Genomic DNA, 232,720 nt, shown 5'->3' on the forward strand with positions numbered 1-232,720 from the left:
CTCCCAGCTCCTGCTTCATACCTCCACAAACAATTGTCCTCCTTCAGTGTACTCACCCTCTCTAGACTAGAAGCCCCCTGAGTAGCTAGAAAGTGTGTGGGATGCATCTAAGCACTGGTGGGATCTTTGCACACTGTTAACCTGAGGTGATGTGTCTGGCAGGTGGTTGGTTGGAATTCCAAGAGGTGCAATTCCGTCTGCATGAGATGATCCCAAAGAACAGGATTCCTGATGGTGCTGGGCTGGTGTCCAGAGGACTCTGGGACTGGCATGAGTGGGATGGGTGCATGGCCTGTACCAGACTTGACTGTAGGTGGGGAAGGCAGGAGATCTGGCTCTGTCCCAGGTAACCAGGGTTGTGTGGAGCACATCTGTCAATGGGAACAGCAGTGATACCAAGCTCAGCCCTCCAGCTTGTGTTACTGCAAGGTTTCATTCACCTTTCAGTCTGCCCACAGCACTGCCTACAAAAGCTGTGTGCTTTGCAGTACCAGCCTTGGGTGGTTCCCTCCTGTCACGTTAGTGCTCGTTCGCCAGAAAAGAATATCTCAGCAGCTTCTCATAAACCTCCAAAAGGAGATTCTCATTAGAAGGAATAGGAAGAAACCTGTCCACCACAACTGCACTTGATGCTATGTGTTTTGCTATTACATTCCATTTATCTCAGATCATCTCTGTGTTTTAATTATGAACAGGACTTCTCTACAGACATGCCAGCTAGAGTTGGGAAGGCCAAGACTGGGAATGTCTGAACTGGTTACAAGGCAGTTGAATCTTTCCATGTCTGAGGGTGTAGTTAAAAATAGTACGAACATTTGAGTTAGAAGTTCATGCTAAAATCAACTGTAAAATGATTAATTCTGTAACATTTCATACACCTCTCATAAGGGTTCAAAGTCAAAATCCATTGGAAATAAAGATGTCTCTTACTTCCTGGTGTTTTGGTTTTGTCCCAGGCTGCCTGAACATTGTGGAACAGCTCACAGTCAGTTTCTGTTTGTGGTGTTGTGGGGCCCTAATCATGTTCCCAAAGGATTCCTTGCAAATGAAAGCTTGTACTCGTGGAGCACAGTCTGCAGTGAGAGCAGCCTTCCCCACCTGTGTAATTGTGGAGTGTGCAGGGCCCTGCCTAGGAAGGAATGGTGTCAGGAAGCGATTAGTGTGGGGGTGGCACTGGTTTTGGTTGAGAGGGTGCTTTCAGTAAGGTACTGCCTTGCTCAAGAACTCCTTCCTTCCACAGGTCTTTCACAAGATCATCACGAGTGGGCACCAGCGGCTGCAGCCTCTCTTCGACTGCCTGCTCACCATCGTAGTGAACGGTGAGCACTGTGGGGTGAGACCACAGCCTGCAGCAGGGACAGGGATGGCTGCTCTTACTCCCCTCTCTCTGCACTCCTGCCTGTGTCCCCTAACACTGACCAGTGCCCACTGCTGGAAGCTCATCCTTTCCAGTCCGTGCTGGAGGTGCCAGATGCAGATCAGGCCTGCTGCAGGGTCAGATGGGGCAGAGGTGGGGACAGCAGAGTCTTGGAGCCCATTTGGGGTAGCAGAAGGACATTTGCTGGCAGGCCTGGTGTGTTTGGCAGTGCCGTTCCTTTCCAGCAGGGAGTGCCACCTCCCCATGATGGCAGTGGCTTCCCTTGGGCTGAGTGTCCAGGTGGCTTCAGTTGAGAAGCTTTTCAGGAGGCACAGCAGAGATGCCATTGCTAATGTAAAACTAAGCAAGACCCTCTAAAAGCAGCAGCGCCTCCTTTTACTAGGCAATATCTCCATTTCACTTCTTTTGTATTTGGAAATGCTTCTGTGGAACCCTGTTGGGCTCAGCTTTCTCAGAGGCTTTCTCAGAAGTGCAGGGTGGGAAGGTGATAAAAGCAACATTTTTGGTGATGTATCTTTGAGCATAAATACACCTTGGTTCTTTCTCCAGTTTTCATTTGTTTGCCTTCCATAGTGTCTCCATACCTGAAGTCTCTCTCCATGGTGGCTGCTAACAAGTTACTGCATCTGCTGGAGGCTTTTTCCACCACCTGGTTCCTGTTCTCTGCTGTCCAGAACCACCACCTCGTTTTCTTCTTGCTGGAAGTTTTCAACAACATCATTCAGTACCAGTTTGATGGTAAGAAAGTGGCTGCTGTGTTTAGTAGGTTTGCACCAGTTTAGTCCAAGAGAACCTGAGATGGAAGTTCACAGAAAGTCCAAACAGATGAGGTGAGAAATGTAGAAATCAGCTACATGGAGCCTTGCCTAGGATTGAGAAGTTGGATTAGTAGTTAACTGTTGTTGGGTCCTAACCTAGAGAAATTGTGTTAGAGCAAAATGAGATGACAGCTAACTGTCAGCGCAACATCAGGCTCCTGCAGGCCCGAAGATGAGATGGATAGAGGGGAAGAAGAGGGGAAAGTGAGTGTGTAACACTGAAGCTGTGACTGGCTGAATGCTGCTATGAAACTGCTCATGTTGCTCAGCAGTGCAGTTGATGGGACCAAAACAACTTCCACCTCCTTAAACATTTAAAGTGCTTCTCAGTTCTGCTCTGGCAGGTCACTGGGGCTGAGGACCAAATAGCCCCATCCAAACAAAGTTCTCGCACTTCCTGCTTTCCAGGAAATGCCTTCTGCTTCCCCTCTTAAAAGCATGAGAATATTGTACCTCAAAGAAATAATAAAGTGAGGTCCCTAAAGCTGCTCAAAACTTAATGTTTTGTTTAAACCTGCAAATCAAGAATGCCCATTCTGCTTCCCTGATGGAAATCCTGCACGTGGTGGTTGCCAAGTCCAAACCCAGCCTTTGTGGGTATAATTTGTGTTTTATATTAGAGGATGGTTTCATTCTGTTCTCTGCTATCTTGCAGGCAGTAAGAATTGTGGCAGTTTTGCTTCACTATTTCAAGTCTGTTTCTCCTCAAATTGAGTGCCCTGATTTGTTTTGTGAATTCTTTTGAAGATGGAGAAATATTCAATCTTGGCTAGTAACCTTTTTGTCCAAAATAGGTGCTATTATGTGGTTTAAATGATCCTTTTTCCTCTCAGTTGTTTGAATATCCCTCTCCAAGCCATTTCTTGTCAGCCTTCCAGCCTAGGAAGGATTTCACTGAATTTTCTGTACTGCTTTGTGGTGGATAAGAGGATATTGAGCTCTGCTCTTTCTTCCCTGTGCCGTTGCCTTTGTGGGTGGTAGCAGAGTTCTCTGAGCTTGCAGAATCTCTGCAGTCATGCTTTGTATCGAGTGAGCTGTGCTGTATTGGCAGAGCTCTTTGGGCCTCACTTCTCTGCTCGTTTTGTTGCTGTGATTCCCAGGGAACTCCAATCTGGTCTATGCTGTTATCCGCAAGCGGAATGTGTTTCACCAGCTGGCCAATTTGCCCACGGACTCACAGTCCATCCAGAAGGGTCTGCAGCGCAAGAAGAAAACCCCTGAGCCCATTTCTCGTACCAACTCCCAGGATGGGGTCTCCATGGAGGGGTCACGTCCTGCTGCCCCTGCTGAACCAGGGACGCTGAAGACCAGTCTGGTGGCTACTCCAGGTGAGCTTTAGTTTACCTTTGGAGCAGGAGAGAGGCTTGTTTTCTCTGTGAGATACATTGTGGACTCACCCTTTCACTGGGTGTGGAGAGATTAAGAGTTTACATCTGTGAATAACTTAACTGCCTTTCAGTCTGAGTTTCAGATCAGTTTGCCCAAGCTGATCACAAACAAACTGCCTTGAGTTTCTCTCCTGTCAGGCTTAGTGTCCACGTGGCCATTTGCCCTAATCTTGACCTATTGCCTCATAGGTCATAACTATATCTATGTGAATCTATGTTCCCCTTGCATCAGGGAGCGTTTTCCTTGAGACAGACTTCTCTGGGGTGGTGAAATCAAGGCTCAGTCTTGCTTATCCAGTTGAAAGGAGAGCATTTCCAATGTCAGCAGAGGCATAGGGTGTCTGTGCAACATAGGTCAGATAAGAACCCCCTCCTTTAAAACATATTTAATTCACTTGTGTTTCTCTTTTGAGCACAGGAATTGACAAGCTCACAGAGAAGTCTCAGGTGTCAGAGGACGGGACCATGCGTTCCCTGGAGCCCGAGGCTTCCCAGCTCTCTCCAGAGGGAAACCCACCTGCAGGCCTGAGTGATGGGGAGCCCTGGAGCGGGGTAAGGCCAGACAGTGGTGTGCAGGGGAGATCTGGGATGTGAAGTGAGCAGAAATGGGGGGCATAGAAGACAAGGTCTGGTTGGCCCATTGAGGAAAGGCATCGTATTAAAGGCAGTGTGGGCATGTGCAGGGTGCTGGAAAACAACGTGGTTCAGGAGCACTGTTACATCATCTTGGGTGTTTCATGTTTGTGCTGGTGACACGAGCTGGGGCACACGAGTGAGCTTTCTCCAATGTGAATGCTACTAAGCAGCACCAAGGGCATAACTGCAAAGGTGTGTATTCCTGTTCCTGAGGTTTTCAACTCTCATTCTTACTGCTGCTTCTTTTTCCTCTCCCTTCTGGGATGGAGAGCTTTACCAGAATCTTCTGTTAGCTGGTGAACAGCGTGTTCCCATGAGGGCTTGGTTGAGGTACTGTCCTCAGAGTGGCTTTGAATAAATTGGAATAAACAGAATATCCCAGGATGAGTTTTACTTACCCTTCCTGGCCTAACCTGGTACCAGGTGAAGGCCCATGGTCAGTGAAGTATCTTAAGCACACAGTTAATTATGTTGTCATTATGTGAGAACTTGCAGAAGAAAGGTTTTCTTCTTCCAGCAGCCCATAAAACCTAATTGTGGGTCATTCCATCTGTGTCCAGCAACTGGCTCGAGCTGTTCCCCAGTCAGAAAAGGACTGGCACAGCACTGTCACCTTCCAGTGGCTTCCAGCAAAGCTCTGCCCCAAACTGGCTGTTTCTGGTTGTGAAGGTGATGCATGAATGAGCCCATGCATGTGGAGGATTGTATTTCTTGCTCTTAAGTGTGATTTGCTTTTGTTTGTTGTTTGTTTAAAAATAATATTTACTGATAGGAGGCATCACACTCCCGGCGGGATCGAAGGCGTCTCTCTAGTGCATCCTCCAGTGCACAGTGGACTCCAACTCCTGACTGGGTAAGGGAATCTGGACAGAGGAAATAAATAATGAGGAAAAGAGTTGTGGCAGAAATACCTCACACACCGCCTTCTCTGCCATCAGAAACTCTCCCAGAGCAGCATTTCCTCAGTGGGAATGTCTTTGACTTGTGGTCAAAGCTCCAGAAGTTTACTAACATCTGCAAAGAAGTATTTTGTTTTACCTGTTTGAAACCAATGCCCCACTGATTTCATTGGGTGCCTCATAATTCCAGTGCTCCAGGATTTATTGTGTTGCTCCTGTGCACTCAGTTCATCCACCAGCTTCGTAATTTTTGTGCACCTCATTTGTTGCAGAGATTGCAGAGACAACTGTATTAAAACTGCTAATGCAGTGCACTGATTTCCCTGCTGCTTTCCTACCTATAGGTGATGTCTTGGAAGTCAAAGCTTCCCCTGCAGACAATCATGCGGCTCTTACAGGTGCTGGTCCCTCAGGTGGAGAAGATCTGCATTGACAAGTAAGTAGATTTTTGGAGAGGAAGGGCTGTGCAGTGTGCAAGGAGCTCTGTGAGGTTGGCAGAGCCTGAATTTGGAGAGCCCTTGGGGAAAGCTTGTAAAGCATGATTGAAAACATGACAGGCTCAGCAGAGATGTTATTTTCCTTGCCAAACGTTGTGTTTGTCTGATCCCTTCTCCGCTCTGTTTACAGAGAGGGTGTGTGTTCTCGCTGGCTCTGTGTCTGTTTAGGCTGATACTTTGTGCTGCAGCAGTCTTGGGGGTGTCTGTGGGCCGTGCTGAGGATGTTCCTGGCCTGTCTCTTCACAGGGGTCTCACGGATGAGTCGGAGATCCTCAAGTTCCTGCAGCACGGCACCCTGGTGGGGCTGCTGCCGGTGCCTCACCCCATCCTCATCCGCAAGTACCAGGCCAACTCGGGCACTGCCATGTGGTTCCGCACCTACATGTGGGGAGTTATTTATTTGAGGTAAACCAGCTGGGTGCAGTCTGAGTTGGTCTTTTCCAGTCTGAGTTTTGGGGGCCCTGTAGAAGGAATAGCGTGCACTTGGCCAGCTATTGGATCATCTCATATTTACAGGATAGAAAGGTGTTGTTCCCTTGGAAGAGACTTGGGTGAATCAGCTGCTCCAAAACTTTGAGTGGGTGTCATGAAGGGAGTTGTTCTGCGAGTACTGATAGTTTGGGAACTGGCAGCAGCAGGGAATGGAAAAGCTGCCTAGAGGGTCTGGTGCAGAGATTTCATGCAAAGCTCTGGCTTTGTGGGATGTTGTGGATACTATCATCCCTTTCAGGTGCATTGTCTCTCAACCAGTGATTTCATTTTATGCAAAGCTGAAGGTGTGCTGTGTAGGCAGCTGTAATCTTGGCTGGGAAATTTGAATTCCATGTACCTGGCCACAGAGAGTAAAGTGGCTCTTGTTTTTCTCTCTCAGGAATGTGGATCCCCCAATCTGGTATGACACAGATGTGAAGCTGTTTGAAATACAACGGGTCTAAGAGAGCACTTACCTCTACTGAGAGAAATACACTGGATCTAAGGACTGCGGTGTGCTGCTTCATCACAGCTATTCCTGCATTTCACATCCAGCTGAGAGACCAAAAGGACAATCACTTCATTTACCTCCCTGTCATTTAAAGCTTTAATTGGGACCTGCTTGGACATCCCTCCCCCCAGCTCACTTCTCTTCCCTCACCCTTCACCACGAACCTTGAGTGAAAGATATCTAAGGGATTGTCCATTGTTGTGGTTGCACTAGAAATCAGACTGTTCTTAGCTCCTCTGTTACTCTTTTGCTTCTGGATGTGGTTTGGAAACCAATCTGACCCTGTCCTTGCCCTGGTGAGAGTCAGCATTTAATTGAAAAAGACTAGCTGTATACTGGGTGCAAGGGAGAAGCTGCTATTCCTGCAGGAGACAGGTTTTGGAAACTGCAGTTACTTTCACGTGGCTCCATAAAGTTTCCAGGGCATCCCTTCTGGCTGCAGGTGTCTCCCTGGTGTCTCAGTTGTATATAGAGAAGTCCTTCCCATCCAAAGGAAAGGAGATGGTGTTGAAGGAAAACTTTGTGTCTCAGTTCTGAATCTCTCTACTCCTTTCCTGGAAAGCTGCTTGAAGGGGTTTTCACTGGTGTGACAGAGAAGTTTTTCCTTGGCTTCCAGGCCCAGCAGCCTGTCCTTGATGGTGGGCTGTTACAGTGGAACATGTCTGGCTTTGGAAAGCCCTCCTTAATCCATGTGAGCACACAGGGAGGAAGGGACTGGCTCAGTGAGAGCAAGGAGAAGAGACCTGACTGTTAAACTCTTCAAGTCTTCTCCTGTTGACTGAAAGGACACTGTCACCTGGGTTTGAAAGGAACCATATCCTTCCATCTTTGCCTGGCAGGCTGATGCAATGCAGGAGCAGAAGGGTGTTTTGCACACTACTGTCTAAGGCAGGGGTTTGAGGGGGGCACTCAGGGAAGTTGTAGGAGGAATTTGGAAGTTGTAGGATGAGAAGCATCTCCATGTCAGTAGGGAGTGGAGAGTGCTGAGGCAAAGTTTAATTCTTCAGGGCATTTTGCTAGTGACCAAGTTATTGGATCTTGAATGTATTGGGTCCCAAGCATCCCAAGTGAAGTCTGGGAAGCCAGAAGGAGAATTGGTGGGAGACCCACTGTTGTTGGATTGGTTCAGTAATGTGGGGTTACGCATTGGTGAGTGGAGACATCCTGGGTTTTGAGTCAAATTTTATATTCTGCTGGGAGGGGCTGCTGTCTTAGACCTGTGTGGTCTTTAGACAGTGAAATATGAGAGGTGCTGTCATGAACTGAGACCTTTCTCACCAAGCATAGTCCTTGGTGCTCTGGTATTCAGGCTCTTGGGAGGATCATTAGCCACGAACTGTTTGCCACAGCTTAGAACCAGTGCCATCACTGCATGGAAGCAGGTCCCTCATGTTAAAGTGTGTCACACACTCTGTGACCTTTAAGCCTGGTCTAAGCTTTGAAGCTGGAGTGATAACAGTGTGACCATCCTCTCTCAGAGAGCTGCTGTAGTGTGCTGCCAGCTCCCATGGGTCTGTAGCCAGGTGGTTTCCTCCCTTGGGCACTGAAAGGGGATGGAGTCCTAGGCCAGTAGAAAGCTGAAGTAAAACCCAAACGATTTTCTGAAGGATAAGAAATATGTGAAATAGAGAGAGGTTATTCCCCCACCTGCCTCCCATCTCCAACCCACTTTGCCACCCAACACTACTCCCATCCTGACCCCACCTCTGTTCAGGTGGAAACAGGGTGAGGTCTCTGTTTTACTTGGAAAATCTCTCATATATAAGAATGTGATTTGGTGGGGCCAGTCTCTGATTGTACGGCACTCGCACCTCACAGCTGGAATGGGGCATCCCGTGTCCCACGTGCTTGCCTCTTCCCTCCCATGGATCTGCTGGTTCTCACAATCTCTTCCGTCCTCTCTTTTCTGCTTTGTTTCTTTGTGAGTTCCTCTGGAAGCCTTTTTGTTTGTTTCTTGGTGTTTGGAGTCTGATCCTTGTTCTGTGGAAATCAACTTGCACTGTAAACTCTTTGCTTACTTATGGAGAGAAAGATAAAGATTAACTGAAACATGCATTTGATTGGTTGGTTTTTTGTTTGTTTCTTTTTTTTTTTTCCACAGGGAGGTTTATAATCTTGTTTGTCTTATGCTGGGGTGACCTGTGCCATTAGATGACCATAGGCTAGCTTACTCTGCAGGGGTGATATTTTTTTTTGTAATCAGAACTGAAGATTGGACTCCGGAAAAATGAGGCTGAACTGTGTGGTTTTGGCTCTTTCTGTGTTTGTGGCATGAGACATCATCAGAGATCAAACAGGATCAAGTCTGCTGACTTTGTGAACCGTGTGCTAAAACCTTTGTGGAGTTGAGACCTGTCAAACAGGCACCCTGGCCCTGGGGGTTGTTAGGAAAGGACATAGAAGGGCTGTGGGTAAGAGTTGGGGCTGGTGGGCTTCATTCCTGTCCATGCTAATCATGTCTTCAGTCATGTATTCAGTGTCATTCCAAAGTCACCTGGTCTGTGAAGGCTCAGTAACTTAAACCATTGTTTTATCTGTTTCACTGCAGATAAAATCCAGGTCATGGGTTTGCCCATGAAGTGCCATCATTGAGGTCAGACCTTAGCATGTGTCTCCTGTGGATCTTGCGGTACAAACACTGACATGAGAATAATAATTAACTTTATTGAAGCCTAATTTATCCAGCTGTAATTTCTCATGACATATTTCTGTTGACATGGGCCCAAATACAAACACTTATTGGGCAAAGTTCATGCTCATGCAGTCAGTCTCAGAGTTTCACAGAGAGGTGCTATCACAGCCCAAATGCTGAATCCTAATTCTAATTCTACTTCTCATCACTGTTACTGTCTTGGGAGACCTTGTTTTTCTAGGGAATCACAAAAAAATAGGCTCTGATCCTAAACCCACACTGCTTCTGGGATTGATTTACAGAGGAACAGAAGCTATAATGAGGATGACTTTTGTTCCATGCTGCTTTGGCCTTGGGTAAGGGCCATGAAAGGTTTTGATTGATGGTAGAACAGGCCTGCTCTTAAATCTCAGAATCACAGAATATTTTGGGTTGGAAGGGACCTTAAAGCTTGTCTCGTTCCACCCCCTGCCGTTGTCAGGGACACTTTCCACTGGACCACGTTGCTCATGGTCCCATCCAACCTCTGAACACAAGACTGGTTTAATTCAGTTGACTTTCGACCCTGTTCTTTGGTGAGTGCAGAGCAGACCCAGGGATTTCACAAGACACACGTGAAAACTCAATCTCCTTTATTTCCATTCATCAGGCTCTGTATTTGAGACCCATAGTCACAAGCCCCTTGCTCTCCCACATGCCTTCAAAGCAAGCATCCCCTACATTCTAAGGGGTCTTTGATCAGGCACCCCGCTGTGCAGCCCAGTTCCCTTGTGCACAGAGATCTTGGGAGATGTTTGTGGATGTGCAAAGCAGCAGTGAGGGATGAAGTGTTGGAGGTGGGGAGGGATTCACAGTGGATTTGGCAGTAGCTCACTTTTGAACCAGCCCTGTGTGCAGGGGTGGGACCTTGGCTGGTCCACAGCAGAGATAACCCCATCCATGGTAAGTAAAGATCAGTAAAGATCACCCAGAGTGTTGCTCCTTGAGGCTCTGGGGGTCCTGTAAAGAGAAGTAGTGTTTATTCTCAGTAAGGCAAGGTCATGTTATTGCTTCTGTTTTTGGTGGGAAATGATGCACTGAACTGGTGCAGGTGTGAAGGCCTCTCCTGCCCATCAGCACTGAGGGCTGCAGGAGCTTGGCACTCCAGTGGGGCTGGGTCCCACAGGACTGGCACAAGTTGATGTGTCAGATGTCAGCAACAGTAGCAAACAGAAATAGTGCCTGTTCTGACCATTAAAGCAACTCCAAGCTTCTTTTTGAAAATTACACATAAAAAGTGTACTTTTGGTTCGTTTCTGAATGACTGTGGCTGTAGGTGCTTCTGGTGTGGCTGATCAGTCTCTTTGTGCTGCAGGATGGTGGGTTGGTGAGCAGTGGTGGGGCTGGCAACCTCTGACTGTGGATTTTGGAGTTCTCTGGAGTGTAGGTCAGTCTTTGTTGCTTTTGTTGAAGGCTGCTCTTGCCTTCTTTTATCTGGAAGATCTCAATAGGAGCTGATAAAGTCCCACTTGCTGCCATACAGCATCCACTGGCAGACTGCTGACTGCATGCAAGGTCCTTAGAGTAGTGAGAGTTTGTTTATGGGCTGTGAGTCTCTTCTCTACGGAGAAAAAAGATAATATAAAACAACCTCCTCTTCTGAAACTCACAGAGATGGTGTGCAAGGAGAATTCAAAGCAGAAGCCAGAGGGAAGAATCTTAAAAGCTTCCATATGCATATCTGCTGCTTTCTGCACATTTGTTCAGCATCACTGATCCTTCCCAGCCTCTGGGGTGGGGGGCCAGCTTGGTTCAGGCTGTGACATAGACCTCCAGGAGCCCCCCGACCGAGTGCATGCGGTAGAACACACCCAGGGGGAGCCCAAAGTTCACGATCACAAACCAGGTGGAGTAGCCGTAAAATGACCTCTCCAGTCCATTCTCGAAGACGGGATGAGCTCCAAATGTGGGCATGACCCACAGCTGGAGAGGTGGGAGGAAAAGAAACACAAGTCAGAGCATGACAAACTGTCCCCTACTTGCGCCCTGATCTCAGCACTGGCTCAAGTGGTTGTAGGAGTATTTCAGGAGTATCAGAGGAATCTCCTTGCCAGGGAGAAGAAGGAAAATCCCTTAGTTATGCTACTGACTCCTTGCTATAAGTCAAATCCTGTCAAATTCCTGGAAACCTAAAGACAGCCTCATTCTACCCCAGCCTGCTGCATCTTCCTACAGGGTTTCACTGTTTCCTTGGGCAATTTGTTTCCACTGGATTAAGGCTGCAGTGTTGATTTAAGATCCCAGAGCACAGTGTACTTTATTGGGTGAGTTTCAAGCCTGAAGACTCATGTTTACAAAGACTTACTGCTGCTGCCTCACATTTCTCCACCTTTCTCATGAAACACCCTTAATGAGCCTAATGGTTTTTTTTCCAAGACTAAAATTTAGGAGACAAAGGATTTATTAGCTGTCACCTTCCTGTACCCGGGAAACCCAGCCTCCCCAAACTCTGAGGTTAAAAGAGACACCTTCTAATTATGAGACTGGGGCATTAACAGCAAAACCTGTCATGACTGGCCTCACCAGAAGGTTGAAACTTGGTGGGAAAAGGTTTTTGCTTGAATTAGTGGCCCAAGAGAAAGACAAGGAGAGCATGTCTGTGTCAGGTCATCATGGCTCGGCCAGGCTGTGACATAGGAAAGAGCACAACACTTACTATGATGTTGCACAAAACCAAGAAGAAGGAGATCTCCCTCAATGCTCTTCTCTTCCAGCTCAGGTGAGAGTAGCTATGGATGTAGGACAGGGAAGCTTTCCGGAGCTCCTGTCCCAGCTCCAGCACGCTCATCCGTCTCTGGTCTTCACGGTTCTGCTCTTCTTTAATATCTTCCTCCTTGCTGGGGAGTGTCTGGGTGTGCTCCTCTTCGCTGCTTGTTGTGGTTTCCTCTTCCCCAGGTGGTTCTACAGCCATCACGTGCTGCCCAGTGGGGCCGGTGTGTTTGGCCTCATCTGTGGCTACAAAGCGCTGCCGGTGGAGCCCATCAATGATGAAGACATTCTGGGTGATGTTCTGGAAGATGAGGAGGAGAGAATAGGACAGGATGAGGCTGTTCAACAGGTCACTGGGGTCAGAGGCCACAAGGGCCACAATGGAGAAGTAGCACATGCCGATTTGGCCAAGGGCTGCCCCCATCAACAGGATCACGTCCAGGCTGCGGGTTGGGTTCTTGAGTGTGTCCAGCTCCTTTTTTTCCAGGGCGTGGATGACTGTCCCAATCACTGCGCCCACACTCATCAGGGGCAGGAGCACAATGTAGTAGGAATAATATATCACAAAGACCTGGCGGCTGGGGACCAAGCTGGTGGCCTGGATCTGGTACATCATGAAGACGCAGATCCCGATGATCACAGCAGTGGCGCCCAGCAGTGGCCCAAAGACCACCCCCTGGAACTTGAACTTGGGCTTGGTGTGAGGGACGTGGTGGCTGATGTGTCTTCCCACGTTCTTCCACATGACGTAGAGCACAGAGCAGCAGACGAGGCAGTACTCGGTGTTGAAGGGGTAGAGCAGGATGTAGCCCTTCTGGAAGACTTTGCAGATGGTCGTGTCTGGGCATGTGCATGAGGCAGTCTCGTTGCCTGGAGCATGGGAAGAGGAAGGCAACAATTAAGAGGGACATGGCCTGGATTTCATGGCTATCTTTGGGAGTTTCTTGTGTGCAGACACAACATCTATTTCTGTACTTTGAACAGTGGTCAGTAGGAAGTTAAGTGACTACTGCTCAGTCCTCATGGCTGTGAGGATTCAGAATAACAGGTTTAGCAAAGGTCTTTTCCCACCTATGGTGCTGGGTGAGAGACATCTCTTCCTTCACAGTGAAAACACCTCTATCTCTACCCTTGGAATATAAGTCTCCCCTTTTCTTCCCCTATATCCTCAGAAAGAAGAGCACTGCAATTACATGAGCCTCTTCTATTCTGACAATCTTGTGCTTGCAGTTAACAGGTAAAATGAGCAAAAATGCTAATTTATGGTGGGCTTTTCCTTTCCTAGCCCCTCAGTTCCATGGTTTCTTAGCAGATCCCCTTCCTCCAGGTGAAGATGTTCTCCCCTTACAGCCCATGTCCTTGAAACAATCTCCAATAATATGAAAGTTCAGCATTTGGGAGAACTGGTGATATCTGAATCGCTGAGATCAAGAATTGTTCAGAATTCTGGAAGTCATCTGTGTCAGCCTGACACAAATGGGGGTGTGAAAAAGGAGCCTTGCCTTCAAACCGCCGCTCCACCTCACGGAGCTGAGACTCCATCTCCTCATGGAGGTTGTCGTTGGTCACGGCCAGGAGCCACAGGAGGAGGTTGGTGGCTATGGTCAGCATCAGACCACACCTGGGAGGGGAGACAGGCACTTAGTGGAGATAATTCACACCCTGAGTGTCTACCTGCCATGTGGTGCTGCCTTTTGCTTCTTGCTGACCCACGCACAGATTGGTGCAAATATCGTGTGTGTCGGTGCCTGCTCTGCCTGCGGCCATTGGGGCGTGACTTTACACACACAGACATGGCTGGATACATTCCCATTTGGTTGTTTCCAAGGGAGCAGGGCAGGCAGTGCCTGGCTCACTGGTGAAACTGGCCTAGGCTGAGGCATCTCCCAGCGATAGGAATGGGGAGACCACCACGCCTCATCCTCCACCCTCTATGAACTGGTCCCTGAGACAGGCAGGCAGGAAAACATTTGGGAGGAAGGAATGAGCTTTGTGGCAGTCCAAGGCACAAGGGAAAACTGAAGGGATTTGGTGAGCCCAGGTGAGTGGAGGGAGGATGGGTCTGGTCAAAACAGTCCTAGCAGGAACAAGGAGTAATAACAGAGATCACAGCCAAAAAGGAAAAGTTTCTTTAGAGCAGTAGAAGGCAGCTTTTCTCCCCTTCTTTTACCTGGTGAAGTTGTGCTGGACTTGAATGCAGTCCTTAGAGTGATGCCACAGAAAATAAGCCTGCAAATGGGTAACAATAGTGATGTGAGCAGGGTGCAGTTGGCAGCTGGCTGCACATGTGGTGGAAAGGGACAGGTAGACAAGAAGGTGCAGGTCCAGGTGGGAGCAAACCTGCCTCTGTGCAAGGGTGCAGGGACATGTGGGCACCTGCATCTCAGTGCTGAGGCAGTGCTGGAATCCTTGGGTGAGGGCAGCATGTGTGTGCCTGCACCGAATGTACCTCCTGGACCTCTGCCCTGTACACGTGGGCATTTGCTGTTGAGGTGGGAACTAGTTTATTTTTCAAATATGGCTTTGGGTCTGGAAAGAAGAGGGTTGGTATTGAGGTAAAAGGTGCAAATGGTGTGAGATATCTTTGTGTGCAAAGGATTTTTGGCAAAATACAGAGAGAGGCTGGGGCTCAGACTGCTGCAAACACATCTCTGGCAAAATCTGAAATTCTCTCTCCTCTTTCCCTACTTTGATTCAAAGCAAATTCCTCTGGATTCTAAGGTATGTCAGGTATCTCTTGGGTAATTTCTTTCTGAATCTTACTCCTGTGTCTCTCAATGTGCTGCACAAGGAGTGCAGATAGCATTTGAAGTGGCACGTGATACTTTAATACCTTCAATGCTCATGGCAATGCCTCGTTGCACCCACTTTCCAAAGTCTCCTCACTTCCCCCCACCCCTTGGGCTCCCAGGAATTGGACAGAGAGAATAGGTAAGCTTCTAGAAGAGTAACATGCAGTACCTGGGTGCAAACAAAAACGATTTCAATGCTGGGGAACACAATTTCCACCTTGGATTTGCAGTGGATGAGCATTGTGCTGTAGCCGATCTGAAACACGCTCAGGAGGACGCTGCAACTGCCGAACAGCAGCACTGACCCTGGGCAAACAGCAAAGCACCAGTAAATAAACAAAGACATGCCTGTGGAGCATCTGGGCTCAGCTGGGGACTGGAGATGTGCTTCTTGGGTTTGTGTGGAGCTGGAAGCATTCCCGCCTGGAATTCTCATGATTTTGAGAGAAGGAGACAAAGGAGAGCCTGATTCCTGAAGCTGGTTGTGTGCTTTGACTGGTATAAAGTGTTTGGACAGTGCAAACTATTTTCTTGTGTTTGGATACAAGGTGGAAACAGGAGTTTTGGGGCTTTGCTGTGCAATCTGGAGTGACAGAGGCAAGCTAATGGTGGGTGATGCTTTCTGCCTTGTGGAGGAAACCTGAGATGAGCAGAGGTCTGTTCAGGCTTGTGGCAGCACAGTCTGCAGGAGTTGGGACACTTCAAGTGTTTCTCCCTTTTGCCTTGGACATCTCTCTGCAGCTTTAGGTACTCAAGTACCTTGCAGCTTTCTTCCCTTCAATTCTCCATGCTTAGTTAACAAGACCATGCCTAATTAAGAACCCAGTAATAGACCAAAGGCAGGACTGCTTGGAGAAATGTGATTTCTCAAAGTGGGGTAAATACTGGTGGGAAGTCTCCCAGGAAGGCTTGACTCACTGGGCAGGAATCCTTCCCTGGAAACGAGGCTGGTGTGATGTTAAACAAGGACAAGGGTGGCACGGGGCTGCTGACGCTCTTGGAGGGTAAATATGGTGATTCTCCTCTGGCTTTGCAAAGTGCTCCTGCCTAAAACCTTTCCTATGTCTTTCCCACAGTGCTTAGTTGCAGGGCTGTAGGTGGGATATGCCTGGATTGTTCTTAGGGAAGGGACCACAGAGTGAAGCTGGACTGGAGGCTGAAGGGAAGCCCCATCCCAGGCTTTCCTGGCTGCTCTGGCTCCTTTCTGTGGCACACACTGTGCCCCTGCCTTCCCCCAGCCTGACAGGGCACTGGGAGAATCCCAGTGCCCTAACTACATATCCTATAGCTCTTCTAATAGTGGGGGAAGAATTTCTGTATCTTCCAAGCCCTGGGCAGAAGGCATGAGATGAGAAATAAAAGCAGACCTTACCCCTGATCCAGATGGCCCCAGCGTGGGAATCCCGGTACAGCACAGCGTGCGGCTGCCGGCTGGTGCCCAGCAGGTAGTAGATAATCCAGAACAGGCACAAGACCTTGAGGATGGACATGAGGATCCAGACATCTCCCAGCGTGATGGCCACGCGGTTGAAGATCATGCTGCTGATGAAGGCGCTGCCCAGAAACACGACGTTCATGGCCAGCAGCCCCGAGAAGAGCTGCCCAGCCTTCTGGGCTTGCCTGTCCCTCTGCTGCACCGAGGAGCAGTGGCGGTACAGCCAGAACTTCTCATAGTGGATCTTGGAGGTGTCTGTTGGGGCAGATGCTGACCCGCTCTTGCAGTGAGGGCAGGGCCTGGAGGCTTGTTTGCCAGGCATGGCTCCTCTGCCTGGGGGTCACCTGCTGCGGTGGAAAAAGGGGAGGTTTAGAGGGGGGACATGCTGAGATGAGAGGTTGTGTGCTCTGCTGTGAGATCTACTTGTGTGGTGACCTCCTTTCCTTGCTTTGCAGCTTTTCCTTCCCTCTCCAGAAGCTGGATGAAGGGGAAAAAGAGGTTGGTGTTTAGCCCAGGTTAGGCATTAAAAATTTCCTGATGGACAGTCATTGCAGGGCACTGGGGAAAGGCCCTTCTGCCAAAATCTCTAAACCTCTCCAGAGACACCTGCATTAAAATGGGTGTTTGATGTTGCTGCTCTGCCCCACCAGTACTTGGAGCTGTTGGGACCAGTGGTGCTCAAACAGTTCCCACCCTCACCTTTCACACCTTCTCCACACACAGCCCCAGATTCAGGTTCTCTCCTTTCCCTTTATTGCCGTAAGGATTAAGTGGAAATACAAAGCACGCTCAGACCTGCTCTAAAGTTCAGAGCTGTTTGATTTTCAGTTGATGTGTCCAATCTCTTCCTTGTGGTTTTGGGTTTTGAGAGTTGCACCACAGTCCCCCAATGGTCACGCAAATTGTGACAGAGCTGGAGAGAAAAAATAGAGAGTCTGTAAGGTTTGATTTAAGCTGCTGGGAAAAGATACAACCTCCCACCCACATGGGCTGACATTAGGACACATTTAATACCCAGTTTTCTTTCTTATTCTACTTGCAGCACAGGGCTATGAGCACACTGACACAGAGGAGTGAGGGATTGGCTCAGGCAGACATCCTGAGCCTGGGAGCTTTTCCATCCAGCTTCTAGGAAAATCTTTGTAGGACTGTACTGCTTATGAGAGAGAAACCTCTTTGCTCACATACAGCAACTGGGCAAAATCAGCCTCTCTATGAATTCAATACATGGAAAGGTGCTTTCACTCCAGGGATTGACTCTGTCTGCAGTGGGAGGTGACTGGAGTGAAAGCAGCTCCTTGAGATGTACTTGAGCTGGGGAGGAACCTGAAACATTCCATGTAGGTTTGGGGGAGAAATTGTTTGAAAAGGGATTGAAATTTAGTGTTTCCCTCTTCTTTTGCATGTGTGCTGAGGTGCTCTGCCTGCCCTTGCCCTTGGGACTCTGTGAGGAACTGAACCTGCAAGTTCTGTGACTGGCAGCATGGATTCAGCATTTCTGTCTGAGTTGGTGAGTTTAGAGGGTCAATCAGGAGAGGATGGACCTCTCCATGGAAGGAGAGGACTTATGTGTGTGTCCTAGGATGAACCCCAAGCCCTGAGGTCCTTCGTACTTCTGTTAGCAGAGATTGATCCTAAAATCTTCCCCATTTGCCTCCAAAACTCTCCCAACTTAGTAGCACAGGAGTAATTTCTCTCCCCTCTCCTAGGGCCATAACTCCTCTGGAGGGAGGGGAGGGGTCGTAAAATCAGCAGGATCAGGTGGAAACTCATCCAGGCTGCACCAGGAGGTACCCAAGTGCCCAGACAAGGCTGCACAGAGCGATGGACCCAACCCCTTGCCCCCACAGCTGTGTGGGACAGCCAAACCCAGCCCTTACCTGCCTGCAGCCTCCTGCTGCCTGCTGAGAGTGATCCAGTGCTGGCACAGCCTCGGACGCAGCCAATCTCACACCAGTGGCTGGAGCGGCACTGGAATACACAGGAGTCTCCAATGTCCCGGGTGCAGACAGGAGCTGTCAGGGCTGCTCCTCACTGAGTGCGGCCTCTGCTCCCAGCCCATTGATTTATTTTTTTTCCCACCCTGTTTACTTTGGGTCTATTATTGTCATTACATTAATTACTCAGTGAGAAGCTCTCACATCTGCCACGGGCAGCCAATGGGGATCAGCTCCTTTATACACCTGCTGGGTTGCCCCATGTCAACGGCCTCGGCGCAGGATGTGCCAACTGGTAAAACCACAAGCAGCGGTGACTAATTTGTGCCATGGCTCAGGCAGGTGCAGAACTAATCTCCTGGCACAGGCTTGTGCTGGGAGTGCTTACCCACACTGCTTTGGCCAAAATCCACTTGAGTTCCCACTCCCTTGTTTTTAGGTAGACCCTGAGACTGTTTTTCTCAACTGTACCACTCTTTTGTGCTTTTATCCAGGGCACAGATACCCAAACCGATCCAAAAAGCAAGTCCAGCCCAGGTGCAGGGATGACACCACTGATGCACTTCTGGCAGAAAGGTGCTGCTTTTGGGGGTGACAGCTATCACCTATCAATGCTCATTTCAGATCGGGACCCTCATGTGCCAACACCACAGGCTCAGCCATGCAGGTTGGGGATGCTTTAGGTCCAATCTCTTCTGGTCCTGATCCTTCTCCTGTTGTAGGGCAAACTGATTCTGTCTTGGGACTGTGCTGAGCTGATCCTCCTGGTTATGTGGCTGGCAACAGGAACTCAGTATTTCTGGCTGAGCTGGTGAGTCTAGAGGGTCCATCAGGAGGGCATGGACCTTTCCATGGAAAGGTGTGTCCCAGGATGAACCCCCCAGCCCTGAGGTCCTTACAGCTGGCAAACACGTGATTTGGGAGTTCAGAGCCCTGCAACACTTCCCAAGGAGCTGATTAGAGGGGTAGGAGTGGGTGAGGGAGCACAGGTTATCGTGTGTGGGGATGTGACGAAAGGGGTGGAAAACAAGAGTGAAAGGGGCCCATTTTTCCTGGGTAAGAACACCCACTGTGTGCTGGTGCAGCCATTGTTTGATGTCTGCCAGCAACAGGGTCATGTTTAATGTCTGACAAACCCTTGCACTGCTGTGGTGGAGTCTGAGAACTCTGACCCGGACAGGTGTTCATGAGTAACCAAGGCTAGATTTGCTCTGCCTTCCCCCAAAGCACTAGAATCTCACAGCCTGCTTGGACAATTTGCTTGGATGTCTTTGCTCTCTTGCTTTCATGTTCTGGGATGCCCTGAGTGCAATCGAGATCTTTCAGGTGCCTGGCTCTCCTCTGGACTCTGTTCTAGAGCTCAGCATGGAACTGGAACCTCCCAAAAGCTATTTGGTGGTCTCTTTGTTGACCAAAACCAGTGATTTCTGTACAAGACATTAACAAACCTGCTATTTTTCAGTGTTGTGGTCCTAAATTGGGGTGACCATGCAGAACTGGGAAATGGAGGCCAGGAGTCTGGAATGTATCCTTAAGGTTGGGTGAAATTGGAGCTTTTTTCCTTCTGAGATGGGCCTGAAATAAAACGTTAGTGCCTGCTTGGCCCCAGTGGCTTTTCCAATGTCACTGTGCATCTGTGCTGCAGAGATGAGGCATCCTTCCTAGCCTGACTTACCTTATCCTGGCCTTGGAGCTAAAACTGGACACAGAGGGATTGTAAAGCCCTGGGAGACTGGTTAATCCTCCTAATTATGTCTTTATTTTGAAGAGTAGCAGCTGTTTAATTGGAAAGTATTGACAAAAGTTTAACCAAGTCATTAAGTAAGCAAGTGTGCAGGAGAGGGACAGGGAGGGAGAGGATGAGTCGAACCAACTGGATCGATGGCAGAAATCACTCCCCTGGAGAAGCTGCCTTTACTCAGAGGCTGGGAGAAAGCTGGCAAACATTAGGAGTGATGTTTGCCCCTCTGCTATCACCAGTGTGTGCTTATTAATGGTGTTATCTGTGCACTTAGCAGTCCTAACACCCAGGCTGGGCCAAGCGGATCTGTAAACAGGACCCGGGAGGAAGGAGGTGGGTGCCCAGCCGCTGTGTTTGCCCAAAGGCCACCCGAGGAAGGCCGTGCCCTCACATCTCCCCGGCCAGCCCACGCCCTTCCTTCGCCGCCGATAACCGTCGGTGACGTCTCCTGTGGAGGTGGTGAGTGAGAGACTTCTGGGGTGACTGCAGAGAGCAGCCTCATCCAAAACGGGTGAGGGGGAGCTGTGCTGCACTGCCCCGGCTCCGTTCCCTCCGTCCCCTCTGATGGGCTCTGTGGGTGTGTGCTGGCTCCACTCGTAAGCGTGGCTCTGTGTTTTCCTGCTGGCCCTTGGTGAAGGTCCCTTCAACCTCCTGCCACCTCCTTTTTCCCTGGGAAGTGCCTCCTCCTGCCCTGGCTCTCGGCACAGCCTGACCCTGCTCACAGGCTGCACCTTGCCTTGTGCTGCAATCCCATCCCTCGTTTCCAGCCTTGTGACCTTCTCAATCCATCCACTTTCCATCTGCTGCACTGACAGATAATAATTATCTTGGATTCCTCCCCTGTCCCTGACACACCTCAGGGAAAATCACCCAGATATAAAGGTGTATTGTTATTTTTTCTTTCTCTAATAAAACAAATCTCGCCCTGAAATAACAGATGATTAAGAAGCGGAGCAGTGGGATGATACCTCAGTTCTGGCCCTGGCTGTGGCCTTCCCTTTTCTGAGTAGTGATTTCTGATCTCCTGCTCTGTCTCTTCTCCTTCTTGCTGCTCTCCCTTGCTGGCTCTGGCCCTATGTGCCTCAGGTCAGGATCTGAATCAGGACCTTTTAGACCCTCACACAGTGTCTCAAGTCCTGGGACTGGGGCTCCCTAAGTTTGACCAGAGCTGAGCTCTTAACCCTGGTATCCCCTGAGGAGTGACTTTTACTGGTTCATGTCTCCACCAAAGCCCTGTGGCACAGCTGGTCCTCAGATCCCTGGGAGGCCAAGGTAGATTTTATACCAAGGCCAGTGAGACTGGAAGCCCCTGGCAAGACATGAGAGCCCCAGGACAGCCCTTTGCTTTCTGTAGCTCTTCATTTGCAGTGACTGCCATTTAAACAGTCACCCTGAGGCACATCACTATCCCATTTCCCATCCCCTGCTCTGGATGGGATCTCTGCTCCATAATGATGCAATGGCAGGAGCAGTCAGCAGGATGCTGCTGGTGGCCTCGGGGCCAAGCCTCATTCTCTGCTCTGACAAAGCCTTTCTGTTCACCCAGCTTCCATGCCTCAGTTTCCCTCCTTCCAGGCACGGAAGATCTACCAGCAGTGCTTTTCCACAGGGATCTGTCACAAGGACGTGTACAAAGGACCAAGTGGGATCCCTTTGTGTTACTCAGGTACTCTGTGTTCGGGGTGTTCTTCCCCTCCACAAACTCTCCATCAGGGAGAGACATCCCGCTCTCTAACTGAGCTGTGAGGAGCTGCGTCCCAGGTCTGAAGGGAAGGGGGCAGTGATGCCTCACCTGGAGTGCAGAGTCCCAGGGAAGGGCATGGATCCATGCAGTTAGGATGTGACAGTGCCTGCTCCAGGAGTGTACCTGGGTTTGGAGGACATGCCTGGGATACTGGCTGTGCTGAGGAGTTGCCCAGGGATGTTTGGCTGATTCTCCATCAGTCTTGGAGCACATCCCTTTGCACATTAACTGGCCATGATCTGATCCCTTCTAGAAGACGATCCTTGAGCACACAAGAGGGTTTACACTGGAGTTTTCTTAGGGTTTGGATTCTTAGGCTTTGGGTTTTTTCTTTTTTGTTTTTTGGACTTGTGTGTTCTGACTTTCCCTCTGTCTGTCTGTCTGTCTGTCTATCTATCTATCTATCTATCTATCTATCTATCTATCTCTATCCCCCTATATCTATATACCCCTTTTCTGGGTATATAGATAGGATTCACTGTCTGTTTCCCAGTCTACTGCCTGTCCCAAGATGCGTTTTTGTGGCTGGAGGGCAGAAGAAGAACTCAGCCCTTGGCTGGAAACTCTGCCACCCCCACACTTGCAGCCTGGAGATGCCTCAGGTTAGCCAGGGATCCTTGCAGAGCTTGTGCTGTCCCCAGAGCATTTTGGTTTACCCCAATATGATTGTTTGTGGTTGGATTTTGTGTGTTCCAGCTGACCCATCACCCTGGAGCAGTTGATTTTGGACTATTGCTTCTACCAGTGCTGCTTGGGCTGTCTGGGAGTTCTCCATACACATATCCTGAGTTTATTTAGCCCCAGAAGTGCCCCTACAGCCCCTGTCCAGGAGAATAGAGCAGTTCAAAGTCTGCCCTGCTTGACCCAGTGCACCCATCCCTGGGAACCTGGGGCCAGGCACCAGGAAGAGTATGTAGGAGGAAACCTGGTGTGCCCCCCAGGAAGAGAGTAGGTGATTAAAAGTGTTTTTTTCCCCCGTGTGAGCTCAGCAGCTTGGGCTCAGACAATGTGTTGGGCTGTACGTGGGACTGACGTCTGTGCGCCGTTTGCGTCTCTTTTCTGACTTAATTTCAGCTGTGGGAGCCACAGAATAATAAGGCTTTTGTTTTATGAAAGGTGAAGTTTCTAGAGAGAGATTTTATCTTTACCAGATCAATGGTAAAAATAGAACCAGGCCTTTCCAGCGCCGGTGGGGCTGGGAGAGACCTCTGGGCTGGTCACGGGAAGAATTGTCCCACCCGGAGATGCTGGATCGGTGCAACCCTCTGGGGGCAGGGGAATTGGGGTTTACCCCCTCTTCTACCCACCCCACGGAAAGGCTGCTGGCAGGCAGGTACACTGGTGTCAGACCAGCCAGAGGCACTGGTCCCTGCTGGTTTGATGATCGGGGTTTGGAGGGGAAGGTGGTTTGAAACGCGTCAGCTTGGCCTGTCAGGTGGAAAATTGCACCACTCCGTTTCAAGTACCACGATTTCCATTTATTGTTTTCCCTCTGGCAGACGAACACACGTCCGTAGGAGAGGGCTTGATGATTACTGCCACCTCTGCAGTGTTTTTTGTTGGAATGATAAACTCTGATGGAACAATAAACCCTTTATTGGAACAGTTAAACCCTCATGTCTCAGGGTGCAGACAGAGCTCAGCTGTGCCATTTTGGCATCACCCTCCTGACCTGGCAGCGTGGGCTTTCTGAGGCTCTTCTTGGGTGCTGGGTACAGCAGAGGGGCCCATTTCAACTTCCTGCAGCCCAGGATTCCTGCTCTGAAAGCCCCCTCAATCATACAGTGGTTCATGGAGGGCTGCAGGCACCCAGGAACCTGTGTCAGGGCCCCAGGGTTGGGTGCTGGGCTGTGCTCACAGCCTCAAAGCACACACAGGCTTGAGGGTGCAGCACCAGCATCCCTTCAGGGCATGGGAGATCAAACTGGCCATGGCATTGCACTGCTTTCTGTGTTGTAGGGTCCCTTCAGGAGTTCAGTGTTACAGTGAAAATCAATAAATAACTGTGCGTACAAAAGTGTTCATATATTTTTAAAAAATCATTATCTATTAAAAAAAAAAGAGAGAGAGAGAAAAAAAAATCTCTTTATCATCCCCCAGACTGTATTGCCCACATCATCTTTATGATTATTGAGCCCTGATTCAGGAAAGCTGAGAAAGAAAGTGTGCTAGAGCAATCCCATATCAGGGCCAGCCCAGGACCACACACACAGCTCTCCTTAAGAAGAGGAGGCTGCAGTGATGCCTCCCTGGAGAGGAAGGAAAACAGCAGGGACTGGTACAGGGAAGGGTCAAGAGGGCCCATATCCACAGGCGATACAGAGAGGAAAAGATTAAAATGGTTCCCAAAGCCTTTGGTGGTCAACAGTTTGTTTTTCACATCTCTGCAGGGGAGTGATTTCCGACTGGCCGTACCAGAAGATGAAGTGTTTTCCCTTTCTGTGCCTTCCAGGCCTGTGTCAGCCTCTCATACCCTCTGGATCTCTGTGCACAGGCAGGATCTAACTGCCTAAGAGTGATGAGCATCCTCTGGAGAGTTCATCAGTGGCATGGAGTGAACAGGCTTTACAAAGGAAGGTGAGTCTCTGCATGAACCAAGGTTAATCACCATGATCCTGCTTTGGACACCTTCCTTTTTTTATCTGTTTTAAGTTTTAAGAACTTCAGACACACACAGGCACATCCACACACAAGTAGCAAAAATAAAATCTGGACTATGTTTGGATGATCTTCACTGACAGTTCATAAATGCCCCAACACTGCTGGAGACCCCTCGGGACATCTGGGCAGTCTCCCGGCCCTGGGGTAGGAAGAAGGTGGGTTGCTTGAGGAGGATCTCGTCTTCCTTGCGAGGGAGTTCTCTAGGACACGATGTAGACCTCCAGCAAACTGGCCACTGCGTGCATTCGGTAGAAGATTCCAAAGGGCAGGCAAATGTCCACGATGGCCGGCCACATGGAATCACCATAGAAGTTCAGTTCTGTGTCATTGTCAAACTGTGGCCGGGCACCAAACGCTGGCATGATCCAGAGCTGTTGGAGGAAACGGGAATAACACCACGGTGAGAAATGTGTGAGGCACAGCAAAGCACCTGCAACCACAGCTACCCAGGGGTGGGAAAGGAGCGACCTTCCGAGCACGGGACCTGGGCCAGGAGCCAATCTCTGCATTAAGATCAAGTACAGTCTAGTGCTGTACCCTAAGACCAGTTTTGATTCATGCTCAGAGACAGGCTTGGATCACGGGCTGAAGCACTCACTGGGTAAGAACTTGAGTGTGTGGTGTGTTAGCATGGACCTGGCCTGTGCCAGCTCTGTGGATGGAACAAATGTGGGAAAGGCTGAGCTGGGAGCAGCTTGGTCTCTTCAGGCCAGGATGTTTGGCTCAGAAGCCCAGCCAGCACGTGTGCCTGCTTGCACAGGGGTTGTCAGCTCATCCTCTGTGAGTTTCTGTGTGAAATCAGCGTGAGGACAGGATGTGACTGACTAGCCGGGGACTTGGTGCCTAGAGACATAATATGCTTGGCTTCTTTGGAGATGCAGCTGTAATCCTGCATTCCTTTCGCAGGAAACTGCAGTCCCCTGACTGCTCCTGAAACACCAGCTGAGGTTGTCAGTGATCAGTTTCTCTTCACAGCAACTGGGACCAGCGGTTGGGCTCCTAAGCCTGAGTTTTGAGAAGAGATGTGCTGCCATTCCTCAGGAAAACCAAGACTTCACCCCAGGTATTTGTCACTTTACATCCTTTCTCTGGGGGTGAAGGGAAGGGCTTAATGTATTTTATTGCTTTCAATAAGCTATTCTACATATCCACTGATACACAAGAAAAATACTGAAACTGATTCTTCTCTTGTACCCACCTCTTGTGTCTGACATTCTGGCAATAAGTGACAGGTCTATTGGTGTAGCCTAAAATGTCTTAACTTCAGGGCAGTTGCTCTTTTTTTTTAGGGGACAAAGGAATGACAACTTATAAATATAACTAAGTGTGCTCTCTGTACAGCAGAGGCACAGAAAGGACTGTTTTTCCATGAGGCACACCCTTTCCTTCACAGACCCTTCTCCCTTGTGCTTGCTCCCCTCTCCCTCCCCGCTACAAACCCTTCTCTCTGCATGTACTCACTATGACATTGCTCAGTAGGAGGAACATGGAGATCTCCCTCAAGAATTTCCTCCTCCAGTTCATCTTCCTGGGGGCGGTGAGGGACCGCACGAGCTCAGAAGGACACACGGCTTCAGTGCCAGAGGCAGCGCCAGGGGCCAAGGTGCTGCCAGTGTCGGGCACTCGGAGGGACACTGCGTTGATGTTGACAAAGGTGAGCCCGTAGAGATCCTTCTGGTGGGAGTCATGCTTGTAGTCTTCCTTGGGGGGCTGCCGGTGAAGGCCTTCGATGATGAAGATGTTCTGGAAGGTGTGCTGGGCGATCATCAGGAGGGCGTAGGTGAGGTTGAGCGCGCTGATAGCATCCCTTGGTGTGCTGGCCACGATGGCCACAATGGAGTAGTAGGAAATGGCGTATTGCCCCAGGGCTGCCCCCATCAGCAGGGCCACGTCCAGGGTCCTAGTGGGGTTCTTGTGCCGGTCCATGTCCCTCTTGTCAAAGCGGTAGATGACAGAGCCACCGATGCAGACAAGGGACATCAGGCTCAGACAAACAATGTTGAAGATGTAATACATGGTGAGTGCTTGGCTCTTCTTGCTGGACTCAGCGTTGGAGTTTACCTGCACCTCATAAAGAATGAGGACTCCCAGACCACTCACCAGAATGATGAGGCCCAACATGATGCCTACAAAGAAGGTCCTTCGGAAGAGCCTGAACTTCAGGCGTTGAATGTGGTGGGAGTGGTGGTCTATGAAGCGTCCAACGTTCTTCCACATGACATAGACCATGGCAGAGGCAAAGAGACTGTACTCAATGTTAAAGGGGTACAGCCAAAAGTAGCCATTCTTGAAGATCTGGCAGATTTGGCTTTTGCAATTGCATTCATCAACTGAGCTACTTCTCATTCCCACTGAAACAAGATAAAAGCAGATAGATGCAGTGGAATTAAAACAAGGAGGCAACACTCATTAGCAGCCCTGAAGAGCTGGATGCTCAGGGTCAGTGAAAAACAAGACCAATGACAAAAGAATATTGTGACCACTTTGAAAACAAGGACACTTCAACCTCAGCTTTCTGGTGCCCATGTTCTTTTTCAAGAAGTTAATTGGCAGGTTAAATCTCCCTTTTTCCCCCCTTCCCTTCTTCATTGCCACCCCATTTGTACAGGGTCTTTCACCTTTCTGACTCCTCTGTGATACAGGTTAAGAAGTGAACATCCAGACCTGGCTTTTAACATACCAGCTCTGCCAAAGGCACCTCCAGTTCTAGACAGACCCTCCAAAAAGGGATAAAACCTGACTTGCTGAACAATTCTACCTCACTGGCTCCCTCCCTGGACCAGGTGACTTCACAAATGGCTGGATTACCTCTCAGGAACCACCTGAAGAGTTCCTCTGTCATGTTCTTCTTCAGCTTTGAGTGTGCTTTGTGAACAGACTCGTCTGTCACTGCTGACATCCACACCGCCAGGTTTGTGGTCAGCGTCAGCATCAAGCCACACCTGTAGAAGGAGGAGAAGGTTCTTGAGATTAAAGTAGTGGCTCTAGGCCATGTTGCTCCCATCCTGACCCTTGCTTTGCTGCCCTCACTCTCCTCTCTTCCTACTTTTTATCCATGTTCGTGAGAATTTGCAAAGCCTGATTCCTGTAGTCGGTTTTAGAAAAGCTTCTCAATAGTGAATTAATAGATCTAGATTGGTCTCCAGTCTTGCAAAAGTGGACTAGATCTTATTTTAGCCTGAGGCTTGCCCACTGAATCATTATCTTTTCCAGGGAAGCAAAAGTCAGCTATGAATAACTTTATTTAATGATAATTATTTATTTAATCTGCTTTGAGTAATGCTTGTATTCTTGAATTGAATCCCAACCCTGATATATCCACAGGTCATTAACCTCAACTGTTTGAGCTGGGATCTAAGGCCAGCTGGAGCCACTGATAAGGTTTACTTTTGGGCAGCATTAAGGGAGATGAGATTATCTCCTTGTTGCATCTTAGCTGTGTGAGAGAGAAAGTTTGTGATGGCTCAGATCTCCTGGGCCAGTGGGGTTCAAAGAGCAGCAGTGCTCACCTGGTAACATTCAGGTGCACGTGGATGCAGTCTTTGGCAGAGACCCACAGGAAGTACGTCTGGCAGGGGCAAGAAAAAGAGTTGTTATTTCCAACAAAACAAGAAAGCAAAGCACAGCATCCTGAGAGAGGAGCCTCTTTTGCTTGTGTCCATCTGGGCCCAGCCTAGGAGCCCATAATCCTGGCAATTTCCTGGATGTTCTTTCTTTGCTCCCACTGCCATTGTTTGCCCATGGCCACTCCCTGTCCTGTCTAAATTGTTCCTGTCTGACCTCTTCCCTCCTTGGCACTGTCCCAGAGCAGGTGGTCCTCTGTGCAGGACCTCAAACTGCAAGGTAACCCCTGCCCTGACTGTCCTTCTCCTCCTCTGTTCTTCATGGAAAAGGAGGCCTGGCTGGATGGGGGCTGCTTAGAGTTTGTGACAAGCCAGAATGTCACAGGATGGGAACAAATTTAAATCAATGCCTTAAAGTGAGTTGCCCCAGGGAGGGAGAAGATGTGGGCTGGATGGGGCTGAGTTAAGCCTCTGCATTTGCTGTAGGGGCAGTTGAACTATGTTCATGAGATCAGAGCTCTTCCACTGGTGCCTGTGTCTCTCTACCCCTCCCTGAGACTGAGCAGAACCATCTCACCTGGACAACCACGAATATTGCCTGCACAATGGGGTAGATGATTTTGATTGCAGACAGGCAGCTGTAGAAGCTTGAATAATATCCTATTTTGAACACATCCATGACAAGGCTGAAAATGGCAAATAGAATCAGGCCTCCTGTTGAGGAACAAAAATATCTGTGGTTGGACAGATATGTGAACACGTGGGCTAATGCAGATAGATGAGAGGAAGAAGAGGAACTGTTGTCATGTTGCTTCTACCACTGTTTCTCCTTTCCCAGCACCCGAATTATCATGGCACCAACAGAATTGTACAATAATTTTGGTTGGAATGGATTTTCATTCAGCCCTGTGCTCTGGGGTTAACAGCTCTGGCAAAAGCTGAGAAGGATCTTAGGCCGGGAAGGATCCTGGTGTAAATTACCAAGAGCCCTTGTGGATACAGGGAGACCTGGCAGTGAATCCAGTGAGGGGAGCAGGAGCTGACCTGAAGCAGGGCATGGTGCCATGCCCCAGAGCAGGAGGAGGCTGTGCCCACATGGTTGCTGCTTCCCTTGTAATAACTGATGCTCCTATGAACTCTCCACCCTGTACCTCCCCTCCAACCCCAGCCCCTGAGAGCTCCTACCTCTCAGCCAGATGGGCCCAGCGTGGGAGTCCTTGCACAGGATGGCACCTGGGCACCGGGAGGTGCCGGCGAGGTAGAAGATGATCCATATGATGACTATCAGCATCATGACAGTCAGCAGGAAGAACACATCGTAGTCGTGCACGGCGATCTTCTCAAAGGCCCCGCTGCTCACCAGCGTGCAGGCCAGCAGGGCCAAGTGCACGGCCAGCAGGATGGAGAACATGCGGCCGCCCTTTTTCCACACTTCCTTGGAGGCAGGAGTGGAGGGGGCCTGGTGGCTGAAAGATGCTATCTGGCTCAAAGCCAGGCTGGCTTTGTCGTCCTTGTGTCCGCAGCCCATGCTGCAGTTGGGGTGCCCGGTCTCGCTGTCCTTCCGCCTGGGCTCTTCGGTCATGGTTCAGCCAATGCTCTGTCTGAGGGTCAATGCTGTTGGGAGGAGAGTCCCATGAATGAGAGGTGCCACTTCATTTGGAACAGTCCAGGGCTGGACTAAAGCAGGACACGTGATGAGGAGGAGAGGACGTATCAGAGGAACGGGGAAAGCTGAGACGGGGACTGCAAGACAAGGGATGAGCTCATTCTCAACCTTTCCTTTCCTGGTTGCCCGAAGGCTGCTGTTGCTTAAGATGCTTTTGCTCGGGGAGATCCCAGGTCAGTTTACCAAAGCGTTTCTAATTGGTCACCTATCACATTTACGTGTTTATTGATGCAAGATACTGGAAAAGCACCAAAAAAGTGCTCACGGGATCAAATATCCCGGGGCAAATGGCCAGTGTGGTTTTGATTTCTAAATGCCAAATACTAGACATTCCAAGAAGTTGTTATACTTCCTGGCTGAAGAACAGGCCAAGAAAAAGGTAAGAAACCCCAGAATCTTTGGACCATTACATCATAATTTTTACCAGTTCCTGCAAGAAGGGTGTGAGCCCTCTCTGCTGTCACACCCTCTAAAGCCCCTAGCCCTTGCCAAGTTTGGAAGTTCATTGATTCTCAATGAAAAGCCTGAAACAAAGCCATTTCACCAACCTGTTTTGCTGCCTGGGATCCAAATCTCTGCTCTTGCCAGGCTGAGAAGTTTCCCTGTAGCTGCAGCTTGGTCAATCGAAGAATTTATACCCGTTGGGATGTCTCTGTGATTTATACCATGTCTGGAGCTGACAGCAGGGCTTCGTGGGCTTCTCAGAGAAACTCATGTGATCCATTTTGTGCAATAGCTGATTTTGGGGAAGCTGGACAAAGACAGGGAGATAAGGGTTATTTACCCAATGAGAGCATGAGTTGACAACACTGCTAAGCATGGCATGGACCGCTCGGTCACAGGGTCATGGTCACCAGAGAGCAAAGCCACCCCATCAAACCCATCTCCCTGCATCCATGAGATCTCTTCCCTTGAGAGAAGATGGTTTAGATGTTGCTGATGATGTGGTGCTTGGTTTTCTGCTTAACTGAGCACAACAAATATTGTGCCTCACCCTGTCTTATTCAAATCAATCTGCTCTAGGCCTGGAGCGTTTTTGAGGAAAAAGGAAGAAATTTGCATTTGCATCTGTTCAGTGCCAAGGGTAATGTAATCCTTTCCCACCCATGATGGCAACAATGAGGAAGGCTGAGCACCAGAGCAGGGCAGGATTTGGGGACCGTAAGTCATGTTCTTCGACTTTGCTGACGCACTGCCTTTGATTTTTCAGGGTGGGACCACCTTTCTCTGGCCCTTTCTCAAGAACTTAACTCCTCTCCTTCCAAGGAGGAAGTCATGTTATAAACTACAGTGCAGATGGGATTCAAGCTTTTGCCAGGTGAGGTGAGAGCTTCTGCTCTCTTTCTCCCCAGCTTATGTTTTGTGGAGGAGATGGGGGGGACCCAGGGCAGTTCTCAGTGGATGGGGATGAGTTTTAATCCCTGAAAATGCCTCTTTTGGAGATGTCCCTACCGCTTTCCCCCTCTAGGGCCCAGCACAGAGGCTGTTTGCTGTGTGTTTTCTCAGTCCTGTTCCTGCCTGCTCACCACCGCGCTCCTTTGAGCACTGCAGGGACAGCACCAAACTGAGCTGCGTGGGATGGTGAAGGAGAGCTCAGGATCAGATCTCCATGAATCCCTCCCGTGCTGCCACCAGCCGGCTGCCACCAGCACTGGGTCTGGCCTGCTGATTCTTAGGGCTTCCTTTCGGGAGGAGCAGTTGAAATTTTCTCAGTCTGTAGCCTCTCCCAGGGGAAGCCCAGGCCTCCCCGAAGTAAAACTGAGTGGATAATGATGTTTTGCAGAAGGCAGAGGTTCAGAGGCCCCTCGGGCTAAATGCACTGGTTTATCCACCCTCTTTTGTCCTTAACAGCCAGTAACAGAGGAAAGAGTGTTTACTGCCTCGGGCAATGCTCCCAGTCCCCCTGCAGCGACCTTAGAACACTCGTTTCACGACAACAGCAGAACAAACTTAATTAATAATAACACAAGAATCATTAAATAACCTCGGTAATGAATTGCAGACGTTACTGTGCTGCTTTTTCACCTGGAAGGATCCTGGCAACAAATACCTCCGTGGCTACTAAATCCATCAGGACTCACCCGGGGAGGCTGAGCTGGCACAAGCAAACCTGCCGAGGTGAGCAAACCCTGCCGGGAGCAGCAGACCCTGCCTGGGGCACTTACAGGTGTCCCCAGGCAGCTACGACAGTCACTCCGTGTCTGTCACCCAAGGGTTAACCACTGCAGCTTGTCTGGGTGCACCTGGCACTGCTTTAGGGCCACCCTCCTGTCCTGGGGCATTTTTTTCCAGCCCTGGAGATCTCCCATTCCCAGAGCCAGGACATGACAGGCAAAACGAACAAGAGAGCGGCAGGAAATTGCTCCCCACAACAGCATGTCCCAGGAGATACAATTCACCTTTGGGTGCAATGTGCTGGGACAACTGTGTGCTTTGGTCAACATCCAGGCTTGACTCTATCTTTCCCGACAGCAGAGGGTGCCCGGGGCCCAGGAATACTGTGCTTGAGGCATTGCCTGGGGTTGTCCAGCTCCCCGAGGGTCTCACCCAGCCAGGAATTCTGTGTCAGCATAAAAGACACCAGAGGCCAGATACTGCACCCCCATGCACTGACAGTGAAGCACCGAATTACAGATGGGAGTGGGCTTGGTGTTGTTTTAGTCTTCAGAGAGGAAAACAGGGTGAGGAAAGGGATTTTCCCAGCCTGAGGAAGGGGATTTTCCCAGCCTATACAAGTTTCTTTGGTTTATCAAGGATTCCTGTTGTGCAGTTTGTTGTGCAATTCCCTGGGAAGCAGAATTCTGTGGGTATAGGCAGGGTAGAAGGGGGACAGGGATAGTGACTGGCTCTGCTGTTATCTTCCTAGTGGCACTAGGGATTTATATATGGATGGATAGATAGATAGATGGATAGATAGATAGATATAGACTCACTCCTCCTCCTGAGGCTGCTGCTGCTCCTCCCTTGAGATGGGGTAGTTATGGAGAGGGGCATGGAGGGGTATCAGGCAGGATACAACCTATGAGCCTTTCTGGCAGCCTGCTCTGCTTTGGGGACGTGCAGACCTGGCGAGTTGTCACTGTGTGACCCCGTGCCCAAGTTCTGGGCTGAGCCCGACGCAGTGATGCTGCTTAACTGGAGCTTTTAATGCGCCGTGGAGCTGGTGTGTGTTACAAAGAGCCGTCGGGGCCGGAGGATGCTTAGGACCCAGGGGAAGCGCTGTAGAGCCTGGCTGGCTGAGCTTGGAACAGCTCCTGCCTCGCCGGCCGGGACTTCTCAGGTGTCCTGGTACTGCGGAGCTGTGCGAGGCGAGCGGGGCCCTCCTGGCAGCTCCCCCTGCCTCACACCCATGCCCGTCCCCTGAACCCCCTGGGCACCCATGTGCTCGCCCGGGGACCGCTCCCCACCATGAATGACCAGTACCACCGGGCCGCCCGGGACGGCTACCTGGACCTGCTGAAGGAAGCCACCAAGAAGGACCTGAACTCGCCGGATGAGGATGGCATGACCCCGACCCTATGGGCTGCCTACCACGGCAACCTGGATGCCCTGCGCCTCATTGTCAGCAGAGGGTGAGTGTGGGCGAGTGCACGGTGCTGGTCTGGGGGGTGGAATAGCCGGGAACCCCATCTTTCCCCCTTCCCTGCTCGCAGGTCAGTGTGCCCCAAAAAATGATGCATTCTATCATAACACCCCTGTTCCTGTCTTCCCCACCATTATTTTTCTCTGCTCGTGGTGCTTCCAGTCTAATCCAGCACTCCTGATAACCGCTCTCTGTTTTCCCAGCTCCTCTGACCCTGCAACCACTCCTGCCCCCAGCCCTGTTTACAGCTCCCCTGGTGAGGATGGGTCCCCCTACAAGTGTTTCATGGTCCTTTACAGGTCCTGTTAACACAAACACATTAGGGCACTGACATGAAAAAAGCCCTTTTAAATGAGGGGGCAGAGAGAATAACTGCTCCTTCTGTCCCAAGAATGCTCACAGAGGGATGTGTGCAGTGCCTGCTGGCAGTGGGTGACCCTTGTCTGTTTTACCCGAAGCAAGGTCTCAGCATGTGACCCCCGGGCAGCCTCTTGTGCACCTGGAGCCCAGGAAATTCAGGAGCAGGTTTTCCAAGAGCAGATTTCTTTAAGCCCAGTCTCCCCCACAGGGGTTGCTCAATGCTGGTGTGTCTCTCTGTACCTCACCCTCGGCTGCTAAATCTTGGGGTTTCTGGCTCTGTAAGAGTGGATGTGGTGGAGAGGAGGGAGTGGGACTGAGGAGACTTGTCAGACTGGTAGGATTTACACCTTGGTGTTAGGGGAACTACTCTTGAGCAGTACATGGCCCTCCTGTTCTTACCAAACCCCAAGGTCACACATGCCAGCGCTTCCTTCCACTCTGGTAGCTTTTCTGAGCACCTTACCTAAAGGCACCCAAGGTTGAGAGACTGGTGGCTGATTTTGATTCATGCATTTCTAATATTGAGGAATATTGAGGGAGGTCAGCAGCAGCCTGGATGTTCGTCGTGCATCCTTGGAAGGGCTTTGCTTCTCCATGTTGGGCCAGGGCTTGGTGGGGCTGTCAGCTCCCACGCAGGGACTTTCTGGTTCCAGTGAGGGCTGTGTTAGCAGCTCTTGTATTTGGTCATCCACATCTCCACTGTGCCTGTTCCTGGGCTCTCAGCATCTCCTGAAACTCTGGTTTTCTTGTGCAAAACCTTCAGCCAGCTCCCCAGCTGCACTCAAAGGCAGAGCTCCTCCACCCATTGCTGTCCTTCAGTTATAAAGCATTTCCTCTCAGATCCTGGGGTCAGAAAGGCTGCGTACAGAGTTGTTTTGAGAAATCCTTCAGCACCTGATGCAATAGGAGTGTGGTCAGGAAAAGATTATTTCAGAGTCCAGAGGGGACAGTGCAAGACCGCTCCGAGTGGAGCATTCCAAGATGGTCCTGGGCTGAGAGTCCCGTGATGCTTCCCTGGGTGGGGGCTCTGTGGCTCACTCTGCACCTCCCAGGAGAGATTGTGCCCAGCAGAAACTTTCCTTGAGATCCTGCTGGGAGGGGAATTGCCATCCAGGGACAGAGAGACAAGGGCAGGAGAGCTCTGGGCATGAGATCTTGAAGTAGAAATGGTTCCAAAGACTCTTTGATGGCCAAAAAGTTGATCTGGAAGGCCCATGCTGTGAATGAACACTCCTCCAGAAAGGCAAAGCCGTTCAGACTGACTTTGTAATCTCTTTATATCACTGTATCTCCTTATATTGCTCACCTACATCACAGGGCACCCTGCAGCACCACTGCCTGCCCTGTCAACCCCCATCCAAGCCAGCAGTTTCTGCCTCCCCACAAAGCCCAAGGGTTGCTTTTTCATGGACGAGCCCCTTTTATAAATCCACATTGGATTAAAAGGTCCTTGTGGGCTCAGTCGTGTCTGAGTGCAGCTTGGCTGCTGTTTAATTAACAGCCTAATATACATTTGTTCCTGACAAGGAAAATAGCCTGGCAAAAGCCCAGTGCCCTTTACATGATGGATAGTGTAGCAAAGTGTGCAGCTGTGGGACTGCAGGATGTGTTTGTATCCGTGCATTCATCTCCATGTGTCAGATCCTTGCCCAGGGCCACACAGAGACCAGAGAAGTGCTCGGCATGGAGGCAGGCATGTGCCTGCTTCCTGGAGCAGGAGAGGTGGGAAAGCCCCAGCCTGGGGACAGGGGTGCCAGAGAGGTGAAATTGCGCAGGACCCAGGAGAGCCTGAGAGCAGAACCCTGTAATTTTCTGCCCTCAGTGCTTGTGCTTAGGAGGATGTGCCATGGTGTTCGAGTCTTGGTCAGAGATGAAATGTAATGCTGTGTTGTACATGTTACTGTCACACCTGCACTATCACAGCTGGGAGGCAAGAGGAAGGATTCCTCAATATCCCAAAATGTCAGGGAATTTCTCTCTGGCCTCTGCAGCGAAAATATTCCTCCTTTGGTACAGAGAGCCCTGCACTGCGAGGCAGGGGAGTGTGGGACCATAGCATGGAGTGGAGGCTTGGGAGCTGGGCTGGCTCCGTGCAGGGTTTGAGGGGGCTGGTGAGCCTCCAGCTGGGTTCCAGGGGGATGTCAAAGTACAGAGAGTGATGGGAGAGTCCCAAGGCATTAAGAAACACCAAAATCTCCTTGCCAGAACTGGGCAATGGTACCTGTGCCCAAACAAGCCGGGAGATTGAGTGCTGGGGCCAGGCTGTTACGAAATGTCCTAGTGAGGGCACCCAGAGAAAGAAGGGCTGTGGGAGGGGGCCAAGATCATGGCTCTGATGGTCACGCCGGGCTGATGGACACTTGGGGTTACCTAGATTCTGTCATCAGTGGAGGAGACTCATCCACATACTGTGTTCAGCAGATTGTGGTGTTGGGCTGAAATGGAGAGGGGCAAAGAAAATATAATAAATCAGTTGACAGGTCCTTGAGTAAAACTTGTTGCCTCAATGCACAGGGAAAGGGTAATGAAGCAGCTTATTGCTCTGTCCATAGCAGCTGGTGATGTGTCCGTGCCTCTGTGCCCCCTTTGCAAGGGGATGGAGGGAGGCTTTGGGACAGAGGGATCAGTAGTGGCTCATCCTTCTTGTCTGCCACACAAAAAGCCTTTTTCTTCCTCCTGGCTGGGCTCCAGCGAGGAAAACAAACTCAATTAACATGATGGCTGGGAAGAAGCAGGCTAGCTGGCATTTAGCACTGCAGCTTTTCAGAGGCAGTAATTCTTCAGCATGGTTCGTTATGACCTGCCGGGGCAGTGGCGGGCACCAGCCCAGCTCCAGTTAGCTGCAGTTCTGGGGGCCTTGAAGGGGAACAACCAGGACTTCTTTGGATTTGACCACAGGAGAGGTGAGGATGTGTCTGCAGGTCCACACTCAGCTTTACCACCCAGCATTCTTTTGCAGAGGTGCTCCTCAGTCTCCCTTCTTACAAAGACGGGGGTCATGGATGCTTTGGATGTCAGTGGCAGAGGGGACGAGTGGCTCAGCTGTGGGCTGGGGGTGACGGTGGCTCCTGACATCAGCCAGGCTGCTCCAGGGCATCACGTCACCCCGGCTGGGGTAGGATTGCAGCGGAGGTTGCAGCAAGGCACGTGAAGGTGATGTGCATCCTCTGCACACCACAGGGCTGGAGCAGCATATCTGTGTTGGTGGGGACCTTCCCGTGGGCAATGACCTGCCAGGAAGGTGAAGGAGCAGGGTGGAGCATTCTTGCAGCTCCATTGCTTCCGGCACCTGAGCTGTCTGCTGGCAGTGAGGGTGAGCCCTGGGCATGGTGCTGAGCCAGCAGACGTGCCCCCGGGCACTGCCACAGCACTAACAATCACCAGTCACAGTTACTGCCAGCCTGGCTGTTTGTTGGGACAAGAGGCAGAGAGCCCTGAGATGACCCTCATCTGTGCTGGATTTTTGGGGATCTGAACTTAGGGAATAGCTGAATTCTTGACCTACCACCACCTGGGCAAAACTTGGGATACAGAACCCAAAGCTCTGCTCTGAGTCCAAAACCTCATCTTTTCTGCTCATTTCTATGCCTTGATTGGGTCATTGCCTTGACTGGCTGGGCTGAAAGTAGTGAAGATTGTTCCTCAAGCCACAAATTATCTTTTTTTCCCCCTCTTCCTCTATCTAAAAACATTTTATGGGAGCCAGAGACACGCTGCTACCAGCTGGCTCCTGGTCCCACGGCCCGATTCCTCACACACACCCATGAGCCAAGGGTGAGCCAGCCCATTGCTATTGGAGGAACTCCACACACGCAGCCAGGGAAGCACATATGTAAGTGCCACTGGATTCCCCGGCTAATTGGGATCCCATGGGAGAAGTGGAGGGGGAAAACCGGCAGGAAGGGAGTGAGCGTGCATGTCATGGTGCAAACACAGTGACTCAGGAGATGCACACGTCCACCTAAGGGGCCCAATTAACAGTGTTTTTAATAATGATTATTACAGTTGACTCAGCACTCGAAAACGCCTTGAAGTCGAGAAGTGCTACACTTTACACCTGTTATTAAAATACGTTCCCACTTAGTGGACCCTGCAGTCAGCATCTCCTCATGTGCAGCGCCCCGGAGGTGAAGTTTTGCTCAGACAGACACCTGCCAGAGGGAGGGCCTCATGTTTATTATCTGAGCTGGATCAAACATCCCTACTTTGCAAGTCACCATTCTTCTTTCCTTCTGATGCATTTTTAGCGCCTGCGGCAGCCATTTATAGGGCAAAGGCCCTGAGATAACTAATTTTTGCTCCAATACTCTTGTTTCTAGACACTGGAAATGTCTAAAGAAAGCTGGTTTTGCTGCTCTTTCCCCTCACTCTCTGATGAAAGTAGACCTTCAAATACGAATCCCCCAAGACCTGCCGGGATTTTCCCTCTGACTCCTGAACTGGACAGACACAAGAATAGGCTCCAAGATGCACTTTACAGTTTCAGCATCCACACACTTGGCTTGAGGAGCAAAACTATTTGCAGTGAGTTCACTGCTCAGTCACTGTCCACATCACGAGTCCAAGTATATGTTGAGACCCTCGTGGTGCCCTGGCTCACCTGCCCACATGCCAGGCCCATTCAGAGCACATATAAACAAACCAACAGCCTTCACATGCTCCAGTCCCACTGCCAGCACCAGCAGTTCCAGTTTCACTGGCTCTTTAAATCCAGCTCCATCAATAATTTACTCCTCTCTTGCAATTCATCAAATATTTATCCTCCCCATGCATTTCCCAGCCTGGACATGTCACTACGAGGGTAGAGGCAAGGGCTGGGGAGTTACCACTCCTTGAAACTCAGCATTGCTGGAGCACTGGCAGCTCCTTCCTCTCCTTTTTTGGCTTCATGGCTCCTCAACCCTGTGATCTCCTGCCCTCCTCCTCATCACCCATCTTTGAAGCCCTTCTCTGCTTCTATGAGAGGTGTCAAAGGCTCTGGCTACAGAAGTCCTGCAGGGTTTGTGGGTCTTTTTGGCCCTTACACAGTTCTGAACCTTTTGAACAACTTGCTGAATTTGCCAGAGGGCTCAAGGTTGTACTTACTAAGTTTCTGTAAATGTTGTGAAAACATGTGGATGGTGGAGTTACTGCTCATGTTCCCCCAGGGAAAGCTGAGTGCACCTTGTAGCAGCTCTCAGGGAATACAGGCAGGAAGCTCATGCTCTGGGTCCAAATAATCTCCAGTTTAACCTCTGGACACTTCTGAACAGCCTGAGGATTGTCAACTCGGTATTACACTGGCTGGGTGGCTCTGCTCTGGCTCTGCTGTTCCCTGGACAGCAGGGTCCCAAGATGGGCAGTGGGGTCCCTGCCTTCATTGTGGGGGTGAATGTGCTGAATAAGGCTGTTCCTGGGGCTTGTGTGTTGGCACTAGTGAAGAAGGTGCAAAGCAGCAGGGGAAATAGGTCCCTCTGCTCCTGCGATCTCCTGTTCTTCTTCTGGAGTAGTTTTCAGATCCTTTGAAGTGAGACAAGCCATAGCACAGAGCACATGGTATTTGGAAGAGGTTTCTGGCCTCTGCTGCTCCCAGCTCTTGTTGACACAGATTCTAAAGCAGCAAGGAGTTAAGTAACACAGGCTGAAGGTCTCAAGTGTGCATTTCAGGAGCTGGACTTGATGATCCTTGTGGGTCACTTCCAACACTAAATATTCTATGATTTGCCTTCTGCACTCCTGGTGTCACCATGGATTGGAGCTGAGGTCTCTGTGGTGGAGAAACAGTGCTCGGTTCCTCTGGAGCTCATCAAAAGGGTGGCACAGAAATGTCAGGGCCCTGCTGCCCACAGGAGTAGCTTTTGAGGGTGGTGGAGCTGCACAGCCTTAATAAAAGGCTTTCCCTTATCCATGTGCAAGGAGGGAGAGTGCCTTGTTGACAGATACTGCTGCTGGCTGCATATCATTAGCACATGCTCAGGAGAAGGCTGGTGCCAGCAGGGGTGTGAACTATCTCTTGTTTCACCCCAACACAAATACAGAGGAATGTCAGGAGGAGAGACTTCCCTTGAATCCCAGGTTTGTGTCCGTCCTGTCACGGCAGGCAGGAGATGTGGGCAAGCGGTTGTGTCCTGTCAGCAGCTTGTTGAGGCAGGGGCTGGCACGGTGTGAGAAGAGATGCTAATGGCAGTAGTCGAGTGCCCAGCTCTTGAGGAGTGCAGAAACCTAATCTCTACTTTCTCTGAAACTGGATTCTCAGGATGTGCTAATACCAATGTGCTCCAAGCCGTGCAACCGAGACCAAGCACAGTGCAGCAAAATCCCCCACAAAACCCCCACGCCAAGGCCAGTGTCAGCAAATTCACTCTTATTCTCTACTGCCAACGGGCCCCTTGAGCCCCAAATTTCCCCAGGAACCAAGGAACAGGAGGGTGGGAAGGTGCAGCAGGTGGTGGGTGTCAGAACCATTGCTGAGGAGTCTCACAGTGGTGCTACTGTGATGGTGGGACCCCAAGGTGTCCCATCCAGGATGTGGGGTACAGAGAGCCATTTTGGGACACCCCTCTGCAGAATGTGAATGAAGGCAAGATCTGAAGATAGAATCTGACTAGAATTTAAAGGGACATTTGAGATTTGATATTTTATAACAAGCTTAAGGCCTGAGCTGGAATCAGCCCCACATTTCAGCTCTGGGCTATTCAGAAGCTGTCTTGCCTCCCTCCAAAAGTTGGCTTAATGCAGGAGCATATTTTTCCTTTGACCTAAATTGAGGTCATGGGAATTGCCACAGATTTGCATGTCAGGCAAAATGATTCCATGTCAGTGGTACACCCCTCCAGAAGACCCCTTTAAAATTAAGCTATGGAGGTCAGAAGAGTGTAGCTTCACATTTCAGGGAGTCAGCACTTCATGGTACTGATTTGCCCCTGCACAGCTGGGAATATCCCAGCAGAGTCTGTCAGCTCTGCCCGAATGCTAACTGGTTGTGTTTCTTGCTGTCTAGGGGTGATCCAGACAAATGTGACATCTGGGGGAACACCCCTCTCCACCTGGCAGCAGCCAACGGCCACCTGAACTGCCTTTCCTTCCTCATCTCCTTTGGGGCCAACATCTGGTGCCTGGACAACGACTACCACACCCCGCTGGACATGGCAGCCATGAAGGGGCACATGGAGTGTGTGCGGTACCTGGACTCTATTGCTGCCAAGCAGAGCAGCCTCAACCCCAAGCTGGTGAGCAAACTGAAGGACAAGGCCTTTCGTGACGCGGAGAGGAGGATTAAGGACTGTGTGAAGCTGCAGAAGAAGCACCACGAAAGGATGGAGAAACGGTACAGAAAGGAGATGTCAGATAACTCAGATACCATGAGCTTTTCCAGCTATTCAAGCAGCACCTTAAGCAAGAAGTTCCAGCACATGTCTATGGTGACCTCCCTGCCATACTCACAAGCCACCATCCATGGCACAGCCAAGGGAAAGACGAAAATACAAAAGAAACTAGAGAAGAAGAAGCAGGTGGATGGGACATTCAAGATCTACGAGGATGGGAGGAAGAGTGTGAGGTCTCTGTCTGGCCTGCAGCTGGGCAACGACGTCATGTTTGTGAAGCAGGGCACGTACGCCAGCCCCAAGGAGTGGACTCGCCGTAACATCAGAGACATGTTCCTCACGGATGAAGACACTGTCTCCCGTGCCATAAGTGACCCAGGCTTGCACATGGACTCGGCCCACTCTGAAGTCAGCACCGACTCTGGCCACGAGTCCCTGTTCAACCGCCCCGGGCTGGGCACCATGGTGTTCCGGCGCAACTACGTCAGCAGTGGGCTTTTCGGGATCGGCCGGGAGGATGGGGGCACGCTGGGAGACGACAACACAGACGGGATGGGTGTCAAACTGCGGAGCCGCCTGCAGCGCTCGCCAAGTCTCAACGACAGCATTGGCAGTGCCAACAGCCTGCAGGAGAGGAACGCGGAGGAGCTGCCCTGGGACGAGGTGGAGCTGGGCTTGGACGACGATGACGAACCAGACACCAGCCCCTTGGAGACTTTTCTGGCTTCCCTGCACATGTTTGAGTTCATCTCCATCCTGAAGAAGGAAAAGATTGACTTGGAGGCCCTCATGCTATGTTCAGACAATGACCTGAAGAGCATCAATATCCCACTGGGCCCCAGGAAAAAGATTGTGGATGCCATCCAGAGGAGACGACAAACTCTGGAGAACCCAGATGTCATTGTAGACACTGAACTGTAAGTAGGAGATGGGGCCTCTGAGCGGTTAAACCCTTCAGCAGGTGGAGATGTGGATAACGTAAGGTCTTGTTTTCAACCCGCTTGGAAGAGTAGGAGTTCAGGTAACCTCAGCACTTCTGTGTGTGGGCAAATTCCTGCTCGTGTGGAAAGGATGAGAGTTTGGAGAGGTGGCAATAGCGTTAGCTCATTACTCAACAGCCCTAATGTGACTGGGCAGGACGTGAAGCCCTTGTTTCATTTCATAACCAGTATGAATGCTGACTGCTCTGTGGTCTGATGCTTCTCTGTCCCTGTAGCTGAGATTTTCAACCACACTCAGGCTTGTCCTGACTCTTCACCTTTTGAAGACATTAGGAAATCAACCACGGTTCCCGGTGGGAGCAGGCTGACGGCCGTGCCCGGTGGCATTGGGAATCCTTCCCCAAATGCTTGAGATCTTACTCAGACCTCTGGAGACTGCGTATCTGGGTTGGAGTTGTTGCTCTTTTATGGTGTTTCCAGGGTTTGGTTGGGTTGGGCTGAAGGACCGTGTGCCTGAACAGAAGTGAAGGAAGGCATTGGTGTGGGTGTCCCCATGTCCACTGACACAGTAATTCACTGTGTTGTTTGGGCTGCCCAGCCTTCAGATATCTGCATGCTGCTTTTACAGGCTTTCAGTACAGCTCGGTCTTGGATCCTCTGGGTGCTTATAGATTTTTCTCTTTCCCTTTGCAGATAGCATCAGCATCTATTTTTTTTTTTTTAAATGCTCGAGAAACAAACCCAGTTCTAAGTTGCCAGAAAACACAAGCCAGAGACTCCCTTCCTGGGGCAGCTGAAAGCTACAGCCATCCCCACCAGTCCTGCTGGACTGCTCCCTTGCTCTGCTCCCTGTCTGTGCGATGCTCCCAGGCGGTACCTGGTACGGAGGAACGACTGCTGAGATTGGACCAGGCAGCACCAACCTGCCAACCTTGAAGGGACCATGGTCTCCCCCTCACTGGAGGAAGAAGTGACCTGCACAGCTGGCTGGGACACTGCTCTCACAGGCTGTGAGACCACACGAAGCCATGAATGGAAGGAGATAACGTGATATTTTCAAAGCAACCCAGAATAAATAATTACAATCTATTCTTTCTTGAGCACGTGGTTGTTTTGGGGTTTGGGCTTGAAGAACAGAGAGATGGAGAGTTCTGCTCTCTCTCCTGGTTCTCATTTGGTGAGAGGCATCACCTTGTTTGGTGCTGTGTTTTTGTAAGGGAGTTCTCATTACTGTGGTGTGGGGCTGTTCAGCTTGAGACATACCAAGCCTGACTTCAGCCAGCAGGTGCTCAGCACCTTTGTGAGTCTGGTCTGTGCTGTCTTGAGGGCAACAATCTGAAATGAAATGGTGGTTTGAACATGTTGATAGTTGCTGTCTAGTGGTCAAATGTCTGTTTCACAGATGCAACGTTTCTGTCCCATCTTTCCAGGGCACTGAGCTGTGTCAGCAGTTTGTGTGTGAAAGACCTTGACTTTTGCCTCAAGGTTCTTCCCAGGACCAAGCATAACACCGGGCTGCAGCCCAGAGCCTCCTCCAAGCATCCTTGATGCATTAGTGCTCAAAGCACCGCTCTGAACCACAGCATTAGGTGTTCCCACACACCCATCACGATCTTGCTGACCATTGCACACTCTGAGCCCTCAGCTCCCAGCTCCACTGCACCATCTTCCATATGTGATCTATGGATGGTTCCTGGGTGGCACAAGTGTTTCTGGGGTGCAGCAGTGGGATGGGGACCTGGACATATCCTCATGGCCCCTTGCCATGGGGTGCTGGGAATGTGCCTGTTCAGGCTGTGATGCAAACTGCCAGATCAGAGAAATGCTGCAAGTTGTAACTCGTGCTGCTCATCAACCTTATCTCAGGGATGCAAATGATAAGGAATGACCTCTTTATGCTCATCCTGGGTCAGGCTGGGATCTGGACCATGCTTGTCCCTTTGGAGATGTGGGGGCTGTGGTTTGCTGCTTGGAGGATGGGGATTTGTTTGGTGTGAAGCTGTGCTGCTCCCTGCCTGTGCTTGCCCTGGGTGTGTGGGTGTAGGGGAGGAAAATTACTCTTTGCAAGTTAGAAATACTCTTTGCGAGGTGTTTCTCTGCCCTACTGCCCCCTGAGTGGCTGAAGCCCCACTAGGAGAGGCGTAGGGTCCCAGCCTTGTGCCACTGCACACAGAGGTGCTCTGGCATCAGCAAAATACCACCACTGCACTGAGGGTCTGAGATCTTTCTGCACAGATGCAAACTCATTAGCTTTTTAAGTAATTTTAGAGCTAACAGTGCATTTACATTTTAAATTACAAGTTCTGCATAACTCTTGGCTCGATTTCCAGGCAAAAGGGGGAGCGATCAGATGTGCTGAGTCTGCGAGTTTTCCATGAGGGCTGCGCAGGGCTGCGGCCCCGGCACTGTTTTCTTTGGTCCCTCTCCAAAGCCCGGGGCTCCTGTCCTGCAGGGAGAGCTGTGGCTTGGCTGATGTCACAGCTCCCTCTGCCGGGACCAGGTCTGGGAGAGCAGGATAGGACCCACAGCCCACCGGGAGACAAGGACTGCCACCAAATCCGGCTGCGAGCAGGACCTGTACTATAAAGGCCAATTTTCAGGTGAGGTTACGATTGCTACATTCGCCCTCTTCCTCATGCACACGTGTGACTACACCCAACCCCTCTGTCCCTGCTCTGATGACTGGCAGAGCACCAGCTGCCCACCATGAACCAGTTCCCAGCCTCAGTTTCCCCAGGTCTGAATGGTGCCTTTGGGTCCGTGCTGGACACAGGAGGGGAAAAATGTGCTGTGGCTCACATTGCTGTCACTCCAGTGCAATGGGGACCAGTTTATCCCAGCAGATGACAGAGGCAAGTGGATCTATTGGCTTGGCACCCACCAGAGCCTTTTGTGGGCCAGGCACCGGGCAGTGGTGGGTATTTGGGGGCTGCCAGGCAGCTGGGGTTTGCACACTCCCTAACTTTACTTTTTTCCTTAGAAGCACCCAAGCAGTTGCTGATGCTGGCAGAGATCCTTTCTTCCAACTTGTCTTTCCCTCAAAGAGCCAGTGAAAAGTTTTGGTGCCATGACAATACCCAAATGCAGAACATTTTCCTGCACAGGTAAGACCAAAATGCCACTTAGGATCACCAAGTCCTGAGACCACTGTGGTCACCTCCAAGATGCAGGGAGAGACCAAAGCTGGGCTGTGGCACCAACACAGCCTGGCAGAGCCCAAGAGATGGGCTCAGGCCCATTGGCTGCCCCAGGTGAGGTGAGGAGGATGTCTGTGGGCATGGGGATGGTTGTCAGAGGCACCAGCAGCCCCAGAGCAAATACCTGCACTTGGAGCTCATGCATATTCCTTGGGTTTAGGTTTAGCCCTTGGTTTCCACCCAGATTGTTTCCCACAAAGTGTGGGGCCACAGCCCTTGCAGGACACAGCATTCAAAGCCCTGGCCAAAGAGATGTTTCCTGTTTTCCAAATTCCCCTGTCCAGATGGGTTGCTGGACTGGGCTCACGATGGAGCCGGGCTCCTCTTGCCCTGGGCATGAGGAGGGGACATGTCTGTCCCCAGGTTCTCAGCACAGGTGGCCCTATCCCTGCTCTGCCCATTGACAGCCCAACTTCCCCGGGAAATTTCACGGTGCTCATTACACTCCACAACCGAGAACAACAAGCTCCTTTCGGAGAGGGTGCTTGTGAAAGCAGGGTGGAGGCCAGGGCTGGCACACCCTGGAGAACACCCTTAAATACCCTGCCAAACAGAAACCCAGCCAGGCCACAGGTTTCCCCGACCCGCTGCTGCCAGCAAGCAAACACCTTCCCTCGTCCCTGCCCGTGGCAGCCGAGCAGTCAGACACGGGGCAGGTCCTGTGGGCACTGTGGCAGTGGATGGCAGCATCTCCCCATCAGGGAATGAGTGATCCTTGGGATGGTCATCCCCTAACACCCCAAGCCACAAATGCCAAACTGTCCTGTGCCAGTGTTAAATGGGGCTTCCCAGTAAAACCAGTCCCTGGTTTAGCTTACACAAGGGTGCAGGAGGTGGTGTGTAGGGAGCAGAGCGAGGCCAAGGGACTGTGCCAGCAGTCTAGCCACTGCATGGACACCCTATCCTCAGCCAGACATCCCCAGTTCCTCAACTTTGAGCATCACTCAAAAGTGATCCTGAGTCACAGGCCATGCCTTTATTTTCTGGCAGCTGCTGCAAGGATGGAGGCATTGGCACTCATTAGCACTCAGCTGCTTTTTTCTCCCCACCCTTAGGAGCTGGCTGGACCCCCAGACCACAGTCTGGGGGAGGGAGAAGGCAGGGGATGTTTTGGGGATGTCCAAGGTTGTACGGTGATTCTGCTGGAGATGCAGGTTTGCAGGTATCAAGTGAGCATTGCAGCATTCCTGCTTGGCTGCTGGGTACCACATCTGGCCCATGGGGACACAGCTGCTTCCCCAAGCTGACGGTGGCATGGTGATTATTGGCTGCTTCCCTGGGATGGCACGTGTGCTCTGCCATGTCACGTGGGACTGACATGGGAACCGAGAAAGGACATCACCCACAGAACACCAGGTAGGTCCTACAGGCAGAAGGGAGGAATGTGCCTTGGGCTGGAGCACCTAGTCCTCAGCCCTGCCTGATGCTCCTCTTTCCCAGCCTTGCCTGGAGCTGGTGACAGCCACAGTGCCCACACTGGAGGGTGACACTGGGGTCCGGGACCTGCCAGGCCAGTGCAGGCCATTGCACCCCACTTGCTTTACTGTTTCCTGCCCATCCCATCAGGGATTCATTTCCTGGGCCAGCAGCTGAGTAACACATGGCTGTAGGAAAGTGGAGGGCCAGGACAGGACTGAGGGGAAAGGGGGTCCATGTGTGGCACCCCTGGCATGGCCTGGCTTTGCTGTGCCTTGCACAGTGTCTCCCAGCAGCCCAATACAGGGCTGGATGTGCCACCAATACAGCCTGGTATGGATGCAGCACCTCGCCTTGAAACTGCTTTTGGGACCCTCCATGGCTATTCCCAAAAACAAAGTGCCCCAAAAGGCAGCAGCATGGACACAGATCAGTGTGTTTGTGACAGCGCTGCTGGGCTGCTGGGAAAGCAGGAGAGGTGGAGGGTCATTTTATTTTAATTCTGGCTTTAGGTATTAACAGGGCGAATAATTTTCTACATTTGCTTAATGCAATTCAAAAATATGAGCAAAATGTCAAGCAATGCCATGGATTCTGCCATCAGTTTTCTCAGGGCTGGAGCGAACTCTCTGGTACCCATTGTCCTGTTACCCATCACCCCAGCTTGCTCCCAACAAAGAGCACAGGGACACATCTGCAGATGGCACTGAGCATCCCAGGGGGGAGCCAGGGCAGAGCAGGGTGTGGGGCATCACTGGTACCCCAGACCCATCTGTCTGGATTCATCCCACTGAACACTGACAGTGCTGCTGGGAACAAGTGTACTTTGAGCACAGGCACTGCCTGATCGTTCCAGGTCATCATCCAGATCATCATCATCCCCAGCTGCTGAATGTCCCTGGTCCCCCATGGCACCCAAACTCCTGGCTTGCTCTGGCAGAGCCCTGAAAGCAGCAGTGAGGATGGGGTCGTGCCCAGCACTGCTCATGGAAATGCTGAAGCTGGAGGGAAACTGAAACCAGGAAACCGTTTTAGGAGGACTTGAATCAAGCCCAGTGATGGAGCTGACTCTGTGCCACTCCACATGCTGGGGTGATGGTACTGAGCAGCCAGATACCCCAGCACCACAGCATCCCCTATGTGAACGAGGGATCAGCTCAGCAGTTCCAGGGGTGACAGATCAGATCAGCAGGGGCACATGGGTCCCAGGGGGCACGGTGAGTGGGAAACTCTCAGTAGCTGGGACAATACTGACACCAGCTCCTTGGTAGCACCACTAAATGGGACCATTTGCTCTGCTGGGGCAAACACTGGCACTGCAGGATTGATGCCCTGTACATCCTGTCCTGGATGCTTTGGTGGGAGAAAGCTGGGAGGCAAAGGCACAGAGGAAGCTGTGGGACCCTCAGCTGGCATGGGGGTCAGGTCAGTGCCTGTCACTGCATGTGGTGCAGCACTACCTGCCCTCTGGCACCGGGGACCCCACTCATGGAGAGCCCTGCAATACCAGCCTGAGTTCTGGGGCAGCTTGAGGGGAGTGGTGATCTCAGCTTTCATCATTCTCTCTCACTTTTTTGGACTGACAGGGCCAACTTCCAGCTGCTCCTGCTGACTGATCTCTGTATCCTTTCAGGATGCACTTTGACAACAGCTATATTTTCCTGTTGCAGGACACTAAGCTCTAACACATCAGTGCTCTATGAAGCCAGCAGAGCCCAGGAGGTCCTGGTGGGACCTGATGGGAGCAGCCATCACCAGGGGAGACACATGGGTGAAGGCTGGACCACCTGACCCACCATGGAACTGCACCGCCTGGAGCAGCAAGTGCAGGGCTGCCAGGAGGGCATCCAGCCCAGAAACCACCTAAACCCAGACAGTAAGTCCTATACAAGCACAGGTGGATTTCTCAAGGGCCCTGTCCCCTCTCGGGTGAGCCTGTAGCCACCAGTGCCCGGGCACAGGTAGCAGCAGGCTCGACACCATGCTACTCTGGCCCAAGGACAGGCTCTGCCCTCGCAGGAGGCGCCGGGGAAGGACCTGTCTGCCACAACATCCCTTTGTTACCACCCATTATCTCACTGCCACAAAGCGGCAAAGCTGGGCTGGCACGGCCGTGTCCCAGCAAAACCTGGCACTGGCTCTGGGGACCCTCACTCACACTCATCCCCCCAGGACACCCTCTGGCTGTGTTTTGGAAATGCGCCCATGGCAGGGATGGCCAGGCTTCCCCTGTCCCTGGAGTTCGGTGCTATCAGCTGTGGGCAGTGATGGTGACAAATGCAGAGGAACCTGCGGGAATTTGGGAACCAAAAGGCCTGAACAGGGTAGAAGACAGATCCTGGCAGCCAGCCTGGTGCTACCTTTTACCTCTGCTGTGATAAACCCACAGCCTGGCCCTTCTCCACAGCCACAAACAACCCCTGAGTGTGGCACTGTGGCTCGGCAGGTATGCCAGCACCCGGGATGGCTGCGGGCCACAGCACTGGGGTCAGCTGGGGATGCCAACCCCAAACCCTTCCATGCCCCTGTCACTGTAGACCTCCCACACGAACACCCCTTATTTCAACCATCCCGACCCCACTCGTGTTTCGGAGCAGACCTCCCAGGGCACGGGGCTCCCGCGGGGTCCCAGGAGGCCAGGGAAGGCTGAGCAGCACGGCTGCCCACCCGGGGAGGGATGGGGAGATGCACGGGGCATCCATGACCCCATTGGAGCCGCTACCTCCGGGGCAGGGAGCCCAGCCCTCGGCCCCGCTCAATAACCGAGCTAACGAGAGCCGCTGTCAACAAGTCTGCAGCTCCCCAGCCGGCGCAGGAAGGACGCCTGCTCCAGGGATCCGGGAGGAGAAACCTGTTTCACTGACCTTGCTCCATCACCGCCTTCTTGGTTGCGCCGTGGGCGTTTGGGGCTGCGGCGGGGGGCGAGCGGCTCGGCCGCCCCTCAGGGGCACGGCGAGGAGGAAGAGGAGGAGGAGCGGGGCTGGGGCCGCATCGCCGGCGGGCCGGGGGTGTGGGGGGACGCGCCGGGCGGGAGGGCGAGACCCCGCTCCGTCGATGCGGTGCCTCGGCGGGGCTCCTCGCCTGCCTGCGGAGCCTCGCTCCACCCCTCTCCAGCTAATAAAGCCTCCGCCGCGCCGGTCCCTCCTTTGCCACTGACTCACAAGCTGACCCAGCCCAACCCCCGAACTGCCCCGCACCTCCATTTTTTGACCTACAAAGCCGCGCTCATCCCCGCCGCTCTCCTGCTGCCTTACATAAGAGCACCCAGCGCCAAACCAAACCCTGCGGCACTCGGACACCCGCAAGTGATGCCCGAGGGGCAGCAGTGGGTGCTCGGCGGCGCGGTATGGGCTCGGTCACCCGTGCCCAGGGGCTGCACAGCCCGCGAGGGCACTCACTGATGCCCCAGACAGCATCTCCCCAGGGGCTTCGCTCGCGTTTCAGGGGGTGGGAAGAGGAGGTGAGCAGCCGGTGCCGTTCTTGGCATGGCGTCCTGCCTACTCTGGTGCCAGGGAATGCCTTCACCTCACTGTCCTGGTGCTTTGGCACCCCTCCAGTACCCCGAAACCCGGCCGGTCGGGTTTGGAAAGCAGGCCAGGGAAGGTGGAGCCTTTATGGGCACTGGTCGGGCTGTGATGGTCTGTGCTGGACTCATCTCCACTGCTGGTCAGGGACCAGCTCTGGCCACATCCTGCCCCTTCTCCTCTGCCCTGGGAAAAGTATAAAAACATCTTCATTTCTTTCTTTTTTTTTCCAGTTGCTTTCACAGAGAACACACTGCTCCATGTGAAGCAGGACTGTGCCCCAAAGGGTCCTGAGGTGGAAGATGAGCACCTTTGGGTCACAGCAGGGACCAGGTGACAGCACCCGCCAGCACCCCTGCGGGAAGGCTGCTGGCGGAGGGGCCCATGGAGCACCCGGCAGATGGAGCGAGACCCAGGAATTTTGTGTCCCAGGACTGGCCGCGGTGCCGGGCCAGGATGGGCAGGGAGAGAGGCAGGAGCCGGCTCAGCCGCGGCCCAGCGCTGCCTGACGTAAGAGGTTATACAAGCCCGTGCGGGCAGGGTGCTGGGAGCAGCATCGGCGTGTCTGTGACTGGAGCCCTGCTCCGGCTCCAGGATAACGCCTACAGGAACGGGGACAGCCCTGCCCCGTGCTGGGCATCCCTCAAGAAAACCCAAGGTGGCAGTAAGGGCGGCCCGACCCTCCTCAGGAGGCATTTTGGAGGTGACGAGAGGGGCCCCTGTGTGCCAGCGGAGCAGCACATCTCCTCCCACTGACACCAGGTGATAGATCAGCCCTCGGTATTCGAGGCGGGCTGCAGAAGGCGTTACTCACCTGGCCCGGGGCTGCTCGGCTCTGCCGGGCAGGGATGCCACGTGCTCAAACCGCCTTTCCCAAGGGAAGATCAGCCTCCTGGGTGGCTTTCCATGCCAGGGGGGATGAGCAGGTCCCCTGCCCTCCCCAGGCATCCCACGGCACCAGGATCTGGAGGAGGTGACACGGGATGGGTGCCTTCCTCTCTGAAGGTGACCACAAGCTTCCTTTCTCACCACCCCAGGGACAGGTGATGCCAAGAACTGTCCCAGCCTTGACAGCAGGATAAGGTGGTGCTGGGACTAAAGGCTGAAAGAATCACCTTTTTACACTATTTATTCCCAAAATTATTGTGTATGTAAAGAAGGAGGGGGAGCTGGCACCACTGGCTGTCTCTCCTCATGTCCTCCCCACCCTGGCTCCCCAACAGTGCCACCTCCAGCAGAGCCTTCCCAAGGGACTGAGGGCAATGTTCCATATGGCAGGGGATGGGCATGGGATCCCACTCATGATATCACTGTGGACTTGTCTTCTGGAAAGGTGATTTTGTTGACCACACTATGGGAATGGATTTTGAGTGGATTTTTTTCCATTATGGGAAAGGGACACCTGCTGTTAGGGGGAAGCAGAGGTCAGAGGGATATTTTTTAGATGTCTGAGAGAAAGTTTTCTCCCACTGTGGAGCAGATGGAGTGAATTCCTGTGTGACAGGGTATCCGTGGTCAGGGAAAACCCATCGATCCATGTGCAGGCTGAATCTGGGATTTCCTATCCTTTCCAAGGAAACTGGTTTCACTCCTTTTCCCAACAAAACAGCAGTCTTAGTCATCCCTCTTCCAGCAAGTCTCCTGGTCTCGCAGAGGCGTGACCTTTGCCACGTGCCAGAAGGCGACATCCTTGTTGGGAAGCAGACCCAGGTTGGCCAGCGGGGCTATTCCCAGAACTGCCTCTGGCCTCTCTTGGTAAATCCTGCTATCAGCTCCCTGCCTGGCTCCAGCTGGCCATGACCCAGCCAGGGATGTGGTCATAGGACGGATTCTGTGTTTTCCAGCAGATCCGGCTGCCCTTGGGCTCCCTGGGCTGGCAGGTGCCTGGGAGGTGCCAGCAGCGCCTTGTGAACCCTCCATGCACTTCGGAGGAACACTCCAGGCTGTGCCAAGGTCCTCGTGACGCTCGTTGTGCCACAGCAAGCGCTGCAGGAGGCCAGACTTATCTCCAGCTTGTGCCAAGCTTGGCTCATTGTTGATTGTTCGCTTCCCAAACAGGAAGAAAGGTAAAAACAAACCCTACTTTTTTCTGCAGAACTGCCCTCTGGGTTCTCCGTTCCTGCTGTGTCACTCTCCAGCTGCTCCAGATGTGGCACGTGTGGGACAGCAAGGACCCTCTGGAGGGTCATGGCCATCTGATGGACCAGAAGAGCCCTTGCAGGATGAAGTGATGGCTTCAGGGTTGAGCTCTTGTTCATTTTTCACCCAGTCTCATCCCTGTGGTCCCTGTCTCCCTGTGCCCTCCAGCCCAGCAACTTCTAGAACTGGGGGATTGGAAACCCCAAAAATTTGGGTGAGGAATGGCTCGGAGGCCCTCAGGTCCCCTGGCCTGGCAGAGCAGGCAGCTCTACCTGCCGCAACAGCTCCTACACCCACAGTTTAGCCCTAACCTGGTTTCTATTCTAAGCCCTATTTTTTTTTCATAGGCCTCCTCCCTCTTTTGCTGTGCCCCACTTTGCCCTCCAGCCGGTGAGCTCCGGCTGCTGCTGACCCCGATCCCAGCGGGACCTTGTCAAAGTCGGTAATAAAACACACTGGTGAGGTGAGGTTGCTCAGGTCAGGGGTGGCTCCTGCTTCCCCAGGCTGGGATTAAGGAGCAGCACCTTGGATTTGCCTGCAACAACTTATGGTGGGAGGGGAAAAGCAGGAGGAATGGGGCCAGGGAGATGTTTCTTTCATAGGAAAACCAGCTGGAGGATTAACAGCTTTCTTGGTGTTTGTGTTTTCTTAGTAGGCTGCAAAAATGCCAGTTTTCAGGCATTGGGGATGGAAAACGGCTCCTTCACCCAGTGGTGCTGGCAGGACTGGGGATAAAGCCATGTGCCAGCCAGAGCTGGCCCACAACCTCCTCTGGGCTCCTTCAGATATTCCCTTGGTGGACTGGGATCCGGAGCACCACTGCTCCAAAGGTATCATTAGAAGAGTCGTGTTTTTCCAAGCTAACTGGTTGTATGGGTCCAGCCATGCTGATGAAATAGCTGCCAGGCAGCGTGTGAGTTATCCCTCTGGATGGCAGGGAGCATTGGGCACTCGCCTGGAAGAAGAAACAAAAACTCCCCTCGGTGTGGTGGCCAGTTTGGCAAGGCTCTGGTGAGCTGCCTGTGCCCACTGGGAGGGATGTAATGGACAAGGTGGACACACTGGGTACTGGCTGGGTGAATCCCCAAGCCTGGCAGGGAGATGAAGCTGCAACAGACCCTCTCCCCATGCCCTCAGCTGAACCATCAACTCCCCACAGCAGCCGAAGGAGGGAAAATAGGTTCTGCTTGTGCGAGACCTGTGAGGTGGGGGTGCCTTCTTGGAGTCTGGCTGGATTTGGGCAGCCCTTTGGCTCCCAACCAAATTTCCAGCCCAAATGAGTGACACAGCTCATTGGCTTCCCACCCTGGCTGGGCGGCTCGCTCCCTTCCAGGCACTGCCTCCCAGGCACAGCAGGTTACATCATGGCCCCAGCTGCCCTCGCCTTCCCTCCGGCTGGAGCAGCGTGGGATCGGGCACCTGCCCGGGGACCGTGGCACCTAATTGCTGTTTGCACCCAGGGTGGCACCAACCCGTCATGCCAGGGAAGAGCATGGACCCGTGCCCGGCCGAGGGCAGTGCCCATCCCAGGTGCAAGCGACAGCATCGTGCAATCCCTCCTCTTGCCAGTTAAAGATGTACATGGGCTTCTTAATGAGCAGGGAGCTTTCTGTCTTGTAGGAATTCCTGGTTTCCATGAATTCTATGTATCCTGATCCCACCAAGAGCAGCAACAGAATCAAGACCCAGGTACTGGTTGGCACCCACATTAGACTGGGCAAACACAGCAGCCCCGACAGAGCCTGTCCAAAAACTCCTAGGAGAGAAGATAAGAGACTCAACCCTGAGCCCTGCTCTCCCTCCCAGCCCCTTTTCCTTCTGGCATGTGAATCCAGCAGTGGAAGCTGGTGGGGAGACTTGGCCCCCAGTAGCAGCTGTGGGTAGTGGCACTGAGCCATCCTGACAAACCATCTTTGCTCAGCCATGGCCCCAGCCCAAGTTGGCAAGTGCTGGGTAATGCCATCCTGGGGCCCTCATCCTCCCTCCGCGTGCTGAGGAGGTTGGAAATGTCCCTCTTTCCTCGAGAGGGCAGAAGATGGAGCCTGGAGTTACCCTGCCTGCACCCAGCACTAAAAATTTTGTGTGGGTGTCTGATGGGGAGCTGCCGAGCTGGGTGCCTGCCCACGGGGACATGTGTGTGGCTGGCCCTGGTGGCTCTGGCTGAGGACCAGGAGGGCACCTGGGAGGGCTGGGGTTGGGCAGTGCCATGTTTAAAAGTTAAAGCTTATTTAATTTTCAAGGACTAGAAGTGTAGTGTTGTGCCCAGGAGTGTTGTTTCAATTGCTGGCTGATGACTGGCACTGAAGCAGTGACTGGTTCCCTCCTCAGCACCCACTGTTGCCAGGACAGGACCCTGCAGAACTCCAGGGTCACAAAAGAGCTGCCAGGCCAGCAGGTGAGAAGACTCAGCCATCCCTTGGTGGTACCGTCGTCGGCAGGCTCAGCATTTTGGAAGCGGAAAGGGATGGAGCCCACGGCATCTCCACCGCACTCCTGCGTTGGGTAACACCTGGCCAGGCAGTGACGCCAGGCACAGAGGGGTGGGGGCAAGCAGTTTCGGTCGGGGCAAGAGCAGAGGCACCCAAACCAGTGATTACCTTGGCCCTGAGCTGCTAAGTGGAGGAAGTCTGTGATTAGTTGACACCTCCAGCCAGGCTTTGGAAATTAAGCCGGGCTGGAGCAGGGGTGGATGACAACTGCTTTATTCACTGCTGATATATAAAACTGAAAACACAGTCTGGGTACAGTATCAGGATATTCTGGTGGTGGACATACAGCGAGTCCCAGAGGCTTTTGGGGTGCTCATGGGCAAAGCTGTGGCTTTGATCCCTGGGCTGGGATGTCCAAGGGCTCAGTTACCCTTTGTGCTGGGTTTGGTTTCCATGTGCTTTGAATGAGCCTCCATCCACCAGCCACTGCCATGGGTCTCACCCAGCCTTGAGAAGGCAAGGAATTACACCTTGGGGCTTGTCCCTGAGCTTTGAGTTTCTTGTGTTTGCAGGTGGCTACTGGAAAGGGGAGAAGGGAGGAGGTTGTGTTTCGCTTCACGGTGTAACTCAGACCAGGCATGCATCCAACCCCACACAAGGAAGAACCTACCGCTCTGCAGGGCAGTCCCACGGGTCTGTCACTGCTCTGCAAGTGGTGGGGTGCTCGTGGTCTATCCCTGCAGCACAGCAGCATGCTGGCCTGGCCAGGACCTGAAGGACCATCATCCCAACCCCAGAGTGGGGAGCGTTCAGGTTCTGCCATGCCTTGTAGCCCCTGAAGCTTACAGGAGCAAGGAGTTAGGGTGATGTCTCCACACCTGGCTGCTGCTGGCAGGTAAATCCCAGCTCCTCTCACCCTGGAGTGAACATCATTGAGGTTTAGCAGAGCAATTCCCCACATCTGACCTCTGCAGCACTCCCACGTGGAGGTGAAACAGATGAGAAAAACATGGCAGCAATGAAAGGATGGTGTGGACGTCACTGGGGGTGTGGGGCCTGCACCCCCTTTCGGGCGGGACAATGCCCTTTGTGGGGTTTTGCCATTCAGCCACTTCCCAGAAGAGGTGCTGGGGCAGCACAGGGTGGCACTGGAGCAACACAGAGCCTGGATAAGACCAGGCCTCTGTCCACAATGCCTCCCCCGCAGCCGGTGCACGACCCGGCACGGGGCAGCCTGGCTTTGCCCGCCCCGTCTCGCTGTCGTCCGGTCTGAGCCACGCAAACAGATCGCCCAGATTAGCCCGTGCTGGCATCCAGTTTCTTCCCGGAGCTGCTGAAGGTGAGCGGGAAGTTTTCTGTTGCCCAAAGTGGCCACTTGTGCCCTGCAAACAGTGAGGTGTCCCAGGAACAGTGTTTATTTAAGGTTTAAAGCATGAACTTGCCATGTCCCGGCAGGGCTGGGAGGACGTGGGCTATCAAACGGCCCTGGATAGGTCTGGCATCTCACTGCCCCTGCCAGCCCTGTCCCACCTGGGCACCACTGGAGCTTGGAGGGAGGCTGTGGCTGCACCCAAGGTCTTGATCTTGACTTTGCCCCCCATGGGAGGGGGCTCGATAGCTCTGCCCCCCAACACCCAAGGGTTTGGTCCCTGGGAGGGGACTTTGCACCCCCTGGGCCAGGGCTCTGTGGCTGTGCCACCCCCAGCACCCACTAAGAGCTTCTTGCCCTGGCACATGGATCAGGCTGGGTCTCACATTTTGGAAGCCCATCAACTCGGGTCTGAGCATCCCTTGGAAGCCCACCAGCCTAGGGCTAAAGATCCCTTGGGAACCCACCAGCCCAGAGCTAAAGATCCCTTGGGAACCCACCAGCCCAGGGCTGACCATCCTTTTGGAGCCCACCAGCCCAGGGCAGGGATTCCGGAGCTTTTGGCCAAACGACAGTGCAAACAGCTGTTGCACGGAGCTGTGACTCCCTCTGGTGCCTGCCCCGAGGCTCCCGAGCTTGTCCTTCGCTCTTTGCTCATCCCACAGCCCCAGGGATGGAGGGTTTGGGGTGTCCCAGCTGGCCGTGGGGCAGCCTTGGGATGGGTGGGTGAGTGGGAACCTGAGCTAATATCCCACCTTGGCAGCAGCTGTGGGAGCTGCCCGGCTGTGGAACTCGGGATGTGCCAAACACACTTGTGCTTGAATTTGGGGGGATGGAGCTGCTTTCGGGGTGATGGAGGCAGAGCTTTCCCTGCAGATGGAGCTCTTCTCTCGGCCGCTGGGCTCAGGGAGAGGGGCGGGGTGAGGTGATGAATCGGGAGAATTTCTCCTTTTTGAGGACCTCGTGGCTCTGCTAAACCCCAAAAGGCAAAAGGCATTGTGCTTAAATTCTCCCTGCTAAGCAGGGGATGGTGGTAATTAATCCTTCATTAAGTTAATTACCCAAATGTGCTTGGACTGAAAGAGGTCTGTCTGTGTGTGGGGGGGGAATCACACCAGGTATTATAAAAGTGAATCTCTGCAAGCCCAGTGATGCTAGGGTAAGGGGGGGATGGTGGTTTTGGGGTGTCTGGCTTCAGCAGCCAGGGGAGCTGATGGTGCCCCACCACCAGCCCCTGCAGCCTGCTCCTTCCACCCCTGGGAGAAGAGGAGGGTGAGCAAGGTGGGTGGCTGTAGGGATGGAAGGGCTGCTGAGGAGGCTCTGCCCCCCCTCCCCTCCCGGTGTGCAAATACTGCAGCTTTTGCGAACTCCTGGATTTGGGGCTGGAAACAGCACTTTTGGGGGTTGCAGCAGGTGCTGCCCCACGGGCTGGGAGAACCCTGGGAGGGGTCAGCAGGAAGCACCTTGCAGCCACTAGGTCCTGCCAGCCTGGCAGGCGTGCCCTTGTGCCAGGATAAAATGGCCCGTTTTCCCCTTGTTTGGAAGCAGGGACATGGGAAGAGCCTGCTGGGGGGCAAATTTGGCCTTTCCAGAGGCTGGACTCAGTTCTGCAGGCAGAGGGGTCAGATGAGGACAGTGGTGGGGGCCTGATCCCCAGTGGAATCTGCCTGTGGGACCCCCATGCTGCCTGTGGCGAGGGGCAGCCGTGGGGTTAGCAGCTGCTGGCAGGAGTTCATTGCTCCAGGGATTACACTGATCCTCTCCAGCTGCCCTGCTGTGTGCTGAATGATTTCTGAGTCTTAAATATGTTTTTCCTGCTAAATTGGAGGTGTTTGTGTCCACAGTGCAAAGGCCAAGTCAGTGTTTGCTTTGATCCCTAAAATCTCAGCCCTGTGATTTGCCCTGTGTGTGGTGGAAAATCAGATGCAAATTGATTTCTTTTGAAAAAGTTTCTTTTGAAAATGGAGCTCTGCGAGGCAGCAGATTCAGGGCTACAATCCTGAATCTTCTGCCTGTCCTTATGGCTTTGCAGAGTCTCCTTATGGCTTCTGCTCTCCTGTCAGCATCGTGACTCCCACCTTGGCTGTACCTTAAAGGAAGAAGCACTTGTGGGTTCAACACTTTTCCCCAGAAGCCAAAACTCAGCCTCTCCCATGTAGTTTTCAACCCACTAATTGTTCTCTTCTCCCAGGTGGTCTCTGGTCCTGGTGGCAGGTGCCTCTGCCCGTGCACACTGGCATGCTTGCTGCTGGCTGCAGAGGGATCCTGACAGATCATGTTGGTCTTGGATGTGTGGCTGATCCCCACCTCCTCCTCCTCAGCCTCCACCACATAACCAGTTCTGCCCCCTTGTGCAATGGCAGCTCCACCACCGCTCCCCTTTGGCTCCACGGAACGGCAGCGTGGTGCCCTCAGAGCAGGGATGTCACTGTGCTGCCACTGTCCCTTGTGGTGACATCCACCGTGGGTAATGAAGAGGTAATGAAGGTGTCACTCAGGAGCAGCCCCACCCGATGTACCTTTGGATCTGACACCCACCTCCCCTGGCCTGGCAGCACCCATGGGTGATGAAAGCCACTGTGTGTATCAGAATGAATCACTGGCTGGGCTTCACACTGTGATTCCTCAGTACCTCTGGCTCTAGAAATGGTCTTTCCTAATACAAGCTCTTGCAGTGGAAATGAAACCTCAGCAGGTCCCTGATGCACCCTTGGCTCTGCTGCTTTTGCAGCTGTTGGGTTTTTTTTTTAATTGTTATTAATTTTTTTCCCCAGGGTATGATGACAATTCTCTGGGGCTTGGTGCAACTTGGGTGTGAGGTTTGCTTTGCTTCCCTGCATGTCACTGCAGTGATGTGATGTTACTGGAGGTGCTGAGCCCATCTCATTTTGGGGATGAGATACCCCAGCGTTGGGTATAGCAAACCAGCCTTGTTTGTTGCAACTCCATAGGGATTTGCTAGATGTCAATGTTCATTAAGGTTTGGGTGGAGCAGTTGAGCTGATTTGGGTTTTGGTAAGGAAAAATAACAAAGCAAGAGGAAATCCAGTGCCACAGTGAGGAGCAGTGTTGTTTTAGTCCTCCTCCATAAGGAAATGGGGCTCAGGAGGTCCCGGTCTGCGCACAGGCATCCCCAAATCTTTTGGATGCCTGTGTTGAGTCTGGGTGATCAGTCAGGAGGTAGCGACTGACAAAGGAGGAAATCCTTACAGAAATTCTGGAAACAGCTCAGAAGAGAAGAGGGACCCTGTGGGGGTCACGATTGGGTGCCAGAGCTTCTAGGGACAGATTTGGGGTGACCTGGTCCCTGGCAGGTGCCCCTGGGCTCGGTGTGTCCCCCAGCACAGAGGAGGGAGCGAGCGGCCCCGCAGCAGCAGCAGTTCGGGCAGGCACAGGCAGCCGCGCAGCCGTGCGCTGCCCCTCCTTCCCAACGCCGGCTCCCTGCTGTGGAAAAGGCCGTTTTTCTCCCCAAAACAGCTCCCTCGTGGGACAGGCAGTGTTTGCTCCCTCTCCCCGGCAGAAGCGAAACCCTATCCCCGTGCTCAGCGCTCCGCTTGGGTTTCTCAGGGCTATTTCAGGCACTTGGCTCCTCTGCCTCCAGCGTTTCCACTGCCTCTCTCCATCTTTTTTTCCGCTCCTCCGCTGCCGTCGCCTCCCCGTGCCCTCGCCGAGTGTCCTCCCCGCGGCCCCGCCGCCGCGGCTGCTCCCCGATATGGGCCACCAAGGCGGATTATTGCCATCGCTAATCTGCATTCGCCCTCCTCCCGGTCCTCCCCTGCTCCTCCCTTCTCCAAATCGCTGCTGTACGGCGCCGGTGTGCGGTGCCGCACGGGCGGACCGGCCACCCTGGGATGGCCAGCGCCGGGAGAGCCACCGAGCCGGGACTGCCGTGAGTAGGGGGCTGTGGTGGCCGGGTGGTGGCCGGGTTGTCCCTGCGGCGGGAGGCTGGGTGGCTCTCCGGCCGTGTCCACTGGCTGCGTCCTCCTTGGATTGTTTATCTTTCTCCATCCCTGCCCTTCCCGTGTCCTTCGGCGGCAGCGGGAGCCGGGAAGCCCGTCTGCGATGGGTCGGGGTGCTGGGGTTGATCCCCTGTGGGTCATACCCTGCGTGGCCTCTGCTCAGTAGGGAGATGGCGGTGGAGAACGGGGACACGGCGGAACAGAGGGGACAGCAGGTCAACGGTGAGGTCAGCGGTACCCCCCGGCTCCGGGGGATGGGGGATCCCCTGCTCCGGGACACGACAGCACCTGACGGCAGCAGGACAGAGGTGATGGCAGCGGGCTGGGAGTCGGGACCAGCGCTGGGTGACAAGGATGGGACCCCCGGGGGGGCCCCACAGCGAACAGGGCAGCAGGAGGAAGCCCTGATGACCGAGCTCTCAGAGCTGGTGCAGAAGGTGGTGAAGAGCAGCAGCTGGTGGGAAAGGCACGGCGTGGACATCAGCATCCTTGCCTGCAGCTTCCTCCTGCTCCCGGCAGGTAACTCACCTCAGCCGCCCCAAATTACAGCCAGGGGGTCCTGGGGGGTCACACCGCCTCCTCATGACTGTTGCACTGCTGGGAGCCTGTTAGCACTTATTAAGGCTGTAACAAAGCCACAATAACCCCTTCACTCTGTGACATGGGGCACCCTGACCCCAATAGAAACCCACAGTGGGTGACAATGACACCCAAGGTACACCCTGGGGTGAGGGGATGGTGGCACCTGGGGTACAGCCTGGGGTGAGAGGATGGTGACACCCGGGATACAGAGGGGTTGATATCTGGGTGGATGGGCACAGTGCAGGAGAGGGAGTCCTCTCCAGTGTGACCCTGTGCCTGGCCATGGGACAGGGAAACCCTGGTGGTTTTGGTGGCAATGCCCACCAAAGTGGTGTGTGCAGGGAGACACAGCTGAGCAAGGGGTCTCCAGTGGCATGTTTGGAAAGCTGGGACCTTCCCTTGCTTTTGAACTCCTGGGGATGCTGAAATCCTGGCAGTCTCATGTCACCAGTGGGATCCCAGCCAGAGCTGTGGGGTGGGATCTGGCACCAGCAGCACCCAGTGCCATCGCAGCTGGAAGTGTCTAAACCTTCAGTGTGATGGCCTGAGGGCAGTGAGGAGGCAAACTCCCCAGCTTGGGTGATGTAAATACCTGTCACCATGGCTGAAGAACAGGTTTAGGGCAATGGCATGTTTGGGTGCAGCAACACCTCCAGCCTGGCTCAGAGGGCTGCAGGACGTGTCCGTGGCCGAGCTCCTGCCCGGCTGGTTTCTCCACAGGGTTCCTGTGCCTGCGGTCAGCCCAGACCATCCCTTTCCTGGCGGGTGTCCTCACCCTCGGCGTGGTGCATCACACCCTGACCGTCAAGGGCAGCCACCTGGCCAGCCACAACGCCTTGACCGAGTCCAAGTCCTGGGGCAAAGTGTGGGCCATCTTCTTCATTGAGGTGAGTGGGGCTGGGGGGTGCGGGTGGCAGCCCCCCAGAAAGGCCCCATCAGCACCTTACCATACTGGGGAATGGTGGGAGTGGTTTCTAGTGCTTAACTCTAAAGTCCATTTCCAGATGGGTTTGGAACCTGTGGAGTGCAGAGCATCTCCCCTGGGTGCTTCTTTATGGTTCCAGAACATCTCCCCTGGGTTCCTCTCCCACAGGCCCAAGCCAGGCAGCACCCAGCCCTGGCACCATGACTGTAAGCTCTCCACCTCTCCTTTCTCTTCCTGCCCAGCTCTGCTCAGCTTTCACAGTCGAGCAGGCCACCTACAACCACGTGAAGATCCACCACGGCTACACCAACGTCATCGGCCTTGGGGACTCCAGCACCTGGAAACTTCCTTTCCTGAACCGCTACGTCTACATGTTCATTGCCCCTCTCGCAGTGCCCATCTTGACCCCTCTGGTTGCACTTGGTACGTGTCCCAGCCACCCTGGGACAGGGTGCAGGGAGCTTGTGACTGTCCACGTCACACCCCACCCAAGGGTCCTGCTTTGTTTGGAGGCATCACATTGACTACACCAGCCCCTGGCGGGACAGGACACCATCTGCAGCAAAGGCAGGAGATGCTGCACTTGCCCTGGGGCAGCATCTGCTGCATCTCCTTTCTGCTGGTGCTCAGAAAACACTTCGCCTTTCCCTATGTTGGATGTTGAAAGCTCTGGAAAAAGCCATTATGAGCCTGAAGCACTCAAAATTTGCTGTCCTTTAACTCAGACCCTCTGCCATTGTGGGGTTCAGTGTCACACATGGGTCTCAGGATGGTCAGAGCATTGCACGGGGTGTGTTTGATGGCTGCGTGTGGGGTGGAGGGTGTGGGGGCTGGGATGCAAAGAGCTCAGGCAGGCAAAGTGGTGTCTCTGGGGAAATAATGGTGCCAGGAAACGATCAGAGAGAAGAGCTCAGAAAGCAGTAAGAGCCTGAGGAAACCCAGCCCTCTGGGCTGCACAACCCAGCTCTGGGCAGTGCCGAAAGCACAGACAATGACTTGACAAGTTGTAAGAAACGAAGATGCATCTGAATCCCCGATGTGATGATGCACAGCTGGATCAGCTGCCCTGAGGAGGCTCTGGGACCCAGCCCCAAAAACCAGCAGGTCTATGGGGTTTGGGCCAACCTGGAGGATGGGGAAAGGGAGATGATGGGATAGGTTGTAGGGTTATTGGCTCACTGGGCAGCCTGGCTGCTGGTGTAGCAGTCATGGCAGGGAAGCATCAGCACCTCTCCCATGTGCTGCTTCTTTTTCCTTGTGCAGATTTGTTGAGGAATGTGGAGTGGAAAGCAGCTCTCCGGACTCTCTGCTGCATGTTCCTGGGTTTTTACTGCCATTACTGGCTGCTGCTCCACATCTCAGGCTTCCAGTCGCCGTGGTCCGCCCTGCTCTGCATGCTGCTCACCCGCTCCCTCCTGGCACATCCCTACATCCACGTCAACATATTCCAGGTAGAGACCTGAAGCTCCAAGATATCTCAACAGTGCTGGAGACAGGCCAGTGACCACCCAGTGCTGGTGACATAGCCTCAGTTGTCACCTCCCTTGTGCTGATGTTGTCACCGGGAGGATCAGGCTGGTGGTGCTGGGTGGGAAGTGGTGGCCCTGGGAGAATATCAGGCCACGTGGGTGTGAAGTACAGGAGGGTGATGTTGTCTGCAGTGGCTTTCAGGATTGGGAGGGTTGGTGTGTTTGCAGGTGTTGGTGCAGGTGGTGTTACAGGTCCTGAGATAGGAAGAGGCCTGTGGCTTAAAGTGTGGGTGAGTTGGGGGAGCTCCTTGGTGTCCATGGACAGACAAGCACGAGATGGAGTGACTTTAGGGACAAACCCAGCTCTGGGGTTTGCAGTCAAACCTCAAAATGTGGCTCAGCCTGGCCCACGCACTGCCAGGGCTGCCATTGGCTCTGCTGGGAAGAGTCTGGGGAGGTGATGGGTGCCACAGGGTCCCCATCCCCCCTGTCCCGCAGCACATCGGCCTCCCCATGTTCGCGGCCGATCGCAAACCCAAGCGGATCCACCTCATGAGCCTGGGCGTCCTCAACCTGCCCCGCAACGCCCTCCTCGACTGGTCCTTCGGCCACTCGCTCATCAGCTGCCACGTGGAGCATCACCTCTTCCCCAGCCTCTCCGACAACATGTGCCTGAAGGTGAGACAGGCCTGCAGGGTGGCTGAGAGTGCTGGGAAGTGACACGGGGATGAGACCACCCACCTCTCCACCACCTCCTCTCCCTGCCGCCAGACCTCTCTGGTGCTGCATTCCCCCTGTTCCAGACACCTCTCATTGCTTTTTGGCAGCCCCTAACCGACCTCCCTCCATCCCATTCCTGTTTCTCCTGGGTTTCTGCTCCCTGCCCCTTCTCCTTGTCGCAGTTCCAGCCCGAAGCAGCCTTCCAGCAGTCCAGGATCCTCCCAGCTCTTTTGCTGGGAAAGTATCCCAAGTATTGCGCAGTCTGATTTTTGGTTCAGCCAGCATCCAGGCAAACCTCCTAGAATTTTGGTCATGCCCTTACTTGTTGCTCTGAGGTGTGGAGTGTGTTCTAAAGGGGCTCTGAGCACTTCCCCAGTTTGAGGGGATCCCAAGACAGGTCCGTGTCCTTCGGCACAGGATCGCCACTTGTTTAATGCTGTGCCCTTATTTTCAGTGCCCTTTGCTCAAGCTCACAGGGCTGGCAGGACCTGTCTCCCACACAGACATGTTGCAGAGAAGGGGGTAATTACGTAGTGGCACCTCCCAGCCCCGCTGCCGAGCCGGCTGTGTGGGCACATGGGGATAACTATGGGTGTGAGTGCCAAGCATGTGTGGCTGGCTCTCATTAGGGCACCTCTCCTAATTCAGAGCCCTACAAAGGCATTTTGCCAAGGTGAACTCCCTGTGTTGCTGCAACTGGAAACCACCTTCCTCTTAATTTTCATGGCAAAGGTGTTATGGCTTGGTGCTGCCTTCTCCAGCCGTGCTTTGGGCATGTGGGATGGGTTTTCTGGGCTCCTTTTGGGGTGCCTCATGCTGGGAACATTGTCCAAACACCAGGGTATCCCACACAGAGGTGACGTTGCCTTTTCTTTTGCAGATCAAGCCCATTGTCTCCCAGTACCTGAAGCAGAAGAAGCTGCCCTACAACGAGGACACCTACAGCTCCAGGCTCCGGCTCTTCCTCCAGAGATACGAGGAGCTGATGGTCCACGCTCCCCCCATCACAGAGCTGGTGGGCATCCAGTGAGGGCTGCAGGACTCGGGGGGGTGCTTCCCACAGGGACTTGCAGCAGGGATGGTTTTAGCAGGATTGGGGCTGCACAGACCAACACTTCCACAAAGCCATCGTGTGGGAAACGTCCCTCCCCGATGTCTTGCTTTTGGCTAGAAAACAGTGCACAGACACTGCAGGAGAGCCAGGCGGTGCAACACCGGGGACAGAAGGATCAGGGTCCCCCCACAGTTATTCCCAGCCAGGGTTTAGTTTTATTCACTCTGCTTTCACGCTTGGGGAGAGGAAACCCCCCCTCTGTGAGAGGTGCAGCACTGTGTCCAGGACATCCAGGACTGACAACCACCAGGATCTGTAGGATGGAGCTGCCACTGTGTGGCTGGGGGCTCAGGGAAGGGATGGATGGTGGGGAGGGGGTTGTGTCACTGCTGCTTGTGCTTTGCCTGACTTTGGGCTAAATCAGTCCCTTTTAGGAACAATGGTTTGGCAAATTCAGCCTTAACACTTTGAGGTGGATTTTCTTTATTGTGTTTTGTTGCTGTAACAAGTCATACGGGTATCTCATGGTGCCTGGGGTGGGGCTGGGGGAAAGGCCCTCACCCTATGGGGGTTGTCTGTATTGGGGTGCTGGAGCTGACTCCAGACCTGGTCATTCCTATTGCAGGGGAATAACCTGTTGGATGCAGGTAGATGTCCAGGGCTTGGGAGACTTTCCCTGTTTAGGGAGAGTGAACTCTGCCCACAGCACTGCTGCCAGGGGCTGGGATGCTCACATAGCTGGTTCCAACCCCCTCTGGGTTGCTGTGTCTGGCTTTACCAGGGTGCTCTGCTGTCCCAGACCTGCAAGACCGATGACAAAGTTCAGCCCAGTGTCATGGTGGGGACCTCACAGCAGAAAGGGCAGCTGGCCAAAGTGGGACCAGTGTGGCTTTGCTCTGAGCCTGGGGCTTTGCTCCCTGATTTGGGCTGTCCTCTCATCTGGGTTGGACCCCAACAGTCTCACAGCCGGGATTTATAAGGCTCCCTGTTGCAAATGTGTCCCAAGGCACAGGGATGCTCTGCCCTGTTTCTGGCCCATGGCAGGGTGATGTTTGCAGCAGGCAGTCCATGGTGTTTTCCCTCCTATGGGCATCACATGCCCCCTTCTCCACCACCAAGTGCAAGGACATCCTCTGACCCACTGGGAAAGTGTCCCTGTGTGGCCACTGTGACTTGGGGCCAGAGCTGGTGTGGCCGTGGCGTGTCCCTGTGTAACAGATCCAGACTTTTGGCAGGGAAAACTGGCCCTGGATCCATCCAGTGTGACCCCTTTGGCATCAGAAATGGGGAATTACTGATTTGTCCTGGGCTGGGGCCCAGGACATGCTGATGCCCTGGGCTGGTGACATTGTCACCTCTGTCTGGCCTCACGTGGGTTCATTGATCCAGGACATTGTGAAACATCCAAAGGACAAATTCCCCTTTAGGCAGGGGTTAGGCTGGGTCTGTAGGTGGGGAGAAAGCTTAGGAGGGCTGGATGAACCAAATGGCCCAAGAGTTCCTGTGGGTCCCTCAGGGGTGGCAGAGACCCTCCCCAGAGCTGCCCTCCTGCCCTGTGATTAATCTCTTAACTGAGCATCAGAGCTCGATTAAGGTCAATGTGCCAAGTTAACGGTGTTCCTGGCTCCAGCCACGGGCTGAGGGAGCATTAGAGGTGCTTTCGGTTCAGGCGGGGTAATCTCAGCCTCACGTGCTCCCGCTTGTGGGCACAAAATGCTCTTTATCCTCTCCTGCTGCAAAGAGATCCATCCCAAAATGTTTCCAAGCAGTGGTCGGAGCAGCAGCCCTTTTCCCAGCTGGACTCCGTGGGTGTTGTTTAACGCAGTGCCATCTAAAGGCAAGTGCTCGCAGGTCCTTCAGCAGGAGGCGATTTGTGGTTTGGGAAATACGTGGATTATTCCTTGTCAGAAGTGGTGGATACAAAAGTTAATGAGGGAAAGGGAGAATTCTGGGGAAAAAAAAGAGTATTCTGACCTGTAATCAGACCCCCCCACACACATTTAAACTGAACTGTTTCTGTGGATTATATCTACGGTGATATTTGGAGCCTCTCTGGGTATTGGGTTGGTGATTGCTGTGCTTGGAGCCGTCGGAAATCCTGGTCCTTGCCCCAGATCCCCCGAGGGGGCGGGAGCAGATGGAGGCACAGGGCCAGCTGCCGTTCTCAGCATGCCTTTGCAGAAAGCCATCAACCCATTTCCAAGACCATGAGAGGGAGCGTGTGGGTTTTATGACCCGTATTACAACCAGCTTCCAGCTGTAAACTCCTCTTGCTCTTAATTGCGTTTAAAAAGCCCTGTCAATGCTCGCCTGCGTGCCCTGGCATCTGTCCAGCTCTTAAACATCTCCTGGACCTGCTGAGATGGTTTTCCTGGCTGGTGCATTGTGCAGGGGCTGAACCAGGACGGGGTGATGCTCATGCACGGGAGGTGGGAGTTGTTGCACTTGAAACGAGCTGAGTGAGGGGGATTAAGGAGGAAATAAAGCAGGGACCATGGTGGAGGCTGGATTTTGCCGCTGCCTCCGGCACTAGTGTTTTATCCTTTATCGAGGGGGTGCAATGGGTTTCTCCCAGCAAGGGGCAGGAGGAGGCTCTGCAGGGGGATGGTTAAAATCGGTTTCCCCCAGCAGACCTCGGCAGTTGATCTCTTTGGGGCAATAAAGGGACGCCGGCAATTAACCCCGGGGGGATGATGATGATGATGATGATGCGGAAGCGGGACGGGTACCGCGGAGGCCTCACCATAGAGAGCAGCAGCGCGAACGGTCGCGGCAGGGCCGCGCCTTCCCCGCCTCTCTATGGTACCGCTCACTTCCGGGCAGCCGCGGAGGGGACAGCGCGCCTCCATTGGCTGGGGGCGGTGGGGCGGGGGCACGCTGTGGCGGATGGGCGGGGTTATGCTAATCACAGCGCTGTCCCGACTCACGATTGGCCTGTGTGAATGAGGGGCGGGGCCTGGCGTTGAGGGGCGGGGCTTGGCGGCGGCACCGGCGCTGGGCCGGGGGGACACGTGTTGGGACCGGGGGGCACCGGGACCGCGACATCCAGAGAACTGGGGCCGGGGGGGCTGCGGCAGCCGTGTCCCGCAGGCCCCTGCTCCAGCCCTGGGCGAGTGAGGGCCGCGGGGCCTCTCGGGCCGGGCGCGGGGCCCCTCCGGAGCTCGGGTTAGGAGGTCTCAGTGCTGGCGCTCCGGGGCAGTTGACACCCCCCGACTCCCTCCGACCCCACCGAACCTGGCCTGGCCGTAAGCGCCGAGGCCGCCGGCCCTGCCCTCGAGGCGTTTCCGCCTCGCCGGGGCCGGTACATAAAGCCCGGCCCCGCTGCGCTGCGGCCGCGGCGATGGCAGCGGGACGAGCCCCGCTCGGTGGGTGCCGGGCTCCGGGGAAGGGCTGTGGTGGCCCCTGGCAGGTGTCAGCTCTCTCTGCCTCACGCCTTCCCTGTCGTTCTCCCCTGCAGGGCTGCGGCGGTGGCTGTCCTCGCCCGCCCCGGCGCCGCGGGTCTGCGTGGTGGGCAGCGGCCCCGCCGGCTTCTACACGGCTCAGCACATCCTCAAGGTACCGGGGGGAGGGCCGGGACCTGCAGCTGAGGGAGGGAGCTGGTGGTGCCTGGCTCTCAGGGAGCTGGGCAGTGGTTTGGTGGGGTCGCGACCCTGCCCCAGCCAGGTCTGTGTTGTTGGGGGGCTGCTCGGGGCAGCCCAGACCCCACAGCATCCTTCTGGGCCCCTTTGGCTGGGGCTGCCTCCATCCCTGCCCTGACCCTGGGCCGTCCTCACCAGACCCACGTTGGTTGCTGCGAGTTCATCCCAAGTGATTTTTCTAGAATCAAATAAGCAGCAGGGATCTGCCTCGCCGGGAGCTGTTGTCACCCAGCAGGTGTGACATTAACCGTGTGTTAAAAGTGGATGTGTGGGACCTGCTCTCCTCCCTCCTCCTCACCCAGCTGAATTAAGACACGTGGGTGATGCTTTACCTGGTGTCAGTGCTCTGGGCGCTCAGGTCTGCTGGGAAATGAGACCTGAGCACAGCACTGGGCTGCTGGCACCCACCAGAGATGCAGCAGCTTAACCCCATCATTAAACCGTGCTGTGTTGTCTCTGGTACGTGTTGGAAAATAGCTGCTACTAAGCCTCAGGGACAAATTTCAGGGCTGCTTAATCTCCGGGAAGAGGCTGACTCAAAATACAAGATAACAAAAGCCCTGCAGCCAAACATCTGTCTAAAGCTCCGACCCTGATGTGACTCAGCCCCGGGGGATCTCAGGGCATGGGCATCTCTGCTGGGGACTGGCAGATGTCTGGAAGGTTCCCCAGCACCCAGAGTGTTGCACTGGGTCCTTCCCACGTGGTCTGGGGGCTCTTTTGATCAGCCCCCTCTGGGTACTGGACAGGCACCAGGTTAGTGTGGAAGAGGGGGTGGGTAGGGCAATGGAGCCCTCTCGAGATGTACTTGATGGTGGTTGGGGTCACTCTCTGCCCCACACCTTGGGATCTGAGCTGGCAGTAACAAGCACACCATCATCCTGTGCATGGAAAAGTCTGGAAGAGGCTGTTTCTGGCTGTAGGATTGTGGTGCAGCCCTCCCTCCTGCCCCATGTTTCCCCCAGCAGCAGATGAACGTTGCTGAGCTCCTGTGACCTTTCTGTCCTCATCCCATAACTGTGACTTTCTTCTCCCACAGCACCATGGCGGGGCCCAGGTGGACATCTACGAGAAGCTGCCCGTTCCCTTCGGGCTCGTCCGTTTTGGGGTGGCCCCAGACCACCCAGAAGTGAAGGTTGGTGCTCCCTCCCCTTGCCCGTGTGATGACAGTGGTGGGTGCAGGCGAGGCAGTCGCTGTCCCCAGGCTGTGGTGTGGAGCTGTCACACTTGGAGAGGCCCAGATCTCCTCCTTCTCCGTGCTGAGGCCTTGGCCTGGTGATATGGGATGCCTGGGATATCTGGCATCTGGACAGCGGGTCAAAAACAGTGGCTTGTGGTGGGAAGTGCTGCTCCCAGTGCTGGTCAGCCTGGCCTAGAGCAAGGCCAAGGAAAACCTCGATGGGCTTCTTTGTACCTGGACACTATGCCAGCAGGATCTTGCCTGCTCATTGCTGCTGCTGTTTGCCCTTCCTTAATCTGTACTTTTTCTGGGAACACACAGATCTGCTGTTGGGGGTGGTGGAACTGGGCTGTAGGTGCTCACCTGGGCAGTGAGTTGTACTCAAGGTGTCTGCTGTGTCTGACCTGGGGTGGAGGTGGTTGGAGGGGTGGGACACAGGAGATCCAGACACGGGAGATCCAGACACAGCAATATCTTGCAGTGGTTTCCTCTAATCTCTGGAGATCCTAAGACCAAAATGCCTGGACCCCTTTGGGCTGAGAGAGGCAGAGTGGACCTAACAGATGTGGGCTTGGGTCTGTGGTATCTGTCCTGTCTCCAGGCTGAATCCAGCTGGAGCTGCAGGGGGAGAAGTGGTGGTTTTGCTGGGTAGCCCAAATTACTCAGAAGAAAAGGCTCTGGATGCCATCTTGCCCTCATCCTTTCTTGAGGAGGTGGTTTTCGGGAAGGGTTGAGATGAGAGGCTGGCCGAGGGGGCTGGTGGGCAGCACCCTGGATGGAAGGTGGTGCTGGTGGGGCTCCCTTGCAAGCCTCACCTTTGGGAAGGAGTTTTCCCCTGCAGTGGGGTTTATCCCGAGGGGCTGAAGGCACTGAAAGGGTCCTGTCCTCCCCAGGCGGGTGTAAAAAATGGATTTTCCTTTCCGAAGAGGGCAGTGCAGAGAGTGCCAAGTCACAGCTGTGCTTATCTCCCTGTGACTTATCTTTGGCTGTTGGTAGATAAGAGTCTCAGAATAACCAACCGAGGCAGAGAGAAGCATCTCAAGGCTGGGAGGGGATGGGAACGGGGATCTCGTGTCAGCAATAGACCTTGGCCCCAGCTGTGGCTTGGACATAACTCCAGGTTCTCTGATCTTTGCAGAACGTGATCAACACCTTCACGCAGACGGCGCACTCGGGGCGCTGTGCCTACTACGGGAATGTCACCGTGGGCAGGGACGTCACGGTGCCGGAGCTGCGGCAGGCGTACCACGCCGTGGTGCTGGTGGGTACCTGGGCTGCCTTGGTGTCCCAGAAATCACAGAGAAGGTCTGCAGATCCCTGCTGCCATCTCGGGAAGAGGATTTGCGTTTCTGGGTGCTTTATTAGCATGGGAGACTCTTCCCAGCTTCGGGACAGCTCAGATGCTCCAAGGCTCGTCCAAAGCCTTGCATGTGCTAGAGCGTGGCATCTAGTGCAGGTCTCTGAAACCTCTTCCCTGCGCTGGCCAATGCCTGTTTCAGCCCAGCATGGATTTGTTCCTCTTGCTCAGTCCTCATCTTGTCATGCTCTGCTTTGCCCCAGGGAGGTCAACTTTGGCCCTGGAGCCCAGGGGGATGGGATGGATGAAGCCCCTGTGCCTGGGCTGTGTTTAGCCCTTCCCCTGACTATCCCAGCCTTTGGGAAGGGTTGGCAGCCGTCCAGTGTCCCCAGCAGCAGCTGAGTTTGTGTTTTGGTATCAGACCCTGCACACAGTGACATCTCTGACTGTGTCTGCTCCCTCCCCAGAGTTATGGTGCTGAAGACAACCGGGTCCTGGGGATCCCAGGGGAGAACCTCTCCGGTGTGTATTCGGCCCGAGCATTTGTGGGCTGGTACAACGGGCTGCCTGAGAACCGAGACGTGAGTACAGCCGTGTGCTTCCCTGCCCTTCCTCCCATCCTTCCTCCCATCCCAGCAGACATTCAGCTCCAGATTAAGTCCTGAAAGGCCTGCAATTGGAAAAGATTAGCAGGAACCATGTTAAATCCTTCTTAGATGGTAGAAATGTGAACAATTTGCACATCAGTGAGAGCGGATTAGCTGGCTCTGTACGTTGGCAGCATATTTTGGCTGGGCCAGATGGGAACCTGGAGGGGTGATGCTCTGCATCCTGAGGAGGCTTTTTGGCCAAGACACCTCCTGCTCCCAGAGATGCCATTGCAGGAAGAACGGGGAGAGGGATCAGCCAGAAGCATCTGTGTTGCTGTGTCTGGTGTGGAGTTTCCCCATCTGCATCGCCTCTGTCTGGAACAAAGAGGGGTGGAAGGGAATTTGGGTGGTGGGAGCAGGTCTGAGGGGCTGTACATCATGGAGGCCGTGTGGATTCACTCACAGCTGGGTCTTTCTCTCCCCACAGCTGAAGCCTGACCTGAGCTGTGAGACAGCGCTGATTCTGGGTCATGGCAACGTGGCGCTGGACATTGCCCGGATCCTCCTGTCCCCACTGCAACTCCTCAGGGTGAGTGATGGGTGCTCTGCACCATGAAGGCAGCCCAGGGCCCAAATCCTCTCCCTGCTGGAGTTCCCACCCATCTCAGCAAAACCTCAAACTACTCTGTCTTTGGGATCTTTCCCAGGGAAGGCTGTTGCCTCTTGGCTGCACCCATGGATTCACGGTCTGTAGGGGAGTGATCCAAGGCTGTGGCCATGCCTTGGATAATGCTGCAGAGCTCTCTGGATTGCTCTGCTGGTATGCAAAAAGTTGGAAATTGAGCTTCATCCCTTCCTTTTCTATGAGAAGCAAAGGGGATGTGTTTTTTTAATACTGATGCTGAGGGCAGCAGCCTGCTTTCTGCTGGTGGCACTGGGCACACTGGTGGCTGGTCCAAGCTGGTGGACTTCTCCCCTACAGACAGCTGGGAGCTGGTGTGCACCAGCTGCTCCACAGAGCTGCTGACCCAGATGTTGGCAGCAAAGGTTTTCCCTCCTGGAGAAATGCCACGAGGTTTGTTACAGCTGTGCAACAACTGCCTGTATTATTATCTAAATTAAATTAAAAAAAAACCCTAAACTTGGAGGCAGTGGAACCAGTGGCTGAAGCCAGCTGGGAGCAGTGCTGCAAAGGACCTGGCACTGGAAACGACTGCCAGGGTGGGCAGGCAGTTTCCTTTTAAGAATATTGGTCTGGAATGGTTTATCCTGGTGTCCCTCCCATCATATTTTCTCTGGAAAAGATCTTGCAATCTAGATACACACACACACACACATAATTAAAACAGACACAGGGTTGCTGCAAGGTGCCAGTGCCAGGTGAGCCCTGACCGTGCTCGTGCTTGTGCTGGAGCTGCCTGGGGCAAGCAGGTGGTGATTTGAGCTGTGGTTTGCAGCAGGTTTCATCCACAGCCTGTATGCCTGGGAAGTCACCCAACAGCATCTGCAGGCACCTCAGAATCAAGATCACTGGAAGGCTTTGCTCTGTTAGCCCCAAGGTGAACCTGCCTGGGTGGATCCCCCGAGGCAGTCTCACGGGGTGCTGGCTCGTTACCTCTGGTGCATTATGGCCTCGGAAAGAACATTCAGTGATGAGGGACCAGCTGTGCAAATAGCTCTGTGCAAAGGGAGATGACTTGTTTTCTGTCCTCTCCCAGGCTCTCTGCATGCACAGCCAGCTTTTCTGCTGATTTTTCACCTTCAGAGGCTGTGCCTTCCCCCCAGCTCCCTCCAGATCTGCCCTCATCCCCCTCTCCCGAATCTGTTTTTCAGAAGACAGACATCACTGACAGCTCCCTGGCAGCTCTTGCCTGCAGCAAGGTGAAGCGTGTCTGGCTAGTTGGGAGGAGGGGACCTCTCCAAGTTGCTTTCACTATCAAGGTGAGGCTGGGGGTGCTGCAGGGCAGCTGTTTCCCAGTGTTGAGCCCCAGACTGCCCATCCCAGTTGGGGAGAGGTGGTTTGGGGGTGGGAGTGGAACCCAGGCATCTTCCTTCCTGCACCCATTCCCTGGCTTCCAGCCCAGAGTGCTGGGGAAGGGGGCCTGGGGCTGTCGGGTGACCTCCCTGTTCTGGAGGTAACATCTTCCTGCCTGCAATTCCCAGGAGCTGCGGGAGATGATAAACCTTCCTGGTGCCAGAGCTGTCCTGGACCCTGCTGACTTCACAGGCCTCGAAAGTGCTGTTAAAGGTGAGGGAAGTGTGCCACGCTCCTCCAGGCAGGGACTCAGCTTGGCAGACAAGCATCCAGGAGTGATCTGGAGATGTTCAGGTGTACGTCAGAGAACCTCTTGTCCTGTGCTTAATGCCTGGCACATAAAAGCTTGGTGACCATGGTGTGTCTCGTTCTCAGAGTGCTGGGAGGCACCAAGAGAAGGGAACAGCCTGTTTCCCTCTTTGTGCAGCCACTTTGCTACATGGGAATGGTGGTTACCCTCTGAGTGATGAGGGCATGAGGTTCAGGAGGGCTGAGGGGACCTCGCAGGGGAGATCGCAAGGCTGTTGATTTAAGAGCTTCCTGTAGAACTAAAAGGAAATCACTGAGTTCAAGGGTGTCCAGAGACCTGCTCTTCTCCACAGGCTGCTGCCTCTGAGCACCAGCAAGACAGGAAAATTGCAGGATTTGTTTTGTGTGTCCCACTGGCCTCAAGCCTCAGGGGCTCTTCTGGTCACTTTGACTTGCAGTTTGTCATCTCAAAGGCGTTGGACTCCCATCGACGTGACAGACTCACATACCGAGACTGCCTTGATGTGGCCTTGGCTCTGTGCTGTGTCCCGAGGGGCTTTTGCTGATTCCTGTCATGAAGATCTCTCTTTTTCCTCTTAGATGCTCCCAGGCCCAGGAAGCGACTGACTGAGCTGATGATCAAAACAGCCCTGGAGAAGCCCAGGGAGAAGCCAGTGGAGGCCCAGGCAGCACAGGCAGCAGCGCCTCGGGAGTGGGGTCTGAAGTTCCAGCGCAGCCCCCAGGAAGTGCTGCCCACCCCTGATGGGAAGAGGGCGAGGGGTGTCCGCATGGCCCTGACCCGCCTGGAGGTACAGGCTCAGGGGGGCTGGCATGTCCCTGGGAGGCTGCAGGGATGGAGCAGGACACTGTTGCATCCCTCAGGAGTCTCTCCAAAGACAGCTTTGCGTTCCTGTCTGACTGGAGTGGCTGCTGGCAGGCTCTGAGGCAATCTGGTATCACCGAGAGCTTCCCCTTCCAAAGGGAACAGCAGAACAGCCTTTAGCAAATACCCAGGGATCAAAGATGCCAAAGAGGACTTGAGCAGTCTGCTGTTCTGCAGGGGTGACTGTGGGGATCAGCAGCCTCTTCCTCCTTCTCTCAGGGCTCAGGTGACTCTGCCAGAGCCATCCCCACTGGAGAGGTGGAGGAGCTGGAGTGTGGGCTGGTGCTCAGCAGCATCGGGTACCGGAGCCTGCCGCTGGACCCGGCCGTGCCCTTCGACACCCAGCGTGGCATCATCCCCAACAGCTCGGGCAGAGTGGAGGGTGTCCCAGGTCTGTATCCGCAGGGATTTGCGTGGGGCATGTCGAGTGCAGCTGGTGGGTTGGGGGCTTTGGGGTTGGAAGCTCCGTTCACCAAGGGCACGGATACAAGGCAGCTGCACACCTTGGAGAGTGGAAACTGGGGAAATGAGCTGCCTCTCTCAGGGGTTAAGAGCTGGCCCATCCCCAGCTCATGTTAGGGGTGTCTGGTTTAGCGCAGGGGGGTTTTACTGGGCCCTGGATCCTGTTACTAAAGCGACACAGCCCATATGGCTGATTAGAGCTGGTCTGCAGGTACACAAAGTGCTGTGACAGCACCGTCCAAGGGTCTGTTCCCACTGCCGAGGTGGGGAACAGGACAAGGACTTGCAGCCAGGAGGGTCCATGGCTATGTGCTGACCTGAGCCTGGCTGCCTCATGTGCCCTTGCAGGTCTGTACTGCAGCGGGTGGGTGAAGAGAGGACCCACGGGCGTGATCATCACCACCATGAACGACAGCTTTGACACTGCCCAGTCTGTGCTGGAGGATCTCCAGGGGGGTGTGCTGGACATGTCCCCCTCCAGAGAAGGCTTTGGGGCTGTGGAGAGCATCCTGCGCAGCCGAGGTCAGTGTGGGGCAGCCAGCAGGAAGGTACAGTGCAGCCAAACTGCTCCTGGATCTGGGTATCCTGGGGCAGCGAGTCCTGCAAGCCACTTATAGGAGCAGAGTCTGAACCGTGGGAATATGTTTTGCTGCTGTTTCAATGTTCCAAAGCCCAGGGAAAGCAGGACTTGAATTCCCTCACACTGTGTCATTGCTAAGGTTAATGACCACTTTCTGGGAAGGGCCATTAAAAGCAGCGCAGACCTTGGGTAAAATGTCACTGTCAGCTGCCGAGACAGTGAGCTATTGCTCTTGAGTGGTTTTCCTAGTAATCCTTCCAAGCAAGTTAGAGAAAAGATTAAAATGCCCATGAGAGTAATTTGCTGTAGCTGTGTTTAAAGACATTCAATTAAAGTGTGTGTGTGTGTGTTTTGCCTCTTAAACTGGCTGAGGTTTAACAGTGAACTGGAAGCATTTTGTCCCCTGAGGTGGTTCCATGCTCGCCGTTGTTACAGCTCGCAAAGGTTGACTGGAACCTACCATCCCTCTCCTCCCAGCGTTAGAAACTACTTCTTCTTTGTGAGGTTGAGGTCAGAAAAGGGCAGGTTTGCTGGCACATCAGGTCCCTGCCAATGGGGAGGTGAGGCTGAGCTTGTATTCACCTGGTTAAGTTCTCTCTCCCATCTGTCGCTTTCACCTCAGGGGTCCGTCCTGTTTCCTTCTCGGACTGGGAGAAGATCGATGCTGCTGAAGTGGCAAGAGGCAAAGCTGCTGGCAAACCCCGAGAGAAGATCGTGGATCCTGCAGAGATGCTGCGGCTGATCGGTCACTAGGGCAGCAGTGGTGGGAATGTGGCACTGCTCCAGTGGAGCCGTCCTGGGGCAACACCAGCGGGTCGTGAGCAGAGCCTGGGAGCACAGGGCTTGTGCCCAGGGCTGGTGGCCACTCTGGTGACACTGAGGCCTCTCTGGTACGATGAACTCTGGGTTCCCAAAGTGAATGTCCTCAAGACATGAGGCTGCTGGCTGGCCCTGCGTCCCTGCAGCAGGGCTGCCATTCCTGGGGGTGATACCTGTTGTTTGAGTCCTTGCAACATTAATGAATCATGCAGTGCAGGTGAGGGGAGGTGTGTGTGCACCTGGAGGAGTCCTGCCAGCCACTTTCCCCACAGCAAGTCGCACGGAGACGTTTCCCTGTGTCATGCTGCCTCCCCTTTAAGCCACAAGCCAAATGGCTTCATTGCCTTGTAATTTGTGCCAGAGCAGGCATCTTTTAATGATAATTGTTTTTTAAATAAACCCTTCCAGGGAAGCCAAATTGGACCTCCTGCTTGAGTCTGGCTTCTTTGTCTGTGACTGCCTTAACCTGGGAACAGCCAGCCCAGCACTGCGGCTGCTGTGACATGTCCCAAGGCAAGGCAGCTCCACACAGGGAGGGACCAGGTGCCCTCCGCTTGTTGTGAGCTCTGTGCAGGCAGAAAAGGGCATTAATTTGCTTTCTGCCTCCTACAGTTAAACCCCGACAGAGCCTGGGTTCTGTCCTATGGGGTGGATTGGGATAACAACCATGTAATTGCCTTGTTCCGGATCATGAGGGATCCTGTGTCCATCAGTACCTGCCAGCGCTGACTGGTGCAAGCAGTGCCTTGAGCCCTTTCACTCTGTTCACTGGTGGAGTTATTTTTTTGGCCTGTGTGTTTTGAAGCTTATTAAATGCTTCTCTTAGCCCAGATTGACTACGGTGACGGTGTCAGGTTTTAAGCCAGATTACAAACCGTGAGCTGTAATCTCCTCTTTATCCGTGGCGCAGGGGCAGCGTCAGCAGGGCCCCCTTGCCTGGCTGTCCCCAACCCCCCCGTGCTCCCTGCCAGAGTGCTGCAGGATTGCAACCCCTCCTCTCTGACCTGTGTAAATGATGACAGCAGCAGTGGCTCTGTGGTGGAGGCAGAGGGAAAACTGAGCCAGGGCAGCCAACGGTGGTTTGTCCACACTCAACCTCCATCTCAGCCCAGCCCTCTCCCAGGGCAGAGGACTTGCCCACAGGGCACTGTATTCCCACCCCATTGTTGTCCCAGCCTTAAGGAAGGGAGATCTCTGACTTCTATTTTTGCCTCTTTTTCTCCTATCCTTTTCTATTTAAATCTCATTTGCAAGCTCATTAAGAAACTCGGGAAATGTGATACTGGGAACTCGTACGCAAACGAGCAATAAAGCTTTTGTGGAACAGCTGCTTGTGTGATGTGGCTCTCGTTACGTCTCATGGCTGATGCAGCCTTAACGCTGAACTCTTGAGTGGGAGATTACATCAGCTCTGGGTTTTGAGGTGAATCAGAGCTTTGGGAGGGGGGTGTGGAGGTGAGGAGGCTGCACCCAGTGTAGGGAGCAGCCATTTGGGTTGACAGCCCAGCCAGAAATGTGATGGTGAAGGGGTTGTTGTGGCTTCATCAAATCTGAAGGTTTTGGGAAGAGATGAGCTGGCTCTTCCGGAGGGTTTTCTTCCACGTCGCCTTGAATGTTGATGTCAGGGTGCTTTTGTAGCTGTGGTAAAGGCCACTGTGCTCCTGCTGAGCAGAGCAAGCGGCTGCTCCCAAACTGAGGATGCTTCAGGGTAGTTTTTGGGCTGTGGTAACAGATTAAGGGGAGTGTCTGTCCTTGCTGAGCTCAGTGACCTTGCTCAACCCTGAACTTGGCCAAGGCCCTGGGGTTAATGCTGATCTGTGGGAAAGCCATGGGATGATGAAGGTCAGTGAAGGGCAGGGATGGGGGACTGAGCCTCATGGGCAAAGAAGGGATCACTGCGATCATGTAAGTCCTTATTCAAGACCTCCAGCTCCCTCTTCCTCTGCTGCCTGTGCCCCCAGGCCGCAGCCAGGTGTCCCGCTGCCTCCTTCCTCCCCATCCCTGCCCCTGCTTTCCATCCTTCTCGAGAGAGACCGGGATGTGTCCGGTTTTGCCGGGAAGGTCCTTGTCCCCGGCCCGTGTCGTTAGGTGGCGCTGGGAGGCCGTACCGGGGAGCGGAGAGGCTGAGCGGGGATGGAGGGGTGACCTGGCACCTCCGGGGCTGGGGCGTCCCAGCTCTCCTGCTGCCTCCCCGGCTCCGGGCAGTCGGGCGGGTGGGTGGTCCTCGCAGGCTCCCGTTTCGCATTCGGGTTCTGCTTTTAGGCATAAATAACCTCGTGTTTGCTCCAGGTCTGTCCCCACCGCAGTGGTCCGAGGGGAGAGGGGGGCACCCCTGTCAGGCAGCCACCCCCTCGCCCTCTGCTCTCCTGAGCTGCCAGAGGAGCAGCTCCAAGGCCGTTTTCCGACACAGGTAAGGAGCTGTGAGTGACACTCGACTCCTGTTGGAAAGAGGCCTGAAACGCTGGAAGTTGTCGCTGCCAGCTCTTCATGTGGACTGCCCTGCTTGGATGAGTTATGGCTCAGCTTAGCTTTAATGAGGCTGCACAAAGCTGCTGGAGGTCAGCATCTGGTGAGCGATGGCCTCGAGAGCGGCTGGACGTGGCTGCACGGTCCCTCCCTGTGGCTCCCTGCCCCACATTCTCCTTGCTGTCTGTGTGCTGCTCTGCAAGGCAGCCAGGCTGGATATGGGGCAGAGAACTCGTCATCGCCGGGGTGATGGCACAGGTTCAGTCGGGTCTTTGCAACCTCCTCTTGCTGCTTTGCACTGCTGTGCCTCGGTTTTCTTTGTCTGAAGACTCTTTGCTGCCCTGAGACTTTTCATCCTGGGGAGACAGGTCTGAGACACCCCAGAAAGCTCCTGTTGATGCTGCATTTTCCAATTACTCCCAGAAGACAAGTGCAGAGCTCCCGCTGGCTTTGCTAGTAGGCTGCTTGATGAACTTGGCCTTTTCCAACGAGCGTTCAGAGTCCATGAAGTGGGAGATTTCCTGTGCTCTGGAATAAGGAAAAAAACCAGCTTGAGTTGGATCTCTGGCCCGGCACTGAGGAGCTGTGTTGCTATTTAAAAGCCAGCTCACGCGACCAGAAAAATGGTTGAAAAGACTTTTCCCCAGCGTGGCTAATACACGATTTTCCAGCCCCGTCCCCGGAGCCGGCGCGGCGCAGAGGCGGTGTCCGGCTTTACGCCGTCCCCTCGCCGCATGAAATCACCGAATTGCGGCACCCGCTGCCGGGGGCCGGGGCGAGTCCGTCTGCGCCGGGGCTTCGCCGGGAACAGATGGCTCCGGAGAGTGCTGACTTCAGCGTGTTGGCTGAGCACGGCATCGGCCCCTGCCTCTGACCACCCTCGCCGCTTGCTCTCCCGGGCATGTCTTCTCACACTTCATGTGCTCTTCCCTCCAGATCCATCCCCAGCCCCAGGCAGGGATGGAGGACAGGTTGAGGTACCAACCTCTGGGTCACTGGAGCGGGTTATGAGCCCCACTGCGCCCAGGGAGCCACTTCCCTCCTGGCATAACATCACCCTTTCACCCCAAGTAGCATCCTTGGCTCCAGATCCACCAGAGGCTCATGGTTTCCACTCCAAGTCTTGGAGATCCCAGGGTTCTGCACTCACCAAAGTCTGGCTGGTGGTCAGAGGATTGTGCTGGGTCAGGCAGTGGTGCTGTAAGTCCAGAGGTTTTCCCTCTACTTGGGATGAATTACTTTGGGAATTGGGGCTGCATGAGCTCAAGGTCAAGAGGGGAGCAGAGGTGGAGATGTAAACTCCCAGCAGCTACTTCCAGGAGTTATTTAGGGATATGACAGCAGCAAATAAAGTTGTTGGAGGGCGAAGGAAAGAAGCAACTTCCTCCCTTCTTGGGAAATTTCCATTTCCAGCAGCTTTGTCTGCCTCATCCCCAACCTCTGGGGCAGCCCTGCAGGCACACATCACCCCAAGGGGAGGAATTATCCCTGCAGGGATGAAACCATTCCTGTTTATTTTTGTTCCTTAATTACTCTGAGGGTAGGATGTGGTGACAGCAGAGCAGAGCTGTGCCAGACTGGAGCTGTGCCTGATATGTGCCAGGCATGTACTACCCATAGCACCATCCCCATGGTCTCTGTCCCACCCTTCTCCTTGCTCTGCTCCCTGCCTCGATTGCTTTTATGGCTGCTGGGATCCAAGATACGGGCCAGCTCTGTGTGGTTGTTTAAGCACCAAATTCCCGAATTCCCCATGGGATGGAGCAGACAGGGGAGGTGGGGATGGTGGGGTGGCCCTGGGAGTCACAGAGTGGGAGAAGGTGATCTACACCTGTGTTTACTTCTTCAGTGAGACCCAGAGGGACAGGTGGGTGCCCAGGATTAGGAGCAGCTGGGCTCAGACCTCCATGATTTTTGGCCAGACTTCTTGGGAAGAGGAGGTTAGCAATCAACAGACAGGACAGGGATGGATGCAAGACCAGTACAGGAATAGGAATGGGTGTAAGACAAATCTCAGGAGTCGCAAGTGTCACCTGCAAGACTCAGCTCTGGCAGAGGGACCCGAGGGCCTGGTGCTGTGTTTGTCCTGTCTGACGTCAGATGCCATTATCGAGATGCAGGTGCCTGTGGGAACAGACCAAGCAGGCTGTGTCACCCAGATGCCACCCTGCCTTTCCAGGGACAGCTCTGGATTTGTGCTGGCAGTGCACAGGCCCAGGTCCTCTCCTTCCCGAAGTCCTAGTTTAGGATGCACGTGGGTTAAAAACCCTCAGCTGATTTTTCTCCTACAAACAGGAGGCTGACGTTGGGGCTCGCCCTGCAGGGCTGATGTTGGCCTGGATGGGTTTGTGCAAAGCTGGACTAACATCAGGCTCCCAACACGGCCCTTCCACACCCCCCTCGCTCCCCTGGCCTGGCTGCCAGCAGGCTCTTCCCTGCAGGAGGTGGCTGCACACCAGGAGCTGTCGGAGCGCGGCGCCTTGCGTTTATCAACCTGCTCACAGAGCCTCCTGCAAGAGAAGATGCCAGGGAAAGGTAACGAGGCGATGGAGAAGCTGGCTGAGCTCCCTTTGGTCGGTGCTGTGATGTGTTTGAGGGACCAGCTGGAATGCTGAGGGTCCCTCCCTGGGGCACTATTGCAGCCGTGGGAAGGAGGAGGATGAAGATGGGAAAGGCAACTTTGTGTCCGTGTTATCTCCATCCAGCCCAGAAAGCTGGGCAAAGAGGGCACAGCATCCCCGGAAAGGGTGGTACTGAGGGGCTGGGGAAGGCAGAGGAAAAGCCCAGTTGCATCTCCTGGGGTTGTGGACTTCATCTTGAGGTGCCATTGGTGCTTCTGTTTCAAACTGGACCTTTGTAGCCATCAGGATATCTTTTTTTTTAAATGTAAAAAGGACTTCGGGTGTTTAAATGCACAAATAAGGTATTTGGATGACTGCAGAACAGCCCTCACAAGCTGCATGGTGTCTGGTGGTCCAGACCCAGCAGCAGGTTGGATCTGGGGATTTGCTGCATTTTACCCCAGAAAAATGTTGTGGGTTTTGGTTTTTAAGACACTGAAGGACTTTGCCAGTGAAACTGCAAACCTGGGGTCGGGCTCTCAGTGCAGAAGCTCGCTTACTGTGAGCCACTGGCAAGGCTTAGCTGATTCCCAGTGCAGAGGAATTGCCAGGCTGGGGGGGCCTGGCATGTGTGTCACCACCAGTCCTTGCCCTCCACTGCTTGTCCCCACTGCAGATACCCTCCAGCTGTGCCCAGCTGTGCACCAGACCTGGCTTTGTCTCTGTCTCACGTGTGGGGTTTGGGCTGTGATGGGGATTAAATGTCCCATGGATGGAGATGCTGGGGGGTCATGAGTGTGATGGGGGAGCTGGGTATTGTCCCAGGTGGGGGGTTGCTGTTGCCCCCCTCATCCCACCTGGAAAATCTGCTGGGAAATATTTTCCCTCATGAAACATCATGGGGGCTGAAATAGTTGTGAGCCAAGACCTTCTGAGGGCTCCCACCTGGGGAGCAGCGAATCCTGGGAGGAATAAATGAGGCCCCTGAACTGCTGGGGGAGAAATATGGGCATGGGACCAGCTGAGTGTTTCTATGCCAGCCCCAATGGACTAGGTCCCTGGAAAGCTGGTCCCCCACGCCCTGTCACACTGGACCATGAAGGCAACAGAAGGGGTTAAAAGCAGCCGCTACCGCTTTTCAATGCGAAACCCAAGACTGGCCCTCCTTGTCCTGGGAGAAGAATATGTGGCATGGAGGACCTGTTGCCAACCCTTAGATCTCTCCTTGGTCGAGACAGAGGCAGTGGTGGGCAGCCTGAGGCTGAGGGAGCAGGTTTCCAAGACAGGGGTGCAGGATCCTGTATCCCCCATCGCCTCGAGCCCCTGCACTGCAGCAGCCTCGGAGATTTGGCTGAGCTCTCCTGCAGAGAGAGCGGGTGCTACTTTTACAGGGATTAAAATATAGCCCTAAATACATTTTCCCCTTTCCTCATTCTTTTTGGCATCTCTTCCACCCCCAAGGTGCCCCGAGGGCACCCACAGCACCTGGGCAGCAGGCAGCCAGGCTGCCTCAGGGACCAGGGATGGTGAGGGGAGGTCCTGCATCAGGCAGCTCGTGCCTAACCACAGACAGCATGTTTTTAGGCAGGCTGAAACCTCTCTGGAAATGGCCTTTCCAGGGCCAGCAGCCACAGGGATGCTGTTGCAGGTGGCTGAGGTGCCAGGTTGGGTGGCAGCCACCCAGCAGCCCTTACGGGTGGTCCTGTCCCCAAGCCAGGCATCAGCCCCCAGGGAAGGCAGAAGGGCAGCACCTGGGCACAGGTGCTGCTGGCACCCAGCTCTGTCAGAGGGGACAGGTGCTCTCAGGGTGATGCCCAGCATTTCAGTGGCTCTGAGCCAGGACATGGAGAGGTTTCGGAGCAGCTGCCCCCCTGGTGAGGCCTGAGTTGGGCTCTAACCCCTGCCACCTCCTGCTGGAACCGTGGTCCCTCTGCCTGCAGCCACCGACTCGTTTTGGGGCAAAGTGGGCACCCAGCCAGGGACAAGGGGACCCCAGCAGGGCCTCTGCCTGTCTCCCCCCTTCCTTTTCTGGATCTCCCCCTTCTTCCCCCCCCCAGTCTGGCTTGCTCTAAACCAGTGCTGCGGGATCAGCTGATGCTTTAATACTGGCCCTGGCGACAGCTGGAGGATGCTGCTGCCTGCGGGGGCTTTGCTCCGTGTCAACCCCCCTCCCTGTGACCGATGGGGACCCCTGGGCTGCCCTGCACCGTCTGGGGGGCACCAGGGTGGGCACCTGGCCAGTGCCCACCAGTTCAATCAGCAAAGCGATGGAAGATGCTGGCGGGAGGGAATGAGTCCAACCGCACTTCTCCAGCCCTCCTTGGGGCTGGGGACGGGCAGTGCACGGGGAGGGGGACTCTGTCGTTTTCCCATGGGTTTTCCCTCCTGGAGAAGGAGGAGAGGGGCCAAAGAAGAGGGTCTCTTCTCCCCTGCCCTCCCCAGCGCTGGGGCTGGCCCCGGAGCCAGGGGAGGCGGGCCGGTTTTGGGAGGGAGGGCTGCCCGTCCCCCGTTCCCCCCCTCCCTTTCCCCCGGGGCTGGCGGCCAGCCTCGAAGTTGCGGCGAGGCGGGAGGACACACGTCCTGTCCTTCCACCGCCCCCGGGCCCCCCCCCAGCCTCCATCCCCGCATCCCTCCCCCGCGCTCCTCCCGGCCGTCCCGCCCGGGCAGCCCCGCCGGTCCCGGGGCGGGGGGAGATGGCTGCCGGAGCCCGGAGGTCGCCGAGACACCTGCTGCCACCGGGCCCCCCCCCGTGCACACCCGCTCCGCGCCCGCTCCCTCCTTCCCCCGCTCCCGTCCCTGCCTCCAGCCGCCGCTGCAGAGCCGCCGCCGCCGCCGCCGCCAAGGACGAGCCGGGACCGACGGCGGCCGCCGGAGCCCCCCGCCAGCCGCGGCGGGGGCCGAGCCCGCCCCGGGGGGCTGCCCCGCAGCAGAAGAGGGTTGAGAAGAGCAGAGCCCCCGGTGGGACGAGCCCCGCCGGAGCCGCGGGGCATGTAGGCACCGAGCAGCGGCGGTCCCGTAAGTACCGGGCGGGCTGGGGGCAACCGGGGCCCGACGGACTCCGCTGTCGCCCCGCCACCGCCGCCAGCAACTTTTAGGGATGGGGTGGGGGTCGTTGATTTTTTTTGGTAGGGGGTTGCCCTGGTCATCTCCCCCTACCTCAGCATCCCCCCGCATCCCCAGAGCTCCCGCTCCCCATCCCGGGCACGGGACGGAAATGAGCCTTAATCCTGGGCGCCGTGCTGGGGGGTTTCTGGGGGAGTGGGAGACAGGAAAAATTGAGGAGACCTCCCTGGGTGCCACCAGCCCTGTGTCCCCCCCCGCCACCTTGCGTAACCCAGCGGCAGGCAGGACACTTGGCGTTTATTTTTGGTTAATCCATATTCGACCTTTTTAAGCTGCGTTTGGGTGCGTGCGTGTGCGGGGCCCTCGCCATCGCCCCGGCCCGCAGCCCCCGGCCCGCAACTGTTGCTGTCGGAGGTGCGGGCGAGGAAGGGGAGGGTGATGAGGAAGAGGAGGGTGATGCTGGGTGGTGGAGGATGAAGGTTGAAAGGAGACGGTGCTTGCCGGGGCTACCAGTGCTTCTCCCTCCCGAGTCATCCCCTTCCTGCATGGGGACAGGGATAGTGACGAGTTGGCTTTGGGGAGGTTTTGCTGCTTTCTCTCCTTCCGGGGGGCTCCATCGGGGTCTTCTTGCTCCACAGGGATGTCCCCATGGGGGCAATGACAAGCCTTGGCACGTCCCGGTGCCCCCCCTTGTGCCCCCTCCCCTCCCCGCGTGGCTCCCGCCAGGTTCGGGTTCGCTCTGTCCTTTCCGTCCATCAGCAGCAGTTCCCCATCTCCTGGCGCAGGCTGTGCTTTCCCTCTCATTTCAGGCTCAGAAGCTCTTTCTGGGGGGATAAGGTTTCTATTTCCTGAGTGATATTTTGATATTTCAGGATTTTATTTCTCCCTTTCCTGAGGTCAAAATATCTGCATGAGCATTCCCCCTCTCAGACCAGGGAAGGGAGGGAGGGCAAAAAAGAGATTTAAAATTAGGAGTAAACTTTCCCTGTTGCATTAAAATGACATTTCAGGGGCTGGTGAGAGGTAAGGGCTTGATTGTGCCTTTAGCAGGAGGTTTCCATGAGTTTGTTGCACCAGGAAGGTGTGCCCAGGAAGAGGGTTAACCTGCTCAAAACTGCCCCAAAGCAGCAGAAAGCAAGTGCCGAAGCCACTGAGCAGCTCTGTGGTGTCCTCTAGTCCCAGGGGAGGCTGCCAGGAGGTGGCATTGCCCTGCCCAGGCTCCTGGCCATGGCCACCTTCCTCCCGCCCCAGCCTGGCCACTGGCCCTTCACCCAGCTGGAAAACCGCTCTTTTGGGAAGGTCTTTTCCCAAGGGAGCAATTCCACAGTGCTTGCTACAAGGGGTTGGAAAATACAGATTTTCTTTAAAGTCCATGGGGGCTTCGCTATGTCGTGCTGAGCCCAAGAACAGCCCCAGCTTTGGCAGTAGCTCAGGGGTGGGGTCAGTTTCTTCCTCAGCCTCTGGCTCTTTCCTGCAATCTGCCATTCCCCCAAAAACCCCACATTTTTCTGCACCCCTCTAGCTCAGTTGTAGAAAAAACATGCTGGAAACAAACGGTGTTGGCTGGGCTGGAGGAGCTGGCTGACCTTTCCTTCCCAAATCCGGCCATTTTGGAGCAGCCCTGGCTCCGACCTGTGCATGGAGCCCTTGCCAGCCAGGGGCTCTCTGGCCCTGAACCCTGCCATCCTCCTCCGTGTCTGCCAAGGGCTGTGGTGAGCAGCCTGGCTCTGGCTGGTGGCACCGGACTCCTGGGAAGGATGGAAATTCATTCCCCTGGTTGCCTCAGCACTGGCTGAAGGATGTGAGGTGCCCATGCCCACCTCCCCTCTGCCGTTGCCATTGTGCTCTGGCTGTGAGGGATGGGGATGCTTTCCACCTGTGGCTTGGTCCATGGGGAACCGGATTCCTCAAACCTGTCCCCAGTCACAGCCGGGAGCGGGGCAACCCCTTTGGTGACAGAGCTTGGCATCACAGGAGGCGTTTGCTGGTCTCTGCCTGGATTATTTGGTGCTAGAAGAGGTTCCTGAGCATGGGGAAGAGCTGGGTTGAGGAAGAGGAGGATACGGGCCTGGGATGGGTGAGGTGCCAGGACTGGCACAAGCAAACCCAATCAGCCACCATGAGGGCCCAGAGTATATTTAAATGTCCTTGAGGAGGGCTCAGACGGGCAATGCTGCTGCAAGAGTGGTTCTGTTTGTTTTGGGTGGTGTGTTGCTCCCCTTCCTCTCTGCTCGGGTAGCTGATGCCGGATTCCCGATGAATTATTTATCATGGGACTAAAAATACTTGGGAATTCGCAGTGAGGAGCAGGCAGTGCAGGCTGCCCCGCCACTGAGCTGGGCATGCCAGAGCGTGGGACGCTGCCAGCATGGCATGACTCACCTGCTGCCCTCTCTGGCCAAGGGGCCCTGGCTGCAGCCATCGGTGTGGCGTCGTGGCTCCTGCGGCTCGGCCGGCTGCGATGTGTGGTGGGGTGGGGGATGCAGTGAACCCCCTGGATGGTGGTGGGTGCTGGGGGTGGATAATCCCCTGCTGAAACTGGGATCTGGCTGAGAGACATCCTGCCCGGTGAGCATCAGTGCCCAGACAGGTGCCTGAGCTTTCCCATGGGGTCCAGGAGAGAAGTGTGGGGTTTGTGTTCCCTGTCTCTTCGGAGGTGCTCAAATCCACACCGAGCAGCTCTTGCAAGGTGCCCAGCCAGGCAGCCCTTGGGTTTATTTCCTGCGTTTTCAGTCCAACATGCCGGCAGCGTTTTCGCAGCTTGCCGAGGGTTTGTCCGTCACTGCGGCACAGTGGGATGTTGGGGTGCAGCTCCCCGGGGCAGCCCAGACCCCAAAAACATCCGGGACCCACTCAGCAAGAGGCTCCTCTGGCTGTGCTGGGGACACGTTAAGCAACAGCAGCTTTTAATTGCGAGTGATGTTTCCGAGCACCAGCTGGCACCTTGCTGCATGGAGTGACACCGGCGCGTGGCTGGTACCACCGCGCAGGGCTGCCCGTCCCCCTCCCCGCTGCCCAGTGTGGCACTGGGATGATGGCCCTGGGGACAACGAGGCTCAGAGGGGCTTGGATGCCCCTGGCTGTGGGTTGATTTTGCCAACAGGCTCTGAGGAAGGGGTGAGCTCCAGCATGTGGGTGCATCGCTGCAGGCAGGGATTTGCCCCCCCTCGAGGGATTGTCACCCCACCTGCTGCAGCACAGGCACCCAGTGGCGGCGGGGAATTGGGGACCTGGCAGGGAAGACGTGCCCAAAGAGCCCCTGAGAGCCTGGATTTGGGGTGCAGCCGGCAGAGACGCAGTGCAGTGAGTGTCCCAGCCAGGTGGGCAGTGCCAGCAGGGGACACACACCGGGGGGTAAAGGCAGGAAGGAGGAAAGCTGAAGGATGCTGTTTAGGGGGTAAACTTGGGAATAAGAAGCCAGACGGGTGCTTTGTTTGGGATTTTGTGTCGGAGGAGGGGCTGAGGTAGTGTGATGGGCGAGGGACAGGCAGGGGACCGGCTGCCCCCGTGACTGTGTGGTTTGCAAAATCTCAACATGGGGGGTGAAGAGCTGAACCCTCCCTCAAGGGCAAAGCCTTTAAATATTGAAGGTGGCTGTCCACTGCAGACAGAGGCACCAGGGAACTGCTAGCCCCTCCTGTCACCTCTTGCTGCTGTCCCTGTCCCTGGCTGAAGGGATAACATGGACCATTGCGGCAGTGGTGGCTTTTGGATGGGGTGGGAGGGCAATGGGAGGGGGACGGTGGTAGTGGGATGGGGAGGGGGTGGTGATGGGAAGAGGGGACCATCTGTGAAGGCTTAGTGGTTGATAGGACTGGAGACAAGGCACATGACACTGGGGTGTACAGTGGGTGGTGAGTACAACCCCGTGGTCATTCCTTCACCACACACAGCGAACAAAGGATGATGGTCCCCTCTTTCTTTGGGGTCAACACACACTGGTGATGCCCCAGAGCAGTGAGGAGGGCTGGGGTGAGTGGGGTGGGGGTCCTGGTGGGCGGCTGGATGCAAGGGGCTGTGTGCTGTGCTGGCAGGGACGCGGCGGTGGACATGGGCAGAGCGCCGGCGCACACTCTGCTACTGTCGATGGTGCTGGGCTGCTCGGCTGCCTTCACGGACCTCCTGCTGCCGGGCCCCGAGGAGCCGGTGGTCAACGTGGCCATAGTGTTTGGGGGCACGTCCTACCCCCTGCACATCCGCTCCCGCCTGAGCCCCCAGAGCTTCCTGGACATGCCCCTGGAAATCCACCCCATCACCGTCGTCGTCAACAACACCAACCCCAGCACCCTCCTCACCCAGATCTGCGACATCCTTGCCAGCCACAAGATCCACGGCATTGTCTTTGAGGACAACGTGGGCACGGAGGCCGTGGCCCAGATCCTTGACTTCATCTCCTCCCAGACCCAGGTCCCCATCATCAGCATCAGCGGGGGGTCTGCAGTGGTCCTGACCCCAAAGGTGAGGCACTCACTGGGGGTTATTTCCAGGGGGATGAGAGAAATGAGGTGTTATTAGAGAGGGGTAGCTAAGGGATGTGGAATGCTGGAGGGCAGAGGAGCTGCTGTGCTGTGTAGGGTGGGATCACGAGCAGGAGTAGGCAGTGGCTGTGGCAGTGTGGCCAATGGGTGGTGGGATAGAGTGGGGACTTCAAGGAGGGGCTCTGTTGATGGGACATGGGAGAGGACCTCAGTGGCCCCTGGAGGGACCTTCCCTGGTGTGCTGTGTCCCATCCCCTCCAGGCTGTGCCCACCATGGAGTGCTGGGCTGGTGGCATTGGGACTATTGGGGCAGTGGCAGGATTGTCACAACCCCATCCTCCTCCTGCCCTGCCAGGGCTGGATCCAGCCCTGAAATGGCCGGGTGGGCAGCACGGAGGAGCCTCGCTTGGCTGTGGCAGCAATCTCAGGTGCACCACACCCAAAACAGGATTTTTGGCTTCTCTGCTCCTCGCTGGCATCAGACACTGTCGGTCACTGTCACCTGCCTGCTTGGAAGCGCTTGTGGCAGGGAGAGCTGGAGGCAGGCTGGAGGGTGCTGGGCATGTGGTGATGGGCTGTGGCAAAGAGATTTGGGTTATCTCCTCGTGGCTGCTTGTCCCACCCTGCCCAGCCTGGGCACTGGAGGGGTCTTAGTGATTGCTCTTCCCCATGGCTAGGGACTCTGCTCCTCCTCAGGGCATGGTTTTTATGCTCTGCTTGCACAGTGGCTTGGGGTCCAACCCCACTGGATGGCACCTTTGCAGCTCTGCCTGCACCCACTAGTGCTCCTGGACCACCTTGAGCTGCTGCTCGCTGTGGGTGGGTGGCAGTGGGTGCAGTGGGCTCGAGTGGGTGCAGTGGACTTGTGTGGGGGCAGAGGGCTCAAATGGAGCCCGAGCAACTGAAAAATAGCCATGGTTTGCTGTGGTCTGTGTGTTTTTCTGCAGCTTTGTCCAGGGTTTGGGTATTTTGGGCTCAGTGGAGGGACCTGTCTGAAGGCTCGACCTCCTCCTCCCACAGATCCAAAGTCCCCAGCAGCTCCTGCTTTCTGTCTGTAACCCCCTGGGGCTCACCCCAAACTACTTCTCTGGAGGTGGAGGGGGTCTGGGCGGCAAAACCCTGCTGCCTGCACGTGACCTTCGGCAAATGCCATTCGCTGAATCATTTAAGACAGAATCAGATCAATTAAGGTTTGCTAATGAGAGGCCAGATGGCCGGGGAGGTGGGGTGGGAGGGAAGGAGCCACACAGGCTCCGGCTGCAGGTAGTGAGTCGGAGCCGGGATGGGATTTATGCTCCTGGCAGAGCTCTTGCCCACCTTCTTCTCCTGGTTTAAGGAGAAATTGTTGATCTCCTTTGGAGGATGGATGAATTTTTGTTTAATAAGCTGAGAAACAGATGTGAAGCTGCAGGACTTGAAGCTTTACATGGGATGAGCTTCCTTGGAGGTGGATGAGTCCCATTTTGGGTGTCTCCAGCCCATGGACCACACCAGTTAATGGCACACTCGAACAGGATCACAGTGCCAGTGCAGCCCCTGACCCCTTCTCCTCCCACAGGAGCCCGGATCAGCTTTCCTGCAGTTGGGTGTCTCCATCGAGCAGCAAATCCAGGTGATCTTCAAGGTGCTGGAGGAATACGACTGGGGCTCCTTCGCCGTCATCACCAGCCTCTACCCGGGCTACAACATCTTCCTGGACGTCATCCGCTCCTTCACGGATGCCAGCTACTTTGGCTGGGAGCTGCAGGACGTGCTCACCCTTGAGATGAGCCAGGAGCAGAGCAGCTCCAGGACGCAGCGGCTCCTGCGGCAGATTGATGCCCAGGTCCTCATCGTGTACTGCTCACGGGAGGAGGCCGAGTACCTCTTCTCCATGGCAGAAGAAGCCGGCCTTGTGGGGCCAGGATACGTCTGGATCGTGCCCAGCCTGACAGTGGGCAACATGGAGGTGCCGCCCGCCTCCTTCCCCGTCGGCCTTATCAGCGTGGTGACGGAGAGCTGGAAGCTGAGCCTGCGGCAGAAGGTGCGGGATGGGGTGGCCATCATTGCCATGGGGGCAGCCAGCTTCTTCCGTGCCCATGGCTACCTCCCAGAGGTGGGGCAGGACTGCTGGACCCCCCCCAGGGCCACTGCCACCAACGCAAGCTTCTATCGGTGAGGCTGGGGGACCCCCTGGGATGGGTATGAAATGCGGGGAATGGGGAAATGGAGAGGGAAGGGGCAGGGGAGGAGGGGGATGGAGCTGGAGGGCAGAGGGGTTGATGCTGGCTGTGGGCTGCAGCTGGTGGTCCATGCCTCTTGGCTGGCTTTCTCCTGGAGCATCCCCCCAGAGCAGCCCTTGCCTTTTCCTATGCTTTTCTGTAGCTTGGGACCCTCGGGAGGCTCAGGGGGTTTCACAGCTCTGCTTTGCAGTGCAGAGGTGGCATCTCAGGGTGGCTGTGGCAGCCTGTGCACCCTCAGCCCTGCAGGGGGCCATGCTCAGTGCCTCCTTGCTGGCAGAGCTTTCTCCAGCTCCTCTCTGCCCCTTGAGTAGGGGCTAAATCTGGTCCCCAGCTCTCAGCCCCGCATCTCTCCATGAGACCTGTGGCAGCACAGCTGAAGCTGGAGGAAGAGGAGGAGGAGAAGGAGGAGGGCTGTACGTGGGTGGGCTGCACAGGCAGGGGCTTACGGGCTCTGTGTCCCACCAGGCACCTCCTCAATGTGACGTGGGAGCACAGGGACTTCTCCTTCAATGAAGGTGGCTACCTGGTCAGGCCCACCATGGTGGTGATCACACTCAACCCGCACCGGCTCTGGGAGATGGTAGGACCCCCAGGCCCCCCGGGACAGGCACTGTGGGGTGGCTGGGAAGGGTGAGCCTGGGGCCATGCACAGGCTGAGGTCCCACCCTGGGGTGGGTTGTCCCATGCAAAACCAATGGCTGGTACCCAAAAGTACCCATAGTGGGGCTTTGTGGCAACGATGGGCACCAAAGCTCTACCAAGAACTGTCAGGTTTTTCCTGCAATTTCTCTGATAAGTTCCAAAAAAAGCCAAAAATGCAGCTGCCCACCTCTGGAGACCTGAAAAAAGCTGTGTGGAGGGGTTTTTTTTTGTTAGTTTGAAAGTATTTTTTGTGAAGGTTGGCCAGGTTTGTGCTCACCCAAATGTGGTGCTTGGGGCCCAGGAGGAACACCGTGTTCCATGGGTGTGTGGGGAAAGGGATGCTGAGATGGGGATCACCAGGGTATGGGGAGGATGGACACAGGACCCTGTGTGACCCCCACAGCCCCTCGCCAGGGTGACTGTGTTCTCTCCCTCGTGGGCAGGTGGGCAAGTGGGAGAAAGGCATCATCCACATGAAGTACCCGGTGTGGCCCCGCTACGGCTCCTACATGCAGCCCGTGGTCGATAACCGGCATCTGACAGTGGCCACGCTGGAGGAGAGACCCTTTGTCATCGTGGAGAACACGGACCCCAGCACCGGGGTCTGCGTGCGCAACACGGTGCCCTGCCGCAAGCAGACCAACTCCTCCCGCAGGTGAGCAGGGGGATGCAGCTCAGAAATTTTGGCCACTGTTTCCCAGGCATGTGGAGGGCCCAGGGGGGGCACCAGGGTGCTCAAAGCATCTTTGGTTGGTCCAACCCGCTTTTCCCGGTGCGGTTCCAGTGGCAATGGCCTCGTGGATCCCTACACCAAGCTGTGCTGCAAGGGCTTCTGCATTGACATCCTGAAGAAGCTGGCCAAGGCCGTGAAGTTCTCCTATGACCTCTACTTAGTGACCAATGGCAAACATGGCAAGATCGTCCGTGGGGTCTGGAATGGCATGATTGGTGAGGTAGGGCTGGGCATGGCTTGGACCCCCCATTTCTGACCCTCCCTGCAGGGCACCACTCATCCCTGACCTGGGCCTTTCCTGATGGAGATGGGATCAGGCTGTCCGTGGCATGAGCTCCTCCTTGAAGGAGGAGTCAGGCAAACATTTACAACCCCACAGCAGGTTGTGTTTGTGCCACTGGTCACTTAAAAAGCTAATATTTTTTTTTAAAAAGGCAGAAATTAAGGGTGGAGTTGGAGATGAGGGAATGCCCAGGGAAGGTGGTCTGGGTACCTCTGCCTGTCCCTCTGCCCATCCCAAGCCTATCTGCCCCTTCTCCAGGTGTACTACAAGCGTGCAGACATGGCCATTGGCTCCCTCACCATCAACGAGGAGCGCTCTGAGATCGTGGACTTCTCCGTGCCCTTCGTGGAGACGGGAATCAGCGTCATGGTGGCCAGGAGCAATGGGACCGTCTCCCCCTCTGCCTTCCTGGGTGAGCTGTGTGTGCCCCTGTCTGTCCACAGGTTCATCCCATGCTTCCCATAAATGCGCACTGGAAATATTGTTCAGTTTTAATAACTTTTAAGAAAAGAAAAAAAAAAGCCTAAGTCATAAGGGAAGGAGATTGTGCTGCCGGCTTTGGGGCTTCCTCCTTCCCTGCCTGAATAATCCTTTTATTATGGAGATGGAGGCTGGGAGGTGGAGGCTGGGCTCGGTGGTTTTCTCCTCTTCATTTTTTTGTGTGGAGGAGGGAGGACAGGGTGCTGGGGGGATTTTCCACCTCAGAGCCCTGCTGTGTCTCTGCCATCATCACCAGGACCAGTGGTTAAGCCAGGAAATCGCCAGTGCCAGAAGTTTTATTTAATGAGTTTTAAACTAGCAAAGCTGCAGCCTTGGAAGGGGAGGAGACTGGCCAAGGTCGTCAGGAAATTCAGCCTGAGTGCTTGGGCAGGGCTTGAGGCTCTCAGCAAGGGTACAGCAGTGATGTCCCAGCTCAGCTGGAGATGGGCTCCTGTGTGGGAGGGTGTAGGTGGGTGCAGGTGCCAGGGATGCCATGGAAGGTGGGACAGCACCAGCCTGGGCACATCTTCCTCCTCCTGTCCCCCTGACGCTGCAGGTCTGACCTGCCCCCAAAGCAGGGTCACCTTCACTGGCCATGGGGTCAGATGGAGCATCCTGTCCTGGTTTGGCAGGGCCGGGGTCTGCAGTCCCTGTGTCTTCTGCTTCTGCACTAACGAGCCGCATCCCCATCAGGGGAGGCCTCTCCTCCCTGACAGCGAAGGACGCGCTGACAAATGGACTTCAGCAGCCGCATGTTGACGGCTCGGATGCATCCCCACTGCTCCTGCTGCTCCATCCCAGATCATCCTGGGCAGGCAGGGGGCTCATGGCCCACCCCAGCTCACGGGGGGCTTTCACAGGGGCTAATGGGGCTGGGAGGTTGGTCCCAGGCCTGATGAAGGCACAGTGCTGTGGCCAGAGCCATCACAGGGGAGAACCTGCACTCCCATGGGAAACCCTCCTGCCAGTGACCCTGGAGATGGGCAGCATTTTGTTAACATCTCCTTGTTGATGAGAGCCTGATTCTGCCTAGGCAGGGAAGTGTGGCTGCATCCCCCCCATCCCACAGCATCCCCTTTCCCTCCTGATTCCCTGTGGAGCTGCTTGGCCATGGTGCTGCCAGTCCCCGTCTCCTCTCCAAAGAGGAACAATATTCAGGAGGACGAGCCCCATCCATTGGGGAGGGCTCCTGGGAATCCCCAGGGGGTGTCCCAGGGGGCTGACAGAGCCCCACTTGCCTTGCAGAGCCTTACAGCCCGGCCGTGTGGGTCATGATGTTTGTCATGTGCCTCACTGTGGTGGCCATCACCGTCTTTGTGTTCGAGTATTTCAGCCCCGTTGGCTACAACCAGAACCTCACCAGTGGCAAGAGTGAGTTGGGGAGGTGGGAGCTGGGTGGGGGGACACATCCCCAGCCTAGCTCACAGCTGTCCCCTCTGTCCCATGTCCCCATAGGGCCAGGAGGTCCCACCTTCACCATTGGCAAGTCGGTGTGGCTGCTGTGGGCTCTGGTCTTCAACAACTCGGTGCCCATCGAGAACCCCAAGGGCACCACCAGCAAGATCATGGTGCTCATCTGGGCCTTCTTCGCCGTCATTTTCCTCGCCAGCTACACGGCCAACCTGGCTGCCTTCATGATCCAGGAGCAGTACATTGACACCGTGTCGGGGCTGAGCGACAGGAAGGTGGGGCTGATGGCTGGGGTGGGAATCCTAAAAAATCCCTAAGAATAGTAAGTTTTTTTTGAGGTGGGGGTTGCTGCACATCACTGCCAGCCGGCTGGATGGGTGGAGGGTTGGCTGTGGGGAGGGAGGACATGGCAGGGACATGGACACCATGTGATGCCACTCCCTGGGGCTCCCCGTTGCAGTTCCAGAAGCCGCAGGAGCAGTACCCCCCGTTCCGCTTCGGCACCGTCCCCAACGGCAGCACCGAGAGGAACATCCGCAGCAACTACCCCGACATGCACACCCACATGGTGAAGTACAACCAGCGCTCTGTGGAGGATGCCCTCACCAGCCTCAAAATGGGGTACGGTTCCTCCAAAAAGGGTATGGCTCCCCCAAATGGGGTATGGTTCCCCCAAATGGGGTATGGCTCCCAGAGCTGGGGTACAGCTCCTCAAAATGGGATACAGCACGCCCATATGAACTATGGCTCCCTGGAATGGGGTACAGGACCTTCCAGATGGGGTAGAGATTCCTCAACTGTGGGTACACTGGGGTACAAGCCCCCACAAGTGAGATGTGGGCCCCCCAGGCTGGGTACAGCTCTCCCAGATGGGATATGGCTCTCTGCAGCTTCCCTGCATGGCATACGGGACCCCCAAACAGGATACAACCTGTTTGTATATCCATATGGCATCCATATGGCTCCCCCATATGGGATACAGCCCCCAAGTTGGATGCTTCCCCCCAAGTGTGGTTACAGCTCTCCAAGACAAGGCGGGGACCCTCAAAGAAAACTCAGCCCCCTCCAGATGGGCTACAGCTGTCTGAAAGGGGTGGAGCTCCCCCAAGAGAAGCACAACCCCCCAGAAAAGGACTTTCAGACCCCCCCCCCCCTTCCTCCCAGGAAGCTGGATGCCTTCATCTACGATGCGGCGGTGCTGAACTACATGGCGGGCAAGGACGAGGGCTGCAAGCTGGTGACCATCGGCAGCGGGAAGGTGTTTGCCACCACGGGCTACGGCATCGCCCTGCAGAAGGACTCGCGCTGGAAGCGGGCCATTGACCTGGCCCTGCTCCAGTTCCTGGGAGACGGTGGGTGCCCCATCCTCACCCAACCCCCACCCTACAAATTAATCCAGGGAGCAGGGTTTTGGTCCCCAAAACCTGTGCAGCCTCCATGGCTCCTCACAGGATGCTCCTCCACCACCTCCTCTCAGGGGATATTAAATTCAGCGGCATTTTTCCAGCTGGATGCTGGCGGTGGCAGGGGGGCGTCATTCCCTCTGGGGTTGTAAAATCTTGGAGATAGCTGTGCACAAAATCCAAGGGTCAGAAGGAGAAGCCTGGGAAGGGGACAGCAAGCACGGCTGGCACGTGGGAGACAGAGAAAGGCAGGGCCTGGAGAAGGACAAGTGACTGGTGGAATGCTCAGGCCAAGGGCAACAGCAAGTACAAGACTATTACAGCTCCTGGGGCTTGGGGGTCTCTTTCTCCTCTTCCAGCCACAGTGGGGTGGGCATGAGCAAGGGATGTGCTTGGGAAGATGACTCCTGTGGGTGGATTTTCACCCCCGCACTCCTGTGTGTGTCCGGCCCCAGGTGACACCCAGAAGCTGGAGACAGTTTGGCTGTCGGGGATCTGCCAGAATGAGAAGAACGAGGTGATGAGCAGCAAGCTGGACATCGACAACATGGCCGGGGTTTTCTACATGCTGCTGGTGGCCATGGGGCTGAGCCTGCTGGTCTTTGCCTGGGAGCACCTCGTCTACTGGAAGCTGCGTCACTCTGTCCCCAAGTCCCACAAGCTTGACTTCCTCCTGGCCATCAGCAGGGTGAGGGATGCTGCCAGGGGGCTCTCGAGGGGACCAAATGTCCCCTCATGGTGTCACGTGGCTGGGCATGGTTTGGTGGGCATTGTCCCTTCAACCCACACAGGAGGGACTGGAGATGTTTGTGCTGATGTGAGCTCTTGTGGAGAAAAGCCAGCTGTTGGGGAAAGGGCTTAGCCATCTGTATTAGCATCCCTGGGGAAACGGGTGATGGAGGATGGTGTCACTCACCCTGGCAGTGCTGGGGATGCTGGGGAGGGGACACCAGAGCTGTCAAGCCACCTCAGCCTCAGCAGCATGAACTTGGCTCAGCAGGGTGGGCTCATAGGGGCAGGACCCCACTGACCTTGCTGATGGTGGGGGTCCCCCCACTTCTCCCCACAGGGCATCTACAGCTGCTTCAATGGGGTGCAGACCATGGGGAGCCCTGGGCGGGCACCCACACCTGACGTCACGGCCAGCTCGGCCCAGGCCAACGTGCTGAAGATGCTGCAGGCGGCCAAGGAGATGGTGACGACAGCCAGCGTGGGCGGCTCCCTGGAGCAGGCCACCCGCACCATCGAGGACTGGAGCAACCACAGTGAGCGCCTCCAGACCACCTTCTCCCTGAGGACACCCCAGCTCGTGGTGCAGAACAGCACCGGCGCACACCGGGCCCCCTCCTCTGGCCCGCACCCCACCGAGAGGATGGGGAGAGCCTACGCTCCCAAGGGTGCTCCCCTGGGGCTGCCGCTGCCCCAGCCCATCCCCGTGGACTCCCGGCTGCACGGGGAGGAGAACTGGAGAGGGGCAAACGAGCACCCCCGCCTGTTACACCCCGTGAAGTTTCGGGGTGGCTGTGCAGGGGATGAAACCCTCACGGGATTCCCCCACCTCCTGGTGAAGACTTCCGCAGGGGGGGATTATGGGGAGCAGGTGCTGGTGGGGAACCATATCGGGGCTCCCCTCCCGCCCCCCACATCCCCCAGGGACCTCCCACCGCCGGACATCTACAGGGAGCACAAGCGGCCGTCGGGGCGGGGGGACCGGCCGCAAAACAACCCCCTGCTCCAGGGGGACGGGGGACACGGGGGCTCGGGGACACTGCCCCGGCTGCTCTCGGCAGCGGAGAAGAAGCGGGATGTGAGCAGCCTGCCTCCATCCTGCTCTCGAGGAGCCTTCCCCAAAGTCACCAGGACTTGCAGAGCCAGGGGCGAGGCGGCGCGGCTGGAGGCGGAGCGGGAGAAGCTGAGCCGGTGGGCGAGCTCGGCCAGGGCTCCCGGGGAGCGGGGCGAGAAGCGGCGTCCCGGGGGGCTGCGGCGCTGCGGTGCCACTCGCCCGCCCGCCCGCGCCGACGTGCCCGACCTGTTCCCCGAAGCCGAGCCCGGCTACGGCTGCAGCCCCCGCTGCCCGCAGGCCGCCGGCCGGCTGGCACCGCGCTCGCCCGTGACCAGGCTGCCGTCCTACCGGGAGGCTTGCCGGCAGAACCCCCGTGCCGCCACAGCCGCCGCGCCCCACGCCTGCATGAACTCCTACGCCAACCTGCCCTTCTTCGTGGGGCACCTCTCGCGGGGGTCCCCGTCGCCCCGGGAGCACCCCGGGCTGCACCCCTGCGGCCGGGGGTCCGCGCGCTGGGACGGCGGCTGCAGAGACTGCGGGAGGCGCGGGGAGCTGGCCTTGCTGCGGGCGGTGGGCACGGAGAGGAGGGACCCGCTGGTGGCCCGCGGGCTGGCGAGTCCCTGCGCCGGCGGGTCCTGGCGGCGGGTCTCCAGCCTGGAGTCGGAGGTGTGATGGGGGGGACAAGGGGGGTGCCCGCACCCCTCTGCCTGCCCTTTGCCCGGGTGTCCCCACGGGCCAGCCAGCGGCTCCCGGCCGGGCTCCTTTCTCCCGGGGTCCTGCACCGTCGGCAGTGGGATGCTCCAAGCGGCTCGGCGGGTCCCGTGCGCTTTGGGAGGGTCGGAGGAGCCTGGCAGGGGCTGGTACACGCTGGCTGGGGCTCTCCCCACAGGCAGGGCTGGCATCGGGGACGCCAAACTCATTGCCGCCTGTTTTGCCGTCACGTTTCGTTTCATTCAAAGGGACTCGAAACGCCATGTTCAGGTCATTAAAGAGACATTTTCAGCTGGCTGGGGACCCTTCTTCCATCCTCTGGTGCTGAGCCCGGGGCTGCCCTTTGCATCGTGGGGATATTCGTGGTCCTGTGCACCCTCTCTCCGTCCGTGTCCCGTTACTCTGAGACCCAGCACAGGCTCATCCCACCAGCGGCAGAAAGGCAAAGGAAAATGGCAACTAATTAAACTGCGCTGAGGGATAATTAGGAGCCGTCAGACTGCGCTGAGGCTGGAGCCGAGCACTGGAGGCTGAGTTCCTGCCCCCTGCTCGGGATTTGGGGTGCTGGGCACTGATGGCCACGGGTTCGAGTGATGCTGCAAACGGCAGCCTGGTAGGGATGCCCTGCTGGGCACAGCAGCGCCGGGAAGGTGCTGAGGGGAACGAGAAAGGGAAAAATTCCTTCCATTTTCCGAGGGCTGATGGAGCCATAAATCAGGTGTGATAGATGAGTCGTGTTTAATTCTTCTCTTGATGTACGTCTGACACAGTCCTTTCCCTGCCGGGCTGGGGCGCGGACAGAGGCGGCCGTGACTCAAAGGCAGCCCCGGGCAGGGGAGGGGGTCTTCGGGAAGTGGGAACTGAAGCCTCCGGGGCCCCGGGCAGCAGCCAGGGCTTTGCCAGGCGGTACCAGCCCCATCCCAGAGCAGCGCCAGGACTAGACAAAGCCACCCGTGGCAGGCTGTCCCAGGGAGATGCCAACGCTCAGCCCCTCTTCCCAGCTAGTTTGGCATCGCCTGCCTCCATGAACAACTCCCCAAGAAGCTGCTCTAAAGCTACATAATTTTTTTTCCTATTTCAAAGCAGCTGTTGGAGTTGCTGTCAGCCAGCACGCAGCCGAGGCTGGTAACAGTGGGATGATGGCAAGGACTGCTCGGGGACAACCAGCCCTACCCCAGGGACGGCTGCAAAGCCCCAGGGAGGTCAGGAGGGACCTGGCCACATGTATTTCAGGCTCAAAAGCATTGGCAATGTCTGTCTGTCCATCCATCTGTCCATCAATCCATCCACCCATCTGTCTGGGGTTAAATCCAGCCAGTCCCCCATCCCCCCAGCCTGGCTGCCATCACACACTGGTGCCGGAGCTTTAATTCCCTTTACTTATTTATCATCGCAATTGTCTCTTAATTGCTTTGGCAGCCCCTCCAAGCCTCCTGGTGAGGGAGGGAGGTGCTGGTGTATAAATAAAGGCCATAAATAAATAAACCCAGTTGACAGCGAGGGGATCCATCCAGGCTGCCCCAGGAGATGGCACCCATTTGCCCCAAGCAGCTCTCCCCATATGTGCCCCAGATGGCCCTGGGAGTGACAGGCTGGTCCCCAGGAGGCTCCAATGTGGCCTTGGGAACTTCCCCCAAATCGTGGCTTTCTGGCCCAAGGAAACCAGCACACACAGCTGCAACCAAACTTGAGCTGGCATTGGGGATGTGAGAGCAAGAGGGAGCAGAAAAGGGAAAATCAAAAAGGAAATATCAAAAATCCCCAACCCACATTTTAAATTAATTAATGATGTCCCTGGTGACTCAGCAGAGGCCAAATGGATCTGCTTCATGTTTTATTGAAGGATTTTGCTGCAGGAGGCTGAGGACAGGGAGAGACAGGGCAAACGGGGTGCTGGGGGTGCTCCCAGGGGAGGTGGCCCTGGGGTTGGGTGTCAGCATCCAGTGTAGGGCCAAAGCTGTCCTGGGTGCCTCATGTGCATGCCCAGGTCCCCTGCCACCATGGTGGCACTTGCATAATCATCTTTACATGGTAATTGGGATGGAAAAGCACAGGTTTTCTCCCATTCCTGGTGCCAGGCACTAACCTGGGCACTGCTGGAAGAGGAGGTGATTGGGGTGTAAGCAGCCCGGAGCAGGTGGGACCCTCCAGGACCAAGGAGGGCCTGCACTGCTCCTGCAGCATCCCCTTGCCTCTGGGTGCACCAGGGACAAACCTGCAGGGAAGCAGCAGCCTGGAAGCACCTTCTGGCTGGGCTTTCCAAAGAGGGGTTGGGTAGTTTAGTGCTTAACAGCCGCTGAGGGATATTATTTCTTTTTGGTGAAATAGTCTAATCAATCACTTTTTAATTCAGCCGGCTCTGGCACCTGGGACGCCCCGGGACACTGTGGCCTGTCTTGCAGAGAGAAATATGGCTGGATCACTGCTGGCCACTCACCTCTGGGGCTCAGCCCCACTGAGGGGGCAGGCAGTGTTCCTCAAACCCACCCCTCACCTCTGTCAGCTCTGAATCCCCATGGCAGGTATTACTTTCACTGCCCCCATTGCTTTGCATCGTGAGACCCATCCCGCTGAGGAGTTCCCTGAGGGGGAACAAGGCAGGCCAGCACAGGTCAGCCACCAGGAAGGGGTTCCAATGGCAAGGATGTGCTGGTGCTGCTATGGGGAGACAGTCAGGGCAGGGGGAGCCGGTTAAATCACAAACCAGAACAGATTCAAGGCCAGGAAAGTGCAGGTGCCAGCACAGGGACAGCAGGGCACTGCCTTGTCTGTGTTCACGGATGCCTGAGGGAGCAGCAGGAGCAGCCACCTCCTGGTTCCTGACTCCTGCCAGGGCAAAGCCAAGGCATGAAATCTTCCCTGGCCAAGCACCTGCAGCAGGTGCCCTTCCCCAGACCATCAACAGCCCCCGGGATCAGGGCCTGCTGCCCAAATCCATCCAAGGGATAACATGGTGAGCACTTTGTCCCCGAACCTTCAAACAGCTGAATCCCCTCAGGGACACGTGGCTCCTTGGTGATGGTCAAGCCTTGCCTAAACCTTGTCTAAACCTGCCTCTCAGGCTGGAAGTTTTTCTACTTCTTTCCCTGTCCATTGCTCTTCCAAGTGCTGCAATAGACTGAATCCATCCCCGATGCCAGTTTGGCCTCAGATTTATGGCCCAAGCCCCAAAATCCGCTGCCGCTTGTGAGGTCCTTCGAGAGAATCACAGCAGAAAGTGTTTATTTCCATCATAAAGATCTGTTTTAATATTTTAACATAAATCAAGCTGCGCTTTATGGTGATAATAAATTCGTTGGCAGAAACTGCCTTTGCAGCCCGAGGCGGCGGAGCAATTCAATTTGTTTGGTTTTAAGTGTAAGGAGCCGTAATTGAGAAGGGGAAAGTACAGATGTTTTAATTGAGTTTGCAGCTACCACCCAGAGTTGCAGGAGCCTAATAGAGAGGAAGAGGTGAGGGTCTCCATTAGCCTCTCGGCTTGCCATTTCTCCTTGGCCCGCAGCCCCATCCGTCACGGCCGTCCCCGCCAGGAATAGCTACTCCGTGCCTGCACACGAGGAGGAAGGGGATGGAAAAAGAAGTCAGACTAAACCAGATGTATAATGTGCATTTTATTGGTTTTAATCCCTTTTTTTTTTTTGAAAACTAATTATAGTCAGGACAAGCATCACGTGTGAATCTGTAATAATGAATTGTTAGTGCTGATAATGGCCAAATAAAAATAGACTCAATTCGCGATGGGTGAGAGGAGAGAGCTCATGCCCCGCACCCAGGGGTCACACAGCATCCCTCCAGCCAGCGCTGGCTGCACTGAGCCATCCCCTTCCCACTTTCTCCAGTAATTTTTAAGGCATTGCTATGTCATGTTTTATATGAAAAATGTTCTCTGCTGTAGAGCTTCTTTCCGTTAACCACCCCAATTTCTCGGATATATTTGTTTTGCTGCTGTGCAAGGACGATGGGTGTCTGGGAATTCGTGGTTATTTATTTGAGAAGCACTCATGCTCCTTTGGGGAGCAGAGTCCTTCCCAGTAAGGTACCACGGCAAAGGCTGGGGCCAGGGTGTGAGCCCTCAGTGTGCCAGTGCATCCAAAACCTGGATCCAAGCAGCTCCTGGAGGTACAGCCCCTCAGAAGTCACTGTCGAGGGGGACATATGGGCCAGGGAAGAGAAGGCACATCTGTAAATGTAAGAGGTGGCAGGAAAGGGGAGGGGGTGTCAGGCTGGGTGCTCTTCCTCCCCTATCCCAGGCAGGGCCAGCAGGGCAGCCCTGAGAGAGGAAGGGAGGGCGAGAGGAGATGGAATAACGGAGAACAGCCCCATTCTCTGGCTGCAATGAAATGTGAAGGCAAGAGGCTGAAATGGGCATGTGGAGGGCTGGGGCTGAGCTTTGCAAAGCACGGGCAGCCCAGGGCAGAGAGAGCTCTCAGTCCCTTCCATGAACCCACACCTGCACACTCGTGCAGAGGAACAGCCCCCTCAGCCTCTCCAGCTTCCAAAGGCTCATTTCATCAGCATTAAATTCCTCCCTCCAGCTCTGCCCAGCTCTCAGCTGCCTTGCAGGTGGCTCCCAGCTCAGCTGCCCCATGAATCTGCCCTCCAACCTACTGCTTCCTAAATGAGACACCAGCACCAGCTACCTGTAAAATACCTTCTTAATTTGGTACTGAAGATGCCACATCAGCTTTGCAGGAGCTCTTGGGGATGTTTAAACTCACTAGCAAGGGCTGCCAAAGTCTGTTTAGGATCAAGCTGCCGACAAGACAAACAGTCCCCCCGGATCCTCTCCAGGCAGCTCCACAAGGACACAGTGGCAGTGCTCAGGCTCGAGAGGTGCAGGGTTTTGCTTTAAAAGCCATAAAGTGGTTTTATACAGCTCCAGGTACTTGCATATTCCCCCAGGAGGAGCACTTCAGGTCATATGGAAACCAGAAAGTCCTACTTGAAAACAGAGCTTGATTAAAAAGAGCTGCAGTTCAAAGCTTGCTTTAGTGAGTGGTGACATTTAATACTGCAGCAAGTGCAGAGGGCAGGAGGATCTGACATGCACCTGGCTTTGAACCTGCTTAGATAACAAGGGGTTAAAATATTTCAGGTGAAGACTTTTAATGTTCTTCCTTTTGTCAGGAAACCCCATTTGATCTGTGCCCAAGGGCCTCAGAGCATAGGTCTTGGTGTTGTTTGTCACTGTGTGGTGTTACAGTGACCAAAATTGCCTTAAAAGCAGAGGCTCACCTAGAGCTGCCTAAGGTAAGAGCAGCCCCATTCTCAGAGAAGCAGAGCAGAAGCAGCCCAAAGCCCACCTTAACCCTGTGCAGAAGGAGAAGAGGGGGGATTCAAGCCCAGTTCCAGCAGGGTTTCAGGTTTTCCTGCCCCGTTTTGGGAGCTGTGCTGCTGCAGGCAGGATTGAGCCAGGACACGGCCGCTTCCTCCTGGCACCAGCACATTCCCCTGAGTTAACACCCACCTTGTTTCAAGGCTAATTACCCAGCACGGGGAGCTGGGAACGCATCACTGTGCACAGCCGGAGCTCTGCGGGCCTCTCGCGTGTCAGGACTGGGTAATTAGCACCTCCCCAGCCCATCCCCGATCCCGACCGCTGGACTCAGGGCCTGGCTGCTTGTAGCAGCCCCGTGCAAAGGGGAGAAAGGGACAAGGGCTCTGGCAGCAGAAACCTCCAAGCCGTCTGTTGTTGCCGAGGGACGCAAGGCTGATTGCCTTTCCAGGGGGAAGAGCTGTATCCCTGCATGCAGAGGGGTATTGCTCTGAGCAACTGGGCTGCCACAGCACAAGAAAACAGGATGGAAGTGTTAATGTAAACTCCCAGGCTGGAGAAATCCAGCTCTAAGCTACAGATCCCAGGCAATCCATGGTGCACGAACAAATTAATGACTCTAGAAAATGAAAATGTAACTGCAAAAAATTACGTCCTTCTGAATTAGGTCTATTCCCACTCTAATTTCTTCCTTCAGGTGGCACAGGAGGTTGGTTTGAAGGAGTCTCAGCAGAAAGGAGACTCAGTTCTCCCAAACTCCTGCTGGATTCTGCACAGCACATCCCTGCCTTTGGGAGAAGGGACATTTAGCCGATCAGTGCAGTGAGCAGCCGAGGCTGTCTGCTCTTCTGTGTGCTGAGACCTGCAGCACTCAGAGAGCCACTGAGGGACAGGGAACGTGCTGCTCCGACAGAGCCGAAGGCAGAAATGGCTGGACACTGGTGCAGGCTGCCAAGGGCTCAGCCCCAGGGCTTTGTCTGAGAACCACAACTGTGACAAGGCTGAATCCACTCCATCCACACCCAAAATGGAGCGAAGAAAGTCTGTGTCCAGGTCTGATCCGTGTCACCAAGCCAGTGGCCTGGAAACTTCCCTTCACACTGCCTCTCCCCCACTGCACAGTCCCAGAGGGGGAGCTGAAATGCTGGAGTCTCTGGAGCCCCAGAGGGAACGTGCTGCTATCCCCCATCAGAGCTTTGACTCGCTCAGGACAATGTTTGCAGTCACAAACACAAAGCAAGAAAAGCCCCAAATGAGCACAAACACAATCCAGAAGGTGTGCCTGAAGGGGGAGAGGTGCTTGTTCACTGTCCCGCTGCCAAAGACCAGCTGAGTGTCCTTCCGACTGCAGTATGCGAGGAAAGCCGGGATGAGATACTGGATCCCATTCCCAGCATAGGCTCCTGTGATCCCCACCAGGGACTCCAGATCGTGGGTGCAAAAAGCCACCAGCACTGGGGGAATCAATGTGATGGCAGGAAAGACAATCCTATCCACCACCCACGGGTAGGTCCCCCCTTCTCTGTGGAAAAGGGTCTTCCAGTTGTTGCGCAGGGTCACTGCGATGATGGGGAAGTTGGTGCTGATGGTGAAGACGGGGAAGAGGCCCAGGAAGTACCGAATGAAGGCAACGTTGATGATCTCACAGTTGGTGAAGTTGAGCGTGTACATGTCCATGAGGGTGTCGTTGCGGAAGCAGTAAATGGCAGTGAAGGACAGGAGGCTGTAGAAAGCCAGGATCAGGATGTAATCGAGCAGCACGAGCTTGTTGACATGCTTCTTCTTGGAGATGGGTGTGATGAGGGATGGCAGGGAGTGCTGGCACATGAAGGAGTAGACGCACACCCCAAAGAGATTGCGGATGCCCGACAGCTGGGCCATGGACGGGTGACCTTCAGCTTGGCCTCTGCTGATGCGGATGAGGGCCAGAATTATCATGAGGATGAAAGCTGGAGAGAGAGAAGGTTTCAGGTCAAGCCCAGGCCTGCATTCCCCACGACCCTCCTCCCATCACACCATCAGTCTTGGCACCAGCTCTCTCTCCTGCAATGCAAGAGCATCTCTTTTATCTCTTTGATGTACCACCTTATCTGAGAGTGGTACATCAAAGGTAAGGTGTACAGGAATTAATTGTGATTTGCTGTCAGTGCCAGTCAGCAGATAAGGTAATGGGCTCAGGCATCTCCCTCCAGTCTCCTTCCCACAGGGACTTGCCCTCCCACCCCCAGGAGCACAGGGCTGCCCTGAGCCCTTTGGAAGCATAAGGTTAACATGGCTGGGGAGCCCATCACCCTCAAGGCTCTCAGTGTATGGATGCTTCTGCCACACACACTGGCTCAATATCACCATTTAAAATGGCTTAAGAGATGTTTGAGCTTTGACCTCTAAAGAAAGACAAGATTAAATCTGGCTCCAGTCAACCTCAGAAATATTTCTACACAGTTGCAACTGAACTAATGTTACCAAGACCTCCCCTATGTGCACAAGAGCAGCAGTTACTACCAAGTTTTCCTGTCCCTGTGATCTGTCGAGCATGATAGAGCAAGAACTAGCCAGCCATTTCCTGGGCAGGAGGAACAGGCTGTCTGTAGCTAATCCCAGGGTGGAGAAGCCAGTCTGGAAGGGACTAAAGCAGCACTGAAAGACTGCTATTAAAATTCATCACTTCTAGGCACAAAGTCTGCTCATCTTTCCCCTTCACTTATGTTGGGGAAGAGCCTAACAACATTTTACAAAGCTTATCACAAACAGCAACGTGCCAGGGACAAAATGAATTGAGGAGATCGGGCTAATGCCCTTATTTACTCTGAGGGTGGAAATTTGAGCCAGCAGCAGTTAATGTGAGACTCTCATTCCTAGCATGGCACATAAAACCAGCAGAAAACTAATTCTGGTGTCACAAAAATCGCATCAACCTGGGAAAGATGATCATCAGCTGCTGGAGTTAACAAGCAACAGAGGGGGGAAAGGACCTGCCTGGCAGGGCAGCAAGCAGCGAGATTTACAGTCTGGTGCTGGCAATGGATGGGCCACTGTGGCTTGCACAGAGCTGTCTGTGCACTCTGTGAGGGAACAGAGCCGTGAATTATCAGGTAATGAAAAAACAACAAAATGCTGAGACTACTATTACAGACAACTTTGAATGTCATAAATATAAATACAGAGGAATTAAACTGAGCAGTGCACAGTCCAAGCTGGGAGCCAGGCAGGCTCGCTGTGGGGTGACAAGGACACTGGCTTGTTCCGTGCCCAGTCCTGCTCTCCCTGACACAGGCAGCTGGAGATGGGGAGCTCTGCCAGGGATGAGACTAGGGAAGACAGTTACAGACCAGTTAGTGAACGCTGCCTCTCCTGTGCCCAGCCAGACCAGATTAACCTTACTAAACATCGGCTCCTGCACACCCCCAGCGCTCTTTGAAACCCAGTTTCTCCTCTCTCAGTAATCCTCTTCCTCCTGCTGCAAACACCAGCTCCAAGCTGCACGCCACATTTCACCTCATGCTGCCTCAGGAAACCTCTCGCTCCCAACCATTTCCCAGTGACAGGGCACATCTAACAGCCCTCCACAAGCACTGGACTGATGGCAGCAGATCCATTCCTTCACAGCACCATGAGGGCCCGGCTGCTTTGGGAGAGCTGGGCTCTACTGACTCCCTCGAGAGCAATCAGAGAGGGCTGTGGAAGGCAACAGCTCATTGCTCTGGGGGTATGCAATTCCCCTTGCCTTCACTCAAGCCAGTGAGAGAGGGGCACTGCGAACACAGGTACAGTTTTTGTGCCTCCCCCACATGTCCCGGAGGGGAGATGCCTGCCAGCCATATCTGCTCAGCAAGAAAGCCAGAAAGAGCTGTGTTCCGGGTGATGTGACGTGGCTGCGCTCCCCAGGGCTGCACAGCCTACAAGGAAGAGGAGAAGATGCCCTGAGCAATAAGACAAAGCAGGCTGGGCAGCTCTGGATATGTGCCGAGACTGTTCCTTTCTGTCTTGCCTGGGAGAGGTGGTTGAGCTCTGGGGCCCAGTGCTGAGCTGGTCCTGTATCTGGATTAGGTGAGTCTCAGAAGCCTTGCACCTCTTCCCCTGCACACCAAGCAGTGAATCTCCTCGTGCTCTGCTCAGCAGAATGATGAGTGACCTACTCTCGCCATTGGCTCAAAGTCCCACTTTCTGCACCAGTGCCAACAGGACCAGTTCAGGGCAACTTCCAGGTGGGCACCTCATCCTTGGAGCACCTCCCATCTCCTCTGCCCTGACATGTGCTTTTCTGGCAGGGAGCACTGAAGGAACAGAATTCTTGTGCATTCCCTAAACGATAGATAGAAGTCTTTGGCTTAAGCAACCAGAATTTAATACCTTTGTTTTTTCTTAAATACTCATTCCAGAAATTAAACTTACTAAAATTACAAGGAGTGATGATCCAATACTAAGATCTAAACTAGTGTTTCCAGCAAGGCAAGCTCTGCTCCCCTTGCCTGAGCACTGGTGTTTCTGCAGATGCAAGATCCTTCAGAGAAATGGTGCTGGGTACACTGGAAACCTCCCCTGCAATTCCAGCCCTAGAGGACAACAGCAGCCCTGCCCCGATGGTTGGTTTCTCTCCCTCCCTGCAGCAGAAGAGTTTCTCAATTCTAGAACCGGAGAGCTAAAACATTTGCATGTCAGATTTATCTCTCTGTCCCTGGGAGGAGGCAAGCCCAAAACCGACACTCTGAAACCTAGATATGGTTTGGATGATAAGTCAAGATGAAAAGAAGATGACAGACTGACTGACAGGCAGCTTTGAGCAGAAAAGAGGCAGCACAGGATCCTCAGGCACACAAAAAGCTCCCACTCACCTGGGACAGCAGGCTGAAGGCACTCACACAACACTACTTTGTGTCACCTATAGCTGCCACATCAACTGTCCAACAGCGTTCCTTCACCACAAGGATCCTGGTGAAGTCAGACATGGGTTCATAAAAAACCTCTTGATCTGTTCCTCTCCACACAGGACAAAGGATGTCCCAGGGATAAAACACCTTCAGACACCATGGCCAACAGCACCCAGAGCCAGGTGGGCAGTGATGCCATTGTGGATTGTTAGTTGCTTACAAGAAAACTTTGCTTTACACCTTGTTTTATATAAATGCTTAAAAAGCAATCGAGGATTTTGCTTGTCCTGATTTTTCCACAGTGTCAGACCCACTCCAAACCCCCAAACCACAGGCTTGGCTCAGAGGCACTTCTTGTCTCATTTTCTCTCCTCTAGATGTTCGAGCATCATTTTTGGTGTAGGATGGCAGTGAGCCTGTGGAAAAAAATAAAGAGGGGCTACGCCATAAAGGAAGAGTTGTGATGAATCTCATCCCAACCATCCGACTGCCTCCCCTGCAGACTCTCTTTGTTCCCATCACTCTTTGAGCAGCAAACACTGGCTCTTCTCAGATAAAGAAGACCTTTTAGACAGCTACTGCTGCCTCTCCTGCTTGACTGAGATGTTGATTCAGAGACAGGGCAGTTCTGCTCTGGTTCTTGCAGGTGAAATAAGGCTGAATATGGATGAGCAGGCATCCAAAGAAGTACATTTTGGGAAATATGGGAGTCAGGGGATATTAAGAAATACATTTTTGTGCACTTTGATAGAAGCATCACAGAGCTGCAGAGAAGCAGTGAAGATAATTTAGCCATTCCAAGTTTAAGGATCGTTTTGCAGAGCCAGAGAAAACACCTTTGCAAATGAAAAATGCTGTTTGTACATGAGCTTCATCTCTCTGCAGAGAGGCTATTGCAGAAAAGAAAACAATAAGTCCAAGGCTAAAACACATTTGTTTTCCCCCCATCCTGGTAGGTTCCTGGAAGAACTGATGCTCAGAATGCGCTTCTGGCTTAACCCTCCCTTGCATCCCTGGAAGACACTATAGCTGTGAGATGGTCACGTCTTCTCCAACTCTGTCCCTGCTCTCATTCATCCTTCCACGAGCAAAGCCCGGAGAAAACATCATCATACTTGCCTGCTGTCCCTTCCAGGGACCCAGAGAGGCAGTGGAGTGCAGCCACCCCACGCCTGGCTGCTCCCCTGCCCCCCAGCCATTAGTCTGAGCCGGTGCCACGCGGCGCTGCCGACACGTTTGTGGCAGGGCCATCCGTCACCGCCGGCTGACGCCGTGACAGAGCTTCCCTGTCGAAGCAGAGAATCAATATGCCAGGAAATAATGATAATGAATCACCCTTTCCCAACACGTGCCACTTGCTTCCCTTTTCATACATTAGGTGGCAAGATGGATTCCATGAGGGAGATGTTTTCAGGAGCTCCCTGAGCCCAGTCTCTTTGGAAAGAGGACGATCTCTCCCCACCTTAGCCCTGATCCTCCATCAAGCCAATACACAGCAGACCACTCTTAAACAGAGGAACAGATCTCATTTAGTTTAGTGTTAGGCAGCTCCTTCAGGAGAAAGGGCATAAATGCAAGAGCATCTGCTCTGTACACACTGAATGGCCCAGCAGCACATCAGTCAGTCCTATCTTCTGCATCCCTTCCCTGTTGTCTCCTTCCCTGCTGATTTCTTTCTAGGATGCTGGTGCCCCCCCCTCAGAGCCAGCTGCCTTCCAGCAGTGTTTTGGGTAAGCTGAAGAGCCCACTGCAACTCTGGAACTGCCAGGCATTATCAATACTGTGCCATTTAAACTATTAAAGCATGGCTGGAGTTCACCATGCTGGCAGAACAAAGTATCTGAAATTAAGACATTGATTTTTAAATTTAAAACTCATTTAGCCAGTTTCTCTTGCAGAAGCTATATCCCGCCACTTGTTCATGACCTCCAGCTCTCTGTAAACTCCAGAGCAGCAGCTGATAAATTTCTCCAACCTTCAGAGGGGGTTTCTATATGAATTGACTGTAAAGAGGTAACATGAAAACCAGGTTTGCTCCATCAGTTGTGGGAGCTGGAGTAGTTAAGGATCAGATTTGACGACGACAGACCCTAAAACACTGTCTCTAGGAAGATGAAGGATTTATGAGTGCAGAGACTGTGGGGAAGCAAGATGGATATGCTCATAGAAGACAGCAATTCTCTGGAGAGAGATGTCAGAAGGAAAAGAGGAGGGAAGTTACTTCCCAGAAGAAGAGTATGAGCAAAAGTTGTGGAACATGTGTGGCTCCTTCCTCTAATGGAGTGTTACCCTCCCTGCCCCAAAGCCTGAGGCAGGTCCACCTGGCAGGAGACTGTTGCTTATACAGCAGGGGAGGCACAGCCACATGTTGGGCAGGTTAAGATCACAGAAGTGTGACACATCTTACCAGGAAGGCAAGAAAAAGCCTCTGAGGCATCTCCACTCCCCCAGCTTTGACTGGCTCCTGCTGCAGCCATCTCCGACTCTGCTGCCTCGGGCCAGGCAGAACCCGTTTCCTTCACAAAGGGAAACTTCATTAAAAAGTACCATCAGGACCTTTTGGCAGCCAAAAGCGGTTCAGCAGGGCTTCTCTGATGTAAGGGCATCATTTCCCTGCTTTTCTTCATCAGGTCCACAATGCAATAACCAAGGTTTACAAGTAGCCTCCCCTACCATGGTAACAACTCCTGCTGTGAACCTGTTGGAGCTGCCCCCTCTCAGCCCACCTCAGCTGGTCCCACAGACATCTGCACACCAGCAACAGTTCACAGGGAGAAAAACGGCTCTGCACTCGGGTGTTTATCATGGGTGTTTTATCTCAACATATGGGAAGGAAAGAGCAGCCAGCGAGGCTTGTTTGCTTCTGGTGGAAAATTACCCGCGTAGTTTATTGTCCTCTCTCCGCCGGTCACCCTTGGCAGAAGCACCATAAAGCCTCTGCAACCAGGACCCTGCTCTCAGCTCTGCTGTTGACTTGGCCTATTAGCTCTGACAGTCACTTCTCTGTCCATGTCAGAATTTACTCTTCTGTGAGAAGGGAATGACACACATTTTGGTGTCACCATGAGCCTGAGCTACAGCTGTGTGTACTCTGGAAGCACTGGGTGCAGAGCACCCATGTTCCATGAAATCCAGGTGCTTTGCAGCCTTAACCACATCATCCCCATCCTGATTTGGGCCCTACCCAGAAAAGTTTTTTATCATTTTGTTCCAACAACACACACTCTGAACAGAGAACAGCTTTTCATGCCACACCACCACTCTGAAAACCTGTGTGAGCACCGTCATCCAGACCCTTTAGCAGGGCTAAATGTGTCCTTACATTTCCAGCTCCCCTTCTTCAGGTCTCAGACCCATCAGTGTCTCCTGCTGCATGGATAAAGTGCTCTTTTCAGGAGCATCAGCTCCTCAGGCAGGATCTGAGTTGTCCTGTCCAGCACTGCATATCACTCTCCATCTGCATCTGAAGCTAACAAGGCTCTTTCTCTCACACAGGCACTGCTTCTCCCCACTGCCCCCCACAAACAGGACTGAAATGAGCTCCTCAGCCGACAATTCCAAAAGCAGGCATGACAGAAGCACAGCATTTTAACTAACTCTTCATAAATATATTCACTTCTCTTAGTGAATTATTTACCCTGGGCTCCAGCAGCAGCTTCATCTGCTCCAAAAGGGATAGAAGAACATGAAGTAACTTTGTTGAAGCAGCTTGTCAGAATAAACATGCAACAGTGTCCTGATTTACAGTCCAATTCCCTCTTCTTCCTGTACGCCCTGCATTGTGGGAGGGAAGGGGCAGAGATCAAAATGGTCCCTCCTGAAGCTGTTTACAGAAAGCTCCATTTCTGATGTGAAAAGAAGCCACCCACTTTGAGGACTGTGGCACTGGCAGACTAATCTCTCTGCAGGAGACTGGAAACACAGGACTTCAGATAACTGTCACCCCATCCTAAATCAGCCTCCTCTCTAATTCTCAGTCTCAGCAGCTGAAGGGACGTAGCAGAGTGACTCCAGGTTTCTGCACTGAATCAACTCCAGCACAGCTGGTTCCACTGCTAAGGATGGCAGGGACATCCTTGAGACTGCTCACAAGGTGAGATGGTCTGAGACCAGTTTTGTGCAGAGCAGTGCTGTAAAGAGCAGGGCTCTGGTGGAGAGAGCAGAACTACCAGAGAAATCAGCAGATATGGAAAGTCAGCCCCACTGGCATGCTCTGGAGAAGGTTTCCCCAGAAGCCTTCTGCCAAGTATCCTGGAAGGGGACGGGGTGGAGAAAAAAGGGCTTAACACAGACTTCCAGGCTATTCTTGTCTGCTTTCCCTCTGTCTTGCTGGCCAGGGAAAAAGAGCTAGGGGATAGGTTTTATTCCTGGGCATATAATTGTGGGATCATTGTTTGGGCAGGGTTGGGAATGCTCTGTCTCAGGGGCTGCAGTCACTTGAATAGATGTGGTACGATCTGACTGTGCTACAGGGACACAACTGAGCCTGCAGCAACCAAACCCACAAGTTTATTCCTCTATAAAACATCTCTTTATTAAAATACAATACTTTCTAATAACTACGATGCAGCATCAAGAGCAGCACACGCTGCAAATGTCCCACGTGGGAGCTGTCTGGGAACATTTGCCAGAGACTATTCAATAACAGCAGTGATAATCTTGCTACCAATGTCTTTAAAGCCAACAGTCCTCACCTATAGAGTTGGACATCTCAGGCTGCAACAGGCTGCAACTAATCGGGTTAGCTGCTTAATACACAATAGCCCAGTGTTTGCTGCTGAGCTCCACCAAGCCCTGTCCTTTTGTTATCTTTCCTAATCCATATCCTATCCCATGACGCTGCTAGACAGTTATTATCCAATATTATCCAACAGTAAAGAGGTAGGGCTGTGCCTCAGTGAGCTGTGTCCCCTCTGCTTTGAGAGGTGCATGGGACTTGCCTGGCTCAGTCCCTTTTGCTGCCCTTCAGCAGCTCACCCCTAACACCACCCACTTACTCAGAATTGAAGAAATGAGGGGGAAAAAACCCCAGCTAAATATTCAAGTCTCTTTAGAGAACAATCCATCACCACCACAGAGTTAAACCCTCCAGGAAAACAAAAGAGCCTTAAGTCCAAACAGCAGAATTGAAAATACCAACAGCTCTAATTTGTTGATGGCTTAGTTGGTGTAGGCTTCTGTGAGAGACTCCCTGCTCCAAGAACCTTGTAAAAGACCTGGAAACAGGCTCTAAAACTGGTAAAGGACTTGGGCTAATAACAGCTCTACACTTTTACAAGACTGAAGTGGAAGGGAGATGAAAGGAAGGAACGAATTACAGTCTGGGGAAGAACCCTCCTCACCCCAGGGGAATGATTCATACTTACCTGGCCCCATCTCTGCTCTTAATAGAGCTGGGGGAGCCAACAAGACTAACTCAAAACAAGGTTCATAACTCAAAACAAGGCTTCACTGTAAGCACTGCTGCCAGGACTTAAACCAAGTGATTTTTCCTGACTAGCCCTTTCTCCAGGGAAGCACAGCAGGCAGGGTCCTTGTTGCATCCCCTAGGGTGCCTGTGCTCAGTCTCCCAAGGCAGTTTAGGTACCAGAGGGGCTTTCAGAGTTGGGAAAGGGATCAGAGCTTGTGTAGGCAAAGCCTTACACACCCGCCAGCTCCTGGAGAACACAGATCTCTAAGCATGGATAAGGCCAGCAGTTCAAGCACCAACTACTGCACTGAATTTAACCATTGGCACTCACCCACACAAAGGCAATTGGTTTTGCAGCCAAGTGTGTAAGCTGTTACTCTTCAGAAGTCTGCCAACAGCTCAGTGCCTCTGGAAGCCCTCTCTGCCACCAGCCCCCCTCCACCTGGAGACACAGATCCATGCTCTATGCTCCTACCAGTCCTGGCAGGGAAGCGTCTCGCCATGCCAGCCTTGTTTCCAGATGAGCTGTCCATGATCAACAGGCCCAGACAAGAAGAGCCCATCTGTCTGGGCTCTCTAGCAGTACAACACTTGGGCTTGCAAAGCTCCTCCTTCAACTTTCTCCCTTTAGGGGCTTCAAAGATGCCTGTCCTACCTAGTCCCTTACCCTGGGAGGAAAAGTGCAGCCAGATGAAGGGCTCATCCCTGCCACATCTCCATTTATAATTTCCAGTTCGGATCCCAGTGTTTACGACTATTTTTCAGAGACAGAATGAAATTGTTCTTGTCTGCAAGGTGTGGAAAGAGACCACTGTAGGCTTTGATAGCTGATGTGCTGCCAGTGATGAGCATGAGGCTCTGGAAGAGGCTGGTGACATTTGATTATCACTTAGATCAGGAGAAAGAGGGAAAGCAACTTCCAAAGGCAAGGCTGACACTGTTACAAACACGAGCAGAAATGACCTTCACACACAGCTAGCTCTCCCTGCTGCCAAGAACCATCCTCTCAGCCGCTATCATCTGAATCACCAGTACACCTGGGGCAGTGCTGCTTTACATCAGCCTCTGCTGCTCCAAAATCCAGGTGCTTTCCACGGGGCTGGGGAAAAGGGTGTGCAGTGGGTCCTGTGCAGAAGACACACTGCAAAGTCTGTACTGACCTCCCAGCTCAAGGAGGCTTGATTTTCTCAAATCATGATGGAAAGCATGGGTCAGCTTCCCATCCACACCAAGATAACGGGCATGTCTAAGCTGAAGCAGCCACTGTCTGTGTGGGAAATTTTTCCCAACACAACAAACAGGCAGGCTGGCAGCTCCAGTGTTGCTCTGCTGCTCAGAGTGCTTTGCAAGAGAACCACCCTCAGCACCCATGGCTAAAACCAACTCAAGGAAAGTGAGGTACAGATTATATCAGGACAAAGAGTTCACAACTGGCCATTGGCAAGCAGGCAGGAAAAGTCCAGGACACCATAAACCACCATCTAAGACCATTCTTTAGGATCTAAACTCTCTAAGCACCAACAAAAGACCAACTCATGTTTAACTCACAGTCCTGCATTGGGAGGGGGGGACAGCAGTGATGTAAGGACATGGGAGAGGCCAGCTTGATAAATCTCAGCAGTACGGGATCCATCCTTATCCCAGAATCTGCAGCAAGAGCTTTTCTCTACTCCCTGCATCACATGGCTTTTTGATAGATCGTCCTTCCCAATAAATCTATCCCTCATTGTACACATACGGAATCCATTGCTCTAAGTAGCCACTGAGGTGCTGTCAGGGTCATTAACTATCATTATCTGGGGCAGCTGTTCCCCAGTGTGCTGATGCAGGAATCAATCAGGCTAAAGCATGAATTTCCCCTACACTTCCCCAAACACTGCCTTTGTCCCTCTCCATCAAGAGATGAAAAAGAGGAACAGTTCTGCCTTTATGCCAAGGTTTAGCAGTCCTCATACTGGAAGGAGCTGGCTAAAGGGAAACCAACAGCAGATGAGGCAGGCGTCAGGCTGTCACAGAGACAGGATGAGCTCTGACTGATGTCTTTACCAGGAAAGAGGAGGCAGGGTGATTGGAAACAGGCCAGTCAGCTGAGCAGAGATCACTCTTGGAAAAAAAAGTAGAAGGGAAAAAAAAGGACCCAAAACTTCCTCACTTCCTTTAGTACCCCTTAATGAGATAGCCCTTCTCTGAAGAACGGGAGGGCTTTCAAACCTTTCATGTGCTCAGACAACAAAGGGGAAAAAACAGACATTCAGGATTTTCACACCATCCAAGGTCAGGATTTGTTAAATCAAGCTGTTCAACATCTGAGGCTTGAGAGCTCAAAATCCAACTTCATTTTCCCGGGTGACAACTGCTTAACCCCATCTCAGGAGTTCTCTGGAACAGAGGATCTCTGTTCCTCTCCAGTGACTGCCACCATTTCCAAACAGGATGAATTCATGAAAAGGGATGATACAGGATGAATTCAGGAAAAGGGACAATACCCAACTGCAGTCAGGTCAAGAGTATGTGTGTGGTGGGAAATACTCAGAGAAGCAGCTTTTCTTATTATTCCAGGTCAGTGATAGGTATAAACAGAGCTAATTCTGTGCTTGAGTGGTCTGGACTCATGAACCAGGAGACTGTTGACCTGCAGAAATGCTGGTTATTAACCTGCAGAAATGCTCTTTATTAGCCCTGAATATCAGTTAGTCTGTCCAGGTTACACAAAAGTAGACAAACCTGAACATAAGCCTCCACAACACACACATACACCTCTCAGCCTTTAAGGGCATGTAGACACACAATCCAGACATGAGGCAGCTGCATCTTAGAATGACAAAGGCATTGGAGAAAAAAAAAAAGAAAAAAAGGTAGTGATGTCTTATTTCTCTTCAGGGAATGACCTGTCTTCCCAGAGGTTCTTGGCAATAAGATTTTAGAGAGAAGTCATGGCTTCCCAAGGACAACACACATGGGTTTGGGGGTTTCCAATGCAGCACATCCTACCATAAAGGAAGACCCAGGAAAATAAAATGCAAACAGATGATAAAACTAAGGGTGGAAAGTCTGACAGAAGCGCCTTTTGTTCTCAGATCAAAACAAAGATTCTTCAAAGTCTGTTGTACACATGCTGTGAGAATGAGAAACTTACAACTGGTGGATATCACAGACAGCCCCCATGCAGGAGACTCTTCCAAACCCTTTCTGCCTCTCACACAAACCAGACTAAAACTTCGTCTACCTGCCACGTCTGATTGAGAACACTTTGTCTTGCTTTAATCAGAAAATTCATCCTAGAATAAAATCCTTCTCCTCAAAGATTTATTAGGCCTGCACAATTGTCCTCAAAGAGGTTGTTTTGAAAAGCACTTGCTTCCAAACAGGAACATCTTGCCAAAGAGAAGCGTCAGTGGCGTGACTCAGGTTCCATCAGTGGTAAAGAAGTGGCCAGGACTCTGCCAAGACTCACCTATCCATCTCATGAGGGACGTCATGATTTGAAGATACTTGGTCTTCTGCACATTGAAGAAGGTGAAAGGACCCAACAGGAGAGTGAATGCTGCCTGGAAGGACAACAAAAACACACACATTAGATTAAAACCCAGAAATTCTGCCAGTAAGACAAATTTATTAGTAGAACAAAGCTTGCATTGAAGGTTCACCTCCAGACATGTCCGTTTGTCATGAAACTTTCTTTTGTTGCTTAATTTTACAGCTAAGTTGGCTGACACACAGGGGGTCAAGTGAGCTGTTTGGTATCAGAGAACATGCCTGGGGCAGAAGTAGAGCTCAGGATCCTCTTGGCTCTTGGCCACTTGCTATCACTGCTCCAGCACTCCTTTACTGACACATTTCAGTAAAAGCTCTCAGTGCAGCCTTACGGAACATTAAATATTAAACTGTGGCCTCTTTGCCCGGGTACATGCTCAGTTTAGGTCTGAATAGCAATAGCCCTGACCAGTCTGCTTGCATTAACATTGATGGGGTGGCTTCAGGGTATCCCAGGCTCAACAGCAATGGAGCCAGGTCTGCCTGGAACTTTCTTCCCCCAAGCTTTAGGTTGCTTGTATAAAAGATAAAGGTTTTTTAATATATGGAAAAACATATAGTGGGAAGCTATAGTGTAACAGTTCAGCTCTTGACTTGGAGGCTTGGACCTGTGCAAAGTGAGGAAAAAAAAAATCAGAGATACTCATAAGAAAGAACTTAATTCAGTGTGAAAATTAAAGGTTCTGTCAATGAAGAGAGACCTTTCTTCACTGCCCCCTTAGATGTGTATTAAGAGACCAGCGTTTCATAGAATCACAGAACGGCTTGGGTTGAAAGGGACCTTGAAGCCATCTAGTTCCATCCCCCTGCCATGAGCAGGGACACTTTCCACTAGACTGGATTGCTCAAAGCCCTGTCCAGCCTGGCTTTGAACACTTCCAGGGATGAGGCAAATTGAACTGGGGTTCGCTGCAGCACCAGTCTGTTGCATCTCTTTTAGCTGGGTTACAAAAATATCCAACAAAGATCCATCCTAGAAATCTGGACTACACAGCTTCCCACCTGAGTTTCTTCTAGCACTCTCCTAGAGCACACAAGGCAACCATGTTGCCAGCCCATGCCCAGAAGTGATGTCCTCTGCAGCACTGTCACCTCTGTCTGGGCACCAAGTGGCACTCAGGCCCCACCTACCCCAGAGAGAAGAGGCTTTGCTGCAGGAAGAAACAGGCTTTGGCTGTGGTCTGAATGTAGACTGAGAGAAGCTACTTGTGACAGGGAGACAAAATGGGTGTTACAGAAGAGAGCCCTGCCTGTCATCCATGGGATAGCACCAGCTAGTGATACACTAACAGGTCCAAACACTATAAGCAGGCAGTGTTTAGAAAGCCACAACACACACAGACCAGGTTAGTAGAGCATCCCAAAGGGATCTTTAAAGACAAATATTCAACATTAATATTTACACATTGCTCTTTTTCGTGACTTCTTAAAGCAGTTCAAGAAAAGGTGTCACCAGAAGTGAAGAACTGGGACTCAAAGGGGCAGGCTGCCGAGCCTCAAGGTCTCTGTCGACCCCACAGAGTCAGGGACAGAACAGAATTCAAGCTATTTTAAGACTAGTACAACCCCCAGAAACCTTTTTTGAGACAGTTTCAGAATATCTGCAAGGCAAATTGGAAATGCCTCGCATCACAAGTACTCTCAGACGACCAAAGTAAACCCAGAAGGGGACCAGAGGAGAGAACCCTCAGTTTGACTCGTCACTCGGTGAAGACATATCCTGATCCGAGGCCATCGCTTACACCAAGTCTTGTTTTTTCTGCTTGGAAAAAAAAAGGACAGGAAGCATGCACAGAATTCAGATTTGTGAAGCAACTGATGGCTGTTGAAGGAAACACTGAAATCACACAGAATACACCACCACAGGCATAACTGGCAAGACTGAAGCTAAACCAGCATTAACAGTTATGACACTTCCAGTTTTAACACAGAAGCAAACCAGGCAGTTAAAAGCCTCTTTTTGTTTTATCTTTTTAATCTTCTCCCTCTTGTTCCTTTCTTCTAATCAGGAGCTGCTCTCTATGGACTGCCATTCTGTCCTAGGACAGTGCACAAACCCCAAAGGACTAAATAAACTTTAGACTGAAGAGCGATGTAGGGCAACGACCCAGAGCAAACCATAGACACCAACTCTCTTACTGAAAATTATTCTTGAGTTTGTGACTAATCTCTTTCAACCTCCTCTCCCCCAAAACAGACACTGCTCAACACAGCCTCCCTTCAAATCACGTTAATAGCTCCTGCGTCAGCAAGCGCTGAAACACAAAGAGACGGACGAAGGATGGTGATAATTAAGGAACAGGTGTCTGCTGCAAATGAGAATGCACCAGAACCAATTGGCAAAACAGCCCCTCAAACCATAGCAAGGAATGACACAAAATCACCAAGCACACAGCTGTGTGTGAAACCCAGATTTGTCTCACACACCGAGGACAGAGCTGTGTTAAGGTAGAGGTGGGACTGAAAAGCACCAAAAGCATCATTAGGTGCTGGAAGAACCTGTGTCTCTTACATGCTCCCCAACATCTGCTAAAGAAGCAGAAAGAATTCTGATTTACTCTCCACCTTCTGCAGTGATTCTCCAGTGCTCAAAGCACCCTAAACAATTAAATCCATTGAGCAAAGCTTTCAACTCTGCTCCTCTCTGGGCGTTACTGCTCAGCTCTCGGGGAACAGACCCAGGTCGTTGTGCTTGAATGGCTGGATTCCCCTCCCATCCTTTAGCATGATCAGTATCTTCTGCTCTTAACAAGATCCTGGAGCTGGTCCAAAGGAACCAAGTGAGAGATTAATTCTAGTGCAATAAAAATTTATTACCTTTTCCAATTGATGTCCATTAGTGATCCAAGATGGGTATCCATGGATCGATACAAACAATGCTAAGGCCTGCAGTGAGATAAGGGTGCCCTGCTTTGTAGGGATTTGTGCCAACCACTTTTATGAATGGAAGCCACAGCACACACTGGACTGCTTAGAAGGAGAAAGGCTGGGCAGAATAGGGCAGTCAACAGTCAGATTAACATAATTTTGAAGTGCAATGGTGTACAGCTCCACCGGACTGAGCACAGGGCAGGACAAAGGGGTCAGCTCCTCACCAACAGCCAGGACACAAGGAGCAAGGACTTAGTCCTTGGATTAGAGCTAATCTCATCATCAACCCTCAGAAGAGTCCCAAGGCCAGGAACTCTATTAAAAATATCCCCAAAAGCACGAGAAGAGACCACAATGCTTAGCAGAAGGATGTCTACTTTCTCTAACTCGTTGTGCCAGACACCTCAATGCTCTTCCGACCCATTAAGTTAATTAGTTTCGTAACTTCTCCCTAAGGAAAAAGTAAATCCAAATAAGCACTTCAAACACATACCCAAACTTTCCACCTGATGTTTCCCAAGATCAGGTCTCTCCCAGAGGGAAATAATTTACAGGGTGCTTCACTACACATGTAATTCAAACTACCTAAAACCTACATAGAAACCTGCACCAGTCATCCCTGCCAGAAGTCAAATATGCAGAGCCCCAACACAGCAAAAAGCTCTCCCAGGTTTTCCAGTTCACCTCTTGAGCCAGCCAAGATATGTTCTAGGAGTTTATCATTCTCTTCCTAAGATTCAGCAAATTAACCCAAGACAGAATGACCATAGTCTACTTTGATTAAAGATTTTTCTACTGGTGAAGTGGTTTCGTATTCGAAACAAACAGGCACATGTTGCTGATTCATTGCTAAACTCAAAGGAGGTAAAGGAATGCTTCCCTTGGCTAAGGAGGAGAATTGGATCTATTAAATACTGTTTATATTCACAGGATGGCAGCGAGAAACCTTTACAGGGCTTTTGCACAGGGCTGCCTATTAAGAGTGATTCCCTAATTTCTGTCCAAGCTCCTCCATTAAACAGGAAAGGCCAGAAAAGTCCCCAGGCTCATAGTGGAGGGTATGTGGAACCCACACATAGCAAATAAATGTAAAATCCTTTCTTTTTCTTTCCTTTCTTATGCTGAAAAACAGCATGAAGATCCAGCATGCTAGTGACTGAAAAACCACTGTTTTTCTTGCTTTTACTGACATTTCCAGTCAGAAAATGAGAAGCCAGTGAGGGTAGAAGAAAGAACAGCAGCTTGTCACCCTGGATTACACTCTTCCCTGCAGGTTAGTAGGAGCCACAAGCAGCACACCAGCTTGTTCAACCCCTGGGAGGGTCTTCAAATCCATTCCTCCCACCAAGCCAAGCCATAGCAGTACAGGCACCAAGGTTTGGGAGCTTCTCTGAGCCGGCAACTCAGCTGACACCACTTTCCCAGCCTCTGCACCTGTCAGCTCTCAGTATTTCAAAATGAAAAAGCAGGCTGGTCAACTCGAGTCTTCTTGCCACAGGGGAACTAGCTAGGGCTTACCATTGCCTGGAATATATTTATATATATATTTATATATTTCTAAAAGTATATTTTATTAAAGCTCTTATGTTAAAACTTGGTTATGTAACCTTGTTTATTGGCTTATCTTAAAAAAGCAAGAGTAAGATCAAGCGTTAATAGGACATCTGGCTGGTTTTTATCAGCTTAGTTTCAGCCAAGAGGACCACCAAGAGAGCTCTCAACCACTAAGTGATGGCCAGCTAATGCCAAGAGTCTTTCAGACCATACAAACATGCCTCAAGCCAGTCAGAGGGCTGTTTGACCAAACAGGTTCTTTATTGACCTGAAGGGTCCATCCATCACTCTGAACCAGTACAATTCAATAGCTTTCATCTGCTTCCCAGCATGTGGCTTTTACAGAGGCAGCCAATACAGCTCAGGAAGCACAATTAGCATCCCAAACGTGGCTGATTCATGTATTAGATGCAGTAGTTACAGCATTATGGCTAGTGCCTGCATACATTTGCAAGAGGACCATCTCTAAAGCCAGCCTCATTCATAACTGTCATCAGAACTTGCTTGTTTTTATGCTCCACAAACTCATCTGTAAGAATTGCATCTGTCTTTGGTGCTTGCCAAGTAGTGAATTAAAAACAGTAGCTATTGCTTCTTCTTGATTCAGAACCTGGAAGCGTTCAGACAGGTTGGGTAGAAGCAGGATATTTACCTGAGCAAAGTGAGACCATGAAGATTAATCTTGTTAAATACAGCAAATGCACCAGGAGCAGAGCATAAAGTTTGACAGTTTTTGAATAAATGCATTTATGCAGCACAGGGCTGTCATACCAATGAGAAGTTAATAAGTTCCAGATAACGGGGCAATGATCCCTCAGTTTTAATGTGAAGATAAGAGGTAAAAGAGATGTTGTAGCACTCACTCCTTAAATATCTATCTCCCTTTGGGCCCCAGCCACCCTGACTTTTCCTTTTCTCCTCCTTTCAGCCTTCCACACCCTCATTCAAAAACAGAACCTAGCCCAAACCAAATCATTCCTTGGAGTTCTTGTTTCCCCCCTTGATAGAAGTGATGACATCTCAGACAAGCTTCATTTTAGGATGGTATCAACTCCATCTCTGCAGATACCGATGTTTAGATTTCACAGCTGTTGAGCCATAGTACCCCTGTCCTGCAAGACAGAGCACAGCAATAACCCCAGTCTGATGGGGGGCAAGCTGACATCTGATGAGAAAGTCACTGGTTTAACAAAATGGATCACTCTCCTTGGTAGACTTTGACACCTTGGCAGGAAGGCTGAGGGTTTGGGTGCTTGATCCAGGACTGTGGGTACACAGCATTCCCACAGCAAAGCATGACACCGACAGACTGAACGAGCACTTCCCAGAGGAAGCTTTGTTTGATTCAGAGCTCAAGGAAAGTCTCCTTGAGCGCGGCAGGAAAAAGCAGACATTTCTTACATGCTGTCAGAAGTGGCAACTCTGACACCCGCTCTGCTTCTGCAAGACGTCCCCGAGCTCAGAGCTATTTCACAACTCAGATGAGCCCTGGAAGGGACAGACGAAACAATCCAACAAAACCAGACTGCGCAAGTACAGAGAACAAACGAGATGTCAGGAGAACCGGGATGCTCTGTTCCCACCTCAGGTGCTTTCCACTAGAGTGTGTCACATCTAGGAAAAAAAAAAAAAAGGCCCAAAAAGCAAAACTTGATTTACCAGCATGGACACAAGTCAGAGGTTTTACCCCTAGTTGGAAGGCTGAACCAAACCTATTGTCTTCAGTAATTTCTTAGGAATGAGTGTCTATTCACATCCTCAGAGAATTTTTAGGGCTGACTTTGGAGAGAAATATTAAATGCAAGGGGCTTTCCCCACACCTGTTTGGGACTCCTAGATAGAGAAAACAGCTTAATCACATTTCAGCAGCTCCAACACACACCTGCAGCCTCTGGTAGCTCCTCTGCACCCACTTCAAGTTGTGCTACCCCACAGCAGGCTCCAGTCACTGCTGCCACAGCCTCAGTACTTTTCAGATAAAACATATCAAGGGAAAAGGGTCTCGAGCACTGTGTCCCTCTGCCATCTCTCCTCCCCTTCACTGGGGTGACAAGGCCATGTTTCTGTCCTGCATGAGCTCATATCTCAAGCTAGAGAGCCAGATGGCCCATCAGTGAGGGCGGCGATCCAAGCTTTCCTTGGTAAAGCTTTACCCCTTGCAGTGGACAGTACAAATATAAATACATGAAAAGAGTCTGATTGTTCAGGAAGGAGCTTTTTAGAGAGATGGGAAAAAAAATAAAGCTGAAAATCCACAGCCTCTCAAGGCTGGAGGCAGGGCTGCAGCAGGGGCCGTGCTGATAGGCAGCAAGTTATCAGCAGACAAGCTGTTATGAAGCTCAAAGTTGGTTGAAAAGAGATAAACCAGCTACAGAACAAGGATTGCTCAAAGAAGTTGGGAGGCAAGAGGGATTTTAACCTCCAGATCCCCTGTAGAGTCAGGAAGTCACAATGGAGGGAGGATGCAGCTGCCAGACATCCCACAAGGAATATTTATAGATAAAGAAACAAGGGCAGTAACGCTTTGGGTACAGCAGGCATCTGCTGCCACAGCAGCTCCGGTAATTAACGTGCCGCTCTCGGGACACCTGGCAGAGGTTTATAGTCATAACTCACAGGAGGCGTATTCCTGGCACTGAGGATCCTTCTCCCTCCTTTTTCCCCAATTCCTTCAGGCAGGGAGGAGATATCCTCCAGGAACTAAGACCTCAGCTGCTGCCAGGCTGGTTTTTGCCAGCGAAGTGAGTGGCTTTTCACCCACTCACGCCCACAGTACCCTTTAAGCTGGATGCTGCCTCTCCTGGTTCCGGTGCTACAGTGACCCCAGAGCCTCTTCCCAAATGGAAGACCTTCTGCAAGAGATGGAAAGAAGCACTTGTGTCCCCAAAGCTACCGACTTCAGCAGATGTAAATATTATCTGTAGATTTTCAAAGGCTCTAGCCCACCACTAGGTTTTGATTTTGACTGCTCAGCCAGCAAACAAGTGTAGTTGTCCCAGCTCCTTACAAGCTCTGACCTTGCTGGGCATCCAACACAACAAGCCAGCATCTGAGCAGCCTCTACATGCAGCTCTGGAAGGCCAAGGCAGAAGCAGCACACAGACAGCAAGGCAGTATCTGAGGGTGCTGCTCTCCTCTCCCTTCCCCACCCTCACTCATGGCCACAGCCTGTTTCTGGAGCTGGCCCATCTCTGAGTACTAGAAACTTTCCACTTTGAAAAGAACACTCTGGAATACTGAGTTCTTCTTCCACTTAAATTGAAGGAATTCAGGCACAAAGTGTTTTCAGAAAGTCATTCAGTGCAAAGATTGCATTCCCTGGCACACCTGGGGTGTGCAGGACCACAGCCAGCGGCAAGCTTGCACTCTCTGGGGTAAATACGCTTCCATTATCATTTTTCACAACGAGAGAAAGATAGAGGCCAGCAATAACCCCGAGGTGACTGGCATCTAATTTTTCATCATTGGAGTATTTATGGCACAGCCTTTTGCAGCATCTTGTAATCACTTTACCGCCTCCTTGACCCCTGGCTCCCCCTTATTCTGCATCTCCTAATTGCATCTGAACAAGCAGGAGGGAAGCAGCAAAGTGGATGGATGCAGGAGAGCTGAATGGTTGGGTTGTGATACTTGGAAGGGCAGCAGAGATGCTGCAGAGCCAAGTTTGGCTGTGCCCCCACCACCAGCTTGCTTTGATCTCCCACAGGGTAGGAAAGTGGAGCTTTCCTCCTCCCTGACACTGGGTGACCTTGAGAAGCTGTCCCTTGCCTGCCCAGTTTATTAGCACTGTACAAGAGATTAATGAGTTCCCTCCAACAAAGTGCGAGGGCATCATCTTTATACACAGATACTTCCTGAAATTCCTGCATATTCGTAGCCTCTCCTGGCAGGGCATTGGCAACTACAACAATATTTATATTGACTACAGAAGCCCCTGGGATAGACAGCACAAAGCAAGGGAGATGTGGACCAGTGTGACACAGATGCACAGAGGGCCCTGCAAACATATCAAGCTACAAGCTGCCAGGGGTAGGAGGTACTTGGGCTCAGCAAGGATGAATGTTCCTGAAGGCCACTAACCCCTTGTCTGCCACAACACCTACAGTGCCCCCACAACAAGGCCATTATTTTCCCTCTTTACTTTTTCCCCTACAAACTTCTCAGTTGAGTTTCACAGGGTTCTCCAGTTGCCTGGAGGATTCAGCTTCAGGGACAGCATTAACCCGCTCACTGTGTCAGAGAGGAGTTGCCTGAAGGGAAGGAGACATCCCACACTACTTAGCAGCAGCACAAAAGAAGATATAAAGCTTTGGTGCCCAGGGCTAGTGGGGTGTCTGTGGCTCCCAGCCTCCTTCTCTGCCTTCCCTGTATAGTGCACACCAAACCCGTGCAACAGGCTTCAGAGATCAGCTCTGCCCCAGAGCATTATACTGACTTCAACTTACAAGATAAATCCCAGCTGCATTATTTGTATTTATAGTCCTGCTTACAGAAGCATGAGCCACGTGTGGGATTTGCTGATGTAGTCCAAAAATCCACATTTTTGGACAAGAGCGTCAGTGATCTCACCCAGACATAAAGCGCAATTTAGGATGATATTAAGAAGTTGCAGACTTATTTAGGAGTATAAAGAGATACCAGTCTGTCCAGAGCTCTTTCCTCTCCAGCCGCTGGTAATGTTTGAAGAGGCATAACTGCACAGTTCTCCAGCCCCGGTGCTTTCTACCTGCACATTGAGGAATTAAATGATCATTTCAGGGGATGAGAGATCAAGACTGCTGTCTTACTCAAAAACGCTGATGTGAATCAGGCAGGCAGCAAGGTCAGACCTCTGTTTAAAAACAAAGCTGATGTTAAAGCAGCGAGCAAAATACTGGAAAATATGCTGTTGAGAAAAAGGCTTATATTGCATTTCCCAGGGGAGTGTTTAGCTGACTTAACAGGTCTTCTCCAACTCTGGCTTCTAGGATGCTGTCGCTACCACAGCACAAAATAACACTGCACAGGGGATATTTATTACTTATTTTCTACAAGTGTTCTGAAAATGAAAGATTTGTGAGCCTGCTGAAACGGTCTAGCCCAAGAAAGGAATTTTAAAAGGCCCTTTTTAAACTATTACAACTTGGTGTAGGGAGCGGGTGATCACAGATATCGGTTCTGACACCTGCCCTATTTGGGAGAGATTGGTCTCCAGTATCAGGAGAGAACAGTGTCAGCTTTGGTGCCTTGCTGTCCAAGTGAGCTGACTCCAAAGGACAGCTTTACTCAGGGAAAGCAGCAGCAGCATGGCCTCTCAGCCTTGCCAGGGTGGCTGTGCTGGGAAGACGGGCTGTGGTTTGAGCCCAGTACCGCCACTGGTGAGTTCCCACCTGCAGGAAGTGCCCAAAAGCAAACAGAGAAGTGTGTCTGAGCTCACCAATGGTCTCTCCCCATCACAGCAGCCACGTTGCTTCTCTTAAGGGGTGGTAGCCCCTGCAGCACACCTGGCCGGGCATATAAGCAGCAGCACAGCACCCTTTCCTTCCAGACAGCTCTTGCCAGCCTGCTGGAGGTGGGACAGGAGAGGGACAGGATTGGGCCTTTGGAAAAGCTCAGCATCCAAGTGACAGCACAACCCAAGCTCCACTTAGGAAAAACCCACTTCTCATTGTGAAGTGAACAGACAGCTCTGTACAGAAAACACATTCCAGTCCCCTGCACTATTGATTTTCCAGTGAAAAGAGACAAGCTAATCCATTAATGCTAGTTGCTTCAATCCGTGGTCTTGCAGTTGCTTCACTCTGGTACCAAAGGCTGACTCTCCCATCCAGCCCTAGCAGCAGGGAGCTTTGCCTTCTGGCTGATGTTTCTTTTACTCAAAATGCCATCAGTTACAAGGAGGCAAGAAAAATCACACATCAGAAGCTGAACTCCAGCTCTTAGGTCACTAGTACAACAAGTTTATATTTCATTCTCACAACACCACACTTGTCTGCCTCTCCTCCTGCCAGCTCAGGAAGAACCTCTTATTCACAAGGCCAGTTATTATCTGAAGTTTCCTTTGCATTAGGAAACACAAAGGCTGTGGGAACCTCCAGAAGAGCCAGTTCATCTGTCACAGGCATATGATGAGCGAGCAGTCAAAAGAATTTATTGATGAGCCCATGGAAGAATGGACCAGGATGAAGGAGGCAGGATTTATACCATATTAACAAGGCTGTGTGCCAACTTCAACCTATTAGTTGCACAATAAAAAGAGCTGAGACTTGCCTTCCCATCCCACATCCAAACACCATTTATTTTAGCTGAACTTGGCTCTTGTACTATTTCAACCACTTCAGACCAAAGCAACAACTTAACTGACCTCACTTTTTGGAAGCTGACTAGATGAGAGGCATGAGAAGACTCCAATCAGCCCCCGAGACTGGGCTTTTAGCCAAGCAAAGCTGTATTTCAGAGGCACCTGTAACAGTTAGGGTTACTGAAATTAATGCTTAATGCAGTTCTAATTCATCTCCTGCCAGAGCAATGGCTCAAAACTCGGGTGCCTGTGTACACAGTAATGGCACAATATTCTGGATCCTTGAGAAGCTTTTCCCTATTTTGAAGGCTTTCAGAACTGCATCTATGCAAAGAAGTAACAGCTGCCTTTTTTGCACATTTGTTTCTATTTCTATATCAGTATCATAATAAACCACATCAAAGCATTTGTGGTAAGGAATATAATGTGGTATTTTTGGCAAGAAGGTCTTACCATGAATAACTTCTTATAGGATATGCAGGGTGACATGCTAATTCTGCCCCAGTCCTGATGCATCCTTACTGCAAGCTGAGGTAACCTAGAACACAACAATGCTACAGTTTAAGCAATTTATTTAAACAAGGTGATGGCTTCACACCATCAGGATAAACTTCCATCAGCTTTTCTTCCTTTTTATTGGCTCACTCTGGGAGCCCAGGACAAACACCCCAAGCCTTTTTCATTGAAGTGCTGCGAACTCAGCCCTCCCTGCTCCAGCTCCAGCCAGTGAGGCAGCTTCCTTCCCCACCACTGGTTCTCAAGGTCTCTAGACACTGAGACCTGTAAGAATAAATATCCAGGAGATAGCAGCTGTGACCCATTTATTACCGGATGCTGCTGCAGGGCACAGCTGAGGAAGGCAGGGCAGAGGAAAAGCACTTGCTGCAAAGGGAACAGCGGAGCAAACCCAGGTGCCCTTGGAAGCAGCACTCTGCTCGCAGCACTGCTCCAGCTCTGTTGCTCCAGCTCCCATTTGGCAAGAGACAGCTTAGATCAAGCATGGATGTTCAAGTACTGCCATGAGGGCTCCTCTCATAGCACTGCTAGGAGGCAAAATATAAAGCAAAAAAACCCACAAAAAAAAAAGCTACAGAGGCCAGAAGGGAACCACAGACAGGCCACAAAAGCACTGCACGCTGAACAAGCCAATAAAACTGCCCTAGTGCAGGTAAACACATCTGGAAAGATCCGGTTTGACAACAAAAATCAGAGCTACCTTTACCCAGAGCAGGGTGAAGGCACAGCTGGGAAGGAGAAACGCTGAGGAGGGAAGCAGAGCACGTACACCGGCAGCACAAAGCACGGCGCTCCAGCCCAGAGCCGGAGCGGGCCGGGAAGGCAGCACCGCACCGCGGCGGACGGGATCTACATCAACACTTATCAGCACAGCTCTCACATTTGCCGATTAAGTTCTGCTGGCACTGAGCAATTGTACGTGTGTCCTCAGACTACCTCCTCCTCACCCCCCTGCACAGCCTCCCGCAGCTGCAGCCCAGCCCCGCTCTGGTCACTGATCAGAGTGTCGGGCCGGGGTGACATTGTCCCCTCCTGAAGAGGGATGGTGAGCGCCTGCGAGCCCGCTCATTTTATTCACTGCACAAGCACGTTTCCAACTGGGATAATCTCCATTAAACCATCTGCACTCCCATCCTCGCCCGGCCTGCACCCGCTGGGCTGCCTGCGATACTGCAGCATCTGTGAACCGGCACAAGCGGATGCCGCGTCCCTTTCCCAATCAGCTAAAAAAACCAACAGAGACTCAGACAGAACAGATGCACCTGGGAGCTTTGACGCGCTACCGAGCCAGGCTACCAGGAGTACCTGTGCCAGTGCCTCTTCTCAAAGGCATACGGCTCCCCTTGAGAATTTAAGCCATTTCCTTTCCATCATGGGAAGGCACCATGTCCCAGATGGCCAGAAGAGGAGGGATGAAGAGAAGAGAGGTTTTAACTTCAACAGCTGCCCTGGTGCAGAAGAGAAGCGTCATTTGCCAGGTCATGAGAGCAGTTTGGATCAGACACTCTGAATGGCTGCTGATCCCCGGGATTTAATCTCTTATTTATTTCAGTATCTGCTTTCTAGAAACAGAGGCTAGCATGTCACATTTCTACATCACTGGAACAGACAGACAAGAAAGTATTATGAGGAAAGATCTGAAACTGAAATCCACTGCCCCTGCCCCACAGCCTCCACAGCAGAGGCCCCGTGGACCTTACAGAAAGCATGATAAAGTGACTGCACTGAAGTGTGAATTCAGCAGGGAAAGAACACAACCCCGTCCTCAGCATTGCCAGAGACAGCCAAGGGACTTGGGAGTCACTCCAGCTGTCGAGGACATGACAGGGTGGTGATGGATCTGAAGCAAAGATAGAAAGCCATCGATCTGCTCTAACTGTGATCAGTGCTTGCCTTCAACAAGGTCACTGGGCTGCCCAACACATGCCTTCCTTCCAGCCCATTTGCCCTGTGGGGTCTTGCCCTCGCAGGCATGGAACAGCATGGGAAGGCTCACCCTGTAAACCTCCCAAAAAGGAGGCAAATACTAGCAGCAAGTGATGGGACAGGAGAAGAAGTCTATTTACATATTTCCTGCACTTGCCTTCACTTATTTGTTTTGCAAACCTTTATTTTTCAAAGCAATTTATAAACAAGAAGCGAGACAACCATTTGTTCAGACAAAGGTTAATAGGGGCCTAGTGGTCTCTGAAGACTCTGCAGTCACACTTAGGTGTGAAATCCTGGAGCAGCAATAAAGATGCTGCACAGACAAGGAAGTCTCAAGAGAAGAATTTAATCTGTCTAAATATTCTCATTATGTACATAGTTTTCAGCTTCCATTCACAGTAATCAGAGCAGAGACAGCTTCCAGAGGCCTTTTTGGACAATAAGGCGTGAAAAAGGATTTTTACGTCAGTCATTATTCCTCTCTCCATCCCCAGCTTGAAGAGTAAATGTTTGAAATTATTTTTGTTGAAAAGAAGACACAGTGTTGGGAGAGAAAGAGTCGACAGGAGGAAGGCAGCACAGGTCTTTGGCAGACTGGTGGGACTTGGCACAAGACAGCTCCCATTGGCACCATTTGCCCAGAAAACCTCAAATAGATTATTTCTCCTGGTAGTCCAAAATAGGCTTTGTGTGGGGTCATGCACGGAGTATGAAATATAACACTACATATTCAGAGAACTGCTTCACTGGAACGGGCAAGAGGTTCCAGTTACATCCACCCATCTTTCTCCTAAAAGTCATTTTAACCTAAATACAGTATTAGGACGAGGTAAGAAAACTAGAGGCAGACATCTAGGACAAAAGGGCTGATCCAAAAACTCAGCTGTTTTCTTTTGGGATCACAGTGTCCATCTGTCCCCTTGCCACAGGGGAACTTAGTCTGCAAAAAGAGACCTTGTTTGTCCACTGAAACGTGGAACCCAAATTATTCCATCAAGCAAGAATTCAAAAAAGAAAGTTAAGACAACAGAGCAAGTTCTCTGTGGGTATGATCCCCTGGGACCAAGAGAATAGCTGTGCTCCTGATGCATTTCACCCCTCCTGTCATGTTGCCTTTTCTTCTTCAGATAAGCACGTTTCAGCTTTTCTTGCATGGTCAAAACTCTACTTCTATACACGACAAGCTTGGACTAAATATGTAGAGATAATTACAATGGTTTACTACTGAATTTTTTGCTTGAAGTGACTTCCTCCCCCTGCTCTCCCATGCCCAGGTTTCTCTTAGAAAGTTCAAGAGCTCAACTGATCATTAGTTGTCCACATTGCAAACAGGACAGTGGGGAAAATATAAACCAGGATAGAGGGGGAAAAATATGACCCATCGCAGCCACTTGAGAGGCAGCCCAAACTCAAGGACGTGGTCAGTACTGTGGTCTGAATGCTTTATATATGGTTACATCTCTTACCTCTCCCTAGAGAAGTCACCGTCATCTCTGTTTTCTGGAGCATGAAAGCACACAGGTCAAGCAGGGAGTGGGACTAGCAGAACTGGAGGTAGAACAAGTCCCAGTTTACTCCCACACTCACCCAGTAAGAAGCATTAGAGACCTTAAGAGAAAGCCACTTGAAGGTAATGCTGACATCCAGCAGTCCCCTGAAAATAGTTATGGTGAGAATTGCCCCCCAGCAGTAACCCACTACAGACTGGTCTGTTCTCCCACAAACAACTCCTCCCTCCTTCTAAGGGGGAGCAGAGAAAAAGCACTGAAACCTCCTCATCCCAGTCGCTGAGCAGGAAAGGATTAACACTAGCCAAGACTTTGCAGAAATTTATTCTCCAAATCCACAAGACAAGCAGAGGGAAAAGCTCCTCTGAGAGTTATGTACACAGACTGCAAGTCTAATGCTTACACAGTCTTAATTTTTTTAATTTTGCAAGTCCTAACAACAATTATCTTCATGAATTATAGACATAATATCCGAGAGATGCAGGCAGTAATTAATGCATGTCTGCCTTTTCTGACTAGCTCCTTCTGCTGGGTCAGGGAGAGTTATTGAAATTCAGGAAGGAAATCTTCAATCTTCTGGAAGTTTTAAAGAAACAGACCAAGACACAATTTAATAAAGCAATAATATTTCTCTTAAATTATTAAGTAGACTTTGACATTCACTTATATTTCCGAGGCCCAGCTCTTACTTTTGCAATAATGCTGGAACAAGTGTACTCAGGGATGTGATCCACTGCACGTCCAAAATGTACTAACTGCAAAATTGCCTCAAATAGTCTTTACCTCTGGATTTCTCTGTGCACACACAGCCACCCTCACTCCTCGCACTCCTTTTTCTTGAAATTCTCACCAAGACCCTTAACAGAAGCCACACTATCCAGTACTGGCATTCCATCCTCTTTTCCTTTTGCCCTACCAACATGTCTCCAGGTAGGAGCACTCAACACTCCCCAAGCTCTAGAAAACCCATGTTCATCATCCTTTGGGAAAAAACCCTGGTTTCACAGCAGAACCCCAGCACAGTAATAGATGCAATAGACAATCCTGAACTAGACAAAGCTATTACTAAAGCAGCATATAGCACTGGATGTTGTCTAAGCTGGCTGTTTCCATCATCTTTCAAACAGCAGATTCTCCTGCAGCATTAACAATTTTATTCACATGAAGAATGGACTCAATGATCCTTGTGGGTCCCTTCCAACTCAGGATATTTTATATTCTAAAGCAGTCGAGTGAGCTTAATATACTTCAGTATCTTGACAACAATTACCCCCAAGTGAATATTACTTAGCCAGCCACTGAAAAACCCACTGAAGAAAAACCCAGCCTTTGGCAAGAACATCTCACCTGCTTAAGCAATACAAAACTACAAAACAAGACGGACAGAACTCAAACTCAAAACCATAAGGATCATTCTGATGGCCAACAAGTTCACACAACAGCCATGTCACCAAAACCAGGAAGGAGGTATATGGCCAAAAGGGCCAGATTGAACCAAAAGCTTCACACCGTGTTGTTCACTTGAACTACATCCTCTCTACAGGAAAAAAAAAAATCTTTATAACTAGAAGCAAAGTTTAAGTGGCAACAATGATCATCCCAGTTCCAGAAACTCACCAGGTACAGCCTGTAAGCATCAATTCGCCGAATTGGCCCCCAGCACTTGTCTGTGTCGTTGTACTTTGTGCCATCTCCAACACTACAAGAATGGTTGCCAGTGACACTGCTGGGAAAGGAGGGAGAACAAAAGACAGTAATTAACTCCTAGCAGATGTCTTCCCCTCTCCTGCATTCAAGAAGGAAGAATGAGCAGAGGCCATTTCTCCCCTCCCTCCCTGAACACCCTCCCTCATTCTGCTTTCTGGACTGTATAACAGAGCAAGTCACTGAGTACTGGGCATTTAAAAGCAAATTCTCGAATTACCTGCAGTTATTTGCAAGACTGGTCATTCAGTCATCAAGCTGGCAAGTTTAGGTCATATAGCAATCACTGAGGTTTTCCATTTCCAAGACACAAGTCCAAATCCAGCCCATCCCAGATTTGATCAAACCACTCTTTTTCATTATCTGTTTCTTTGAGAAAGGCATCACTCTCAGTCCAGTGCGAAGTCCACATAACATCATCACTCTCTGGTCTCTGACTTAATAAGTATCACACCTCTCAGCCCTCACCCAAAGAGACAGAGAAGCTAAAATATTGCAGAGTATTGCAATCAAACTTTTGAGCAACAAGTCCCATGTCTACAAGTGCTGAAGCTGGAAGTGCTTCCCACCTGAGGGCTCTGGAATCAGGTCAGCTACTTTGCAGGCAGGCAGCAGGCACTCGGGTGGGGAATAAAGAGCAACCTCACCTTCCCACCCTCAAGAGATGAGCTGTATTTGAGTCATTTCTCCACTTCACTCTTCAGAAAGTAGAGCTGATCCTAGTGAGGTTTATAACCTCATCAAATCCAAAGCCTGCCCTCTTCCCTGTTAGCATCCAACCCCTCAGCAATAAGCACACTTACCAGGTCACCTGCATGAGAGAGACTGGTACTGCTGCTGCGTAGATTGCCAGATCTCCATAGAGGTAGATAATTATGCAGAAATAGAAGAGGTTGACACCCACTGCAGAAAAAGGAAATATTATCCACATACTGCAGAGTACATAGAAACTCTTGTACTCTGCAATTCAAATATACAAAATTTTTAAGATCTTAAAAATCATCATTTGCCTCCATAGTTTCCTTCCTTCTGCAGCAAACTCCACCCAGGCTCAGGGAACTTACCACAGCACAGGATCTGATGGGGCATGGGGGGCCTCAGAGCTCCACTCTGCTTCCTTCAATACCTGGCACTGACACTAAACCCTCTAGTTCAAGCCCATCCTGCAGTCAAGACCAACAGGTCTCACATAAGTCACCTGCCAGACAAAGCTGTCAGCTTGGAACAGCCACAGGCAAACATCCAGCTGATGCTCTCAGACTCGGTGTGAGCACAGTCTGACAAACAGTGAAATGCAGAGAGAAGATGCTTTTAGTCTCTGCTGATTCCAAACCCTCTGCTTGCAAACCTGCAAGACCTTCACATTAGGGACTTGGCCCTGCAGAGCTCAGACTCCACAGGGCTGAAACGGAGCTGCTTTGGAAGATTCCCTACCACTGGCAACTTGAGCCAAGGTACAATTCTGCGAAGCTTTAAAAGTCTGTATCTCAGCCCTCTTACCCTTCTGCCACCACATACGCTGTTCATGCCCCTACTGATTTTTTGAATTTTTTTTTTCTTAAAAAAAAGAAAAAGCTTGCCCTGCCTTCACCTAGCAGATTAAAAAAGTCTTGCACAAATTAATTGGGTGCACAGAACAGCCTTACTGGGGCACAACAAGGAGGGCTAAAATCTGCAGGGATAAAGAAACGCTTGATGAGACCACAGGATTCTCTTCTTCCAAGCAAGTCTGTATAAATCTCCCCAAGGAAAAAAAATTGGAAGACATTTTAGTTCAGAGACAGGTGAGTTACAGAAAAAAACCCTCACATTTGTTTCATTTAGGAAGTTGACACCAAAGGAAAACAGCTCAAGGAACCTGCCCATACTTTCAAGTTGCATGATGCCAGCTGATGCTTAATCCTAATGCAGCTTGAGCAAATCAATTCACCTGTGCAAGCCTCACCTCACACTTACAGCTGTGACAACTACCAACAAGGACAACACTGCTGCAGGAATGTGGACTCATATTTCTACAGCTTAGATGCCCCAAAGTTTTCTCATGTTTTGCCATCATACTGCCCCTGGACCTCAGGATGTTAGGAAACATTTTCCTTCATTTAAATGAATTAATCAATATGCTGAGCCTACTTAGCATAAAACATTCCTAAAAAGGGGCTGTATCAGGAAAGCAGCAAGAAAACTTCCCTGCTTCTGTACAGCAGCACTAAGTCAGTGCTCTAGACTTGTTCCTGTTTGTCTAAAGAGACAAATGGAGATATTACAGAAATTGTCAGATCATTCCATACAAGTTTCCCCCTTGTTTTCTGGCTCTGTGAAAGATTGAAGATGGCTTCACAGTTAAGGAGTCTCTGTACTGTTCTGGAGACAGCAACAAACTACCTACCAGTCTTCTCCAAATTCCCATTAAAAAGGGTTGAAGGTTATAACAAAATATCTGAAATAGGACAGAAACTGCAGACACACTAAGCTTAGTACTACAGACTAAGATAGATTCTGTTTTGGGATCTCCACTGGTCTCAGGCCTCAGCCGCCCTCCCCACACAAAATAAGGCTGACACAACCACAGCAGCACCAGCCAGTACCAACAGCACACACTGTATCCCTGTTTCAGTGCAGACTTCCCTGTCTGTGGGAAGTCCAGGTGAGAGTCCTCTCCCAAACTCATCTTCTTGAAGACAGGAAGACTTTACCATCAGTTCTTTTATAAACTGCTGCTGACCCTCCCTAATCAATACTTTCATTACTGGGCACAAAACAGGGAGAAAAAAAAAATCAATGACTTCCTGTGAGGAAACAGTATGATAGATATGCCTGCAATCCATTACTGCAATAAATGACTACTTGGTCCCAGAAGAAAGCACCCAACACTGCATATTAAAAAATAAAAAAATTAAAACAAGAAACAGAGCAGTTCTTCAGAGCCAGCTCTTTCGAAAGAGCACACAGGCTCTTCACAGCCTAAACCTAAGTCAGCTCCCTTTAAGAAAACAGACAGTCTGAAATTGAGATTTATCCCCAGCTTACCTCCTAGGACTGCAGATTCAACTCCTGTCAGATTGCTGAAAATAAAAATCAGTCAAGGGAAAGGAGCAGAGAACTCACTAGAAATCAGAGGCTTTGAGGTCTATCGCACAGCTTTCACCAGCCTTCCCTCTGAAGGCTGTAAAGCCCTGAGACACCCTGGGTTTGGATCCACGCTTCGTATATCGTGAGTAAACACCCACCCAGACATTTGTGAGCTGTGAAACCACACGGGTTGGTGCTTGGAGCTGAGAATTCCCCAGTGTGGCCCAGTTTCTCAGCACAAGGCAGCAGACACTGGTCACTGAGCCCTTACTGAAGGCCCTTGTGCGCAGCCATCATGAGGGAGCACCTCAGCACGGATCTGCAGAGGGAGGTACTTCACTTGTCTGTCTCTGCAGCCGCTCCCAGACCAGAGGGTGTCTCTGAACCAGGACTCAGCGACAGGGATGAAGCCTCATTGCTGAGCTCAGAGGAAAGGAAAGCAGCAAATGAGTTACAGCTGCCCCAGACTCTTCCCATCTGGAAGTCACAAGTTAAGTCTGCAGCTGTTCCAGTGGCCTTCCTGCAGACAGATTCATCCCTTTGCGACGGGCTCAGTAGACCCCGGGGAGGATCCCTAACACAGAAATCAGATAACTGTGGCTAAAGCAACATTAAGAAGAGGGATTAAGATTTAAGAGTACTAAGCAGTTTATTTCACTTTGCTCGGAAGCTACATTGGTGCTGGCAGAGAGAGGACACGTATTCCCAGCACCCTCTAGTGTCTGAGCACCAGAGAGGTCCAGAAGGCACTTGCCCAACACCTGCCTGGTTTTGGGGCATCCTTTTCAGCTCCCCTTTGAAACATATGCAAAGAAGGGGCCTCCTGGAACTTGATTATGAGGACACTCCATCTCCTGTGACCCCCCACCCCTCCACAGCTGAGTCCTCAGCAACACATCTAAACCCCACTACATGGTGATTGCCCTCAAAGCACTTCCAAATATTACTCCTTAGAGGAATATCAAGAGAGAGGGAAGTGTTCACAGTGTTTTATAGGTAGCAAAGCAAACAAGGAAAAACTTCTCTGAGGTCAGAGCAACTCAGTGCTACAGACAAGACAGGAACAAGAGGTTTCTGACACACCTCTCTTCCCTGACTAGAAATGTGGCAGCCTGATCCAAGGTGGATTATTCTGATGGTCCTGTGTGATTTAAATCTACAAAAGCCCAGAAGAGGCATGCATGAAAATTAAAAAGTTTTTTTTCCAATTAGACTTTAAAATAAGAAATAATAGTTCATAGAATCTTCACTCCTTAAGCCCAGCTGTCCTTCAGAGGCAACAGCCTTACGCTGGCATAATGCTGATGTAACATAGTGGAAAAAACCAGCCCGTCACCTCTTTGCAAGGTGGCCAGTGAACAAGGGAAAACATCATTTTCCACAAGAAATGGGGCCTGACAGGTTCAAAACTGCACAGCCACGGTGTCTGATGATGTTCTGGCTCTGCACAGCATTTCACTGTACTGTTTTACAGGTTTCAGAATCCCTACCATTGTGATTTGCATTTCTGTTGCACACAGCAGTGGACAGGGATGTATTGCAGTACGGTTACAAGTTTGTTCCCTGGCATACAAGAAGCATTTAAAAACAGAAACACAAGCCAGCTGCCTGTCATATGCTCAGCGGGGACCCTTTCAGCAGTTCATGTCCCAGCAGCTCTCTTGATGACTCCCCAGGCACAGGCAATTCCCAGAAGCTCCCACCAGAAGTCTTTCTCTTTCAGACTGATACAGGGCTCAGGGAAGCTTGAACGTCTTATTTGCAAATGCTACAACCAAGATGGAACTGGCAAACACTGCAGCTGGGCTTTACTGCTTTAAACAGTGGAGATCACAGAGGACAGAGGCAGTTCAGAGGCAGGTGAAGGGCAGTCAGAAAAGGCAATGACTCACACTTGCCTGTCTCGAGAAACTGGGCCCATAACCTGCAGTGTTTTGCTAGTTCTGTGCCCACCTGGCCCATAAATACTTCATAGAAACATCACACAGGAGGATGAACACAGTCCACAGAGAGACGGAATGGCACTTTTGGGTGGAATTATCACAAACTCAGGATGCAAACCCACACTGAAAAAAACCTTGCAAACTTAAGCAACAGCCATATACATAACGTCCAGGAGGGCCTTTTGAAAATATGCATCACTTACCTTTATTGAAGAACATGGAAGCCATTTGGCCCATTTCCACCCTCTCAGTGATTTCAAAGATATTGGGTGAGCCACGTCTCTCTGCACGATGGAAAAAAGAAGCGTTTCAACCAATCCCTCCAGTAAACCCAGAGGCCAAACTACCTGGACACTTGGGAAGCTCTAGCAGCAGTTTGAAGGACAGTTTGTACAACTCCACAGCTGCAGAGTCACTGGTCCAATTACTCTACCGAAGCTAGTTTAAAAGTGTTTAGAAAATAAGATGTTCTCATCTTAGTGACCTAGAAGGAAAAGATCTTTATCAGACTGCAGAAGGTAAACTGAATTCTCAATGAGTCTTATCTTGCAAATGTTAAGGACTTTGGGATGTGAGCACATGGAATTAAGGGTGAAATGGACAGAGGAGTCCACACTTGTGGAATTCTCTGGGACACTGTCTGCAGAGAAAAGGTCTTGGAGCAGCAAAGGCATGAACTGGGTACTCACGAACTGACAGGATAGGCCGTGTCTCCGCTCGCTCGTAGCCATCTGGGAGGAGAACATCACTGTCAGATACTCCAGAGGAAGAATCTTCATCCTCATCATCCTCCTGGATGAAAAGACCAGACCACTGCTGAGATATGTGTTACCCACAGTAAAGGCTTCGGCACCACCAGTGTCACGGTCACTTCCAGACATTCAAAAGAAGGTCTCAAACAGGGAGGGCAGGACATGCAAGCAAAGATAACACCAGGGAGACTTTGGGATGCTGTGGAGGGCAGAAGAGGGCACTAGCAGAGCAGGCTGAAGTGAGTGACAGGCTCTGCTGTCCCAGCCTGAGGTCACGCACACAGCAACAGTGCCCAACTCCTGTAGTGATACGTGGCACAAGGAAGTCAGAAACTTCCGGCAGATCTGCAGCGCTGCTGAACTGGTAGAAAAAAATAAATCTAAACATATAAAGTCTCAGCTAGTCAGAGCAGGCAGGTCTAGCTCCTAACTCCATCCCACTAAAACACAGGCAGGGGTCTAAATCAGTGCAAACAATTACGCCTCCCTCTGATCCAGAAAAGCCACAAGTAAGCTTTACAGGAAGGGCATAATTCAGAACTGTCCACTCCCTGGGATACAGCCCAAGTAACAGCAAGGACATTCCAGCCTGTCCCAGTTAAATGACCTGAGATCAGCAAGGATTTATAGTCCTCAGCACACTCCAAATAGCACCAATATATTGGCTGCCACCTCTCCACATTCACTGAGCAGCGCTTCTGGGCAAGGAGAGCACGATCAGTAAGAAATGTGAACAGCACAAGAGATTTTTCAAAGCAGGAGCAGAAAATCCTGTCTTTAATGAGCAACCCCACAGGGAACTAACAGCCATATTTTATATGGCAAAGTTAAGTACAGTAGAAATTTATTTCTTTAGAGTTAGTAACGAGGCATGGCAAAGAATCAGAGGAATCCCAGGCAAATCCTACAGGATAGAAGAACACAAGAAAACGTAAAATTAAACCCCACACAAACCTTGCGTTTTTCCATTCTCTTCCATCTCAGCTGGGCATTTGCAGCAGCCATGGCTTCCACCACAAAGGTCGTAGTCATATAGCTACAGAGAGAGGAATTCAATTGAGATCATCAATAACAGTCAAGAACTGTCACTGAAGAGAGATGGAGAATTATTCCCATCTGTTTGTAGGAGCAAAAAAACAAACAAAACCAACCCTTTTGCCAGCTCCCCACACACTGTTTTGGTAGTGTTTCATCTCGTTTTATTGCTCCCTTCTGCTCTTGAGATTCAGGTGTTCAAGCAGACCACAAAATGCAATAAAGTATAACACGCCTTCAGATAAAATAAGACACTTTAGATATTTGGAAGGCACCTTCCTGGTGTTTCTGTGGGTTGAAGACAGCAAAAGGACTTTGCCCTTTGCTAGAAAGCAAGTTTCCTTCCTCTTTTTACAGCCTAGGATGAGCACAGTACTATTCCAAAACTCATCTATTAGGGCCTGTGGCAAAGGTACTACAGTCTCTTAAATAATCTTACAAATGGCATCAGAAGCAAAGCAGCAATAGAAGAAGGAGAGATCACACATGCATGCAAATACACTTTGCTGGAGGCCAGGGGAAAGGCTGTTCAGGGAGACAGCGAGAGCCACTGATGGAAAGAATATCATTATCTCAGCTAAAAACAGTCCTATGATATTAATAAATTTAAAAAACCCATCAAATCAATCTTATTTAAGGCTTTAAAGTGGTTTCTCACTGCTTTAGGAGCCGGACTCGCTTATCAAGCTCAAATGAGAGATTAGTTTTGCAAGAATAAAAGAAAGTGCTGAGGTCTGTGTGGCAATTTCCGCCCAGACTTTTCTTGCACTGAAGGTGCCCAGCGGGCACGAGGAAGTCACAAGCACCAGAACAAAAGCCACAGAGCAATGCAGCTCCCAAGGCACGTACTCCTTTGAGCTGCACCTTTTCAGTTTAATCCAGTGCAGTTCTGGTACACAGGTTTGGAGCTTTGTGCTCTTCTGCTGACCTTGAAGGATTTTCTGCTCGTGCTGAGCTTCATACATTGAATTTATGCTTTTATACTAATGTAGCTAAAAGGAATTGCTTCCAAAGCTCCCAGTTACTGGAATCCCCACAGTTTACAGCATCCAGCTCAGAGGTGAGGCACTAAAAGCATTACTACAGCCAGTAATGACCATACAGTTCCTCTGTTTAGCAGCACCTAACAGATCCCAAAGGCTCTGGCTCAAAACTAAAGGCATGTTCAGGCTGAGGGAGCTGGTTATTGACAAGGCTGGGACTTCAAAATTCCATTCTTACAAATGGCAGGAGGGCATTTTGGTTTTATTTTAAAAATTCTTATTTTTATTTTAAAACCAAGCAAGAAGAGATTCACAGCCCATCAGAAGATGGCAATTCTATCAATAGCTCCTCAGACACCAGCACTGTATCCACAGCCTTCAGCTCCATCTGCTGCTCCAGCATGGAGGCACCTGGGCAGGAGCTCATGGTGAGCTAGGGGGAAAATCAGGAGAGCAGCTGCAAGGTCTCAAGTAGTGAAGGTCTGGAGGGGATAAGATAGGCCTGGCTATACAGGAATTTGTTTTCCTGACACTCTTGCAGCTGTGAGAGCATTGCTAGAAGCCCAGAGAAAGCTTACACATCTGCATCATATCTGTAAGTCACAAAGCAGAAGCATTACCCCATGTCACCTGTGACATGAGTGGTGTTTGGGGAACTGATCCATGACAGAGGCAAGCATGGAATGTATCCACAGTGAGGACAAAAAAGGAAACTGGGAGAAAAGTCCTACAAGACTCTGCACTGGAGGAAAAGTCTTGCCCATCAGTCAGGAAATGGGATGTAGCACCATACTGCAGGCAGTCAGGAAGTGCATCCCTCCAAATTGGCAACATCACTGCAGAGACCAATCCTCAAGGAGCAAAGCACAGGAAAGCAGCAAAAGTCAACGCTGTCCTCACAGCCCCACCCAGCTGAAACCCCCTCCAATCCCCCAGGGACACACACTCGTGTCCTACCTCATAAATCCCAGGAACATGAGGAGGATGAGGCTGACGAGCCACCCTGCTGTCGCAAAGGCCTTTGGCATCGTGAGGGCTCCTGTCCCGACGATGAGGTTGAACATGTAAACCAGGCCAACCTGCAACCAGCCACATGATCCAGCATCAGAGCGTGCCAGGAATCACCCAAAACACCTCGCATATGCACTGACTCACACAGAGAGGGCAATCCTTGAGCGGGCAGGGTGGGAGCAAGAAATAGAGGAGGGGACTGATAACCAAAGGGAACAAAGTGAGTGTCAGCACATTTCTGGAAAAACTGATATTCCTCTCCCTTTTCCTAATTATTTTAAAATATTTTTTCTTTCTATTCTAACTTTTAAAGTTAGAAAGCACATAAGCTTTTTATTTGTTTGTTTTCAAATCACTGCCTTCTACCAGAAGGTCTACACTGTGAGTTGGGGTCTCTCCTTGTTTTCCAACCTGAACCCAAGCAGTTATAACTGTGCACCTGAGTTATCTTTCAGAAGTGCTTGTTCTTCTTTATTCTTAGTCAAGCAGGAAATATCCAAAAAGAATTCTAATTCAAAGCCTACTTGACATTTTACCAGTAGGCAGCTGAGCACCTTCTGAAGAAGGGATTTTACTTCCTGAAGGGAAAGGATTTTATCTTCTCTGGCAATGAGCTTTTTTACTGCCCAGGGACAAAAGAGAACTCTGCACCTGGACAGGACCCCCCCAGGCTATGCATTTAGCTGAATTCAAGATCAAAAATTGCCACAAAGTTGTTGTGCTTTGGGGGTTTTATTTTAATATAGGTCAGAATCTCTCCAGAGGAGAGCCAGTAAAGAACTGTGTCTGAGCACACTTTTGTGGGCGTGGAGCAATTAACATCAGGAGAACTATTCCCCAGAGACCCTGCAAGCACTTCACTGGTATAAGCACAGCAAATTCATCTTGTGCTGAACCTCCCAGAATGATGATTTTCCTTAACTTTGGTCAAGCAGACAGAGACAAGGATGATGCCCCTGAGTTCAGTCTGGTCAGACATCTTCAGGGAAAGGGAACAGTCACAGCCTTTGAGATTACTCCAGGAAACTCATGCAACACCAACTTAACAACATAAGAGCAGGTGACACTAATCCTTGAGGGTCCAGACGTCCCAGTTACTGTCTTGGTTCTCCATTTTCTCAGCTGTGTGCTATTTCTGCAGCCTAATATCCTGTTCTCCTAAATTCAATCCTTAACATGGGGATGAAAGTTTTAAAGCATTTAAAAGCCAACACACAGATTTCAGGGCTGATTCTGTATCTAGTGAGTTCACTTCAGAAAAAAAACCAAAACATGTTTGCAAAACTCTGTTTTTAAAAGCTGACATTTTATGAAGACTTGTGGCTATGAAAACCAGTATTTCCAGTAACATAGGAAAGCAGTAATTGGCTCTGGAGTTGCACCAGCCACCACATTACAGGAAAGAAATATCCTGACTGCTAATTTCAAGTGAAGTGGTTTAAAACAAATTACTGCAACAGCTACAATTAAGTAAACTTTGAGAAATTCAGGGGAAAGCTTATATAAAGTACAAAAGAGAAGAAAGTGGCATAGTTTCAATGTCACAGTTCCTCCAGTTTATGCTGCTTCACATGACACTGTGGATTGAGGAAAACAGTAATAAAATATAAGGAAAGTGGGTAAAAGGATAGAAGAGTTGGTGTGGGACATTAAGCACTTTTTAATCTATACTTTAGGCAGACATCATCCCTTTATTTCATTTACAGTAATCTCTGATATAAAAAACCCCTCCATTAAGTACAAACACTAAGCATTTTTAACTACCCTTTGACCACCATCATCTCCTGAAACACTGAGGTTACGCCCATGGGGAAGTGGGAACTGAAAACACAACGCTGAGGGAAGAGTATTTTGAAAAAAAGAACAACTTGTGAGCAAACCCACAAGCAGCAGAACTTACATATGGAGAGTAAAGCTCTCCAGTGTCAGTGATGCCCCCTGCCATGATGGAGACGGAGGGGAGGCCCAGAGCACAGCCAGGAGGGTGTTTTCAACTTCTCTTCCCTTTAACCTGAGGAAACACCAGAAAATTTTGTTATTTTTGCTGGAAAGAGGAGGAACTCACCAGTCAGCTTTTGTACATCAGTCTTCTGGCACTTTAAGAGACTTAAGCAGGACCTTGCCCTTCGGACAGACCCCACTCACCAGCACCACTCGGTCCAACACTCTGTGAGTTTTCATACCTGTTAAACCAGTTTAAAAGCAACAAAAAGGCCCTGCCCTTTCACAGCACGTGATGACCAAACTTCACCTTCCCCAAACAGCCAGAGGGGCTCTTTCATATACTAAAACCTCAAGAGGAAGAATGACTGCCTTGAGGATGAGCTCACACTGCTGCTTCTCATGCAGCTACTACTCTTTTCAAGCACGTGCCTGCTGCACATCAAACAGCAAAAACTAGCCTACAGTCTCTCCTCATAAATCAAGTACAGTAATAAGCAGACAAATTAAAACACGGTACCTATTAAAGACATGCCAAGATGTTTTTCATGTGCCAAGGTTTCCAAAGCAGAAGTATTTGGGGAAAGAGAAGAAAGTGGAATAGTTTCAATGTCACAGTTTCCCCAGTTTATGCCGGTTCATGTGATAATTAGGGTTGATGAAAACATTAATGAAATACAAGGAAAACGGCTAAAAGGATGGAAGAGCTGGTGTGGGACATTAAGCAGTTTTTAGCACTTTTAGATCTATAGTTTAGGCAGACATTGTCTCTTTATTTTATGGAAAGTAAACTCTGATATAAAAAAAAGGTGGAGGGGAGAACCAAAGCCTCCTGAAAGGTTTCAGTGTCAGTAATTAGCCATAGTACAATTGTTTAAGGGCTTTATACTTCTACAAGTGCTCCTACTCAGCCACACAAACTGGGACAAATCATCAGCACGAGCTTCACAAGGTAAGAGCACCACTAAAAAAACAAACAGTTGTAAGCTGGCACACACACTCTGGATGACAGAATCACTCTGGCAGCACAGCTCAGAATGGTCATAACTGGACCAGCCTCAGGAGAAGAGGCCAAACATCATCTTTTATGACAGACCTGGGCTCAAAACGCAGCAGCCGAGCTTGGCAGACAGGCAGCAAGCAGCAAGAGCAGGGGTGTACTGACAGACAGCCCGGGGCACGGCCGGGACAGGAGCCCGTGCAGGGCCCTCACCCAGCCCGGGTGGACCGACCCCAGGGCCCGGGACCCCGCGAGGCCTCCAGAGCCCCCCGGCCCTGCCCTACAGCCGGAACGTCGCTCGCCCACCCGCCCTGCCCGGGGGGAACCTCCCCCGCCCCACAGAGCCCCCACAGCCCGCGGCCTCCTCACCCCGCCCGCTACACCCCCGCCCCACAGGGGACCCTCCTCCCCAGGCCTCTCCCCGCCCGCGGGGCCCCTCCCCAGCCCTCGCCCCCACAGTCTCTCCCCGGGACGCCCCTCAGACCCCTCGAGGGCCCCGCTAGTCCCGTTTCCCCCGGGTCCCGCCCCGGGTCGCCCCCGCTCCCTCACCGGCGGCGGCTCGTGCCGGCGGCCCCGCCCCCGCCGCGCGGGGGGCACTCACGGCGCACGCCCGGAACCTTCCGCGCACGTGACCGGCTCGCGGGCCGGGGGCGGGGCGGAGAGGAAATCGCCGAACTGCGATTGGGTGGCGGGAAGGGGCGGGACCAGGCGGGGGCGCGGCCAGAAAAGGGCGGGATTGTGAAGGTGACGGGGCGGGGCCTGATTGGGCGTGGTCCTAAAAGGAGGCGTGACCAGGATGGAAAGGGGCGGGGCGGGAAAGAGCAGAGGCGTGTCCAGGACGGGGCAGGGGCGGGGCCGGAGTAAACACGCCGATAGCCATTGGGCCGTGGGAAGGGGCGAGGCCGGGTAGGGGTAGAGGCTGGCCCAAGAGGGGGCGGAGTCAGAGAGGGGCGGGGCGAGGTATGATGGAGGCGGGGTCATGCGGAGGCGGGGCGATGACGTAGACAATTTGTGTTGGCTCTGCGCATGCTCGGAGGGCGGCGTGGCAGGTGCGCGTGACAGGCCGGTGGCGGTTCCCGCGGTCCCGGAGCCCCCCCGGGGTCCCCTCGGGTATCCTGGTGTGGGGGATCGGCGTGACCTGCGCTCCCGAAAGGCTCCAGGCAGCGCTGCCCCCTCCCTCGGCCTCGCCGCAGAACGGAGCGGGGTGCTGGGGCTCTGTCTTGGTGCCGAGGCCATGAAGATTAACCAGGACACGGTGCTGCGAGGGAAGAAGGTGGCGCTGGTGCCCTACACCGCCGCACACGTGCCCCGGTACGTGGCTCGTGTCCTGCTCGGTCTGATTTCACTTCTCTCTCTGAAGCGAGTGTGGTAGTCAGAGAGGGCAGGGCCTCTTCCCCCTGGGAATCACTCCCGGGAAGGCAGTGTGTGCGCCCTCCGTGCCCGGCTGTGCTCTGTGCCGGCTCTCCTGGAAGGGAGAACTTTTATCTGTGCCATTGGGTATACCCGTGGAAAAGGGGAGATACCTGCCTGTGAGTGAGTGAACACCAGCGGTTCTCCTGTTCGTTGATGCCTTTCCCTACTGACAGTGTAAGAGCAAAAAAAACTCACAAAACTTAAATGTGTGGATGTTTGATACATTAGATGTGTAGGTTTGTGAAGTGCTGGCCTGGACAGCTGCAGCCTCAAAGATGCCAGTATTGATGTTTTTGTCAGCGTCCAGGAGGTGCCGGATCATCTCACTCGGGATGAAATGCACCAGACCCAATGCTCTCAAAAACACCCAGTTTGTATTGGGCACTCTTCAGGCAAAGCCACTGAATTTCCACAGAGAGCTCTGATTCCTGTGTTAGAAAAGGGAGAGAAGGTTGTGGACACTTTTAAGTTGCCACAAAGGCTGGGCTGATGTTTCCAGAGCTGGTTTATGCCCTGATCCTCAAATTGTTGGTGGAGATCCACCCGCAGTGCTGCAGCTGGGGCAGTGATGTGGCTCTGGGTCCCTTGTCAGGTACCACGAGTGGATGCAGTCGGAGGAGCTGCAGCGCCTGACAGCCTCGGAGCCCCTCAGCCTGGAGCAGGAGTACGAGATGCAGCGCAGCTGGAGGGAGGATGCCGACAGTGAGCACCTGAAATGTTCTCTAAGGGAGGGTGGGAATGGTGAGCAGGTCCTTTCCATCCTGGGAAGGACCCACAGTGAGCTGGGAGTCTCCCCCGAACCAGAGGGGATGTGAGACCCTCTACAACAGCAGCTTTGAACTGGCTTTCTGTTATATATAAACCATGTCAGGGAACTAGGGAATGTCCAGGGCTGTTGGTGCCCTTTTTGTGCAGTTTTTTTAAAGATTACAGTGAATTACTTCCCACAGCATTATGTGCTGAGCTGATCCTGCACAGCCAGCACTCCCCAGGTCTGATCATTATAAAAAAGTGGAAAGAGGTTGTATTTTTCCTTGAGAAATCCAATGATTTTTATAATCATCTGTTTGAAGCAATTGAATTGGTTCCCTGGCTCTCCTACAGGTAACTAATCCCTGCCCATAAAAGCCTGGTAGAAATATAGTGAGCTGGAAAATACTGAAGCTGGCAAAGACCCCAATCCAGAGTATTTGTCTTACTCAAAGCATTAAAAGCCTTACTCAAAGCAGTAATAACATGGACCAGATGAATCACTAGGTCTCAGCCTCTTGTGCACCAAACAATTCTTTGCCCAAACTTGCTGCTGAGTAAGGCAAGGCAAGGAGACCTCAGACATGGGATGGACGTTTTCACGCTCCTTAAAACATGCCGCTTCTAGTCTCGGTGTCTTTGTCACCCTCGCAACGGGTTTTTCCAAATATTTCTTACATTTCTATGGTTGGGAGCAGGCACACTTGGTGTGGGAAAACCAATTATTAGCTCTTCCTCGCTGTTAATGTGTGGAAACTGTTGTTCTTCTGACCATTACCTGCATTTAGTTTCATTCTTCATTAATTTGGGGGTAACGCTCAGCATGCCCTGAGAATGCTGCCTCTCTCTTGTCTTCCCCAGAGTGCACCTTCATCGTGCTGGACGCGGCGCGGTGGCCGGGGCAGGCGGAGGAGGAGTCCTGCATGGTGGGGGACGTGAACCTCTTCCTCACCAACACCGAGGATCCGACCCTGGGAGAGGTTGAAATTATGATTGCAGGTCAAGTTCTGCTTCATAGCTTTGTTTCCACGGCTAAAGCCAGCTGCAGACAGGTGTTACATACAGCAGCTTTTTATTCTCGCGCTTTACCGTGGCTGTTCAGCCCTGATGAGACCTTTGTTTGTCCAGGTCACAGTCTCCTCTGAAAAGTGTCTGGTGTGGCTGATTTGTCTCCCATAAGTGGATGCTGACTCTGTGACTGTCTCTTTCAGAGCCATGCTACCGAGGCAGAGGGTTTGGCAAGGAGGCAACTCTGCTGATGATGGCCTATGGTAAGGGTGGCTCAGTGCACAGGAACAGGAATGCATAGATCCTGTGATCCAGAAGCGCATACTCCCAGTGATTCAGACAGGGTAGTAAGGGATGCATCTGCCCCAAGACTGGAGTCCTCTGCTTTTATAGAAGCCAAACTAGTAATAGAAATGCTTCTCTGATTTCTTTTGCAGGAGTGAGAAGCCTGGGGATCACCAAATTTGAGGCTAAGATTGGTCAGGAAAACGAAGCCAGTATCTGCATGTTCAAAAAGCTTCACTTTAAGGAGGTGCAGTAACAGCTCATCTTCTACCCAGAGAACATGTTTCCCCCATGACTGGTGCTGAGCTGCTTTCCCTCTGTGTGATGCAGGTTGCTGTGAACAGCTTCTTCCAGGAGGTGACGCTGAAGCTGGATATCAGTGACCAGGAGAGACGATGGCTCCTGGAACAGACGAACCACGTGGAGGAGAAGAGCTACACTGAGCTGAAGCGGCCAGTTGGGGTGCTGGAGACCTGACAGACACATCCAGACACGGGCTGGGTTTCCAGGGAGGAGTTGGACGCTGTTGCAAGGTCTGGGTGTGGAGGACACCGCTGAGCCAACTTTGCACTTGACTGTTTTCAGTTACTTTGTCATCTTGTCAACTTTGCACTTTGCTGTGCCAGCCAGAATTATGGCCTGAAGTTTGGACCTGGAGAACAGCCACTAATTCACAGGTTTGGCTAGGAATGACTATAACCTTCACCTGCCGTTCCAGCAGAGCCTAAAATCACCAGCAGTTGTTTCCTGGTGCCACCAATTTCTGTACAAGCAGTAACTTCTCCCACTGCCCTTGGAGCAGGATTCATCAGTTTGGCAGACATGGTCTCATACGCTGGCAGCTCAGTTTGTTTACTCTTGAATAAAAAAAAAAAGACAAAGCTCTGAGGTGCCTGAGCACAGTGTGGGGGCTCAGCTGCTTGCTTTGGCTGCTCAAAGTGTGGTTATGGTTTGTAACAGACAACAGAGACTCTTTGAACCCAATCTTCCAGGGTCTGGTGCATTGCAGGGGGTACTGCTGTGTCCTGGCAGGGAGAGGCCCTGGTGTGGGTGAGCACAACCAAAGGGCAAGTTAACGTGATGAAAATTGTTGATATTGGCTGATCAAGACTAGAGCTGAGCCCCACCATGACAACTGTGCAAGGGAGGGGGTAGGAGCTGCAGGAGGCTGCTGAGACAAACCCCCTGGAGCTTCAGGGCCCTGCTCCAGATCTGGAAACCTCAGGCCAGCATTGAAGGGATATAGCACTTCATTTTCCCTGGCTGCTTTGATGGAAGCAAGGAGGAAGAGGAGAACACACTGAAAGGAGACAGCTCCCTTCTTCCAGCAGCTCAGGACTTGCTCTGCTGAGCCTGGAGGCTCCATTTGCTGCTCCACTAAGAAGGATGGGGGGAAAAATATCTATGACTGAGGGGCAGATATATTTAGGTGGGAGTTAACCAACCTGAGCAGCGGTAGATCCGAGACCTATGGATGAAGAAGGGGCACTTGCCTGACTCCCACTGGACAGACTTACCCGTGCAGTTACTCAGCCTGACCTCTCCTGCCCTACACATGCTCTCCACAGTGGGGAAGCTTGCTAAGAGGAGGGGACAGAAGGTGAGGAGGATAACTGACTCCTGTGTGTTTTCCCACTGTAGTAGCAGCCATAATGGCTAATCCTAGACCAGAAATTATCTGTTCCAATGACGCAGGATCAGGTAATAACTTTCAGATTCGCCCAGGGATGTTTATATTGGAGATTGGCAGTCTGTGGAATTTTTAGTGTTGCTGTGCCTTGTATTTTTAGAGCCTGGGGGGTTTTAGTTTTCCAATTTTAGTTAATTTAAATACACGATTCCTGTGACTAATATTAAAGCCAAGCGTGGGAACAGTGTATCACGGTATTTTAACCAACAAGTATTTAGCGTGGATTTAGTTGTAGGGAAAGCTTTGTGTGGTAATAAAGTGAAGAGCAGCTCTACTTCCCGCTGGGATTACCATGACAAGGGCTACTAATCCTCCTGCTCTTCGTCACCTGCTGCAGGCAGGAATGGATTCTGTCCTCCAGAACAAGATTTGCAGAACCTGCTGGGCAAACTGCTGGCTCTGTGCTCCTTCCGTGGAGTGTTTCATCCCTGTGCCAGAGGAGCCAGGCCAAACTGGGAGGAGAGATGGAGCTGAGCTGGGATTTGCTCCCCTGAAAGCCGAACAAGGTGGGAAAAATAACTTAACCTCTGGTGCCAGGGAAAAGGGGCAGTGATATCCTGTCATAGCTTCCCATGCCCAGCCGGTTGCTCTGGAGCCAGCGAGTGCCCAGCTTGGCATCCCCGGTCCCCCGGCAACGCCGGCGCTCTCCCGCCTCCACAGGGGCTGGGAAAAGCCTTTGCCTGGCAACCCAAAACAAAGTTGGGTCTGTCCCGGAGCTCAGCCCTCCCCCAGGCTGGGGTGGTCCCAGCGAGGCTCAACCAGTGTTCCCACAGGGAACCAGTGCCCGGCTGCTCCGACCAGGCCAAGAGGCAAAAGATGCTCCTGGGACCCACTGGATGCCCCCACTTCTGCCCTGCATGGGTAGCCCCAGCCAGGCTGGGATGTCCTGCTTGCTCTCCAAGGGGGTGAAAGTAGGAAAGAGAAGACAGGAGCTCACCTATTTCAGAGGACACCTTTGGAGGATGAGGCTCATTGGAATGGGCTCCCCCCCACCCCCAGCTTCCAGGGGGAAGTGGCAGCCTGCACATTCACCTTGTCAGTTGGTTGTCATTTGAGGTGCAGACCTCTGTGACCACTCGTCAGCTCAGGTGGAGGAGCTTGTCTGGGAGTTTGGAGCACAAAACAAGAGTGTGCAGAAGAGGAGGAAATGAAGACACTGGGCAGAGACCAGGCCCAGCCCTGCCCTGTGCTCAGTGCAGCCATGGTGCCACCAGCCTGGCCTTGCTGAGCCACCCAGGGCTAGATCCATCCATTTAGAGGGACAAACAACCCCTCCCAGCTGATTCCCCCCTGCTTTCCCCCAACCCAGGTGCAACCCAGGCTCACCCTAAAAACCTCCAGGGGGGCTGGGGGCAAATTGGAGCTGCCCCCAACAGAGCTGCTGCCCTCCAGCCTGGTTGACAGACCTGGATTAGAGCTTTGCATCACTGCCCTCACTCCCCTGCACTCCCTGGGGGATTAGAGTCCTTTAATCACCCTGAGGCATTAACTCCCACTGGGACCAGCCGGTGCCTCCCTGACCCCCCATCCTGGCCCCACCAGGTGCTGAGGGGCACCCAAACCAGGCCCAGTGTCCCCCACATTACCTGCCTCTTCCCCCAGCCCCAGGGCACAGCAAGCCCCTGCACCCTCTCAGGCTCTGGAAGGATTTAGCCTTAAACCAGACACGTGAAGTCAGGAAGGTTTATTCCAGTAAACAGAATTTCTCTTGAGCTCAACAGTACGACAACACCTGATTGCAGCACATAGAAACAAAACATCCACAGGAAGAATTTCCACAAAACACAGTTAAAAAAAAAAGGAATGGTGCGATTGGAAAAAAAAAAAAGAAGTCTATGAGAAGCCTTTAAATTACACAGTGTCGGATTCAAACCCTGATCGGCTCTGTCTCCGGGAGTGTGCAGAAGTAAAGGAGACTATTATTGCTTGCTGTGCTGGCTCCGGACACCCTCTCCTCTCCCAAAATTGCCCCAGGGGCAGGGTGGGTGCTGGGGTCTCCTCACTGTGCTGGGCACCCATGTCCCTCCTTGCAGCAGAAGAGGCAAAGGGACAGGGTCATCGTGGACGGAGCTTGCCAGGCAGGGGTCAAACACCCCGGCTGTGGTCAGTGGCTGGGCAGGTGGGGTTTGGCAAGAGTCACTAAAAGCCTCGGGTTTTGCAGTTAAAGGGAAATTTGGGGGGTTGCTCAAATGGAGATAGGGTTTGGGGGTGGGGGAAGAACCAGGGAACAGCAGGGATCAGAACTGGGCATCAGGCCACCCCAAATCCTTGATCCCTCCCAATATCCCTGCTTGTGCCTACCAGGATGTGCAGGGCTTCAAGGCAGGGCTGGAGGAGCACGCTGGGGATGGGCTCTTGAGAGGGGGCACGCCCAGCACCCCCGTCTCTCTCTAGCCCAAACATCCCTCTGCAGGGATGCTCACTGGTCACCAAGCCCCAGCACTCAGGTCAGGGTGGTGGGGAGCAGCCCCACATCCCCGCCAGGAGCCCGTGGCAGGGAGGAGGGGGGTGCAGGAGAGGTGGGTGCAAGGCTGGGGAGGGCCAGCAGACCCTCGCCCTGCCCCAGGGACCTTCACAGGTTGCTGAACAGTTCGTTTTTCTTGCTCCAGTCCATCTGGGGTGCCCTCTTGCTGGTGCGCTTCTGGTGCGCCCGCTCCTTGGCCACGGCCAGTGGGATGTCGAGGTCCAGGAGGGAGCCGGATGCTGAGTGGCGCTTGTCATCTTCCTGCGTGTGGGGCTGGGGGGGCGAGAGGCTGTGTCAGCCCCACCATGTCCCCCCTCAGGACAGCCCCACAGTGGGGGCTCATCCCAGATCCCGCTTCCCAGCCACTGCCTCCCCCCGGCATTCCCAGCCCTACCTCGCTGTGGGTCTCGCTGGAGTTGGGGGACACGGCCAGAGGCGCGGGGCTGGACGGGCTCTCGGACACCGAGTTGGACTGTGGCTCTCCACTGTTTTCCTGGGGGAAACAGGGAGGGAATGAGAGCTCCAGCCCCTGCGGCTTGAGAACAGCCACTGGAGTTGCAAGTCCCACCCGGGGGTCCACGAAATCCGTCCTTCCCCACACGTAATCCCCTGCAAGCTCCAGGCACATAAATACTCCAGCGCTGCCCATCTGGAGCAGGGAAGGATTAAACCCTGTCCGACTGCCCTGGCTTTAGCAGGAGCAAGAGGAGGAGGGTGGCTGCAGGGCTGGATGCTACTTCCCTGCAGCACCACAAGGGCTCCTAGCCATGGAGATAAAAAGAGAGGAGGCACAGGCAATTGCAGCCATCTCTGTTACACTCAGCACCACAAGCAACTCCCTTCCTGGGGGACACCAGTTCCCAGTCCCCTTCCCAGTGGCACCGGCTCTTGTGTGGCAGCCTGGGAGCACTGCAGTCCCTGGTGGCATCATTCTGTCCATGGGGACACCTGAACAGGAGGGTCCCTGCCTGGAGATGGGCATGGACAGGGTTAGAAGCAAGACGAAGCTCTTACCTTCTCTATATCGCCATTGGCAACCGGTTCTGGCAAGGGACCTGTGGGACAAGGACATGGGCACCAAGTGAGGATGTATTTGCTTTGTCCCTTCACCAATGTGGGGCAATCAAAGGCTGCACATGGCCAGTGCTCACACAACACTGCCCAGGATCTGGCCAGGTCCTGAGTTTTCTAACCAGCCCCTGCAGCCAACCCCACAGCACAGGGAGATGCTGCCAGGCACATCCCCATGATGGCAGCAGTGATGTGGAGCCCAGTGAGAACCCCTCCCCATCCTCCTGGGGACCCCCGTGACAGCAGGGAGGGGCCCATGGAGCAGAGCAAAGGGCAGCTGATGACTCTTCACTCCCTAGGCCATAAACCCTGACAAAGTGCAACCCAGGGCCATAAACCACATCAGCCCCACCACCCCAGCACGGGGCCCCCAGACAGGCAAGGAGACGCCAAAGCCACGTGACTCTGCTTGGCCCTAGGGTGATAAACCTCCACCTCCCAGGGCTCAGGGAGCACCCCAGCACCCCAGGTTTGGTGACAAGGTGAGACAAAGCTGACAGAGATGACACAAACCCCCATCCCCGCAGCACAGCCCCCAGCCCACCTCTCAGGTGCTGCTCTGAGGGCACCACCTTGCACTTCTTGAAGAACTCATCCGTGAGGACATCCACCACCAGCAGCCTGGTCTCATCACCACCTGCCTTGATGGCTGCCACCACGTCACTGTGCTGCTTGCCCTCCATGCACACACCATTCACCTGCAGGCAAGGCACCACATCACCCCTGGAGCCAGGGCTCATCCATCCCTTGAGAGCTCCACAGAGGGGCCGGGTACCGCCTTGGTACCAGTCACAACCCCAGCACAGCCACCCCACAGCCCCTGCAGGCATTTACAGCCTCACAGGGATTAGTGGCACAGCCAGGAAAACCTCATTAAAAGCAGATTTTCCTCTGAGTGATTAGCACGGGATCGAATGGGCAAAGCTGGCAGGGAGTGCCCGGCAGGGCACAGACCCAGGGCAGGCACAGGAGATGGGCAGCACGGGCAAGAGACAAAGCCCTCATGGTCCCCAGAGACCCCAAAACTTCAGCCCAAATGAGGCAGCAGCCCCACGCCCCAGTGAGCAGCAGGGTTGGGGCTTGGTTGGTCCCTGCCCTCATGGGTCGTCATCCCACCTGGCACAAACCCTGTCCCCATCCCCACCCTGGTCATGTCCGGCAGCAGAAAATGGGGCCATCATGCACCTTGTCCCCAGCCTGCCACACCCCAGGGGCATCCCAGGGACAGTGTTACCGCTAATTAACCCACAGCCAGCTAATTAGTGCTCAGCCCCAACCCTCCACAGTGCTGCACCCCTGGGTGGGGACCGGCAGGCTGGTGCAGGTTGGGTGTCTGCATTGTGAGTCACCACCAGCGCCAAGGACACCACACACCTTCCCGGCAAAGGGCAGCTGCCTCCCGGCCACCGGGATGCGAGGGAGCACCAAGGTTTTTTGGGAGACCCCCCCCAGAACCCTGCCCACCCCAGCACACCTCGATGATGCGGTCCTGGGGGGCCAGCCCTGCTGCCTCGGCCGGCGAGTTGGGGTCGACGGCGCGCACATACTGCCCCGGGCGGCTCTTGTCACTGTGCAGGTTGAAGCCGTAGCCTTCGGGGCCCTTCTTCATGTGGCACAGCCGAGGTCGCAGCTCCTCCTGCAACGGGGACAGCCTGTGGGTAAACTGCTCTCAGACCCCCCCAACACCCAGGGAAAGCACCAGGACCCTCCGACATCTTCCTGGGACACCATCCTCGTGTGGCCACCTGCAAACACTGATACCTCAACTGGGAAGCAGCGTGCCAAACACCCCATGATCCCAGGCATTAATTAATGAATTAGGTGCAGGGCACACTAATTGCAGCAAAACGTTGAAGAAACATGTTATTATGTGTGTCCCCAGACCACGCTCTTCCTTTTGGGATCAGGATTGCAACCGCCATGAAGGTGGAGGAGGAAACACAGCCCAGGTTGCTGGGAAGCACCCCCACCCCACCCCATCCCACTCGGGAAGCTTTGGCTGCCAGAGAGGTCTCAACCACCAGAGCAGGTCCCTTCCATCACGCCCTTGCCAGCTGCAGCCCCCCTCCACTGCAAACCCAGCCATGGGACCAGTGAGATCCCCCACCCCAGAGCACCCCACAGCCACTGCCGGCAGGGAAGGGGCACAAAGGGTTTGGGCAGGCAGCTGGGATCCAGCTGCAGCAGCCGAGGCGCCTCAATGCCCCGGCGTGACCCCTCCAGGATTGCAAAACAGAAACCAGCTCTGCCGGGGCGGCGCGACATGGGATGTTCAACTCTCCAGGAGGCAACACCCAGCTCATCTGCACCTGGTTTCACCTTGACCTGTGGATCCACCAGCACCTGGCGCCGAGGAACCCTGCAGGGGCAGCCACATGTACCCGGCCCACACAGAGCCCTTTAAGCTCCCCACCCTGTGAGCAGCAGAAAGAAGCAGGAGCACCCCCGGGAGCGTGGCACACAGGAACTGCCTCTGCTCACCCAGTGGGGAGTGGGATGCCCGGGAAGCATCAGAGGAAGCAGGCGACACAAACCAGCCACCTGCACGTGGCACCAACAGAAGTGCTCCGACCCCAGTACACATTTATAGGTAAAATGGTTTGATCCCGCCTTGACCACCAGCCCCTGGGCTTTGGTTGGGCTCTCCCAGCAGCCAAGCCTTGCTCAAACTGCTGGAATATTCCTTGCCAAGAGGTTTTGTATTTAATCTTTCTTCTGAGATAATTTTTTCTCCTTTGGTACCCATAGCATCACTGGGAAGAGGCATTGCAGGAATCTCCCCTCCCACACCTGCCCCGTGCTGCTCTTTATCCCCTGCACAGCACATGTGCTTCCTTGCCATGAAATTCCCTTTGCTCCCAGCCAGGAAAACCTGGGTCCTGGAGTGCTGACACCCCACATCTGAGAGCACTGAAGTGGCACAGGGTCCCACACGGGCCGGGGTGACGCATTTGCAATTGCTGAGCCAAATGCTGTGATAAGGCCCTGATAAAGCCTCATCTTCTTGCACAATGCCTTCCTCCCTGGTCAAGGCCAGCTACCACCCCAGCACCACTTGCCAACGCCCCGGGAAGGGAGGTGCAGGCAGCACCCAGTGCATCTGCCAGGAGTGAAGGTGATCCCGAGATGCCTCAGCGCTGGCACGCAGGACCTGCTCCCCACTTGGCTCAGCCCCACAGGCAATGCCCAGTGCAACAGCCCAGCTGTGGATTCCCCAGCTGGGTGGAGGATTGTGACCCTCGACTTCGCCCCGGCTGCCCTTCGGTCCACCCCCCCGTGCCTGGGTGGCAGCAGGTTCACAGGGTGCGACAGCATCCTCCACCCATGCAGCAATTGGACGGGGACAGACAATACCCAAAATAAGGACAAAAGGCAGGAGCCTGGTGCAGCCTAGAGGAAGGCAGCACCTCCCTGGGGCCCTGCCCTGGCCTGACCTCGAGCAGGGGGGTCAGGCTCCGGAGCACCCACGCTCCCGGTGCCCTTGGCAGCACTGTGGGGTTGCTCCACGCCGATAGCTCGGGACAAAGCCGGAGGGAGCACCCGGCAAGCGGTGCTGGCAGTGCTCCCGGGAGAGAATGGGAGGAGGGAGGACTTCGCTCCCACCCATACCAACAAAGCCCTGGCAGCCTGGGCTCCCTGAGGCACTGGTGCTATGAATTTTGGGGGGGTTGGGAGGGGGTGGGAAGAAGCCCTGCAGGGTGGACGAAGTGCCTCAGGACAGGGGGACAGGTCATGGTAGAGGGAGGCACTGATCCCTCAAAGGCAGCTGGCCAAGGCAGGAGCACTCGGTGTGAGGGCAGCCCGGCCAGGCCGTGACCCGCCTCCCCAGCATCCCCCCACCAGTGGCTGGCAGCTCCTCCTGCCCAGCGTGCCAGGCTGCCTGTGCCCTCCCCAAATCCCCAGTGCCAGCAGAAACCCCGTGGACAGCCACCATTCTGCCTCTCGGAGAGGAAAACAAATGCATCCGATCCTCCAGCAGCCATATCCTGCCCATCCACGGGTCGAGCACCCTGTGGTAGGTCATCCTTCCAGCCCCGAAGTCCCCCTCGGGCTCAACAACCCGAGGAGAGAGGGTTTGGGGCCAACACCCGGGATGCAGAGAAGCCCCGTGGCTGTGGAGCTGGGCAGCAGGACAGCGGAAATGCCCCTAATTTCTCTAAGCTGCTGCATCCTCTCCTCCAAGGCCAGCAGCCCTCCCGCCGTGCTGGGACACGGATTAGCCGGCAGAGCCTCCTTAGGAGCAATTACAACCTCCGGCGGGGAGGGAGGCGGGGGAAGCCGGACTCAGCCCCCCCCCCCCCCCCCCGCACGGGCATCCCGTGCCACCCCTCTCCTCCACACCCAGGGGTAGCAGAGGGACACCTGTCTGCAGAGATACCCACTTGACATGGGGAGCTTTGCAGCAATGCATCCCTATTCCTAACCTGGAACAGGATTTGGGGCATATGCTTCTCCCTCCAGGAGCTGCTGGACCAACCCTCCACAGCACCTTCAGCCCCCTGGCAGGACCAGCAATCCCAGGATCACAGGAACCCCAAGTGAACAGGTATCAGGACCCACTCCCCACCTCCCAGCCCTGCAACAGCAATTTCAGCCCTACAAGCAGCATCAAGCCCATCGGCGGCAGCAGCATTCCCAGTTACTCAAAGAGAAACACAACAGCTCGAGGATGCCTGGGCCAGCAAATTCACACGGGTCCCGAAATCTGGCTCACACATTCGGCCTTCATACAAAGGGGATGCAAAGCAGCCTCCTTGCAGCATCCCTGTCACGTCCTGTTCGACTGGAGCTGCTTTTCATGCAGCTGCCTTGAGAGGAAATTTAATTCATTTCCTAATTAAACATCAGCTACCTCCCAGTGCAATGCTCCCAATGAGGGGGGAATGCTCCCCGTTATGCCCCAAAACCCAGCCCTGGGAGGCTCACCCAGATTTTACAAGGAGGGATGAGCCTTGCTGGCAGGGAGGGCTCTAATTTAGCACTAAATTTGCAAGAGGGAGGCCCAGGGCTGGCAGGAAACACCCTGCCCTGGTACAAGCAGCCCCAGCCCATGCCAGGGTGCTGGGCTTGCAGCACCTGGTGCTGCCCCGCGAACACCGTGTGGTTTGCATCAAACTTTCTCAAGATACTCCTGAACAGTTGAAGCCTCCGGAAACACAAGGAGGGGGGGATGAACTGTAAGAGCTCTCGCTGGGGACACACACAGCACAGGGCCCCAGGAAGCGGGGTTGGCCTCAGGGGTGTAAAACTATCACTGTGCTGGCTCAGCACCACAGACAGGGGTGCACGTATCAGCTCCCCAGGGAGGCTCAAAACCTCCATCCCAGCATCAGGGGGATTTGAATGCCTAAGGTTTTATAGGAATGAAAAGGGAGCCCACGATGAGCCTCTCAGAATCTCCTCAGCCCATGCCCAGCACTGAGAGCTGGGGGTGTGACTGAGCCCCCTAGCACAGGGGGTTCCCAGTCATGCAAGACCCAGCAGGGTTTGGAGGGAGGATGGATTCTGCTGGAAAGTGGGAGACGTTAAACGATCACTCGTTAAACGATCACCGATCACTCGCCACAAGCAGCTCTCACAGCTCTCAAGTGTCTCCAGGCTCGTTAAGCAAATAAAGGCAAGTCCAGCCCAACAAAACAAACAGGACTCTGACACATGCAAATCTCCTGCTTCCCCAGTGATCCCAGGGAATCCCACCCACCCAGAGTGCTGGGATGGGGCTGCAGGGGGATGGGGTGGCCAGCACCGGCTGTCCGCCAGTGTCCGGAGAACAGGCACGACAGTGTGTTCCTGGCTTGCCAGAGAGAAATCCCTTTCTGCCTGTTCTGGCTTGGCTCCCATCCTGCCCGGCATCTTCCCACCCTGCTTGGTGGGTGCCCAGCCGGGGCGATGTCTCCAAACCCACTTGCCTTTTCCACCAGGCCCTGTCCCCAGCCGCAAGATTTCCTGCTGATACCTGTTGAGAAACCGTCCTGGGGCCTTGCGGTAATGTCACCCCATGTCACCCCACGTCACCCGCTTCCTGCTCTTGTGAACAGAGAAACCGCCGGTAGTAACTGTGCACGGGCTGTGCCCCGAGCCTGCTACCCAGGCCTGTGAGCAATCTCCAGCTAAGACTGTCCCCCAACAGTCTGTGGGGAATCTCCAGCCCGGGCTGTCCCCCCAAAGCCTGTGAGGCATCTCCAGCAGGGGCTGTCCCTCAAGAGCTTATGGGGCATCTCCAGCTTCCCACGCCCTTTCCATCACTCCAGCCAACACAGCAAGCAGGCAGCCACCCCACAACATGTCAGGGCTCTGATCCCCATGTCCTCAGCCCCCCAAGCCTGGCAGGGGGCTCACCTGAGCTGCATTAAGTACATTCTTTTTGTCTTTCCCAGCCTGTGGAGAGATCTGGGAGTGGAAAGCAGAGCACAGACGGTCTCGCTGGCCCCGAGGCAGCGCTGGCACTGTGACATATGGGAGAACGGGCACGATCCCCCCGCGTGGGGCAGCACCACAGCCCGGCACGGGGCCAGACCTGGGGGACATGGGATGACACAGGGGACAGCAAGCAAGAGGGGCAGCACAAGGGCAGAGCCTGAATGTTCCCACCTGAACAAGCCCATCGTGGAGGTGCTGGAGCAGTGCTTTAGCCAGGCAGGGATGAGAATTGTGCATGCAGTGGATCAGCCTGACCAGGGGCAACAGGCAGATGGCACAAGGCTGAAGTCCAGCAGGAGATACAACTCAAAACCACCTGGTCCTAAGCAAAACCCTGTGTGACAACAGCTCAGCGAGGCACCAAGGTCTGCCTGGGGCTCAGTGTCTACCCTGGGAAGGCTCCTTTGCACCAATCTCTCTGGGAACGGGTCACAAGATTTCCCCAGAAGGTTCCCCACCCTGGGGACACCAGGAGGCCGCTTCCCAGGAAGACCATCCACATCTCTGTTGTCACAACAAACAAGTCTTTGCTGGGTAAATAAAAAGCAGTATTATCTCCCGCTGCCCAGAGTGTTTCTTAGGAACCACTGGGAGCAGGAAAGGTCAGCTATTTCTCAATTCCTCACCTTTCTACATCACTTTGTTTGTGCAACTGCTAACTCCCACACACACTGAAGGCCAACATTCCTGAGTATCTGTACATGGGGTCTGACTGTCAGGATGAGTCCTCCAGCCCGGGAAGGGGTCCACTATTTCCACTCCACAGCAGAGACCGAACATGCTCAAGGCAGGAGTGACTGCCAGCAACACCTGCAGTCACAGCCCGCAAAAACATGCTCTGCCACAGGTTTTTTGTTGTATTTTGGCGTGGGTTAGTGCCAGCCACCCTCAGCCTAGCCCTGGGCTCAGCTACACGTCAAAGCTCACCCTGTCACTCTCCTCACCCCGTTTTACCGGCCCTGCAGCATCAGGACGGGCCGAAGGGCTCCAGGACACAACAGGCTGCTCAGTTATGGGTCCAACCAGCCCGGTGTGCCCGCCTGCCCCCGCCCGTCACCGGCATGGCTGGGAGAGAAGAGCATCAAGCAAAAAAAAAAAAATTAATTTAAAACAAAAAAGGCAAAGCAGCCGGGCGCGGTAGGGCCCGAGGCTCCTGGAGAGCGGTGTTTAAAGCAAAGCAAAAAAGAGAAAGAATCGAGACTGAAACCAGACACAGCGCCCGCGGGAGGCCGAGGTAGATGCGCTCGCTCCAGGGTTGGAAGGCGACGAACGGGGCCGGTCCCGGGAGGTCCGACCTCCCCTCCTCGGACATCACCCCCTTTCCCGGAAACTTTTCCGAGCCCCAGCCCCCCCCGGCCGCCCGTTTACCCGCTGGTCGCCGCCGTTGGGCTCCCGCGCCGCGGGCTCCGCCGGCACGGGGGCGGCCGGCACCGGCACCGGCACGGGGGCGGCCTGCCCGCCGACCACCGGGGGCTCGGCACCCGCCCCGGCCCGCTTCGACAGCTGCTCGTCGGCCGTCGAGTCCACGACGAGGAGGCTGACGGCGCCAGCGGCGGCGCGGATCCGCTCCACCACCTGCTGATGGCTCTCCCGCTCCACGTTCTCGCCATCCACCTCCAGCAGCCGGTCCCCGGCCCGCAGCCCCGAGCGCTCGGCCGGCGAGCCCGCTTCCACCAGCCGGATGAACTGGCCCGGCTTGCCCTTCTCGCCGTGCAGGTGGAAGCCGTAGCCGTCCGGGCCGCGCTCCAGGCGGCACAGCCGGGCGGCGGGGCCCGCGCCGCTGCTCATGGCGGGGGGAGCGGGCGGAGCTGTGGCCGCCCCGTCCCGCCGCCCGCGCTCAGCGAACTGCGCGGCCCGGCCCGTGCCGCCCACCTATATACGGGGGCGGAGCGCGGGGCGCGGGGCGGCCAATGGGAGAGCGGGACGGGGAGACGTCCGCCAAATAAGGAGAGCGATGGGGCGGGTTATGCAAATATTTGGGGTGTGGCTATGCAAATCTGCTCCCGTGGGTATGCAAATATGTTCTCGCCCCGCTGGGGCGGCCCGGGCTCGGCGGCGCCGCCGGACCGCTCCCTTGTGGGGTCCGACCGCTCGCTCTGGGGCCAGGCCGCTCCCCCGTGGGGTCAGACCGCTCCCCCGTGGGGTCCGGCCGCTCCCCCGTGGGGTCCAACCGCTCTCCCGTGGGAGCTGGACCGATTCCCCGTGGGGTTCCATCGCTCCCGCGTGGAAGCCGGACCGCTCTCCTGTGGGGTCCTGCCACCGGCAGCGGGGCTGGACCGCTCCCCCGTGGGGTTCCACCTCTCCCCCGCGGCCACCTCTGCCTCTCCGTGTCAGCCATCCGGCCCGCCGCGGCAGCCCCCGCTCCCCGCTGAGCTCCCCCCTCTGCGGGTCGGCTCTGCCACCCCTCCGGGGACAGCCCCGACTGGCCTGAGACCGGCGGGGCACTCCCCGTTGTCCCCGCTCTGCCCGCAGCACATCCCGGCTGGCACACCTTGTCCTCTCAGGGGCACGTCCACCCCATTCCCTCACCCGGTCCTCGAAGAGCGATGCCGACCCCAGGGCTGCTCCGAGGCGGAGGGCTGGAGGGATGCTCAGAGCGAGATAAAAACCCCAAACCGAAACCGCGTGTGAACGCGGCCAGGGAGGCCGCACTGGCTGGTGACTCCGGTAACCGACTGTGCGGCGGAAATGGAGCAGCCCCGCTCCCCTTGCAGTCCCTGACTCCTTCTTGGCACCCTGGAGCTGGGAGCAGGAAGGTGGGAAGATGGAGGAAACCCCAGGGAGTTTGCACTGCCCTGGCTCCACATTCTCTGCTTGTGGGCTGGGAAGCAGAAGTGGCTACAGTGGGTTATGAGCGTGTGAGATCCTGGGGTTTGAGGTCAGCCAGGGCAGAGCAAGGCAGCAGCAAGCCTGGGCTGATCCAGCACTGCAGCAGGAGTGCTGGTGCCAGGCAGAGCTGGCTCCTGGAATTGTCCCAGGGAGGGTGGCATGGAGGTAAGTTGGTGTCTCCCACTGCTGGGCCTGGCTGAAGTTCCACCTGGCCAAAGGTCCTCAGGGCAGCTGGGATCGTGTTTCACCCAGCTGCAGCCAGGCAAGCAAGGAGGGGAAGGCTGCCTGCCATGAGACACGTCCCTCATGGGGGACTCCGCTCCAAACCCCCTCTGCAGGGACCTCAGTGGCTGAGGAACCCCTCATGTGCTCGGGGTGGCCGTGCTCCAGCTCCGTGGGACCCAGCTGGGAGCCGAGGGTGGGCTCATTTGTTTCCTCCACTCGGCTGAGCATTCGCCCGCAGCCGCTCGGCCCTGAGAAACGCGGCGGAGAGGAATCCCACGGCGGCCAGAGGCAGATGCCTGCAGAGAGGAAAACCAGGGCAAGCGTGTTGTGGTACGGCCCCAGGATGGGGGGATCTATCACCCGTGTCACAGCCCTCCCCTTGGCAAGGGAGTTGTGAGCAGCACAGCCTGAGTGTGCACGTTTGGGGAAGATGGAGGTACACTACCCTAAGTCAGGAAACAAAACCCAGCTCCAGCAGGGCTGGTTTGAGCTTGGGACCATGATAAGGAGGAAAGGCAGCAGCAGAGGAAACAGCTGGAGTTGCTTTTGGGTCCGGCAGTGCCCACAGGATGGCAGGGCACAGGCAGCACCATTGCGCCCCAGCTGCCTCCTGCCCTTTGCATCTTGGCGTGACGTTAAAGGAGCTCAGGCTGGAGGGGGGAAAAGAGAAAAGAGCCAACGTCTGTTTGTGTTGAAGCCATCCAGCATTTTTTGCAGACATCAGCCAAGCGGCAGCAGCAATGCCATTGGTGGGAAGATGGAGTTATTTGGGGAATGCTGGACTCCGCACCATGAGAACAGCAGGGGAGGAGGTTGGTTTTAATTTAACAGGCCATGTTTACTCTTCCCCTCTCACCTTTGGACTGTCTGAAATGTGCAACGAAAGCCTCAGTGGGGAGGAAGGGGCTGTGGGTGCTTCCCCCTCCCCATGGCTGCTCCCACGGCCCCCCGGCCCCGCGGCTCCTCAGCGCCTGTGTGCAGCAGCCTCCCACGTTGCAGACCCAGGGCAGGGATTTCTCATGCAATAAACAACCAGACAGATGCAAAGCTTCAAAAATATCCAGCTTTAATCTGTAAACTTGCAAAGACAGACCCAGGAGCAGTGCAGAGGCAAAGGAGGCACTGGGGCAGGTGAGAGACGAGCAGCTCAGGCGCAGGGCCAGGGAAGCTGACGGGGACAGATGTGCAGGACAGTCCCCAACTCCTACGTGCAGCAGTGCCATGCCCTCCCCAGCTGCTCTTCACATGAGTGCTTCAGCTGCAGAAGTAAATATTCATCATCTGACTGCCCTGGGTAGTGCTCAAGGGAGCAGGCAGTGTGCTGGAGGGGTCAGCAGTGCTGGGCTGAGCACTAGGGATGTGCAGCAACACGGAGGTCAAGCCTTGCCCCTGTGCCCTGCTGATGCCCAACAGAGCAGCATTTGCTGGCTGGAGGATCTCAGGCATCTGCTCTCCACCAAGTGGGTTCCAGCTGCTGTTTGCCAGCAGCAGGAAGGAATAGTTGTGTTCCATGGGCAGCGATGGGAGAGAAACCCAGCCTGGCCTGGGAGCCAGCAGGGCTGGAGCATCACCCCAGGCCACAGTGAGCATCTCCTGCATGAGGCTGGAGATGGTTTGGTCTGGAGGGATTGAAAATAAAAAGGCTTTTCTTAAAAAAAAAGAATTCCTCTAATTCCCATGACTACAAGATGGGAAAAAATAAAGTTGTTTCCAAATTGCTGTGTGTACTAGAAATGCCCCAAACATTGCTTGGGTGCTCCCAGGGGAGTTTTATTTCTTATGACAGTTGTATGGGCAGGGAGCAGGTTTGGCTGGACCCTTTGCCATCCCAGCCCTTCCCTCAAGCAGAGCCAGGATACAATGAGGATATCACTGCCCTCATGGTGGCAGGAGGATAAAAGCCAATGGCAGCAACTGCAGCAGAGAGGAGCCACAGCCACACGTGAGCACTGGGGCGTGGGGCAGCCCGGGGGGCAGAGCTGAGGATCCTTGGAGGGAAACCAGAGCCTGGCAGCACCAGGGACGCAGGGGCTGGATCAGGCCCTTCCAGTCGGACAAGAACAGAACCAAGAGCAGGGATGGCTGCAAGGGAGGAGAGGGCTGGGGGCTGCGGGGGGGCTCATCCATGGCACACGCACTGCCCCTCCAGCCGCTCCAGGTGTCCCTCAGTGAGGTGTGTGGCCGTGTCCTGGGTGATGGAGGCATTGCCGTGGCTCACTGGCCAGGCGGGCAGTCACCACACCGCAGTGATTCCCACAGTGGCACACAGCAAGCTCCAGGTGTTGCTCCACGGGGCAGCAGGATCTGGCCCCAGGATCCTGGAACTGGGTCGAGGGCCCTCCTCGTGCACTCTCTGCTCCGCTGTATTGTCCTGTCCACCTTGGCTTGTCAGAGCCTGGTTCCTTTGGGCGCTCGAGGGCAGGATCAGGCCCCTCTCTGTCTCCTGTCTGTGCCCCCAGGGCTGCTGGCTCCTCCCGGCCACCCTCAGGAGAAGACACAGCAGCTGGATTTCTTCTTTTGTGACTCGATGTACTCGTGGATCTGGAAGGGGGGCTCGTCCAGCGGCTGCATCGCGCGCTGCTTCAGCTCCCTGGAGTGGTGGGGCCGTGTTACCCCCACACACACACTCCAGCATCAGTGTGGGAGGTGGTGGGGCTGCAGGAGACACCTCCCTTGCTCGGTCCCCTGGCCCCAGGTACTCACTTGGCAATGGCCAGGAAGGCCAGCTCCACGTTCATGCCTGTCTTGGCGCTCGTCTCCATGAAAGGCACCCCATATTCCTGTAAGGCCAGGACGACCCCATCAGTGGCTATCCCCAGAGTGCTCTCCTGCCCCTCTGAATCACCCCTGTTGCCTGGCCAAGGCTTGGGGGCCATCCCCTCCCTGCCTTGCCCCAGGTTTTTTGTCTGAGTGACTGCCCGAGAGCCAGGCGGGTCTGGGCACCCATCAGAGGGGATGGCACAGCTGTATGGGGACCCTGAGTGACAGGCAACTGACTGGGGGAGATGAAGTTGGGTTAGACCCTGGCACAGCTCACCCTGGCCAGCGATGCTCCATCCTCTGTCCTCACAGCCCTCTCGCTGCTCACGTCAGCCTGCCAAGGGAAGGAAAATGTCACCACACACCAGGCCAGCTAGCACCCTGGGGCATCTGGCAAGCAGGCAGTGCGGGGTGCTCAAGGGGCTGACAGGAATGAGGGGCATGGGGGATCCAGGAGCATCCAGTGCCCACAGAATCTGGGATCTGTGGATCATCTGGGACCTGGTGGCATCAAGGATATCAGGGGGCATCCAGGACCTTGGGGACATGGGGGACCTGGGGCAGCATCCAGTACCTGCAGGTATCCAGGACCCAGGGAGGCTCTGGTACCCTTCTGGGCATCAAATACCCAGCATCATTCAGGATCCAGAGGCATCCAGTTCCAGGAGAAAATCCAGTACCCAGTTGGGCACTGGGCACCTGGTAACACCCAGGACCCCAGGAGAGGATCTGGGATCTGGTTGGGCATCTGGGGCTTGGAGTAACCTGGGATTCAGGGGTGCATCCAGGCCAGAGTGGGCATCCCAAACCCAGCAGCATCCCATATGGGGAGCCTCAGCCTCGTGCTGCCCCCCACTGGCTGTCGGGAACCCTGCCCACCCCCCGACCCCCTCCAAACCTCTGGGGTCACCTCTGGGTGGGCCTGGCTGAGCCCAGAAAGGAGCAGAACCCAGCAGAGGGTGCAGGCAGGGTGCACACAGCTGGCAGGCAGAGCCCACCGAGCCCATCCCTGCACAGCCATGGGGATGGCCAGGGCATGGCACAGCACCACATGGCAAAGGACAGGGCCAGGGGATCCTGCATGCACCTTGTTGCCCAGCAGCATGATGACCACGTCCTTCTGTGCGTACTCGTGGATCTCCGTCAGCCAGGCCTGCAGGGAAGTGGGGCTGTGTCAGGATGAGCGGTACCCCCGTCCCTCCTGTCTCAGCCCTTACACCCCCATGGTACCCCTGTTCCTCCCCCCTCAGCCCTCACATCCTCTTGGTAATCCTGCCCCTCCCCTCAGCCCTCACACCACCCCACGAGGACAGGGATAATGACTATTTTGTTGGCACGGGAACTATTCCAGCATCAAAGCCGAACAGCCCTGAAAACGCCCCGTCTCCTGGCTACAGCCCAAGCCTACAAGTAGTTCACATCCTTCCCAAACAGCGTTTTCTCCCTCCAGGCATTCTCCATGTCCCTGGACAAAACTCACCCAGCCATGCAGGACCCAGCCAGGTGCCCTGGGACGAGCTCCAGACTGGCTGAGTCTGGCCAAACCAGCCAGCACTTATTCGTAAAACAGGTTCCCAACTGCCCTAAACACCCATCCAGCCAAGCAGGGCACCCATGACCCCAATCCCTGTGGAGGAACACACTCCCGACCCACGGGGGGGACTCACGCGGATGTTGTCAAAGGACATCTTGCTGGTGATATCGTAGAGCAGGAGCAGGGCTGGAGGGGAAGAGGCAGAGGCATTGTCACGCTGCAGGGATGCATTCCAGGCAGTTCCCCCACCCCTGCTGGACCCCAAACCCACCTTGGGCATCCCTGTAGTAGGCGTGGGTGACGCTGCGGAACCGCTCCTGTCCTGCCGTGTCCCAGATCTGCCGAGAAGCCACCCCGGTGAGATCAGGGAGGGGAAAACCCCCCCAGCTGGGGATACCTCTGTGGGTCCGTGCCCCAACAGCCCACCACACTCAGCCTGGGGGAAGTTTCCAGCAATGTGGCTGGGAATTGCTTCCCCCTGCCCAGAACTCACCTGCAACTTCACCTTCACACCATCCACGGCCACCACTTTGTTCTGCAGAAGAGAAGGAGAGCACATTTATCAGCCCAAAGCATGTCTTGGCGCATGTGCCAGCCAGCCCTGGTGCAGAGCTGGCACTCCCCAGCCCCTCAGCTGCTCTCCCACGGCTGGTGGGATGAAGCCAGGCTGCCCGTGGGGCTGGATGTTGCAGCCTCATTGCTACAAACCCTGATCCTGCTTGCTTGGCAGCTACAGGGACATCCCAGAGCAGCAGTCCCTCTCTCCAGGATGGAAAAGAGCAGAACCAGGGGAGGCAGGACAGCAAGATCCCAGCCTGCTTTGGGTCTGGTGTGTCGCTCATCTCCTACAGCCAGCACCCTGTCCTGTGGCTCCTGGGTCCCCTAACAAGCCAGCTAATGATGCCAGCTGTCCTGCAAATCCCAGGGACACCGACCCACTCTGGCTCCTGCCAGGAAGCTCCAGGATTGCAGCAGTCCCTGTCTGCCTGGCCAGGGAAGTTGGGCAGAGCTGGGGAAGTGGGGAGGTCTGGATGAACCACACACAAATGTGCATTTATTAATAACACCTTGGTGTGCTTTTATAATGTTTGCCCATCAAAAAGCCCTGACCTTTCTGTCAGGATTCCTCTGCTCCATGTGGTGGGAGAGCCAGCTCTGTGCCAAAAATTTGGGTTATTTACGGCAATTTAAGGGCTTTGGGTGCTACAAGCTTCCTGGGGACACTCAGTGGATGATTTGGGTGTCCTGCTCAGGTATCCTTGACGGTGGGAGCCTTGCTTGGTCCTTAAATGTGGTTGCAAACACTGAGCTAGGGGTTTGCATGTGGCACACAGCTTTATCCAGTGTGGCAGGAGGAAATCTCCTGGGTCATGATGGTTTGCAGCCAGGCAACTGGGCTGGGACTGGGAAAGGGAAGAGGCACTTCCATGTGAGCAGGAAAGGCAGCTATCAGGGCTTAAGCAACAGCTCTACTCAACTCGGAAGCGGAGGGACTTCTCTCCAGAGGCCAGAAGAAAGAAACGCAGGAGTTACTGAAAAGCTATTTTAAGACTCTTAAAGAATCGTACTTGGAGGGATGAGTCTGAAAAGAGAAGACCCCTATAAATAATTCGGTTGCCTGGAATTGTTTGAAATGGAAATTCAGCCCATGTGGAGATGACAAAACTTGAGCAAATGGGCTGGATAAAACAAAAACGTGCCCTAGGAGACTCTGGAGATTTCCTACCAGCAGTGAGCCGTGAGCTGCTGGAGGAGATGCTTGCACGAGGTAGAGCAGGTACCTGAGGGCTGGCAACACCCTCAGGGACACCAGTGCCGAGCCCAGCAGAGGAATACAGGAGATTTTACCTCTTTCATGACTTTATCAGAAGGACAGGCCTCACAACCCCTCCAAAGCAAACCCACAGCCCTCTCTGTCCCCCAGGCCCTGCTCACCAAGCCCCCAGTTCCACCACAAGGCGGGAAACCAGAGCAGCTGCAGCTGTGGGGGCAGAGGAAGCAGCAACCACGCTCCACGCATGTCGGATGTTGCAGGCAGAGCCCTGCCTGGGGACACCCCCGTGACTTCCAGCCTGCTGAAATGCTGCTCTGCCCTGAGCTGCAAACAGCTCTGCCTCCCTGAACACCTCCAGAGAGACCCTGCAGCTGAAATTTGGTGAGCAGAGAGCAGCACGGGGGGTTTGAACAGGTTTTGATGATCTTAACAACTACTCAGCAGCCCATTTCAGCCCTTTCAAAGCACAAAGTTACAGCAGCCAGTGTTGTCCGCACCAGCCCTTGGCCTCAGCCCAGCTGGTGGAGCATGCTGGCTGCCCACTACACCCCCAGCCCACACACCCAGCCAGGATGAGCTAAACCCAGGCTGTTTGCTGATTTAAAAACAAGAGGTGACAACACCAGTGGGCTCTTCTGTCTGTTGCTGCTCTCCCAGGGAGAGGTGGGAGGGTTTCAGCAAGTGTCTGCTGCTGGTTGGGAGTTTATTTGGGGTGCAGAGGCTGTTCCCCCTTCCCAGCACCCCATCCTGGTCGAGGTGGGGGTTGGGGAAGGCAAGGGGCTGGCAGCTGTGGTGGTCTCACCCGGAAATCTATGCCCACGGTGGCTATGAACGTCCCGGAGAGAAAGGCCCCGTCTTTGAACTGGAGCAGGAAGCAGGTTTTCCCCACGCCCGAGTCTCCAAGTAACATCACCTGCAAGATGTGCGCAGGGAGAGGTGTCAGCTGGAGGGGCAGCACCACTGAGCGGTGCTGAGCTCCCCCCCTTGACCCTTCTGCCCCTTTGTTTCTTTCTCCAGAGCTAGTCCTGCCAGGTTTAGTGAGCCCTGTGGGAGCTGGGGGTAGGATGGGACCCCCAGAGGTGCAGCCAAGCGGTGCCCCAAGGCAGCAGAGCACCCACAGCCACGGAAGAGGGGGAGAGCAGAAGATGAGACCTGGTGGGAAGGCAGGTACCGCAGCAAGAAGAGATGTTTCCTAGCCAGCTCCTGGCCATCTCCCAGCTCAGGAGGCTCCTGGAAAACCAACAGTAGCTCCCAGATTCATGGGAGCTCCGCCACCTCCGCCCACACGTTGCCCCTGGCCCGGGTGTGCCCAGCCCGAGAGCTGCTGATGCATGGCTTGGGCAAACCCCGCGTGTCCGGGACTCTGTCTGTGCCCAGGGCCCTGCCTGCTGCAGACACCAAAGCAAACACGGTGCTTTCTCCCCTCCTGCTAAGCAAACAGGCTCAACCCCGGGCTCCCTGGCCACTCCAGCACCGCCGGACCCAGGCAGGCAGCAGCCAGGACGGATGCTGGGCTCCATAATCACAGCCTGTCCCGATGCTGTGTTCTTCCTGCTCACCTGCAGCAGCCTGTTCCTGCCCAGCAATCATTAACCTAACTCTGCCTGCATCTGTCCCCTGACAAAAAATGGCAGCGAGCAGGATTCCAGCAAAAAGGTCCATCCCCACACTCCCACCCTGCCGGGATGCTGGAGCCTGCAAAGCAAACCCCTGCAGCCCCACTGCCTCTGTGATGGGCAAACACGGTGAGCCACCTTCCACGGGGATGGCACAGCAAATGCCAGAGCTGGGGGCTGGAAATTCTTTGCCTCCTGCCAACTCATATTGCTGGTCAAGTCCTTCCCTGGCACTGGAGTGCAGCTGGGAACACCCCTCCTTTCTGCCTCCACCTCACTCCTGACCAAGCTGGAAATTTATTTCCTCTCTCAAACATAAAAATTGCCCTCCACTGAGATGAGTCAGAGCAGAGAGGATAAAGGCAAAGGAATAAAAGTGGTTTAGGGAAAGTGGCAGCATGCAGAACCACTTTGACAGCCAGCTAAGCAAGGCAGCAGGAGGTGTTTGGGCTGACACCACCAGTGCTGAGCTCGGCCTGGGGCTGCATATTAAATTTTTTGGGTAAGAGGTTCATTGGTCCTGTGCCTCCCCTGAGCTGCCGGGAAGAGGAAGGTGCTCCCTGGGGCAGCCCTCGCCCGATCCGGGATGGGGAAGAGGGGAGCACTCAGGGAGGAGGGTTCCCACCCCAAGGCTTGGCAGGGGTGCAGAGGCATTTGCAAGGCGGGGGGCTGCGGGGCAGGAGAGGGGGGAGGTCCTGGACTGGCTCCGGGGCACACACACTGCTGCCTCCTTGGAGCCCTTGGAGTGCTGTGATGGGCTGGATGGAATCCTGCTTCCCCTGTCCTGTGTCATAGGGGGCATCACTGCCGGGCTGGCAGGAGCCCCTTGCCTGAAGCAGGTCAGGACAGGGCAGAGTTCGGCCCTGACCCCCCCGAGGAGTCCTCCCAAAGCCCTGTTCCTGCAGCTGGTCCCTCCCATTGCCACTGCCGGGCAGGGACACCCCCGGGGCACAGACCTTCCCCCGCCCCCGGCAGGGCCCCCCTATCTCCACCTCCCGGGGAGGGAGGACCCCCATCCCCACACCTGCAAGATTTGGGCACTCCCGGGGCAGGGGCGGGAAGGGCTGGAGGGGTTCAGCTGGGGCTGCTGCCTTCTTCCCCTTCCCCGTCTCGCGGCCGCTTCCTGGGCGCGATAGCAGCAGCGGGGGAAGCGGGCGGCCCCCGGCACTCCCTCGGACCCCTCTCGGTCTCCCTCGGGTCAGTGGACGAACCCAAACCTCCAGCCCTGGCAGGGATTGGTGGGTCCATCCCTTCTCATCCCGCGCTGCCTCCCACCTTGCCGGACAGCTCGTAGTCCCGGGGCGACGCCGGGGGGTCCCCACTGCCTTTCGAGGCTTCTCCGCTCCCCGCCGGGGGCGTCCCGGTCCCCGCCGTCCCTCCGGGGCCGCTCATGGTGCGTCCGAGCGGAGCCGCCGAGTCCCGACGCCGCGGGACCAGCGGGAGCCGCGGCCCCACCCGCCTTCCTCCTCCTCTTCCTCCTCCTCCCAGGCCAATGCCACCCCCGAGGCTGTGCCCCGGCGGCCTCCGTGCCCAGCCCGGCCACGGGATGAGGAAGAAGAAGCTGAAGGGTGGAAACCTGCCCCGCTGCACCCCCACACCGGGGACCCCCGGGATGCTTGGGTTTGCCAGAGGCTCGGCTGCACCAGACGGCGGGCAGAGCATTGACGCAGGGATGGGGAGAGGAGGAACAGCTCACTGCACAAATGAATAGCCCCCTGTCCCCCACGGGGTGTAGGGATGGAGACCACGGTGCTGCCAAATCCCACCCTACCACGCCGGGACAGTGGGGACGGCAGCTCCCACTCCCACCCCAGGGTGGGGGTTTGCCCCACCCGCTGCAGCCCCAGCGGTGCCGAGCTGGGTGAGCACCAGGGTGCAGCAAAGCCGGGGGGAAGCGGGAGCAGCCGCCGTTACCCGGAAGCCGCGCTCTGAGCCGAGCCGGTTCCTGCATCTCGGGCGGGACGGCTGCCAGACCTCCCGCTCCCCCGGCTGCTCACAGCCCCCCGCATCCTACACCAGCCACTGGGGCTCGGCTCATAGCACATTTCGTTTGGGGAAAGCCCAAGCATGGGAATACAGGGGAAGCCCCTGGAGAGAGACAGGGATGTTGTGTTATCCAAAAACTAACTCTGTGAAACCCCATCCATGTCCACACACTGCAGCTGCCCAAGGTCTTCAGCCTTATGGGCACCACTCCATAGACAGGAGCCTTGAGCTCCCTCTTATCTATTTTCCCTGGGATACCCAGCCTATCTCTTCCACACCAGGGCTAATCTCAGGGCAACCCCCATCCCTGCTCATGCCACTGGATCCAGGGGTGCAGGGCTCCAGTGCAGAGCAGTGCCCCTCACTGCTCTGCAGGTGAAAGCCATGTGTGACTGCGGGAGGGCCGATGGCAGAGATGCCCTCTGTGGTGGCACCCGCCTCCGCACCTTCCCGGGACACCGGCCCCTGCTCCAGCCAAGCCTTCCTCTGCCCCTCAGGAAATAGAACCTGTATTTCCAGTCCTGTAACTGTGCTCAGACCCAGCTGGGGGATTTATAGTTTATATATGCTCTTTGGCCAGGAAAGTGCCCAGAGCTGGAGGCTGGAGGCACTCGGAGCTCCTGGAAGTGGCTGAGCTTTCCTGCAGCTTGCTGGGGAAGGGGCTGGAAGGATACAGCAAACCGTGCCGGAGCTCGTGGAGTTGCCTGGGCAGGAAAGACGCCTGGCTGAGCATCACTTCCACAGGCTGGCATTTGCTGCAGGAGGAGCGAGGCAGCCAGGAGCCGGCAGAGATCAGTAGTGTGGCTGAGCCTCCTCTGCCTGCCCACAGGAGTGCCCTTGGCTGACAGCCCCTGGGCTGCTTGGCCCCAGACTCCCCACACCGGTACCACGTTTCCCTGCTTCCCTGGCCTGGACTAGAGAGAAAATCCCTGTGGGTAAGAGAATCCCCATGGGTAACAGCCCCCTGCTGAGCCCCAGCCTTGCCATGATGCTGAAGGGATGACAGTTTCTCTGGGGTGAGGTCCCAAGCACTGTCCCTGTCCTGACCTCCCTCAGGAGAGGGGACACACACATCAGAGCCACTTGAGACCCTGCGGCAGCTCTGCAAATAGCTCTGGATGGCAGCCGAGTGCTCTTCCCAGGCACTGTCACCATCTGCCTGAATTTTTGTGAGGGCCCTGGGCTGGACACAGGCTGGCATCTCCCTGGCAGAACAGGGCTACTCCAAAAGCAGCCTTCCATGTGTGATGCAAGAGGCTGCACTCAGACATGGCCCACCGAGTCTTTTGGGATGTGCAGCTTTGTCCACCCATCCTTCTAAGCAGTCCAAAGCACACCAACAAACACACAGCCAAACTGGGCCCCTGATCCAGCAGCACCACAGCAAATTATCCAATTCTTTGTGCTTAAAAGTGATCAGAATCACAGATTCATAGATTCTGATTCCCAAGTAAAGCTGCTGCTCAGGATTGGTGCAAAACCCAGGGACCAGGGATGTGGCTCTTACCGTAAACCCAATGCCCACGGTGGCAGAGAAGGAGCCAGGAATGAACTTGCCCTGGTCAAACTGGACCAGCAGAGATGTCTTCCCCACGCCACTGTCTCCAACCAGGATTGTCTGCAAAGAGCATGTAAAGATGTGTCAGCAGGGGTGCAGGTGATGCTGGAGCCTGCAGGCACAGTGAGCAGCCGGGGGCCAGATATTTGGGGAGGGCCTGTTGGAAAACCTCTTTGGGAGGACTCTGGGGTCACTGGATTAGGTCCAAAACTGTTCAGTAAAGAGAGCATCTCCTGCAGCTGCTGCACACAGCTGTAGCCACAGCCATGCAGCCTCGCTGGGTCACTGGGCAGCCTTTGTGCTACTTTACTGCTGTGAACCGACAGCACTCCCCCCAGAAGGCTGCTGGGGTTAAACTCATGGCACCCCTCTGCCTCTCCAGCCCTCCGTGGGAAGTCCCAGGGCTCTCCCATGGGGAGCAAGGCTTACTTGTCCCTGAGCAGGAGGGATGAGGGAGCTGTGCAGGTGTCAGAGCTGAGGTGGTGCTGTCACCTCCTGAGAGCTGCCAGCCCATAATCCTGGTACCCACATTGCACCCCTGAGGAGCCAATCTTCTCTTCTGCTCCTGTCCCTCCAAATCCTTGACCTAAGCGAGACCTGCCCCCTCCCTCTCCTCTGTTGGTGTCTGGGTTTTGTTCGCAGAGCCACTGGAGTAAACACTCCCATCCTTTCAGGAAACCGAGGCACTTTCAACCCTTTCGCAGGGACACGAGTTAAAATAAACATTCTGCTAACAGGCTTCTTGCTCAGAAGTGGATTTGGCTCTGTCTTTCAGGACATGGGTGTTCCTGTAGATGCAGTTCTGGAAAACACCGAGTGTCCCCTCTGTCATGGGGCTGCTGTCACCCATGAGGCAGCAGGGCTGAGCCAGCAAGGTGCTGGAGTGGAACCTCCCCACTCTGCATCCACCTCTGCTGCACTTGGTTGTATATGTTGTTTCCCCCCTTGATTTGTGTTCAGTCCAAAGCAGCTCCAGCAGCTCTTCTCCATCCTGGGACACCTCAGCCCTTTGTCCCCACCCTGGGAGGTGCTTCAGCATCTTCCCAATATCCAGAGGAGTCTATGCGCATGGCTGATCCCGTTCCTGCATCACCTCCCCTGCCCTGAGGCATCCCCGGGGTGTAACCTACCCTGGCACCACTTCAGGCACTGTGTGTCCCCCTTGTGAAGTGCAGGATGAGCGTGCAGGAATGTGTTTAACCAGGTGCACAAACAGCCCCGGCAGATCAAGGCCTGATTCCATGCCCTGGGAGGCCATGCAGGTTCCGGACACCAGGCACATGCCACAGCGCCCAGCACCGTGCTTCCTGCCATCCCACAGATCCCAAGGAAGTGACCTGAAGGCAAAAGCCAAGGAGCTTGAGGACCACAAGCAACGCAGGAACGTGGTCTGGCAGGAGACCATCATCCTGCCTTGCATAAAGCGCTGCCCCACAACCTGCCTGGAGCCTGTTCACCACGACACGCTTCAGTGAATGCTCACTGTGGTGAATCAGCGCTTTACCATGGAAAAAACATCCCTAACACCAAACATCTCCTGAGAAAAGCCTGACCTGAAGGGTGGGGCTGTTGGCAGGAGGGAGCCTTGCACCTCTGCCAGGCGCACGCTGCTGCACAGACCTGAGTGCTGAGAGGCAGCGACCTGCGTCCAGATCCGCAGCCGGAGATTTCTCCCTCCTCCCTAACTAGGCTGTTTGCAGGTCACTTGTACATTCAGAGCAGCCTCGTGAGCTGGGAGCCTGCACAGGAGCTGGGGGGATGTTGGGAGGCAGAAATGTCTGGGTCAAGCCCTGGCACGTGGGCCAGAGGAGCTGGGTCATCCCTTTCCCTGAGGGAAATTTCCCTGCCCAGGTCCCCTTTGGCTTTGCCCTGGGGCCCAGAACCTTTCCCTGTGCAGAGATCAGAATATGCCTGGGAGCAGCCCCACAGGAAAACACCCCAAGAATTCATTACCATGCGGCTCCTGCACTCCAGTCCTGCATTTTTTTGTGCTACACACTATTTCCAGGCAAAATACTGGTCCTGGGAGGTGCAACAAGACTGATGCACCCTGCAGCGCTGTCTTTGGGAACAGTTAATGTAGAGAGCAGCATTAATTATGGAGGGAGGAGAGCTGGCTGGAATGAGCACCAGAAAGCCTCCAGAGCCCAAGGTTTACAGAGAACATGTATAAAAGGCAGATTCCACTATTAATAATTTAAATGGGATTTATAATAGAGACAACTCATGAATTGCTTCATTACTTAATCATAATAGTAAAAGTTGGCCTGGATTAGCCGAGAGATATTCCTAACAACTTTAGGAAAACCTCATGGGCTCTGTGGAGGGACTGCACAGTGGAAATCACTGCGACCCTCCTGGCTACCAAATAAACATAACAGAAGAATAGAAACCCCACTGTGGAGAGAATGTGGCCAGCTCTTGAAACCTCAGGCTGTATATGCCTGAGTCATGACAGCAAAAATCTACCAGTGACAAAGTTCTGTACCTGTCCTACCTCTTGCCCTCATCCTCAGCCACAGCCTGGCCTCCTCAGCACCCCCTCAGCACCCCAGTTTTTCCCAGTTTTTTCCTTTGTCTGGAAAACTTTGGTAAAATGTTGCAAGATTCCTTTTGGTTCTGTCATTCCTCTCTGCATGGGAGTGTGGGGACGGAGCAGTGCTTTGCCAGGGCTGGGCAAGGCACAGAGGGAAACCTTCCTGGAAGGACCTGTCTCCTGCTCTGCCTTAGGGAAAGAGAAAATATCCCTCCCCACACCTTAAATTAGTAGTTTTGTGGCTAAATCAGATCTAGATGAATCATATCCAGTCAAAATCATTGCTGGCTCAGCATAGTCTGTAGGGACAAGGCAAGGCAATGGAGTGGTGAGGGCAAACCTATTCAAACTTCCCCTACCTGTGCTGGCAGCCAGCAAGCAAAGGGGGTATTTTGGCCTAACCAGCTGAGGGAAGATGAGTTTACATGGCTGTCAGGGCAGCGTAGGGAGGTGACTGCTGCATTTCCAGTGCCAGCCAGGCGGGAGGAAATCTGGGACAGAGCGTGTGGGTTGAGGTTGTCTTCCCAGTTCATTTCTGAGCTTCAGCATGTGGTACCTGGACTTGAGCTAAATGTAGCTAGTGGAGGCCTGACAGGATAAAGCCTCAGTCAGGGGGATGCTGGGAGGGTGGAATTGCCCTCCGCGGGCTCTGCTGTTGCTCTCAGAGAGCGGCTGAAGGCCCAAACACAAAGGTTTGTGCTCAGGTGAGCAGAATTTATCACAACAAATTGTGGCAAAGGTGTATGTGCACCCCAGCGCAGCTGCCTGCAGAGCTCAGCTGGGACATGGCCCTGGGAGAGGTCTGACAGCAAAGCTGTGGCTGCCCCTCACTCTCAGAGACTCTCAGAGGTGCATTTCCGAGACTTATTTTTATCTTCTCTATATAATAAAATTGTGCTGTCTCTCCCCTTCTCCAAGCAATGCTCCAGGGTAACTTGGTTGCTGCTGGGTGCTGCTTGAAGCCGTCCTGTGGCACAGGAATATTCCAGGGCTGTCCCCACCTGCCCAGGCACTATTTCACCATGGCCAAGACCCTTACACTGACTTGAAACAGAGCCCAGGGCCCTCTGCCAGCTCAGCTGGGCCCTTGCCCTGACAGAGGCTGTATTTCAGCCCTGCAGACATGAGCTCTAGAGCTGTGTATCAAACAAAAGCTGGCTCAGATCACACAGGAGATCCCTGTTTGCAAACCCCCTGCTAACACCTTGGATCAACAACAGCCAAGGAACACATCCTGGGGCTTGTTCCAGGTAAATGGGTCCAGGAATCCCGCAAGAGGAAGAATGATTTGGCAATGGGTCAAACCACCTGAAAGCAGGACTCAGCATTTTGTGTCAGGTGAAACTTTTCTGGAACAGCCCAGAACAAACCTCTCCTGTTCCCGCTTTGGTTTGCTCCTGGTCTGTTTCCTCCCCAGGCCTGGGTCTAGCCACCAACCAGAAAACACTTAACCTTTGTCTCCAGAGTGCAAAGCTCCCTGGGGTTTCTCAGCACATCTGAAATGTGATTCCTTGTGCAGACACAAGATCTAGTGAGGTATTTGCTGCCTCACATCCCTGGAGTGAGAGCAGGCTTGTTTTTGCAAGATTAGCAACCCAGCCAGGAAAAATACCAAGGGAAACAGCAGGGAACAAGGGATTGGGATGGTTATTTGCCTGGGCAGCTCTTCTGCCCAGAGACTCATTTCCACCAATGTCATTCCTTAACAGCAGCTCGTTGCTGGAGAAGAGAGAGTTAAGGCTCTGCAAAGAATCCAAGTTTCTCCAGTCATCCCTGGAGGCATGTCCTACGTACTCCATGCACAACAGAAATGAGAGCTGATAGTAATTGATATTTTTCTGCTAATCAAGGGCTGGGCACATTGCCCTGAGTACAGCAGGATACAGAACAGACTGGCATTTGTAAAGAGTGATCCACACAGCCCCAGCCCTTTCCCCTGCCTTGCCCCATCCCTGTTTTTCCCCTGCTCCCCCAGGAGTGCCTGTCCCTGCACAGTCACTGGGGACTGCAGCAAAGCACCGTGAGGACAGCAAGCAGAATGGATGGATGGATCTGACAGAGATCATTGTCTCTTCCATGACTCCAGGAGTTGCAGGGCAGCGTCTGACTGCAGGGAGCAAAAGCCTGCTGTCCCTGCAGCAGAGCCTGAGCTCCCCAGGTCTTGCAGAGACAGCAGCAGCCCCGACCACCCTCCGTGCAAGTGGAGTTACAAAACACAGTCCCAGGGACCCCGCAGAAGAGGATTTCAAAGGAAGGAGCGCAGGAATGGATGTCTCTTGGAACACAACTATTTCGTAGCTGGGAAGTCTCGACTCCCTTGGCTGCCTCTGGCAAACAGAGCCCCGGGGTTCCGCTCCCCCCGACCCGCCCTGAGCGCGCACAGGACAGCGGGAGCGGCTGAAGGGCGGCTGCGGGCTGTGCCGCGGGGCTGGCCCCGTTCCAGCGCTCCTGGCTTCCCCAACACGCCGAATCCTGCCACCCCCCCTCCCACCGTCACCCGGGAGGTGGCTGGGGCCGGGGCCAATCCCTGCGGGCCGTCCAGCCCTGGGAAGGGGAGAGAGCTGCAGCCGCATCCCCCCACGACCGCGCCGGGATGGGGGGCGTCGGACGGACCTCACCGGGGGACGAAGAGCGAGAAGGGGAGAGGGATGCAATTTGTCCGCAAGTGCAATTAGTCTCCCTGCCCTGTATGCCCCCACTCCCGTGCACTCTGCAGCCCCATCCCCGCTCCCCCCCATCCCCATCCCCAGCCGTACCTTGTGCAGCAGCGCCTCGTTGTATCCGTCCCCCCCCGTGCCGGCGGCGTAGGACCCCATGGCCGGGGGGGATCGGGGGGCACCGGGCAGGGCCGCCCCTGCAGCACCGCGGACAGCGCCCGGCCCCGCTCAGCACCGCGGGCAGCGCCCGCCCCGCTCGGGACCGACCGGCCCGGCTCGGCCCCGCAGTCCCGGCCCGGTTCGGCACAGCCCGGCCCCGCTCGGTGCCCGCAGGACAGCGCAGCGGTGCCCGGTGCTCCTCGCCGCCGCTCGCAGGGTTCCCCCGCCCGGAGGAGGCGGTGGGGGGGGTGCGGGGGGAGGCCGGTCCCGCCCGGGGGCGGGGAGGCGGAGGGAGCTCCCCCCACGCCGGCAGAGCCCGCCGGTCCCTCTCCCCCTCCCCATCTCCGACCGCCGTGATGGAGCCCCACCGGCTCTGCAGAGCCCGGGGCTCCGTCCCCGCCACCGGGAATCGCTGCCTTTCCTCCCTCCGCTGCAGGAGGCGCCCACGGGGCACGGTCAGCCCTGCACCGGCTCCGATCAGCCGCCGAGCTGAGAGCGCGGGGCCAGGTCCGCTGCACGGCTCCAGTGCTCGTTGGCATTCACGTTAGGGAGCCTGCACCGGGGCTGTGCCGGCTGACACCCCTCCAGCTGCCAGCCCACACAGATGTTGGGTGTCCGCGGGCAGGGGTGAAGCACAGAGCTGCCTGGTCACCGGGGTGTCACCCCAAGGAGGGGCAGCAGCTCGTGCTAGCCAGGTGCTTGCAGCTTCTTTGCCAAACTGGTGCTGAGCCTGATTACCCCGGCAGGTCCCCTTTGGAATCCTTTGCATTTACAGAGCCTGGTTAGGACCCTTCCTGGAGTGAAAAACAAATAGTATTTAGAAACAGGAAGAATCTGTGCCTAAACCTGGAGGTGACAGCTGATATCTCATTGAGATCTCTTCTTTACAACTCCCTTTAGAGCAATCTGATGTTGTTGATTGCACTGGAAATAAACTAGTCTTTACTGACAAGTTTATTTAAGAGAAATTCAGTCTCCTGTTCCCTCCTTCCAGATCAGCAGATGGCCCTAAGCCAGAGGAACAGATCATGCTTCCAAGAGCCATCTGCACCTGTCCGATTGCTGTTTGACTGCCTGGGCCTCACATTGCTAATTATATCTGCCTATTATTTCCTCTGACTGCAGAGACAGTTCTGCTGGGTCAGATGATCAGACTTGGCAAACAACAGCCAGAAAAAGTAAAAAACAACCCAGAGGAATGGGGTGTTTTAGACTCACCTGAAGCTGAGATGACCAACCCAACCTGACACAGACTATCGTGTAACCAGACCACCCATTGGCCTCATGCACTGGAAAACAATCAATAGCATAAAAATAAATTATATCAGGAGTCCTGGTGTCTGGATCAGATAATTGACAAGTGGTGCAGCCAACACCATAGTTCAACATAGTGCACACACTCCACAACAAATAGGGCCAGGAAGATGGGAGCATCAAACCTCAGGGTGGCTTCAACAAAGCCAGGGCAACTCTGTTCTCTTAAACACATCAAGACCGTGCTAAAACTCTCATGGATGTCAGCACAATCCTTTCCATGGGCCACACAGACCCCAGAGACCCAAGTCTGCTGCATGTACCGTGTGGCTCTGACCAGGGCACCCAGGCTGTGCTGGTACTCAGACAAATCTCTCCCAGAAGCTGGGATGAACTTAACCCCCAGTGAAGAGGAGAGTAACCCCCCAAAGGCCCATCGAGTCTGAGGCTCCAGACCTGCTTATCCCTGGATGGAAATTTCTGGCAGGTCCCTGCTGCAGGAGAGGTTCTGGGGCTCAGAGAGCATCCTCTGACCCTTCTCAGCTCCAGCAACATTTGTTTCCTTTTCTGAGTCACAAAGGAGAGCAGGGAGGAGCTGCTGTTGGGCGAGAAGAGCCTCACAGAGCCAGGCTGTCCAGTCCCTCTGCAGGCACTGGCATTGCACCAGAGACACACTTGGCCCTGCAGGTTTAATCACACTCAGGAGGAAGACAGTTCTCCCATCTATCATGATATCATCAAGTGTAATACAGCCTAATGAGACAACATAGATTGCTGGCAAAGACAGGCAGCAGCACAGCCTGGCGCTGCTCCAAGGGCTTTATCCCACTTTATGGCGCTGGAGGACCTGACCCATGGCAGATAAGTGCTATCAGCAGCTTTATCAGAGCCCAGCAGCCCGACACCTGCATCACCGCCTCCCCTCACACACCGAAGAATGCATTTCCCCCACCATCCAGAGCAAACCATTTACTCTCCCGGCTTATCCCAGACCCTGGGAGCCAGTGAGCAGTTTGCAGCCCTGAGCAAGCTCTGACTAGCTGAAATCAATGCAGAGCAACGAAATGAGAGGAAATGACCTGCAAACGGCAGGAGTGATTCCAAATGAACCTGCAATTTAGCTCCATTGTTTGTTCTGTTTGCTGGTAGACTGTATCTCCGATAGCTTAATTACTTGTGTATTTGCCTTGAGAAGTACAGGTCTACTAGTGGAAGATTTAAATCCAGCTCAGGAGTTTCTGCTTCACTGTACTTGCTTGCTCCTGCTGTTCTCTGCTGCCCAATCCCATTAACCTGCTGTAGTATCTCCCTAGAATTCCTGTACAACACTTTTTGAGGAGAATAAGCCCTGCTGAAGTCACTCCTTCCCCATGAGCTAGGGAGAAATCAGAATTTCACCCTCTGACTCCACACAGTATGAATTCTTAATTTCCTTGCAATAAGTAATCCCTGCTTTAGCCGTTTCTGGCTGAGTCCAGCCTCAGACACAGTCCAGAGTAAATCCTCCATGACCACAAAGTCTGCAAGTATTTTTTGCCACTTTTACTGGCTTTGCTAAATCAAGAGATCTGGGAATGATCTGAACTTATCTTGGTTATCTGAGATGGCAGCGGAAGGGAGAGATCAGACAGTGCCTGCTCAATCAGCCAGCACTAAAGGAGCTACATTAGCAATTATTATCTTCAGCCTTATCTCCTAAGGACAATTTCACCAAACTTGCGGAATGTGCCCACGAAAGAACAGACTGACACTACTTGATTATTTTTCAGGGGCCCTGGATTAAATAACAGAATTGAGATTTGGAAATGTCATTGCAGAACAGAGTAGAGAGGACTCTGGAAAGGCTCAGTCGTGGTGGTGGGTAATACGTGGGATGGGAGCTGAGGAAGATCTTAGAGAATCACAGAATATTCTGGGTTGGAAGGGACCAACAAGTTGGTACAAGGGCCCTCACTGATTGACTCAATTACTGTCTGTCCCAGGAGCTCTTTGAGTCTTTTTCTTAGGGCCAATTCCAGAGACTAAACCCGGATCCAGAATCTTGTAGAACGGGAGCAAAACCAGCGTCTGACAGTGTCGTGCCTTGTCCCACCTCTGCTGGGGAGGGGTTGAGGGCGCTGCCCCCCGGCAGGCACGGGGCAGGGGCTGCGGGAGGACAAGTGTCAGCTCATCTCATCTCCCGCTGCCGCGCTCACACATCGCCAGCGATCGCGCAGCCGGGGCCGCTGACACACTTTGCTCACTGACACGGCCACTGAGCCGCGCCTGAGTGCTCAATCCAACCCCGCGTGTGGCCGAGATGAAAAGACAAACTGATGTGCTCCTGTCAGGATGCATCAGCGGGATTCCTGAGAAGTGCTTCAGCAATCTTCCTCTCCCACAGAATAGCCTTGCCTTGTGATTCCCGGGCCACTTGCTGCCAAAAGGGAGAGGTCTTGGCTCGCAGGACCCTGACACAGCCCCCCAGAGGTGCTGGTGCAGAGCAGGGTGCCTTTCCCTGTCCTCTGCAGGTGGCTGTGTTAATTCATTCCCCCCGGGCTATGTGGAGCACCCCAGCACCCATGCCCTCGCTGGAGGGTGTTGGGAGGGTTCTCTGCAGGGCTCTCCCCATTTTAGGCAACATGACTCCTCATCACGCTCTGCTGCACTGGTTTCTGCCTGGATTGCTCTGCTCCCTCTCTGGTTTCATTTTAATTGGAATAAATATCACAGCCCTTCATGTGACAGAGACTCCTGTGTCAGCACTCTGGGGTTTCTCACTCCTGCCTACTCCCATCTTGCTCTTCCCCTCCAGGAGTGTGTTCCCACGCTGCTGAGTTGGTTGGGGCTGAGGTGCAAAGCTGGAGCCATTCCCTTTGCAAACTCCCATCGACAGCCCCTGGCCAGCGTCCTGCTCAGCCAGGGCCCCTTCACCCAGCAGCTGAGAGGAAAAATATCATAGTAAAACCCCACATAGGAGGTTCAGTGTTGACGCTGGGGGGCTGTAATCACTGCAGTATCCTTAGGGGCAGGAAGGAGACCTGCCTTCAGTCACTGAAATGGAGTCAGTGGGGTGATACAGTCCTGGGAACTGCCATGAGGGGGAGGAATTGGCCCCAGTCTGTGCTGAGGGTCCAGCCCCTGCACTGGGCTGGGCAGCTGCTCATCCTGCCCAGAACCAAACATGGAACAGAGAAAGGGAAGGGGAAATGACACCTCACATCTGATGGCGAAGTGGTGGTGATGAGATGGAGATGACGCAGCATGGATGTGACTTGAAAACTTTCCCAGGAACTCTACCAAAGTGGCTCTTTGAAAAAGTGTTTCCGGCTGCTTTCGGGTAACTGAGCTGCCCTCAAAATCCTCATGCAGTAAAGGCCTTTGCAGGCACCTTCCCTGTGCACATTCCATCTGGAGCCTCTACCTCTGAGCCGCTTCTCCCAATCCTCCTCCTGCTCTGAGGGAAGGGTAGGAAGGACTCACTGTGCTTTGCCAAGCAGTGGCAGGGATGCATGCCCAAGGAAGACCAAGTGGCTGGAGCCCCAGCTGCACAGCCTTTGTGAGAAGTTTCTCAGCAGAAAGCAGGTTTGCCATCTCCAGCCACTTTTTTGAATTTAGATCTTGCTGTTACTTGCAGCATCTTGGCTCACAGCCAATTAGATGGAAATGAAGGAGTTATTTCATGCTCAAAAGGAAAACTCAGAGCTTCCTCTTGCCATGATGAGGGACAGAGAAGGAAGGGGATGCTGTAGGTTTGTGCTTTCTACTCTTTCCAAGGGACATATCAGAAGAAAGCCATCAGCAAGGCTGCTGCCAGGGAAGAGGCCTTGTTTTTGTGTTTGGGTTTCTGAAACTTTTAGTGGAAGCATTTAAAACACTGTTGTCACTCCAATCCCCCAGGCTGTGCCGAAGAAGGTGGTTTGGGGAGGAAATGAGACATTTCTGCTTGAGAAAACAAACAAAAGCAGCCCAGCTCACACTGGCTCAGGAGCTGGGGAGTAGCAGTGCAGGGGGATGGTTGTCCATCATCCCAGTCTGTCATCCCAGTCCATCACAACCGGGAGAGCATTCTGTCAGTTCCAGCCAGTCCATCCACAGGGGCAGATGTGCCTTCACTCTATCCCAGTCCCTACCTCCCTGTTCTGGCCTGGCCCCCCCTGCAAAACTCCCCGAAGTCCTTTGGGCTCTGCGTAGGGGAAGAGGTTGTGCTCCCCACTGGGATGGGCATTGCAGCAGAGGAACCTGCTGCATTTTGGCATTTTACTGGGAACCCAGTGACTATTTCAGAGGAAAAGCAGAGTCTCTCTCATGAAACACCCCAGAGTGAGTCATGGGCCCGGGTGAAGGGGAGGAAGCAACTAACTTAAAAACAGACATCCAGGGTCATCTGTGGGTAAGCACTGCCCAAAGAAGGGACAGGAGAATAAGGCTTGGAAAACTCCTGGGACACCCAAGTGAATGTGGACCTGGCTCCATCCTGCAAGGTTCTTCGTGACTAACCACAGGGAAAAATCGACTCTGGGAGCAAGAAGCTGGAAAATGAGGATTTTCTTGGTTTGGATCCTTTTCCCAGGTGAGAGCCAGGAACAAAGGTCAGGCCATTCCATCTCAGGGGTTCTGGCAGAGCTGTGGAGAGGTTGGGGCCAAGCCAGACCAGGAAGCCCACCATGGTCATTGCAAGAGCCCAGCTGATCCTGATCTTTTCTTGTGGCAGTTACGGGGGGTGATCTCTGAGATGTGCTTCTACTGCTGCCATGTGAACCCTGGGAATAAGGCTTTTTGCTCTTTTAATAACACACACCCTTGATGGGGGCTCTTTTTTTCCTGACTGGGGACATCTCCTCTCAGCACTGTTCCCTGGCACAGCGGGTGCACAGACACAGCCTCCCTCGGGACTGGGTGCCCCCAAGAATCCTGGGCTCAGATCGTTCTTGGTTCCCCAAGGCAATGCCAGGACGTGTTTGTAGCACCTCTTTGTGTTCCCCTACAGGTGTCTGGGCAGTGAAAGGCCCCAAGCAGGTGACAGCTGACCAAGGCAGCTTGCTGGCAGTGTCCTGCAGCTATAAGCCAGGCTATGAGCTCAATTCCAAGTACTGGTGCCGCCAGAGCTCCCTCCGGTTTTGCTTCACCGACATCATCCAAACCAGTGGCTCGGAGGTGACGGTGACACAGGGCAGGGTGTCCATCAGGGACAACCACACAGCACACTCGTTCACGGTGACACTGAGTGGTGTCACGCCGGGGGATGCAGGCCGGTACTCCTGCGGGGTGAAGAGGAAACTGTGGTTCAGCACATCCCACACCACCAGGGTGATGGTCTCTGCAGGTAAAATGGGGCTGGATGCAAAGCTGGCAGTAACCTTCTTTTTCCTCCCCCACAGTGCCCATAGCATTGCTGGATACCCCCATCTCCACCTCCTGCACCTCTGTGGCCAAAGTGTCAGGGCAGAGACCCCTGTGCAGGGGGCAGGACAGGAGGTGTGTGGGGTGGGTCTCCACTTTGCTCTGACTGTTTCCTTCGCAGCTGCTTCAACCACAACCGAGGGCAGCAACGTGGGCCTGCTGACCAGCAGCGCTCTGGGCTCCAGTGGCTGTGGGGAGCCTCCAGTGCTGTGAGTAAGAGCTTGGGATCTGGGCACGCCCCCAACAGCATCCCCTGGCCAAAACCATATTTTTCCCTGCATGCATGTCTCAGCTGTGTCCCTCCATTGCAATGGCCCCAAGGAGCATCCTAGAGGCAAGCAGGGCAGCTGGCTGACATGCCAGTGCCCCAGTCCTCATCCTCATTGCACAGACCCTACACAGGCTCTAGCATAATCTCCTTTCTCCATACAGGTCTCAGCTCAGTGTCACTCACCTGCTGCTCCTCCTCAGCTTGAAATTTCTCATAGCCCTGGCCCTTGTGTGTGGGGCAGCCTGGATGAGGAGCCGGTGTAGGAGCCACAACTAGGAAAACCAACAGCTCTTTGAAGCCTCCAGCAGCACCAGGACACTAGACTGCCCACCTCCTCTCCCAGCCACCTTGGAGCCCCAGGGATGCCCTCCTACCCCCTCTCCCCCCACCCTGCTGGGGCCGTGATGTCCATCACGGCTGCCCTGTGCCAGGAGGTGCTTGGCTCCCGGTGATTCTACCCCCCTGGGAAGCCCTGGCCCCTCCTGGCAGCCCCAGCGCTGGAGAGAGGGGGGTGTGGGGTGCCGAGAGCCTGTGTCTGCTGAGCTGGAGCTGCCAAACCAAGACAATTTTGCAATTAAAGCCTTGGTATCCTGCAGGTGCCTGTCTGCCTGTCTGTCTGTCCACATGCTCCCTCCTTCAGCTGCCAGCACAGCCTGGGGTGTCCGTGGCTGTCAGTGCTGATGCACACACTGTGTGGGGACACGCTGAGTTGTGGCTGGGGGAGACACAGGATCACAGGGCCAGTGTGGGCACCTGATCCACCATCACCCAGCTAAGCCCTGGCACAGGGAGAGGAGCCCTCAGCCCCAGGAGCCTCAGCCCTGCCAACTCTGTCTGATGCCACCAAATGCCCATCTCCAGCTGAGCAAGAGCCGGGGACGAGTGTCCTTCCACAACTGTCCCCACCACTACAGCACCTACAGGAGATGGGGACACAAGGGGAGGCCTGAGAGGACCTAATCAGGGCAGAGGAGTCCTGAGCCACAGAGGGGCTGTGCTGGGAACAGTCTGGGGGGATGTGCTGGCAAGGGCAGTGGGGACAAGCGCCCATCTCCAGCTGTACTGGGGCAGGAGGCAGGGGATCCCCATTTGCATTCCCACGGGAAGGACAGAGTGGCCATGCAGGAGCACTGCCCCAGCCTGGGGACTCGTGTGGGGCTCAGGGTGTCCCTGTGCAGTGCTGAGCCACCCCTTGAGAGGCAGGTCCCCCACCAGGTGCTGTACCTGGCGAGAGAGGCTGGGTAGTGTGGCGGTAAGAGGTAGAACTGTGTCCTGCCATGGGGGCACAGCAAGTGCTCTCAGTGACCAGGCAAGGCAGGAAGGCAGCTGACAGGAAATGGGAAACCCCACACTCTTGATGAACGCCCAGCAGTAACTGAGTTGGTATCCCAGGCAGAAGAGGAAGCAAAGCCATAGAGAGACAGCATAGAAGGAGCAGTAGGGCTGCCCCAACTGTGGCCCAGGCTACCCTGTCCATGAGGCTCCTGCTGTTGCTTGTCTGGCTGCTGTTGCCAGGTAGGGTTGAGGGATCCCTGGGGCCAGAGACTCACACTGGATCATCTGATGGGGTGGGAGGTGTCAGTGTGCTGGCAGCACTCCCACGGCTCCGTTTGTCTCCACAGCCTATGGGGCGGTGGGCTGGCGCAGAACCGTGCGGGGACTTGTGGGGGAGTCCCTCTCGGTCACCCACAAGTACCAGCCCGGCCAGGAGACGAACCCGAAGTTCTGGTGCATACTGGGAACACTTTATACCTGTGCTGAGGACATCGTCATCACCTCAGAATCACAGCCCGTGGTGCAGAAGGGCCGATTCTCCATCCGGGATAACCGCACACACCTGGTGTTCACAGTGACTGTGGAGGATCTGACCGAGGAGGACGCGGGAATCTACCTCTGTGGGGTGGAAACGGGAAGGTTCCAGCTTGATCTTGTAGTGGAGGTGATCGTGTTGCCAGGTCAGTCCCTGCACAATTCCACCCCAGCAACAGTGACCACAGCGCTGGGGGGCCGGGGACAGACTACGGGAGGAGGTGTCACCCTGAGCGAGGGGGGATGGAGAGGGACAAAGTGCCCTCCTGGCACCCGCTGCATCCATCACTCCTTCACACCTGCAACCCCGATGCTCCAGCCGGATGCTCCGCAGGGAACCCGTGGCTCCTTCCGCTACTTCCCAGTGCTGGCCGGGCTGCAGCTGCTGGCGCTGCTGGCCATGAGCGCGGCCGTGCTCTGGGTCAGCCTGCGGGGCTGAGCCCCCGCCGGGACCCCATGGCCGCAGCCGATGCCTCCCGGCCCCGGGCCGCCCCGGCCCCGACGGCGTGGGCAGGGAGGGCAGCACCGGGGCCTCGCCGCGCCCTTTCTGCCGCCGCCGACTCCAACAAAGCTTCCCCGCCACCGCCCCGCGCCCCCGACTTGTCTCTCCAGCCGCCCCGACGGTCAGGCAGCCCCGGGGGTCCCCGCGCTCCGCCCCGACAGGGCGGCCCCCTGGGCGGGCGGGGCTCCCTACCGAGGAACCAGGGTGCCAAGCTCCGCCGTCCCGCAGCAGCCATGCAACTCCTGCCTCTGCTCGCCTGGGCTCTGCTGCCAGGTAAGGTCTCGCCGGAGGGCCCGACTCCCGGAGTGGCCCGTGGGGGCGGCCGCGACGGGCGGGAGGTGTCAGTGCGGTGGCAGCACTCCCGCGGTTCCGTTTGTCTCCACAGCATGTGGGGCGATGGGTTGGGACAGAACCGTGTGGGGATTCGTGGGGAAGTCCCTCTCGGTCACCTGCAAGTACCGGCGCGGCCAGGAGACGAACCCGAAGTTCTGGTGCAAACCGGGAGCAGTTTATACCTGTGCTGAGGACATCGTCATCACTTCGGAGTCACAGCCCGTGGTGCAGAAGGGCCGATTCTCCATCCGGGATAACCGCACACGCCGGGTGTTCACAGTGACTGTGGAGGATCTGACCGAGGAGGACGCGGGAATCTACTGCTGTGGAGTGCGAATGGGAATATTGCAGCGTGATGAGTATGCTGCTGTGAGGGTGATCGTGTTCTCGGGTCAGTACTTGTTGGTTCCCCAGGTCCAGCCCTGCTGTGTCCCCCTCCAAGTACTGGGAGCAAGGGCTGCAGTAGGGGCAGCCTGCAGGTGGTAGGTGCCCAATGTCATCACAGTGCAGCAGGTACCACCATCACCCACTCCCCATGCCCAGATCTCCCCACAGCCCCTTCTCAGTGCTCCAGGATCAGCCACCTCCATTGGTGGGATGCACCACCCTGCTCTCTGTGTCTCATTTTCCCTCTCATCAGATCTTGCTGTCCCTGTCTGTGCTGTCCTTGCCTTATTGCATCACACTGGGGAATTCCTCACCCCCCTGTGCTGCTCTGTTTCCCACTTGGGACAAGCAGAGCCTCTGGGCACCAGGCCCTGGGCTTTGGGAACATCCCTCTCCATTGCCTTGCCAGGGATCAGCCCCCATGGCAGGACACATATATGGGTTTATTGTGTTAGTGAACGAGTCATGAGGTACCCAGACCCCCTTCCTGCAGGGTGAACTCTGTTTTGTGCATGTTTTGAGGGAGACCAGGACTGTGAAAAGCCTCCTGGGCAGTGGTAGAGTCTTACAGCCTTCCCACTTTGAGGGGTGTCCTTCAGCTACTCCCTGTGTGACAGTAAGTGGGTCACTTCTGACTCACTGAAAGACCCACAGCATTTTCCTCCATGGAGACAGATCAAACAAGCCTCTCCTCTTTTCATTACAGCCACCCCACCATCAACCTCCACCACAAACAAGCACACTGATCTCACTAGCTCTGTAACAGGCCCCACACAGACAACTTCCCAAGGGGGAACTGTGCACGTGACATCAAATCCGTCCAGCAACCAAAGGTGAGTAGCAGCTCCTGCCTACAGCAGCCACTTCCCTCAACGAGATTTGTTTGGTGCAGCTGGAGCCCTGCAACCCTCAGACTCTTCACATCTCCCTTAAGGATCCAGACATCCTGCTTTTACCTTTAGAGACCACTCCACCTGGAAAAATTCTTCCCTATGAGGGTGGTGAGACTCTTGCACAGATTGTCCAGAGAAGTTGTGAATGCTCCATCCCTGGAAGTGTTCCAGGCCAGGCTGGATGGGGCTCAGAGCAACCTGGTCTGGTGGAAGGTGTCCCTGTCCATGACAGGGGATTGGAACTAGGTATCTTACATGTCCCTTCCAACCCAAAGCATTCTATGATTCTATGACAATAATTCCAGTGTCTCTGGTCACACGGCCCCCCTGCTTCTCTCCCATCCATCTTGCAGCTTAAGCAAGCCATGAGCTGTTGCCACAGGAGAAGTGGTTTCTGCCTGCAGCACTGACCCCATTTCCTTCCCCAAAACTCAGAGGCAGTGTTTGCTATTGGGAAACCAAATGCAGGCCAGTGTCCTGTTCTGCTTTGTAGTCACACACAGCCCAGCAGAGATAGTGGACAAAGCATTAAACAGGAGTTGTAGAGCTTCCCTCCTTCTCTCCTGCCTCTGGGAGGTGATGCCTCAGCAGGCAAAGCTGAGGCTCCCCATTACCACGCTCCAGGGGTAGCTGGCACGCCAACTTTGCCTGCTTGCCCATTACAAACAAGGTCAACAAATAGTGGAGCTAAACCAGAGCAACATTAGATCCAGGAACCCATCCCTAAACCAGTGAAGACTCAGCAGTTGTCAGACCTCGGTGTCAGTTTGCTTCTGCAGTTTTTGGTTTGCTTTGCTCCGTGCCCAGCGGGCAGCCTGACCACCCCACACCTGCTGTCCTTCCTCCCAGGGAAAGCCCTGTCACCCACAGCCACTTCCTGCAACCCTGCTCCGTGCTGGTTCCTCCTGAGAAGTGTGGGAACAGAAACTCTTTGTTTCTTGCAGATTGAACGTGGTTGAACACATCCTCACTCCAGGCATCATAGTAGTTCTTCTTTTGCTTGCTGTGGCTGCTGCTGTTCTGGTAATACTGTCCAGGAAGAGGAAAAAGGGTGAGAGAAGCTGCCACTGCCACACACACCCTATTTCTGCACCAGAACCTGCCTCTGCTTTATTTATTTTTCCTCTATATTTTTTTTTTCTCCCCCATTCCCTCCCTGATCCATCCAATTCCTTGGTCCATCACTGAGACCTCCGCTAAGTAGGACTCCTTCCCCTGAGGGAACAGTGGGGCCATCCCACAGGTCTCATCCCCATGGGAGCAGGGAATGGCAGCCCTTGGGGTAGGTGCTGCTTGGCACAGCACCTACTTGTGTTTGTCTGGGCACCATCAGCTTCCCCAGATGGGCTCACTTGTGTGGGCCAGGCTTGCACTAAGCTTGACACAAAGTTTAAGGCCAGAGTGAAGGATGTGGGGGACACAGGAGAGGACGTTGCCAGCTGGCAGGTGGGGTCTGGCTTTATTTGAAGAACTGCTCCAGTTTGGATGGCTCACAGGGTAACAGGTTCCTTTCCTGCTTTACGGTGAGATTTGCAGTGGCAGCACAGTTTCTTAATTAATTTCCTTTCCTCTGTTTTCACTCATGTCTGACCACATCCGTGCTCCATCCAGCCCTCTCCAGAGCAGCCATAGAGATGGACAGGACTCGCAGTGTTTCGCATACAGTAAGGAAAACCTCATGAGGTCTTGCCCCAAGTTCTCATGGAGAGGGGAAGCGTTACACCCTGAGCTGCCAGAGCCTCTTCTGTCAGCCTGGCTCATGGTGCTTTAGGCTGGGAGGGATCCTTGGGGCACTGCTCACCAACAGAAAGACACAAGCAGGGCTTTTGTGTGACTATCACAGAGTATTCCCAGAAAGGGAATTTAGGATTGGGCTATAAGGTTTGCCCCCAGGCCCCTCCAAGCGTGGGAGCTGCTCCTCTGAGTGAAACAGACTTGGGAACCTGCAGCAAAGCACACCTGAGGCAGCAGTGGAGCAGCTGCTCTTTGCTCACTGCTTGGAGAGCGTTTTCTGATTTTATCTGCCAGATTTTGAGGAGAGGCTGGTGTCACTAACTAGAATTCCCCTGGGGAATGTTGAACCAGCTCTTGCTTCAGGTTTTATTTCCACCCAGTGCTCCTGCAGCCATCAGTCTCAGCACCCATCAGGACAGGCAGCAGGGTGGGAGGTGCTCCCACCCCTGTGGATGCAGGCGGCAGCAGGTTAAGAGCTCATCCCTCTCCATCAGGGAGCAGATGCCTTGAATTATGCAGACATTAACCACCACATGGGCACAGCCGAGAGCCAGCTGTACAGCAACGCTGAGGCTTTCCGCAGCCTGGAGAACTCCACAGTCGAGTACCTGGAAGTCAGGCACAGTGCTAAGGTAGGAGAATGCCAAGCAGTGCCGGGCTGGAGGTGGTGGAGGGAAAGCTGGGGCGGGTGGGTGATGGCATGGGCAGTGGGATGGGATGGGATGGGTGGGGAGGGAGGGGGCTGCAAAGGGGCTCACCAAACTGGGGTGCAAGTGACCCTGGATAATGTGGGTTCCCTCTCCAGTCCCCATGGCTGCTCCTGGGTGCTTAAAGCAGCCGAGAGAGGTTCCAGCAGACAGTGTTTCCCTGGAGCAGCCCCACAAAGGATGTTTTTTGTTTATCCCCCTCCTTTCCCAGCCTGTGGAAGAGAAATCAGAGGCGATATATGCCAGGGTGCAGAAGCGTGTGCCGCAGCAGGAGCAGATCTACAGCAACGTGCCACCAGCTACACGGCCCAGCGAGGAGCCCGACAGCAGAGCTGGGGGGGTGTGAGCCAGCACCCGGCCCCACGGGCTGCTCCTGCTGCCAGGGGTGCCACTGGGACCTTCATTGAGGGGATTGCATTGGCATTCCACTCAGGCAGGAGCTGGCTGGACCAGTGGAGCTGCTGCCTTCCGAGGCTCGGATGTTTCCTTGGAGCAACACTGGAGAGGATGAAGTTGAGAGGAGACACGGAGCGGGATGAGGATAAAATCATCCCTTTGGATTTGGAGTCCTCATCCATACAGCAGTGGTGCTGGGAATAAAACTTTCCCCCTTGAAGTGAGGCAGTCCAGGCCAGGCAGGGTGTGGGGGAGCTGGGAAGGGGAAGCAAGGCTGAGGGTTGTGGGTGGGCTGGCTCCCTGCACCCACCACCTGTCCCACTTGCCCTTCTGCATTGTTCTTGGGGGCTGAAGCTTCCAAACCCGCAGATCTCCTCAGAGTGACTTTTTTCATGCTGATGTCAGTTGGCAGCTCCTGGGAGGCAGGACATTTGCACAGGGTGCATGGGTGAAGGATGTGGGGCATTAAGGTCTTGGTGAAGAAATGGCCTCTCCCCGAACCCCACACTTCTCCACAGCCCCCAGGGAGGTTTCTTCCTGCTGTCTCCCACCACCCCCAAGGACCCCTGACCTGGGAGCACACACAGGGGCTGTAACTATCACCCTGCTCATCTCTGCTTTGCTGATAGCTTTTTTTTTCTGGCACCCACTAAATACCTTATTCTGTGTGAAATGCTGCTGCTTTATCAGTGTCAGCAAGCGAGAATCTGATGGTGTCAACCACGGTGTGGGGCTGTGTTTGTACACCAGGTTTCCACCTCCTAAAGAGTTTATTGCAGAGTGTCACCCTGAAAGCAGGTCCAGCCCCTGGCTGGTGCTCAGCTGGGCTCCAGCAATGTGACAACTCAGATCTTTGAGGTGAGGACTCTTGGGGCTTCAGCACAAACCTGCAGCTCCCACTCATGCTGCAGCATTGCTCCTCTCTGGGACATCCCACAGGGTCTTGCCCCTGCATGCCAGTGCCCTTCTCAATGCATGAACTCCTGCTCAGCACCAGGCAATTCATCCATTAGGACAACCCATTCCCACAAAAAATGGATTTGGGCACCTATTTGTGATGGGTCGGGAGCAGAATACCTGAGCTCTTCCACGCACACTGTCCCATGCAAGTGGTTTTGCATGGAGAGATGATTTTTCCCTTACCATGGGAATTTGGGTGCTGTAACTCTGTGCAACTAGGCTGGTTTCAGGGCAGGGATGCTGATTTATTCTGCAACCAGGACAAGGATGAGGCAGGAGCTACTCGTCCTCTACAACTACCTGAAAGGAGGTTGTAGCCAGGTAGGGATTGGTCTCTTCTCCCAAGTAACAAGCAACAGGAGAAGAAACTGCCTCAAGTTGTGCCTGTGGAGGTTTAGCTTGGATATTAGGGAAAATTTTTTCACCAAAAGGGCTGTCAAGCATTGGAACAGGCTGCCCAGGAAATGAGGGAGTCACCATCCCTGGAGGTATCTAAAAGACATGTAGGTGTAACTCTTGGGGACATGGTTTAGTGGTGGTCTTGGCAGTGCTGGGTTAATGGATGGACTTGATGATCCTAGAGGACTTTTCCAAACTAAAGGATTCTATGTGGGGAGACTTTTCCTGCTGATGTGGAGATGTTGAGGCAGTTGTGGAGGTGTTGAGGCAGTTGTGGAGATGTTGAGGCAGTCCTGCAGCTCTCAGCTCTTAAGAGCATGGACCAAATTGCTCCTGTACAAGGGGAAGCCCTCCCAGAGCTCAGCAGGCTGCACAGAGCCCTTCTGCACCCCAGGGAGCCCCTCTTATCAGAACCTCTTCCTCTCAAACCCTCAGAGCCATTGAGGCTGCAGTGTTCCCTCTGCTGTATTGGCATAATCTGCCTGGGCAGCTCACAGAGGGTCATGGAACTCCCCAGAGCTGCTATCACCATCCAGACACTGCTTCCTATTTCCCCTGCTGAAATACTTCCCCCCACAGCAGCTTTTACAGGACAAAGGCTGAGAGAGTTGGGGGTGTTCCACCTGGAGAAGAGAAGGCTCCAGGGAGGGTTTAGAGCCCCTAAAGGGGCTCCAAGAGACCTGGAAGGGGACTTTGGACAATGGATGGAGTGACAGGACAAGGGAGAATGGCTTCAAACTGACAGAGGGAAGGGTTAGGTTAAATATTGGGAAGAAATTCTTTCCTGTGAAGGTGGTGAGGCCCTGGCACAGGTTGCCCACAGAAGCTGTGGCTGCTCCATCCCTGGAAGGGTCCAAGGTCAGGTTGGATGGGGCTTGGAGCAACCTGGGCTAGTGGAAGGTGTCCCTGCCCATGACAGGGAGGTTGGCACCAGTGGTCACAGGCACACACTGCCAGTGCACGTGTGGCCACACACACCCCAGCACACACAAACACATGTGCACCCCAGTGTGCACACACATCACACACATATACCAGTGCACACACACATCCCACTGCACACACACACATTCAATTGCACACAAACACACATCCCAGTGCTCACACACATCCCGCTGCACATGCACACCCATTCACACCCCACTGCACACTCATGGACCTGTGCCCACACGCGCACGCCCCATGCACACACACACACATTCACACACACAGGCTGGTGCACACTCACACATGTGGCACACATGCCCCCATGCACACACACTTGGACACAGACACATACAAGCACACAGATGTGCATACACAGCCCGGTGCACACTCATACACATTCACACATTCCCTGCTGCACACACACTCACACCTCAGTGCACGCTCACACACACATCCCAAGGTGCACACTCACACAGCCACACACACCCCCCCCCGGTGCACACACACACACACACACACACAGAGACTCCAGTGCACAGACATACACACAGAGGTCAGTGCACACTCAAATTCACACACACACACACACACCAAGGTGCACTCACACTCACACACATCGCACGTCAGTGTACACACACACACACACACATTCACTCCCATACACTCACACTGAGTCACACACATCTCCCAGTGCAAACACACACACACAGAGCCCGGTGCACAGTCACTCTCACTCACACACACACACACACATCCCAAGGTGCACATACACTCATACACTCACACTCTCACAGACATACTCATACACATCACACTCTAGTGCACACTCTCTCACACACGTGTCCCAAGGTGCACATACACGTACGTACAAACATACACACACACTCACTATCACGCACACACATTTACACAGTCACGCGCTCGCACGCACATTTACACACTCATATACACACATTTACACTCTCACATACACACATTTACACTCTCACATACACACATTTACACACATTCACAACCTCCCACTCTCACCCCGGCCCCGCCCCATTACTCGGCCCCGCCCCCGGCCCCGCCCCCTCCGCAAGCCCCGCCCCGGCCCTGCCCGCGCACGCGCAGCGGCGCTGTCGGCGCGGCGGGCGATGGTGGCCGGCGGGGCGATGGTGGCCGGCGGGCGGGCGAGGAAGCTGGTGCGGCGGTACCGGCTGGCGGCCGCCACGGCCCTCGCCATCCTCCTGCTCCAGGGGCTCGTCCTCTGGAGCTCCGCCGGCCTCGACGAGGAGGGGCCGGCCGAGGTGCGCCGCGGGAGGGAGCGGGGGGGGGCCGCCCGGGGCCTGCCGGGGGGTCGGTGAGGGGTCGGGGGGGGCGACGAAGGGGATGGAGGGGCTGTGAGGGGACTGAGGGGACAGGGGAGGCCTGAGGGGATTGAGGTGGGCTGAGGGCCTGGGGAGTCATGGGGGGGCGGTGCGTGCTGGAAGGGGGTGTTTTTTGTGGGGAGACCCTTGGGGGACAGTGCCCTGGGGGGACCGGAGTGACCTCTTGCTCTGGAGCTGGGAGGGGGGCACAGAGGGGGTGCTTCCCCCCCACGCCCAGGGTGTCTCTGTGGGGTTGGTGAGGCCCAGACCCAGGATGGGGTCGCTGGCTTGGGGAGGGGGCCCACAGCCCCAGGCCGATGGGGACAGGGGCACTGGGGTGGGCAGTGGGATGTGAGGGGTCTCCAGCTGCAGCAGTGCAGGGTCACAGCACCTGAGAAAGGGAGCTTGTAGCTTGTAGCCCAGAGGGGTTGGGGTCTGGCATGGGGCAGGGAGTGTGGGGGGCTTTATGGGGGTCTTGCACTTCTCTGTGATGTGGAGGATGCTGTGAGGAGGTCGGCAGCACCCAAACCATAAAACACAGAATTCAGAGAGCTGGGATAGCACACACAGCAGCTCGGGAAGTTTGTGTCAGCTCCTGTGTACCTGACCCGGTCAGGGGTATCCCTGTGAAGTGCGAGGGAACAAGGACCTTTTGGAGTCCCTGTTGTCTTTGTACCAGAACACTCTGCTGGGGCGAAATGCGTCACTCCTTTCTTGTGACTGTGGGGAAACCGAGGCACAGGCTGCTGAAGGAGTTTGCCCAAGGTCAGGCACAGAGCAGGTATCAAGGAGGACCCAGGCTGCTGAAGGATGTTGCTGTCACCTTCAAACAAAGCTCCTGGTCTCTGGGTTGCTTATTTGGATTTATTTATTTATTGAGTACTGCCCAGACTGTGTCCAGGTCCAGTGTGTCTGGATGGACTAGTGGCTGAAGCCTCCTGGTGTGGAGGGTGATCCCATGGTCAGCAGGTCTAGAAAGTTTTCCTTAAGAGCAAAGAGGTGAGAAGGTGAACTGGGAAGCTCCTTGCAATAGGGAAAGTCTCTAAGGTGACACCACTCACTCAGCAGGTTAATTCCCAGCCCCAGGAAGTCTTGGGCCATGGGGAATGGCCATGAGCACCTTCGTGTGCTGCCACACACCCATCACTGACACAGAACCGGGGAATAAATGTGGCAACAGAGAGGACATGGAGTTGCCCATGATCTAGAGGCACTGCAAGCATGAGAGCAGACTGATCTGGCACCAAGGAGTGCCCAAATGCTCCTTTCCCTTTTCTGTGACCTTGATCAAATTACTTCACCTGTCCTGTCTTCCCTTTTCCTTTGCACCATCCTGTACTGCTTTTCTCTGCTCCTGCTTCGTGCAGCCTCCTGGGTTGGCTTGTTCTGCCTTGGTCCTTGCCTGAATTCCCCATGTCTCGTCCCAAAACTGAGCTGGGCAGCTGACAGGTTTGGCCGTGGGTCCCCATGCCTGGAAATGGGATGGTTCACCACCAGCAGCCCTGACTCCAGGGCTTGGGAATTGACGAGCCTCTTTGGAGAAGGCAAGAATGATGCTGAATTTTACAAACAGCCCAAACCCATTAGCAAGCTGGGAAAAGTCCAATTAACCTTTATTTCTTGTAAAATGGCAGGTTTCTGTGCCTTCCTGCAGCTTCTGATTTTGGCCAGACCTGGAGGAGTCATCATTCCCCTAAGGGCATTTCTGGTAAAGCCAGAGGAACACTCCCAGGAGAGCCTGACCTTGTGGGCCTAGAAGGATTTGGGGAAGTTTGGGATCTCTTAATTGCCAGAGTAAATGGCTCCTTCCCACTAATGGACACAGCTCATCCCCACCAAGAATGGGCTGTGACTGGCTGTGGAGAAAGAAAGGGAGACTTGAGTCCTGGAAGCACTGTGGAGCCGGCTGTGCTGCTTGGATCTATCCCTTCTCTTCCCAAGCCTGATTGTGGGGTCCTGCAGGCTCCCTGTGTTCACCAAGCAGATGCTTTATGGTGTGCAGACCAGGAGTAGCTGGATCTGTCTCCATCCACCCAGGTCAACACTGAGTTTCCTACCTCCAGGAAACCAAATTATCTTGTTGCACTGGGATCAAATGCCACAATCACTGTCCAGACTGACTGATGGGTGAGGATATTCCCATTCCTGCTGTGGGCAGCATGAGCCTGTCCCCACAGAGGTGGGTGCTCGAGGGACCAGGGTGATCCTTCCTCTGTCGTGGTGACATCAACAGCTCCTGAGCGAGTGCATGAACTTCCTGGAGCACTTAGTCCACAGTGGAGCTGGCAGCAGGAGAACCCAAACCACCAAGTGTCCTTGTGGGTGGAGAAGAGGCTCTGTCACTGGGGTGAAGTGTTTTAGCCCTGTCACATCTCTTCCCCCCCTCGTCTCCATCATCCTTCCAGGCAGGAGGTGGCATCTCTCTGGGGCCTGTGTGTTGGTGTCCACTGTGTGCTGTGGCTGCCAGAGAAGCTTCCTATGAAATGTCTTTTCTTCTAGAGAAGAGATTCCTTGATTTTTTTTTTTTGTTTTTAGGGGGCTGACTCCAGCCATTTTAGTTCTGGATTCCTCTGGTGACTTTGGAAAGTTTTGGTGCTGATTTTGTCTGATGAGTGCTCATATGTGGCAGACACTGGAGTCAGACAACCAGAGGGGGAATCCTGCAGGACACCAGGTGCTGTTAACTCTGCTCCTCACAATGGCAGAGCTTGGATCTGTGCTGGGGATTGGGTGCAGGTAGATGCCTGACCCACAGCTCTGTGGCACTGTGGGGTGGCACTGTCACACTGGGGAAGGCAGGACAGGGTAAGTCTCTCAAGTAACAAGCAAACAGGACAAGAGGAAACAGCCTCAAGTTGTGCCAGGGGAGGTTTAGGTTGGATGTTAGGAAAAATTTCTTCAACAAAAAGGTTGTCAAGCCCTGGAGCAGGCTGGGTGAGGAAGTGGTGGAGTCACAGTCTCTGGAGGTATCTAAAAGATGTGTAGATGTGGCACTGGGGGACATGTTTTAGTGGTGGCTTTGGCAGTGCTTTAACAGTTGAATGATCTTAGAGGGCTTTTTCAACCTAAACGATTCTGTGATTCTAAGTGACCTCTGGCTGGTGCCTGGAGTCATCTGTGTGTGTCAGGAGGAGGAGATGGGGATGGGGAGCCTCACCAAATGTCCAACACATGAGTCTTAAATACAGCAGAGCAATGTGGCCAGAGCTGTTCCCTGCCAGGCTGGGGTGGAGGGATTACTCTGCTGTGGTGCAGTAATTAGAAACCCTTGAGTTTGTTAGCTGTCAGCTCCGGAAAAGCTGGCGATGCTTCTAACGACTTCCCTACTGGGAAAGGCAGCCAGGCATGCTTGTGAGCTGGGAACAGGGCTCCTTCCAGGGGGATGAGCAGGACTGTAACCAGGAGTGGGCATCAAATGGGGGGAATCCCTGGAGTCAGGTGTGTTGGGGAGTGGAGGGTGCGAGCGGGACCAGTGAGTCTCTTCCTGTAGGAACGGGGCTGAGCCCACGGAAGAGAGTCGCTCCTCGATTGTAGCCTCCTGACTGCCTGCTCCTGTGGTGCCTGGTGGGGAAAACAGGTTTATAGCTGTGGAACTGATGGTCCTGCGTGGTGACCAATGAAGGGTTTGCTGCCTGTCTCGGGCCGCCCGTGATGCCTGTCTGGGTGGAAACGGACTTGACTCATCCCTGCTGAACCAACCCCTCAGGATTTAAGCAGTGGTTTGGCCATGGTTTACAGGCTGTGCCACCACAATAAGGGTAGTTCAGGGACTGTGGAGCAGGCAGATCATGCCAGATGCTTTCCAGCCTTTCCACTGTGTGCATTCTCCTGCCTGTGACCTTCCCAGGAGCTACATCCATAGGGTTCCTTGTGCTGGGGGCTAGTTTATTCCTGCTGTCCTTGTGAGGCATCTGCCCATCCTCGTGAGATGCTGCTGCCCAGGAATACCCCTGGGTGTGCCTCGCAGCCCCCTGTGGTGCCTGGCACAGTGACGGGGCAGTCAGGGTTTGGGGGTGCTGTGAGAGAGCCCTGGGAGGCCTGGCTGGAGCAGGCAGCTGCCTGCCTGTCATCTGGGAGCCCCTGCAGTGGGAGCACACAGCCACAGCCCCACGGGTACCACTTACTGGGAAAGTTCTTTCCCACGAGCATGGCATCCAAACTTCCCAACTCCCTGCTCTCCCCAAGGCTGGCTCACCAGCCAGCCTGGCAGAGGTAACGAAGCATAATTAATTACACATCCGCTTGGCTCCATGGGAGGGTTTGTAACTGGATTTCTAGGGAAGTGGTGATGGCAGTGCCTGCCCCAGCCCAGTGCAGGGAGCTGGGGCCCAGGGAAGGGAGTGTGGGCAGGACCTCGGTTGATGCCTTTCTGGCGCTTTCAGCCCAGAGAGCACAGCTGTGACTGCCTGAGACTCTGGCTGTGCTGGGCTTGGGCTCACAGCATGGTCATGGCAGGGAAGAGCTGGTCCATTTGCCTCCTGGTAAAATAACCACTGGCTGCCAGTGCAGCCTGGTGCTTGTCTCCACTGTTAGGGATGCCTCTACATGGGCAGGACCCTGGAGGGTGGCTGGCACAGGCACAACCCACCATGGCAGTTTAGTCTGCAGCAAGCCCAGCCACAGAGAGCAAGACCCTCTGTGTGTGTCAGGTGCTGTGATGATGGGGTGTGCAAATTGAAGTCTCCCTTGCTGGCATATAGGGGCCTGTCCCTGTGACTGGGGCATAGAACCATGCAGGAGGGTGCTGTGGGGTCTTAGCCTGGGGTTTTAGGAGGCTGTGTCATGTCCTTTGCTGCACAGTGGTTGCTCCTGGAGCACTTGCTATGCTGCAGTGCTGAGCTCTGTGGGGACTGGGAACAGGGATGCTCCGAGGAGCACGTTGGCAGAGCTGGGGGGAAGCAGGCCCGAGTTAATGCTGTCTGTCCTCTCTTCCGCATCCACATGGAACCACAACAGGAGCGGCAGAAAAAAGCTGGGTTTCCCGAGAGCAGCGATGGCTCCAAGGACTCGGACAGCTCTGCCGGGCGCCGGGGCAGCGCCGGCCGGAAGCACGGGCGGTGGCGGGGCCGGCCGGACAGCCCCGGGGCACTGGTGTCCAAGGTGGTGAGAGCCGTCACTGCCAGGCACAGACCGGGATGGAGGCTGCCGGCCGCGCCAGACTCCTCCAGCCGCAGGAACCTGACGGAGCTGCGCGGGGAGGCCCAGCTGGCCGTCTTCCAGCAGGGCGACACGGGCAGCGTGGAGGGGGCTCCCCAGCCCACCGAGAACAGCTTCACCCCCAAGTGCGAAATCACGGGCAAAGACGCCCTGTCGGCGCTGGCCCGCGCCAGCACCAAGCAGTGCCAACAGGAGATCGCCAACGTGGTGTGTCTGCACCGGGCCGGCAGCCTCATGCCCCAGTCCGTGCCTCGCCACTGCCAGCTCTCCGGTGAGTCCTGCTGAGGTGCTCCTGCTCACCCTGGGCATCGGGAATATCCCAGGCGCGTGGGCCACCTTCCTTATGTCACCACACTGACCCACCTGGCAGCAAGCGGCCTCAATCTGTCACTGATTCCCAGATTACCGCTGCCTCTGTAATCCAATCAAAGCTGTGCCAGCCTCCTTTAAGCTGGGCTGTTCATCCCAGCCCGCAGTGCTGCAGGGGTCAGAGCCCCGCCCAGCTGCATCTCCTGTTTTGAGGGGGCAGAGAAGGACAGCCCCTCCCTCAAAGTACCCCTGTCAGTGTAAGACAAGGTGGGGGGTGTGCCACCCTTCACTGCCACTGCAGCCAGTTTGGGGTTTGTCTGAGACCTTGTGCTTCTCTGCTGTCCCCTGCCTTGCTCTGGAGGTCTGGGTGGTGGATGCCAAGGCTGGGGGTGGCTGACAGCCCTCTCCCTCCACACGCAGGCAAGGTGAGCCCTGTGATCCAGTGGGACGAGAGCCGGCTGCAGCAGGTGCCCCCCAGCCAGCCCGTGCGCATCGCCTACATGCTGGTCGTGCATGGCAGGGCCATTCGCCAGCTGAAGCGGCTCATCAAGGCCGTGTACCACCAGCAGCACTTTTTCTACATCCACGTCGACAAGGTGTGTGCTGGGGTGAGGGGAGGGGGTGCTAACGGTGCTACATCGGTCACTGGGACAGGGAGCAGAGCTGGGTGGAACTGGTTGGATAGGGTTTGTCCTCGCTGCTGTGCAGCTGTGACCCTCCTGCCTCTGCTTCTGCAACCCCACAGAAGGAGGATCTATCTCCCCTCCCCAGAGCAGTCTTATTGCTCCTCTCCACATGGAGGCTCCTGTGAGGGCTGACCCTGGGCTAGTGGCAAGGAGGGCAGGGCTCCAGGAGGATGAGCTCCCTGCTGAGGGTGAGCCTTGTTCCCTGGCAGCGCTCCAACTACCTCCATCGCGAGGCCGTGGAGCTGGCCCGGCACTACGCCAACATCCGTGTGACACCCTGGCGCATGGTGACCATCTGGGGAGGTGCCAGCCTGCTGAAGATGTACCTGCGCAGCATGAAGGACCTGCTGGAACTGTCCGAGTGGCCCTGGGACTTCTTCATCAACCTGAGTGCCACCGACTACCCCACGAGGTGAGGACGATGGCGGCGTTCGGGCAGCAGCCTTGGGAGGGGCAGGGAGGAGCAGGGATCTGAGGAAGATGGGGTTGGAGATTGCACCCACGTGCTGGTGATGATGCTCCAGGGCCAGGCTGGTCCCATCTCTGCAGAGGAGCCCAGCCGGTACCTTGGAGGCTGTTTTTTCCTGTGGTCTGGGTGTTGCAGGGGAACACACGTGTGAGGCGCCAGACAGCAGAGAGGCCGCGTCTGTGTCTCCCCAGTGACAGGACAAGGCTTTGAGTCAGCACCCACCAAACAGCTTTAGGCTCCTTGTGTCTAATGACTCTTGCATTATGAGTGTTTACTTGGCTGCTTCACCCCAGAGGCATTAATGATTCCTAATTTGCACCTCAGGACCAACGAGGAGCTGGTGATGTTCCTGTCCAAATACCGAGATAAGAACTTCCTGAAGTCTCATGGCCGAGACAATGCCAGGTAATCCCAGCTCAGGGCAGAGCTGAGCTGAAGGAACAGATAAAGGAGGGATTTCAGAAACAGCTGGGCAAGGGGGGATGTTCTGCATGGAGCTGCACTTAGCAAAGTGGTGGACAATCCTAACTCCTCATCCTCATCCACGTGGGCAGGTTTATCAAGAAGCAGGGCCTGGACCGCTTGTTCCACGAGTGTGACTCCCACATGTGGCGGCTGGGCGAGCGCCACATTCCCGAGGGCATTGTGGTGGACGGGGGCTCCGACTGGTTCTCGCTGACGCGCAGCTTCGTGGAGTACGTGGTCTATACCGACGACCAGCTCGTGTCCCAGCTGCGCCAGTTCTACACCTACACGCTGCTGCCAGCCGAGGTGGGTGCTGCCTGCAGGGCACAGGCTGGGTTTGCTTACCACTGTACTTAACATCTCTGTCCCACTTCATCCCTGGGTAGCTGCAAAGGGCATTGCTGGTTCTGCTTTGTGCCTCCCCTTGTCCAGACACGACAGATATGAGAGAGGATCAGACAGGCCAAGGGTCATGTTTACGTCCAGCCCTGCTTTAGGTCCAGACGCCCCTCTGGCCCAGATAAGGACTGGTGTGGGCGCACAGCCTGGTCCCTTACATGTTGCCTTGTGCTGGGAACAGGGATAAGCTGTTCAGGAGCAGTCGAGGTCTGTCCTGTTCCTCTAAGGGTGGGGGTCTCCATTAACCACCCATCCTCCATCCCCACTGGGTGTCCTGTCCCTTCTCTGCCGTGCACAGTCCTTCTTCCACACGGTCCTGGAGAACAGCCATGCCTGCGAGACGCTGGTCGATAACAACCTCCGAGTGACCAACTGGAACCGGAAGCTGGGCTGTAAGTGCCAATATAAACACATAGTCGACTGGTGCGGGTGCTCCCCAAATGACTTCAAACCCCAGGACTTCCTCCGGCTACAGGTGAAAAACATCCTCCTTTCTCCTCCTGCTCTCTCCCTTGCTCCCTGTCTCTCTCCTCTCCGAGCTGCCCCGCGGGCACCCTGGACTGCGGTGCCAGCTGCTGTGCATGCCCCCACGAGCTGCACCCCAGCCCTGCAAGGGACCAGAGCAGGGTTGGCTCCCCAGCTGCTGTGGGGCTCAGTGTTGACATGTCTGTAAACACTCGGGCAGCAGGGTTGTGCTGATTGTCCTGCCATGCAGCCAGGCTTCTGCTTGCAGTGCTGTTCCTCTTCCCAGACTTTCTCTCCTGTTTTCCTGCTCTTTCCCTGCAGACCAATCACTTGGGGCAAACACCTTTTCAGTAAAACCCCTTCAGAGTGCTGGCGCTTTTGGCAGGACAAAATGCCTTGTGACAAACTGTCTCCCATGCTCTCAGTGCATGGGGATGTAGACTGAACACGGGAGGCTTGGGGGAGGTAGATCCAGCTCTGAAAAGAGCACTTGGCAAGATTTTCCAGCAGTCTTGGGCTTGCAGAGCCCAGAGCAGAGCCCTGATCCTGCAGGCTGTGCCACATGGCCAGGGCTGGTGCAGGGCTCTGCAGCAGCTCTGCGGGGTGGGGGCCCATCAGAATAGAGGTTGCAGCAAAGGAGCTGGATGACACATGGCTGCTTCTGAGCACAGAAAGGAGGTGGCAGTGGGAGACATGGGAACCCATCTGCATTACCAGTAAGCGTTCGATGTGCTCCCACTGATCCTGTCATAGGGGATCCCACGTACAGGCTGGCTGTGCTGTGCTGCTCCTTAGCCTGTGCCCTCAAAGGGGACAGGATGTGTCCCAGTGTTTCTTCCTGCTGGGGTGGGAGGGCAGAGTGAGTGAAGCCAACACTGTTAGAAATGCCTGTGCTCTTCCAGCAACTCTCCAGACCCACCTTCTTTGCCCGCAAGTTCGAGTCAACAGTGAATCAGGAGGTACTGGAGATCTTGGACACACACCTCTATGGCAGCTACCCCCCCAACACACCGGCCCTCAAGGCGTACTGGGAGAACGTCTACGACCGCGTGGACGGGCTCAGCGGGCTCAGCGATGTCACCCTCACCTTCTACACAACCTTCTCCAGGCTGGGGCTCCACAAAGCTGTGTCCACGCCGGCAGTGAAGGCTGACAAGCTCTGCAGGTGGGGTGTTTGCTGTAGGACTCTTTCCAGGCTCCAAGTGGCAGCCTTCACCTTGTGCTGGGAGGATGCCAATGCTAAGACGTGCAACCTCTCTCTCTGTCTCTTTATCCAGATTTGAACCCCGGGGCTTCCCCTCCAGTGTGCACTTATATTTCTATGACGACCGTTTCCAGGGTTACCTGGTGATGCAGGAAGTGCAGAATTTGGCAACTGGGCAGGCAGAGTCCCTGGAGGTGTGGATGATGCCCCAAGGAGCTCTGAAGCTGTCAGGTCATGGAGGGCAGGCAAACCGCTTGCAAAACCTTGAGGTAAATGGAGCACTTTCCTGCCTGGCTCTCCCACTCTGTGCAGCCCTTCCTCCTCTCCCCCATCTGCACCATGTTGTGGGGACAGAGGGACAGTGCTGCCACTGTGTCTGAGAACAAACCTTTGTCTGGGAGTTCGGTTTCTGTGTGGCATGTGGAGCTGATTGGTGGGGGACAGGCCTACAGAGGATCTTTCAGGGGGAGCTGAGGCCATGGTGCCCAGCGCCTGCAGCTGCAGGAGGCCTCCCAGGGCTGGATTAGTGCTGACAGGGTGCAGGCACATGAGCCATGGCGGGTGGGTTGTCCATTGCTTTGGGCTCCAAGGTTTATGCCTTCCCTAGTTCGGAGAGGTGAAACACAAAACCTCAGCTGACAAAAACTCTCTCTGCCCAGCATCCCACTGTTTGTGCCTCCTGTCCCTCCAGGTGGGCACGGAGTGGGACCCCAAGGAAAGACTGTTCCGCAATTTTGGAGGCTTGATGGGGCCTTTTGACGAGCCAGTGGCCATGCAGAAGTGGTCACGGGGCCCCAACCTGACAGCCACGGTGGTGTGGATCGACCCCACCTATGTCATTGCCGCCTCCTACGACATCACGGTGGATGCCGAGGCAGAGTTCACCCAGTACAAGCCCCCCCTCAACCACCCCCTGCGTCCCGGCATCTGGACCATCCGCCTCCTCCAGTTCTGGGAGCCTTTGGGGGAGAACCAGTTCCTGGTGGTGCCCCAGACCTTCAACCGCAAGCAGCCTCTCAGGAAAGGTGAGGATGCTCGGGGCTGGACAGGAGGGTTTCCCTGTGGGCAGTCCAAGGTGCATCCCCCTGTGCTGGTCTCTGGGCTGCGACTGGTGACAAGGCAGGAGCCATTTCTGCTGGTGTCCCCTTGCCCATTGGAATCCTTAAACTGGGCCTTTGGGCAGCTGTGGAAGGCCCATTGGCAGGTCAGTCAGATCCTTCCTGCATCAGCGTCCCAGTCCTTGGGCTGGAAGGGAGCTGGGATTGGAAAGGGATGAGGAGGTGTGCCCCACTGGAGTGAGAGGTAGAACCTGCAGGGATGTTGCTGCGCTGCTGATCCCCTCTCTCTTCTCTCCCTCTCCTGCCCAGATGACAGCAACTGGCTGCATGGTGGGCCCCCCCGCAATGAGTACATGGATCAGAACTTCCAGGGCCTGGGGGGGATCCTGAACCTGCCGCGCTCCGAGGCGGCGGAGGAGGACGCGGCACGGAAGGCGCAGCTGACGGGCAAGGCACTGGAGGACTGGGCGGACACTGCCATTGGCACCTTCTGGGCTGTGGCAGATGTCTGTGTCAGCAGCCCCTCCGCCTGCACCTCCCTGGAGACCTGCAGCAAAACGTCCTGGAGCTCCCTCTCCCCGGACCCCAAATCGGAACTGGGGCCTGTCAAACCCGACGGGCGGCTGAGGTAGCAGGAGCAGCCGGGGGGTGGCCTTGGGAGCGAGGAGCATCCTCCATCTCTGGCGTGGGGTGTCTCCGGACCACATCACCCTGTGCCATTTGCACTGTAGTCACTCGAGGAAGAGAGAATGGGAACCTTCAAGCAGGGGAAAACCTTCTCCTGTTGGGGTGTTTTGGGCAGAGGGAGAAGCATGAGGTGGGTCTGCCCACGTCCCTAGGAACGGGCCCTTGCTGGCCAGGGAGAGCGTGCCGGGGTGCCCATCCCTGTGGGGGCATGTCTGGTGCCTGGGAAGAGCTGTGTCCTTGTTACTCCAGGCCTTGGAGCCTCAGGAAAGGGTGATGTGGGAGGGAGGGAGGGACAGCTGGTGTGTGGGTGGGCTCTGGACCAGCTCAGCACCCTGCCCAGCCCTGGGCTGGAGCTCAGCAGGACCAGGCCGTTGCTGCTGGCTGCCCCCCAGGGGGCTGGCGAGGGACTGGGGACAGGCAAAAGCAGAACGAGTCAAAGCCTGCTATGTGCACAGAACTGCTGCTGGCCCAGGGCTTGCATCTCATCCCCTCCACCCCAGCCCTTTAGTTTGTATTTTTATAAATATATATATATAGAAATATATATGATGCAAAGTGCAATAGAGACGAGGGCCCGCATTGGCTGGGAAATCCTTGTGTCTCCATCTCCCCTCAGACTGTAACATACCTTGTTCTCTTAGGTGTCCTGGTGCTACAGGACAGGGTGCTGGGTTGTTTACGTATTTTTTTATTATTATTAATTATTATTATTATTATTGTTTTGCCGTTTGCCCATTTCCTGCTGGGGGCTGCTGGGGACCTGCAGCCTGCTGCCCTGGGGCAGGGTTGCCCCAGGTTGTGGGGTGCTGCCTGTCCCATGGGGCAGCTGCCCAACTGTGCCAAATGTCTGGAGCCCTGGTGTGTTGTGTGACAGCGAATGGGGAGCGCTCAGTGCGTGGTTCCAGGCCAACAAGCCGCTGTAGACCCGGCCACTTTCATCTCTGCTCCAGCAAAGGGATGCCCCCATCCCCTGCCAAAACATCGTCCGTGGGGCCAACGTCCTGCTGTGGATGAGACAGCAGCTTGCCGTGCCTGGAGGGCTGCCCCATGCCACAGCTCCTTGGCCCGACCTTTTCTTTTCTCCTGCATCAGCAGAAGCTCTTGGGACCTGCTGTGCTTCCCTGGACAAAAAGCAAAGAGGCGAGACAAGGTCCAGCCGGCTCCATCCGCTCTCTGCTGTTCCTGCTTCCCTCTGTTCCGGAGGGAAGAGACGCCACCTCCTCCTGGGAAGGGTTGCAGTGGAGCATCCCCCTTCCCTGCTGTCCTCCCAGGATATCCTCGGGGTCTGCCTCCAACATTCTTTTCTCCAAGACTGATGCTGCCTGGAGAAGTCTGGGTTTGGTTTTACCCTGGCAAGACACATCACAGCTGGGGATTATCTGGAGCCTGTCTGGCCCAACCCTCTGCTCAAAGCAGGGTCTCAGGAGCCGGTGGGATTTTGCTGTCTCCATGGATCTGTGCCATCCTCAATTTCCTCCTGTGTCCCATCTCCCCCTGCCTGGCAGGTCTCACCCTCCCAGTCTCCAGTTTTAAGGATGCTGGTGCTGCAAGACGTGTGTTGTAAAATGGAGGAGATGGAGACCTTGGTATGTGAGGGCAGGTACCTGCTGGCACCTGGCCCACCCCTCCTGTGCCTACTCCTGCCTGGGGTGTTCTGGGAGCTGTGGAGGGATGTGGGAGGGGAGAGGTGCCATACAGGGGAGGATGCCAAAACTCTGTGTCAGAAGCATTATGTAAAGTTGTCTTAAATATGCAACATCATCACAAATATATCTATATCTCTACAGTCCTGTGTCAGGTTTTTGTGGTGGTCTAGAAGGCCTGAAGGGTGGGGGGAGCTTGGGCTCACCCCAGTGAGGGTGTAAATCCTTCCTGGGCACCGGGGCAGGTGGTGTGGGGGTGTTGGGGCAGAGTGACCTTGCTCGCATGGATAATGTATGACCCAAAACCAAGCTGGGGATTTTCATAGCATGTGGCCAGAGGGTGAGAGCACGAGAACGGCCCGGAGCCGGGGCCTGAGCCCGGTTACACCCTGGCAGCGTGTGCCCTGCAGGTACCGGACTACTTAGCCTTGACATGGCACTTAACTAAGGTGTTAATTAGCTAATGAGCGGGCACCTCCTGGTGCCTGCGGGGCCCCGAGCCTCCCGCAGCCCAGCCCAGCAGGAGCGGGGCAGCGCTGGGGCTGTCGCGTGTTGGTGATCCCGGGAGCCCCGCGGGGCTCCGGTAACCCCGGCACGGGGCCGGGGCACCCGTGGACGAGCCGGGCTGGCCCGGGCACGTGTGCGGAGGGGAGCGGCCCGGGAGCCCCGGCAGCGCTGAGCCCGCCCGCCCCAGCCCCGCCTCGGCCCCGCCCCGGCCCCGCCCCGCCCGTCGCGGCCGGTGGGGCGCGGGCGGCGGGCAGGGGCTGCCGGCGGCGGGGTCGGGATGGCGCAGCCCGGGGAGGCCTCGGGCAACACGGCGGCCGCCAGCGCGGGCATGGACAGCAACGTCCTGGCCATCGTCATCGCCGCCAGTGAGTGCCGGGAGCGGGCTCCGCCGAGAGCGGAGCGGGGGCGGCCGCCGGGGGGGATCGGCCTTTGCCGGTGCCTCCCGGGCTGTGCCGGTGAGGGGATAACCCCGGTCTGGGGGTATCGCTGCAGCGTCCGGTCCTAATGCGGGGTCCCGCTGGCTCCCGGGGCTGGGGGCCGAGCGGGGTGGGTGGCGGGGCTGGCGGTGCCCGTGGGGGCTGGCGGTGCCGGTGGGCTCCGCGGAGCAGCGCGTGGGCCGGGTGGGAGCCGTGGGTTCCCGGAGACAGGAGCGCTGGCGAGCCGGCACCCTGCCGTGGTGCTGAGAGAGCCGAGAGCCCCGGGAGAGGGATGCGGGGTGACCCGCTGCCGCGGTCCGTGATGGGGTGAGCCCCTGCCCCGGCTCTTCAGGTTCTTCCCGGTCTCATAGAGAGAGAGAGATGTTGCGCACAAAGGGGCTTTGGCGCCGTTGGGACGGGCAGCAGGTGGAACCGGCTTCTCCGGGGCTTCTCCAAGCTGCTCTGTGCCGCGGCAGCCGAGGGGCCGAGGGCGAGCGGCAGGAGGCCCGCGGGCCCGTCGGGCCACCGGATCACTCGCCGCTCCTTTCCCCCGGCAGCGGTGTCCACCTCCGTCTTCATCGTGGCGATCCTCATCCTGTTGCTGCTCCTGTACCACCGGGACCCCATGTGCTGCCAGTTCCTCTGCTCGTGCCGCTTGTTCCAGACCCCCAGCCAGTATGTGAGTGCCCTCCGAGTCCTCCCTCTCTTCCTCCTGCCCATGAGTCCCCGGCTGCCCCCCGAGCTCCTCTTCCCTTGTGCTGGGTCTGTGGGGCTGCACTGCCGGGTTGCCCTCCTGCAGCCTGGCTGGTTGCTGATGAATGAGCTGGGCTCTGCTGCCTTCTTGCTCCCACTCTATCCCAGAGATCCGTCCACCCACCCTGTCCTGCCTGGCTGTGCCATTGGGGTTGTATCTCCAAGACCCAACACTAACAGGTGCCCCTGCTCCCCACGCAGCTCAGGGGGGTGTCCTCCTCCCCCCGCACAGTCATGTGTGGGGTTGGGTTCTGCTTTACCGGGAAGGGACCCAGCAGGGAAGGGGGGTGGAAGCTGAGGGCAAAGGCAGACAAAGCCACTCTCATCCCTGACTGCTGGCTCTCTTGTGCACAGCTCCCAGGGAAGGAGCAGTGAGACACAAAGCCCTTTCGCTCGCATCTCTAATTTCCTGGGGCTGGCTTTCAGCTGGGGAAGCTGATGAAAAAAGAGCAGTGTGTGCAGCCAGCACTGCTTTTGTGGTGGTGACTGCCTGGGGAAAGCTCGGGCTCCAGGGCTGGATGGCTCTTGAGGGGAGGGCTGCAGGTACGGCTCCTCTAAGGGAGAAGAGGGGACATTCAGCCTCGCTAGCAAGGGAAAGAGAAACTTGTGCCGGGAAAGGCAAATCTAATAGTCCAGTGCAGGCTGGGAAGTCCCCAGCAAAAATCACAGTGGGAATGATTCATTGCTCCTTTCCCCCCCTTCCTCCCTGCTCCCTGCCCATGGCACACATTGGGAGCAGGCCCTGCTGCCGTGATCCCTGCCCTGTGGAGCTGCTCCCTGAGGCAGTGAGGATGCACCCTGAGCTGCAGAGCCTGTGCCATTCTGGGGCCTGGCTCTGGGGTGGGAGGTTCAAGCAGGGCTGCGTGGGAAAGATGGATGCAAAGAACTATATACGGAAAGGGAATGTGTATAGGATATATTTCCATCAGGTAAAGTAAAGCAGTTGTAGAATGTGAGGCAGCTTTTGGGCAGGTGTAGTTGCACTGGTTTTGCTCATCAGTTATTGATACGCAAGTTGGGCCCTGTGTTCCTGCAGCCTCCATAGTTGTGCTGTAGGGCCAAGACAAACAGTTCCTTGGTTGTTAAGAGCAAAAGTAAATCAGTCATTCACGTGCCGCCCTGGGAGTTTCTCGGCTGTTTCCTGCTGACAGAGATAGGGTTTTCTGGGAGCAAGGAATGGCCAAGGTTCAAGTCCTGGCTCTGGCTCGAGGGGCTGTTCTCTGTGAGTAGGATTTCTGCTTACTGTTGCTCAACACCTTGACAGGGAATCCAGTTTAACTGGAGCAAGACTGCTCAGGAGTGGCACAGCTATTGCCCTGCAGATCTGCCTGCTGCGTTATCCTGAAATGACAACCTCGGTAGAGAAGAGTTTACAAGTTCTGTGACCCTGAGCACACAACAGAGCTCTTATCCACATCAGCGGAATAATTGGGTTGGGTTTTGTTGTTCCCCAAAGACAGATGGTTCTGCTGAGTCTCAGTGAAACCCTGCCCTGGGCCCAGGCTATCCCTCTGGCTGTGCTGTGCCCCTTGGAGCAGGCCCTGTGCTGCCAGAGAGGATGTGCCTGAGCCATCAGCGCTGTGGAACAGGCAGAGACTGCCAGCAGCGAGAGCTGCACGAACCAGGTGGGCAGAGGGAGCAGCTCTTCCTCTGCCAGGGTCCCACTTCCCATGCTGTCCCATGTGAGCTGCCAGGCAGGACGTGAGGGATTTTGACTTTGCTCATGTCCTCCTCATTGCAGGACCGCCCCCCGCCCTACTTCAGCAGCAGCCAGCGGCTGGTGGGACCCCAGCGTGGAGCCTCCCGGCTGGAGAGCGCTGCCGAGAACCCCGGCATGCAGGTGATGGCAGGATCCCTGACAGGAGCTGGGCGGGAATGGGGGCAAAGATGCTCATGAGGTTGGGAAGAGACTGTAGTTATTGGGTTCACCTATGGAGAAGGTGCTGGACAGCATCTTCTAGTGCTGTCCCACAGCTTTGGGAAGTGCTGCCTGTATGTAAAACCCTAGGGGGAGGTGGGGTGTAAGGGGCAGGGATACTACTGAGGACACCACGGTGCCCTGAGGTGTTGGAGCATGAAGTGCCAAGTAGATTCCTGATGGCTTCGGATCCTGCAAAGTATGTCAAGGTGTAATTGCCTCCTGGGAGGGATTTCCTCTCTAGGAGTTGACGACAGGGCACCTGCAACTCTGAACCCTGAAGTAACTCAAAGCGGCACCAGGCCATGAACTTCCAGTGAAGAGAGCCACTGTCCCACTAACCCTTCTTTCCTGGGATGGGCATTTCTAGGGAGATGAGCTCTTCTGTGTTGGACCCCCCAGCACCTACCGGCTTCCTTCCTGGGAGCAGCCCCGCCTGCCAAGCTACGAGAGCGTGCGGAAGAAAGATCGCCAGCGGGAAATCCATCAGATGATCGCCGAGAGGTTTGGGCTGTGGGCAGAGCCATCCCAGGAGGTGAGCTCCCCCTCCCTGCCCAGGGGGCTGGCAGAGTCCCTGCTCTGGCCCATATCTGTGTCTTGCTTCAGCAGCTGGTGGTAGCTGAGGACTCTGTTCTCTGTGATTGCCCTTCCCTGATAGCTTTTATCTCTGGAAAAGCACAAAGTGTATCGGGAGGCTCCTTTGGTGTACATCTGTGCTAGTTAATGATCATCTCCCCCCTGGTGTGTTTTGCCGAAATGCCTGTGCTGGGAGGCAGGGCAGAGCCCCGGGGAGAAAGAACAGGCCCTTCAGATCACCTGCTCCATACAAGTCCAAGCTGGGAATGTTATTTTTGGATCTTTATGGCTTCCATGGGTTCTTGCTCCCTTCTCCCTGCAGGACACTCCTGGGAGGTCCCTTGCTATTACCTTTAAGTGTTTATGGCTTATTTATGAGCAGGATGCTTTGCCTGTTATGATACTTTGGATTTGTACTCCCACAATAGAACAGGGAAAAGCAAGTGCACCTGCCAAGTAGGTCCTGCAGCAGCATTCTGAGAGGCTCCTGTTAACAGAGACCTCATTGCCTAAAGCAGAACAAAAACCTATGAAACTCTGAGCAGAGCACTGTAAGTTCACTGATTTACCTGGATTTTGAGCTCTTAAAGCTGTACCATGAAGTCTGGCATAGTGAGCACTTGCCACTCAGTGTCTGGAGCTGTAACAAACGGTACCTGCCCTAAAACTACCAACCTGACCTAGTGGAAGTTGTCCCTGCCCATGCCAGGGGGTTGGAACTGGATGATCTTTAAGGTCCCTTCTAACCCAAACCATTCTATGATTTTATGAAACCAGAGCACTGAGAGAACAGGAAAGCAAATCCCCAAGGACAAGTAGCTGAGGAACTGCAATGGAAGCTCTTCCATAAAATCCCTGGGCTACTCCCGTCACGTGCTGTGGGGTGAAGGTTAGTCCAGCTCTGCCAGAATAAACGTGACAAGGCCTGGAGGTTCTTCTCTGCTGCTACACAGTGAGACTCACTGCTGAAACCTGGGTAGAAAGCCTGGTTTGTAGGTGCTGGCGTTAATCCCAGTGATTTTTTCCCTGGTTAAAGGAAAGTGAATAACAGTCCTCTCTCAACAAAAGTCAAGTCTTTTCTGGCCTCGTGCCAAGTCCTTGAAGGGGAACAGGGAAGAGCAGGAACGTGGCACACAGTGTGAGGGGGGCAGGTTTCTGCTGTGCTGTGTCGCAGACTGATGCTAAGATTGTCTCCATGTGCTCCCCCGCCAACAGCCGGCTGTGCTGGGGGCTGCGGGGGCTTAATTTCAGGCTGGTGGTGGTTGTGAGCCTTGTCATCCGCTCTGTAAGAAGAGGTGGGATAATCTCCTCGTTATTTCTGATCTGTTGTAATGCTCTTCCTCTCTCCTCAATAGATGCCACCTCCCTATGAGCACGCTCTGAGGCATCCTCCAGCTCTCTCAGGATCAGGAATAAGCTCAGAGACCTTGGACAGATGTGGAGTTCCAGACCCTTTCCATGCCCCTCTCAGCTACCAAACTCAGCGAAACACAGCGGTGTAAGGCCTCGGCCTCAGCTGCTGCTGCTTCCTGTGCTGTCAGCGACAGAAGTGCCTGGGACACTGTTCCCCTCCGCAGGGAATGGCCAAACCTTCACCCAGATCCACAATCAGTAGAGACCCAGCCAGCACTGCCATCCCTCCTGCAGCACAAGGACAACCATGGAGCCAGCAGAGCAACCAGGGACATCTGCTTGCTCTTCTCTGGCAAACACTGTTACCAAAGGAGATGGACCAGCTGCTGGAGCTGCACAGGGCAAAGCCAAGGGGAAGGTCTGCTCGGCCACAGCTCCTCAGGAGCAGCACATTGTACCTCAGTGAGGCAGCACTGCCGGCTGCACCAAGGATCAGACCTCAGACACTCCTGGTGTCATGCTACTTCACTCATTTCGTAGGTTACCAGGTGTTTTACTGTATCCCTGTACTGGCTGCCAGGTGGGGATCCCCACTGTGAGTGGATCTGCACTGGAGCATCGCTGTGTGCTCTGGAGCAATGGGCCTGAGACCAACAGCAGGTCTGTACAGACCTCAGACACAGATTTGGAGAGGCTCTGGGGATTGTGTTACCTGCTGTGTGCAAACACCGACCACTGAGATGAACCATGGGACTGGATTTGCAGTCGGGGGAAGGACAGACGTGTGGACACAAGAGCTGGTGGTCTCCATGAAGAATGTGAAGCACAGGTGGACACGTGTGGCTGACCCAGTTCACCTGGTCTTCTGCAGAGCAGAAGAACTGTCTAATAATGTCAACACCGGTGTCCTTACACCACCAATTTTGATAACCTGTTTTCTACTGCAGAGTCAATGTTTCAAATTGTTTATCAACCTGTAGATAAAATGAGATCAGTTTGGCCACAAGTCATTTGGGCTCCTTCATTTCGAGCAATATAAGCTCAAAAATATCATGTAATGACTCAAAGATAAAAGGATAAGTCTCCTGGATTATGGCTTTATGACACACCTCCAGCTGCTGAGCTTCAAATGCCAGCCCAGACTTCGGTATCTTACCAGGCCCCAGAACTTAGTCATGAGTTAAGAGTTATGCCTGTGAACTTGCCTCACATGGCGAGTGAATGGAACATTCAGGTATTTGAGTTAATCATTGAGGTGAGTTAGACAGAGGGAAAAATCCAGCTTCCTGGAACACAGCGTTAGATGCACGTGGAAAAGGATCTGTTCTGCAGTATTGTGAATTAAGGTACAAATAGAACAGTAATGACTAAAAATGAGTAAAAATAGAGGGAATCATAAGAGTGATTGTAGAGGGAAGTCATCCAGTAGCACAATGGAACAGGTTGTCCAGATACTAAATGAACGTGGTTAACACATTCTGTGATCAGCCAAGACCTTCAGCTGCTCCACTGCATTTATTAAACACTCTTACAAATGCCAGCAGGTGATCCCAGTGCCTGAATACTGACCACCTGTGCTTTAGGAGCAAAACCAAGTCCTAAACCGGCATCTCCAGAGCTAGAATACTCTCATCCTCAGATGCCAGTCCAGCTGTAGTGGTCTGTCCTTCCCATCCGTGCCTGTGTGACGCAGGAGGCTCACAGCATGGTGACCAGTTTGAAGCTTCCTACCTCTGTGTTGGGGATGACATTGATAAAGGTTTTATAAAGGATGGCTCCTTTGGGCAGGCGGCAGATCACATCCCTGCTCTCGCTCTTGCGGGGCCGGGGCACATAGACCTCCTTGGTGTATCTCACAATCCCGTCCTCCAGGGCGTAGAGTGTGTTGTTACGGCCCATCCCCACCTGGGAGAGGATGAAGAGCGTTAGAAAGGAGGGGCTGGAGGCCCCCAGCTAAAGCAGATCTGATCGCTGGTCTGCCTCGTTTGATATCCCGGCTTCAACAGCATCTGTTGCTTTGTATTTTAAAATAAAAGAAAGCCACACAACTTGCTTCCAAGCAATCAGTCTGCAATGGTGCTCAGTACGAGGGAGGAGACACCCATTTCACCCTGAAGGACAAGTGCCCAGTCAGGCCACAGAAGTGTTTTGGGATATCCATAACTTGCAGTCCTCCCTGAGTCTCATGGACACAGGGGTGGCTCTGAGCAGGCTCTGTGACCAGGTGATGAAACCCTGATGTCAGGACATAACAGAACACAGGGATGAGCATTAAGAATGAGACTGAAAGAGAGGAGGCAGTGGGTGTGGGACTCTGGGTGGGCTGCTGTTCTCTGAGAACCAGGGAAGAGAGAGAAAAGGCCTTACCTGAGCGCCAGGATGCCAGCGGATCAACCGCTGCGTAGCCAAAATGTTGCCTGCATGGACAAAGGCACCTGCAAGAGAGTGACAGGGTCAGACTCTAGAGAAGCAGCTCCCCAAAGCCCTGGCAGAACACAAGTTGTTCCAGGAATTACAAATCACAACTTTCTGTGGGCATTTTCCTAGGAAAAATTACTTTAAACGCTAAAAGCATCTTAATAAATATGCTGTTAGCAGGAAATAAGGGACAACTGATAAAGAGCATGGCAAAAAGTCAAACGTGAAAAGATTGCTTCTGGGGTACAAGGCATTTTCTGGTTGCTGAAGGCATTTGTTTTATTACCTTTACATCGATATGTTTCCATCAGCAAAGCTAATAATTACTGAGCACTCAGCTGCAAGAATCTGCACTTTGGCTTCTGCTAAGCCTCGTAATTCTCTCCTTTGTAAACACTGGAAATACTCAGTTTTTCCACCCAGCGTGGGGGGAAAGTGCAGTGCAGTTATGAGGTGTCCCACAGCGTTCCCTCCCTCCGGGTGCTCCAGAGAGGAAAAGGATAAACCAAAGTACATTTTCTGTGGGCAATTTTGGCTGGTGGCCGGCAGGGCTCCTGGGGTGGGAGGCTGACTCACCCCACCCTCCCACCAGCGACCCTTGATCACGGGGCTTCACTGATCCTCCCCTTTCCCTTCTCCTGGAAAACGCCCTGCCCGCCTCCTATTGAAACACTCAACAAGTGACAAGTACCAGGGGAGAGGCTGTGAAGAACCCAGTGAAATGCAAATAAGACCCAGCAGGTGCTCAGACCTTAACTTAATGGCCCATCTTCGCGAACGAAGATTTGGGGAAAGGTCTTTTTACCTTTCCAGCCTGCACAATGGATTTTTTTAGGTGAGACACAGCCTGCGCTGAACTGAGCCCACCCTTTAATCCTAAGGTTCATCTGCCGGGGCCAAGCAAGCTTGGACAATGGCAGTGAGGTCCTCAGGACGTAGGTTTGTTTAGAGTGTCCTTCTCATAGATGGATGGCCACACAGGGCTAACGACCTCCATCAAACCTACCTTCTACTTTTTTGAACCCGTAGCGTTTCCCAGGGCTGCGGCCACCCAAGTTTTTGGAGCTGCCCCCGCTTTTCTTAGAAGCCCATCTGACAGCAACCAGGCTTGTCTGGGGAGTGGTTAGAACTAGGTTTGGAAAAAGAACCACAACATCAGCTGGAAAAACTATTACACATAATTTCAATTGTCAGATGTAAAGGGTATCAGTTAAGACAGGCTTTAAAACAAAAGGCAAATGAAATCCCTCTGGGAAAAAAAAAGTACTTCCAAGATAAATTAGACCACCATGGCCTAAGTCCTCTGCAAAGAGGACACATCTCAAGTGCTGCTGCTGCTGCCCAGGGAGGAATAAAACTCTCAGAAACGATGTTTAAGGACATGCACAAATTCCTGTTTCATTCTTGCAAAATGCAGTAGAGATGTCCCTTAATTGCTTATACTCCTCTTACATTGCTTTGACAAAAGGCAAGTAGACCAGTTGTGATCTCTGCTTCAGTTTCCCCTTTGACCAAATGGCATTTACTCACACAGTTATATTCTGAAATCTTACAAATAAGCAGACTCCAATTCAGTACAATATTTAGACATATAATCAGCGATACAGCCAGGAGCAGTTTGAGTATCCAAAAGGAGTAGAAAGTTTGGACTTTATGATCTTGGAGGTCTTTTCCAACCTTAATGGTTCTGTGATTTTATGATTAATGACTTTAAGAAGGATTACAGAGCCCTGGGAGTGGCAATAAGGGACTCTGAAGCACAGAGCTGAGGGGGTTCAGCCTGGAGAAGGCTCCAGGGAGACCTTAGAGCCCCTTCCCGTGCCTAAAGGGGCTCCAGGAGAGCTGGAGAGGGACTTTGGACAATGAATGGAGTGACAGGACAAGGGAGAATGGCTTCAAACTGACAGAGGGAAGAGTTAGGTTAAACATTGGGAAGAAATTCTTCCCTGTGAGGGCGGTGAGGCCCTGGCACAGGTTGCCCAGAGAAGCTGTGGCTGCCCCATCCCTGGAAGTGTCCAAGGCCAGGTTGGATGGGGCTTGGAGCAACCTGGGATAATGGAAAATGTTCCTGCCCACGGCAGGGGGATAGAACAAGATGATATTTAAAGCCCCTTCCAACCCAAACCTGCCCATGATTCCATGTCGAGAAAAGGGTAATTGCCCTACAAAACCCCACTAATTTCAGGAGACGACGCACTAAGCAAACGAAAGCCTCCGGCACGTGACAAACTACAGGCAATCTGTCACGGAGCGAACCACAGTCACACTTTCACTTACACAAACCCGCCCACTCCGCCGCGGCTCCGCCTCAGCCCGCAGGGCGAAACGCGAAACCCCTGACCCCCCGAGCTCCCCGGGGTGGGGGGGGGACGCGACATCCCGCGGAGCGACTTCCCGTGGGGGGTGGGGGGGGCGCACGGCCCCAACCCCTTTCGAGCTCACCCTCCCGCTCCCCGATCCCCTCAGAGGGCGAAACCGCCCCCTCACTCACAGAGCCTCCCCAGCGCCGCCATCTTGTTCCCTTCCTCTCCCCCCTCCCCACGCTGGGATGGCGGGGTGCGCGCGCACCTGGCGGCGCACGCCTCCGGGCCAATCAGCGCCCAGCGCGGGCTTTCTCCCTCCCCCCAACCTCAGGGGCAGCCGTGAGGGGTTTTCTCTGAGGGGAAGGGTCGCGATGGCGGAGCCGCGCTCTGAGAGCGGCAGCGAGGAGGAGCTGCCCAGCCTGTCCTCCCTGCTGGACCCCCGCGAGCCGAGCCCCTCGCAGCCCCCGTCTCCCGACCCCGAAGTTGTGGTGGTGAGCAGCGGGGGCGAGGAGGCGGCGGAGGAGGTGGTCGCCGCTTTGCGTGGCAGGGTCGCGGCGAGAGGGGGAGCGGGTTCTGAGCCCTGCTGGCAGCCGGGCGGCGGGCTTTGCGCTAGTGGTGACCTGGTGGCTCTGGGCGGCGAAGGGCCGTGGGGAGACCCAGCGCCGTCTGGAGGAGGGTGTTGGGGCGGTGAAAACAGCATTTGCGGTGCTGAGGGACCCGCGCTGCCGGTCGGCCAAGACGAGCCCAGTAGCCCCCTGGTAAGCGGAGCAAGCACAGAAACGTCCCTCCCTCCCAAGAAGCGACAGTATAGTCAGAGGGAAAGGGAGGCAGTCTGCCAGGCTGCATGGGAGAGGAGGAAGGAACGAGAAGCGAAGAGGAGGCTGCAGGAGGAGGAGAAAGAGAGGAAGAGAGCCCTTGCCAAGACGCTGAAAGCTCAGCGGCCGGGAGAGTGCCAGAAATACATAACAGTGGTGCTGGATCCAGGTAGTTGTCCTCACAGCCTGCACCTGCTTTGCACTGGCTGTTTGTCTCCTCTCTGTGGAGGCCTGACCCATGTGCCGATTTCAGCCCTTTTACAGGTAGAAGGTGGTGAGCAGATCCTTAGGGCTTTGGAGGCTGCCAGTTATTCCTGTGTGGTTGAGAACCAGGCTGTTCCCTGCAGCATCACCTGGAGGAGAAAGACTGTGTCGTCTCAGGTGCGCAACTAAAATCTTGATGTTTTTGCCTTTTTTTCGTCTATTATTTGCACTCCCTCGTAATTGTATTTAGCAATTCAAGTAAACACCTCCTAAACTCCCTGCTTTGAGTGGGAGTCTGAGTGAATTCTGAACAGACTGTTAGCCTGACTGTTTGTTTTCATATCTGAACAGATGGGAGGAGGAGATGAACGGACAGAAGAACCAAATGTCCTGGTTCTGCTTGGCTTGGGGGAGTTTTTGTCCATGGCTCAAAGTTACAAACAAGTGAGAATGCTTATGACTTTTGCGCTCCTGTACATGCCTTGATGCAAAACTGGTGTTTTGTCATCCCTCTTTGTGGCAGGAATGTTTCAGTGTGGGACAAAACCTTATGTGGGGGATGAATGCAGGGTTTCAGTAAAACAGAAATCTGGGGTTTTGAGCCATTCATGGATCAAAACCACTGGGTTGTATAGTGTAAAGTTCTGACAAACTTTCTTTCCTAGTTAAAAATGTTCACACATCCCTGAAGAGGTAACATTGCTCCATCAAGTGGGAATTATTTTTTATTTCTGCTATAACTGTACACAGGGTCAAGTATTGCCTGCTTGCCCTGAAGAGCAAGTGTGAACAGACTCATCTGCAAAACCAGAACCAGAGCCATAGTTTGCTGTGCTTCCATGTGTACCTCAGAATGGTTTAACCCCTTTTTTTCCCATCTTTGCAGAAGGTTGACAACTGCACAGAAGGGCAGAAGATGACCCTGCAGAGCTATGTAGCTCACGTGATGGAGAAACTACCCGGGAAAATTCTAGCTCTGGCAGTAGTTGGAGTAGAAAATTATTTCAGGTCAAACTTCTTTCCCTCCAAACACTTCTATGTTTTTCTCTGGCCTTGAAAAATGCCATAGGTGTTTACGTTAACTCCTACTAGCAAAGACTGAAGTATAAGTGGTATTCCCACCCAGATCTGCTCTGCTGTTTGTTATACAAAAACAGAAGCAAAGGCCCATCCAGCCTCTCACCCTGGTCTTACTTTACTTTTTTAGGTCCCTCAGAGTTCAGTCAAAACAGAGGCTGCAACAGGCAGCAGCACCTGGGAACCAAGAGGAACAGAGAAGAGGGAGAAAAAAGAAAATTAAGGATTCTGGCCTGGAGTTAACCAGAATGGACATGGAAGAAGTGAGTACCTTTTAAAACAGATATGCAGCCATCATCTGTTGTCTGTCAGTGTTTGAACATTTGACCTAGTCACACCATTTCTTGGATGGGAGGATGCAGTTGGCAAAGCCCATCTGTGGTGGCCTGTGTGTAACAAGAGTGTGCCATGGAGGAGCTGTGGCAGCTCAGAGGACACTGAACTGATACTACCTGGCAGAGACAGACTGCCCTTAAATACTTCAGTGCCGTAAATTAACTGTTCCCAAAATGGGGAGAGAGCAGATGTTCTTGTTCTACAGTGAGATCTTTGTAACCCTTTTCTGTTTCAGACGAAAGTAGGGTTTGATGTGACAAGACTGATTGTCCCATTTGTTGTTTCCAATGGTGGTACAGGCCCTGGTGGATCTGCAGCTGTGCACACAAGTCCAGGTCAGCTTTTTTGACAGCTGTGAGGAGCTCGGGGAATATGCCACTATGTTCACAAAAGCTGTGGCTGAGGCACCATTCAAGTGAGTAAGCAGAGGAGGTTTGGTCCTTCTTTTGAAGAGGCTGCACTTTCAGTTACTGGGAGAGAATAGCAGGGACAACACAGTGTATAATGGTTTTTAAAGGAGCAGGCAACACACAGCAGCTGCTAATGCAGCTCCCTCAACACAGGACTTGTTCTTCAAACTGATGTCCTGCCCTTGGAGAGGTGAGGACAGACCCTGATTTCACAGAACCACAGACTGGTTTGGGTTGGAAGGAACCTTACAGATCATCTAGTCTAACCCCCTGCCATGGGCAGGGACACCTCCCACTAGACCAGGTTGCTCAGAGCTCCATCCAGCCTGGCCTTGAACACTTCTAGGGATGGGGCAGCTGCAGCTTCTCTGGGCTACTTGTTCCAGTGCCTCAGCACCCTCAGGTTTCACCCTGGAGTCTTGACATCAAGTAAAGCTCTTGTTCTCAGGCAGATTTTCAGAGTGAGAAGGCAATGCGAGTAGGGCTGGGCTCTTACAGCACCAGCTTTTCTTCTACTGTGCCTGAGAATGAACCACTTTGCTGTTTCTGTTAAGGAAGGACAGCAGTGTGTTACACAGCGATAGCTCAGAAAGCCATCTCATGCAGTCTCACACAATCCTGGCATTCCCTTTGCAGTAGCTACCGGATTTTCCATGTCAGCTATGAAAGGAGATGAGATGTTAAAAATTCATGTGAAAGTGTTGTGGTTGACAGCCAGAAGGTGAATTCTTGTTTACCACTTTTTCTGTGTGTTGGCTTGTGTCAGGATTGCTTTTTTTCCATATCAATCTGGGTCTTAAAAGAAATTGGTAATGAATATAAAGCAAATAGGGTCAAATTGTCAACATTTCTTTTGATGCCAGCGGTGTCTCTAACAGCACGAGTGAGGGACAGTGTTCTGGCTCTGTCACTACAGACACAGGGACAGGATTTTCTTCATTGTCTCATTCCCTTCCTCATTCCTTGTTCTCCCTAGGCGAGAACGAGAGGATACGGGGTTCTCTTTCTACTTGGAGAAGCGTTGGTGTGGAGGGGTAAAGGTGGATCATTCTGGAAAGGGTCTCTTGAAAGTTTGGAACAGGCAGATACAGCAATTTAACCGGGTCAGCCCTGCGATGGCTGAGGCTATTGTGTCTGCCTACCCTTCTCCTCAGCTTCTGATCCAGGTGAGGATGCCTCAGGAATACCTGGCACTGTGTGCAGGCGGCCAGCTGATGTAAGGGGTGGAAGAAATCATTTAATCGGTATTAAATTAGATACAGCGATTCTGTATGAGCACTCCACTAAGGTAGTGAAGGAGCTGATTCCTTGACATCCACTGCTTTGGATTCCCAGAGCAGACCACTAAGGGAGAAGCATTGGTTCTTCTCTCCAAGCTCACGGATGGGACTGGGGAGGGACCAAGTGAAAACCAAGCAGACATTGTGGAAGGGTAGAGCAGTCACAGGTGCATGGCTTTGATTGTTTTTTTGAGCAATGGATAATAGTGTTGTTCCTTTGTGTTGCTTTTAGGCCTATGGAAAATGCTCCTCAGACCAGGAGCGTGAGAACATGCTAGCCAATATCCCAGTGCACCGCGGCGAGGGTGTGACAGCCACCTCCCGGCGGATCGGCCCGGAGCTGTCCCGACGCATCTACCTGCAGATGACTTCCCACAATCCTGACCTCTGTCTGGATTTCACTGGGTAGCTCTAGGGAATAAGGGTTTTACTGTTTGTCTGGTCGAAGGGTTCACTTTTGGATTTCACTGGTAGCTCCAGGGAATAAGGGTTTTACTGTTTGACTGGTTGAACTGTTCAGTTTTCTTCTGTGAAGAAGTGCTTAGATAAGTCATTGATCCTCGTTTAAAGACTTGAAGCACATTTAGACTTTATCATAGCAGGAAAAAAGTTGGATAAAGTTGCTGAATGGCTGGAGTTTATACAAGAAAAATGGTGAACGTCTTCCCCAAGAGCATGAGTTGCACACAGTTCATAGCACGTCAGCATTCTTTGTCTTTCTATAAAATAAATCATTTTGAATAATCTTTGCTTCTTAATGAGTTGTCTTGCATATAGACAGGTATGTCCTCTGTTGAAAGGAATGCTTCCTGCTGCTCTCCTGAACTGCAACCTTCTATGTCCTCTGGGACAAATCCTGATGCTAAAACAACACAGTGCTGCCGCCCCAGCACCTGCTCTAGTGAGGTGGAAGAACTTTACCTCACAAAACAGACTCTGTGTTCCACTGTAGCAGATGGGAATGAGTAAGACTAATTTTCAGATATAAATTTAGACTGCCCTGATTCAGTCTCCAGACAGCTTAATCTAGAGAGGGTCTCAAAATCTGATTATATGTGTTGGAATTATGAGGTCTAAACAGTTGGCAGAAAAAGCTTCCTTTTAATTAGATTGGGGAGCATGGCCTGTCCATGCAGCCATTAGCACTTGTGTGCACACAAGGACAGTTGAGGGCTTTTGTGACAGCAGCACTTACTGAGATGAGTGCTGAGAGAATTAAACTGCATCTGATGTGTGCAAGTTAACTCTTTGGAACTGTGCTGCCTCCAGTGGAAAAACCCCACCTGCCATGCTCACTCCTGGCATCCAGCAGGAGCCCTGGCCTGGCCAGCAGCGCTGCTGACCTGAATCAATAAATTGTATTAGCCCAGCATTTGCCAACCTCTGCAGCACTTGCCTGGATAGCACAGCTGAGCCCGCCCAGCCGCTGGCAGGAATTGCTGCAGGGAGGAAAATGTTGCTTTGGATGTTGTTGTTTTCCTGAACGTTTCTGGATAGGGAGCAAGGATCTTTTAAAGAACAGGATGAGTTACACACCAAAAGCAAAGCTTAAAGTCGTTTGAAGGAAGCTTTGGAAGCATACACCCTGCTAAGGCAGAGGCAGCCCTTCCTGCCTTTATCTGATACTCATGCTGCCGCTCCATCCTGTGTGACACTCAGGGAACCACAGCCTTACCATCAGGTTACAAAAAGGTGAGGGTTTCGATGGTGACCTTGGTGTGAACTGCTACAGATGATTTCCCCACAGCACTGCTCTTGGCAGTGATTATCCCAGGTATGAGAAGAGAGAGCGACTCTGGGGACAAGTGTAGGGTGTCTCGGTGGAGTCAGTAGCACGGATACTCTCTGAAACCAAACTTCATTTTAGTACTCACAAAGCCCTTAAGGATATGACAAACTTCTGTTCCATTTTTTTAATAAGGAAAATTTAAAATTAGTTAATTTTAAATATTTTCTAGGGAAATTATAAATGATTAATAGGACTTTGCAGAGGAGAGTTTTCTTCTCCAGGTGCAAGCCACTAAACTTCCCGGCCTTCCCCCAGCCCCAAGGCTAATCCCTTTCCTGCCAGCAGTGCTCCCACAGTGCCACCCAGTGCTGCCACCATGGATACAGCAGGCAGGAATCGTTCCTGTGTGTACTCTGAAATCATTTGTGGCTGTTCCTAAAGGACCTAATTAAAACTAAAACCGCGTTAACAACACAAACATCCAGTTCAGACAAATTGCTGTGAAAACTGTTGTATTGAAAATTATCAGCTCCTTTCAATAGCACATCAGCCTCTTCGCTCCAACATACGGATGCACAGCCATCCTACATGCCTGTAATTGGTCCTGGAGTGGGCCTTAGTGTGTTATTCCCATACAGCCATATCACCAATTTTAGCACAAACAGAAATGAGAGCAAGGAATGGATATGTATTAAAAACCTTCCACCTCCAGCCCAGAGCTACAGCTACCCAGGCAAGGTGAGGGCTGGTTTTTCCCACTCCTATAGACTGGCAGCTTCCTGTACCTCACAATCCTGGTGAACACCACTTGGAGGTGAGAAGTGGTAACAAGTTTAGGTTTAACGTGCGCAAAAAATGGGAGTTACAGGCCAACTGCAAAACATGCACAGCAAAGATGATCTGAACAATAACTCTGCTCTGTGGAGTGGACCAGCAAACCAACGCTGACTGGTTCAAAGCAGTTTCATCAGAACACAATTCCATAGGAATTCCGGCTGCGTAGATGGTGGAAGGAGATGCTGACGAAGCAAGTGCCCGTCCAGGACAATCACTGCTGCGAGTTGTGCTGTAGCATGTTCTGCAGGGTCTTGTGGTTCTGCAGGGCAGCCACCACGTCCTCGTAGAGGGTGTTCACGCTGACGCACAGGGGCTGACGCTGCAGCTCTGTCAGCTTGCAGGCGGCCAGAGCACACAGGATGCAGAACAGCACGAAGAGCAGGACCCTCAGCACCGACCGTGACCACGAGGGCTTGTGCCGGGGGGGCTGAGGGGGACGGGAGCTGGAGGCCGGCTCTGTAATGAGAACACAGACAGGACAAAATGTGAGGAATTAATCTAATATCTTTAACAGTCTGAGTTCAGAAACAAACTGCTCAGGTAAGATACTTCAGCCTCTGCTGCAGTTGGCTTTTGTCATGAATTTTCATTACTTAGCTCTGATAAATAGGTAGATGTGCAGGATTTAACTGTTTATCGTGAAAAGTTTCAGATTTAGTTTCATGGGCAGCAGTGAAGAGGGTGTAAAGCACCTCTGTGTTGCACAAGATCTGGTTTTGCACGTGTAGTTCAGTACACTTGAAATAAGTGGAGGGAAGTTCTCATTAGGAACAGCTGGAGAACTTCTTGAATCTTGTAGCTCCACAGTTCATGGGAGCACAGGCAAAGAGGAAAAGGGGACAGCAGCAAGAGTTTATCAGAACTCCTACAGGTTCCCCCTGCCCACTCCCACCATCTCCCAGTACCCGGCCCACATGAAAGCAATTCTGGCAGCATCAAAGTCTGATGAAGATGAAATCTGATGCAATCCCACCCAAAATTGATACCACTTACTTCGGGTCTGCACTGTTTCTTTTTTGGTTTTCTTCTCCATCTCCTGTTTTGCAGCTTTCTGAGCGTCATATTCCCGCCTTCTGCGTTCCTTCTCCTCTGCCTTCTCTCGCTTCCGCAGTTCCCTCTCTTGAGCCTCCTTTGCTCGCTGTTCTGCTTCACGCTTCTTCTCCATTTCTGGGGATTAACAGGAAGTTTTTCCCTTTTATCTAAAGGGTTGTCATTGCCATCTTCCTTTTTACCTGCTTATCTGGTCCCGATTGGAATGAAGAAACCAATTAAATAACTATCCTCTTTTTTATAATTTTATTTAGTATTACAAACCTTGCATTTTGCTCCCTCAGACTTCCCTTAAAGTAAATCCCATGCTTTTCTTTCATATTTTTATAGGTAACCTATACCACTTTCCATCTAGAAATCTAAATATTATTCAGGCAAGAAATCACATAGTTACCCCCTGCTATGTTTCCCCCTCCAGCCCTTCTACCCTTCTACTCCCTGAATCTTCAGGATTTGGATGGCTACAAGTACTTGTTAGATGGCAATTTGTTAGATGGATTTCAGTGTGTCTGGGTGTGTTAGAGAGACCAAGAGCAGTCCTCAGCAGACAGCACATGGGGGCTCTTTGTGCCTACCTCGCTCTGCTTGGAGTTTCCGTTGCCGTTGTCGATCCTGCTCGGACTGGATCGCTTTCATGTGCTGCAGTACCTTCAAGGTCCAAGAAAACAACCTGAGGGCTGTGCAGGGGGCTCGTGGCACAGTCAGTTCAGAACAGAACAGCTGGATTGTGGCTGAGGGCAGTCAGCTGGGGCTGACACCCAACCCTGACCTACAACTAGGCACAACTCTGAGGAGAAAGAGCTCGGACCTTCCCGTGTGAGTCTTTGCCATTAAGAAACAGATTTTCCCATTAAAAACAAACATGGCAAACTGGTGCTCACTGATACAGGGGATCACAGAACATTTCTATTTATGTGAGCCTATAGTTTGCCAGAACTTCTCCAGAGATTTTTGTACAATAAGCCTAGGCATGGATTATTATGTCTGATTATGCCTCTACTTTCTTGGCAACCAGCATTTAATCCTCTCTTAACTCCACTAGTGGAGAAGAATCCTCCTCAGCCAGGTGTTTGCTTTCCACAGGCACAGCAGCAGCGGAGTCAGTGCAGTGAACCTGCACCTCACTGCCTGAAGAAACTTCCGACTGCTGCAGCAGCTGCCCAGCTTGCTAAGCAAAAAGAGGAAGAAACACCACTGACAAAGCCATGAAAGTAAAAAAAAAAAAAAAAAAAGAGAATAAAAGCAGATTCCTTACCTTGACAGCAGCCTGCTTACACTGCTTCTCATCCAGACAGTCTCCTGCCACTTTAGCGAGGACAGGATCCAGGGGATTGTCCTTCAGATCCAACCACTTCAGGTTCTGCAAAAAGGCACAACAAAGGGGAGGCTGTAAGAGCACAGCAGTCTTGCAATTATTTAAGAGATCCAAAACAGAAGCAAAGGACTGCTTAGTTTTCAGATGAATGAAACAGGTACAGAAGATGAGCAGAGACGTTTTCAATAGACTGAGAGAATTTTCACCGAGCTGCGGTGCAGAGCCAGCTGAATTTTGGAATGGGTAGTCAGCAGGATGGATGCTTTACCAGAGAAATCAACTTGAGCAGGATCACAAGACCCTGGGCTGCATCCCAAAGCTTTATGTAACTGCCCAGCAAACAGTTTTACCTTGAGCTGTGCAAAGCTGACTGGCAGGGTGACTAAACGGTTGTTCAGAAGGTCCAGGTGCTGCAGATTGACCAGGCGGCCAAAGTCCAAGGGCAGCTGTTGAAGCCGGTTTTTACTCAAATCCAGTTTCACCAGATGCATCAAACTGCAGAAGTCTGACTAAAACCCAAACAAACCCAGAGAAAGCTGGTCAGCACCTCTATGGAGGAACCTCTGCGGCGAGTACGTGGACACAACCTGCACCTCGCATCAGTCTCAAATTCCTAACTACCTACAGGACTGTGATGGAGGAAAACCACTCTCCTCAGAAGATGGAGGTGGGACACACATGACAGACTGACAAGGTGATGTATGGCAATATGACAGGAACAAACCCAAGTCTCCACTGCTGATGGAACTGGTCTGTATTCACCTGCGGATGCTCTGGCAAGAAGATACTGCAATCTTCACTCAGTGCAACCCTTTCCTCTCTTCTGCCTCAGCCAAACCCATCACCAGCACTGACCCATCACTGACAACAGAGTAATTCAGCCACCTCAGGATGGGGGAAGAAGCACCAGTTCCAAACCTCCTGGAGAGCCTCTGAAGAAGCACTAGTTATCTTTTCCAAATATTTCCCAGCAGACTCATCCCCACGAAGGCTCTCTAGCACCTTACCGGCAAGGAAATGAGGTTGTTACAGGACAAATCCAAGATAGTAGCTTTTGGAAGAGCAGCCTGAAAGAGAAATAAAGCGCTAAATGAACACGGAGGTTCACCCCAGCCCCTCTGACACCCACTAGTTCTGCCTCGGCCTCTGCGGTTTCTCCCGCATCAGTCTGTCCATCCCCCGCGGCTGCTCCGAGGTCGCGTCATCTCCGGATCGGTTTCTGGGTCCAAAAGCGGTTTTTATCCCGGGATAAGCACTGAACAGCGTCTGCCGGGCCGGCGGGACACGGAACCCCCTTCCCCGTCGCTTTAAATACCCGCAGGCCAGGTCACAACTCCCGCAACACATCTGTCTCCCCCGCGCCTCCTCTTCCCGGGGACCGCGCCCGCCCCCATCCCCGCCGGGCCCGGGACTCACCAGCTCCCGGACCGGCACCTCGTTCAGGTCGCAGAGGCTCAGGTCCAGCTCGTTCCCGTCCAGCTTGTCCTTTAGGCTCAGCCCCTTCCCGCCGCCCCGCGACATGGCTCCGCCGGGCAGCCGCCAGCAGGGGATGCGGGTGGGAACGGGGGTGCGGCACGGCTCGGTTCGGCCCGGCACGGCTCAGCCCAGCCCAGCCCGTCCCGTCCCGGCGTGGCACGGCCCGGCCCCGCCACCCACTTCCGCGGCCACGTCTGCGCGGGCCCCGGCAGCCCCCGCCGCGGGGCCGAGCGCGCCCGCTGCCGGCCCGGAGCGGGGCCGCACCGCCCGCACGGCACCGCCGCTGCCGGGGGAGCGCGGGGTGGTGAAGAGTTCCTTAAAGTCAGGGTGTCCTTTGATGTCTGCTCTCTGTGCGCTTTCAAGCCCGATCAGCAAGAAAGGAGATTTAATCCGTGTGACAGCAGATAACAGGCTCTGAGGGATGTCCAGGTGTTCGGAAGACAAACTACTCGTGGGTAGAATTGCCCTGTTAAGGTTTGGGGCTGGACGTGTTTCAGTGATCTCAGACTTAGGGGGAGGCCAACAAAGCTTGGGAAGAAGGATGTGCCGCTGATAGTGGGCATGAAGAATGCAGAATTTATGGGCCACAGGGACATTTGGCAGAACTCCCAAGATAAGGAAGAAACTAATAAAGCCAACTCAGCAACTGCACTGAATCAGCTCCAACTGGGTAAAAGGTAATTCTGGCAGGGGGAGATTGTGACCACTGACTCACAGCCACAGACTCAAGAGACCCACCACCCCAAAAGACAAGAAAGACTGAGCATGCGGACTAATTAGCATGGGAAGCGAGAGAATCATTAACCAACACGACAGAATACAAGAACTAGGTAACTTGTAGCCAATGTACTTTAATGCCTTTGTTTGCTAAAACATATAAATAGTGAAAACTTTTGAGAGTTGCGTTGGGGCACCATGCCCACCATGCCACTGGCCCCGGGCCCCTGGCCAGGCTGGCAGGAATTTGCAGCTGGACACGTGAAATGGCCCTGCGAAGGAAAGAACTCCCAGCCCAACCCTGTGGGTGGGTGAGATTCACATCCAGTCACATCACCGCATCAAACACCACCTCATGGAAAACCAACCAGTTAACAGCCAATAATCTCAGTAACAACCCAGAAACCCAGTGATCAATATCTCGTTTTACAACAGCTGATACAGCTGCTTCAATCTCTCCACAGTCTCCCTAATCTGAGAGGTGAATTCTCTCTTGGTTGGACTGTTACCCCACGATGTTTCTTCAAAGGGGGAATGCTCAATGGATGTTCTTGCTTTTGCTCCATTGCCACAGGAGCAGAGCTCTCTCCTGACCTGCTGTGGAGAAAGTCAGTGAAAGAGAAAGGAACCTGGAGCAGAGCCAAATTAGTGCTACCCGGTAATGGGATTACAGTGAGGACTAACCTTGAATTCCCTGATCCCTGTGTGATTCATAGTGTACAGGACCTTGCAAAGATGTTTTCACTACTGCAGCACATCTACCCTGTGGATGCATTAGTTAGTTTTTAAGCTGGCAGTAAGTCTTTTCCAACACCCAGAAACCAGCATTAGCTCAGCACAGAGGGAACTGTGACCACAGGGGTCTCTAAGCAAAGGCACCTCAAACCAGCACACAAGGATTTGCCTCATAGAAAGTACAATAAAATCTGCCCAAGTTTAAGGCACCCTCATCTAGGAGATTATAGCAGTTTCTCAAAGTGTGGTATTGTTCCTCCAAAGGTGACCAGAAAC

At 53.9% G+C, this 232,720-nt stretch overlaps 18 protein-coding genes across 33 annotated transcripts in view; 11 read left to right on the plus strand and 7 right to left on the minus strand.

Annotated features, from left to right (window-relative positions):
* HID1 (HID1 domain containing) overlaps window positions 1–8,653 on the plus strand; it is a 27,259-nt gene extending 18,606 nt beyond the window's left edge. For all 4 annotated transcript variants that reach the window (XM_027691653.1, XM_027691655.1, XM_027691652.1 and 1 more), the window contains exons 12-19: window positions 1,241–1,319; window positions 1,952–2,116; window positions 3,297–3,524; window positions 4,003–4,136; window positions 4,993–5,073; window positions 5,464–5,555; window positions 5,863–6,021; window positions 6,488–8,653. In XM_027691653.1, the coding sequence (XP_027547454.1) occupies window positions 1,241–1,319; window positions 1,952–2,116; window positions 3,297–3,524; window positions 4,003–4,136; window positions 4,993–5,073; window positions 5,464–5,555; window positions 5,863–6,021; window positions 6,488–6,551 (1,002 nt within the window). In that variant the 3' untranslated portion in view covers window positions 6,552–8,653. The remainder of the gene's footprint in view (window positions 1–1,240; window positions 1,320–1,951; window positions 2,117–3,296; window positions 3,525–4,002; window positions 4,137–4,992; window positions 5,074–5,463; window positions 5,556–5,862; window positions 6,022–6,487) is intronic.
* A 2,368-nt stretch (window positions 8,654–11,021) lies between these two features.
* On the minus strand, window positions 11,022–16,527 carry OTOP3 (otopetrin 3). The gene is made up of 6 exons (XM_027691755.1): window positions 16,143–16,527; window positions 14,940–15,076; window positions 14,149–14,207; window positions 13,481–13,599; window positions 11,926–12,848; window positions 11,022–11,192 (listed from the first exon to the last, which is right to left on the minus strand). Exons 1-6 carry the CDS (start codon window positions 16,525–16,527, stop codon window positions 11,022–11,024), a joined length of 1,794 nt encoding a protein of 597 aa, XP_027547556.1.
* Window positions 16,528–24,218: 7,691 nt separating this feature from the next.
* OTOP2 (otopetrin 2) lies at window positions 24,219–30,168 on the minus strand. The gene is made up of 7 exons (XM_027691721.1): window positions 30,066–30,168; window positions 29,037–29,465; window positions 28,429–28,565; window positions 27,798–27,856; window positions 27,097–27,230; window positions 25,750–26,639; window positions 24,219–24,659 (listed from the first exon to the last, which is right to left on the minus strand). Exons 2-7 carry the CDS (start codon window positions 29,431–29,433, stop codon window positions 24,489–24,491), a joined length of 1,788 nt encoding a protein of 595 aa, XP_027547522.1. The 5' UTR covers window positions 29,434–29,465; window positions 30,066–30,168; the 3' UTR covers window positions 24,219–24,488.
* Window positions 30,169–32,829: 2,661 nt separating this feature from the next.
* Window positions 32,830–42,732, plus strand: USH1G (USH1 protein network component sans). 2 transcript variants are annotated; one of them, XM_027691684.1, is made up of 3 exons: window positions 32,830–33,089; window positions 40,440–41,681; window positions 42,399–42,732. In XM_027691684.1, the coding sequence occupies exons 1-3, from the start codon at window positions 32,926–32,928 to the stop codon at window positions 42,400–42,402; spliced, it is 1,410 nt and encodes a 469-aa protein (XP_027547485.1). In that variant the 5' UTR covers window positions 32,830–32,925; the 3' UTR covers window positions 42,403–42,732. The 2 variants fall into 2 exon arrangements, with proteins under 2 accessions (XP_027547485.1, XP_027547484.1); XM_027691683.1 differs by lacking the exon at window positions 42,399–42,732 and having other exon boundaries at window positions 40,440–41,832.
* Window positions 42,733–59,463: 16,731 nt separating this feature from the next.
* FADS6 (fatty acid desaturase 6) lies at window positions 59,464–64,951 on the plus strand. 3 transcript variants are annotated; one of them, XM_027691861.1, is made up of 7 exons: window positions 59,464–59,668; window positions 59,902–60,257; window positions 61,041–61,207; window positions 61,488–61,668; window positions 62,509–62,696; window positions 63,213–63,392; window positions 64,315–64,951. In XM_027691861.1, exons 1-7 carry the CDS (start codon window positions 59,631–59,633, stop codon window positions 64,462–64,464), a joined length of 1,260 nt encoding a protein of 419 aa, XP_027547662.1. In that variant the 5' UTR covers window positions 59,464–59,630; the 3' UTR covers window positions 64,465–64,951. The 3 variants fall into 3 exon arrangements, with proteins under 3 accessions (XP_027547662.1, XP_027547664.1, XP_027547665.1); XM_027691863.1 differs by having other exon boundaries at window positions 59,905–60,257; XM_027691864.1 differs by lacking the exon at window positions 63,213–63,392.
* A 2,594-nt stretch (window positions 64,952–67,545) lies between these two features.
* On the plus strand, window positions 67,546–77,544 carry FDXR (ferredoxin reductase). 2 transcript variants are annotated; one of them, XR_003535614.1, is made up of 13 exons: window positions 67,546–67,853; window positions 67,946–68,043; window positions 69,166–69,261; window positions 70,445–70,567; window positions 71,071–71,184; window positions 71,681–71,782; window positions 73,027–73,134; window positions 73,357–73,441; window positions 74,078–74,286; window positions 74,580–74,751; window positions 75,171–75,344; window positions 76,025–76,272; window positions 76,444–76,455. XR_003535614.1 is itself a non-coding variant. In XM_027691769.1 (12 exons), exons 1-12 carry the CDS (start codon window positions 67,829–67,831, stop codon window positions 76,153–76,155), a joined length of 1,437 nt encoding a protein of 478 aa, XP_027547570.1. In that variant the 5' UTR covers window positions 67,546–67,828; the 3' UTR covers window positions 76,156–77,544. The 2 variants fall into 2 exon arrangements, 1 of the variants encoding a protein (XP_027547570.1); XM_027691769.1 differs by having other exon boundaries at window positions 76,025–77,544.
* A 6,562-nt stretch (window positions 77,545–84,106) lies between these two features.
* Window positions 84,107–98,502, plus strand: GRIN2C (glutamate ionotropic receptor NMDA type subunit 2C). The gene is made up of 13 exons (XM_027691395.1): window positions 84,107–84,263; window positions 88,346–88,769; window positions 90,348–90,943; window positions 91,477–91,591; window positions 92,097–92,308; window positions 92,438–92,606; window positions 92,928–93,081; window positions 94,395–94,520; window positions 94,605–94,834; window positions 95,020–95,180; window positions 95,724–95,911; window positions 96,418–96,650; window positions 97,032–98,502. Exons 2-13 carry the CDS (start codon window positions 88,362–88,364, stop codon window positions 98,415–98,417), a joined length of 3,978 nt encoding a protein of 1,325 aa, XP_027547196.1. The 5' UTR covers window positions 84,107–84,263; window positions 88,346–88,361; the 3' UTR covers window positions 98,418–98,502.
* TMEM104 (transmembrane protein 104) lies at window positions 89,281–146,273 on the minus strand. 5 transcript variants are annotated; one of them, XR_003535553.1, is made up of 12 exons: window positions 146,189–146,273; window positions 144,599–144,709; window positions 142,645–142,766; window positions 140,624–140,705; window positions 139,607–139,709; window positions 139,121–139,201; window positions 134,709–134,808; window positions 133,819–133,927; window positions 117,464–117,557; window positions 102,597–105,680; window positions 100,126–100,131; window positions 89,281–89,291 (listed from the first exon to the last, which is right to left on the minus strand). XR_003535553.1 is itself a non-coding variant. In XM_027691396.1 (10 exons), exons 2-10 carry the CDS (start codon window positions 144,641–144,643, stop codon window positions 104,920–104,922), a joined length of 1,497 nt encoding a protein of 498 aa, XP_027547197.1. In that variant the 5' UTR covers window positions 144,644–144,709; window positions 146,189–146,273; the 3' UTR covers window positions 102,053–104,919. The 5 variants fall into 5 exon arrangements, 4 of the variants coding, with proteins under 4 accessions (XP_027547197.1, XP_027547200.1, XP_027547199.1 ...); XM_027691396.1 differs by lacking the exons at window positions 89,281–89,291; window positions 100,126–100,131 and having other exon boundaries at window positions 102,053–105,680; XM_027691399.1 differs by lacking the exons at window positions 89,281–89,291; window positions 100,126–100,131 and having other exon boundaries at window positions 102,053–105,680; window positions 133,819–133,924; window positions 146,189–146,262.
* Window positions 146,274–146,695: 422 nt separating this feature from the next.
* On the plus strand, window positions 146,696–150,033 carry NAT9 (N-acetyltransferase 9 (putative)). The gene is made up of 6 exons (XM_027691401.1): window positions 146,696–146,950; window positions 147,645–147,754; window positions 148,664–148,801; window positions 149,014–149,073; window positions 149,248–149,342; window positions 149,426–150,033. Exons 1-6 carry the CDS (start codon window positions 146,874–146,876, stop codon window positions 149,570–149,572), a joined length of 627 nt encoding a protein of 208 aa, XP_027547202.1. The 5' UTR covers window positions 146,696–146,873; the 3' UTR covers window positions 149,573–150,033.
* A 2,421-nt stretch (window positions 150,034–152,454) lies between these two features.
* SLC9A3R1 (SLC9A3 regulator 1) lies at window positions 152,455–162,547 on the minus strand. The gene is made up of 6 exons (XM_027691400.1): window positions 162,109–162,547; window positions 155,795–155,956; window positions 154,865–155,018; window positions 154,264–154,304; window positions 153,644–153,742; window positions 152,455–153,522 (listed from the first exon to the last, which is right to left on the minus strand). The coding sequence occupies exons 1-6, from the start codon at window positions 162,526–162,528 to the stop codon at window positions 153,358–153,360; spliced, it is 1,041 nt and encodes a 346-aa protein (XP_027547201.1). The 5' UTR covers window positions 162,529–162,547; the 3' UTR covers window positions 152,455–153,357.
* Window positions 162,548–164,843: 2,296 nt separating this feature from the next.
* RAB37 (RAB37, member RAS oncogene family) lies at window positions 164,844–180,422 on the minus strand. Of its 3 annotated transcripts, XM_027691869.1 has the most exons (10): window positions 180,315–180,422; window positions 174,972–175,082; window positions 170,665–170,775; window positions 168,582–168,623; window positions 168,360–168,426; window positions 168,222–168,274; window positions 167,642–167,707; window positions 166,832–166,888; window positions 166,498–166,574; window positions 164,844–166,384 (listed from the first exon to the last, which is right to left on the minus strand). In XM_027691869.1, exons 1-10 carry the CDS (start codon window positions 180,372–180,374, stop codon window positions 166,279–166,281), a joined length of 750 nt encoding a protein of 249 aa, XP_027547670.1. In that variant the 5' UTR covers window positions 180,375–180,422; the 3' UTR covers window positions 164,844–166,278. The 3 variants fall into 3 exon arrangements, with proteins under 3 accessions (XP_027547670.1, XP_027547672.1, XP_027547671.1); XM_027691871.1 differs by lacking the exon at window positions 170,665–170,775; XM_027691870.1 differs by lacking the exons at window positions 174,972–175,082; window positions 180,315–180,422 and adding an exon at window positions 172,754–172,870.
* A 5,636-nt stretch (window positions 180,423–186,058) lies between these two features.
* Window positions 186,059–187,557, plus strand: LOC113971678 (CMRF35-like molecule 4). The gene is made up of 4 exons (XM_027691831.1): window positions 186,059–186,180; window positions 186,598–186,933; window positions 187,132–187,219; window positions 187,443–187,557. The coding sequence occupies exons 1-4, from the start codon at window positions 186,066–186,068 to the stop codon at window positions 187,555–187,557; spliced, it is 654 nt and encodes a 217-aa protein (XP_027547632.1). The 5' UTR covers window positions 186,059–186,065.
* Window positions 187,558–188,708: 1,151 nt separating this feature from the next.
* Window positions 188,709–194,272, plus strand: LOC113971603 (CMRF35-like molecule 1). The gene is made up of 7 exons (XM_027691699.1): window positions 188,709–188,796; window positions 188,904–189,236; window positions 191,019–191,145; window positions 192,150–192,256; window positions 192,817–192,869; window positions 193,434–193,571; window positions 193,858–194,272. Exons 1-7 carry the CDS (start codon window positions 188,757–188,759, stop codon window positions 193,990–193,992), a joined length of 933 nt encoding a protein of 310 aa, XP_027547500.1. The 5' UTR covers window positions 188,709–188,756; the 3' UTR covers window positions 193,993–194,272.
* A 3,204-nt stretch (window positions 194,273–197,476) lies between these two features.
* On the plus strand, window positions 197,477–210,355 carry XYLT2 (xylosyltransferase 2). Its single transcript, XM_027691698.1, has 11 exons — window positions 197,477–197,617; window positions 202,634–203,105; window positions 203,564–203,739; window positions 204,039–204,241; window positions 204,623–204,703; window positions 204,853–205,069; window positions 205,461–205,637; window positions 206,530–206,792; window positions 206,905–207,100; window positions 207,523–207,856; window positions 208,199–210,355. Exons 1-11 carry the CDS (start codon window positions 197,483–197,485, stop codon window positions 208,519–208,521), a joined length of 2,577 nt encoding a protein of 858 aa, XP_027547499.1. The 5' UTR covers window positions 197,477–197,482; the 3' UTR covers window positions 208,522–210,355.
* A 639-nt stretch (window positions 210,356–210,994) lies between these two features.
* Window positions 210,995–217,111, plus strand: LOC113971637. Of its 2 annotated transcripts, none has more exons than XM_027691759.1 (5): window positions 210,995–211,091; window positions 211,700–211,821; window positions 213,637–213,735; window positions 214,184–214,348; window positions 215,745–217,111. In XM_027691759.1, exons 1-5 carry the CDS (start codon window positions 211,004–211,006, stop codon window positions 215,889–215,891), a joined length of 621 nt encoding a protein of 206 aa, XP_027547560.1. In that variant the 5' UTR covers window positions 210,995–211,003; the 3' UTR covers window positions 215,892–217,111. The 2 variants fall into 2 exon arrangements, with proteins under 2 accessions (XP_027547560.1, XP_027547561.1); XM_027691760.1 differs by lacking the exon at window positions 215,745–217,111 and adding an exon at window positions 215,167–215,258.
* A 110-nt stretch (window positions 217,112–217,221) lies between these two features.
* On the minus strand, window positions 217,222–220,731 carry MRPL27 (mitochondrial ribosomal protein L27). The gene is made up of 4 exons (XM_027691761.1): window positions 220,652–220,731; window positions 219,167–219,289; window positions 218,110–218,177; window positions 217,222–217,647 (listed from the first exon to the last, which is right to left on the minus strand). The coding sequence occupies exons 1-4, from the start codon at window positions 220,671–220,673 to the stop codon at window positions 217,441–217,443; spliced, it is 420 nt and encodes a 139-aa protein (XP_027547562.1). The 5' UTR covers window positions 220,674–220,731; the 3' UTR covers window positions 217,222–217,440.
* Window positions 220,732–220,790: 59 nt separating this feature from the next.
* Window positions 220,791–225,329, plus strand: EME1 (essential meiotic structure-specific endonuclease 1). 2 transcript variants are annotated; one of them, XM_027691813.1, is made up of 8 exons: window positions 220,791–221,447; window positions 221,532–221,659; window positions 221,834–221,926; window positions 222,369–222,490; window positions 222,690–222,822; window positions 223,195–223,310; window positions 224,282–224,471; window positions 224,818–225,329. In XM_027691813.1, exons 1-8 carry the CDS (start codon window positions 220,835–220,837, stop codon window positions 224,992–224,994), a joined length of 1,572 nt encoding a protein of 523 aa, XP_027547614.1. In that variant the 5' UTR covers window positions 220,791–220,834; the 3' UTR covers window positions 224,995–225,329. The 2 variants fall into 2 exon arrangements, with proteins under 2 accessions (XP_027547614.1, XP_027547615.1); XM_027691814.1 differs by lacking the exon at window positions 221,834–221,926.
* A 1,480-nt stretch (window positions 225,330–226,809) lies between these two features.
* LRRC59 (leucine rich repeat containing 59) lies at window positions 226,810–231,195 on the minus strand. Its single transcript, XM_027691773.1, has 7 exons — window positions 230,933–231,195; window positions 230,524–230,583; window positions 229,867–230,025; window positions 229,457–229,561; window positions 228,777–228,849; window positions 228,145–228,318; window positions 226,810–227,607 (listed from the first exon to the last, which is right to left on the minus strand). Exons 1-7 carry the CDS (start codon window positions 231,035–231,037, stop codon window positions 227,363–227,365), a joined length of 921 nt encoding a protein of 306 aa, XP_027547574.1. The 5' UTR covers window positions 231,038–231,195; the 3' UTR covers window positions 226,810–227,362.
* Between the last annotated feature and the right edge of the window lie 1,525 nt (window positions 231,196–232,720).

The sequence above is a fragment of the Neopelma chrysocephalum genome, unplaced genomic scaffold, assembly GCF_003984885.1.
Source record: "Neopelma chrysocephalum unplaced genomic scaffold, ASM398488v2 Primary Assembly neopelma1_84, whole genome shotgun sequence".
Lineage (NCBI taxonomy): Eukaryota > Metazoa > Chordata > Aves > Passeriformes > Pipridae > Neopelma > Neopelma chrysocephalum.

What these genes read in the sequence shown, in the direction of transcription:
- OTOP3 (XM_027691755.1), bottom strand. Translation starts at nt 16,527, where the DNA reads ATGCCTGGCAAACAAGCCTCCAGGCCCTGCCCTCACTGCAAGAGCGGG. An exon ending in TCGTTTTTGTTTGCACCCAG is followed by an intron (nt 14,208 to 14,939) that starts GTACTGCATGTT and finishes ACCCATTTGCAG; the next exon opens with GCTTATTTTCTGTGGCATCA. An exon ending in TGGTTTTGTGCAACATCATA is followed by an intron (nt 11,193 to 11,925) that starts GTAAGTGTTGTG and finishes CCACCTCTCCAG; the next exon opens with CTGTGGGTCATGCCCACATT.
- OTOP2 (XM_027691721.1), bottom strand. Translation starts at nt 29,433, where the DNA reads ATGACCGAAGAGCCCAGGCGGAAGGACAGCGAGACCGGGCACCCCAAC. An exon ending in GTGCACCTGAATGTTACCAG is followed by an intron (nt 27,231 to 27,797) that starts GTGAGCACTGCT and finishes CTCCTTCTACAG; the next exon opens with GTGTGGCTTGATGCTGACGC. An exon ending in TCCTACTGAGCAATGTCATA is followed by an intron (nt 24,660 to 25,749) that starts GTGAGTACATGC and finishes TTCCTCCAACAG; the next exon opens with CTCTGGATCATGCCAGCGTT.
- USH1G (XM_027691684.1), top strand. Translation starts at nt 32,926, where the DNA reads ATGAATGACCAGTACCACCGGGCCGCCCGGGACGGCTACCTGGACCTG. An exon ending in CGCCTCATTGTCAGCAGAGG is followed by an intron (nt 33,090 to 40,439) that starts GTGAGTGTGGGC and finishes CTTGCTGTCTAG; the next exon opens with GGGTGATCCAGACAAATGTG.
- FADS6 (XM_027691861.1), top strand. Translation starts at nt 59,631, where the DNA reads ATGGCCAGCGCCGGGAGAGCCACCGAGCCGGGACTGCC. An exon ending in GACCCCTCTGGTTGCACTTG is followed by an intron (nt 61,669 to 62,508) that starts GTACGTGTCCCA and finishes TTCCTTGTGCAG; the next exon opens with ATTTGTTGAGGAATGTGGAG. An exon ending in CCGACAACATGTGCCTGAAG is followed by an intron (nt 63,393 to 64,314) that starts GTGAGACAGGCC and finishes TTTCTTTTGCAG; the next exon opens with ATCAAGCCCATTGTCTCCCA.
- FDXR (XM_027691769.1), top strand. Translation starts at nt 67,829, where the DNA reads ATGGCAGCGGGACGAGCCCCGCTCG. An exon ending in AGCGGGACGAGCCCCGCTCG is followed by an intron (nt 67,854 to 67,945) that starts GTGGGTGCCGGG and finishes TCTCCCCTGCAG; the next exon opens with GGCTGCGGCGGTGGCTGTCC. An exon ending in CCCCACTGCAACTCCTCAGG is followed by an intron (nt 71,783 to 73,026) that starts GTGAGTGATGGG and finishes TCTGTTTTTCAG; the next exon opens with AAGACAGACATCACTGACAG.
- GRIN2C (XM_027691395.1), top strand. Translation starts at nt 88,362, where the DNA reads ATGGGCAGAGCGCCGGCGCACACTCTGCTACTGTCGATGGTGCTGGGC. An exon ending in GCTCCAGTTCCTGGGAGACG is followed by an intron (nt 95,912 to 96,417) that starts GTGGGTGCCCCA and finishes GTCCGGCCCCAG; the next exon opens with GTGACACCCAGAAGCTGGAG. An exon ending in TCCTCCTGGCCATCAGCAGG is followed by an intron (nt 96,651 to 97,031) that starts GTGAGGGATGCT and finishes TTCTCCCCACAG; the next exon opens with GGCATCTACAGCTGCTTCAA.
- TMEM104 (XM_027691396.1), bottom strand. Translation starts at nt 144,643, where the DNA reads ATGGCAGGGGGCATCACTGACACTGGAGAGCTTTACTCTCCATAT. An exon ending in ACGGCCTATCCTGTCAGTTC is followed by an intron (nt 139,202 to 139,606) that starts GTGAGTACCCAG and finishes TCCATCGTGCAG; the next exon opens with AGAGACGTGGCTCACCCAAT. An exon ending in TCTCTCATGCAGGTGACCTG is followed by an intron (nt 133,928 to 134,708) that starts GTAAGTGTGCTT and finishes CTCCTTTCCCAG; the next exon opens with CAGTGTCACTGGCAACCATT.
- NAT9 (XM_027691401.1), top strand. Translation starts at nt 146,874, where the DNA reads ATGAAGATTAACCAGGACACGGTGCTGCGAGGGAAGAAGGTGGCGCTG. An exon ending in CTGGAGGGAGGATGCCGACA is followed by an intron (nt 147,755 to 148,663) that starts GTGAGCACCTGA and finishes TGTCTTCCCCAG; the next exon opens with AGTGCACCTTCATCGTGCTG. An exon ending in AAAAGCTTCACTTTAAGGAG is followed by an intron (nt 149,343 to 149,425) that starts GTGCAGTAACAG and finishes TGTGTGATGCAG; the next exon opens with GTTGCTGTGAACAGCTTCTT.
- SLC9A3R1 (XM_027691400.1), bottom strand. Translation starts at nt 162,528, where the DNA reads ATGAGCAGCGGCGCGGGCCCCGCCGCCCGGCTGTGCCGCCTGGAGCGC. An exon ending in CCAACGGCGGCGACCAGCGG is followed by an intron (nt 155,957 to 162,108) that starts GTAAACGGGCGG and finishes TCCCCGTTGCAG; the next exon opens with GAGGAGCTGCGACCTCGGCT. An exon ending in CCCAGGACCGCATCATCGAG is followed by an intron (nt 155,019 to 155,794) that starts GTGTGCTGGGGT and finishes CCTTGCCTGCAG; the next exon opens with GTGAATGGTGTGTGCATGGA.
- RAB37 (XM_027691869.1), bottom strand. Translation starts at nt 180,374, where the DNA reads ATGGGGTCCTACGCCGCCGGCACGGGGGGGGACGGATACAACGAGGCG. An exon ending in GTGTGAAGGTGAAGTTGCAG is followed by an intron (nt 168,427 to 168,581) that starts GTGAGTTCTGGG and finishes GCTTCTCGGCAG; the next exon opens with ATCTGGGACACGGCAGGACA. An exon ending in TCATGCTGCTGGGCAACAAG is followed by an intron (nt 166,889 to 167,641) that starts GTGCATGCAGGA and finishes TTCCCTTGGCAG; the next exon opens with GCTGACGTGAGCAGCGAGAG.
- LOC113971678 (XM_027691831.1), top strand. Translation starts at nt 186,066, where the DNA reads ATGTGGACCTGGCTCCATCCTGCAAGGTTCTTCGTGACTAACCACAGG. An exon ending in GGTTTGGATCCTTTTCCCAG is followed by an intron (nt 186,181 to 186,597) that starts GTGAGAGCCAGG and finishes GTTCCCCTACAG; the next exon opens with GTGTCTGGGCAGTGAAAGGC. An exon ending in TGTGGGGAGCCTCCAGTGCT is followed by an intron (nt 187,220 to 187,442) that starts GTGAGTAAGAGC and finishes TTCTCCATACAG; the next exon opens with GTCTCAGCTCAGTGTCACTC.
- LOC113971603 (XM_027691699.1), top strand. Translation starts at nt 188,757, where the DNA reads ATGAGGCTCCTGCTGTTGCTTGTCTGGCTGCTGTTGCCAG. An exon ending in GGAGGTGATCGTGTTGCCAG is followed by an intron (nt 189,237 to 191,018) that starts GTCAGTCCCTGC and finishes TTTTCATTACAG; the next exon opens with CCACCCCACCATCAACCTCC. An exon ending in AATCCGTCCAGCAACCAAAG is followed by an intron (nt 191,146 to 192,149) that starts GTGAGTAGCAGC and finishes TGTTTCTTGCAG; the next exon opens with ATTGAACGTGGTTGAACACA.
- XYLT2 (XM_027691698.1), top strand. Translation starts at nt 197,483, where the DNA reads ATGGTGGCCGGCGGGCGGGCGAGGAAGCTGGTGCGGCGGTACCGGCTG. An exon ending in TCTACATCCACGTCGACAAG is followed by an intron (nt 203,740 to 204,038) that starts GTGTGTGCTGGG and finishes GTTCCCTGGCAG; the next exon opens with CGCTCCAACTACCTCCATCG. An exon ending in ACACGCTGCTGCCAGCCGAG is followed by an intron (nt 205,070 to 205,460) that starts GTGGGTGCTGCC and finishes TGCCGTGCACAG; the next exon opens with TCCTTCTTCCACACGGTCCT.
- LOC113971637 (XM_027691759.1), top strand. Translation starts at nt 211,004, where the DNA reads ATGGCGCAGCCCGGGGAGGCCTCGGGCAACACGGCGGCCGCCAGCGCG. An exon ending in TCCAGACCCCCAGCCAGTAT is followed by an intron (nt 211,822 to 213,636) that starts GTGAGTGCCCTC and finishes TCCTCATTGCAG; the next exon opens with GACCGCCCCCCGCCCTACTT. An exon ending in GGGCAGAGCCATCCCAGGAG is followed by an intron (nt 214,349 to 215,744) that starts GTGAGCTCCCCC and finishes TCTCCTCAATAG; the next exon opens with ATGCCACCTCCCTATGAGCA.
- MRPL27 (XM_027691761.1), bottom strand. Translation starts at nt 220,673, where the DNA reads ATGGCGGCGCTGGGGAGGCTCT. An exon ending in GGCGGCGCTGGGGAGGCTCT is followed by an intron (nt 219,290 to 220,651) that starts GTGAGTGAGGGG and finishes TTCCAAACCTAG; the next exon opens with TTCTAACCACTCCCCAGACA. An exon ending in GCTGGCATCCTGGCGCTCAG is followed by an intron (nt 217,648 to 218,109) that starts GTAAGGCCTTTT and finishes ATCCTCTCCCAG; the next exon opens with GTGGGGATGGGCCGTAACAA.
- EME1 (XM_027691813.1), top strand. Translation starts at nt 220,835, where the DNA reads ATGGCGGAGCCGCGCTCTGAGAGCGGCAGCGAGGAGGAGCTGCCCAGC. An exon ending in AACAGTGGTGCTGGATCCAG is followed by an intron (nt 221,448 to 221,531) that starts GTAGTTGTCCTC and finishes TGCCGATTTCAG; the next exon opens with CCCTTTTACAGGTAGAAGGT. An exon ending in GGAGTAGAAAATTATTTCAG is followed by an intron (nt 222,491 to 222,689) that starts GTCAAACTTCTT and finishes TTACTTTTTTAG; the next exon opens with GTCCCTCAGAGTTCAGTCAA.
- LRRC59 (XM_027691773.1), bottom strand. Translation starts at nt 231,037, where the DNA reads ATGTCGCGGGGCGGCGGGAAGGGGCTGAGCCTAAAGGACAAGCTGGAC. An exon ending in TCAGCTTTGCACAGCTCAAG is followed by an intron (nt 229,562 to 229,866) that starts GTAAAACTGTTT and finishes GCCTTTTTGCAG; the next exon opens with AACCTGAAGTGGTTGGATCT. An exon ending in GAAACTCCAAGCAGAGCGAG is followed by an intron (nt 228,319 to 228,776) that starts GTAGGCACAAAG and finishes GTTAATCCCCAG; the next exon opens with AAATGGAGAAGAAGCGTGAA.